Genomic DNA, 288,358 nt, shown 5'->3' with positions numbered 1-288,358 from the left:
ACGGCAGTCAATATCGAGTGCTGAAGTCAAAACCCCCACACCTCATTACCTCAAGTGTGAATGCTCATTCTAGTGGGTTTATTAGTTAGAATCAGGAAAAAAAAATGAGGAGGTTTGCATTTTTATTGTTCATTATTAGGGGTTGGCTGTACCTGGAGTTTCAACGGCTCTCACCCATTCCAGACAGTGAGTGGGGGCAGGAGGGGAGATCTCTGAGTGGCTATTGTCTAATTCATAATTATATTTTTATTATGACTAAGCTTCAGGCTTCCTGTACAAAGCAATTTCCAGCAAAGAGTGCTACGAGGGAAAAGTGTTTACATACACAATTATAAGAATATACTAACAGCGTTTGGTGTTTAATAAGCCATAATCACTCACCTAATCTAATCTTGTTGCCATGGAAAACGAATGCCACTTGAGGCCGAAGAGGCGGCGGGAGAAAGGAAAGAGGTGAGGCCGAAGTAAAAACCCAAACGGGCTAAAACGTGGCAGACACACCCTGCATCCACCCCCTATGACACGGACAAACCTGCCCCTTGTTTTCCTGGGTGTAGCCCGAGCAGCAGTGACCGTGCGAACGTGTTTTGCCTTCACATGTTGGATGTTGGGCCGGAGACAGCTGCTGGTGCAGCCAGCATCGCGGCACTCCTCTGAAGGCAGAAAATTGAGTGGGAATTGGCCTAATTGTACGGAATGATTGATGCCAGAGGAAACTTCATTAAAAACACGCGGTGCACTTCCTGTTTGGCGCGCGCTCTGCTCTCGGGAACGATGCTCATCTCCCGGAAGGCCGCTGGGCTTTTTTTAACCGGTTCAAGGGGGCATCGTACGTAACAGCACTGAGAACCGCGAGGAAGTGCTTCATTCATGTTGATACAAGATGGCCGAACCGCCTCTGGATGGTTGCGTTATGTGGTCTGGAGATTGGCAGGGCTTTGAGTGTGGACGTTGACAAATACCTCTCGCTGCTGATCCGTAGTTGTGTGCAAGTGAGCATGGAGGGAGATGTGTGTCGTTTGATGGTAACACACGCACTGAGTCTGAAATACATGGAAATAAATTCTCCACATACTCCATTGGTATGGATAGTGTTCCTAAGATGAATTGAAGAATGTGTCTGAAACATCAGCCTTTACCATTAGAATCTCCTGAACTGTGTTCATGTTGTGTAAGATAGGCAATGTGCAAGGCTGTTTACATGTAAGAGATTTTATCTGTGGTCTTCTCTATGGGCAAAAGTTTGTGTAATTATGATGCATTTTCACTCATCAGATTACTCATTGGTGGTCCATTTAACCTGTTACTGCAGTGGGTTAAGTCACAGTGTTTTTCTCTACTCTGGGGTGACTATACAGAAAGGCTCAGCGGGTCAGTAGTCTAACCCTAACCCAACATCTTTTCAACCTGTAACCAAAACATAAAGCACGTATCTTACACCCATCTGTTTTTAGTTACAATTAAACATTTGTTAAACATTTATAATAAAACCCACCGACGGGACCACTAGGGAGCACTGCTGTTCCTTATTCTGTCTAAAAACGGGTCCTTTTAAGATGTCAGAGAAATCTTCTGGCAACCTGTTGACAAGAAGTTTGTCGATCATTGGAGGGGACCCCAGGGCACCCCATGTAGTCACCCCAGGTAATCACCTCCAGCCATCATAGACCTCCAGCACAAGCGGTGTCTGCTAAGGACGTGTGGCATCACCAGGGACCCTTCACATCCATGCCACAAACTGTTCCATCAGGCAGGCGGTACAGGTCACTCTGTTCTCGCCCCCAGCAGGCTCAGGAAATACTTTCTTTCCATCTGCTGTAACCCTGCTGAACTCTGACCCATCATTAACCATACCCACCGTTTGTACTACTGGACTCTGGCACTGTCTGATAAGGAAGTTTTCAGTTGTCTACACATATGTGTCATTGCTGCTATTCCTGTATTTCATTTGCACATGCCGACTTGCACCTTAAACGTGGCTTCATTGCACATTTAGAACTGCCACTGTACTTGCATTTACAGTTGTTACATACTTGTCTTCCTCGGGAACCTCATTGCTGCTATCCCTGTATTTCAGCTGCACATGCTACTCTACTCCCTCTACATGCCTCAATGGCAAATTCAGAATGCCATTGAGACCGCATGACTGTTTAACCCACTTGTACATACACTATACTTAATACTTGTACATTTTCTGCCCTCCTCTATTTGCTTCCACTGCACATTTAGAATTGCCATATGTAATGCATTTGCATTAACTGCACATCTAGATATTTGTCTTGTACATACATATACCTAATACTTGCAAATTTTCTGCCCTCTTCTACTTACACTTCTGGTTAGACGCAAACTGCATTTAGTTGTACTGTACTTGTTCAATGACAACAAAGTTGAATCTAATCTAATCTAGTACCGAGTAGGACTGATTTTGCCTCCAGAGCAGCTTGAATTTGTTCCAGCATGGTTTCAACAAGGTCCTGGAGACATTCCTTAGGGATTCTGGTCCCTGTTGACTCATTAGCATCACACAGTCTCTGCAGGTTCTTTCAGTCACTCTTCAAGTCACTGTCATGTTTGTGGAACCAGCTTGAGATGATGCATGCTTTGTGACATGGCACATTCTTCTACTGGAAGTATCCCTTTGAAAACATGTAGACTTTGGCCATAGAGTGATGCATATCGTCAGCAACAATGCTTAGGTACCCTGTGGCATTTTAATGAAGCTAAATTGGTTTTAAGGGGCCTCTTGAGTGCCAGGTTTCCATTCTCCAAACCATTAAACCGCAAGTTCCAGCATGTAAAATTGACAATATGGATCCATGGATTCATGTGGTTTACACCATATTCTGACCATACCATCTGCAAGGCACAGCAGAAATCGAGACCAGGTAACTTTTTTCCCACCTGGAATCGTCACTTTCCCAGCGTAGCCTTACCTCCCTGTTCTTAGCTGATGTTAACCCGGCCCTATCTTCCTGCTGCTGTAGCCGACCACTTCAAGGTATGATGCATTGTGAATTCAACATTGCCCTTCTGTATACCACTGTTGTAAAGAGTGATTATTGTAGTATTTGTGGCCTTTCTGTCCACTTGAATGAGTTTAGCTATTCTCCTCTGATCTCTCTCATTAACATGGTGGTCATGCCCACAGAACTGCCAATCACTGGATGTTTTTCTGTTTCTCAAAACCCTTATCTATAACACTGAGAGACTTTAGTTTGTGAAAATCTCAGGAGGTCAGATGTTTCTGAGATGCTGGAACCACCACATCTGGCACCAACAATCATATCATGGTAAAGTGGCTTAGATCACTTTTCTTGTCAATTCTGATGTTTGGTCAAACAACAACTACTCTTCTTAACCATGTCTGCATGCTTTATATATTAACTTGCAGCTTCATGATTCACTGTTTGGCTATATATCTATATATTTATGTTAATGACCAGTACCTAATACAGAGTGGATGGAGTTGATGTTCTCACTATGGAGATGGTACAACTGTTTTTCTCATTTGCCTACTTTTGACACCCAGGTGACGACATGCATCACTGCTTGCCTTTCTGACATCTCTGCTTGAATGTAGACCCATCACCTCAAGCTCAACTTACATAAGACAGATCTGCTTTTCCACATGGGGAAGGAAAATTAAATCACGGTTGATAACTCCACAGTGACCCCCTTGCAGAGTGCAGAGAACATTGACATTACCCTAGACAAAACTCAGTCCTTCTCCGTGAACATCAAGGAGAAGCCTCGCTCCTGAATGTTCATGCTGTACAACATCCTGAATGCTACCTTACCGAACAAAGAAAGTGGCACAGGTACTAATCCAGGCACTTGTCATCTCAAATTACATCTATTACAAGACCATGGTGCTTGCCTATGGAGCAGTTTATTATTAGTATTTTCTTCCTTCCAGTTCAGACTTTTGCCAATAAGTAATTCACAGAGTAGTATGTATTCACTACTACTGATCTGCACGATTGTCCCACCTAGCTCTTTTTAGATGCATGCACTGCAAGTTGTTTGGATAAAAAAGCATCTGACTACAATATAAATGAACAACACTAGAACGTTGTCTATTTCACCCAAGAACCATTGCTTTGTGTTCATATAATTTCTGTCAAATGCATATTGTATCTATAACCAGTTACAGTATAACAACTATTTTGGTGACCAATACAGTATTTTCGATTTGCTGAAAGAAGGCCATATTTAACATAAAATACTAACATTTCTATTTCAATATCCTGACCCTCACACACTCTACAGCAACTAGTGTTTTAGCTCCTCCATAAACCCCTCAGTTCTCCTAAACTGACAATTTGAATACCCAGGCAAGAGACTCTAAACTTAATGGTAATCTAAAGAAAGCGTCATATTTACCTTTTGCTCACTGCATTTGGACAACTAGTTTTTTTTCTAGGGAAGAAATGAAGGGAGAAGAAGCATGATAATCATCCACTCTTCCACTGTCCTTCTCCACACCGATGTATATCAAAATACACCCTAACATCTGCATGGAGCTGGCTGGATGCAATACACTCTGGACATTTTCATAATTACTATTTCCAGGAGTCATCGAGGTCTTATATAAGGAAATGTAAGTGACAGGCGTTGAAAATTGCTTTTAAATCTTGTGGTATAGCCAAGGCCCTTTCAGAAATAATTGTGTCAAACTGCTTTTCACCTTTCGCCAATCAATATGCACACTTATTCATAAACTGACGACCATCCATCAAAAGGCACTGCTGCCTTTTAATATACATGCTTGCATTTTAATGGGCTACTTTAGCAACAATGCTGCACATAACAATATGACCATGTAATATTCACACAAAATATGATGATACAGACTCTTTGGTAAGCATGCTTGGACATGCAACACGAACGCACACGCACACACACACGCATGCGCACATGCACACACACACACACACACACACACACACACACACCCACACAGGGAACTCATAGTCACACAGTTTGTTGTTAAGTGGTGGTCTAAGTCAGTGTAATTACAGTCACTTTGTTACATGGTTCGTAAATGATTTAAAACTAGATTTCATGCATGCTTTCATACTAATTCGCTCTCTGTTTTTCATTTTGGTTGGTGAAACTCTGAAAATAATCGAGATTTACTCCATTCTCCAATTAAGCTTCTAAACAGGACTTAGAAAAGGGAATCTATTCATTTTCTTTTGATTAAAATTATCGCCACATGTGTGGACCTTTGGGGTTTCTATATTAAATAATGCATCATTTCATAATTATATAGAATATATAGATTTTTAAATAGGATACTGTGCAAACTGGTGACTTTAATTACATCGGTGTGTAAGATATCCCCAGGGTGTGGTACAACAATGTTAAATATCTCACAATAGATGTAAAATATGTTCAAACAGATAATGAAACACAAATAAGGCCTCATTTTGTCATGGCTTCTATTTGTTGAAATGTCCCCCTATGCATTTTCTGAAAATTGTCTAATTATTTTTGAAAGCATGATCAGGGGAGAACATATTTAAGCGCTAAATATGATGCAATGTTTTCCCTCCACCTATTTAGGAATGTGCATTATCATGCTATTATGATAACAATATATGACTGAGGAGTCCTGATCACATACCCTAGAAACGTAGGCAAGGATGACTGAATGAAACACTCACATTCGTTAAGAGCCTCCTCACAAAATCACACACCTGCACGCATGCATGTTAGCTAATAAACAGGCTGAAAAGGTCACTGGAAACCTAACATCCAGGCAAAGATGGGCTAAGAGCAAAGATTACTCACTGGTGTTAAAGAGCACTTGGCTGAAAAGCATTTACAACAAGAGCAATATAATCAAGGAATTAAAGATGCTCTAAACACAAGACTTTGCCAAGCAAACAATGCCTGTAGTCTTTTGAAAATTACAGCGGCTAATTTGAAATGAAACACAAACAGTGGTGTGTTTGTTTCAGACCCCCATTATAATTCTCAGCATAGATCCCTCCTTCGCTATATAAGAAAGTATGTAAATGCTAGCTGCGACAGTCAAATACATCAATGAAAGTTGACAGCTGAATTATAACTAGAGCTGGATGCATCAGTCTTTTGTTTTTACTCAAAGAATGGAGCATTTTTAAAACTCACAATGGCTTTAATCAAATTCTCAAGGTTGTTCAGTTTAGCATTGTATTAGTTTAATAGTTTCTGGTTCGCCGTTGACGTTAATGACACATTCCTGTGTAAATATAATGTGCCTCTCAGAAGCCATCAAAACATTTTAAGGTCCAATGAATACGGTTGCATTTCTCCTTTCTCTTCATACAATCTCTTTTTATTTAGCAATCTGCAGCACGCTTACAGAAATAATAAAAAATGGTGGCTTGATTAATGGATAGTTTAAGGTAGTGATGCAAAGCGTTCATACAAATAACTTGGCTGAAAGAAGAGGAAGGCTGGGGGGAGGAGAAAGGTTGCCCCCCCACCTCCTCCCCAAGCTCCTCATTGACTTGGAATGACTCCCCAGCCCCCCCCCCCCCCACCCGTCTGTATCCCATGTATGGTTTAAGGGGCCTTTGGCAAAGATTCATCACCCACTATAGAGAGATAATAAAACGGCACATTTTCTCAGCTTTCAAAGACTGATGAAACCATTTAGAGTAATATACCAGAATACATTAAAGTCTCTATCATTTTTTGGGGGCCTTCATAACATGTCGCTATCTAAAAAGAAAAAGAAAATGCATGTGAGGAGATCTCAGTTCATATCTTGAGAGTTGACGATAGGCCTCCTTTTGTAAATATTAATTGCTCATTGAACTTTTTTGGGGGGATTTCTTTTTTATGGTTATCACAAGTCCATGTGATCATTTGCTGATTCCCCATACTCTTGTACACCCCTTCCCTTAATGGTACATTTCCCCCCCACCCCCCCCGGAGTGTAGAGCCAACATTGATTCCCAGGCAACAGTACCTGCCCCCACTCGATATCAGCCATCGCTGAACATCACCTAACCTCGATTTCAACTGGTCGTCCAGTAGCGAACGTCCACATGTAAGGCCTCTGCTAGAACACTGTCATTCTCCAGACGAAGTTGTCAACGTCTGAGCTGAATGGTAGTGACAACCTCAAAACCCGACGGCCCCTCGACCTCTGATCTTTAACATGTCCCCAGATATGCGTGGCATGGACTGGCCATATGGAGTATGGACGCGTTCCAGACCGATGCCGCATGGAACGTCCCATGTCTCTGACATGCCCGTCTGGCATGCTTCTGGTGGCGTTACTTACTGAGCAACAGGGACACTTTTCTCCTACAGTGAGGGAGAGAGAGGCCAATCAAGAGAGGGAAAGGGAGAAAGAGGGAGAAAAAAATCTTTAAGGAAATACAATTAGGCATTTCTTTATGCATCTTTCATAAAATGCATCTTTCAAATAAAGACAAGTATTCGATTGATACAGCCTCTAAACATCACCTATGCACAATATCAATTATGATTTACAATGGAGAATGTGTGTTTCATTCCCCTCTTTGTGCTGTTCTTGCATTACGTGTGGTCTGAAAATGAAAACCTCTAAATGAATCAATAGTCACATGTCGTCTAAAGCTATTGTTTTGGCTCTGCCTCTTTTAATGTGCCAATGTTATTTCTCTGCAGAATGTGCTCCATCTCAAGCTGAATCTACAGTAAATGAGAGGTACGTATCAAACAAGTACAAGACAATGTTTTATTCATGTGGATCGTATAATTGGTTTATCTGTGTGTTGTTTCCTCAAATTAGGATAGCGTAGGAAAGTGGGAGTGGCGTAGGGGTAATGACCTTAAACTACAACATCACAGAATCTCTTTTCATTTATCATACTCTATTTATCTAAGACTGCAGGCCTACTGTTTTCACCTTTTTTTTTTTTAGCGTTTCTACAACGTAGGTCTGGATCTAGTACATAGACACATTCAAAAGGCTTTTCAAATAAATGCCTGGGTAACAGGAAATGCCAGGCCAGTCGGTTTTGACAAACATCAGGAATGAACAAAGTCAGCTGCATCAGATTCCCTTCGCTCTCAGACACATGTTCCTGTTCACATGGTCTTCCCTGTGCTCTGGGGCGTTACATTTACTAGGTGGGGAAAAACAAAATCTGATTTGCAGGGGTACAAATAATAAAAAAAAAAAAGTGGAATACGACAAATTCAACCCATCGCCCCACCTCTCTTTTTAATTTACAATGCAAAGTATAAAAATAAACAGTGAGAACTCAATTTACCGTGGTTTTCAGGCGGAACTCCTAATCCCCTCCCCTCCTTGCGTTCCGCTCGGGGACCTGGATTTTCCGCTGGGAGGCTGTGGCCCCCTTCTTGGGAGAGATAGGTGGGCTGAGTGGAGGGCCATTTCACACAGCACACAGCACCCCAGGCCCCAAGCAGTCCTGTTCAGATAGAGGCTAGGCAACCTACTAATCACACAAAACAAGCAGGGAAAAACTCTGGTGCAAGTTGCTTAGGAGAAAACAAGCAACTTAAAGACACAAACAAAAGCCAGTTGGTTAGACACGGATCTCCATGCAAAAAAAAAAGAACTTAAAGAACAAAGGGGGGACATGAATAGGTGAGAAATATACTGACACGGTTGCTCCTGTACCCCAAAGCCATACTGAGGCTTTAACCGTTTAATCGCTGTTGCTCTCCTCAAGGGTGTCAGCTGCTCTTTTTTTTGTGCGTGGGCGTGGGGACGCATGTTGACACAAAATCACTGCAACCGTGTCTTTGCTGTCTACTTCAGTGGGCCTGCCATTGTCCACTTTCAAGAGCTCAACGGTATAACAGCGCGAGACGACTGACAGCTGTTTACACCTCGGTGCTCAGCCGTGTTTGTGTTCTCCAAGTCAACCGTGGGAAAAGTGACGTCCCGAATCACGGCCGGCTTTGAGTGAGCATGCCAGACCTGTCGGGATTCTGGATCCCCCACTGGCTCCAGAGAAACAGCCCTACGTCCCTCCCCCGGAGTCTGCCCATCCACCCAGTGGGACGTTATCTACCTGCCGAACAGCCCAGCGCACCGTGGGGGAGGGGGGGTCTGATGAGGAGCCCACACCCTCATTACCCCCCCCTCCCCGCCCCCCCCCGAAACTAGTCTGACAGCCTTTTGGAGGGAAAGAGATGACAGGGAGAGAGATCGTTAGATAAACACGGGGAGAGAGAAGAACGAGACACGGGGCTGATGGAGTGAGCTGGATAAAGAGTGGATTTAAAAATAGAATGCCCGGCCTGACGACCGAGGCTGCTTGTTTTAAACCCGGCCCGGAAAAGCGGCGAGCGGCTTTGTGAAGCCGTACTACTCCGATACACCTGGGTCACTGTTTGCTTGATGTCGCGAACGCACAGCAAAGCGCCTGCGATACCCTCGTTTAACAAACGGCAATTCGTGAGAAAAAAAAAAATGTACGCCGCGCGTCTCCAGCCTGATTATCTTCCTCAAAGTAGGGGGGATTTTCAAATTGACATTTAAAGAACAAACACAACGCTCAATTGGGTGGCATATTTGTTCATTGTTCTGTTTAAGATAAAACTTCTGTTTATGTGGAAGTTAAGTCTTCCCGGGTTGCTATTGTGTGTGTGTGTGTGCCGGAGTGTGTGCCTGCGCTCTCTGTCTGTGTGTGTCTACAGAGCCCCCATTCAGATAGACCTCATTCCAACTTTTCTGGTGGCCCATGGCCACAAGCAGAACTCTAATAGTGCATGGGAGTCCTACATGCAGCAGTGAGGCGCCCCCTTATCTGACGAGCCAGCCCGGTAAGCTCGGATTAACATCTATATCTGGGAAAGTGGACTTCTGCGTAGGACAATGGAGAGAGGAGGGCCCGGGCAGGATGGGAGATATGGGGACGGACAGGGATAGAGGGATGTCAGAAGGCTATGCTTACCAACGCTAAACAGAGAGATCGCTTTCATTCTGGCTCGGCCCTGTTTGTTTGCCTTTTCTCTTCCCTTTCTCTGAGACGTTTTGTCTTTCGGGCGGTGCTGACAAAGTGCGCGACGGCAGTATGTCGCCTACTTGGAAACGGACGTTTTGGTGGTCTGTCATGTGGACGACACTTCAAACCGCCGAAACATCACACTCGTGGAGAGGGCTAAGTGGCCCTGTTTTTGAAGTCTTTCTTTGAAATAAGCGAGGCAATCCCCTTGGCCCACGGATCATATTCTATTTACGTTCCCCTTGCCAATGACAGAGGCAACGCTGGCCAAATTCACAAAAGAAGATCCACATTGGAAAATCCGGCTAATCCCTGATTGAAAGTTCATGTGCTGGCTTCGATGTATAAGCTCTGGCAGATTTTCCCAGGAAAGAGAAATAAAATAAATAAAAAACAATAAAAAAGAAAATGGATATTTTTTTATGAAATGGAATTCACTATTCAACATAGTCGATGTCCGTGTTAAATTTTTAAAGAGAAGCCTTTCAAACATGAGGCGGAAGTCATGTCTCTTACCCCACCAGATGACTTGTCAACATCTTCCACCCGTTAGGGAAGGGGAACATTGTAGTCCATCTCCAAGGGGCCCTCTGGAGGTCATTGACTATGATCGCTTCATCTTCTGACTGCCTCTCCGCTCTTTATCTCTTTGTCTCTATCTCTGTTCCTGTCTTTCCTTCTGTCTGTCTCTGTCTCTCTCTCCTCCCCTCTCTTCCAGGGGTGGTGTCCATGGCTAGAATGTCTGCACAGATGGCTTGCCAGCTTGCCTTTAGGGGAAGACTCCACCGCTTAAACTTCTCCTTTTTTCTTTTCTCCGGCAGAACTTTGGCCCGCCACTTTTGATGCCGCCTGGCGTGGCTTTATCTTGGGCCTACATGTGAGGGATGCCGGGATTCTCCGAGGAGCTGTGGTGGGAATCCGAAATGGTGGGATGCGTGGCTCTCTTTGCTGCCACATCGGTTAGGCATCAGTGTAACTCACCAATACAGTAGCCTGGCCCTCTCGGAACCGAACAGCGGGTCACCAGCGTATGGACTTGACAGATGTAACTATGACTTCCCTCATGTTTTCTGAAGAGCTGACTTGCTAGAATGGGAAGGAGGTCCTCAATTGTAAAGGTTTGTATTGATGGACACAGGGACTCTGTAAGCTGCTTTAGATAAGTTAACATTGCGGTCTAATGCGACTTCTGATGGTCAGAAACGACAGCCTGTGACGCGCAAATGTGCTTGAAAACACGAAAAAAGCAGACATAATTGCGTTTCATTTTCTCCTCTGCTTGCGATAGCTCAATGAGCGGCGGCCGATGTCATCGACAGAGATATAGCGCTCTCAGTGTCTTCTGTGGCGCTCTGTGGGTGGCCCAGTGATAATGCTATATTACCACTTACTCCACATACAGTGTCATGTCCCTCGATTGAGCCAACCCCAGCAGAGCTTTTTAATGGCTCATTGTACTTAAAGCCATTCACCCGACAAGTGCCCCTGTTAACCACGGCCTTCCTGTGTAAAAGATCAGTCAAGCAACTTGACCTGTGTCAAGTGAACACCACTAGCGCTGCTTTTAGCTTCCCTTCAGACCAGAGTTCCCGCTAACATCTGGATTGAAAGGTAGCCTCAGGGAAACAAAGACGTCCTCTACGGCGGTTATCTGTGCCTCCTGAGCTATAGAGATAAGCACATCCGCCTGCATGTCTACTGTAGTTTCAAATAATCCGTCACTATGTATTCTTGATTTAAAATGTCTACACTTTGTTTTCCCCGGTGCTGGAGATGTGCACTAGAAAGTGTGTAATTCAATCTAGAATCGCTTTAATCTGTGTGGTAAGAAGTCTGAAGAAGACATGGTTCTGTGTGCTTGGTTCTTCTAAAAGAACTGCTGGGTCAATATATTTAGCTTTGGATAATAGTGGTTTTGATGGATTTTATTGTAGAGTTGTTGTGCTGGTTGTCTTGTGGAGGACAGCTATATGGGAATTACGTTCACCTTCACCTCTGACACCCACAAGCAATTACTCGTAAAATTCTAATTATATGGGGAGATTATAACAATTTTAAATATGATTGCAATATTTAATACACTTTAAAAGTTGTATGTGCCGGCACAGGACATATTTTTATAACATCATAATTAAGCTTAGAACGGATTTATCGTGAACGTGTTTCAAGCATAACCTAATTCTAATTTTCATAAAACAGCTGTGAACAGTCTATGAATTAAGGGCACATGATGGGGATTTTACGAGGGATTTTTTTTTCTGGGTTTCTCAGATATCGGCGAGTGAAAACATAGCCAACCCTGAGGGAGTCGGACACCCTGTTCTCATGTTGGTGGTTAAGAGTTGTAAATTATTTCTGACTTTGTAAATCGGAGTTGTACACTTTTTCCATAACCGAAATCAATTGAGAACACGTAGATATCGGAAGCAAATTGGACGCCTGCGATAAGGCAAGATGTTCTTTCTCTCTCCTTTAATGAAGAGCAGCGAGGCGTGAGGTGTCCCGAGGTAAACAGTAAAGGCCATCTCTCAATCTCTATCTCTCACTCACTTTCTCCTCCCTCTCCTTTGAACTCTCTCTTCCTGTTCATCTCCCTCCCTCGCTCCCTCTTTCTTTCCCATCCTCTCTCCTCTTCATTCTCCATGGCCCGAGAAACCTAAAAAGGCGATCTGATTTCCCCGTGTGTGAAGCCTAACATGGGACGTTTTCCGCGAGGGCACGTGGAGAACGAGGGAGTGTTTGCCCATACACTTAACATGGAACAATATGAGCCTGCAGTCGGTGCCTCCGTCTCTCTGGCTGCCCTCGGAGGTATTCTGCAGGTGCTGTAGAAAAAGGACCCTTCTGCAGCAGTGTGTCTTGGACGGATCCTGACAAAGCCTCCTCTTTTGGTGCCAGATGGACCCAAGCATTCCCCATACTCTTGCGCAGCTAAGACCTAGGCTTTTCTCCCCCTTTTTTTGACAAAAGAAAAGCGCTTTGGCTGAAAGAAAACCACAGCTGAATTTTATGGTGTCGCTTCTTTTGCCAAGCTGATTTGACAAATCAAAGGACGAAGTGCATGGACATGCTGTTTTTCGGCTGCACAGACGATATGCTTTTGAGGCAAGTTTGAATTGGCAGATATGTAGCTACCATGCTAATATTTCTTTACTCAGTGGGAGATCTTGATGAAATCCAGAACTGGACAGAAAATGTTAAAACACAGCTCAGGGTGTTGTTAGAGCAGATCTTCTCCGGGGTAATTCTTATAGGGCTCGAATGGGCTGACGGCTGTGTCAGCTCAAACCTGATCCTGCTACGTTCCCACTTATCACAAAATGTGCGCTTACACAAACCCTCTCAGATACGTAAAAACACACAGTGAAAACCAACCATTTGTATACCGCCAAACCAAAGTGTTTATTGCTTTTCTTTCTACTTCTGGATGGACAGTGTTAGATGAAGTCAGATATAAATCAGCTGATATCCCAATGTCTACCACGCCATTGACTGGTCGCTGTCTGGACAGCAATTATATCCCAATTCCCAGTCTGAGTATCATAGCTGATGTATGCTTAGAGGGGTCCCTGTTTTGAAAAACAACCTCTAAAACATGTCAGCACATGGCAGTCCTGAAGCCATCTGGCCTATAAACTAAGTGTCATAGCTTCTGTTTGCACAGGGGCACATTTTAAGGTAGGTCCTAATCCGCAGACAGAACGGTGAAAGTCAAACCTGACAGGTTCAACCTCTTATTTATAACTTGCACTTTACATGTAACAAACAACGGTCCCTACATCCCTCATGTGTACTAAACTCCCACTCTCCAACCCACTCCTCTTTTAACTCTGTATTTGATCGGTTCTAGTAGAAATATTGTGTCTTTTAGAGAGCAAAAAATGAATATTGATGCGTATAAATGTTTCAGCTAAACAGCTTCCACATCGGTCACCCAAGTGTCACATCCATCATCGCAAATCCACTTTAGTGAGTTCTGCGGTGACATGTTATCAGACAGGCACGGCCACTCAGACCCGAAGTCCCAGACTCATATCAGCGGGGATATTGGAGTCACCACCAAGCAGTGAGGCCAGACCACCGCTGTGGTGATCTCCCGGTTTTAGTATCTTTGGCTACATTCTTTTCAGTTAAAGAAAGAAAACTTAAAGTATTATTCTGAATACATAATTTGAGCTGTGTAACTCAAGCATAAAAGGCAGCTTATATCACAGTACCCATACAAACCTTCTCATTAATATTACAACGATCGTTCTTTGACTTCTCATTCCATTTCTCCATTTTTGTGAGGAGAAATGTTGCAAGGGTTAGGAATTATAAGGTGTGCAAATCACATTTTAGGGTTCAGTGTACAAAGGAACAGCTAAACTGCATTAACCTTTGTCCCGCTATGACTACTTCTACGTTCAATGTTCTAAGCTCTAAATTCCCTATAAGACTTCCTTCTGTTTCTATCCAACTGAAGTGCATATGGTCGGAAGGCTTTTCTCTTTTTATTCTTTTAAAATGTCTTTTTTGTCGTATTCTGTATGAAGAAAAAAATTAGTATTGTTTGTACCAGGGATAAAATGTTTCTTCAAAAATCCTTTCTGACTGGGAATTAATAATAACCAATCAGCTAGTCAGGGGAAGTAAGAAACTGACTACTCAGTACTTGTTAAAAAAGGCAACCAGTGACATAATTGAAGATTTTGTGATGGAGATAAAAAATTGAGGGGATAACTTTCCCATGCTTTGGGGTTGATTGTGATTTCTGGTGGAATGGGGGGCTGGTCAAACAGTAGGTATCAATGAAGAATATTCAATTATTCAATATACACTTGCAGTTAATCCCAAAAGTATTCATACCCATGTCGAATTATTTGCCATAGTGATTTCTTATTTGACCAGTAGGTTTATTCTGGCTGGAAGTGACATAAACAAGTGACAAAACACAGTAAGGCATTGTGCTGGAGATACAAATGAATAATGTGGGAATGAAAACTTAGGAAGCAAGGCTAATCAAAGCATAGGATATTTGGTTACGAGGTCCACAGAAGCCTTTTTAGGAGGATAGGTACAATCACACATATTTCTGTGTAACTATTTGGGAAAGCCTCACTGTAAGCAGTAGATTAAAAAGCCTCTCTTACCTTCTGTAACAGGTTAACTCTTCTGTCTGCAACATTGGTCCAAATATCACCATCACCTACTTGGGCAATAATAACAATTACAACAATATAATTTCAATTACAGGAGGCAATAATGCCTATTGTTTGGGATCCCTGGTTTGACTTTGGTCAGTTAGTATCCTGGGAAAGACAATCCTGTCATGTTTTGCTTACGGGTACCTGCTCGTGTTACAAGTTGACCAACGCATCCACCATGTTGGTTGTCTTGCTTTCAAGTCACATGGCAACGTGTTATTTTTTAACAGTCACAAATAAATGAAGCCCTTTTCACTTAATTTACGATTTTAACAAGCTCTACCTTGGAGAGTTTGCCAGAGCATTTAGCTAGCATCCATGGCTAACACAGTACCCATAACACACACTTTTTTTTTGGGCTTGCAAAATTGTGCAGACTATTTTATGTCATGTGGAGAGCAAAAATAGAGGTAGAAAAATTAGGCAGCAGACTCATCATCTGCAGAGGCACCATGGAGAGTGTCCTGACTGGCTATATCATGGCCTGGTATGGCAGCTGCACTGCCCTTTACCATGAGCCTCTACAGAGGGTGGTCAAGACGGCGCAGCGCATCACCAGGACTGACATGCCATCTGGTCCCACTACACTCAGTCCCTTACACCCAGTATCACTGCTCTTGATATTCCGGTTGGTGCTATTAGTTACGTGGTCAATCTACTGCATTTTTTGCACACGTAACACCACATTAATTACCATGGTAATATTGCTCTTGTGTACAATTGTTGGTAATTTTATGTACATAGTCATTATATTGCATCTATTGCACATCTGACATTTCATCATTCATTATTCATTATTTCATAATGTACTATTGCAGTAGAGAAAATAACATTACCAGTTGAATGTTGAAACCTTCTTAACTCTGCTGGCAGCTATTGTAAGACTGACACAATTATCACTTATCTATTTTATTACTTGTTTACATTTCTTCTTTAATATTATATTTATGATTAACGTGTAATGTTAAGACAACTTCAACTTGGACTTCTTCACAAATGCACTGTTGCACAATGACAAGTTTATTGGAGAACAAGACAAAAAAAGCACAAATTCTTCCAATAGTGACCACAATTGTGAGATATTAATTACATTACATTGATCACACAGAATGTAATAATCACAAATAAATGCCTTATTTTTTACTGAAAGCAGGACAGCCTGCTAGACATTTTATTTCATACAAACAATATAGTAAGCTTTACATTTTATTCATCCATGCTTAGTAGTCAAGTTTACGCCATGTGAAAATACATTTACATGAAATCGTGTTTTCATTTAGAGGTCATCAGATGTTCAGAATCCTTTGGTAGTCCACATTCAACACAGGCAACAGGGATGGTATTTTTAAATACTAAAATGGCTATTTTATTGCTATTTGTGGAGCCACAGTAGGTCTAGCAAGATTGTCTCTTCTGAAAAAGAGAAAATCCACACAATTCTGAGAGATGTGTGACAGACTAACATTCTCATTAAGCTGATATCAGATGCAAGTCCCCTGCCATACTGGGGACTTGCATACATTATTCAAGTTAAAGTTTATGTAAATAAATATTAACAACAGCGTTAATGACAATTAAATGCTTTGTTTCCAAAAACTACAATAGTACAAATGACACGTGAGGAACACGTACATTGCGTAGCGGCTATTCTATAAAAATCTGCCCAATTTTGCTAGTTGTTTGACCAGTATAGTTTAATTGTACTCAGCCCACTGATTGCAATACAATTTTTGGTGTCCAAAGGTTTTAATTACCTATTTGAACGTAATAATGTTATATATACAGTGTAATACAAGTATTTGATACACTGCCGATTTCGCAGGTTTTCCTACTTACAAAGCATGTAGAGGTCTGTAATTTTTATCAGAGGTACTCTTCAACTGTGAGAGACGCAATCTAAAACAAAAATCCAGAAAATCACATTGTATGATTTTTAAGTAATTAATTTGCATTTTATTGCATGACTACCAACCAGTAAGAATTCCGGCTCTCACAACCTGTTAGTTTTTCTTTAAGAAGCCCTCCTGTTCTCCACTCATTACCTGTATTAACTGAACCTGTTTGAACTCGTTACCTGTATAAAAGACACCTGTCCACACACTCAATCAAACAGACTCCAACCTCTCCACAATGGCCAAGACCAGAGAGCTGCATAAGGACATCAGGGATAAAATTGTAGACCTGCACAAGGCTGGGATGGGCTACAGGACAATAGGCAAGCAGCTTGGTGAGAAGGCAACAACTGTTGGCGCAATTATTAGAAAATGGAAGAAGTTCAAGATGACGGTCAATCTCCCTCAGTCTGGGGCTCCATGCAAGATCTCACCTCGTGGGGCATCAATGATCATGAGGAAGGAGAGGGATCAGCCCAGAACTACACAGCAGGACCTGGTCAATGACCTGAAGAGAGCTGGGACCACAGTCTCAAAGAAAACTATTAATAACACACTACGCCATCATGGATTAAAATCCTGCAGCGCACGCAAGGTCCCATACTTGTTCTCCCCACTGTGTATATATATATATATATATATATTTTTTTTTTTTTTTTAAGTGTATAATATTTACACAATAAAAATATAAACTGTGACTGTCATGGCTATTCTAGTAGTTTAATATGGGATTCCAGATAGTATCAAGTGTCCGCTGAGCACTTTTACCAAATCTTCATCTGGGCGCACTAAGGGGGCATCAATCCAATAACCAACACTGAAAAAACAACCTTGAGTTGAGTTACACAATGTTCTTGAAAGTGTTAGGTGGAAATGACTTGAATAGAGTAGATGTTATTCCTATTCTGCTTGTTGGAGAGGCATGTTTATATTACATAACAAATTTGTACCTGAACGTTAGTTAAAAACCCTACTAAAGGCGGCGTAGATTCCTCCAAAATCCCACTAATATAGGAAGTAACAAAACTGAAATTGCCAGGGGAAGGATGGAATAAATTAAAACAGGAAAATCTGCAAAAACCTTTTTTAACCCATTACTAAAACAAATCTCACTGCCCTCCCCCGTGCATCCAGAAAGAATCCAAAACCCTCCCGAGATTATAAGAAAGTTACTATGCCCTCCCCATTTTTGACTAACCCCCCAGACATTATCAATCCATAATCAGCGATTCTTTGGTTAGAGGTTCATTAGGCATGGAAAAGACTAAGGTGTTATGTGAGTTGTTTAAACAAATAAACAGAGGTGACAAACAAAGTGAGTGAAAAGCTTTTTTAAACAGAGGCTCAGTGGCACTAAAGTGCTGCAATACTTTCTCGTAACTTTTGGTAGAGATAGATTAAGAGAATCCTGCAGGGGTCAGGGGTCAACACAGGTCAAATGACTGGTGTGGGTGTTTGGTCTGAGTGTTTATTTATTGAAACTAATGCGTTTAGAAGTATGATGCGTTACATGTTGCTGTTCAGACCTCTGCTTCTTTGCTCTTCACATTGGGGAGGTAGCCACAGTTAACAAATGTAAAAGCATTAGTTTTATTCATACGTGTGTGTGTGTGTGTGTGTATATATGTGCGTGCGTGTGTATGTGTGCAAAAATTAATCAAAGCGGGGGCGATGATGAACAGTTTCTGTAGAATTCTGTCAAAGGTTAAGAGCTAGTTATTTTTAAGAATGACATGAATCTCGGAGAGACAGTGATTGCCTAAATGACCACTGTAATTACCAATTACTTCTTGAAGCAGAGAATATATTCACGGCATGTAGCCCGCTAAATACAGACAGGCATTAGCCCATTTACGTACTAATGCACATAATTTAGATCCTGAAAAGGGCAGATGGAACACAATGGAAAATATAATAGATACCGTCTAATATCGTTCCAAAAAGAATATTGGATTCATTTGAGATGAATATGACTTTGTGTCAGATTGTTTTTCCATAAAACATTCCAAGTATTTTTCATCTCCGTTGGTTACCTTATAGCCGCCATACCACTTTCATCATTAGCATTGCTGAAGTGAGATGCAGACAGACAGTGCTGATTGCTGTTGTGTGTGTTACTGGTCAACCTCCACACACACACACACAATAACAATAAATATGGCACAGACCTTCCACAAGTGCTGTTGAAGTCTGAAGCCCTGGTTATGTGTCCTAGACTGTTGCGTACAGCTGAGAAGTTCAAATTCTATGCGGGAAAAACAGACTTCAAATCAGAGGGAATATATTGTAGTATCAAGAGTCGTTTTGTTTTCTCTTCATCAACCAACCACGCTCCAAACCGTTGAAGACAGAACGAGGGAAGTCGAGACAAAAGCAGTGAGCATAAAAGGGAGGGAAAAACTTGATGACAAGCCTGACTGGCAAAATGATATTTACTAAATTAGACATAAACTGCTAAGCTCTGCATCTTCACCAAGGAACTTGTAAAATCTCATAAATAAGTTAGTCAAAATGACAAAGACGGGGAGCACAAACAAAAGTGGTGTAAAATTGAGAGAGTCTGGGATGTTTTTCAGGGGTTGGGATAATGAGTTGTCTTTTTGTTACATTCTTCCCCTCCTCTCAACCCAATCTCTCTTTCTGTCCCTTTCTCTCTCCTTCTCTATCAAAGACACTGCTCTCTCTCTCTTCCTCCCCCTCTATCTTGTTCTCTCTCTCCGTGTCACCTCCAGTGTCAGTCTTGTGAGACACTCCCTGGCAGGATAATAGGGACACATATTTGCTCTTGATGTAATCTCATCTTTCCACCATCTGATAAATACTTTGAGTGGAAGCTGATTATTGTAGTTGGCCCTGAGTTTCAAAGGAAATGCGGTGGACAGGGAGGGAGTGCGTTTCGAATCCAAACTTTGAACGAGTGACATCATCTCCCCCCTTTGCAAAGTCATGTCCGCTTCTGCCGTGTCCCATTTGAAAGGGATTAGCCTATTCTGCTCCGAGTTCTCTTGAACCAACGTTGGCACTGCACATAAAGCAGATCCATAGGGGTGAGAGATTCACATTGTAATGGCAGTAATAGCATGGGGGGTGCCGGGGCCAAAAAAGGCTTCCTCGCAGTAGTTGAAAAGGCACGCTATATCCTGCGCCCCTTCATCCATCGCCCAATTACAGCATGCTTTAGGATTGAAATGAAACTGGATCTTTTTTTGAAGTAGAGGAAACAAAGTGACTGTATTTTTTTGGGTGACGTTGACTGTTTATTTCACGAGATGGCCCTGTCATCTCCTGCCAAAGCCGTTTAGCAGCGCCATTGTGGCTCCTCCACTGTGACATCTTTTTGCTTAAAACAATACCTGGCGTTTTACATCAGTAGCACTTTTTCAGCTGTCTTGGCGTCTTCACTTTTAAATCTCTTTTTTCGTATACTGTGCTTTTTTTGTGTGATGTTGGCACTTAATGTGGCTGCGGGTTGAAGTGACTTATTTCAGAACCTCCCAGCAAAACGGGACACCTCATGACGTTCTGGGGATGTCTCAATTCTTTATTTTGGCGTTTCTCTCTCTGATCCTGATTGAGGACAGGTTAAAAGTAAATATAGTCGTTACACTACTGTGGTCAAGGGTCTTTGCAGGAAGACAAACATGCAAAACAATAAATGACAATAGTAAATGAAGAGAGACACATTCTCGTGAAGAAGTAAAACTGGAAAGGCATGTCATTTGAATGACACATTGATGGCCACAACGAGTGTGTTGAATGCCAAGAGTCCAGAAGATGGAACCAGTCTGGTTTGGAGCAGGCCAAACGCTTAGCAGGGAGTCCACAAACTGCTCAGCACTGACATTTGTGTCTCCAGGAGGTAAGTAAACAGGAATAGGCAGACATTCTTATCCCCCCACAACACCTCCCCACGCACCCAATCTCCATTGATCATATTTAATTGTTTTTCCATTGGTGATGTTGAAGATAAAATAAATGTTCCCTTTACTTTCTAACTGGCATTGTGAGAACAGACAGCCTCCTCTTTGACACAAGCAGCAGCAGTAGAAAATTGCTGATGTACTGTATTGTTCTTAGTCTGATGGGTTTAGAGTTCATTTAACGGGACAAGGTTCTTGTTAAATCACAGGGACTGATTGCTTTCATGTTCTACTGCACTGACTTTTCTATTCCAACCTAAATATATAAATAAATAACCTGAGAATGAGGAGGGTAAGAGAGGGTGAACTCTGATTGATTCCAATGTGAAATCAACAGAGTAACAGCACATGTGAATCGTGTTAACATGAAACATATGATTCAAATCAAACAAATGGATCTTCACATTTTGCAATCTGGATTTCTCCCTAGACTGTATGCCTCTAGGGCAGAGGATGAAGGAGAAAGAGAAGGAAAGACAGCAAGGGATATTTCTTACACCATAGGGTTGATAGCCTAAGGTACCATTTACAAAGCTAATGGATAGAAACAGTATGTTGTAATTCCATTGTTTTGACTTATATAGCAATTCAAGTCACATTTTGAGATCCATGAAGGGGGATCACTTTGGTCAACATAAAAATAACACCATGGAGTGACTTCGATGAGTTCCTCAACAAAGCTATATATAATTTCATCTGGAATTATGCTGCATGCCATGAAAGCAATATTGGCTTAGCAAGAATTCGTTGTTCTACGCTCTTGCTCACCATGTGTCATTTACTTTAATGCCTTATAAATACTGTTGATATACTCAATTGCTGTTATATAGTCACATTTTATAATTTTGATGGTAGAATTGCAGTGCTTTTATATACAGTAGGAAAATATGAAAAGGTTCACTCAGGTTCAGAGTTGGATGACGACTCTTGCTCATTTCACTCAGGGCACTTTGAGTTGATAGCATACTGTGCCTACGAGAGGCATGCAGTGCTAGAAATAATTGTTCTTTTCATAGTTAGAAAGGACATATCAATTAAGAATAAATAGTTTCCTTAGTTATTATACCACTGCACAGCAGTTGGTCAGCCATTAAATGGGTTCCCCTCCTTTTTTAAACTTTTGCGCAAAGAATGAGGGTATTTACGCTTGTAATATTTTAATATCAAACTACTTCAGCCTATGTGCTTATTCATGCATTGTTGTGTAACATATGTATGTGGAAGAGTGGGGTCTTTGAAAATAACACAAAGGAATCTATTCATCTTCAAGTTCAAACAATTCTTTGTGGATTATATGCTTTTCCACTTCTACAAATCTATACCGTTTGTGTGAAAGGTGAATTTTTTGCTTTGTCTTCTTCAATGTGCAAATGTACATACCACAGCTAGAGAAATAAAGGATTTGAGCTGGATAAGAGGCTAAATCCTTCACAATACTCTTTTAATAGAGCTGTTAGGAAACATACTGTATGTGTATAAAGTTTTTATGAAGAGATCACTTGTCTCACTTCGCTCCACTCTAGAGCACAAACCCACTGCACAATAATTGGAACCTCATCCTAGTTCAGAGGATTCCATTAAAATACCTTAAAGGAAGCCATTTTAGTTTGGGGATTAGTGTTGTGTAGCCTAACTGGCCTACTGGACAAACATTATATACTAAAGTCAGTTGTTTGTAATTCAAAAATAAAATGTATTTAAGGTGTTGCTTAACAGTGCTTATTAATGGCCTTGTTGCGAACAGAATGGTTGATTTGGAGTGGATTTCTTAACGCAGGCTTTCTACTTTTCACATTGTCATACAGTAATGCCTTGTGAATGTGATGTTTATCATTTGTATTGTCAAGTATTGAGATGGCAGCATCATGTATTTGTATGCCTGTCAACAGCAGTCATGGCAGACTTTGTCAAGATCAAAAGATATATGAATAGTGCAAGCCCAGATATAGGAAACCCTGACAAATGTTAATACCAAAGACAAATCAGAAATGTCTTTCCAACAAGTGTTGTGTATTACTTTTCAGTCCTGAACTACACCTATGTTCAAATCGGTGATATGGCTTGAATAATGCTGTCCTTTAATGACATCCCAACCAAATGTACTTACATTTAAATAAACAAAAGAATTTTGTAAAGGTGGGACCCTTTACAACCAAGAAAGACTGAAATCTTCAGGGAATGGATGCTACAGAGTTGTCGGTTCCTTCTGACTTGATGGCGTCAAGGAATTATTGCAAAGTAGACTTTGGTAACATAATGAAAAGGTCTGGAGATGCCGTGGTGAATGGTATGCTGCCTGCAACATCATCCAGCTTGACCGGTTTGGTGGTGGGTCAATGATGGTCTGGGGAGCCATATCCTTGGAGGGTTGCACAGACCTCCACATGCTAGCCAACTGTACCCGGACAGCTGTCAGGTACCGGGATGAAATCCTCAGACCCATCGTCAGACCTTACACTGGTGCAGTGGGCCCTGGGTTGATCCTGGCGCGGGACAATGCCCAGCCTCATGTGGTCAGGCAGTTCTTGAATGACAAAGACACTGACGCCATTGACTGGCCCTCATGTTCCCCGGACCTGAATCCACTTGAGAACCTCTGGGACGTTATGTATTGGTGCATCCGTGTCCAACAAGTTGCGCCACAGACTGGCCAGGAGCTCACTGATGCCCTGATCCAGGTCTGGGAGGAGATTCCCCAGGACACCATCCGCCGTCTCATCAGGAGCAACAGGCAGGCGGGTGGGGGCCATACACTCTACTCAGTCATATTATGAGTTCCCGTGATCAAATTAATGCAAGTTGGAACACCCTGTGATTTCAAAGGTTTACTTAGATTTTCGGTGTGAGTTTGAATCCAGCCCTCATTTGGTTGGTGATTTTGGTTTTCTTTGACTGTTGTTAGGTCATTTTTTTCTAAACCAATTGCACAATGTGCAGTAAAGATTTAGATTTTTATAACAATTCCTTCAGGTGTGATTTAAGTGAGCAGTGTATTTCATTTTCTGTCATCATTTATTTATTTGCAATAATTGATTGCTTGAGGTGACCCCAATATTGTACAATAATGTTGATATTCTTTCACCATTTGGCATTGCCCCCACTACACAGCCAATCAGGAGCCGCCATTGGCTCTATTAGTATCAGGTCCGGGGACTCAAGTAAATTGTACTTGTATTTGTTGGCACATATGTTACCAGGCTTTGGCTGGGCCACTCAAAGACATTTACAGACTTGTCCCGAAGCCACTCCAGTGTTGTTTTGACTGTGTGCTTCTTGGTATTTTGCTATATTAATTCCCTCAACATTGATCTGTCTCCTAATCCCTGCAACTGAGATACATCCCCATAGCATGATGCTTTCACCATCATGCTTCACCATAGGGATGGTATTAGCCAAGTGGTGTAGTACCTTGTTTTAATGAGTTGCACTTGGTATTCAGGCCTATAAAGTTACATTTACATCTCAGCAGTCCAGAGAATCTTTTTCCTAATGCATTTAGGGTCTTTTAAGTGCTATTTGGTAAACTCCAGCCAGCCCGGTCATATGTCTTTTACTCAGTAGTGGCTTTCATCTACGTTACCTTAAAAGCCTGATTGATGGAGTGCTTCAGAGATTGTTGTCCTTTTGGAAGGTTCTCCCATCTCTGCAGAGAAAATCTGAAGCTCTGTTAGAGTGGCTATAAGGTTTTTGGTCACGTCCTTTACCATTACTCTTCTTGCCCGGTTACTAAGTTTGGCCAGGTTGCCAGCTCTAGGAAGTCTTGGTGGTTCCAAACCTCTTCCATTTTACAATGATGGAGGCCTGCAGAAACGTTCAATGCTTTAGACATTTTTCATACCCTTCCCCAACTCTATGCCTCAACAGAACTCCTGATGGTCTATGGAGAGTTCTTTGGACTTCATGGCTTGGTTTTTGTTCTGATATGCACTGTTAAGTGCGAGACCTTACATAAAAAGGGCAGTCACATTTTCAGACTTAATAGTCTTTTGTAAATCCTGTCCTATCAATTGAATTTTCACAGGTGGACTACAATCAAGTCCTAGAGACATCTCAAATATGGTCAAAAGACAAATATTGAAATTTTTGTATTTATTTATTAAACTGTTATGAGCACGACCTGACCAAATACATTCAAATGCAAGAAAAGACAGAACATAACTATTGTAGAAATTATAAGATGAATCTAAGAAATAATAAATAATAAAATATGTATAAATACAAATAAACATAACATTTTATAGATACAGTGGGACCCATGTAACTTTAAGAATAGTGGAATCACCAGGTGCAGTGTCTGATATCTTTTATTTTATTTTTGAAGGTGTAAAGTGAGACGAGCATTCCAAGCTTCATTGTCTTTTGCAACCGATTCTAGTCTTTGGCAACAGCAAACTGAAATGAGCATCAACCAAAGGAAGGAACAAGTAACCAGAGAAATATATCTTCTGGAGTGCAGGTTACTATTAGATTAGGAGATGTTAAGTAGTGAGCTAAGGTAGAGTGGGCATTTATCTAAAAGTGACTTATATAGATAAGCTGGTACCAGTGAGTCTTGTGTTGAGTGTGAAGGGGGGGCCAGTTACCAGTGTAAAAAGGTCGTAGTGATGAGTGTTGATTGGGACAGAGATTACAAAGCAGATGGCAGAGCGGTAAATCACATCTGACTTATGTAGGGGCTTTTTACCACCTAATGATTACATCGACATAGTCCAGGATTTTCAGGATGACCATTTTAACAAGAGTGTACTCAAAAGCATGTTTGAACAATGCCTTATTACAGAACAAGAAACCAATTACTTGGATTTAACTTTATATTGCATGTGAGCAATGTGGGTACTCAATAAAACTGATTTATTTTCATTATTATTTTCATTTTATTATTTTCATAAATTTGCACAAAATAATTGATGGCAAAACATTTCTATGTGAGAATACAGCACTTTAACTCCATTTAGAATATATGCTGAATAGGAAGCCTCTCATTTGAAGTTTTAGTTCTGTCATTTGAATGCCAGATATCCAGCTTCATATAACCTGCCATGAGGAGACTAATGTAAACTTAGTCTAGTGCAGTTTTGAAGACACAACAACAAGCTGATTCATGTTGAATATTTTTTTTATACCTTTAATGGAAAGCAAATAAAAAGATCTCTTTAAACATTTAGGAACATTGTCCATTTGTTAAATCCCTTGCTGCGATGCACATACTGTGGTGTTTCACCAGCCACTCAAAGGACTTTGTAATGCCAGAAGTGAGTAGTCACTTTGGTATGTTTGTGTACTGGAACAATGGTGGACATCTTTGAACAGGTGAGACAACCAACTGGGAAATAGATGTTAAATATGTCTGTACATATATCCCCTATTATGGTTCCTGAATGATTGGTGTCCTGGTGATGTCAAAATGCAGACACCCACATCCAAATGTATGTTGAATTGGCTCATGTATCAAAAAAAAGCACTGATTGAGGCTGTTACGTTATTACTGGAATTAATGGAGACATGTTGAGCTGGGCTGTAGGTGACCTTTGACCTCTGTGTGTTTCTCCGTGAAGACGTGAAGATGTGGGAAGGGAAGAAGGAACTCTAATTGGCAAAATAATCGACTCATCTGCGCTGGTAAAAACATGTATTACTAGGGGTCTGGAGATAGTTAGGTGAACTGAGGTGTAAAAAAATGAGTGGGAAGGGAGAAGAAAAAGGAAAGACATTCTGAGTGATGGGGTTCATCCATCTGATACTAGGACTGAAAGCAGTGTAACTTTCAGCATATACATTTCTTCCCCAAACTTTCAGCACACATCTTACATGACGGGGAGTACTCACACACTGTGTATTTAGTTTCTTACCACCCCAGTCTTTTTCAATTCCAAAACATACTGTAGTTAATGAGCAAGTTGCAAGAAAGGCAGAACCCTTTACAGTAGTTATAATTTTCCATTAGAGATTGATGTTGGAATTTTATTTTGCATACCAAATGAAGAACACTGTAATAATGTGATTTTGAAACATATTTTACAAATGTTTCAACTGAATGTGAGACACATGCACTACCGTTCAAAAGTTTGGGGTCACTTAGAAATGTCCTTGTTTTCCTTGAAAATATACATGAGATTGAATAGGATATATTTGTACAATAAATAGGAAATATAGACATTGACCTAATGATTTTTAATTGAAATAATAATGATGTCCTTCAAACTTTCATCCAAGTATACTCCATTTGCAGAAATGATAGCCTTGCAGACCTTTGGAAGCTGTCAATTTGTTGTGGTAATCTGACGAGATTTCACCCAACGCTTCCTGAAGCACCACCCACAAGTTGGATTGGCTTGATGGGCACTTCTTAAGTACCATGCAGTCAGGCTGCTCCCACAACAGCTCAATAGTGTTGAGATCTGGTGACAGTGCTGGCCACTCCATTATGGACAGAATATCAGCTGACTGCTTCTTCCCTATATAGTTATTGCATAGTTAGAGCTGTGCTTTGGGTCATTGTCCTGTTGTAAGAGGATATTGGCTTCAATCAAGTGCTTGCACAGGTTATGGCATGGTGTTGCAAAATGTGATAGCCTTGCTTCTTCAAAATCCCTTTTACCCTGTACATATCTCTCGCTTCACTGTTTTGTGAAGAGAATGGTACACAGTGTTGTAAGAGATCTTCCGTTTCTTGGCAATTTCTCACATGGAATAGCCTTAATTTCTCTGAAACTAGCATTTCAGAGGAAAGTTTTTTGTTTCTGGCCATTTTGAGCCTGTAATCGAACCCAGAATTGCTGATGCTTCAGATACTCAACTAATCTAAATAAGTTTTATTGCATATTTAATTAACACAACAGTTTTCAGCTGTGCTAACAATTGCAGAAAGGTTTTCTAACAATCTATTACCCTTTATAGACTTGGATTAGCAAACACAACATGCCATTGGAACACAAGACTGATGGTTGCTGATAATTTTGTATGCCTATGTAGATATCCTATTGAAAACCTGCTATTTCTAATTACAATATTAATTTACATCATTTACAGTGTCTACACAAAATATTTGATCAATTGTACATTATTTTAATTGACAACAGCTTTTTGTTCGAAAACCAAAAAATATCTGTGACCCCAAAACTTTGAACAGTAGTGTAAAAACATTTAAAATCACATATTGGGTCTTGATGAAGGAAACATATTAAACATCTTTACTGTACATTGTGTAATTCATTGAGAACAAAATTACGTAACAACGGTCAATGGAAACAAAATCACCAACCGATTGAGGGCTGCATTCAAACTCACACTGAAAATCTAAGTAAACAGTTGAAATCACAGGCTGTGCCAACTTGCCTGAAATTCATCACGGCAACTCAGTGTGACTCAGTAGTGTGTATGGCCCCCATGTGCCTTAATGCACTCCCGACAACATCTGGACATGCTCCTGATGAGACGGTGGATGGTGTCCTGGGGGATCTCCTCCCTTACCTGGGCATCAGTGAGCTCCTGGACAGTTTGTGGCGCTACTTGATGGAGTCGAATGCGCCAATGCATAATGTCCCAGATGTTCTCAATTGGATACAGTTCTGGAGAATGTGAGGGCCAGTCAGTGGCATCAATGCCTTCATCATCCAGGAAATGCCTGCACACTCCATATGAGCCTGGGCATTGTCCTGCACCAGGAGGAACGCAGGGCCCACTGCACCAGCATAAAATCAGGTGATGGTCTGAGGATTTCATCACGGTACCTAACACCAGTCAGTGTCCTGTTGGCTAGCATGAGAAGGTCTGTGTGACCCTCCAAGGATATGCCTCCCCAGACCATCACTGAACCACCACCAAACCAGTCATGCTGAATAATGTTGCAGGCAGCATAACATTCACCACGGCATCTCCAGACTCTTTCACATCTGTCAAATGTGCTCAGTGTGAACCTGCTCATTTGTGACGAGAACGGGGCGCCAATGGCAGACCTGCCAACACTGGTGTTCTCTGGCGAATGCCAATCAAGCTGCACGGTGCCGGGCTGTGAGCATAGGTCCCTCTAGAGGACGTCCGGCCCCCATGCCACCCTCATGGAGTCTTTTTCTGACCGTTTGGTCAGAAACATGCACACCAGTAGCCCGTAGGAGGTCATTTTGTTGGGCTTTGGCAGTGCTCCTCCTGTTCCTCCTCACACAAAGGAGCAGATAGTGGTCCTGCTGCTGGGTTGATGCCCTTCTATGGCCCTGTCCTGCTCTCCTCGTGTAACAGCCCGTCTCCTGGTATCTCCTTCATGCTCTTGAGACTGTACTAGGAGACACAGCAAACCTTCTTGCAATGGCACATATGGATGTAGGGAGGAACTGGACAACCTGTGTAACCTGAATGGGCTGCAGGTACCACCACATGCTACCAGTAGTGACAAGGACAACGAAACGCAAAACTAGTGAAGAATCAATCAGGAAGGATATGCATAGAGTAATTGTTTTTGACCACCCCTTGCAAAACCATTCCCTTTTGTGGGGGTTGTCAGTCACTTTCATTTGCACCAAAATAGGTGAAATTGATTCACAATCACTTATGCCCCCTAACTTGACAGAATTATATCCCTGAAGTTTAACTGACTTGATGTTATACTGTGAGGATTACATGTTTCCTGAATTTTTGGATCAGTGTAAAATAGAACACCAATAAAAACACTATCATGTAACTATAGTGCCTTGCAAAAGTATTCAGACACCTGACCAATGCTGTACAAATGTTACATGGAACATGTAAGTCATTCTGTTTGATAATTTTATTTGTAAAACTTTCAATTATCTTGCACAGTGCTTCTAAAATCAATTGTTCATCTCTTTAGTACTGGTAGGAAAAATGCGCACTGTATGAGGCTGCCACTTTTGCATGTGGTCAGATAAAATGACATGGTCCAGCTATAAACCTAAAAGGCAGAAATACTTGGAAGATGTGTAAGTTTGATCTTTTGTTTGGAATGAATTGCAACTTGCACATATGAATAAAATGTTTTGTTGCTCTTGAATAGAGCCTTGTGTCAAGAGTGACTACTTGCCAGTCAGGAGAATTATAACTTTTACATCCAGCCAAAGGGCACAGCAGCCACTTTGGCTGATATTAATTCATTTCTTGTGAAGGCATTAAGGCCAGACGCCGCCAAAACATTCCATCCCTGGTCCACTACTCACATGGCAGTAGTCTGTAGATCATTTGGTGGAGCATGGCAAAAGCAACTGGAGATTTCCTCAGTGGCTTTGTCTGTGCTATCACAGACACCGTAATGGTACAATTTCAAAAGATGTATCCTCAGTATTATTTTACCTTTATGGTTTCAATTCCTTGTGACCATTTTGGTGTGGACAATTTAGATTTTTATGGGACTGCGAAGAGTCACTATTGCTAGAATACACACTGTCTCTTTCATTTGGACAGAATGCACATGTCAACATGTACAGTACATTCTAGTGAACATATAGTATATTCCCAAAACCAAACATTAACTTTTCTTCTTCTACTCAATCATCAAGTGACACATTTTTTATCCTGCACATCAGGATTTACCAGAGTGTCATTACTCACCATACAATCATGCTGGAGGGAGGTGCAACAATTGCAGACTTAATCTTTAACTGTTAGAAACAATGTCTCACATTTTCAAACTTAATAGTAAAAAAAAATGTGTTGTTTCTGTCGGTGCCGCCAAATCTTTGGACTATCGAACAGGATTGGCAAAGAGGATCTCTCTCTAGCCGTTGGGAAGCATGTGATCTGGTATGCATTGGACCACTGCTATGATGGGTAGGATGCCAGCCAACATCCCTCTGTAGATCCAACATGCTGCTACTACATCGATACATGTAATAAAGGGGTTGGGGTTTACATCACACGCAGTGGATTTTTAATCTCAGGCGCTCACCAGCCAAGCAACATCTGTTTTAAAACGTGGGATAATATCTCCTGTTTCGACTCAAAAAGACAACCCCCATTCGGGAAAACATTCATACGCATACATTGTGCAGTATTTTCAAATTCATAAGAATTAAAATATTCTGAATAAAATATAGCAAACAGAGGAGAAGCCAGAACCATGAAAACACATCCGATTTATTCCCCCCGTCTTGTTTACTGGTTCACGGAACACTGGATGCAAACAGAATGCAAATGCATTTGATTGAATCAGGTGATGCAGAGGTAATTGTATTTGGAGAAATGTCCAAGATTTTTTTTTATCATTATCAGTAGGGGGTTTTCTTTATGAAATCCATCTTAAACAAAAGCTATCATCGCTCCAAAGGCTTGTGATCTTCCTTTGTCACTTGCGGATGTGGCTGCGTCTTTAATTTCCTTTCAATTAAAAGTAAATATGCAGTTTTATTTTTCCTCACTGTGAAATCTAAACAAGAGGAGTCAACATGAGCAGACAGGTGAGGAATATTCATTTTTTTTTGTTTTTTTTGGGTCTGATTCAACAGGCGCTGCTTGCTTCTCTCAATGTTTGTTCACCCAGTCACATCCAAGAGTGCAGAATCTGGATACTTTATGTAGCTTGTTAGTCACTAGGTTAAAAAACAAACTGACAAAAAAGACATCACTATCATATGTCGTTTAATTGGTTTGCTGAGTTTTAACCTGTTGAAAATTCAAGATTCCTCAGAAATTGTTCTACATATGTTAAAAAGGTATGAATAAAGCTAGTCAACCCCGGTAAAACATGTTGGCATTTTCAGAACTAAATATGTTTCATAGGTTCACTATGAAGGCTTGTCCTATGCAAAGCCAAATGTATTATAATATTCAGAGAGGACAGTACCCAGCTACCCCACATCAATTTGAAGTCTGGCCTTATGTTCTTTCTGGTCATGTTTGAAAGAAAATTATTAAAAATAATAAATAAAAAAACTCATCACGTTTGTCTTTTTTCATTTAAAATCTAAGGTCAGCAGTAAGAAAAAACAACAACACTTGCATAGTGGAAACCCACACAAACCCCGCAAGGAAGGAGGGGCCACAACCTCTCATCTTTGTCTATTTCATTTATTACATAAATAATTCTGACAGTAAAGTGTTTGTGGCCAGAACTCTGAAACTGCGGGGGCCCAGACATACTGCAACCACGCTATTCAATTTTCTAATTTCACATCAGGAAGGACACCAGTTCAGCTTAAGTAATACTGAGTCAAGGGCCTGATTTAATTTCCATGATGTCATTACGTGGTCACATTTCAATGTGTAATATTATATACATTTAAGCTTTCCCTGCCCAAGCTCTACTCTTTAAGCTCCTCTGTTTCTCCGTGCGCTTCACATGATGGATGGCCTTATCCTTTCCAAATGTTTTATTGCTTTTGTCATTAGCAGTGGTGGCAGAGACAGTACTGTCATGTACTGTGTGAATCTGGGGCAACAAAATGAAGTTGGAATGAATCTGCTGCCGAACGAGGCCTGGGTATTGGAGATTAGAAGCGTTGGAATGTAAAATGTATGAACAGTTACAGTGCACCAGCTCCTAGAAATATATGCATCTTGGAGAATCTGAATACATGCATCTTACCAAGACTGTTCCGAGTGGCCTGTGACCTTTGGCATGTCACTGCTTTCAAAACATCACCTCCTCCGAAGCAGAGTTTATGTAATGTGTGAACATATCACTTGACACACCAAAAGGGAAAATCAAAACATTTCCAACTCAAACTTACTCCACACTCATTTGTGGGACTAGATGAAGGTGGGGAGAAGGACAGAACGAGTGAAGATCGAATGAGAGACGGAGAAGAAGAGAGAGGAAGGATAGGAGTATTTGGTCGTGGGAAACCCTTAGCAAGCACAACGCTCCATAATTGCTAGGAACCGGCTGCATTTGTGTAGGGACTGTCTTTGGATTGTCTGCCACCTTTCCTTCTGATTCTCTTTCAGTTGAAGTGGCTGTGTAGCCCAAGGTGAGCTAGTGTGCAAGTGAAGCGTCTCGCTCTTTGGTGTTTTCTGTTTTGTTTTTTTGACCCTGCGCTGTCAGAAGAATTTTAAATAACAGATTTCAGCATCCTGGTTGTTTTCAGCAAGGCCTCATGTAAAATGGATAGGGGTGGCACATTTATTGAAGTTTGATTTAAAGTCTAGGGCAAAAAAAGTGATTGTCATAAATTATTTTACTCATATCCAACCCTGCAATGTATGTTGGATTGTTAAATAATGTATTACCTGGCGCATAATTAGGACAACACCATTCTTTTTACTGCTTCAAGGAAACTATGGGTGTTACTTTATTCTTTTTTAATGGATGCAGAGGACACCTGATTGATCTCAAGAAAACATTACCCCTCTGTAAACAGCCAGTGTTTTAAATTCATGTTTCACTCTAAATGATATAGGTTATCATTTGAATGCTCATTATCATTTAGACACAAAATAAGCGAGGGTAATGTGTCCTAGAACACAAGCCACCAGCGTAATGTTTTTCCCAATAATGTACATGTATATTTGTTTTCAGAGAGTGATTATTACCATCCAGAATGCACGCTGTTTGATTGTAATGCAATGTGACAAAATGCAAAGTGCTGTAAAGAAAGGCCGAAAATGTATGTTTTTTTTCTCTCCTGAAGATAACACCTTTAGAGGAATTGCCCAGAAGCATTAATAACCAGACAGGATGTATGGGTAATCTTCAGCTTTGAGCCATTACGCTACATTTATCTGTGACCCACACACTTTATAGTATTACACTTAAAGTCCATGAAAGTGTGTTTAGACAAAGATGAAGGCATTACCTGCACAGAAACCCCAAGTGCTATTAGAGGCTTAGCCCTCGCGATGTGAACTGGATATTAAATATCCTTTATCTTAAATTTCTCTCAGCCTCGGGTAAGCTGATATCTCACTCCGCCTTGCCTTATATTGCTATTGCTGTAATAAATACATTGCTATCAATGGGGTGAGTTTGTCCCAGTCTGAAAAGATTACGGGAGCCATGCTTCCTTTTATAAAATATGAGGGCTGTATCTAGATGTATAAAGAGTAGTGATAAGTAAATAGGGTGTGAGTGACGCTCGTCTTAGTGACACAGTGAAGCGTCGAACCGGAAGAATGAGGGGGCAGTGCAGACCGTCTGGTTGTTCCCGGGGAGCGCCCTCACCTGTACATGATCCTCCCTCACTTGCCTTCAGTCTCGCTACTTTCATTACTTTTCAAGGCCAATGCCGTGGGCTTGCTAGGGAGCTTGTTTTAGCCTTAGCATCCTCCCCTGAGCATGGATGGAGGTTGATGAGATTAACCTATGGAGGCCCCCCCATTACGCTCGCTAAATTACAGACATCGAAGGAAAAGAAAGTGGAAGTCATATAAGGGCTGCAATCTATTTAAAATCCTCTCCTTTGGGTGAAGAACAGGAAATTTGCTCAAGCCCTCCCCTTCTGTCCTTTCATAGCTCATTGTCCCCCCTAGAGTTTTCCCATTACCTTAAGGTTTCGCCCTGCTGAAACCCCCCAGGAGAGGGGGGGGGGGTCATGGATGCCACAAACACATTATTCTTCATTTTCAGTAATAGTAGGCTCATATATCCTCGCAGGGCTGGCATTGTTTGGGATGCTGATAATAGACTACAGTACTGTATGGGGTATCCTGTGACTGCAGACATCAATAGTGCATTATAAATATAGTGAAATGTCTCAATCCCTACTCGGTCAGCTGATCCAACATGTGTTCATGTGTATGTCAGTTGGCTGAGCATACAACACCAAGGTTGTGGTTGGATGCCCATTTGTAAACAGAATTTAAACAGAAATTACTGAAAAATAAATTACTCATGTATAGGACAGAGACAGATTTGCCGCTTGTTCCATATCTCCACGCATAATTGTGTGTTGGCCTTTTTTTCTATAGCTCCATAACAGAGATGGAGACCTGTCACTTGTGTTGTGTAGGCTACTCGTTCTATAGCTCCTCCCATAATTATCAATAGGCCAACCATGTAGTAGCTCCTCCCATAATAATGTGGACAAAGACCCACACAATACAAGCATTCGCTTCAGCCTAACTAACAAACGGTCGAACATGCATAATCAAGCGGTATGGTAGTTGTGACGGAATATGGAAAACCAGCTCATAACTTCCTGGTTATGAATAGCCCTCCACAAAAGGTCACGGCGATGACAACAGTGTGATGGATGTCACCAACGTCCAATTAAATTCTTCTAAAAAAGGAGCCTCAGTGCTGTTCTGAGTTGCTTATTAAATATAAACCAGCTAAATCAAAAGTGGCCTCTATGCTTATTGTACACTGGACAAGCAAGAGTGTATCTTTGAATTATTCATGGTGTTGATGAGAGAGGTCAATAACAGAACCAGTCCTCGTTATGAATGTTTGTTGCCCAGCGCAAAGGTCACTCCACAACTTCTCGGACGCCTCTAACTTTTTTTTCTGTCGGAATAAATAGTGAAGAGCAAACTATAATGCTCCTGTGTTTTGTGGTACGCAAATATTTGCTATTCAGTTGCTAGAGGTTTTGATGCACAGCTTCCTCTTTCCTTTTTCTACCACCTCTTTCTCAGCTTCTCTCCCCCACACACACGCACGCAAGCATGCTTCTGTGAGGAAATTGGAACTGACAATCAACACCTGAGTATGAGGAAATCCATCTTTGTTTGAATATATGTCTGGCCATTGAAATAAAACATTTACATAGTAGCAGTATACACAAGCTGGTCAGGCCAAAGGGGAGGTCATTCTGTTGACCAAATGATTCAGAGACAAATGATTCAGAGACCGAAGCAATGGAAAATAATTTTCATCCCTGTCTCAAATATTTTACATTTAAAGCAAATACCAACAAGCATATAAAGTGTATAGCCGTATTAATAAAAACAAATACAATGATGAAAATAACCCCTCCTGCTACCACTCCCTATCCCCAGGAGACCCAGGCAGCCTGCCCTGCCCATCATCCTTCACTCCTCACCCTCACCATTGCCCCTGCCAAGCACCCAAGCACCACCTTTCCTGTCCTGTCAGGGTTTTTACTCTCTGATGCATTATTTAGAGGGAAACCCTCTTTTTTTACCCTTTATATATAAATATATATTTTTTGCTGAAATACAACTATAACAGATGAAATGCAGTTGGGCTTTGGCCAGTCAGCCCAGAGCATAATCATTAGCTGGTCAAGGTCTATCTGAGCCCTCAGGTCAGTTTAGAGAATCCCAAAGATTCCAGACCAGTAGCCGTGCAGTTCAGGAAATATGGCAAAGCTGTGGAGGAGACTGCCCTCCACAGTGTGACATCTGTCACATTTGGGGGAGGTGTCAAGGAAGATCCCAATATAACTTAGTCTATGAATAGTGTCTATATACACTCTTAGAAAAGGGTGCTTTTCTCCAAAAAGTAGCCATTCTCCGAGTCTGCCATATGTAGTTCAGTGTCCAGTTCTGCCTCTCAAATAGTTTTACATAAACTTTTTTTTGCTATTGTTTTGCTATTTAGATCCTTAAGTAGCTGTATTGTTCTGAAGAAATATTAAATGGTAAAGGGTATAGGTTTAATGGTCATGTATCGTTAAAGACATTTATTTCACATTATTCTGTATCCAGACAAGGTACCAAATATATCAAAGTATTGAGTGTTTGTGATACTTTGAGGGTCAGTCATGTGGACATTGTCATGTGGACATTGTCATGTGGACATTGTCATGTGCAATGTCTATGTACTGCTTTTCTGATTGGGAAAGAGGTTTGATGGTAATGTGAAAATGATCAGTGACGAAGCACAACCCTGTCTCGTCCCAAAGATGTTAAATAAAGGCAACAGTGATTGTTTGGTGAACATTTTAGCACAAAGTGTTCTTATATAGAAGTTCCATTTTAGGAATATAATGCCAATATAAAATGCCTGTAGGACCACAAACAATTAAGGCCATTCGAAGTTGTTAACAGCCTCTCTGCATCAAGAGATATTACAAGATCTAAGAGCAGCTTGAGTTAAGTACATGTTTTTGTTAAGGATGAAGTCGGTCTTATGAGGATGGCAAAGATTGCTCACTGCTTGTATTATTTAGGAGTGAAATCAATGTCTTTGACCCCACCTCCTCTGTACTTTTTCCTCCACTAAGTATACATGTAATAATGGCCTCATATAAGACCTGGGATCTTGCTACTATTTTGTGTTTTAATTATATCTTTAATTTCTCAGAGAGAGATTTCCTCATTCAGGAAATCAGAATTCATTTGGTTCAAGGCAGGGAGATTACACTCCTCCAAAATGTTTAGCATGTTTAAAGGATTAGCATCTGCTTTAGATGTATACAGGGACTCTGATGTAATCTAACATTAATGTCAGTGGGCGATAAAATAAGACTTGATTTTGCGGATCATGTGATCACTCAAAATATATATATATATATATTTTTATAAAGATGATGTATCAATGTATGTATACATGGATTTAAGATGTATGCATCAACATACATAAAAAATTACGAAGGTACTCATTTTCATGAAATGTCCAGTGAAGCTGGTTCGGGGACAGCACAGTAGTCAGGATCCAGACTAATGCTGAATCTCAAATTGCATACTACAAGTACGTACTTTGTGGATGAATGCCAGTATTGGGACCGATTGGGACATGCTACCTCTTCATAAAATTTGGTCTCAACATTAGATCATTTTGTCACACATTAACATCACGCCAAGTTTGAATATTTCACTAGACACCACTAAGCATTGTGTTAAAGTGACTAACGTTTCTTTATTCCACAACAAATAACATGTATGAACTGTATGGCTTTTGCCACTGACCATTTTTAATGGCTTATACTTGGAATAGTCAGAAATGAGGACTGAAGACGAACTTTACACTGCCAAAGCTTTAATTTCAACGTTCATTTTTCCTTTATTCGTCAATGACATTGATACAATAACTGTCAATGTAGGTGACAATGACTTTTTTGTCAAGTGAAAAGACTAGAGAATTTTTAACTGCGCAATTATCGGTGTGCTAAATTAGAGTTGGAGAGAGAACCTACAGGACAGCAGACCTCCAGGAACAGGTTTGGGCAGCCCTGAACTAGCTGGTCTGTGGTGAAATGCCTGCTGCATATTTTAGATTGGACTAATATAGTGAAGTATCCTGGCATATTTGCAATAACCACTGCTTCTTCAGATCAACCTCAAGCGGGAAGCTAAGCATACTAATAACCCAATTTAATTTAGTAGTATTGTTTCTTAAACAATAAGTTCTTAAATATATTTTCAGAGTCTCAATCATGTTTATTTAGCTAGCTAAACTTGCGCCTTCAGACCAATGTATACAACTAACGCGTGCCGGAAACAAGTAAGCAGTATTATTATTATTATTATTATTAAAGGGAAGTACGTCCCTCAGGCAAAGTCTACGGAAATGCAGACTTACGAAAAGAGTCTGTGAGAGAGCCCTCACGCACTTGATGATTTGACGGTGGGAGCATGGCCCTCACAGCCCTCACAGACTTAGTGAGAACGCGCTTCAAAGTCTGTGAGTGTGGGCATTGGGATTTGGCATACGTCTCGTTTTTGAAGATCAATTCTAGCGTCAATAGGATCGATACAAGTTTCAGTTTCTCTTCTAAGTTGTACCCATTGTGTGTAAACAACATTCCGCTGTCTTAAGTGCTTCTCCAGCTCCACCGCCGCTGCTTATTGCGACGCACTCAAATAATGAACATATGAATCGCGCAGGCCGCAGCACGCACCCTGACTACCCACGCCAACCGCCAATCCAACCCATAGGCCTACATTTATTGCATGCATGAATGCCATGGCTGAACGAAAGGGGAGCATGGTGTAAAATATAGACTACATTCAGACATCCAAAGCATATTCAGCTCATTGAAACATATCTAAATTACTTATTTTGATGGAATTTAAAACAATATACCTCAAACCAGAAATATGGAAATAGGTAGTCCATCATAGGCTACAGACGTAATTATTTTGTTATAGGTGATTCCCCAAGAGCTCTGTATATTACAAGAAGCTCTCCCCTACAGTGGCGAGAACAAGTATTTGATACACTGCCGATTTTGCAGGTTTTTCTACTTACAAAGCATGTAGAGGTCTGTCATTTTTATCATAGGTACAAAAATCCAGAAAATCACATAGTATGATTTTTAAATAATTAGTTTGCATTTTATTGCATGACATAAGTATTTGATCACCTACCAACCAGTAAGAATTCCGTCTCTCACAGACCTGTTAGTTTTTCTTTAAGAAGCCTTCTGTTCTGTTCTCCACTCATTACCTGTATTAACAGCACCTGTTTGAACTCGTTACCTGTATAAAAGACACCTGTCCACACACTCAATCAAACAGACTCCAACCTCTCCACAATGGCCAAGACCTGAGAGCTGTGTAAGGACATCAGGGATAAAATTGTAGACCTGCACAAGGCTGAGAAGGGATATAGGACAATAGGCACGCAGCTTGGTGAGAAGACAACAACTGTTGGCGCAATTATAAAAAAATGGAAGATATTCAAGATGACGGTCAATCTCCCTCGGTCTGGGGCTCCATGTAAGATCTCACCTGGTGGGGCATCAATGATCATGAGGAAGGTGAGGGATCAGCCCAGAACTACACGGCAGGACCTGGTCAATGACCTGAAGAGAGCTGGGACCACAGTCTCAAAGAAAACCATTAGTAACACACTACACCGTCATGGATTAAAATCCTGCAGCGCACGCAAGGTCCCCCTGCTCAAGCCAGTGCATGTCCAGGCCTGTCTGAAGTTTGCCAATGACCATCTGGATGATCCAGAGGAGGAATGGGAGAAGGTCATGTGGTCTGATGAGATAAAAATTGAGCTTTTTGGTCCACTCGCCGTGTTTGGAGGAAGAAGAAGAATGAGTACATCTCCAAGAACACCATCCCAACCGTGAAGCATGGAGGTGGAAACATAATTCTTTGGGGATGCTTTTCTGCAAAGGGGACAGGACGACTGCACCGTATTGAGGGGAGGATGGATGGGGCCATGTAAAGCGAGATCTTGGCCAACAACCTCCTTCCCTCAGTAAGAGCATTGAAGATGGGTCGTGGCTGGGTCTTCCAGCATGACAACGACCCGAAACACACAGCCAGGGCAACTAAGGAGTGGCTCCGTAAAAAGCATCTCAAGGTCCTGGAGTGGCCTAGCCAGACCTGAAACCAATAGAAAATCTTTGGAGTGAGCTGAAAGTCCGTATTGCCCAGAGACAGCCCCGAAACCTGAAGGATGTGGAGAATGTCTGTATGGAGGAGTGGGCCAAAATCCCTGCTGCAGTGTGTACAAACCTGGTCAAGAACTACAGGAAACGTATGATCTCTGTAATTGCAAACAAAGCTTTCTGTACCATATTAAGTTCTGCTTTTCTGATGTATAAAATACTTTTGTCATGCAATAAAATGCAAATTAATTATTTAAATCATACAATGTGATTTTACTTATGATAAAAATTACAGACTTGTAAGTGGGAAAACCTTCCAAATCGGCAGTGTATCAAATACTTGTTCTCCCCACTGTATATGAAAGTACATAAGCCACTTTTAATCATAAGTATCGGTATTGGTATCGATGTTTGTGATTCTGGCCCTGTATTACTTGGTATCGGATCAAACCCAAGATTTGTGGTATCGCACACCCATAGTTGATGCTACATCTGCATTTCAGTTGCATATGCACGTTGCACATTCAATTTGCCTCTTTGCACATTTAGTTGTTACACACACGTCTACCTCAGGGACCTCATTGCTGCTATCTCTGAATCCCGATTGCACATGCTAGCTTACTCCCTCATTTTGCCTGATTGCACATCAAGAATGCCATTTAGAATTGCCATTTGTACCCACACTACTATTATCCCAATTTTAACATACACTATACTTAACACTTGTACATTTTCTGCCCTCCTCTATTTGCCTTAATTGCACATTTACTATTGCCACTTGCACTGCCCTTGCCTTCATTGCACATCTATCCATTCCACTTGTAATATGCATATACTTAATACTTGTAAATACTTGTACATTTTCTGCCCTCTTCTAATGGCACATCTGGTTAGATGCAATCTGCATTTCGTTTTACTGTACTTGTTCAAGTGACAATAAAGTTGAATCTAATCTTATATCATTTTGAATGAATGGGAGCTGGGCAAGTGGCATTGGTAGGTGTATCATGCCCTTTAGCAGGGAGTGCTGGTGCTGCTATCTTTGTGTCTTTAGCTGCCACTTGCTACTAGAGAAGAAGAACGTTATTATGTAAAGCTATGTAAGTTAGAGTGTTATTTATTTGAGAAAAAATTAGTAAGGGATTACTTTGTAATGGGTTACCCCCAACACTGCTTGAATTAATTGAAATGTAATTGATCCATTTCACAACACCAAAAATGCGAGGATCCAAAACATGAAATTAACAAAGACATTTTGTCATTGAGTTTTGTTATTTTCGGGCCACAAGGTGTTAGTTAGAAGTAGCCAAGTACAGTATTGATTACGGAAATTGATTAGCTAGCTCTAACATTAGCAAATGTAACATAGCTAACGTTGACATGGCCACGTTTGACCACAAAAAGTAAGACTGTAAGACTGGCTAGCAACTAAAAAGTGCACTATTCAACTTTAATGCTACTTTTACGCCACCTATCGGCAATGAGTTGAATATCGGTTCTACAACCCCATTATGATCTGACATTGTTATTATTAACCATGAGCATACTGACCGGTCTGAAGAAGTGTCACCACCAACCGTCGATGCTGGAATAATGAACATAGACTTTAGTTTTAAATGGGGTTAAAGATGATCTGCCCTTTCCATAACTACAGAACACAGAATAAACAACTAAACCAATTGAAAGTCATCTAATGTGCACTTCAACAAGTTTGCACAAGGTTAAAGCTAGCAAAAAGGCAATATTATTGCTTCTTCTGAGCAATATTCGCTTATGCATAAGTTTTGGTCAAACTACCCACAATGCATTTTAGTTTTTCTTAACATTTCTGAACACCAGGTGGTAACACTATTTTCAAGCAAGAAATGGAATCAAGGAGTGTCTGCTTGAACACAACTTAGTTAGCTAATATTATCTTTTTGTCTCAAAGACTTCCTAAAAGGTATCTGTGCTCATACAAATAAAATAAACAAGAACATTGAATGATTTTCTACGTAGTATAATTGTTTCTCCATCATCATCAATCTAGTAACTTACACAGTCAAGTAAAGCTATCTAGCCAACAAGTTAAATTAGGTGATGTAAAAATATTTAAAAAGAAGTAGCTAAACAACGTCAGTATGCTAATGTTAACGTGGTCAGTTTTGCTAGCTAAAACTAACATTAATACATTGTAGACACTGCACAATGAAGACAATGTATCTAATTGTCTAGCTTTATGGTTAATAATGTTATTAATGTGATTACTGTAAGTGTGCAAAATTAACAATATGGACGTATGCGATCATAATACAGTAATTTATGCTAGCCAGCATAAATAAGCCAAAAAGCAAGGGTGGTTATTGTATGGCCAGGGCTGCCAGATTTAATTGACTGTAAACCGCACAATCTTCTGCGGACTCCACAAAAAACACACCTGAACGCTATTTTTTCTACACAACCCTATCTTTAAATCGACCCGCTCATTTTTGTCCACACACTTTCATTAAAAATACCCCTGTCTGGCAACACTGTGTAAAGGCCCAAATTGGAGCTCCCATGCACTCTGTCTTTCTCTCCCTGTTCATAGGTGCGTCAACAGCTCTTATTGCACAGCTGTCACAGAATAAATCCCACAACCTGGTGAAGGCCAAATTGAAAATTGCAGTGAATGAAACTTGAAGAGTTGTCAACACTTTTGGAGAAGGGTCATGAATTTGGATTCAGCGTGTGTGCCATGCAGAGATGTGCACTCAACCATGTCAACAGGGACTCCTTAGCTACCGACCAGTCACCTCTGTGTCAGAGCAGTATTCAGTACATTACACCAGGCTTGTGAAGATGATGATGATGATAACGACATGCTGTGTCAAGTCAACTGATATTTTTGGTCAACACACTTTTGCACTGAATTCAACATACCAGCACTTCCATCTTTAAAACACCTAATTCTATTTTTGCAATTGGAGGTTCATTCAAGTGCCCAGATGCTCCGGTGAGTGATTAGTCACAACTTCTCAAGCACTTGAGTTGTAGCCTATTGAAGCAAATGCGTTTAAACATCATGCTACTGTAAAGATGGCCATTTGTACATGTTTTGAAATGTTTTACAAGGTATAGAGATGTAAGTATCCTTATTAATCATATATCAATACATTAGCAAGTGTTCAAGGGGAATAACAACGACTATCTAGGGTTTGTTTAAGTTCATAAATCGCTGAAAGTAGTTGTTAGACTGTCTCATTATGCATGCAACTCTCTCGCTCAGTTAGAGCTGGGTTGAGTTAATTGAGCAAGACCACGACCGTCTTTTGAGGGGATGTTAGTAAAAAGATAAACTTGAAAACCTGTTACTGACATTTATCACAAAGTGTGTATGGCGTGTAGCGCAATTAATTGGTGTTCCCCAGTTTTGTGCATTTGTTTTTCACATAGATTATCGGTATTATACAGTTTCTTTTGGTGCCCATGTAGCTCATTTGGTAGAGCATTGCATTTGCCATGCCAAAGGTTGTGGGTTCGATACACATGGAGGGCCAGGTTGGAAATGTATGCACTCACTACTATAAATTGCTCTGAATAAGGGCATCAGCTAGGATATAAAAATGTAGTTGGGGAAATTAATATAACCCTCTGATGCTGTAGCTAGCTTGACCCTACTCTTCCTGAGTTAGAATGTTACATGCATTGAGAGACAGTCTAACAATTACTTTAAGCAATTTCTGAACTTAGACAAATTGAAGTCAATAAATGATTTCATATCTTAGTGTCTTCCTGATTAAATATTTATTTAATATTAATCTGAGTCATTAGGAGTCTTTAATAGTCATCTATGACTTCCTGTTTGGGGTATAAATATAAGATGACATGCATGCCAAACTCCAATAGTCATCAATCAACATGGTATAGTATGTGGTGCACTATTTTTACATAGATCTGGGTAAGAGCTGCTAAATGACCAAAATGTGATAGAAATGAATGTCAGAGAACACACAAATGAAATAAGTCAAAAGGTTGTTGGCCTTTGTAAATTAGGCAAAAGCTCTAAAACTTTCCTACATGCCTGAAAATACCCAACTGTTCTATTAGGGCAATAACTAAGTATTATCCAACTAGATTTGTGATTAACCTGCCTGGGTGTTTTCCCCCACACACAGTATGAAGGACAGATTGAGGGATAATAAAAGAATGCAAGTATCACAGTTGGAGAATTTCAAACATTGGTTGAATCTTGGGGTCACCACCAAATTTAAATAACTTCAATTAGACGGCCCCTCCATGCCAACAATCAATTTAGACAAGTTGCCAAAAAATTATCATAAAAAAATAAACGTCAGCAACTGTAGTCTGATACACATTATTGGAACTTTGATTAAAACCAGGTTTGATGGTGAAATGAGAGAAGGGACTTTCTTCTGGAAAGATGTCCAAATAGATTGCTGGCTTGGCAGTATCTCACTGTACTTAATTTATCCTGAAAGGTAAATTAGATTTTTATTCTATGAACATGCTTACAAACAATTACATTTTTCTTTTTTTGTTTATCTTTACCAAGGGGTCCAATAAATCTCAAGGGCACCGTACAAAGTCCATAGCCTAGCTCTGTGATTTGTAATATGATAAAAACAGTAGACTGAATACAAGATTTAATTGACATAACAAAAACAAATTGTAAGACATTAGTCCACAAAATAGACAAGCTGTAACACAGAGCAGTAATAGATATTACACTGAATAGGTTTTGAGGGCAATTCTATAATATCCCTTTTATCAATCACCTCAACATCCACCTCACTGTCCTTCACATTCCTCTGAATATCCCTTGCCTCTGGTTCAGACTCACTCTGCTAAAGTCCAAGACAGTAAGACAAACACATTGGACATTCCCTCAACTATCTATAGTTATTATTTTTCCTGTCATACAGAACATGTGCTATGTACAGTAATATTACTTTTATTTATTCTGTTAATGGTGTCTTATGCCTCCAGCAACTTAAGGTTTTGCAAAGAAATCTCTAGTAAATCCTAACTGGTAACGTTAGGGCAGGCTATCATTTACTGGCTGTAAAATACACATTGGTAATGGATGAAAATTATGAGAAAGAAATGGCTCAGCTAAAATGATCTATTATCCTGCTGCTAGGAATTTACCACCAGACTGGCTACTGTACGTAAGACGAGCCTAGAGCTAAGGTAACATTATACCTGCTTGTTACACTATGCTGTGCTGTGTAATGTTAGGCTAAAACATTTTTTATTTACATCATTGTATGCAAAACTGAAAGTTAAGGTGCAAGTGCAAATTACCTAGTGAAATTATTTCTGATAAAGTCAAGTAGCTAGCTAGCCAGCCAGCTGATATTTACTATCCATATTCCATTAATCAAGGTCTGCTGTGTTGAGTCAAATTCACTTTTGTTGGAAGGCTACTAAAGGTAAAGGTATGAAATAGATTTATAGTAAGATGTTTTTTCATAAAACACTACTGGAACTGATTTACGTTCTGGGCTTGCCGGGCTTTGAAAAGCAAGCAGGTGGAAAGCAAGAACCAACACATTTAAACAAAAATGGAGCAATGGTAAAATCATGTTACTACAAATAATAGGTGTAAGGAGTACATTATAGCATTGATCTGAAACCAGACAATGAAAAGAATACTCCCTTCTCATGGGGTTAAAAATCCTTCTTGCATGAAATAGATTGGTGTTTTTGATTGAAGTATTCAAGAATTAGCTTGAATTAGAATTGGGGACATGCCAGGTGGAAGATTTATTAAAGTAATTATCTAGCACACGAAGTCCCATCTTATGAGATATAAGAGATTTCTGAAATTAAGTCTAGTACTTTATTTGTTGAAAAAAGTGGTATTATCAATGTTTTGGTCCATAAATCCCTTCAGATAGGAATTCTGAAATTGTTAGTATTTTTAGTGAACATAATACTATAATGTTTGAATTGTTGTATATACATTTTTGTAGTACTTCTGGGTTTGAATGAAAAACATTATTAAAGTTTTATTTAAACCTTTGTAATTAGTTGTGCTTTTTGACGGCAAACATGATGAATATCTAACGATATTGTCTGGGTGTTGTGCCGTAAAAGTACATTTTGCTAATCAATACACCCTTTCAGCTAGCCCACCGCCATTTTTTATTTGAAATGTATGGAGGTTAAAACATGGCCAGCAGTTGATAATAGGGATGTCGTAGTTTTTTGCTATGTCACTAACAAACAACCTGAAATTATTAATATTTCCCCTGAAATTTCAAATACGATCATTAATGACATTTTTATGTAACATTCATAAACATTGATGACTTGATCAAATGATTATTCGGTACAAGATGATGTTTCATATGATATGCCGATAATAGGGGGTTCTACGAGATCATTTAATCTATATTAAATTCCTCGGTTTCAACAGAACAGTTTCATGTTTGAGTTTGAAATTAATGTATTTCACCATATTCTGTTCAGAGGAAGGTATATATATTACTTAATTCCGAGATGAATAGGCAATTGACTAAATCTATTTTCAAATGATTCAGAGAAATCCTGTTTAGAAACAGAATTATGTATGAAGATGTTCATTTACTATAACCCAATAGTTCACAGAGGTATTTTGGCTACATAGTACAACCAAAGACACAAAAACGGCTGGTGTTGTATTGATGAGGACAGAGTGGATTCATTTCTTTATTTGGATAGAATTGAAGTCATTAAATCAGTGTCGAACACAAACTGTGACAGGAATAATTTAATCAGCCTTGACCAAAAATAACCTTATTATTGATAGATTTTACACCCCTTGTTGCTAAAATAATACATGATTAAATTATGTTTTGGGGAGTATGCCCAGATCCCCCAAAACGAGGCTTAGCCCCAATCCATGAATTTCTAGTGACGTTTCTGATAACTATGCATTACATATACTTGACACAGTATACCATGGGGCTTTGAGGTTTGGTAAAAACTCTAAATCTCTCACCCATCACTGTACCCTAAATGCAAGAGTGGGCTGGCCATCACTAGCTCTACGCAGATTAACCCATTGGTACATCGAGTGACTATGATTGATTTTAAGACCAAAATCAAATCTATGAGTGATACTGAAATCTGGTACTGAATAGTTTTGTATCTTAATCTTAACTAGGAAAGGTGGTAATTTACATTTCATGTTGTGATTTTATGTACTGTAACTTCTGTGTTGCTATTTTTGGCCAAGTCCCTCTTGGAAAATAGATTTTTTATCTCAGTGTGGCTAACCTAGTTAAATAAAGGTTAAATAAAAAGTAATACATATGGGCTTGAATAAAGTATTTGCTATTATAGCTCAATGTTAACTATGCTTTTTGGAACCAAGTATGAGGGACAGCCTGGTGACACACACAACCAACACTGTTAAGAGTTGATTTTTAAGTTTCCTTATCCAGAATGGTTAACAATGTACAGGTGCTGGTCATAAAATTAGAATATCATCAAAAAGTTGATTTATTTCAGTAATTCCATTCAAAAAGTTTAACTTGTATAATGTATACATTCATTCCACACAGACTGATATATTTCAAGTGTTTATTTATTTTAATTTTGATAATTATAACTGACAACTAATGACAACCCCAAAATCAGTATCTCAGAATTTGAATATTGTGAAAAGGTTCAATATTGAAGACACCTGGTGCCACACTCTAATCAGCTAATTAACCCAAAACACCTGCAAAGGCCTTTAAATGGTCTCTCAGTCTAGTTCTGTAGGCAACACAATCATGGGGAAGACTGCTGACTTGACAGCTGTCCAAAAGACGACCTTGACACCTTGCACAAGGAGGGCAAGACACAAAAGGTCATAGCTAAAGAGGCTGGTTATTCACAGAGCTCTGTGTCCAAGCACATTAATAGAGAGGTGAAGGGAAGGAAAAGATGTGGTAGAAAAAAGTGTACAAGCAATAGGGAAAACCGCACCCTGGAGAGGATTGTGAAACAAAACCCATTCAAAAATGTGGGGGAGATTCACAAAGAGTGGACTGCAGATGAAATCAGTGCTTCAAGAACCACCACGCACAGACATATGCAAGACATGGGTTTCAGCTGTCGCATTCCTTTTGTCAAGCCACTCTTGAACAAGACACAGCGTCAGAAGCGTCTCGCCTGGGCTAAAGACAAAAAGGACTGGACTGCTGCTGAGTTATGTTCTCTGATGAAAGTACATTTTGCATTTCCTTTGAAAATCAAGGTCCCAGAGTCTGGAGGAAGAGAAGAGAGGCACAGAATCCACGTTGCTTGAAGTCCAGTGTAAAGTTTCCACAGTCAGTGATGGTTTTGGGTGCAATGTCATCTGCTGGTGTTGGTCCACTGTGTTTTCTGAGGTCCAAGGTCAACGCAGCCGTCTACAAGGACGTTTTAGAGCACTTCATGCTTCCTGCTGCTGACCAACTTTATGGAGATGCAGATTTCATTTTCCAACAGGACTTGGCACCTGCACACAGTGCCAAAGCTACCAGTACCTGGTTTAAGGACCATGGTATGCCTGTTCTTAACTGGCCAGCAAACTTGCCTGACCTTAACCCTACACAAAAACTATGGGGTATTGTGAAAAAGATGCGATACGCCAGACGCAACAATGCAGAAGAGCTGAAGGCCACTATCAGAGCAACCTGGGCTCTCATAACACCTGAGCAGTGCCACAGACTGATCGACTCCATGCCACGCCGCATTGCTGTAGTAATTCAGGCAAAAGGAGCCCCAACAAAGTATTGAGTGCTGTACATGCTCGTACTTTTCATGTTCATACTTTTCATTTGGCCAACATTTCTATAAATCTTTTTTTTGTATTGGTCTTAAGTGAATTTGGGATTTTCATTAGTTGTCAGATATAATCATCACAATTAAAATAAATAATAATTTGAAATATATCAGTCTGTGTGTAATGAATTAATATAATATACAAGTTTCACTTTGTGAAAGGAATAACTTTTATTAATGAAATAAATTTACTTTTTGATGATATTCAAATTTTATTACCAGCACCTGTAGGTGACCGTGCATCATCTCAGTCAAATGTTGTGATTGGCAACTTCAGTGAGCAGCCTGTGCCAGGATCTCAAAGTCACAGTGAGAATAGTGTGTAAAAAAGTGCCACCAGAGTATTACTCTTCGATTTATTATACACTTGGAATCATCACATCGCCCATTGCCAGGAATAAACACATCGACTTGGTTTCTCCCCATTCCTTTCGGGTACCTTTCATTATACAAAAAAAGGTCTGCCTATAATTTTTGGCATGGTCAAATTGACGGCATTCAAGTTTGTTATAAACTGGATATGAGGTTGAATAGGTTTCTCCTACTAAAACAAACAGTGACCATCTCTATCAGTAGACATTGGTAATCAACAAAACTTTTTGACTACTCAAACTCATTAATGTAATCTGATTACATTGAATTACTATTAGATTACTTTGATATTAAGAGGCATATGAAGACAGAAGCCTAGAGCCAACTGAACACCTTTTGCAGGATCAATCAGTGTTAGTTTACATAGCTGGCCAAAAACAGAATATTTCCTTATGGTTTAGGTACAGTGCCCAAGGGTTTGTAAACCATTGCTTTCGACTTCAGCATGATTGGGCTACATCTCTACATTACACACTTAAGGTCTATCAGATATTCAGTCATACCAATTAATCCAATAGGCTAACCCATGATCTTACATAATCTGAGTTTTTATCTGAAAATATCCCAATAACTGGATGTGTTAGCCTATTCTGTTATTTGTTTTATTGCTTCAAAACATCGATGAAAAATAAAATAAAATTTCTCGAAAAGGGTATTAACATTATTGTTTATAAAAAATCAAGATATCCGTAGCTTATCGCGCGAAGGCTAGACTAAATCTGCAGTAGTCTGATGTTTTGCTCCACAATCACCAACATTGTCAGGCATGCGAATGCACACCTACATTTTACCCGCGCAAAAGTAATTTGCGATTATTAGGACAAACAGCAATGGATTAACTAAATCACATTTTATGAGTTGGCTGATATGCAGCCCTTGGTACTTCAAAATATCACAGAAGTTTATTTCTTTTTCTATTTTATGCACGAGTTCTTTTGCACCTTGTGACACCGTGAAAACTAATAAAGAAAGGATTACAAAATTATGAGTTTGGGACAAAGCGATTTGTTCTAATATACATTCATCAAACAAAACGTAAATGTATTCAGTCATTTACAAACGAAGACGCGCATCACATTACCACATACCATATTAGCATACAGAACGAAGTTGACTACATCTATACATACGCTGAACGACATTCTGTACAAACAAAACATACCTCGCTCCGCGTACCACGACTGCGAAGGTAAAATGCGCGTGAGGACTTAAGTGAAAATCTTTATAGCCAACGTCGACGAGAAAATGTGTGGTTCAGTTGGTAAATGCGTGGAAGATACAAGCTTCTAGAAAACCTGAGCTGAGCTAATTAAACTCTGAACTCTTGGAACGTGTAGTTGCTAATGAATGTGTGGCAATTACTACACCTATCCAAAAGTAAATTGTGTGTGTGTGTGTGTGTGTGTGTGTGTACATGTGTATGAGTATAGCTAAGTATTATTTATTATTATTTAAAGCTAAGGTTAGACTATGCCAATTTAATCTTCCCCCCTTTGCGCGCATGATGATCACACACACAACAAAAGAGGCACGCAATTGTTATTTGGTTCCAATAAGGATGTTTTTAAAACATTAAATAAAAAAATTGTAAATGCAGCGCAAAGGTTGCAGCATAATTATTTCGCGCACCTATTCTTTTTCAAATGAAGTAATCCAAGAAGTAATCATATTTTTTTTTAACTTGATTCATTACGGATTACTTGACTACTACTAGTAATCCGTTACTCCCCAACTCTATCAGCATTGGCGGTTTGGTTTTGAAATAGGATTCTTGTCCTTATCAGAATTGCCTTACTTTTCATTAGAGTATACTTGACTCATCCATCTACATTTCAGTGGGTATTGAAAGACCCACCCCCTTTCAAAATGTTCACCTTTTGTCAGCCTGAAATTAAAACACACCTTTATTTACACACAGGAACCCACAATATCCAAAATCTGGCAAAGCTCAAACAAGACTTTATGTTGGCTGTGTGTTTTGCTTTGAATTGCACCATTAAGAAATGGAATCCTCTATGACCAACTGCTTTAATTTTGAACTAAATCACTACAGTTGATCACGGATGGAAGCCAGTTAGCTTGATTTTGGATCTGGAAGGTGGTTGGTTATACCTCAGCAAGTTTCAATTTCCAATTCTAAGGGGGTGTATTCACTTATACAAATAAGTGTTTTACTATTTTAATTTAAATATATTTAAAAAAAAAACACTTATGTGTTTTCATTTCAGGCTGTACAGCAACAGAACATTTACATTTTGAAAGGGGGTGGTGCCTTTCAATACCCACTGTAAGTCTAGTATGAGTGTTATTCTATACAGCCATTTCAGGTGAATACTAGTTCACAAACATACTAATATGAACATAAACAGTCCTATGTACAGAAATTGTAAAGAAAACTACACTCATATGGAAGGAGAAACCAGCAGTTGATTAAGTGGGGCAGACACTAAAAAGAGTGTAATTTGCAAGATCTGGAATGCTCCCAAATGGCAGAGAAAAAGCATTCGGAAATATGCAATACACCAGCCCCTGTACCACTCATAGATCAGCTCAGAACCGGCAAAGGAAGTAGGTCAAAGAATCCAGAATTTTACAGTTCTGACCTAGACATGAAACATCTGGAGTGAAATCTTCATAAAAAGTATGATCATGGTATTTTACGGGTCCCCTCAGCCAAGCAGCCAAGTTTGTTGCACGGGTGGGGGTGAAACCAAATGTCAGTGTGAGGTGTCTGAGCTGGACCAGTCATCTGAGCAAGGTTGTGAAAGGGCACTGTACAATTCAGGGAGAGCATGTAACACGTCCTTCCCAACACCTTAACCTAGAAGAGAAGGCACACGTGTACAGTAGACTAGGTACTGTCCTCTTTCAAATCCAGTCTAGCAAGTGCGATGTTGAATTCCTTTAAAATTCACTCATATGGATCTGAGTGCCATAGAAATGACTGTTGATGACTGGGAAGAGGCCTCATTTGAAGCCTCTTATATTTTTGGTGTTGTTTTCTAGACATTTCCACATAGAAATTCATATCATGGTTTTAGAAAGAGAAAATTCAATAGGAAGCGTCAAGCATTTTTTTTAACAGCTTCAATTAAGTTGTTATGGCAAAAAGTATAGGACCCACCATCGAGCGTGATGTTCAGATCACCATAATAACTGAAATCCTTGAAAATGCTGTTGTTAAGGGGTAAAGGTATACAACTTTGAAAGTTACTGAGGAGACAGGTAGAAAAATGGGTGTAGGAGAATCTTAGCTTGGTGATAATTTATTTCTCTAATCGGACCCCATATTGTTTGTAAATATGTTATCACAAGAGACCATAAATGCCAAATTCTGCCATAGTATCTAAAATACAGTAGGATCCCCTCACCTTGGCTACAACAATGAAAACAAAGGAACCATCTTCACACCTGTTTTTTCAGAGAAGGTGGGGCTACTTTGACCCCCCCACCTTCTATGTCTGCTCCTGAGAACAAGCGAATGGTTCTCAGGAGAACAAGAACATTGGTGTGTGATTAGGATGTCCAACTGAGCTGAGACGCCAGACAACACTCCTTCACAGACTTTCCAACACACATCATTCATTACACTACAATGCCATTGTCTATGTAATCTCTGTCATTTATGTTTTTTCGGTGTAATTCCCATTCTTACTCAGGTTATCTCTCCCCTTCACTTTACCGCGACAACATTTCCTTGCCGAGGTGTTGTCGACACTTGTTTTTACACTTTTGCTCATCCCTATACATCAGAAATCGAGAGAAAGACAGAATCTTGTACCTTAAGTCTACCTTTAGTTGAACTTATGTTTCTCTTTTTTGCCTTGTATATCCACTCTGAAATTATAGATGAAGATAATAATAATAATGTCATTTTGTACTGGAATCTCAGTCATTACCTGCTGTAAAGTGCTTCTAATTGATACCTCCAGAGAGATAATGATTACAATGCCCTCCAGGAAGATATTATTGCAATATTAACCTTTGTATATACTTTTATGCAGAAGACTCTGGCACATTAAGTGATCTGTAAATCTTACTTCTCGGGTAATACCATTACAATAGAATGAATTTTCGGAGGTGTGCCCTTTTCCTGATTAAGTGTGTCCAGGGTTTTTGGTCGTCTGCAGGAAATTGATGACATGGAAGTGCAATTTCCGAGGTCTTTTCTCTTATTTCGAAAAGGTTGACAGTGGTCGTCTGTGTTTTGCTCTTTATTTGACCGCCTCGCAGAATAGCATTGTAGCTATGCGGCTGTCTGCTGGACTCCACTGGACTCCCCAATATGACACAATCATTTTCCAAAATAGCTGCTATTTCTGGACCAGGCCAATGCGCCAGTGATAATTGGGCCGCACCACAGTCGACACCAGCCTGCAGAAACATTCTCCTAACACTTTAGGGAAGCTGCAGGAGGGTTGCGGGTCAGAATCCCTTGCAAAGAGAAACTCTGCAGCTACCATCAGATTGAACTGAGATGGGATACTGTACTGTAAACAGCACTTTGATATGTTCTGCTTTGCCTCTGGAAGAACATACTTTGTGTGTCTATATGTTTTACAGCCCTGAAGCAAAGGAACATTCCATGCAAGGATAGAAAAAGGAAAATATGACCTTGTGCAGACATTTCTGTCACAATTTATTGACATGCTTGTCACAATGAGGAGAAAGGAATAAATCTGGCTTTGAATTAAGGTCTGGGTTAGGGTTTAGGGCAATACTTTTTTTTAGATAATAATTATATGGGTCCCCACAAGGACAGTTAAAATTAAACTGTGTTGGGATGTGTACATGTGTGTTGGTGTGTGTGTTGCCGTACAGGTGTGAATGCATATAGATTTTTACTACCCTGTTGGAAACCAGAAATATGAGCAAGGATAGTAAAACAAGAGCAAATTGACCTCATAGAGACATGAGGTAAAAATACATTTTTGGTTTAGGGCAAGTGACAACTGGGGTAAGTGGTAAGGTTTATGTTCAGAGTAGAGGTAAACTTTTCTAGGATTAAGGGTAGGAGTTATGGATAGGTTTAGGGAAAATTTAATTTTGAATGGGAGTAACGTTTGGGGCCCCCACAAGGATAGTAATAGTAAAATATGTGTGTGTGTGTGTGTGTATAATCCAGGTTTATGTTTACATGTGGGGCCCAAGTGAACCCAAAAAGATAGTAAAACCTAACAAATCAGTCCACCAAAGTTGGACTATTAGGAGAAATGTGATTTCAGGCTTAGGAGTTAAGTTAAGGATAAAACATACAATTGGGCATAACGTTAGAATTGGGTTACTTGGAAGTTTAGGCATAACATTTGAAATTTAGGGTTTGGTGTTGGGGCTAGGTTAAGTTTATGCATAACTTGTAGGCTATTTCAGTTAGGGTTAGGTTAAGGTTAGTTTTTGGATTAGGGGATAGAAACCATGGATTTTGGGGTTTACGGTCTCCAACATGACCGTAAAACCCACGCGTCTGTGTGTGGGCTTGTGTGTGCTCCAGGGGCAGTAATTCAAACCCATGACACAGAGCACAGATTCAAACAGGCATATCAGGAACAAGTGACAAAACACATGAAATAGGGATGTCCTTAGAGACGGTGACCTTTTGACACTACAGCTAGCACGGACTCTGTTCCCATTACCCCCTAGTTCACCCCCCTGTAATAACACACCCATGCCTCTGGTGTGCGCTGTAGTGAGTGTGGTTTTGATAGGAAGGTTGCCAATCATGTAGTAAGCATATACTCAAAACCAATGAATCTGGCCATTGCTGATCACTTTGCCAAAATATGTTATTTTTTCATCATACAGCAATGTTAAGCTATAGATCTTTACTACCGGGTCTTGTTGAAGATATGAAGAAGGGTTCTCACGTGAAGCCTTTTTTCCAGGGGTGGATCGACGGCCTACAGATTCTTCTGTGGATTACTTGTTAGGTTCCTTGTACTTGTAACACAAGGACTCTGTCCTTCTGCGGTTTATTACAAATCACCAACATAAACGTCATGCGATTAGAGAGATATCTCCCTGATGATAAAAGGCTGTTCTATGGTCACATTTCCTTCACAACACAACACATTCCTTTCAAACTGTTCTCTTGGACATTAACCTACTAAATCTCTCCTTTTTTCCCGGTAACTTAAAACCATTGGTGGGTTTACACAGAGGTAAGTGTGACGGAGGACTTTTGTGATGGGCTAAAACCCTGCACGGTATTCAGTGTTATACTCTATCTGTATCTGATGAAAAGAATCGACACCACAAGAGGTGACGTGGAGAGGGCCCGTTCTCAGGCTAGAAACGGGAGGATGTAGGACGCCTGTTCTTCTGCTTTCTTTATGATCTCCTTCAATGAAACACTTTGTACCACACCAACTGTATCTGTTGTATTCATGCCCATATGCTTGAGGTCTTGACTATTGGATTACCAGTGCACATCTGTGTTCTCCGTGATAGTGGCCTCATCAGGCAGTAGCTCTGATCGAAGTGTTAAGAGGAGAGGAACTGCAGAAGAGGCATCACGTGTGTCCGGTGGAGGTCAGCAATGGTCTGCAGGTTCTAATTATGTGCTAATAGCCACTGAGGAGGTCATTTGGACCCATTAAGGAGCGCCTGTAGGTAGTTAACGGCCCACAGCATAACCCAGGCTCCTTAATGTCCCCGCGGAGGCCGTTAGCCCTCCGTCACCAACGGCAGCTGCATCATTATTGCGATTAGAAACCAATTGATAGGTAATAGTAGAATACGACGGCTCGCTATCCCTGAAATGTGGACTTTGGTTGAGAGGTGAAGAGAGAAGGAAGCCTTAGCGGTAGCGTGCAGTGGGACTCTGGAAGTCTGAGTTTCAGGGAGTTAACTAGACACAGAGGTACAGTCAGGTTAAATCTGTGCGATTACGGAGAAGTTTGCAATGGTGTCGCCTATAAGATTATCGACTGAATAACAGATAGGCAGGCACAGAATACTTTGACTTGGGTTGAGGCTTGGGTCATGGGTATGCTTGTTGTTTGTCACTCGGAGGGAAAGCCTGTAAACACTGACCTAATTGTCAACCCATGTCTCTGATTTGATAAGTAACTCATCATAGGAAAGGCTTTTCCTTTCGCTTTTGTTCTGTCCTGTTGGCAATATTATCATTGCCGTTCTTGTCCGTGCCTTAGTCTTAAGGCAAAGTACACTACTATATTTTATTTAGACATAAGAGACTGATGGAACTTATCAAACAAGGGATATTTTAAGCATATCATAATCATTATTAAATCCCTTATGCTGAACATTGTTGCTAATCAATTTGAGTCAGATGTTTTCATTTAGATTTTTTTTTTCTTCCTCCCGTAGAGACATTGATTCAGATGATTTAAATTAGCATCCGTCCAGTTAGCAGTCATAGGCAATATAAACTGCACTCAGTAACTCATCTAAATAGGCCAAGTTGGATTGGTACACACTTCATCCTGATAAATATAGGAATACACTATTCACTAAAGTCGCTCAATGTGAGGGAGATGAATACTCAGACCTTATTTCTAAATATTTGACTCTGTAGTATTTGTGTCAAGCCTCATTAATGATCAAAACCGCCAAACGTAGAATGCTTCCCAGTGTGAAGGAAAAAAAAGAAAAACAGTAGTGTGTTTTTTGAAATGCAAAAGCTTTACATACAAGATGGATGTAACCAGTAATGATGTGATTGCATTAAATAAATATGGCGATTGAAATGTTTGTTATAACAGTGCGCATCATTTAGTGGACGTCTTACTTGAAAGTGTAATTGATACCATTTTAAGTGACATTTTTAAGTTTGCAGTCACGCAGGGCTCAGGCCATCGAATTGTTTAAAATTGCACTCACTCCCTTTTCATTTAACTAGGATACTTTGAAAACATTTGTTCATCAAAGACCTGGAACAGATATTACTTTGAGAAACTCAGTTTTGATGAAGTCAGCATTTTCTCTACATATGAGCCAGAGTTTCAGTTCTGGTGTGTTTCCATTTAAATCTGAAATGGGCCAGACTTCTTCAACTGGTTCCAAAATACACACACACACACACACACCACCCTGAAACCAAAAAAGACGTATTTACGAGGTCCCCATAAGGTCAGGAAGGTGGTTCCCCTGTTTGTTGGGGGACATGATCGTACAATGTGATGCACTGCAATGTGATGACATTAATATGTTGCATCAGTGTTCTCCAATTCGTCTGTTAGTAGTACCAATTTGCGAGTGAACGGAGGATTTGAAATGACTGCGAGCAGGGCTGTGTCCCAGAGTGCACACAGAGAGGGCACACTGAATCATCTTCATTTATTTGAGAAGTGAACAGTGATGAGTCTGTTTTCAAGCATGCTTTCTTGGATGCTTCCCAAGTGCATAGTGCACAAGCAGAGACATCTTCAGCTGCTAGTCAAACACATCAGTGAAACGGGCCAGTGTGTGGGGGTGGAGGTAGGGGGGGGGTGTTAGACGACACACTGTTCAGTTCTTTCTTTCCTGACCCTTGATCCCCCCCTCCCCAAACTATAGGTCTGCACAACTCTGCTGACTTCTGCTTTACCTGTTTTCCCTGTTCAATCGGTCTATTCCTATTCCAATACATGGAAGACACGATTTATGTTATTGAGAGGCATGCATGATTTATTAAATGCTGGTTCGACTTTGGTCAATATACAAGGGCAGGAAAGAACATGAGTCTTAAAAAATGAGACATCACTTACTTGTCATGTTTTTCATGAATATTTATACATTTGTTTTTGGAATAAGTAGAAGGTAGTATTATGGCAGATTCCAAGGATTGGTAGAAATAATGTTCAAAACTCGAATTGGTTAAGATGTGTATTACAGCAAAAAGTTAATCAGTTTTGTTGGCCTTTTCTTTTAGAGCACCTGTTGCTCAGGCAAAATGCTATATAAGATTACCTTTCTGCTTGTTTCTGACTTTCTGACTTTATAGTCTAAATTAGAAGATTATTCCAAAAATTATTAAATTGATCATCATTTAATTTTTTATAAACAGTTGATTCACTATCTTATTTGCATACAGGCTCAAGTTTATATCAAAGATCACTGTATTGATCTAAATATAAAAAGACTCAGATTTAAGATTAAACAGACAAACTAATGTATAAAACAAGAAAAACAAGAAAAATAGAACTAGAAAAAATATAGGCCTGTTGGAACGCATTTTTAGATAATATTTTCTTAGGTTTGCCTCTATCAATTTAATATTATATGTACACTAATTTGTTATTTCCTGCAGCATGGGCAAAATAATTTAACTTTATATATGGGATATATCCGTGTTATATTGTTTGCAATTTGCATGTTTAAGTCCATATGGCAACTTGCTTTTGACCTGCTTTCCCATCCCCGTCGCATTGTCAAGCCTGTCACCGATAAAGAATCACTTGACTTGGTATAACAAGTTCAAAAGAAACTGAGAACGCGCTGTTGATCCATGAAGAATTGAGAAAAGGAACACCCCTACTGCTCCCGCTATCATTCCCATAGAGATAGCGATATTATTGATGGCATGGTTATGCTAATTTCTTTAGAGACAAACTTTTATTTTGGAATTTGTTCAAAAAAGAATTTCATACACATCAAACTGGAAAATGCAGGCTGAATTCCTAACCGTTTAAGGGGCAGCATGAGAATCTGATTTTCATAGTGAATAATGAATGTGGACTATCTTTTAAAAAGTATGTTTTGTCTGGAAGGAGAAGAAAGCGCAACCGGGTCCTTTCCTACTGGATTATCTATTGATGTTCAACTGGAGAAAATAATAATAATATAAGAGTAGGCCTATATACAGGGGATAAAAGATAATTAAAATTTGAATAGCAATGTAGATTAACACACAGTCACTGAAATATTATAGTTAGAAATAACCAGGCATTATGGTAATTAAAAACGATCTATAGGTTATCCTATTTTACTGAAGTCACAAGAAGATGTTTAGAATCTAAAACAGTTATAATTAATCCAAATATGGCTAGTCACGGTGGAATCAAGTTGTAACATACCAAAGTCCATATCAATTTCGTACACAGATGGAGTGGCATGTGCTCATAACACATTAGTTCACTGTCACTGTCATCCTACCACTGTGAGCATTGGCTCGTGAGCATCCTGGAGTCACACACCTCCCTGTCACAAGTGGAAAGGGAAGACCAGCGCACAGCTGCTCTCTCTACCCGCAGACATACGACCAGTGGGTCCGGTGTCGACTTCTGTCTGGTTATATGCAGGATTTGATATCATCTCGATCAATGTCATGGTGTGTCCCATGGTTCGAGGACATTTTGAATAATCAATCCGTCTGCGTTTGGACGAAACCATCCTCGCATCACGTCCTCTTCGTCGACCTCTCGCGCTTGTCATCGTCCCAGAGTCACATGTGCTTACATTATAGAAAACAAGCTGTCCGGATAAGAATTTCTTGATACTTTTTATTATTATCAAATCGTTCACATAATTACACCATAATCATTATATAATCCCATAACAAAGAGTCTATTGAAACTGTGCCTTTTGTCAACGCCGGGACACTGAATCTATAATTGCATTATTCAGCTCCTACCACCCCCATATAGAACCATAACATATCAAACCATCCTGGTGGGAACATGTAGGAGCGTGAACAGTCGGACAGTGCATCTACGTCCTACCGCAAAAGTTAGGCAAAAAGTTTAGTCTTCGTCGAAAAAAATTATGTTCCCATGTTACTTGGAACCGTTAAGTGAGCGCGATTAATATTTGACTTTTCTTATTCTGTTTGAGTAGTACGCCGTGCCCTTGTTCACCTGCTCAGTGGTTTTAAATATCATATTTATCCCACTAATAAATGTGCTTAATTCGTATGGCTTCAAAATGCTCTCCCATGCAAGGTGTTAGAATAAACCCGGTTCGTCAGAGCGCCTGAAAAAAAAAGAAAAAAAAAACTCTCTCAGGACCAGTTTGCGTTTGTATGCATTCGATTGGCAACATAACTGGCTTATTTACATTAAATACGCCACAAGGTTACAGTGCAGATGAACGTCATTTTATCACTGATTACTTCTCTTAAGCACTAGCGGTGACTGATGCTCAGGACGCTCACACTACACAGATTTACACTGGAGTTTTTTGAGAAGAAAACACTTGAAATAGTTCACAGAAAAGGTAAGTAAATGTACTTTAACAACAATATATGTTTTCTATTGTTATCTGTTTACTGCATGCTCCTATACTGCATGCATCAAAGCCAATTATACGCGGTGTCAGAGAAACAAGACTGACAATGTGAATGGATTCTGAGGAGAATAGACAGATTTTAATAAGAGTGTTTACGGGGAGCTCAAGGTCAGAAACAAGCTGCGAGGGTGGGAATCCTTTTTTACCGCAACACCGGGGAAATGTCCGATTAGAGATTATTTCTTAAACGGTGATATTTTTTCTTCGGTTACGTACTTAGCTCCCTCAATGCCGAATACCGCAAGACCTATCGTTGTTGTGAATTACGCGGCGGACGACAATGGAGTGCTTTTTTAACGGTACAATGCATTTCACCTACCAGATAGGGGGAGTCCAAGCTGAAAGATGGAAATGTGTTGTGATGCTGGGTGATCAGTATCAATGAACACGTTTGGCCTCGAAAAAACTGACCGAATGAATAAAACGCTATTTTTTTTTACCCAGGATGCGTGTGGAACAGTTAGAGAGAGATTTCTGTAGTGGACAATCGTAACAGGTCCGAAGCGCACTTTTCCCCCTTCAGCGAAAGAAAATGATCCGGTCAATCATATGGACATGCCTCATTATTCAATGAACACAATCTCTCACTACGCGTCGTTTACAGACCGGAGTTTCTTCGTGTTATTCCAAATTTAAAGGTAAGAAGTGTAAAGCTTACGCATGGGTTTATGGGCTTTGGAATGATAACTCGTAAGCGTTTCTCTTTCGAAAGTCAGTTTTAACAATTGTTGTTTCTATTGTAGCGTCTCAGCGGGGCCTGTTTTTCTTCGTGATTATAAAATACAGTATAATTAAATATCCATAGCGGTGGCGTTCGCATGCGGTGTTGTCAGGGGAGAAACAGCTAGGCTACATACGAAGAAAATATTGAGCAGCGACTCAGATCTGTCATCTTAAAAAAAAAAAAGATTTATTTCATAATAGTCACATATAAAAGTTGTATATTCCTTACATTCAAGATAGACTGTTGAGTTTGCGTAAACGTATTGGACACATGCCATACATAACACAGACGGATATTTGCGACTAGAGGAAAGTATGAACTGTTCTCCTTAGTATCTGCTCCGAAAACTTTCTCATCACATCCCTAGGGGTTCTGCTTAGAATTTCAGCTAACCTGAGTGCAGATTGTTGGATAAATAGGATCAAAGTTACGGTACATGCCATGTGTCAAAACTTGTGAGATGGAAGAGCCGGTGAGACCTGCCATTTTGTGGTGTGATCGACCTCTTATGAATACCAGCCCTGCATTATGCTTTGAGCAACGTTATGATGGCATTCAACAACTGAGGGGTAAATGTCATACCACGCTTTAAAACCCGTTTCATGTAGAAACAGCACATATCAATGGAGGAATTGAAATATGAAAGAGTAATTCAAACGTAGTTTCTTGAGGAAATGTATGATATCCAAATGCGTAAAAGTTATTGCGATACGGATAGAAAAGGCACCCATGACTAATAATGAAAATGACGTAGCCTAGGATATAACTTAATCGGGAACGAGGTCTTGTCTGCTGAGTAGCGTTTAACAGATCTTGTATATTTTCTTTAGATACATATTTACATTGTATATTAACATTTTGCTAAAATACAAAATATGTATTTAAACTGGATATACTGTTTATTTGTGTTTTATTGTATCATTAATGCGCTTTGAATTGTACGTCTGTAAGATAATATTTTCCCGACATTATGATGACCCCCAAATCTTAATTGTGGCTTAGTGCGGCCGTTAGCCTTTACATTTTCGTCTATATATTTTGTGGAATCTAACCTAGGCTACGGCTGCACTGTCGTGCTTTAAACTAGTCTGCAGGTGTCCCTTACTCAACCGAGCAGCCTATCACCTTCCATAGAAGGGAGAGATCCTCCCATGTAAATACAGATGACCTCGGCTTGAGCTTGACCTAACTCGCAGGCAGCAACTTTAAAACAGCAGGGTACAATGGTTGATAAGAGACATGGCCTCATAAGCCTTACACAATGTCTGTCACATTGTTTTAGCGATTTTGTATCTTCCGCAAAGTTGAGGAGAGATAAATGTTTATTCCTTAGATTCATTGTCAGAGGAAAGGAACAAATACCAGGACGAACACATGCACTGTCCGAGCTAGCCACTGTCATTGTTTAAGGATATCTGCTAGGCGGATATTATGTCTATAGCCTAATAATGACTTGGCTTAATCCTTTTTTTTTTCATTTTCTTATTTGAAATGTAATAGCGATGGACAACTGTATTGCTCTGAATCCCAGATCGGGCGTTGAAGGCTAGTCTCGAAATACGATTAGTTAGAAGGACAATGACCTGAGAGAACTGCTATGAGAAGAGAACGAGTGCATTTACTAACTCGTAGGCCAGTGTAGTTGGAGCTCCCGTGTGTGTGTGTTGTACTGGAGGAGACTGGTAGCCTACTCTAGGCCTTCTAATAGGTGTTTGTCTTCTACAAAATGTTGGAAAAATATTGATTATTATTGTTGTTGTTATTATTATTATTATTATTGTTATTATTCATTATTCAAGAACACAATTTATTTAATGACAAGTTATCATGCTTTGGTTTTATTGATTTCAGTATTATTTGTCAGGTTTAGACTGTAATGTGCATTTGGTGTTATTTTACTAATCCCTGTTTTATATCCACATTTTATCAAAATTGTAATCACATTTGTAAATCAAAAATGTAACACACAGGGGGATGTTTTTGATCTGGTTCGTCAGCCAGTTTAGAGGTCCAATATTGCAACGCATCGTCTTTTACCTGTGTCTGTACTCCATGGGCCATGACAGGCTACGGGGATGAACATCTTTAGGGGAAGGGCGAGAGACAAGAGAGAGAGTGGAGGAGGGCAGAATAGCTTGGCATGGGCATCACATCTGTGCTCTTCTCCTGGACCTGTCAGTCCGCAGCCAGTCAACTGGAGCCAGAGAGCAGGAGAGCAGTCGGAGACGTGATCAAACAGCCGTCCCACTCTTAAACGATTCTCAGCTCCTTTAATTGGTGAGAATTCTCTTCCAGATGGATGGCTGAGGCCGGGGCCTCTTGCAGGACAGTAGAGCAGCCGAGGCCTTGGCGATTAGGTATTAATTGATATATGGAGTACCCCACCAATCTCTATCGCTCCAAAGGCTAAGGCCCTTTCCTCTGTAGATGTGCAACCCCCCATTATTTTTGGCTTCAAAGGCTAAGGCCTTTACCTCTGTAGATGTGTACCCCCCCAAAGGCTAAGGCCTTTACCTCTGTAGATGTGTACCCCCCCAAAGGCTAAGGCCTTTACCTCTGTAGATGTGTACCCCCCCAAAGGCTAAGGCCTTTACCTCTGTAGATGTGTACCCCCCCAAAGGCTAAGGCCTTTACCTCTGTAGATGTGTACCCCCCCAAAGGCTAAGGCCTTTACCTCTGTAGATGTGTACCCCCCCAAAGGCTAAGGCCTTTACCTCTGTAGATGTGTACCCCCCCCAAACACACACACACACACATTCCAGTCTAGTTGGCTGGCAGGGGTGTCTGTTTCAGAGAGAGCCTGACCTATAAGTTATGGAGGGATGGTTGTCCAGGCCTATGCTGTGTTAGGCAGATACACACTAACACACTGAGCGCTACTGAGACCCGTCTAATGTTTATTAGTCTAGGCCTCTGTTTCCGTCTTCAGGGTGTGGCTCCTAACTCTTTCTCACGCCTGCAAAGGATCGAACGGTCGTATCTTTCATTGCATTTTGTAAAATAAGCAACATAACTGAAGAGGTCTGGCTACAAGACAGTGGTAAGGACGCCAAAGTCCAAAGTTTCCTTTTTTTTCCTTTTTTTTTTTTTTTTTTTTGCAGTGGGTAAATCACAGACGTCAACGCGATCTAAGAATAAAGACTGGCCGACAGATGAGGCGGTGACTGATGAGATTGACTCAATTGCCTCATGCCGGGGTGACACCAGAAGGAGCGTCTGTCTGTCTGTCTGGGTAGCAGGGAGGAGGGGAGAGAGGGATGGGTATTGCCGGTGCTCAAAAAGAAGCTTCTGACGTAAAGGAAAATTAGGCTAGTGAGAGGAGGAGCATGAACCTGACCAACATCAACTGAACGGAAAAAAGAATGGAATTTGAAGAAATATTCACAGATATTTTACCCCTCCCAACCTCCCTCGCTCTCTCACTCTCCTCCCAGGGGTTTTGGGATGGAGCTGTATGGATCGTGGTCCTGGGGGCCCTAGATTGATGTTTACGCTCAATAATAGAATGTGTTAAGTTGGACTAGTTTCACCCAGCCTTGGGAAGATGAGCAGTCTGTTCTTTGGCCTTGCCCCTTTTGTCTAAGTTATCTATCTAATCGCGCGAAGCCACAGCAGTCGTACGCTTTTAAGTTTGTTAGCGTTGCGGATTTCCAAATGCACTGTGCATTGTGTCAAGACTGTTTCCTTTTGATCTGCAGAGGAGCACGAAATTACAGCCGTGTCATTTTTGTAGACAACAGCTTAACGCAAACAGGCAACCAGCCATCAATCACAGCTTCTGAAGCATGGCGTTGTGTTATTTAGCATTCTCCCCCTGCATGCCTAAAAGAGTAGTAAATATCTGCAATGCTGTCAGGGTTGAATCCAGAACCGGGTGGGGGGCGGGTAATGGAGGATGTCGGTAGAATGTGGGGAGCGGGACGGGGGGACGGGGGGACGGGGGCTGGTTGCTTTCGAAGGAGATCCGTATTATGGAGATGTCGATAGCCCTGTGTGGCCTACGGTGACGTCTGTATCCTGTCTCCGTGCGCTGTAGGTCACGACCCGCAGCTCGCTAGTTAGCGCGTGTTGCTGGGTCCGTTCGGAGGTTATCCAGGTAAGGTGGCTCGTTGCGGAGGTTCAGGAGGACCCCGCAAACTTTAATTATGATCAAGAGGTTTTCTCCGAAGGACGGAGGCGTAGCAGTTATTTTGCCTGGTAAATCTGCCCCTGATGCCATATACTGTGTAGAAGCATTACTGTACACCATTACACTGCATATTCAACTGCCTCTTCAGGACCCCATTTGCATAATTGGATCTTTAATGAAACTTGCCTTGTGGAACAAAAAAAAAATTGTGAAGAAAAATAGGGAGGGAAAACTGAGTGAACCCCTGTGAATGTTTCCCGGTCGAAAGTTCTCCTTAGCTTTTTAAAAACAAGGATCTTTAAACAAGTGACCTGCTCCCGGCTCACATCAGCATTGGGGCTACAAATAGGATGAGAAGTGCGTCTGAAAGCTGTGCATTCCCAGCCAGGTCTCACGGGCTATTACTACAATAGCTGGATTTCTTTAGCCTGGGGGATTTTAGGTTTTCTGTCTACACTCATTTCCAGTACTGGTTACACATGGAAGATGGGTCTTTTGTAGAGAGGAGCTGCAGCGCTCGGCTGTCGGAATTCCTCCTGTCGCAAATATTTTGACAATTCCTAATCAGGAGCAGTCTGATATTAGGAGCGCTGAGTGCCTTTGCTTTTTCTGGGGTTTTGGGAGTTTCAAAGCCGGGTCTTGTTCCTCTCCCCTTCAGTGTGTGTGGGAATCACCCTTTCCCCTGTTTGTGTGTTCTTTTTCGTGTGTCCGTTCAGGATACATACACACACACTATAGGAAAATTATAGTGAGATCCTTTTGAACGTGTTCATGTTGTGTGATTTTCTTTTTTATTGAATTTATGCAGGTGTTTGTGTGTGTGTGTGTATGCCTTAAAGTGTATTTTACTGTGTTCTCCAACTAGTTTGCTGGTAAGTGGGTATTATGTTTAATTGGTTAATTTAACTCCGGAGTCATTTCATCCTGAACTTCAACAGGGTGAAGGTTAAAAACCGTCCGGTACCACTTTCAAATAGACATGAGTCATTTGTAATGACACATTATTAATCCCGCATTTGAAGGACCTATCGCTTTAAAGTGAATTTAAAAAAAGAGCGAGATGGTTTTTGAACAGTCGAGGGGCAGAGGACCTATTTGGCAGCACTAAAAGCACAAGTGCTTTGTATCTAGGATGGGAAGAGTTGATAATCAGCCTCCAGTGTTAACAGGGACCGCTGCATCATTTTGCCAGAGGGTCCAAAACACCACCTCTATCCCAGAACCATGAGATCATGTGTCCTGGCGGTTTACAGGTGGCCATTAAAACCATTCAGGAGAAAGAAAGGTGGAGTGGAGGGAAAAAACGGACACAGCTGAAGCAGCTCTTTCCCTCCCCTTCGATGTCCGCTTCTGTCTCTCCCTCCTATGCCTGTGTTTGTGGGGAGTTTCAGTGCTGTGACTTCTACTCCCAGGTGGACATGCATTGTATTATTACCCCCCCCCCCCTGCACACCCGCCCCCTCTATCCCAGACCCCCCCTCCCATCTGTAATTCCTTGAGGAGATGCCTGGGCCGGAGTCGCTGTATTGTTCCCCTGCCCCCCCGTGGACCCGAGCGCTCCCGCTGTTGATTCTCTCGGTAATGATGTCACAGCGATAGTGGAGGGGAGCAAATGTCTCCTGATTCCACCATTTAACGGCTGGCTGAATTGGCTGATAATGATAGCATTGGCGTCTCCAGGCTGGGAGACGGATCAGGCCCTGTGAATTAGCGGCTCCTAACCAGAGACAGACAGAGAGAGTGCAAGAGAGAGACAACGGAGGGGGATAGATACATGATAGATAGACAGATAGATAGATAGATAGATAGATAGATAGCTTGTTAGATGGAGCTAGAGAGAAGGGAACAGAGACAGGAGGAAAGAGAAAAGAGGAGAATAGTGAGGGAGGGAGGGAGGGTAAGAGTGGGGGCAACGGAGAGAGGGAAACAGAGAGAGAGTGGATGAGAGAGAGTGGATGAGAGAGAGTGACAGTGAAGGGGGATGATGTACTTAGCCGTATCTCTGGACGGCTTTTGAACAAGCAGCTGGAGATCTTCATGGCAGATACATTTGGTAAATTTGGCTTGATAAAAGTCAGCAAAATGTCCGCCTGTCTGCACACCTCTATTATGCTGGGGAACATTTGTAATAATGGGCAGTTGGAGTCAAACAGGGAGGTATAATGTCAGCTCACACCGTGCAGAAGTCCCAGGCCAACGTACATTTTTACGCGTAGGCCCCTTTGTATTTTTTTTATCGTCCGTTTAAAAAAATAATTGTTTTGGAATATGCCTGCAATTTATCCATCTCACTCCACAGATATGTATTAGAGAAGAGCAACTGGGAATGTGTTTCCAGGCCTTTATTTTTTCTCTACTATTTACTAGCACAGATTTACTCTAGGCTGTATATAGGATCGTCTGCCTTATTAGAACATTCAAAACTGTGGGAGCATTTAAGCTCACATTTTAAAAACACACATTTCCCCACTGAGATGCATTAATACAGTATTTACTTGTTTTTCCGTTTATGCACAAGTAAATAAGTAGACCCGGAGGCAAATTAGCATTCACAGCTTTCAACACATGCCCTTTTTGTAAAGTTTGGCACTTGCTGACCACATCTTCTGTGTAACAGTGTCACAAGAGGTACCTGGATGGGCTGTTTGTTTTTTTCATGACTATTTTTAGCTCAAATATTAAATCTATATACGTTTATTCATGTTTTTATGACACGCTCTGCTTGTCCCAGAGCGTGGAGCTATTCTCCCCCAACATTTCAACGGTCCGAATGTCACTGAAGAAAGGCTCTTTTAGAAGGCTTCTCAGCTTTTCCCGGCTCTCACATTCCAACAGCGAGGCCATGGACATGTATGTGACCGCTAGACTGTCCGGACACGCACATGCGCGCGCAAACACAATCAGCAGTCCCCACCTGGTGTTTTAAAAACAGGAGCTGTGTGGGAAGAGCTGTCAGTTCTTGTGTGAACTGCTTTCAAAACGGCAGCTCAAGGTGTGAGCTAAACAGTATTTACTTTAGGGAGTTTGTTTTTTATTTATCTGCATTATTACCGAGGTGAATTTAAAAGGGCTGTTGGAGAGAATTCCCCTGGCACATAGCTTCTTTTACACCCTTTTATGTCTTAAGATGTGCTCATACCCTTTCCACGGCAGAAAACCCTTAACAGATCTCCCGCAATTTCTGATGATTTTCATAAATGGGCTTTTTTTCCCCCTCTCTCCCTGTCTCTCTTTTCTTCTTTTTTTTTCTTTCTTCTTGATCATGAGGCATTGTTGTCTCCTCTAACTTCTCTGTTCTTGTGTCTTTGCTACGTCGTCCACACCAATCGCTGTAATGGGGGGAAAGCTAAGTGGAAGTGGTGGGCCGGAGCCTGCTTCTGCCTCGTCCTGTTTTAGTAAATAGTACTGTCACTGTGGATCAGACGGGAGGCAGCGCTGTTCGTGCTCCGCTCACATCCCCATCCTCCGCTAGAGAGGATGGAACGACTACTCCAGAAGAGAAACAGAGTTGTTTTTCGAGCAAAATATTCCGTCTGTGGTGGTGGTATGCTATGTTAGGATTAGAGTTCACGCGTGAGGCCAGTACTTTGTTTGCTGCGTGCTCCCAAAACGAGTTGTTGAGTGAACCTGGCTTGTGAAGTCGATCAGATTGACCTTTCTTTCCGCGTTAACGCTCCAATAGCCTCGAACGAGCCCCCTATCGGATCCTGTCACCCATTAGGCCCTCTAGCCGTTTTAGGCCGCTGCGTTTGCATTGTATTCACGACCGTCCACAAACCAATGTTCCTGTGCCCTGTTGTGAGGACCGCCCACTAGTTGCCCTGTTGTGAGGACCGCCCACTAGTTGCCCTGTTATGAGGACCGCCCACTAGTTGCCCTGTTGTGAGGACCGCCCACTAGATGCCCTGTTGTGAGGACCGCCCACTAGTTGCCCTGTTGTGAGGACCGCCCACTAGTTGCCCTGTTGTGAGGACCGCCCACTAGTTGCCCTGTTGTGAGGACCGCCCACTAGTTGCCCTGTTGTGAGGACCGCCCACTAGTTGCCCTGTTGTGAGGACCGCCCACTAGTTGCCCTGTTGTGAGGACCGCCCACTAGATGCCCTGTTGTGAGAACCGCACACTAGTTGCCCTGTTGTGAGGAGCGCCCACTAGTTGCCCTGTTGTGAGGAGCGCCCACTAGTTGCCCTGTTGTGAGGACCGCCCACTAGTTGCCCTGTTGTGAGGACCGCCCACTAGTTGCTTCTGTACTCTGTGTGGTCTTCCCTTCCGTAGCCACGTCTTGTCTTCGAGGTGAAACTAAAAATGACCACACAGGAGATGTACGATGGGCGAACTTGCCTTGGGTTTATAGTTAAGGCAACCCACGTGAGAGAGAGTGTGGGGGAGTGGGGGGGGGGGGTGGGGGTGGGGGGAGGGGTTTGGGGGGCACCATTAGTGCAATGAATTATGTCCTCTGTTTAAATTTGCATTATGATTGTCCCGTGACCAGTCAGTGTTAGCTCAACCAGCCGCACGTCCCAGGACGTAGGGAAGATTCATGTGTTTCTCCCCTACTCCGCAGTCCTGGGAGGTCTGTGTTGAAACTGTACCTCCAGCGTTCCCACCCCTTCAGCAGCCATCAGGACGTGCCGGGCTGATCCCGTTGCAGCACCATCGGATTTGAAACGTTTTCCGGAGATTTGGGTGGAGTTTATTTCTCTCTCTGTCTCTTTCTGTCTCTCTCGCTTTCTTCTGATTGCCGTAGCCTCGGGGCTCTCCGGCGTACGCTGGATCCCTGGGATTATATTAATGGCCTCCTGCTCTGAAGCGGAGGCAAAGGACGTCCAAGGGCCCCGCACTGTGCAGTGGTGGTTTGGGAGATGGATATCTGACCAGTGGGTCGTAGGTTGAAAGGCTCAGGTGAAGGTAGCTGCTTTTGGTCCCCTCGGGCGGGGCGACTAACGGGGAACGGCATAAGCGATCGGATGCCAAGACTAGCTGGAGCACGGCAACATGGGAAACACGCGTATGAAATCTGGAATGGACCGTTAACAGAGCAATTACCGTACTCTAGCCGGGCAGTATCAGACGTTGGCTATCGTTTTCAGAGCTGGCTGATTGGAAGCTCTTAGGTAATGTGGATCAGTGTTAGTCATTTTGCTTTGATGACAGCAACATAGTGGGATTTCATAGTGGGACTGTGTGTGTTCCAATTTTTATCTTTAACAGACTGCACAACGCCCAAAAGCTTTGGTCCTACCAGTTTGTGTGTGTGTGAGCATGACACAACAAAGCTTGCGCATGTATGCGTGCTTCTCAGCGACCGTACAGCGCCTGAGGGACTTTGATACGGGTCCTGTAGCTGTAGCGTCCATACCGAACCCAACCCGACGGGCCTTGATTTGAGTCCGGCGGGGGTGGCTCTCCTGCTGGGGAGCCCATTTGATCCAGGCATGTCCGTCGCTGGTGTTGTAGCCGGAAAGGGGTCAGGCCCGTCCCCGCTCGCCTTTTCATCCAATTTCCCCCGGCTACAGGCGGCCGCTCTCTGCGCTTTTGTTGTCGGAGGTAATCTGTGAAGTGATCTTAATTATGGAGGTTCCCCCCCCCCCCCCCCCCCCCCCCCCCAATCCCCCTCCCCCTACTCACACGCTTTTAATCAAACGGTGTAGTTAGTTGGTAATGAGAACGAGGAGGTAACGGTGTGTCTGCTTGGTGGGGGGGCGGGGTTCGGAATCCATTACACATAAACACCCCTTAGCATTGATGGGATGATCCAGGGGGATTAGACTTGAAATCCTGATGGACGCTGAAAAGGTGAGAGCACGCGGGGTGGGGGGTGAGGGTGGGGTTGAATAATGAGCACGGCCGGCAGATGTCAGATAGCGGCGGACCCCCCCTAACACCCGGGCCAGACGAGGTCAAACTGGGAGTCACGTCCAGGTCACCGGGGGTGAGAGAACAGCAGCCGTAGCGAGAGAGCAGCCGTCTTTACCCCAGCTGACTGAGACATAGGTGTCCGGGTCTCTGGTTGAAAAAGTAAATTTGACCCCTTTGAAATGTTGCAATCCGTCTACATTGGAAGTCCTCTCACCATTTAACCAGTGAGACAGTGTTTACGTATGTTTACAGCCGTGATGTCACCCTTAAGAGTTGTTCACCACTGGTGACTGAAGAACTGATCTGTATTGTCAAGGCCAGCTTTTAGTTGTCCCTTCTTTTTTTTTTTTTTTTTAAGTGAAACCCTTGTTTGACCAGGACAAGAGGGATTTGGCGAGGTCGGTTTTCCAGAGTTAGGGCCAGCTCATTTAGACAAGGTCAGCCACAGTGACTGGGGTTAAACGGTGTGGCTGCAAAGGTCAAACGTGATTAGCTTCCATGTGACCCACTGTGTGTGTGTGTGTGTGTGTGTGTGAATATGCGTTTGTGTGTTAAACAGCAGTAGTGAGGGCAAAAGGGAGTGCGTGTCTGCGCGTGTGTGTTTTAGGAGCATATTTACGTGTGAATGTAGGGACAGTTTGCAGCTAGCATAATTTATCTGTAAAGCTCTTGTTATAACTGTCTCTTAGTAAAGTGTTCCAGTCCCAAATCTTCCACAGCCAACTCACATCATGGCCTTATATTATTAAATGTTGCCTCCATGCTTAAGGAAGAACGACAGATGGCCTTTTTCATAAATCATGCTTATAAGATGATTACAGAAACTACCACCCAGCTTCAGTTACTCTAGCTTACATTCTTCCGGGCCTGTTTATCGTGATGTCCTTGTGGGGGGTTAAAACCATCCCCACCCCCCTCTTATGGTAATTATTATTTCAAAAATGCTGACGACAACATCAGTAGACCAACGTGTATCCCCCCCCCCCAAAAAAAAAGAAATAAATGTAAAGTAGGTGGTTAACTGATCAAGAAGAAACGACACACAGTAATGATATAGCCGGGTGCTTTCTTTGCCGCTTTCTTGACATGTAAGCCCCCTTCTGTTGCTTTTACTTGTGTGCTTGGCTGAAAGTTGCTCATAACAGGATGTTAAATATATAGCTGTGAGTGGGGGGCGGGGGGATGGAGGGGGGGGGATTATGTCTGTGGGGTTGCACTATTCCTTGATATATGCGCCATGTCAGGCAGGCATTGTCTCCTGGGTAAAGAATGATAGTTCAAATACCTACCATCTCTCCCCTGGTGCTCCAAATGCTTGGCTTTGAAGTTTTTATAATCCATCTGTCATCTTCGAGCAGGGAGGGCACATGTTCTGTACTGCTCAATTACCGAATTTTCTTTTGCCAGCTACAATGAGACAGGAAGCAAATACTATGGGCGACCCGAAACGAGAGGGGAGAAGGAGAGGGATGGCTCAAAATGTTGCATTCCCGGCATTCTCACGCTCTCGATTGTGTCCCTCTTATAACCAGAGAACAAAGTGTGTTTGTTATGAGTGGATTGCCTGAAACACTTCCCACTGTTACAATTATGAAGCATTTGATTACATTCTTATTGTTTTAAGTACAGCAATTTTTAAAAATGTTTTTGGGTGTTAAACTGCCCATTTATCCCAATTAAGACCAATAACTTTACAGTTTACTAATCATATTTCACTTGAATTTTGATGAATCCGATGCAAGAAACAAGGGTAATAGATGTTGGCTTGGATAGTGAGGAGAAATGTGCATTTTGATTATGCATAATTCATTTCTTGTCTTTAAGATGCTCACAGAAAAGCATTGGTCGTCAGTTTGATGTACATTCTAATGAAGTTTGTTGCAGTGCATTGCGCTGAAATCATCTTTAATTGGACAAAACTGTGTTGCAGCGATTTAAAGCTACAATGAGAAGCCTAGAACTTCAGATACACTCTCTTCAACAGAAAAATAACAACAGCAGCCGTTGCAAATTAGACATCTGAAACATTCCCCGATTTACATAGCAAGAAAAAGGCTTTTCATTATTTTACCTTTAATATGGAGGCTTTTAATTATTTTACCTTTATTACACAACAGTGTTAGATCTTCCTGTCTTATTTCTTATCTGCATTGAAAGAGAGAAATAAGTCTCAAACAAGATGAAAGATTGTTACGAGAAGAAAAATGACTATTTGGCATTCTTTTGTTGCCTTTGAAACTTCAATATCTTAATTGTTTCACCACGTTATACGTCTTCATTTATGAAGGAATAACATGTTGGGCCTTTCTTCCTGAATAAAAGCAGCACCCATCTGCTTTCGGAGCCACTGCTGGCCGCCTGCTCATCGCAAAAATAATACTCGTCCTAATGACTTCCACATATTTTGAAATCTCCCTTTTGAAATTGGTCTTGGCAGATTATTTGCAGGTACTTGAGTTGCATCTGTTTGCAATTTTGCGAATGTGGAAGACTTTAATGCAGTGCTCCGTGGGAGCCGAGCTGAGGGATAACGCTGGCTGTCATCACAAAGCCCGGCCCCGGCCCTGTCTGTGTGGATCTCGCCCAAGGTGGAGCAAGCGTAGGACAGCAGAAGGGGTCAAGGTGGAGAGCTATGACGGCCAGGGTCGTCGCGGTCTGTTGTTCCTACCCGGTCCATCCACTTGCGATGTCTTACAGTGCGTCCTTCGCTCTGCTTGCTTTTTTAGAAAAGAAGGGATTCGAAAAATCGAATCACGTTTCTTCTTTATTCCATGTGGCGACCAGCTGACTGACCCCCCCCCCCCCCCCGCCGGCCCTCTTTAAACAGTAATAACGTACCCTATAGTCCTCACAGGGTTATCAGGACACATCCTAGCCCGCCCAAATGTAATTGTTGTAGGTGGTTCCAATTACAATAATTAGAGATATCATCAGGGTTGTTTATTCAGTCCAAAGATAAATGAAAATGCCGAGCTTTTAACTGCTTACTTTCTTTCTTTCTTTGTTTTTATTTTTTATTATTTTTTTTTGGGGGGGGTGGGCATTTTGTTTTATTAGGACTGTGGGGAGGGGATGCCAGAGGAGGAATTATGTTGAAAGTGTATGCCTTGCAACTTTCTCCCTGTTGGAAATGTTTATTTGAACAGTAAGCTCATGATTTGAATATTTGTAATCCATGCTTAAATTTACAGGCCAGATGAACTTTTTGGCACAGAATGGCAACCATAAGTAGGATTTTCAGAAAAGCTTTACAGAATTTTAAGCCATTTGCATGGCTTATATAATTTAGAGGGGGAAATGTGTTCTATCTTATTACTTTATACCTTTAAAAATTGTATTATTCACCCTTAAAGTATAGGCGTACTTCCAAAAATACTGTGCATTTAAAGCACACAGTGAGGACATTGGGAAGAATACGTGAGGACAGAGATGAAATGCGGTTGCCCGGGCTCTGGAGTGGTCTCTCTCCCTGTTCAATTCAAATGAGTTTACTCCATATTGACTTGTAACGCTGAAAGGCCACCCATCTTGTAGGCTGAGCGCTCACTGAGCTGAGCAAAAAGGAACGCTTTCTTAAATGATGCTAATCAGTCCGGAGGGCCCTGGCCTCCGTCCCTCATCAGTTTTCTGTAATTCAGATGTGGCTGAGAACCTGAAATTAAACATGTCAGGGTCTGCGCGCGCGCACGTGTGTGTGTGTGTATGTGTGCGTATGTGAGGCAGAAGGAGGGTTTAAACAGAACCAAATTAGCGGATGGGAGAAATAGCTAAAGCCTTGGCTTTCTCGAGGGTAACGCGACAGTGAATGTCAAGGCCGCGTCGCTTCTCCCCTCCAGGCTCTTTTGCCTGAGAATTTCGCCGCTCCTGAGACGGCGGCGTTTTACGACGATGCCGACAGAGGCGGTCCTCCTTTGACCCGAATGGAGCCTGTGGGCGGAGCTGGGAGAGGGGGGGGGCGGTGCGCGCGCCTGTGCGTGCGTGCGTAGACGCCAGTTGGACGAACAGCTGAATCGCGGCACAAACCCTGCCCCTCCTAGGCCTTGGCAGTTAACGGTGTGAAAAGCCCGCTCTTCGAGGGCATTATATAGATTAATGTGCTGCGCCTGGGGCTTCCAGCGACACCTCACCAGGGAGGCCGTGCAGACGATCCACGGGCTGACGGGGGTTAACGGGAGACCGGGGATTGTCGGGGCCGTGTGCGGCGGGCGGGGAGCCCCCGTCCTGGGGAAGGCAAACAGAGGCTTCTGGCCTGGATATCGGGGGGATTGCGAGGGGCCCGTGTGACCTACGATGGGCATCATCTGGCCCGGGCATCTCATTATAAGACCCTGCTCTCCTCAGCCAAAGCAGTTCTACTGTCTGGTCCCCTGTTTCTGCCAACTGAGACACTTCCTTTAAAACACACACACACACAAACACGCACACACAGTATCGCTGTAAGTATAAAACAAATACCAACAGAAAAGAACAACAGCGTGCTAATCTATGTAAGTCGGAATCAAATCTTGCCTACGCAAACAGCACATTAAGAGCCACAACGCTCCCATTGTCGTCTCTCTCTCCGTTGAACGTTAATATTTCAGAATCTCTGATTTCATAACTTGACTTTCTATAGCACAACCGGGGAGATTTATTATCAGGATTTTAGCACATTCCATTCAAGATTAGGCCCAGCTGGTTATGTATGTGTTTGTGTTCGAATGCTCTGGGTGGTACCACATACTCTGTTATATATGTACCTTGGACACAATGAGATGGCTGGGGTCTCTATCTGCCTATCAGTCTGGCCATGCACGCTGAGTGTGTTTGCGTGTTTGTGTGTGTGTGTGTAGTTGTGCGTGGATTGTTCTAGCAGGAGCGCTGCTTAAATAACCTACTTTTGTCTGACAACAGCATCAGTTGTAGAGGTGCACATATGCAGAAAGCTATTTGGAAAAGCGTCCTCGTGGCTGTCAGCTTTTATTATGCGCGAAGGTGTCATGTTTGTAACGAAGCTGAGTGCAGATGGCAGAGTGGAAGAAATGGATCACTAATTTTAACAATGATTAATGAACAGAGATGGAAAATGAATTACATTGGACTGTTGGAGGCGAGGAATATTTTTGGTGAAAATGTTAACTTCGTCTGCCAGGCTGGTGTGTTACTGGGTGGGGGTGGGGGAGGGGGAGGGGGAGGGGGGTGCGTACGGGTGTGTGTGTGTGTGTGTGTGTGTGTGTGTGATGTTTCACCCCTTTGTAAAATCAACACTTCACTGCTTTTTGCCTATTACTTTAGTGTGTCCCTGTTTAAACATGTCGTGTGTCTTACACATCGTACTACCCCTGTGTATCGCTCTGCCTCTCAAAGAACACGCGCTTTAATAGTGTAAACAGCAAAGGTTATGCTATCTAAACATTTTAAAGAATTTCCTGGAATCCTGTGGAATACGGCTAATGTGTTGCCGACCATCTTTATGTTTCAGAGAACCACTAACATGAAGGATGTTTAATCCCTTCCCAAATATACCGTTATGAACCACAGGTTTTGGTTATTTGGCGGACTCACCATAAGGAGTAAATTTTTCTAGTGGCCGCCTGCCCCCGTGGACACTGATCCCACAACCCCTGGCTGTACCACGCCAATCTGAAACCCTGGTCTGAGCTGTTGGGTGCATGGCGTACAGCTGGCCTGACTCTTTCTGTGAATGAGGAGGTGAGCTACAGAATCAGCCAGTCCCGACTCAGCCCTCTCAAATAAACATCTGAAAGACAGAGTGGCAAAGTCTCATCTGTGAGAAAGAGCTTCACGAGAGCATCTCATCGTAGTTTCCTCACTCTCTCTCTCTCTCTCTCTCTCTCTCTCTGTCTCTACTTCTCTCCGTCTACTGTTTTCTTTTTTTTCCATCCTCTTTTCTTTTCGCTCTCAGTCTTGCATCTTTCTCGACGTTCGCAGGGTGGGCTGCTTCTGCAGTCCAGGCGTAATAGGTGTATGCGAACTATTTTCTATTTAATTAAGCTCCTGATGGGAAATACTTAAAGGACAAAAAAAAATACAACAACTTCTGGAAACAATGTGAGTGTGCGCAGAGGAGCTCTCAGGTTACCCAGCATATGCTAAGCACTCAGCTAACATACACAATGCCTTTGGTGTACAAGGTAGGGAAAATGCTCCTGGGAGCCAATTTAGAATGTGACTTAAGGCAAGCATGCCTTTGTGTGTGTGTGTGTGTGTGTGTGTGTCTGTGTGTGGGGGTGGCTGGATGAGTGTGTGCGTTTCTGTATATATGTGTGTGTGTGCGCGTGTGCTTGAGTGCATGTGTGTGTCTTTTCCCGGTACTCTTCCTGGTACTCTATTGAAATAGTAGTGCTGATTAGAATTCCCTCAGCAGACTCCTAGGGTGGCCTTCTTTAAGACCCACATCTGTAGCCCTGTCCCGGCTCCTGTCCCAGCCTCACACACGATGTGAGGCCTCGACCCCGAACCGACCCACTCTGCTACTTTAAAGGGAGGGCAGGATGATAAGTTCACATAGCTCTGCTTATTTATCTTCTGCCTTTAAAGCAGTATCCGATAACACGATGTGCTCTGAAGGTTTGTTGCGAACAGACTCAGGTTCTCCTTCGAGTGTTGTTTTCTTCATGCCAAGCCGGAGACAATCCCCATTTTTATAGGATCCACACTTCATAACGCTTTAGTGGCATTGCGTCTTTACAATGGACGGAGCTCAGGAAAATGACCTAACGTTTGGAAAGTGTTGACGCCGACGGCGTTTTTGGTTCTTGTGTTGTTTTCCACGTAGCCATTGTAGAGACTTGTCAAACTTCAATGAGGACTGGCGCTGAATTTCCTGGTTTGTCTGTTTTGTTTACAGGCCCCGCCCCCCCTGCAATCCTGCCCGCGTTCTTCCTGAGCTACGTCGTCAAGGCGGCAGTCCTGCAGGTATGGCTCGTTGGCACCCCCGTTGATCACAAAGTGGAGGATATTAAACATGTCTGTCACGCTCCCCTTTTCACCGGCATGGTACTGGGGGAGGGAATTTAACAAGTGGATGTGAACTTTTCAGCTCAACGCTGTCACCTTCCTAATCAGGAAGTGAAATCTTTAGCGAGGCGCTCTCATTTAACTTTCCTGGCCCCTCAAAGTAAAAAAAAAAAGAAGAAAAAAAAAGATGAAAAAAAAAGAACAATCGCTCTGGAAGTAATGCGATTTCTAAATAAACGCCCGCCTGTCAAAAGCCGAGACGCATTTACTTCCCCAATGTAGCTCAAGGAGACAATTAGCAAACAGAGGTGACACTGTAAACAGGTGCACCCATTATTCCCGGGGCTGATGGCGATATATCCTCATCTCCGAGACTGATGGTAGATCATGTGACAGGGAGGATGAAGGATCTGTCTGCATCAGGGCTCGGCTGATCGGGTCTGCCAGCGGTTTGCAATGTCCTCCTCTCACCACTGTCACCATCGTCTTGGTCATCATCATCATCATCTTGTGTGTTCGTTATACTCAGGCTGTGTTGGTTAGATGGCTTTGGCCCTTTCTATGTTTTCCATGTCTTTTTTCATTCCTCCCTCTCTCTCACTGTATTTTCTTTCTTTCCCTAAATCCCCTTCTTGTTATTAGTTACACATTCTTTTTGTCATAGTTCTGTGTTTTTTTTTTATTCATACCAGACCGTCGTCCTGTGAGAGAGGTCAAGCCGGTTTGTAAAAATGGATTGCTTGTAAAGTGCTAATCAATGAAAACCTTTTCTTTTGAAGCTGGAAAATTCTAGCTATAACATTTATTGAAAAGAGATTCTACCGTTGGAGCTTGAAATATGTGACAGCTGTCTTATATAGCCTGCGGCACTCCCATGTCAAATGATCAAACACGCTTCACACATTATACAATACACCAAAAGATTCTACACATTTCATCATTTCAAAATATAGATGTTGTCTCTCATTTAGAAAAGAAAAAAAAAGACGTACACCGATCCAAAAAAGTATGTCAGTCTCAAATGACATGATATGCTGTCTTTCCGGAATGTGTGTATCAGTGTGACCTCGATGGTTATCGTCGCCAGTGTTTGGACTGCGAGTACACGCTGAGACGTATTAATCAAATATAGAATGGTGAGTCAATCTTTTGGCTTGTGCAACATCAGAGGTATGTGAGACAGTTCTCCGTCATATTGGATCCATCACGAACACATGCCCTCCTTGACACATTCTCACAGTAATTCTCACACCAGGCACATATGCGCGCACATAATGAAACGGTGAACCTTCGGGCTTTCACCAAACCATATCTGGTCCGTTGCAATAGCACGGACTAACTCCGCAGAAAGATTCCTTGAATACATGTCATAGTTCTCATGTCAGCCACTGTCTGTGCCAACGCCAACGCCATTCCATAAACTGTATGTGAAAGAGGAATGCAGATTCCGTTAGAATCATTTGGGTGTACCTCAAAAGACAGGACAGAGGATAGCTTATGGGCTAGCTGATGTCTAAGGGGACTTTTTTCACCGTGGCCTTTGGATGGATTCAGTTAGCTGAGCCTTTCACTGTTGGGAGAATCTATCCTGCTGTTCGAAATACGAATTGATTGGCATCCAAGAGACACATTTTGTCTCTGACAGTTTTGACAGAATTAGTTGAAGGAGCGACAGTCTTGGTGAAGTTATAATGATAATAATTATTTAGCATTTTTCATTGCAGGATAATTATTGAAGAGGTTCATGTAGTCGTCGGTGTAATCAGTAAAAAGCGATTACAGAAAATCCACAGGGAAACAGATGGCAATTTGTTGTTATTTTCATTATTATATTAAACTAGTACACTTAATACCAGGATGAGGACAATCAAAAGAAAGAATTTATAAAAATGTGGTCTCTTCAACCTAAAGCAAAATCAAATAAAAAAAAGAAATGATACAAAGAAAGAATCACATCCTTAATTAGGACTCGTTGGTGTCCTTTGCCCAAGCCACCCAATCAGCCCACACCACACTGTACCAGAAAAAAATCCCACAAAAAGCCCTTCAACTCAAAGAGCGGTACTTAAACAGAATATCCTGACCCCCTGACTTCGTCTATTAGCATAGAGTGTGTTGCATTTGTCGTTCAGCACGCAATCGGCACGAATAAGGTCATCGTTTGTTCATTTTGCTCCTTTGCGATGCGCCTACCCAGCGTCCACCCGGACTTTAAACAGTGCCCGGGCCTCCGATATGTGCTATTTTTTTTTTCTTTTATTGTACACGACCAGCGAGGAAGAAACAGGCTCTTGCTTTCCAGGGTCGGAGAGATCGGAACACGGAGGCTGCTGCCCTACATTCCTGACTAATTGTATAATTGGAAAAGCTCTCCAAATGAGCAACCCCCCCCCCACCCCCCACCCCTCCTTCCTGGGCTGATCTTCCCAGCGCTCCCCCACAACCCCCCACCCCCATCAAAGCAAATCACAAAAGAGCATTTTGGGAATAATAAGAATTTGAAAAAGCGTCCATTAGTTATCTCGTGTACCACTGCTGCTGTTGGTTCCTGGTCTGCTGTGGTTGGTCCCTGTCCTTATCTGGTGCCAGTTCGCTGAGGGTGGACGCTTTTCTCTGACCGTAACGGCCGTGGAGGCCCTTGGAACTAACCTATCCACCCCAACGTTTTTGGAAAGCCCCGCCTTGAAAGGGAAAAGTCTCTCCGCTTTCAACTTTTGAAAATGTAGCCCCGCTGTAATCTAACCTGTGTTCTACCTATGAGCTGTCTTTGCTTTCACTTTTTACTGTTACGCTTGCGCTCATGGTCGAATCGGATTTTCTGATTTATGACCCCTCTTAAGCGCCGTTCATTTCCATGGATACCGAGGGGCGGTGGGATGATTTCTGAGGATGACGGCTCTAACAGGATTCCAAAGTGCAGTTAAAACGAATCTGTTAATTAACCCTATTGATCGGTAAAAAAATAGAGGCAAATGAGATTTGCATACACCGAGCGTGATCAATGCATTAACTGATTTTTCTTTCTTTTTTTTTTTTTTTAAATCTGATTTCCTCACTTTTCAAGGGAGCGAGGGAGAGTTCAGACTAATGTGGATCGATCCTGTGTCTTACAGACAGGAATACAAAGCATTGTATTAGTCACTGAAGGGTGAAACATATCAGGGAGACATATGTTTGAAGTTTGATATGTCCGCTGTTTTACTACTCTGGCCCCATTGTTTTGCTTACCCCATGAAACAACCGTGCATCATTTTCTGAGATTTCCTTTGAGTCTTAAAAATAAAGAAATGCATAATCGCATTTGTAACTGAATGTAACACACGTGGAGCAAGGTGATATTTCTTCAGGGCAAACAAAATCTGTTCCTCTCTTTACATATCGAGTTGAAGGCGACGGCATGAACGCAACCGCTGCCGACGAAAACAACAACATGGAGAAAAAAAAGTGTTTAAAAAGCAATATGCTGTGCTTTTATCCCCCCTCGAGTGCAGCTTTAATATAGCGTATTGATTTATAAGGCTTTAAATGCGATCCTCCGCACGCCGAGTCAAGGGCGACGAGAGATGGCTGGAGACGGGCTACATAGCAGTCATTGGGCGCACCAGAAAGCCTCTTTCTGAATAGTTTTGGAACACAAAAGGGTAATTGTTTTAGCCCAGATGTTGCTTTCGCACAACAAGCAGGATACAATGTTCCGACTGAGCTGATGAGCCCAATCAGTGAAATGATTAAAAATTGATTTTGTCCCTGTAATTACAGTATGTAAACTACTTAGCCAGGATTGCAAAGGAAGTGATTTTCTAATTACGTATATACTCTGGTGTCTAATGATTGGTTTTTTGAAGTAATGAAGAGAGGGTCCTAACGACTCCTCTGTGTTCTGTTGTTCAACACAAAAAAAAAGAGAGACCATCGTTAAGACAAGGCACCAGGCAGACAAAGAGCTCAAATTGAATTTTGGACGCTAACATGCACGGATTCTGTTTGGTAACATGCGATCCGGACCGTAATGGTGCCCGTTTCTTCTGCAGGCTCCCCAGTCCAACAATCTGGACCCTCCAATTAAGACCTCCAGGGGTTACGACATCACAGTCGAAAAACCCCCCCCGCCCCCCCCCCCTCCCCCAACACACGCATGTACAGGTGCACGCACAAACGAGAAATACGTCTCAATCTAAACACGGCAACAAGCACGGCGGTCCTTTATCGTGTCATTTAGCAAGTCAATATGGCGAGACGCAAATGTGTTGTCGGTAAGACTATCCTCTCCCCTTCAGTTCATCAGACACGATGATATCCTAGCACTGGGGCTATAATCACGGAGTGTCTCTGGATGTGAGTCTGACAGTAGTGTTGTCATTGGCCACGTTGCTATCCAGAACACTTCTTTATCTTTTATTCAGTTCCAACTATTCAAGCGTAAGGATCAGAAAAGGTTCAGGCCGTCCTTCCTCTCTGGCTGTCTTTAGAAGTTCTGAACAGTTCCAGGTCACGTGTGAACGAATGAACTTCTGATACAGATCTGGCCTAGTACAGAGTCTGTGATATGGGCAAATCTAAAAATGGTTTCATGGGTTTACCAGGGGAAATAGAGAGATTAACCTGCTGGGACAGAATGGATTATAAAGAAAACACAAGTCATAGCAGTCCAAAATGTTCATTATATCAGTCCTGCTCTACAATGTAGTACTTTGGAATCAGATTGGCATTTAGCAGGACCAATAACCGGTGTTGTTATTGTTGGTGCTGTTCATGTGGTTTAAGATTTTCAGAAGTTTTTCGCTGACACAAATCCAGATTCATTACGGCAATCCAAAACTTAAGACATAACAAAGAAAACTAGAAGGTAGGAACAAAAGAAGCTTTGAAAGGCTGCCAGTATCTAACTGTACTTTCAGACGTGGTTGATTGTAAGAGAAGCCGATAGCACAGCCAGCATAACCCTTTAATAATTCATTTAGTTAGGCTATGTTCTATCATTTTGTACCTTTTGACATGCGATATTGAAATTTAATATTGCATCAATACAAATGATGTATTGCCAGTCGGCTCAAGGATGTGGATTGCGTTGAGATTGTCTTTTAGTCCCTACTCAGTTCAAAGCCACATTGTACTAGAGCAGAAAGGCATACGAAAAAATCTGTCTTTCCAGAGCTTTGATATGTATGTATAAAAATGACATCTTAAAACGCTCTGGGAGAACTTCTTTCCTCTAACCCAAGTCGTGTCTGAGACGGGAAGAAAGGGAAAAGAAGGAAACATGACAGTGGAGTTTAGGGGAGACATCTTAACGTTGCAGGGATCTTTGACATACTCTTTAGTTCCATGAAAATCCCCTGGCAAAACTCAGAAGCTCACTGCCATGTGAGGGAGCTTTGGGTGCTGTGTCTGTAATAGGCTGAAGGCCAGCCTATTTATCCATTATTGTATATTCATAGATTGGCTCGTTTGTTGTTCAGCCTCTCTTTACTATTTACTAACTAACCGCTGAATCCCTGAGATGTTGCATGCCCACGTTTCTGAAGTCGTATGCTCTCCTGATGTTTTCTTATAATGCGATAGACAGGATGTACTTGATTGTATTGAACTGGGATCCTGCTCTGTTTTTATCTGTGGTGCTAATGACTTCCTGTTTGTGCTATATTCATGACGCTTCTCCTGGAGACAAGTCTGTTGGTGTGACATCAACACTGTCTCTCTCTCGCTGTCTCTCTCACTGTCTCTCCCTTTCTCTCTGTCTCTCTCTCTCTCTCTCCATCTATTATTTGCATTTCCAGTGATCTACGGATGACAATTAGAAGATCGAAAGAAAACACTTTAGGTGAGGAACCATGCATACTGTCTTTCTGTCATACCACATGGAGGTGAGATTGGGAAATTGGACCCAACAGACAGTCTTATATTCCCCATTTATCTTGCCAACAACACCTAGCTATTTCCATTGATGTATTTTCCGGGACTACGCCAGTTGAAATGGCTTCCGTTTGGATCGTGGTGCAGCCTGTCAGGTTGGTTCCCTGGGCCCGCGACGGTGGGAGATGGATCTCGTGTGAAGGGGGCTGCTTTGAGGCTCCACCGAGCCTCTCCCTGCACCTTATGTCCAGGTTTATTAGTCCACCTGCACGTTCCTGCCGTTCTCCGGAGGGTGCGCCTGCTGCAGGGTTGCAACACCTTGGCGCGTGGGGTCGTCCGTGACAGATGACCTCTGTCTGTCATTCACCGCAGCAAGTGCCTTACTCTGATGGGCAGACAGACAGACAGACATGCAGACAGACAGGCAGGCAGGCAGGCAGACAGAGCCCAGGTGGACTTAATCCGGTTCACCCAGGGCTTGGTGAGAGGGAGATCTTCCATGTCCCTGTTGTCTCGGTGGGGGGCGGACCGTGCTGCTATGTGTGCATTTGTGTGAGGGATGTCTGTGTGCTCGCTGTCTACCGGGGAACGGACTGTTGACACACTTCATTTTTCAAAACGTAGGGCCGCCGAAATAAAATGAAGATTGATGCGGAGAAACGGGCAGAAGGCATCCCATATAAATACATATATTATCATTTACACACGTGTGGCACATCTCACGAGTGTTATGCATACACATGATCAACGGCCCACACATGCTCATGGGGGCGGGGGGGGGGGTGGTGGGGGGTGTTGGGGGCTCAGCCGTTATTAAAGCTATACGCCGTAATTGCATTTGATCTCAAATAAGCACAAATTCAGTCCATCTCGCGCGTAAAGATGGCAGATGTGATGGACGACCACATTAGCGCTGGGGACAACATTAGATTTGCTCAAAATTATTGATCTTTTGTTTGCGAGCCAAGTTGGCAATAAATAACCGCCTAAGAGAGATGTGACTCATTATCGCCGTGCCGACTGACAGACCTCGGTCAAAACAACTCTCCTTCCCGGCCACTCTTTTCTCAGTGGCAGGGAGGCTTATAACTCGCTTTTAATTCTCCTGCTATTATGGCTCCTTTAAGTTAAGCCCCCCCCCCCCCCCCAACCCCTTGTCACTATCTGATTCCCTTAACGTTTTAATCCCGCTACGATAACCTGCATTATTCCACGTTGAACACAGCACGCATTCAGTGGCTCTCTGTTTTATACCTACCTTCTTACTGAAAAAATCCTTTTATCACACAATGGGTAATTTATATCCATTACCAACGTTTTCAATCCTTTTCAGTATTGCTGTCAGTGCCTTTGGCACAGTCATGATTAATGTGATCTAATAATAGTCTGCCATTATATTTCCTTTAGTAAAACGTGTACCAACATCCCATTCAGTGCCACAAAATTCGTAGCCTCTTAAAATATTTGTCCCTTTTTTTTCCTCCGTCGAGAGGCAACATTGCCGTTTTCTCTCAGGAGATATTAGAGGTTTTTAGTGAGCAGCATTTCCTGTCTTCGGCACCGTGTCTTAGGTTTGGCGACGGGGTGGCAGGGCGACGGTGTGTGAGGTAATTCGGACACGTTCGAGCCCTCCCGTGCTGCAGGTAACACGACACCACCTCCCTGCCTCCAACTGGTGGTTTTTTTCGTTCGATCAGAGCACTGAGTTACATGTGAGATTCAGACACACAGCAGTGGTTGATCATTTTGGATGAACATTGTTTACAGGGCGCTTCCAGAGAGCCCCCACTTAATATTCATTCTCCCAACCGGAGGAGAGAGTGCGTTCAAAATATTCTAGTATGCATAAAATATTTCATATTTGCTTGTGTATTTACTAGAACAAAAATTTGAATTAAAGAATGGATTTCTTTAAAACGGAGACAGGTTCGTGCAGGGTTCATTCATGGGGAGAACAACGCCCTGGAAGGGATGAGGCTGGGGAGAGTCGAGCGGGCGTGGGGGTTGTGATGAAGGGGCAGCATGTTGACTCCTTGCGGAGCGGGCAGAGGATTTGGCGGTCCAGGAGTGGGCTCCAGTCCCACCGAGCCTGTCACTCGTAGGGCACGTTTTGGACTTGGGTGCCAACACCCCCCCCCCCCCCCCCCCAAAGAGTGTTAACCCTTACTGGGCTCTCAGACTCGTATCCAGAATGAACAGGTGGTCTCACAAAACACGGGCATCCATCTCCTCATAACTTATCCTTGTGTGTGTGTGGAGGGGGAGAGAGAGAGAGAGAGCCTGAGAGTCATTCTAACAGAGGGAGAGGACGTGAAAGCGGACAGAGAGACACTGAGAGAGAGAAGGAGAGCATAGTGTGAGCTTGTGTGTGTTCTGGTCTCAGTTTTGTTTATTACCAGTGTGGTTGGTTGTACGGACCGGCTTGTGGAGGGTCCCACCTCTGTGTGAAATTGACATCAGATGGCCGTGATGACTGGAACAATATTACATCCAGGTCCCATTTAGCAAGGGGGCAGCTGAGGATGGGGGGGCACCTGACCCTGGAGTCAAACCGCACTCCGACCCCCACAACCTCAGTGCCGAGCACAGCTGTCAACACTTTACATCAAAACCCAACCCCCCCCCCCCCCCTTAAAAGCCATGGTCCAGAATCCTTCCTACTCCATTAAGGGTAACTTGTATTGAGTCGTAGTTTATTTCTTTTTTTTCCATCATGTCTCGAGTATTTGGTTCCAAGCAGAGAAAATCAAACCATTTGGAAACCAAACAATGTGGGCCAGAATTGAGTACATCTCAACATGGACTGGTTTGTATATACTTCTGACCGTAAAACGCATCCATCCTTTTGTAGTTATGATAGCTGCGGTAATTCAGACCTGTCAAGATCAAAAACTCTGCTGACTTTTAACGCTGTTGTTCTTTTTTTGGTGGGAGGTCTTTGTTAAGTAAAGCACAAATAAATAAGGAGAGTGTAACTGATAAACAGACTTGAAGAAAACAGCCTTTCTGAGTCAGTGTCGTGTTTACCGATGTCTGATTAAATGCCTGGAGAAAAGGCTTGTACAGTTGGTTGTGAATAAATAACTGTCTGAATGTTATGTACCGACTTTGATGGGCACTCCAAGTGATGAATGCTTTTTGCATGAAGTATGTGAAAGAAAGCGAGTGTTCCCATCAGCACTTTATACGGACCAAGCATGGAAGGTGTCAATGGAAAAAAGACCTTTTTTTAATGTCCTCCCAACTGGATCGGTCAGTCGGAGAATCAAAGGCGGGCTTATATTAGGGTTAATACGGTAGACTCACCTTTTCCTCCTCTAGCTCCTCCCCCGTCTGCTGTCCTGCTTAATAGGGGGAAACCCTTCACGGGTGGGGGAGGAGGGCGTGAGAGCGGAGGAGACGGAAGACATTTGGTGGTGGGGTTTGGCGGTGAGCTCAGCAGTTTCCTCACCGGGCCCAGAGGAGACCAGAGCAGAGCGATGCAGAGCGTCACCGTCTGCTGGACTGAGTCAGGGGTTTACAGATAAGGGTTAGGGAGAGGTAGGGACAGGACAAGGGAGGGGGAAGTGGTGGAAAGAGAGAGTGAGCCATGGAGGGACACAGCGAGCGCAGGGAGGGAGGGGGGGGGGGGTTGCTGCTCATGTGGAGGACATCCCATCATTTAAGCACCCTTCTGTTATTCCCGTGATGCAATCTGTGTGATGTGATGATGATGATCATCGCACCGATGACGAAGACGATAACGATGGGGCGACAGTTGTCGTGGCCGCCTTTCCGCTTGCGTCGTCTACCTATCCAGACGGGAGGCCATATCAATTCTAATTCCCCTTTAATCCCATAAATGTTCGGTTATGGCAGAGGTGGGTCAGTCTCTTAAAGTCCAAGCTGGCTAACACTCCCTCTCTGATTAAGCACCGGAGGATCTAACCAGAGTATCTGTCTGTGTGGGAACAGCTCTGAGCTGATGGCAGGCGGCAGCCAGGACCAAAGTTGCCCAGCCAGGAGAGACGTTCCCGGGGTTTTTGGCAGAGCAGAAGTAGACACTCTGGAGGTGGTTGGGTCTCCTGGCACATCAGTCTAAGGTTAGCTCACCTAGCAGCTATGTGGAATCCCGCCACAGAATATGTTGAGGGGGTGTGGGGTGAAGATGTAGCGCCGGTCTGTTGATGGTGAGGAAAACATGGTGCCCAGAATGCTGATTTATAATGACTTTTTTATTAAAGTTCGGGTGGTTTGTGATGGACACCTAAATATAGTGGTGTGATGGAGTTAGCCCCGCCCCTTCCATCACCCCGTCCTCGTTCTAAATTTGGACGATGACGCTAAATGGATGTGCTATTATTCAGACACGTGTGGGCAGATGCCTGTGTGTGTGTGTGTGTGTGTGTGTGTGTGTGTGCACGCGCGCGCGACTGCTGTGGATGTAGCTGCGCGGTTATAAAGTGAAGCATTATGGCAAAAAAAAAGTAGTTAAATAATTCAGCGGTCACATTATTTTGTAATGCCATTCTTTAGAACAGACTCAGTCACTCTAATAAATGCATTTCAAGAAAGTTCTGCGGGATTTTGTGGGGCGCCAGTGAGTGATGGCGGCCGCCACCCGAATTCCAGCTCCTGGCTCCCCCTCGACGCTGCCATGTGACCCGCGTCATATTCCTCAGGACCAACACTGGCAGACTGAAACAAAAAGGCCACATATTTTATTAATGTGTCAAAAGTGCAGTGGAGGGATGGAGTGAGGGAGGTGGTTGATCGAGGGGGGGATGGGGGGCGTGGGGGTGGTGGGGGGCGTGGGGGTTGGCACTCCATCCGTCGGTATCACCCACCTGCGCGGATCAATTCCTCCAGACGGAGGGCCACCGAAAACGACGGGCTTATTGATTTATCAAAGAAATACAGCGTGCGTGTTGCGCTTAAACGTCCACATAAACCTGAGCTGTCAGGAGCGGAGAGGCAGAGCGCTGACATTTAGCCACACAAACGGAGCGGATGGATTTACCGCGCTGCGCGCCTGCCTCAGCCAGATCATATTCCTTTATTGTGAGTGCCTGGGAGAGGCTCACTTATGGAGAGGATTTTTCACATTAGACCACAGTGGCATAAAGACGTTGCCCCCTCCCCCTCTCCTTTTATGGGAATACATACCTGGCATTAAGACAAGGAGTGGGAGAGCGAAAGAAAAGGAGCGGAGCAGAGTCTGGGTCATAAAAAGGATAGTTTAACAATTGATCGAGAGCAGTGGTGGAAATGGCAGCTGTAAATCAACTTAATCTCCGGGCAGCTAAAGAGTGTTTTCTAATGAGGTTAATGTCACATAATGACCAAATTCCCCCATTTAAAAGATGCCCTCCAGGTGTTTGAAAAAGATAGACGTCGCCAGGCGTCGTCGACAATTCAGGACCCAGACGACACGGAGGGGAAACTTTTCCCACCCAAGGAATGGGTGCTGTGGAAAAAGCGACAAAAAGAAGAAAAGGAACGTGTGCAACGCTGAACTGAATAACGGTTAGGAAATCGCCTGTCTGGGCCGACCGGATGTCCTCTCCGAAGTGATGCTGTGGCTTCAGAGGAGACTGAATAGTCAAAATGAGCCAGTCTCCCCTCAAGGTTTTCAGAGTGCTCACTGAATCTCGTATGTCATGGAAGCTGATACTGGGAAATCCCCAAACCAGCAACAATGGTTAAAGGACGAGATCACCGCTAGATCCACTCAAGTCAGTTAACATTAAATGTCAAAAACGCGTCCAACCGCGGTAACGTTCGGCCCGGATGTGCTTCTCTGCAACCTACGGGACGAACCGGCGTAGTATGTGAGCAGCCCGAAACTGCGGCAAAGTTCAGATCCGCGGGCCGACCGCGTGTCACTGAGGCCCTCAAGCTATTATCTTGATCTAATTAGGTTTAACATAAGACTGTGTCATGGCCCTGTCCAAGGCAGCAATGTCCCCAATTCTACAAATTCAGAGCGTCCCCATTTGAAAATGCCACTCGCTCACGCTGAGCCCTCCACACGGGCGGCGGCTACTAATGCAATTTCATACTTCTACATACTTACAGAAATCCCGACGTTCACACGATTACGCCAATTTACACGCGTCGGGGGCGCGAACGCTTGTGCGTGTTCACACCCGCGCTCGGGGGGTGGAAGGCAACCTGATATTGGGCTAGGGAGAGGCCTCTCCCAGGTCGAAGTTTCTCTGCTGGCCACCGCAGGCGTCCGGCCCCGCCCTCCGACACCCCTGGTGTTCCTCTTCTCCTGTGCCGTAATGAATTCAGCCTCGGATGAAATGATTTTTATTCGGGGTTGGGGTGGGGGCTGGGGTGGGGGCTGGGGTGGTTGGAGTAACATTGCTTAGACACGCAGCCAGTGGCCTATAAAGAAGGCCTTTAAGGAGGGCCATTAATCCACCTGTCCAGAAATACTATATTTATATGTGTATCTTAAATCTAGGCTGAGGTGGTCAAATGCAATTTTGAATTGCCAACACTGACACGCAATTCATTTTCAGCATGATTAGCGACAGTGGTGCGACTGGTCGCCTCAGTGGGTGGCTAGGGAGGCCTTCTGCGCACGCCGTGTGCTCATTACAAACTGACTGCTCTGGCTGTGTAAAGAAAGTGCACGTACATGCACACAAAGCATGCCATGTACGGACGCACTTTCTGCGGAGACTGTTCTCCAGGCCGTGGTTGTGTAATCTACGCGTTAGAATACTCTCTGTATAGCTTGGATGCACTTCAGGATGCGCCTTGGATGCGCCGTTTCTTTTGTTCAATGTCATGTCAACGCGAGCCCAAATAGGTCCCTGCTGTAAGTGCTCCACCGTGTTGTACATTTGTCTGGATGTGTACTACACTATCTGTGATGTGTAACGAACTACCATGAACTTACTTGTAATGATATCTAAATTGTGTGTTACCAATCCAATTCAATCAAATCTATGAGATGTATTTTATAAAGGCCGTTTTACATCAGTGGTTGTCGCAAGGTGCTAATATAGATACCCTGGAAACCTCACCCACTGAAACCCCATAGAGAGAGAAACAACAAGAATTTGAAGCATTGCATCTCATGTGAATTTGGCGTTCGTAACATCCCAGAGTGCACCTAAAGAAATAACCAAAGAAATAGGTCACAGTACAAATGACCTGAGAACGAGGTTGCTTTTGGTTCTGTTTGTTGTACCCCGTTCCCTCCAACAGCAATGGGAATGGAAATACAATTAAGAATGAGGACTCTCTTTCTCACTTTCTTACTCCCCTCATCTGGTTAAATACAGCTGAATGGACCCAATAAGAGGGTACTAGCATTTCCTCCATTTTGATCTGTTCATGTTCCTGAAGGGCCACTTTCACCCGGCGAGGGTGTTTCGTTCCTCTTGGATTGATATGTGAAATACGCCTGCCTCCGCAGCTCTGAAGGCAGTGCCAGTGTGGAGCTGAAAGGTGCTCATTGTCAGGTCAGGGACACTTTGTCAGGAAACAATCCGGTTCCCAAGGCCTGACGAATGTGTCAAAAAAGATACAGCCCCCATTGTGTACTTTAAGAACTTTAATTTTGCGTGAGGTCATTTTAATCCTGATTAATTTTTATAGTCACTGTGGCGTTCAATGGCTAGCCGGTCTAATGCCCCAAAAAAAGGAGAACCCACCCACGGACCCAACTAACAATCTGAAACGTAAAGAATTTAAAGGAGAGGGCAGGGGAGAGGTCTTTGTTGAAGGGCACATTGGGGTGTATTTAAGTTCTACAAAGGCCGTCTCCTGAATGGAGGCTGATTTCTGTGACCAGATTTAAAATGTGGGGGCCTAAAAATAGCAGCGTTGTGATGAAACAGAGCTTGTAAAAAGACAAAACGTCTCATGGGACAGGCAACCTGATGCGAGTTAGACACCCGGGACATTCAGACATCTCTACACTGAAAAAGAACAGCAACCAGAGGCAGCTAGGGAGCATCAGGAAAGGAATTAACAGTGATGAGTGAACATGTTAAATCACACATTTGGATTCTTTAACCTTGTTTTATCTGTGTGTTTTTTCCCCCAAACCACACAGTGGGGGTTCTGTGTGGATAGAAACATCTTTATTTCGGATGTAGTTCTCAATGACAACCAAGGTTTACTCCCAGAATCAACCTAAGCCCTGTTTCGGCGACAACTGTTCTTCTTTTTGTCTGGTCGGATATTTTTTTGTTGTTTTGTTTTCTGGGTGCCTTTCGACCTCTTTTTTTGGCTTCAAATTGGTGGCACATTTATGCAAATGCAGTAGACACCTAGAACCGGAGGAATATGTGACAGCTGTGAAGGAAAATTCAATTAAGACACCCCTGAGGTGTGGTAATTGATCTGCACTCTTTTTCTCTCTCTTTCTTCTCTCCCCCTCTTTCTCTGCCTTTTGCCGTTGTTGTTTTATGAAAACAAAATCCTGTTTCAAGATTGAGGACTGCTACTGTCAGGGTGACTCATCAGCAGTTATTTATATATACTGCAAGTTTCTCTACAGGGGGGAATTCTACACTACTTACTGAATGGATAGCTGTCTTCAATCCCCTGGTTCGGCGTTCAGCGTTCACGGCTGCTCTTTAAAGTGTTCCCGATCTCGGTTTGATTTTCCTAACTTCGTAGGGAATGGGAAGGGGCTAGGAGTTGGTCTGTTTGAAGGGAAGGAGAAATAATGCCAGTTCAGGCTGATCAAGCGAACAGTTGTCCCGGATGCTTTGGGGGGAATTCGAGGAACGGCGAAGGAGACAACCCAACTGGTTGCAATGTGATGCTGTCAGTCGTGCCGTAGCCTTGTCTTCCCCTCGTCCTGACTGGTGGAAACTTTTTCTCTTGCTGACTTTCTCAGTGCTCGCGCTCCCCCCTCCTCGACCCCCCCCCCATACCCCCCCCCCACCCTTCTCCTCCTCCTGCTCCTAGGTGGAGGGTTCCAAGTGCGCGATGGTGCATTAATACGGACACCTGCTTTGTGCTGGCGGCCCGGCGGATTGCCTGTTTCGCCCGCGCCCCCCTCTTTCATCATCCTTCTGCGGTTTGTCTGGAATGGGCCTACCTGATCTGAGAGAACGCTTGGCTGGGGTTTTGCTCTCACATTCATCTTCAGGCGAGCCAGGCAGGCAGGCAGGCAAGCGGACAGACAGACAGGCAGAAGTTTGTGGATGTAGCACCGTATGTATGTGTGTTTGTGTGTGTGTGTGAAGAGAACGGTTGCTTGGAGGTCTGTCTGAATCCATACGTTATGTGATTTACTCTATATGACGCATGCGATGGACTTCCTATGTAACACGCTGGCTTTAGCTCCCCACGCCTCCCCTCGCCTCCCCTCGTCTCCCCTTGCCTCCCCACGCCTCCCCTCGCCTCCCCGCAGCCACTCGGGCTTAGGCAGTACATGGAAGAAGGAAACAGTGTTAGAAGCCAACCCACGTCCTTGAAAAACATGAAGCCCCCCCACACTTGTTCATAAAATCAGGCAGAACTCACCCCTTTAAAAAAAAAAAAAAACTAATGTTGAATACTTAAGAGGGCACAATATGTTCTGTTGCATTATACTTTGTTAGCAGGGAAAGAGGCAAAAGGGCAGTGAAAAGGAATACTTGCTATTTAATTACTGTCAGCTGAATGAGCTCTGTTCAGTTCGCCCCCTCCCTGATGTAAAAATTCTTATTCACTTAGTATGTAGGTCACATTACAGTGGTGTCTGGTTATTGGACATGGGCTTAGATAACTGTTTGTTGAGTATTAAATGCTTTTGCTGCCTCAGCACCCCTTCTAACTGGTATTTTTCACACAGCTGTGCTACTGAAAGGAGGCAACACTGCAGCAAAAATCATGTCACCCCCCCAGCCCCCGCCGAAATGCGAAGCTGGGTGTGTGTGTGTGCTGTAAAAAAAGATTTAGTGACATTTCTTTTTACATATATGTGTGTGTGTGTGTGTGTGTGTGTATATATATATATATATATGTGTGTGTGTGTGTGTGTGTGTGTGTGTGTGTGTGTGTGCGTATATATATATATATGTGTGTGTGTGTGTGTGTGTGTGTGTGTGTATATATATATATATATATGTGTGTATATATGTATATATATATATATGTGTGTGTGTGTGTGTGTGTGTGTGTGTGTGTGTTTGTGTGTATACTTTTAGGTTAAGAAAGAGAATTTTGTACAAACTGTAGCTACAACCACAAAGCCAGTCATTGGAATGGCGAAGAATAAAACAGAGATGTGCTTTTCTTGCTGAAAGAAACCCAGTGACCTGAGGCCGGGCAGATGAATCTGTGCTTTCTTTACTCTTATCCATGTTTGCTTTCCCTGACCTCGCGCTCCGCTAATGCCAAGCTGCTTTCGCACAGTGCTGCCTTAATGGTGCTGATAGGCCCAGAATGTTGCCGCGGAGTTTTTCTGTCGAAGGTTGGGTCTAGTCTGTTGTTTCTGGCCAAACGGGAGCTCTTGGTTATTTCTCTCCAGCCCCCCCCACCCCCCCACCCCTTGTTGCTTATAACGAGCCCAGATGGCGATTGATTTTTCAAGTGCTGACATCCCTGCCCGAGAACGCGCTCCCTTCCCTCTTTACGCCGAGAGACTCAGCCGCACTAACATCATGATGCGATCATCAGCTTTGTGCCGCCAACGTCAACCATTGATTGACAAAGCGAGCACAAACACACACGCCGTGGGGAAAAAGGGAACGAAGAAAACGACACATGCGTATTCTTCAGACCCCAATTTCTCTTTAAAGGAGATGATGGGGTCCGTGAAGACGGCAAGGTTCATGGAAGAATGCTTGGGAGACCGAATTTTGTCCGAGGGTGTCAGAGGGTCATGAGGAAAGCCCTGGACAGGGAGAGCAGTGGAGGAGAAGGCCTAAAGTGACAGCGGTGCTCATTCGCTTTGCTGTAGCTCCATGCAGTCAACGCCGAAGCTAAATGATGTCATTGGCTAACTAGCCATTCTCAGGCCATTGCCTCTGTTTGCGTGACTAAATACATACAATTAAGGGCCCGGCACTTCTCAATCTCTATGAACTCATTGTTATCCCGGGTTCAAGTGCACTGATAATGGGGGCCGGAGGAAAACAGGCGTATCATCGAGGCGCTGCACACAGAGGGCTGGTGGGTAAAATAAATGTCTCATTATTAGTCCGCATTCTCTTTCGCCCAAGAGCACAGCTTGCTCTTTTTCTCTCCCTCTCTCGTTCTCTCTGTTCTTTTCACTCTCTCTTTTGTTTCGTGAGGACCCCTTTGTGGAATCGGTGTTGTCTTTTTACGATGCATGATTTCTGCGTAGCTACGGTATGACGCAGGGCTGTAGGCTTTTTGGTGCAGCTGTAGACTTGTGAAAAAGTCCTCTCTCTGCTCCAGCTAATTCCCCCTTTAACGGCACCATTAGGCCTCGGGGGCCGCTGTAAAAATCGCTGGACGGTGGACAACAAGACAAAAACGAAGAGAAAATCCCTTGTTTAGGTACAATTTATTATGCAACTCGGAACGGTGGCTTGTCCGATCTTTGCGGTTATCAGTCCTTCCCGTAAAAAGAAACATGGACCTTTTATCACGAATGGTTGCGTAAATTGTATTACCGTCTTGGCCAAGGTTTTCTAACCATGTCAGGGACCTTAAGAGTTCCATCACGTTCTACTCGTTGAGGTCACGTTCGATGATAGTCTTGCCCCTCAGTCAGATAAAACATTTTCCATCCTCCTGGACCTTCGCTGTCCTCCTGTCATTGATGCCTTGAGATCATATGACACTTTCTCAGTTGCGTGCGCCTCCTGCCTTCCTGTCTTCCTGCCTGGTTTTCTCGCTTTCCGTCTGCCTGCCTGTCTGTCCGCCAGGCCCCTCCCACTGCCCAGTGATTGATGGCCTGACCAGAGGCTGAGTAGACAGCTTCGCTCACGCCCGCTCCCTGTGCCTTTTCCCAGGGGTGGGTTCACCTCCGAGATTGGGGGGCGGGGCGGCGGGCGGAACGCGCGTTCCCCTCCAGCCGGCGGCGGCTGCGGCGCAGGTAAATGGATCTTATTTTGCGGCGCGTCAACACGTGTAAAGGGGCCCACGGCTCATTACCCAAGCCTGATCCCACTGCAGATACGCTGATGGATGGAGGGCAGGGACCCTACCTCAAACACTCCTCTGTCTCCTCTCTCTTCCTCTCTCCCTCCCCTCCCTCTCCTCTCTCCCTTTATACATCTCCCTCTCCTGTTGGTGGGTGGAGGGGAATTTGTGACAGTGCCCCAAGGCCCGTCCGTAGCTCTGAGGAGTCGTTGCAAAGGGTCCTCGTTTCACCGTAGCATTAGCCCTTCCCTGGTAACCCTCCCTCTCCCCTCGCCACTTGTTGCCACCAGCGATGCTCCCCAGTGCTTGCTTTAAGACGGATCCAATCCACTGCATTCCTCGCATTCACGCTTTGCAGGATCTGCTAGTCAAATGGTTAATTGGTTACAGATTGCTCTTTAACCCGTGTGGGGGGGGGGGGGTTACACATCATTCCAAGCCTGTTAAAGCCTTATGGGAAATGGAGTGCGGTTTACAATGCAACCGACGGGGGAAAGGTCAACGGATTCTTCACACCACATTTCCATAGTTCTGTCACTCACGCCCTGACAGTCACATGACTCTGCGGTTTAGCTCCGCCCTCAGCACGAGTACACCGTTAACCATAGTGGTTCTCACCACAAAACACACGCACACACACACAGACACACAAATAGAAAAGGGGGGGAAAAAAACATTGAAGGGGCTGCTCTGAAGCAATCTGTTACTTCAAGGCATCTGGTGATGGGCTGTTTTTTTTCTGTCCATTCTCCTCTGAGTGTCATCGTAAACATGCTCCTTTGGATCTGAAACAGACAACATGGCACTTTTCAAACCTTTGATATGGTTCTGATTCGTCACCTCTACCTCTGATCCATCTTAGACTGGTCCACCAGTCACTCCTATACATCTAAGACCCTGGCCAGCACTTGGGTCTTTAAAGACAGGATAAAAAGACAGAGTGGGCACAGTCCATATTGCCCCCCGTACTTCATACCGCTGCCGTGATGCTTGGTTTTAATTGTATCTCTCTCCCCATCTCTTCCTGTCTGTTTGTCTCTGCCTCTCTCTGCCTAACTTTCCCACCTCTCACTCACGCATTGTTCAGAGCATCTATATCTCGCTGGGGTCGTGTAGAGCAGGTAGATGTATCTGAGGACAGAGAATTAAAACAAACCCATTTAAAGTTAGAAGCTAACGTGGTTAGCGCCGGTGTTTTTCTGATGCGCTAGCTGTGGTCTGATAGAATAAGATTAAGCAGTCTGTTGACAGTAGAAGCACATATTCGCCGCAGAGGAGGGGTGTCATAATCAATAACACGATAACCATTCAAAAACCTGACCGAGGGGAAAAGTTTCCAAAGACTCCAAAGAAAACCCCTTAAGTCACGATGTCAAGGGCTTTAAAAAAAAACAGTGTGACACTGTAAAACGCTTCCTTTCCAAGCGCCATAAGATGAAAATCACATGTCCCTCCGTGAATGGCTTCATTTACCCGTCCCGTTCTCGTGAATGATAGTACCGGTCGCCCTTTTCTCACACCGATCGTCAGTGACATCCGATTATCTATTCGTCAGCATCCCCAGTTTGCCTAGTGCGTGTAGGCGGTATTGTTTGCGCTCGTCTTTCCCCCTGGGGTCGGAGAAGTGACGTAAGAGGTCAAACAACTTGGTGGAGTTACTCTCTTGTTGTCCTCCTTAGTCTCCCCTTCTAATTATGATTTGGTGAATATGCTTTTCTGCACGACTCATTTTCTTCCAAAACAATGGCGACGTTTGTTTGTCCCTCGAATTAGGTGTACAGTCCTATCCGAGCGTAGCGAAAAACCCACTGCGAGCGTGAATGTCTTTGTGCGCGTCGACTGCGCTCCTGCTAACCAGATTATGCTAAACGTGAAACATGACTCAACACTGATTGTCAGTTAAAATCATAGCTCGGACCCAAAGTTCTACTTATGTCAGGAGATCCTTTCGAGATTTGAATTGAAATATGCGAATTAGGGGCCTGTTCGGTTTGAGGTCCCAGTGTTAAAGGGCTTAAGATTCCACCTCGTGGATGACTAAGCTACGTGGTAGCGTAGTTAATACTCAGACGCCATTTTGTAACTCGCCTCTACTGTTCGTCAAATCTACCGTTCGTAGTTTTTTGCAATTGATTCTGAATGAGATGGACGTGTCCCTCCAGGGTGCCGGGCATCCAAGGGCAGCGTGTGAGGTTGTGTACACGGCACAGAGTGGGATGGGATGGCGTGCTCACAGTTAACACCATGGGTTATTTTTTTAGGTCCCTCTTTTACTGCATTTGGACAGGAAGGGAATGTGATTGGCTTTGTTCAGTCTTCCTGGCAGACGACATGCACTGACATCTGTTCCCTCCTAACCATTCAAACCAATCTCGATCAGAAGTCACACACAGACACACACACACACACACACACACGCACACAGACAGACAGACAGACAAACACACAGACATGCGGACGTTCACACAAGGAAGGAAAACGCTCTCGCTCCTGTCTACGGAACGTGCCGTGGAGGCCTGTGCCGTGGAGGCCTGTGCCGTGGATGCCACTGGTTACGTGGGTTTAGTGATGAGGAATGTCAACGGGCACAGTGGCGTGTGAAAAAGTGGCACGCGTTATTTAGCGGCGTTCGTGAGCTCGACGGATTGGAGGGACCATTATGAGAGTAAAAAGCAAAACTGGCATGGGTGGTTGAGAGAAGCCGACTGATTTGCTTGTGCATTCAGGGCGGATTGTGGCAGCGTTGCAAATCTTATTGCGTTGCTAATTTATATTATTGGCGGCGTAGACGCTGGCACGGGAGCCGCTTGTATCTTTCACATGTGGAATGCGAGGTAGCGGGAGTGGTACGAGGCGAGGCAGGCGAATCTCTGTCAGTTGTCCCTCTTAAGTTGATAACCGTCCGCGTGTCTGGGTGTTACAAAAGAAACCGCGCAGCTTCCGCAGGAGGAAAAAAAAAGAAAAGAGAAAAGAAACGCAGAAAAGTCCGTCGATGGGAAGCTGTTTCAAATTACTCTCAGTCGGGGCCTGAGAAATGAATGTGACGCTTCCAGATTTCATATTTTTGTTGCAATTACCCAAACTGGAAATTAATTCTTTGCAGGCTCCGTGTGATTGTGTTGCACGCCTGTGAGCAGGTGTTCGCCATATTTGAAGATGACAGTGAGGGTAAGACCCACGCCTTGGCTAATAAAGGGGCTCTGTGATGGAGCGCATGTGACACCCTCTCTCTAGGGCCACAGCCCAAATCGATCAGTGTGTGTGTGTGTGTGTGTGTGTCCTGGAGGGGAAGCGTAACGGGGATACACCGGGCAGTGCACTCCTCTGTCTCTGAGATGCGTGACAGTAATGCCGTGCGGCAGACACCACTTTTTCAGAGGGAGCTTAACAGGAGCCAGAAGGATGATGTAGTCTGTCAACGCTACACAGATCCAAATCTGGAACTCGGCACAACATCTCCGATATTCTGATGGCTTATGTCATGTGATGACCGAAGTTCGTGCTAGGGATTGGGACGCGGTGGCTCGGTAATCCTCCGAGTCAAGTGCTGGTGCCGCTCTCTTAAAGGGAAGACAGAGGGGAGAGGATGGTCTATGGAGCAGGACAGCTGGGGGCGTGGGGGGGCGGGGTGTCAGTTCCCCATTGCTGTCTTGCAATTTTTTATTGTTACATTATGTTTAAAGTTATTAGCATCTTTTTTTTCTAACGGGCCAGTAAGTGAGCCTTTCACTGTTAGCCTAAACCTGCTGTTAACAAGCATGTGATGAACACCATTAGATTTGATTTTAAACAGCCGTATTCAAAAGTTCACAAAACAAAAAAACTCCAAACCCCCTCTTTCCTTCACATGCATGGTGTGTTTCTGCTAGTGTGGGGAGGGTACTTGGAGATCTTAAAGGAGCCCAGTTTGACTGTGTACTACCGAGCAGTACTCGGGTTAAAACAACCAATCATGTCACAACCCATTTGATGTGATAATCAGCCAGGCTAAAAAAATGATTAGAATACATCAGCACACCTCTTTTCAGCAACGCAGCTGCTTGGAAACACACGTCTTACAAGATAACGTCAGAATGACTGGGTCTTGGTGTGTTTATGTGTGTGTGTGTTTGTGTTTGTTTGTGTTCATCCATTGTCTCTCTGAGGCATCTGTTATGCCTTGAAATGTTGCACATTATTTTATAACTCAAGCTCCACTGAAGATAAATATACAGGTTTAGACCAGATTCCTCTCTTTTTTTTTTCTTTCATTATCTTCAGAATAATGCTCAGCGTCCTTGAATGTTATTTACCTTGACACATCTATCTCACAGTTTTTTTAGGGAATACTTTTTTTTCTGTTAATTTTTTAAATGTTAATGAAAGGGACGTTAATGTGATTTCTTAATCTGTGTATTGCCTAGTGATGCATAAGACTGGGCCTTTTTTAAAGGCCAGGGGAGCTGCGTTATGTTAGAGATGGAATGCGGACTAGCTGGGAGAAATGCACCTTGTGTTGTTGGACATTCTAGCTGCCCTGTTCCTCCAAGAAGGCTTTCCACAACCATTACCAAGGCTTCAGTGTCTGTCACCTTTTCACCCTTTCAACGCAAAACATAGATCTCCTTTTGGCTAGGCCGAGACCCATCTCTGTAAGTCTGCTCTACCCATTATAATATTACAGTGGTCTTCTTACTCAAAAGGAGCCGAGAGAGAAAGAGAGAGAGAGCGAAAAAGAGATTATCATTTGTAAGATAAATCCATTCCAACCTTGCCCCAGTTTAAATTACACTGTGTTTTTCTTTTTTGATTTCCATTTTGCGCATAATGCTCTCTCTCTCAGTGTGTTTTAAGTTATATTAGCGTGTGAGCCCTTCTCAAAGAGGTGTTTGTTTCGCTTTTTTCCCCCTCCCAGCGCTTGAGTGAGATTCTCCTGATGCATTAGCCTCCTGTAATTGACAAGTGGTGTTTAGATGATCTGGAGATGGAGGGGACATTCACAAGCCAGAATACAGGGATGGATATTTTTAGTCTTTTCGGACAGAAGGTCGACCATCTAAGGCCATAATCATCAATGCTGGATGGGTGTAACAACAAATGGCTGGGCAGCTAATAACACAAAAGGGATATCACCATGTTATCGTAGGGACGCAGTGGAGCTTTGCCAGGGACTGCAGCTAGGAGGGCCAATCGAAATTGGCGTTTTGTGATTTGCCATTTGTAACTGGCCGGCGACGCTCATTGGTCGAAGGCCAGTACAACTTTTTTGAAGGCAATCTATAGTGGGGCTCAGGCCGACGCGTAGCTAACGACATATCGCCTCAAACTCCTTGGAACAGAACGGAGATCATGTTGCTGTAGCTAGAGCAATAAGAGTGTTTACGGGTTCAGTGGAGGGGTGTTTGGATGAATCAGAACTTGTAGTACGTCGATTGTACTGATGCAAAAAACGGCTGTTAGTGGCTTATAGTAACCTACCATAGAAACCCTAGTGTCTGTTTGTTAGAGGAAACTCTTTGTATGCCTCAGTGACTTGTCATGTCAACACAAGACACCATCTGATTGGACTAGTGAGCTGACCAGGCTAATGGCTGATACCGTGGTTGGCCGAGAGAGCGAGAAAGGGGAGTGAGTTAGAGACCGAGAGAGTGACAGACAGAGAGAGATAGATACAGCTATATAGAGATAGAACTATAGGGAGGGAGGGAGGGAGGCAGGCAGGGAGGGAGGGAGATAACAGACTGGTCCTCGAGGGGAGCTGCCTGCACAATGTGAGCTCAACAAAAGATACTATTTGATAAAGCCCCCCCCAGCCCCCCTCCCCAAAGCCTCCATTAATAATGAAAACCTAATGACGAGGTAACCTAATGATGTAATGAATATCACAGCAAGGTCAGACAGACCAGGCAGGCTTGGTTGGGCTTTAGAAAAGCCATCGGTGGAGATGTCCTTTATGAGTCGGTCTGTCTGATGTTGTGTTCTGTCTGCCTGGTCGTACAGTGTCACTTTGTTCACACCGAGTGTTCTGTGTGTGTGCGCGTGCATGTGTGAGAGCGCTTGCATGTATCACATGTGGCCCAGCGGAGGGACTAGATCTGGTGTTGAGCTGGTGATTAAAAATTGAGAGGGTTTGAATGACACCGATGAGAGTCTGCCGGAGCCAGGTGCGATCAATAGTGCTTTGGTGCATAGGCCGTGCCTTCTTGGCACACTCTGTGGTACAGTGTGAGAGCCATAAACCATGCCAGGGCGGGTCTTCAATGGTCAACGGGGGCCCACTGGCCCTAAAAACAGTCAGTCAATCAATGTTTCCCACCACAGTCCAATAAACAGGGGACATCAGCAATGATCTGCAGTACAAAGCCGCCTCGACCAGGAAACCAGAAGAAACCTCCCCCGGTCAAGATGACGTCAGCCCCCGTCTGTGTCCTGTACTTAGAGCTGAACGTACATCAGGCCCGCCAGGGACATGACCCGGCCGAGTGGTTCCAGTTTCACCCGCCCCGGGATTTGCTTAAATTGACGTGGCCCGGCGGGTTGTTCGATCTGTGTCCTGTTGTCTGAGGTTGCAGCGTGTCTGGCCTGACCCCCTCCCCCCACTGTGAGGGTTGGACACATACAGTCGCGACTGTGGTGGGGGGCTGAGCGGACCAACGGCTCCGCGGACGAAGCCCGGCAGGGGGCCGTAGCGGAAGCTCGAAGTCAAACCAACTGCGTGAATGGTACCCCAGGAGACAGAAAGGCAGTCAACCAAAGTAATACATCACATGGGCTTTGTCCTAATCCAGGCAGGGCCCGTGCAGGTTAGCTGTTTGCGGACACACGGAGCGCTATGCTACAATTCCACTGTGGCGCGGCGCAGTTTGTAGCGCGAGTGCAAATACGTTGCCGGGCGTTTTCCTGATGTGGACGGGGAGGTCTGAGGTCTGCCTCTCTGGTGGGTTTATAGAGGGCTGGTGTGTCGGTGCCTTCAGAGCCACAAAGGCCGGTTCTCCAAAGGAGCCTGAGGTCAGCGTGCCCCCCCCCCAGCGTGCCCCCCCCCAGCGTGCCCCCTCCCCAGCGTGCCCCCTCCCCAGCGTGCCCCCTCCCCAGCGTGCCCCCCCCCATCCACCCTTATGGATAAGTCAAGCTATTACACAGATGGAGTCGCTACAGAGAACATGTTTTCTTTTTTATCCAGCTTTAAACTACTTCAGTGTAGCTGGTCAACCTTTGACACACTGCACACGCTATTTGTATAGTAGACGGAGTACCAAGAAGCAGCTCACATTAGCTTTCTAACCCTGTCGTTAAAGAAGTAGTTCCCAGTTTTACAACATAATGTTAGATCAGTGGGCTAAGGTCCAGGAGAGGTTGTAATACATGGTTCTGTCTCATAAGCCTCTTCCGTCTCCAGCTTCAACTTAAGCCTCTGTTAGCTGAAAAGAGGTTTGGTATGAAAAAAGCGAACGTCTCCTTTAAAACTGTTTTTATTTCCTATTTTCAAAAGACCTCAGGCCCAGGATTCATACGGAGTGCCCTCAGCCTAGAGCTGCGCAGCCCTGACAGTCATAGTAGATATTAACCCTGTGGTTATCCTCTTCTAGCTGTTCTGGCTGTGGGTAACAGCTCATACAGAGCTTTCAGAAAGGTCTGGAGGAGGAAACACCATGCCTAAAGCCAAAGATATTTTACCAACATGCAGTGGTTTTATTGTATTTCTACTTTTCTTTGAAGGGACAAACCAACGTTTCTCATATCATCACATTCTCATGAGGTTAGGATGCACAGAAATGCTGGACGCGATAGTCCAAACCGATTTGCCGTTCTTTGATTCAAACCAAAGGTTTACAGGAATCTTCTTAAGGATTGAAGAGCGAGGAGTGTCAAAGATGCGATAAGGGCTGTCCGTTGAATTGGTCCAAATCTCTGACTTGGTAGCTGTTTTGCATGTTGTGCATGGCCGTGTCACTGTTGTCACCCGAAACACCGGGATGTGACACACTTAAATTGTGCGCGGTGGTGTACGGAGCATCACTCATCAGAAGCCACCATGAAAATACATCTGCTCCTCCATCTGATCTTGTCTGGTGTTGCTTCTCCTCAGACATAACTCATTTTTACCTTCAGACACCCCCCCCCCCCTTCCTCACCAAACACACCCACCAAACACACACACACACAGTGACCCATACAGCCTTGCAGTGTTGGCTTCCAGACAACCTTGTTGAGTGTTTTTATTTGTGCGAGTTTGCGCGTGTGTGTGCACGTGAACTGGGGGATGGTGGAAATAGTGTTTTATGAGGACTATTAGATATTAGCAGACTGATAGTTTAATTACAGGAATCCTCTGGGTCGGACTTTTTCTTTCCTTCTCCTAATCACTTCTGATGAAGTGTAAACATTCAATTTTGCAAAAATGCAAACATGCACATGTCCTCTTAAAAAGCCCCAAGCAGTGAATTTAAACAGTCGTGCTCGTTTGGACGTAAATAGTTTAATCTGAGTCCATAAATCATATGGAGAATGTACGTTTGGCCTGGGCAAGGTCTTCAAGTTCACACACGGATTCTGTAAACACGCTTTAGCTGGTCGTTTCCAGTGATTCATCTACGAGACTGCCGTAATCAAAAACAATAACTGCTCAAAGTGTAAACTCTTCAGAAGAGTCCTGGAGAAGTAAGAAATAATAATCTGTGTGTGGGCCCCACCAAACGCTGAGAACGCAAACATTTCACAATAAAGTTGTTTAAATAAAGGCTTTGGCATCGATGGCCGAGAGATAGAACGTGCTGCGTTAATTACGCACGACCATAAAAAATAAACCGCCAGTATAAAGTATTACTCCGTTCGTCTGAGTTTAACTTATGAAATGGCAGCGAGGTGTGTATCTCAGACGTGAGAGGGGAGGTATTGTTTGGAGAGAAAAGAACAGGCTCTGAAGGAGAGAAAAAAAATCAACAAAAAACCCCCCGAAAAGACTGTACAATCAACAAAGAGTGCAGTGTTTACTGTGAATTTCAAGACTTTCAAATACTTCCCCTGCACTTGGCTGGCACTGCTGAGAGAAAATAGCCCGGTTAAGCATCTCGTTTATTATTCTTAAACTCGGGTGAAAAGTAATATGCTTTAAAGTCACTGTGAATGTATCGGGCATCGCCGGAGTTTGGTCTTACGCGCGGTGTATGTGAGTAAAGTTACATTAGGCGATGCGGGGAAAGAGATTATTTTTCCTGAGGCCCGGACTTAAGTTTCTACAGCTGGGTGGCCCTCTTCTCTATAGCCCTGTTAACATAAGAATGGAGGGGGGGCTGGAGGCTGAACCGAGTTAGCTGCTTTAAATTATTCCTCGCCTCCGCGCTGCATAGCAGGGGCTGTTGTTATCCACTTATAACATCAGACATTCACTCTCTTTTACTCCCTCTCCTTCATTTCCTACCTCTCTCGCTGTCCCACCTACCCTTCCTTTGCAACGCTGTGTCGTAGAATAGTTTGGGCATCGGATTGCGGCCCGTGGACCGGTCTTTATTACTGTAGTGCCTGACTTAGCGTTGGCACACCACGGCCCCTGATTCTCTCCGGCCTACGATAGGGCAGCGTCACAGACCTTTGGGGCGTTCGCCACATGAGCGGACAGGCCAAGAGCGGGCCAACGTGACGCTGAACAACTAGCTAAGCACACCTGAACATGACGCTGTGGTACCGTCTCGCTGCTTAATCGCGTTTCATCCTCCAGCCTTAAAAGCCCGGATCTGGGTAATGTTAATTCACCTTAACGCGACTAAAGTCAAAGGATTGGAAGGAGGGGGTTGTTGGGGGGCTACGCCGCTAAGCCCTGGGGAGGAATGCAGTTCTGAACACATGTTTGTATACATTTTGCGTACGTCTTGGAGTACAGGACGGCGGATGAATGGTGCTTGAAGACATCTGGATGCGATGAAATGCCATTCATCTAAACAACATTGAGCCGCGTCTATCTGCCTAGCACACCACCCAACATGTTTCTATAACATACTTTTTGGCAGCGTTACCTAAAGTGCTATATTGACAAATATTTCATTGCAACAGCATAGTGATTTAAGGCCCAGGGTTTTTCCTCTCTCTTTATTTCCCCCTAGATAAACATGTCGGTCATTAGAAGCAGCTATGTACTTCACAGAAATGACTGAAAAGGCTGACTTAAAGGTTAGTCACTTCAAAAAACAAAAATAAAATCATTGGATATTTATCTGGCTGTGTGAGGATACTAGATTGTATACGCAGACTATTTACATCATTCCCTATTTGCCAAATCTTTTTTTATTTTTTTTCACCAATTTTTCCATAGAGTTGGTGATCTGCAAATAAGCGGACAGGTTGATCAGATACCTTGTCGTTAGTGACAGTAGCGATGGAGGGGGAGATAAAGGGGGAGATAAAGGGGGAGATGGGGGGAAGGGCGGAAGGAGAGATGAAAGGAGAGATGGTGTGTGTGTGTGTGTTTGTCTGTGTTTGTGTGTGTGTGTGTGTTCGTGATTGGCACACCTATAGATTTATCAGCTCCTTAATTCTATTTAAACAAATAGTCTTGGAGCCTTGGAAGGCAGTGTAGGGACATGACTGGGATAATAAGCGTCATGGAATCTAATCAGATTTCTAAGAGGAATTGATTGTTGTGTGGCAGGAGGAGCAGGAGTGGGGTTGACAATAAGCTGAAATTTAAGTGTTAATTTTTATGCTAATCCGCTGGCATCTCTGTGTGATGCAATTTGGTTCCCCGCTCCGCAGACATGAAATTGTCCCTCTCACAGAGAAAACGTCAGCTTGCCAGACCCTGAAAGCTTGTAATTTATTAGGTATGTTTCTATTAGTATGTGTCACAGTTGTTAGAGAGCCAACTGCACACGTCTGGACGCGCGTACACACGGTCCCACACAAACTTACACAAACTCACACACACACACACGTACACACAACGGTTCCTCGTGCTTGTTCCGCCCAGCCGTCCGCCTTAAAATCGTCTCAGTTCACTGGCTCCGGCGTTGGGGCATTAATGCATTATCATATATCGGGTGGTCCTTGCCCTCTGGACAAAAGGGCTATTTAATACAATTTAATGACATTCCCAAACTGGAGAAAGAGCCTGAGACTGGAAGGCAGAGCCTAGATTAAAATAGCATCTGTGTTTCTCATGGCTCACCCATGCAAACGTTTCAGCTTAAGATGCGTGACTTCTCTCCTTCTCTGGCGGGGAATGGGGGGGTGGTGAAGTGAGAGGCTAACGCGACCAGGGAGAATCGGAGGGAAACCGAGGGAAGCCTAAATATGAATTTTCCCTCAAAGACAACGCGCCGTAATCCGGGGCCTCAGCACCGCGTGTGAGTTGTGGCTCTCTCTTCCAAGGTGACGCGTTTCCAGAGACGCGCAGTGATGTCATCCACATGAGACAACAGAGAGACAGCGGAATCTGGGCTTCGGCGTTTGGGGTTTCGCCGAGTTCCGGCAGGGGCCTGTCTGAACGCTGCTCTCCTTTGCAAGCTTATTCTCTGTGTTTCTGGCTTTCAGGCTGTACTGTATACTCTCCAAACTCCCTATTCTCACTGATGTTCTCTGTGCCCGTCCCCAACTCCAGCAACATTGTACACTGGGCGTAGTAACAGAGTGAAAGGTTTGGATGCAATTCACATATAGGTCAATTAAATGCAACAACATCTGCTCTCTCCTATAACCATTTGCATATAGTATTCATATGTTAATGGCGCCCCTTGTTTTTTTTTTTCTGTTTTTCTTTTTTTTTTCGCACTTCCTCCCCTCCTCCACATCTCTTTGTAACCCGAAAAATAAAAGAGAGATACACAATTTTTTGACTCATACTTCCCGAAAGCGGATACAGACGTCCTATTTTTACAACCCCTCCCGTCAGACGATTAAAGGAGAGTTTCTTCAGCAGACAAGTGCTGGGGTTGTTCTGTTGCTATGCCTCTGATTTCAACAAGAAGAACCCTGTTACTTCACTGGGAAGGCCTGCCTTTCCAAAGCCGCTTAATGCTTTATAAATCAATGATGACACAGATGGACCAGCGATAATCTATTTAGAATGCCTCACAGCAAATATTGTTGTACAGATGATTAGAGATTGAGCTATTTTAACTCACCCCCTTAACAAATCTTCTGCTCCTTTTAATGCGTTAATTTACATGGGGACTACACACATTTGGTTCGTTTAAATAAATCTCAAACAGAAAACGGGGTCTAATGTGTAAACGGTTGAAGCCTGTCGACTCCTCGTGGCGTTATGGTTGGGGATAGGAGAACAAAGAGCATACTGAGAAGTGGTGGTCTCTTGCCAAAACCTTAATGACGACGCATGTTTCTTTAACCAAGAAAAGGAGGGGTCTCCTTAATGGAATTGTGTCTGGGGGTGTAAATGGCAAAGCTAGAGGTCTGAGTCTCTGCTATGGTCGATGGCTCCCGACTTAGCGCGAGGAGGTGGAGGAGGAGAAGGAGGAGGAGAAAATGAAGTGGAGGTTGTCAGATGTGGCAGCTGCTTGGAATCCTGATAAATATAAGCTCTTATTGATCGGATGAAAATGAAAGATCCCAGAGTGCCGTGCAGTATTTAGCTTCTTGTCTGCCGCGCGTCAGTCGTGGCCTTGCTTTTGGAAGGATAGATTTTCAGCCCGGCTTGCCAGGCAAAGGCTTTGATTTCATCTTTAACCTTTTTCGGCTGCATTTCCTTGACCTCTGCGCGTTGCCGCCGTTCGGTGAATTTGTTCCATTTCACTTGACATTGTGTATAGGTCTCTCACCGCCTAACAACCCCCCCCCCCCTCTCTCCCTCTCTGACAGGACAGAGACACATCTCTCCAGGTCGGCGGTCATTGCTGTTTGCTGTAGCGACTCAGTGGCAGTGACTGCCCGGGTCTCCTCGAACCAGCCAAGCAGACTTCAGACCAGCATGCAGTTAGGGCGTTAAGGTAACGCTCCCTTCTACCTGCTGTCGCACACTGATCACTGATCAGCCCGGGCGTCCCACAGGCGCCGCTCTATCACGGTCGCGTCGCTCGCTGCGTGTTGCCATGGGCTACCGCTAATGCTTGTGACTTGTTACAATCTGGGTTGTGATAATCTGCCATAATCAGTGGCCACATGCCGCCTGAAACACACACATGCGTGTCTTTCAGTTTCCGTGCGTTTGCAGTCCGCGTCCCGCCGGTGCCACCTTTCTGATTCCGGTACACTTCCACGTCAATGTCAGGAGTGCTCCCCATATTTATATTTTATGTGCCTGAGCTAGCCGGCGATATGAGATGAAAAATACGGGAGGAATGTTAATGTAATTGAACACTACCCGTACATCACAGGAAAAGTTTCGAGCTGAAAATGAAGGCGGCGGATCGTCGAAATAAGGATTCCTTCCTTGTCTTTTGAACAACGCTCCCTCACTCTTTTAGATGGATGATAAATTCCCTGTGAGAGTGCCTGCAACAGCTGTTGGCAGACAGAGCTAGATATGAGAATAGCAGCATAGGACGAGCGAGCATTAAAAATTAATACGCTATTTAGCCTAGGTGTATTTTAGGTATTTGACATTTTCATGTCCGGGACAGACTCAATTTATTCATAGTGCAGAAAATAAAAAAAGAATAGAAATGGGTGGTGAGAGAGCTGTAAGCGAAGGCCATTCTGTTTTTATGGTCATTCTACTTCCGTACAGTCGTGATCCATGTGAAGGCTTAAAGCACACTGTGTCTATGATGGAGAAACTGGCTCATTATGGCCAGAGTAATAATTAGCCCACTGCACAAAGGAAATGATTTCACTGTTAAGCCCCTGAATGTCTTTCTCTTTTTTGTGGGTAGTCCTGTTTTTTATTGTCTGTTGCGACGACTGGGAAAGCTACACTCAAACAAGAAGCGGCAGCCTAGCTTGCTGGTATAGAAAAGCTGGTACGGTAGTTAGCTAGGCCCAGACAGTGAAAGTGGAAATCCCAGACCTCGTAGTGATTAATTACTAATGCTCCTTTAGAACATCTCCATATCCCTCACAATCTAATCGCGCTGAAATCTAAGACCAAGTCCTGCAAAAAGGGATCTGACTATAACAGCCACCTCGCTCCACGTCCCTCCCTCGTCAGTCCTCTCCTTCCTCCCCTCCTTCCTGTCCTTCCTCCTCTCCCTCACAGACTCCCTCTTTTCCTCCTTCCTCTCTCTCTCTCTCTCTCTCTCTGCCTTTGTCACTGTCTTTCCGTCCATTTCTTTAACATCTGCACTGTATCCTTTTATTCCTCCTCCCTGTATGTTTATTTAGTATTTTTATCCCTTCTTTAACCCACTCTCCCTTTTTTCGCGCTTCCGTTTGTCATATATACACTGTCTTTACCCTGGGGAATATTTAGCAGTAACATGTTTAACAGTACTCTATTCTTAACTCCAAACACAAACCTGGAAGGCACAAAGCGGAGCAGGGTGAGTGTACTGTACAAACGATCACAATGATAAACAGAAAGCTTTTATTTAGCATTTAAACCTATTACCGGATTGCTAAATCTCAAGCCCGGGATAATTTTCAGAGATATCTGTTTGACTACAAAGAAGATGGGAATCAAAGCCGTTCGCCGTTTAAAGGATAGGAAGGGCACTTTAAAAGCCTCAACAACCTCCTTCATTTTTAGATTTCATTGATTTTACATTGCTGGAGTTCAGTGCCACTGGTACTCAAAGACAAGAACCTGTTTCACCTGCCTTTGTATTGATATGAAGGCAAAAACATAAACCGTACGTAAAGGCTGAATCCTCAACCCTTCAGTCTCTCAGACCCCCCCCCACCCCCCCCAAACATGTCCAGTGTTTGGTGAATAATAAGTGACACATATACCCAGGATGGGTGATCATTTTCTGACCAGTGGTGTGTTTTAGTGAAAGGAACGTTGGGTTCTTGGCGGAGAGCGACGGTGCAGCTACGTGCCCTGGGAGTTGCCATCTCCGCCTCTGTAAGGGAAGGTTTCTCCCTGCGGTGTGAGGGTTGAAGTGTCACAGCCCAATGTGCCTTTGAGGCTGTATCCTAGCAGATTAGCGTCTCTCCTTATCATTCACATCAAGCCCCGCTCCCTTTGAAAACATATTGTACATATCTGCCACACAAACCCCCACCCCAACCCCCCGCGCCCCTGCGCCCCTTTCGTTGTCCGTGACAACAATCTTTAGGCATGATTTCGGGTCTCAGAGGATCGCTAAGAGCCCTTGACAGATAGCAGGTCTGGTGCTGGAGTCAAAAGCGGGCACGTCCGTTCTCCTCCCCGACCGACACGAGGGAGAGAGAGAGAGGGACTGTCAGATGACAGAGGGGCCGGGCCCGGGGGCCCCTGGAGCCCAGAACTCACTCCCGCCATCATCCTCCTATGATAGCTGGGGTAATTGATATATGGGCGCAGCCGTCTCTTCCCCTTCGCGCGTTAAGGTCGACTTATCTACATTTCAACCCTGATTTCTCCACTTCCATTATATTTCCTAGATATTGACTGACTGGCGAGGGGTGGTGTGTGTAAAAAAAAAAGAAAAAGGAAAAAAAGAGAGAAAGAAAAGTGCTTTTATTCCCGGCGTCTAACCCTGACTGTTATCAAAGTAACTTCCAGCTTATTAGCGACAAAGGGCCCCATCCCCTCATTCCTCCTTTGTGCGGTCGTGTACGCCGGCGCTTCCTGAATTAAACTGCTGGCTTCCTGTTCTTTTATATGCATGGCCACATCTGGGGAGCTTGCTCACAGCCCGGCTGCTTAATAACAATCACCTTCCCTTTCACTCGCCTCTGATTGTTTCTAATTCACTCTGACAGATAGTGGCTGACAAGCCGCCCACGTCTCCCTCCCTCCGTGACCCCGGCTCACTCACCGCACTTATAAGGCCTGTCATTTTTAATATTTGATTTCGGTTTTAAGTTATGTGTTTTACCCAGATGATGAAATCAGTGTTTAACCGAACACAAAATGGATCTCCCTCTCTTTTTTTTTTTGTACCCAGTCTCTACGGCGCTCTGCCTCTTCCTTTCTCGGCCTCTCTTCCTTTCTCGGCCTCTCTTCCTTTCTCGGCCCTCCTCCTTTCTCGGCCCTCCTCCTTTCTCGGCCTCTCTTCCTTTCTCGGGCCTCTCTTCCTTTCCGTCTCCACTTCTCTGTTTATGGAGATGAGGGGATAGGAGGTTATTAGGGGTGAAATAGGCACACGTGCAGGAGACGGGTACAGGCGAGACAGGTACAGAAGAGCAGGGTACAGGCGAGACAGGTACAGGAGAGACAGGTACCCGGCTTCCGTGGACACACGTTCTACAGTTCATTGCATGTTCACGTTTTTGGTCAGCATTCATCAGTTCTCTTTGTATGTAGTCCAGGGACAGGATGTTATGCGGCCATTGACACATTTCCGATTTTCAGGACAAATGTCCTCCGGGCTGCGAGCTACTTGGTTACCACATTCTTCGCTTTTCATTGATTGCCAATAAAGGTGTATAGACATGGGTAAAATGTATATCAGGTAGACTAATCGCTAAATGAAACCATAGATTCATCGACAGGTAGATGGATGACATTTTGCAAGGCAATCCATGCAGTCCCTCAATATAAAAAAACAAAAACACAATTTAAAGTTAAATGAAAATAAGCTATTACTTTGTTTCTCAGTTCAATAGTTGGCTACTTCCAGTCTTCAGTGCATATATATATATATATATATATATATATATATATATATACACATATATATATATACACACACATACACACACACACATACACATACAGTGGGGAGAACAAGTATTTGATACACTGCCGATTTTGAATGTTTTCCCACTTACAAAGCATGTAGAAGTCTGTAATTTTTATCATAGGTACTCTTCAACTGTGAGTGACGGAATCTAAAACAAAAATCCAGAAAATCACATTGTATGATTTTTAAGTAATTAATTTGCATTTTTTTGCATTACATAAGTATTTGATACATAAGAAAAGCAGAACATAATATTTGGTATATGGTACAGCAACCTTTGTTTGCAATTACAGAGATCATACGTTTCCTGTAGTTCTTGACCAGGTTTGCACACACTGCAGCAGGGATTTTGTCCCACTCCTCCATACAGACCTGCTCCAGATCCTTCAGGTTTCGGGGCTGTTGCTGGGCAATATGGACTTTCAGCTCCCTCCAAAAATGTTCTATTGGGTTCAGGTCTGGAGACTGGCTAGGCCATTCCAGGACCTTGAGATGCTTCTTACGGAGCCACTCCTTAGTTGCTCTGGCTGTGTGTTTCGGGCCGTTGTCATGCTGGAAGACCCAGCCCAGGCCCATCTTCAATGCTCTTACTGAGGGAAGGAGGTTGTTGGCCAAGATCTCGCGATACATGGTCCCATCCATCCTCCCCTCAATAGGGTGCAGTCGTCCTGTCCCCTTTGCAGAAAAGTAATCCATGATGGCGTAGTGTGTTACTAATGGTTTTCTTTAAGACTGTGGTCCCAGCTCTATTCAGGTCATTGACCAGGTCCTGCCGTGTAGTTCTGGGCTGATCCCTCACCTTCCTCATGATCATTGATGCCCCACTTCTTCCATTTTCTAATAATTGCCCCAACAGTTGTTGCCTTCTCACTAAGCTGCTTGCCTATTGTCCTGTAGCCCATCTCAGCCTTGTGCAGGTCTACAATTTTATCCCTGATGTCCTTACACAACTTTCTGGTCTTGGCCATTGTAGAGAGGTTGGAGTCTGTTTGATTGAGTGTGTGGACAGGTGTCTTTTATACAGGTAACGAGTTCAAACAGGTGCAGTTAATACAGGTTATGAATGGAGAACAGGAGGGCTTCTTAAAGAAAAACTAACAGGTCTGTGAGAGCCGGAATTCTTACTGGTTGGTAGGTGATCAAATACTTATGTCATACAATAAAATGCAAATTAATTATTTAAAAATTATACAATGTGATTTTCTGTATTTTTTTTATTCCATCTCTCACAGTTGAAGTGTACCTATGATAAATATTACAGACCTTTGTAAGTAGATAAATATTACAAGCTTTGTAAGTAGGAAAACTTGCAAAATCAGCAGTGTTTCAAATACTTGTTCTCCCCACTGTACATATATATATACCCGGCAGGGTATATATATATAAAACCACAAACTGTGTAGATGTTGGTTATATACACATGGGGTATTTGAATGAACGGAGAAGAAGATTTGGAAGTAGTTTCTAGAGAAAGAAAAAATCAGAAGAGGAGGATGAAGAAAAAAGAAGAAAGTAAATATGAAAAGAGAACGATAAACAGGAAGATGAAGAGGATGTTGAAGAAGCGAAGAAGTTGAAAAGATGATCAGTCGTCGCTGTCTCAAACACGCGTCCTACAAACCCATTGACTGTTTGTACCTCCCAAAGACGTTCTCCCTAACTCATCATCAACTCAGAAACCCTGTATGCCCATATCACCCCGACGTACCCAGACGCTGTCTCAAAAACACACCCACTTCATACCGCCAAGGCGTTGTATCATTCCGGGACATGAAGGTGCCTTGGGCATGCCCGGTTCCATTTTTTTTTTTCACCCAATGACAAAAACAGAACTAATTGGAGTACCACTGCATGTTTTCACTAAAGGCACAAATTAATTACATTTGAGCTGGGAATGAGTATTTTGGGAACGTCCTATGTTCATTCAACAAATGGAGCGAACGAAAAGCAATATTTGTTTTGCTTTGATTAGCAAACCGGCAGGGTAATTTGTTAAGAAGGGGACAGAAAATCTCTGTTTAAACCCCCCCGACCCTCTCCTAAACAGACTATGCCCCCGCACCCCTACCGACAAAGTCCCTACAATGTGCAATCAACCTTCACACCCCCCCCCCCCCTTTCCTAAGCAGTCTATGCCCTATCTTAAATGTTAATGAACTTTTGCCCCCAGCATCATGACTTGAGATCACTCTCTCTCCAATTTCCAGGCCCTAATCTCTGTCCTTTTGTGGCATTGTTGATAAATACTTTATTAATAACTTTTTAAATAATGTAAAGAGTATTGTTTTCTCCAAGGTTGTATTAAACATGAATGAATGTATTTGTCTTCACCAAAGCATGATTAATGCAGATTAGCCTGTATATTCCTCACCTCAGCCTGAGCCCCCAACTCCCCCCAAAAATGACCCATCAACATTAAATATTTATGGCATAATATTAATGGTTTTGTAAAGAAAATAACAAGTTATTAATCCTCTGATTAACAACTGATTAACCTTTTTTATTAAACACGTGATCCGTGCATCGTCGAGTTAGGATGTGTCGTCTGAGTGTGCTGCAGAATAATTATTTTTGTGTCTTTTCTAATTGCAAAAATCGCATGGCTGAACTACTATTTATTTTTTGTAATGTTTTTTTTTTTATTAAACACGCACAGACTCACATTTGCTCACACAATGTGAGAAATGCAGTCGGAGTACAGAAATACAAAACATTTGGAAAATTCTATCGCAAGCAGCGATATATATAGCAGCCGATCTTTAAAACAATGGGGTTTAATTCACATATCCGTTTATTCCACTGCTATTGGCATGCTGTGGGAAAGTAGAGAAAAACACTTTGCTGAAGGACAAATGCTTCCTTTCTCTTTTTTTGTTTTTGCTCATCTCTGTGCTATTGTGTGTATTTTTAGTCCCTGTCTCAGTCCCCTAAAACACAATTATGTTATGTTTTGAGACATGCCAAGAGTGACTTCCCCATGTAGCCAAGACAAATATGGATCTTTGGTCCCTTGATTTACGGTGCTAGATGCTTGTACGAGTTGCTCTTTTTTCTGTGGACATTAACTGTAAAAATGTGTTAGGTTTGTTAAGGATTGGCTTGACAAGTTTGAAGAAATTAAAAGGAAACTAACAACATAGCAGTCTAGAGAGCATAACTACTTGTAGGATGTTACAGCTGGTTTCTAAGATGTTATCTCTAACCTCATGAAGTAGTTAGGTAAAAAAAAAAAGTTTAATGAATTTTCCAATTTCACTAATGACAAAAGTTCTTCTATAGTGTTTTTTGAGAAGGCTTTGGCCTTGTGCTGGGGCCTAGGGCGCTACTCATGGTAATTCCACTGTCCCGGGTCCTGGGCTATCTCACCACCTTCTTTTAAATTAATTCATATCTTTGTTTAAGCAGGGTTTTTTTCCATACACCCTGCCTTTCATTCGGGCCATTTTCTTTAGCGGGCAGAATCCATCAAAGCCCAGTGTGTTGTGAAGCACAGCAACAATGGAGTCCTTTGTGGAGGGATGTCTGAGGGGATAAGTGTGTAGGGGACACTTGTTGTTTTTTAGGGCTCGTTCTTATGATGGATCGCTGCTGGTTCAGCAGGGTGTCTTTGTTCATTTTCTTTTTTCCCCGTGTACCAATGGACAATTTCACCTTTGGCGACTTTCCCTTAACCCCCAGCACACTTTGGACTTGCCCTCTGTCTCTCGAAGTCTCTCTTTTTAAGTCTCTCTCACTTTGTCTCTCTTCTCCACCACAGAAACTATCCGCCCTGGGTCTCCACACAGTCATTCACTCAAGCCTCCGAAAACAATTATCTTTGAACTTGCTTTTAGTGCTGTTTGTCCTAATTACAGATCATTTTCTCTGTCAGATTTCTTCTCTTCTTGAAGTTTTGCCCTGAATGTTGATCCTATTGAGGTTCAACCTTATTTTACTCGCTGGAACACCCCTAAGACCTGGATCCATCACATCTTCCCCTGGGCGTCTTTCCTCTTTCTCTCTCTTCAAATTCGTTTTTTTTTTTTTTAACATCATTTTTTTTTTTTTTTATATTAACCAAATGAATTAGTGGGATCCCGAAATACAGAGGACATTTGGCTTGTCCCAATTTCTTTTGTTATGTTACGCATTTTGGTAATGGTGTTATTTTGATTTGCTGAGGTACATCTCTGTGAGTGGACTACCAGCCCCGCTTGGGAGAGACTGTGTATTTATAGGTCGGAGCTACAGAGGTGGACCTCATTGTAATTAAAGACGAGGAAAGGTGGTTAATTCCTTCCTGAGCATCATTTCAACCAATCACAATCTTCTGTTAGCTATTTATAAGAGGGTCTCAACTGAAAACACACACACACAATCACACTGTACATACACTTAAGCCTCTTAAGGATCCTTGTCACTGTGCAATGCCACATACACTGCAGTAGCAGAGACAGGTTTAGACATGGTGGAGGGCTTTTTTAATTATAACTGGATTGTGTTGCAGATATGATCGTAGCGGGATGGGCCGGGTCAATGACGGTGTATGGGATTAGTTTCACAGTGTGGCTCTAGCCACAATGAGCATGAGAAAGCACCAAACAAGGAGTGGGGAAGTCATCTACCACAGATTGATGAGGGATCCCGCCATGTAGTGAAGGACTGAGGCATCCGATCCTGAAACTGTCCTGAATTTCACCTAGAATCTGTTCCGGATGTATCATGTCATCCTACATCATAACAGAACGTGTCTGCTCCACTGGGCTGTACATATTACACGTTGAGGCAGTTTCTGTCCCGTCTAATCAAACAGGAAGTCTGGATATGCGCGGCCTCGAACTGTACGCTGCAATTCAATTGTGTCTACTTTGCATCATTTGATACAGCGTATTGATCCTAAAAACACAATTTTTGGCCCGCAATTATGGTTAACTTCATTTGGGTCCCTCTTGTCTTCTCTTACTGTAAACTCTCCGGGCCCGTTCTATTGTGTGCCGTTTTACCCCTCAACAAAAAGGCAGAGGAGAAGCTCTTAAAGTTCCTTCAGTGAGTGAGCGGTGGCAGTTTCTCAGAGTGCCTCCTCGACACGTCAGACACTGGAGACTGGAGAGGTGTTCATTTATTCAGGGCATGCCGTGAGAGGAAGGCGCTCTCTTCCCGTCCCTCTCCAGTGGCCTGCCCGGCCTCTCGGCCCGCGGTGGCCTGAACTTCAACGCCGATTGATGGCCCCGCGTAGACCTGCTGGTCCTCAAAACTCCCATAATGCTCCGGGAGCGCATCTTAACACGCAGGCGTGTGCACACACCCTAATTTAATTCACGTACCCCTGAGCTCTGGGGTCCTCTGCCAAAGGATAGGCGATGGCCTGTTTTGCTGGCGGCCGAGCTACAAAGTCTCCGCGAATGCCTCTCATCGTTGTTACATTTGTCACCCAAACAAATGCAGACGTAAAGCAGGCAGTCACAGAGATCCGTCACAGGGACTTTTGCGGCAGTTTGAAACAGAGAGAGTCATTTCTACCGGCTTTGCCACTGCCGCCTCCGTGCTCCTCGTCATAAAGGACATGGAAGACAGCCTAGTGAAGGCTGCTTTGTTTCAGCACTCATCTGCTCCCTTTAATGAGCCATAACTGTGTGTTTTGTACTAGTTGTGTTTGTTCGTTTGCTGGCGGAGTTTCGGAGAGAGGCCCTGTCTTCCTCGGCTCCTCTAGGAAGTCGTCAGACCGCCCTGAGAGTGACTGGGGCTGTGCGTTTCGGAACACGTCAAGTTTTGACGCTCCGTCGCTCGTAACCGTTTGCCAAATCAAAGCATCGGAGCCGCCGTCAAACTCCCCTCCTCTTTCTCGTCTCGTCTCTCCGCACGCCTGAAGCGCCACAGCTCTCTCCACAGCAGGGGAAAGGCAGGGCTTCGGGTAGGAGTGGGACGGGGGGAGTGTAGCAGACTGTGACACGTACCTGTCAGCAGGTACTCAAAATAATTGGTAAATTACTACCGCGGGATAGGAGAGGCGCTCTTTTGTCTCTGTTTGATGAATATTTGAAGTCGCCAGGCAGTCGTAGAACAACGCCGCGCGTTTGGCTCAGAGAGTTTGGCTATCACACGGATGGGGAGCAGTTAACGCACTGAGAACCGAATAGATCCTACTGCTTTATGTTTTGTTGCCTGAGACTGTAGCCAGGGACTATAGAGAGATACTGTAGATAGATACTGTAGACAGACAATGTGGACAGAGACTGTAGACAGAGACTGTAGATAGAGACTGTAGACAGACACTGTAGATAGATACTGTAGACAGATACCGTAGACAGACAATGTAGACAGACACTGTAGACAGACACTGTAGACAGACACTGTAGATAGATACTGTAGACAGAGACTGTAGACAGAGACTGTAGACAGACACTGTAGACAGATACTGTAGACAGACAATGTAGACATACACTGTAGACAGACACTGTAGACAGACACTGTAGACAGACACTGTAGATAGATACTGTAGACAGAGACTGTAGACAGAGACTGTAGACAGACACTGTAGACAGACACTGTAGATAGATACTGTAGATAGATACTGTAGACAGAGACTGTAGACAGAGACTGTAGACAGATACTGTAGACAGAGTGATCTGTGAGCACAATGGGTTGACTATCCTGTAATCTAAACAAGTCTGAACTAACACGCAGCACAGATAGACAGATACTGAAGACAGAGACAGTAGACAGAGACAGAGACCGTAGACGGGTACTGTAAACTGACACTGTAGACAGGTCCTGTAGACAGATACTATAGACTTTAGACAGATACAGTAGACAGAGAGAGTAGACAAAGACAGTAAACAGTAAAGTTAAGGTAGACAGATACAGTAGACAGAGACTGTAGAGAGATGCAGTAGACAGAGACTGTAGAGAGATGCAGTAGACAGAGACTGTAGACAGATACTATAGACAGAGACAGTGGACAGATACTGTAGTCAGATACTGTAGACAGAGAGTGAACTGTGTGCACAATGGCTTGACTATCCTGTAAACTAAACGAGTCTGAACTAACAAGCAGCACAGATGTATACATTCAGACAGGGGTCTACAAAGTGAGCTGTGCTCTTGGTTCCACACTCCAGCTGACACTGACACGTTCCCCTTCATGCACTTGCAAACTGAACCCGTTCTCGAATGGATGCCACGGAAAGTTCACTTAGGTAATTCCTCCGTGAACCAAATGTGTTTTAACTTTGGGGAAGCTTCATCGCCTGCCAGTTACACTCAGCGCGAGCCATAGGGCTCTGTTTGTGTGCTAATGACACGTATTCATCTTCATCTCGGTCTTTCGCTGGCCTCAAACTCACTTTACACCACAGTCTATCGTACCCCTCAGGGGTCACTCTGTGCATAAAAAAAGGACATATAATGCTTTGACATTTCAGCTCGCTCATATCAGGCACACCCGTAAAACATTTCGCTTTGACCTGTATGAAGAAGGCGAAAAAAAGCGGCGAGAGAATCCATTAGGCCTTTTAAAGGGCTATGTGACGACACGGAAGAAACAGTATCTGAACCGTCCAGAAGTCTGGGTCCTGTCTTGCCTCCGGTCCTGGCCTCACCTCAACAATAGTATCTGAGTGGTGGGTGGAGATGGAAATATCACTGGGGGACAGCCACGTAAATAAATGACAGGTTTTGCTGTAACTGAGTTAAGGGTGCCAATTCCTAGGATTTTTGTAGATGTGCAGTTTTGTCCAGAAATTCTGACTGGACCTTGGTTTGTGTTTTTTATCTCAAGTGATTTTGGTGGCTGGACCTCTCCAGTGTGCCAGAGGTCTAATAAAGAATATGGTCCACGTCTCAGACCCTTAGCCCATCAAGTGAAGCCCTTTCAGGGCAGACTGGTCCAAGGAGGGCCGATCACTTTGCAGTAAGAAATCTCCCTTGGGTCCAAACTCGAACAAACATTTAGTCCGTGTTGGGCAATCTGACCTGCGTGGAAGTAGCCACCGTTCTGTAGTATTTTCATATCCCCCGCACGATCCAACGGTTCTCATTGGATCGGTTTCTTCGGAGAAGGATCAGGTCGTTTTGTTTGCGGACACTTTTGTAGTGCTGCCTACTGGAGGTTGATTAAATAGATGTGGAATGTAATAGGTGACTAAATACTGTTTGGTATGCTCCACACCAGATATTCTGAACAACACACCTCCATTGCATTGTCTCTTGTCTGTGGGGACTTTTTCCTGCTCCCATATTAACAGATGTGTTTTATATTATTGTTATTTACTAGCAACATCTTTGGATAAATGTTCAGGAAATGTCCCCCCGTTTTGATGTATTCCTCTCAGCTGAGGATTTGTGCTGAGACGCTAAAAACCTAGATCTCGCACAGACTGACGGAGGATCTATTATTCATGAAGGCTAATGCATTGTTTCTGTTGCTTTATATCTTTTTACCCCCTTTTCCACTAACTGGGATATTTTCAGGCAAAGGGTGGCAGTTATATCTGTATTGAAATGAGAAGTTTGAAAGACAAACCACTATCTCCTTATGTGTGTAAACTGATTTAAATCACACTTTGAGCTTACAGAACGGAGCTTTAAATGTTAAATGGGGGTGGAAGTCTGCCTGAACTAATTTGTAGGGCTTTGCACCATGTTGACATTTAAATGTGATAAGAATAGAAAACTGCATGCCGACCTATTTTGAAGATGCTTTCGGAATACATTCACATCCTCGCTGGTCTATAATTAATAAAAATAGACAGGCTTTCTTGCTCCAGATTTGATTATAATACAACCTTATAAACACTACAGGGACTGAAAAAAACAAAAAAAAAACATCAATAAAAAATGATGATGGGCAGGAATTAAGAGGAAAGTGGATTGCACACACCTGGTTTTGCAGGAGATTGCGTTGGCTGGCTCCTGTGCTATCACATTACTGTGATTCAGCCCCTGTGTTTGAGAGAATCGAGGAGAGGGACCCGCAAAAATCAGCATGCAAATAACGGCACATTGTTAACTTAATCAGATGCAGGAGAGAAAATATGGAGAGGAGGGGAGGGTGGGATGGAGAGCAGGAGGGAGGGAGGTACGGAGGAGGTGGAGCAGATAAAAGAGTCTGGGCCCCGAGATGGCGGAGGGCCTCTTCACCGAGAGGGAACGATGTTGGCAGGGTAGTCCTACTGGACCCTGTACAGGGCAGGGGGGAGGCGGCGGGTGATGGTGGGGGTGGGCACCGGTTTCCGGGGGCAACAAGACCGCGGAGCCCTTTCAAGAGCCATGGACAGGCAGTTACCGGAGAACACAGCTGGAAGACATGGCTGAATTGATACCCTGTGATAAGGGAAAGCTTGGGGGGGAGGGGTGGGGACGGGGCAGGGCTGGGCCGGTGAGCTTCTAGTGGTTCTGCTGATGATTGTATGCACTAGGCTGACTGTCATCCTCACTTACAGGTAAAAATATACCCTGGCCTCTTTATGAAACATTCAACAAATTCCTTTACCCAAAAAACCACGGATACCCATTTAAATGGTTGCTGACGTCGGATTTGTCAGTCGGAGGATTCCGTTTCGGGTGTGTTTTAAAAGAACGGCGCGCACTTGGATTTCATAGTTGCTTTTTCGTTGCCAACATCAGGATAGAACAGCGAGGTTACGACCCATGATTAATTGCTCCAGCGGAGATGCCTCTTGAAGAGAATATTTACAATCAGCAGCCATGGTAACATAAACAACATATTAGCGCCACGGTGGTGCTGGTTTGTGACGATGAGGGTTCATGAAAAAACAGAAAGTGGAGAATGTGAGGGACATCGTCTGTGGCCAGACACCCTACACAGGCACAATCAAAAAAGCGGCCTTGTCTTGCTTTTTCAAAACGAGCCCTTCTCCTTGAGAGGGAAACGTTGCATGCACTTCACACAGAGGTCATCTTTCATTAAACATCCGTGCCTTCCGTGGGTGAACACACCCACCCGGGCAGAAACGCCCACGTGTAAACACACCACACGCGCTTGCTCTCTCTCTGAACAGAATTGTAGCCACAAGTTGTGTGAGAGGACGAATCAGTGATCATGTTCAAGGTCAGAGAGGGTGGTGAAAGGAGCGTGGAGAGAGAGGGAATCCAGGTATTGAGCCAAGCAGGCCCTTTAACACCCGCATCTCTCATTTACCTCAGTGGAAGGTAACTTGAAACAGGCGGTGCGAGCGTGCGCCGTCCTCTGCCTGACGTGTGACTGTTTTAAGGTGTCCTCTGAATTTGCTTTGCGGTAAAAAAAAAAAAAAAAGATGATCTTCTGCAACCCCACCAGAAAGACAGCTGCTGTTTTGGGTACGGGGCGTTTCACAGAGCAGAACAGGATGATGCGACGTTTTTGTAGTGGAGTTCAGAGAGACGCCTGTTTTTAAGTGCTCCTTTGAGGTTTCAGCAACTTCGCCTTACTCCTCTAATCAGAGTCTTGTCTCAGTGAAGCGTTGGCATGTAGGCAAACACTTCTGGCTGGCCCGCAAAATGGTTACAATCACTCCTGTCTTCCCCTCTCTCCTTCTGCCTCTCCCTCCCTCCCTCCCTCCCTTCCGCCCTCCCTCCCTCCCTCTCCTGTTTCTCTGATCCAAAGAGAAGTTGCCCCACTCCTACAGATAATGTGAGATAAATAAACATGTTGCCTGACGTCCCAAAGGCCTCCCCCACCCTCCTTTCCTAGAGCACACCCTCCTAACACACTTCCTCTGCTACAATTAGTCCATAATAAATACACTTTACTCTTAATGCAGATAATGTGCCCAGCTCTCTCAATCGCCCTCTCTCTTCCTCTTCTTCGTAAGTGCCACATTAGGGCCGTTATATCCGACTTTGGGTCACACGAGAGGGAGAGAGAATTATGATTTATTCTCCGAGCCGCTCACAGCTGCAAACAATAGTGGTGAAAAGAAAATAAAGATATTGTAACGCATGCGAAGAATCGAGAGCATTTCCAGTCAAGTCACTTCCTGATGGCTTTGATAAGATTAGTTGCTTTCTTAAACAGGATGTGTGCTGCTTTTAAAAAACAGCTCCATGGACATACCAAGTACAGTTGCATAACAGCGTGCCTTGACAGCATGCCTCAGAGAATTGAAAGCTCCTTCACGTGAAGTCTCTCCAGATTAGCTCCAGAGACTTTATCAAAGTGATGGAGTAAAGGAGATTGAACATTGTCGTATTAAAATGACGTTCAGTGTTTCAATATTTAAAAAGCCCATTTGCCTCGACAGAACTGCTTTTTCATTCAAAAGCATATGGCTCCTCTACCTGTTTATAGTCTTCTCTTATCTTTCTCGCCGAGGAAAAGGGAGAGATAGAGTTTCAGAAGACATTGAAGAATCATTCAATTAACGGCGGCATGATGTAAAATAATGACTCAACTTGCTTTCCATAATGAGTGTCTCTAATTAACCATACATTTGTTTTGTGAAAACTCCAAACTCCAGTTGTGAGGGTAAGCATGTTGAAGTTGCACCTAACCTCCCTCCAATTCTCCTCTTCCTTTACATATCAGGCATTACTTGGCTTGGATGCACAGTTGACTTTCCGATGTATGCACACAGGCGCTGGTGAATAGTCAGGGGTGTAGAGGATCTTTTTTAATTAGCTACTCTGCAATTAAAGGTTTCACAAACGAAATTGAACCTTGTCTCCGTCGCCTACCAGTTGGATTTCCGCACCTGTCACAACAACAGCCCCTGTTCCGCCATTATGCTAAACTTCCTAAGAACAGAACCAGCATGTAGAGGAGAAAACAGCAATTATTTCTGATATTCACTTATTTCAGGTGATAATGACATTTAGAGGTAAAAAGGAAAAGAAATAAGAAAGAAAGAGAAAGCGTGTGTTCTAATTGAACGTGAGAGGAGAGAAGGCCCGAGGCTGGTTGACTTAGTCGACCGGCAGTATGGCTTTATTTTGCCAACACTGAAGCCATTCTAATGTCTCTGAGATTGTGGTGATGGCTGAGTCTCTAAAAGCTGCCAGCGTACCCTTCTCCATTCCCACTGTACTCTGAAAACCATTGCTGGTTTGACTGTTACCGTATTAGCCACCCCCCCCCCACCCACTATCTCTCTCTGCCTTTAAGGAACTGTGTCGGGCGGCGAGGCCCTAGTAGCAATGTGTCATTGTATTCATTTTCCAGTACATAGTATTCATAGGCAGGCAGGCAGGACGGGGGAGTGATGTAAGCTGGGACCGACCCTACACGGACAGCCACACTGCGGCCATTGTTCCCTGGCCTTTCTCTGCCGCCGAGTAACCATGCGTGATCACTGATTTGACCGGGTCCGTCGTAGCCTGGCGTAAGGACTGGCTCCTGTTTTCTGAACGGTGGTTTGTGTCATCGGGGGGTGGGGTGAGGGGGGGTTTACAAATAACGGACAACTGTTCAGACGTTGTAGATTGTACTCCGTTACGTAAAAGCGTTCCCTTTTCATCGACGTCTCGTCTTCCCTTCCCCACGCGATACCGTACGCTTCGAAAATGTTAAAGACAATGAATGCCCCCGCTCGTTGTGACGAGTGGAATCTAGTGGCAGGGGTCTTTTGACACGGCTGCGCTCGCTATTGTGAGATGTACACATGAGAAAGAAACACACACACATACACACACACACACACCTGCTGGCCATCAGAATAATACCAGGAATGGTTAGCATAAAGGAAAGCTTTGAGCTTTTGCCCCAGCTCCGGAGGATGATGCGTCTGACCAGGACAGTGAACTGTGGGAATTTGCTCGTACCCCATTGATCTTCCTCCTTGGCATCCCAAAAGCCCGTCAGACACAAGGATAAAAAGAGAGACGTTTTTCTTTCTCTCTTTTCTTTCTGTCTTTTTTTTTTCCACTACGGGGGCCTCATAGTGATCTGCTGGAGATGAGCTGAAAGCTGAACTACCTGTTGACAAGTCCTTCATAACAGACCTGAATGACACATTGTGTGGGACAGAGAGCCGATAGGAAAGTCCCAGTCGGGACCATTCATATTTCTCACTCTTACAGTGTTCAGGGGCCCCGTCTATAGTTGATGTTTTGGTACATTTGTTTTGTTCATACTTTGTTATGAAGGTAAATTATTGCTTGTTTTGCTCCTACTGAGCAGCGTGGTTGTTGTGAGAGGCTCTAGGTTTGAAGTTGGAAGAAACAGACTATGTTTATTTCATTGGTTTCAGTCATTATGCTGGGAAACTTTCTGTGTTCGCCTCATTACAATATGAAATAATCCAGTTCAGTCAATGAGCATGGCGAGTAAGGAAAACAACAGGTTCTATTGGATTAATTAGAATTGTTCTGAAGACCACCTGCTATGGACCGAACCTGCGATAGGCTTAACATGCATGAGGAAAAAAATCATATTAGCTTTAATTTACTGTTGTGCTTAAAATTATCCAATATTTTTTTTGACTGTGCTTCTGTGCACGATATCTGCTTTCCTTCGATATTTTTTAAATGTTGAGTATTTATGTGTAACATATGGTGAACACTCACATTTTCCATCAGTTTCCCCCTCTATATTCATTAATGATTTGGTGAAAATATGATGGAGTTTTGCTATGAGAATAATGATTGATTTATTAAAAGCAATGACCTTCATTATAATGTAATGAGGCATTGTAATTAGTCAATGGATTCTTGTCAATACATGCCAAAATAACAAAGTAAAGCCGTACTAATGGCTTTTCGATTCGTCCTTTCTCCTCATCTTAAATGTCAAAAAACTTTTCTTTGGCCTGCATTTATTTGACCCAGTTGATTCATTTACCATCAATATCACTGCAGGAAATACTTCCTGTCTTTTAAGAAAATATAAATCCTACCAATAACTTGTTCAGGCATGCTTTATTTAAATGCGTTCTGCTTTAGACTGTGCTCATCTATGCGTTATTCAATGGACAGTATACATTTTCTATCGTCAACCTGCGTAAGAGATTTATATTTACTTCAGCTTTAAGTACAGTCTCTAGGATAAGAGCACACATACCCTCATGCATTTCTGATGCTTGATGCATAGATATTGAAACGCACGGAGCATAAATATAGTCTGATGGAAATGCACTTCCATTGTGTTTAAGACACCAACTGTAATCAGGCTGTGCGTTGCAGAGCGATTTGCAAAGAAAAAAAAGATGCAAAAATCAGGTTGTGTGCCACTTAGTTCAAAACGGAGAATATTAACCACAAACTGAAATGAAGAGCACCTTTCGGAGAGGAGTGCAAAAGGAAGTCCTGGTGGCTTCACTGGCGTCATTTGAGTCTTATCGTTAATGAAAGAGCATTGTCAGAGACACCAGACAAGAGCTAGACAGGTTCCAGTTTAGAGCAGGATCTGACACTGCTGATGTGTGTCTGCGAGTGTGTGTGTGTGTGTGTGTGTCTGCGTGTGTGATTGTGCGCGTGGTTCTCTGTGAGTGTCGACTTGTCGGACAACGTAGATGTCAAGGTCAAGCGTATGGTTTCACAGGTGACGTCCGTGGGAGCTACTCGTGTTCTCTGCAGTGACGGTAAGAAGTTGCAACTTTTGGCCCTGTGATCTTTAAAGCTCAGCCGTGTAACATTAACCACTCGGAAGACATCGGTTAAAGAAAAAGAAGAAAATCCATTTGATTTGTAAAAGAAATGAGACTGTCATGATCTCATTGTGTTCTAAGAGTACTTCCACCTTTGTGGGCTGTCACAGAGGGAACTCTGATATTGAATAATTGTCAAAAGCTATGAATGTGTGTGTGTGCGCATGTGCGTGCGTGCGCATGTGTTCTTATGTGTGTTTATGTGTGTCTGTGCTTGCATGTGTTGATAGGGTGGGGGTGTCACATAAGAAATGTCCTTTTTAATCAGGAAAAAAATATAAAATGAATTGGGTGCAAGGGAAGCATATTAATGCAGTTCATTTGCATACGCTCGTCAGCAAGGATACGTTATAAAAACAAACTGGATTCGTCAGTTCATTTCACATGAAGCCATTGTCTATCTGCCTTTGTTATATGTTAAAGATAAAGCCAGAAATCAAATTGAAGAAAAGGGCAAGCTGCTATCTCTATAAATGAGCAACAGCTCATCAGTCTTGTTTAAATCACAGATTTATATGGCAAAAGGCAATGTGCATGCAAGGCACTTTCAAAAAGGGTCTCATCTGATATTGGCAGAGTTTGCAAGGGATTGTGGTCGGCACATTTAAGAGTCACTTAATTTAGTCTAACAAAGGACACTCCTTTCTAAGAGATCAGGACGAGACAGTTATAGAGAAACTGGTTTTCCTCTACCTTTGCATTCTCCCTGCACTGTCTTTAAAAAATATATTCACAATTACATTTTCTCCATGCTATTTTCAATTGGGTTTGTGGCGTTTGTGTTTGCGTGACATAAACCTGACACAGTCAAGCCTGACCGCATCAGTGTAAGTAGGCTCTACATACATACAAAGCCTTGCAATTACATACATACTAAGGCCATTATTACTGCTCAAAGATTCATTTGATTGCCTTCTGCTTTAAACCTGATCAATGGCTGCCGTCAAATTCTGTGGAAGTCATAGTATTCAGAAGCTGCCCACATACCACATTTCACAGATAAGAGTCGAGAACTACTGACCGTGTTAGACAAATGGATGCCTTAAAAACAGACAGGCCCTAATAAAGTCTGCCAGGGTACGACGGCAGTGTGCCTCACTCCCACATCCTCTGTGTCATTTGTATGTTACCGTTTGATTAGAAGTTATGGCCAATAACTTATGCTATTCATTTATGCTGTTGTGTCTAGCCTTGTCAGTTAGGGAGAGTCGACATTAGCATGAGTTAGAGTGAGAGAGAGAGAGAGAGAAAGAGAGAAAGAAAGAAATAGATTGTGAGAGAGGAGCGATGGAGAGAGAGAGAGGAAGATCTTAAAGGCACGGATCAAGTTGTCCTTGAGTGTGTGTATGTGTGCATGCACTGTGTGTCTGTCTGGGTGTGTATGTGTACAAGTGAGTTTTTGTCAGTGTGTTTTCAGGTTTGGGGTTGTCTGTAACGCCACAGGAGTCTGGACGTTAGCTGGTCTCACTCCCCTAAAAGTGAACTGACCTAATGCTAGTACTTAGTTGCCTATCCCTGAAAGGGTTTTTTATGATTATAATCATGGGTTATAGCATGCTGCCACTGTTACTAGGCAGCATACTAATCAGCTTAATGAGATATTATGCAATACTTTGTTGACCGATGCAGAACTCACTTTTTATTGTTTCTGAAGCTTGACCCTGCCTGTTGCGAGGGAAGAGCCAGCCATTATCCTTCTTAAGATATGGGTATAGTGTCACAAACGGCTGCCGAGCAGGGAGACAAAAACAGACTCTGCTTTTGTGTTCCTTTCAGTTTGGTGGTGTGTGCTCTGGGCGTCTGTAACCGCTCTTAATGGCTGCGAGGCCTTGGAATCATTGGGAACCCGTTCAATAATGCCAACTGTTGTTTTCCCCTCCTTGCGAGCCATGAGAGGAGGCAAAAAAATAAGGCAAGAGCAAAGTGATTCACATCAAATGTAATGTGGCTCTTTAATGGAGAATTACACCAAGACATGTGTCGCAGTAGGGAGATAAGAGCGTGTGTTTACTGAAGTAACCCCTTGGTTTTAAGTGCTATTGTTAATATCATAATTGTAGCATTGCGGCAGCTTCATGACAATGGCATTGCTCCGTTTCATTAAGGCGTGTAATTGGAGGAATTCTGATAGGATAGGCCCAAGTAGCTTAATTATGTGGCGCCCGTCGTGCTTACTGTGTAATTATTGCATCCAAAATGATGTTTCAGTTTGAAAACTTTCAGGAGGGACAGTCTTTTAGCCACAAGTGTACTGGAAATGGAAATATCCGTCTCACATTGTCACCCCCTGTCTAGATCAGGGGTGGTTCTGTTCCAGTAAATAATTGTAGTGGAATACCTTTCGTTTCCAATGCATGGTTGTTCCGCATCTCTTAAAACGTATGTACTAACTCTGAGCTGCTCTGGATTAGAGCATCTGCTAAATGACTACAGTGTAAAATGTAATAGCTTTTTAGTTTAATTGACCATTGTGATATCCTTCTCTCTTACAGGATGGAGGACTCGAGTTTGTGCCTTGGTGTGTCTTCAGCAGTCTCGGACTCTGACAGAGACCGTCTGAGCAACGCAGTACTAAATGGCCGATATCCCATCAGTCAGAAGCTCCACCAGCTGACAGCCCAGCTGGGTCACGCCTTCCCCGACCTACAGAGCCGACAGCAGATCCCTGAGGAGAAAGCTGCCACACCATTGGATGAGAAGACCCACGCTGCCCTGGCCAGTCAACCGATCAGCAGTCAGATGGCGCTGCTCGCCAACCAGATCAACCGGGACATTGATGCAGGTGCCCTGGCCAACTTAAACGGACGCGTGGACCTCCAGCAATTCCTCAACGGGCAGAACCTGGGCATCATGTCTCAGATGAACGACATCGAGGACGATGCCCGGAAGAACAGGAAGTATCCGTGCCCGTTGTGCGGCAAGCGTTTCCGCTTCAACAGCATACTCTCGCTGCACATGCGCACTCACACGGGTGAGAAGCCCTTCAAGTGCCCCTACTGCGACCATCGAGCGGCACAGAAGGGCAACCTCAAAATCCACCTGCGCACCCACAAGCTGGGTAACCTCGGCAAGGGGCGCGGCCGCGTCCGCGAGGAGAACCGTCTTCTGCACGAGCTGGAGGAGAGGGCTATCCTGAGGGACAAGCAGATTAGGAGCAGTGGTAGCCTCCTCCAGCCGGCCCAACCCATGCTCCACCAGCACCTGGGCCCGCAGACTCAGCAGCAGCAACAGCAGCCCGGCTCTGCCTGTGGCCTCCTCACCCCCACCAGCCTGGGCACTCCGGACTCCCTCTCCCAGCCGTCGTCTTCCCCGAAGCCGGCCGTCGCCCAGGACGACCAGGCCCTGAACCCGCCCGCCGGCTTCCGCTGCACCTTCTGCAAGGGCAAGTTCAAGAAACGCGAGGAGCTGGACCGTCACATCCGCATCCTGCACAAGCCCTACAAGTGCACCTTGTGTGAGTTTGCCGCCTCGCAGGAGGAAGACCTGATCAGCCACGTGGAGAAAGCCCACATCACGGCAGAGTCGGCCGCGGGTCAGGGGGCGGCCGGGGGTGCGGAGAAGACTGCCAGCGAGTTCCGGTGCGAGGTGTGCGGCCAGGTCTTCAGCCAAGCCTGGTTCCTCAAGGGTCACATGCGCAAGCACAAGGACTCGTTTGAACACATCTGCCAGATCTGCGGTCGTCGCTTCAAGGAGCCCTGGTTCCTCAAGAACCACATGAAAGTCCATCTTAACAAGCTGGCCATCAAGAGCAAGCCCCCAGTAGAGGACATCAATGCGGTCAATAACATGAACAGCGTTGCCCAGGAGGCCCACGCTAACCTCTACTCGCGCTACATCTCTTGCCTGCAGGGCGGCTTCTTATCCCCGGACAAGCAGGGTCTGAGCGAGCAACATCAGATGCTTGCAAAAGCCGGAATCGCCATGAAGGAGAAGGAGATGCTTGGGAAGCTCCTGGGCCCCATGGCAGGGATGGGTCATGGACTTGGTGAGGGGGAGAAGCGCTCTCTTCTGGGCTGCCTCAACCTGGTACCGCCACTCAAGTCCAGCTGCATGGAACGTCTCCAGGCTGCCGCCAAGGTGGCTGAGATGGACCCGCTGAACAGCTACCAAGCCTGGCAGATTATGGCACGGGGCATGGCCATGGACCGCGCCTTCATGCCCAAGGAGCAGCACCACGAGCAGCAGCAGCACGAGGAGATGGTCAACGCTGCCGGTGTGGCCTTCGCAAAAGAGAAGAACGACTACCACACGATGGGCACCAACGACGGCGCCAAGCAGAGGCAGCACAGCGAGGCTCTGCACGGCTCCAAGGCTGGCAGCGGAGCCATGATGCCCCTGAAAGACGACGGGGTGGGTTTCGACGGCCACCGGGACTTCATGCCCCATCACGGTGGCCACGGCCTGGGGCTCGGCCTCGACTACAACCACCTGAGTAGCCTGAAGGAGAAGCCCACGGAGTGTCCCGACTGTGGCCGGGTCTTCAGGACCTACCACCAGATGGTGGTCCACTCCAGGGTGCACAACAAGGAGCGGAGGCCCATGGATGAAGCCATCCAGCAGCAGCAGCAACAGCACAACACCGCGGGCCTGGATGAGCGGCGTGGCTCGGCCAGCGACCCGGAGTCCCAGTCTATCAGCAGGTCCACCACCCCTGGGTCCTCCAATGTGACAGAGGAAAGCGGAGCTGGGGGAGCCCACTCCCAGACGGGCAGTGTCCAAGACGACAGCCCACACCCGTCTTCCCCATCCTCTGGTAAGACTAAGTCATTCGTAAATCCGGAGTAATGGTCCATCACTTAGTAATAGTCTCTCCCTTAGTAATGGTCTCTCCCATTGTCTCGCCAAACATTGTGTCTGAAGACGATAGGTCCTTAAGAAAACCTATATTTTGTTGATGGCTGGGAAAAGGTCTCTGACAGACGCCATTTGCTTTGACATCCCTTTTACTTAACACTGGACCTTAATGAGTCCTCTTGGACTCACCATGAGAAGGTGTGTGTGTGTGTGTGTGCCTCTGTTTGTGTGTGTTTGTGTGCACGCGCGTGTCGGGGGGTCTGATCAAAACTGCCCGTTCAAAAGCAGAAAAAAGCAAATCCGAGCTGCGCATTCCATGCATAACTCGGATACTTAACGCCTCTGTTCAAATACCCATCAAACAACTCCCAGAGCCTGCTTATAGAGAATGCTTTCTGCACGCTGTTTTCACTGGAAGCCTATCTAAACACACACGCGCGCACATGAACGCATGCAGACACACTAACACACAATCACACAAAACGAAAATATGAAGATGCTCAACTCCCATGACAGGGCTGTGACTTGTGTCGTCTGCCTTGGCACTTTACAACACAAACAGAGTTGTGTAGACAGTGGTGCATTCAGACTGGTTTGTGTCTCTGTGGAACCGACTGTGAGCATGGGCCTGACATATTAGGAGTGATTAAAACATCTCCTTAAACATGGGAGGGAAAGAGATCCTGCCATAGCCAAATAAGCAAAGATAAAGTGTACGTTTAGTGGGATTAAGAGAGGCTGTTCGTAATGATTAGAGAAGTTTTAAAGGTAACTTTCTCATTCCTCCGGGTAGATCACCACAGCTAAGCAGTGCGCCTGTTAATTAGGTCATGACTATGTGATAATCAGTTGGTTTAAGCTAAACAAGACACTAATTAAAGATATACATATAAAGCAGGTCAAAAAAAATTGAACTTCATTTGCAGAGTGAAATGTGCTTTTAAGTCATTTGAAAAAAAAGTGGCTTATGCTTAAGGCTCTAAGTAACTTAATTCCAACAGTACAGAAGAAATTGTTTATTTATTCATAGAAGCGTTGAGTCCTTATCATTCTCATGTAGTGTGATGGGTTTCAACATGGAACGGGCTATGTTTATTTTAATCTTAGAAATAATAACAGACAACCCCCCCACCCCAATTAGGAATTAATGAAAATGAGGGTGAGATAAAAACGCATTTTCTTTATAGAGACTATTAAACATAACACATTTCAACAGGGTAGGGCTGGGGTATGTTGCGGAAGTAATTATCTTCTGAATTTTAATGCAGGAAGTTTGATTTCTTTTTTTTTCTGGTTCTCAAGTACTTTGAATCAGAGAAATGTAGCTCATGGCATGCGTGTATCTTTGGAAGTATTTACATATGGTGTGCTTGTGAAGAACTTCCCCATCATCATCATCATCATCCTGGAAAAAAAAATCTTAAAAATACTTTTCTTCCAAATCTCACCAGCTCAAATCAAATGTATAATAACACACGCGGGTTGTTCATATACACCTGTTTTTGATTCAATTATGCACACAGACTGTCTTTCTGTGTTGCTTCCTTCAAGTCTCTCCCAGTAGGCATGCCTCCCCTATCTGTGTTGTCCGGCCATGTCTCCTCCTCTACCCCCCCCCGCCCCACCCCCCTCCCCGTGCTGTGATGGAGTGCGATCTCCGGCTCAAATCCCTGTGTTTGTCCCTAGTACAGGGGGGTGAGGGCACTGTGCCAGCTCCCCCCCTGCTGGCTCTAACGGGCCTTAAAGTTGACCTTGAGTCCCCCTCCAGGTGGGGCTGGCATTGTTGCAGGTACAGAGCCTTCGCCCCGTTCCCTCCCTGCCTTTCCATTACAGACACCGTTCACAGGCTTTCTGTTGTGTGATTCAGGATGCTGTGCTTACACCACAGAGACACCACAACAGGGTCACAGGTGAAGGGAGCACTAAAGAGTACATTTTTAAACTACGCTTTTATTCTTCTAGTTTTATGATTGCGGTATGTATGCTTTGTTGGCAGCACAAAGTCCCAAAACTGTGTCTTCCTTGAAACCATTGAACATGAATCACATTCGGAGCTTTGGGGCACCTAATTTAGAAACTGAGATGTGTGAGAAAATGTGTCTGCAGCTAATGTGGAAAAAGGTGTCAATTGTGTGTGTGTGTGTGTGTCAGTGTTTGTTTCTGCCTATGTGTGTATATGTGTTGCATAAATGTGTCAGTATTTTTAAGTGAACAGGATGTGGTTGGTTGTACCTCTTAATATTTCTCTGAGAAAAAAAAAGATACTTTTATTGTGAGGCTTTGAGTGTGTGTGTGTTTGTGTGCATGTTGGTGCGTATGTCGGTGTATTTGTGTTTTGAAAACATCGACAACCATTACCACACCGCCTACCTCGCAACCACCTTCCCACTGCAATTTTGAGTTAAACTTGAATTACAGTAATCAACAATAACATCTCAACTGTGAAAGAAGGTCGAGACTATCTCTTTTTTCTTTGACACTGGGTACACTTGTTTAAAGACATTCTGGGGGAAAAGAGATCTGAGTCTGAAATGTCCTTTAGAGACCTTCCTTCTCACGTCCACAGTAATAAAAACACAAACACATTTAGTAAAAAACTTGTAAAAGTTTTGTCTATTTTATTTTATTTTTTGTCTTTTTTTTTTACTGTACCTTTTCTTTGTTTTATTGACATATTTGTTTGTCTGAGGAAGCAATCTATTACATCAGATTCAGACATCTCTGGTCTTAACTGGGCTTGCTAACGAAGAGGATTCTTACTTGATAGTGTGTCTGTCTGAATTCATTACGGAGAGCCTCAGAGTGACAGGCCTTGCAGAGGGCACATCTTAAACAGGGGCTTACCCTGAATTCCGGAACAGAACCCATTGAAACCTGATGTAATAGTATGTAAAGCAGAGATGCCAGCGTGGTGTAAGATGGGGGGGTATCTCATGTTCACATCCATTGTAGATTCTAGAGTTAGAGAAATAAAAAAGTAAAGAAGAAAGAGAGATGGAGAGATTAGGAAGGACTAAAGACTAGTTGAAATTTGTTTCTGGGTCTGTTAAAGACTTCAGGATTCCATTGGATGTCAATGTGTATGGAAAAGAGAGCGATGGATGTTGAGAGATAAAGAAACAGATTGAGAGGGGGGAGAGGGGGAGAGGGGGAGAGAGAGAGAGGGAGAAGGAAACGGATTGGGAGGGAGGAGAGGGGGAGAGAGAGAGGGAGAAAGAAACGGATTGAGAGGGAGGAGAGGGGGAGAGAGAGAGGGAGAAAGAAACGGATTGAGAGGGAGGAGAGGGAGAGAGAGAGAGGGAGAAAGAAACTGATTGAGAGGGAGGAGAGGGAGAGAGAGAGAGGGAGAAAGAAACGGAGAGAGAAAGATAGAGAGAGGGTAAGACAGTGAAGCATGTAGGAAGAAAGAGCTGGAACATTGGGAAGGATGGCAACCAGCAAAGGACTTTCTGCTGAGAAACTTCCATAATGGATGATAATGCCTCTATTCAGAACCTGGTGTCATCAGACTGTTGAGGGAAAGATTCTCCCCAAGGCCCTGAGTGAGAGCAGGATCTCCCCATCCTCCACTGGCACCCTTTCGCTCCCGGCTAGAAACCTACTGCTTTCTTTTTTTTGTTTTACGGGGGAGAATCCCCCATGTCTAAATATTTTTAAGAGAAACAGCGTTGTAACATGGCGAGGATTAGTCTTCTATCCTCGCGTCTTTACAGCCTTCAAACATGGAGGCAAAAAGCTTGCTCCGTACAAATTGAAATTGGATTTGCAGACGGATGCCTAAGGTTATAAAGCATGGATATTCATCTAATTACGTAATTGCTATGGCGGTAATTACACATGCAGACTTACTGTTACATTGTAATTGCTGTGTAATTAAAGCAGAAATAACTGTGACCTTTCATGCCCAAATTGACAGAAATGTTCGGTCAGTGTGGAAAAGGTATCTATTTCAAACCTGAATACTCTCTGTCAGTGTTCGTCTCCTCAGGAACCGCTTCCCCTGTAAGACCTCCACCTGGACTGATGCACCTGCTGTGACATTCAGTCATTTCTCGTAATCTCTCCAACCTGTGAAGCAAAGACAACGGCCTTGGCTCAGATATGTGGCCAGAAATAGATGTAGAAGTGGAAGGATACACAACAAAGAGCATGAGTTTGATGTGCAGTATATGGCATTGAAAGTGGAATTTAGATGCCCAGCAGTTCGAAGGCCAGGTAGAGCTAGCCTGTGATTCCCCACCCTAGTGTCAGATGGAATCCAGCCATGGGTTGGGTTGGTTCCTTCAAAGACTGGAGCTAGTATGGCGAAGTAAACAGGTATCCGAGGATCACAGAGAGTGATTACAGTACGCTCTTTCTCACAAAGATACCGTTCCTCTCTCCCCGTTGAGCCAAACCTTTGAAATGAGGGCGGCTTTTTGTGTATTTCTTTTTTCCCCCTTCATTCTTTTCTTTTAATTAGGGGGATGGGGGGGGGGTTGGATGAATTATGTCAATGCCTTCTCTTTCTCTCTCTTTCCATCTCTCTTCACTCTCTTCACGTTCTCTTTGAAATTGACATCCGTTTTTCTCTCTTTCTCTTGCATTCTTTTTTTTTTGGTTATATAAAAACTTGCCTTCATCGAACATGTGGTTTATCCAGTCTTTTGAAGACTAGTGCCTTAATCTGGCATGTCATATCAAAAAAATGGTGTGTGTCATAAGTCAAAAAGATGTCTTTGTGTGGCAGGCAAATTCATTACAGAGTACTGTGTTTCAGTACACCAGGTCAGAGCTCTGGTGTCTAAAAGTTCTATTCAATGCTCTAATTGTCAGGGCGCTCTACTGATTGACATGTCTTGGATAAATGTAGACTTATTTTTTTGCACACGATTGAACAATATAAAAGGACAATTTATTTCTCTTCTATGCTCATTCGATTTCTCTTCCTTTTATATGCTCTGCCCCCCCCCCCCCGCCCCCCTTCTCTCTTAGACTCAATTTGTAAATATTACCCATGGTGGGAATTAGCGAAGCCTTTTTAGATATTTAAAAATTCCAGTTGTATTCCAAAGAGTATTTGAAAGAGCAGAAGCGAGTGTCGTTTTCTCTTGCTCACCATATTCCTGGGTGGTTATCAACGGGCAGTCCTTATGAAACATTTATCAGGCTGTTTTATGTCTTAATGATCGCGTTAAGATTCCCCACTTGGTTATAGAGCTGGAGCAAAAACATGGACTGTTGTGAGAGAGAAAGAGAGACATGAGTCTAGAGTGAGTGAGAAATAGAGAGAGATATAGAGACAGGGAGTAAACCCCCTGATTTATACCAACCATTCTTTAATTCCAAATTTTTGCCAAAACATTGTTTATACCTTTCTCCTGAACAAGCCTCCTTGGAACCAACACCCGTTTTTCCCCGTTGCTCTCCCCATTTCTGTTTTATGTTATTATAATTAATACATAATATTTATCTTTCCATAACAGAAGGCTGCCTTACTGTGGTTAGGTAGACTGTTTGAATATTAATATTCTACATGCTATCTCTTGTGGTGTCTGAGAGTGTCATTGGTGAAGTAGTGAAAGTGAAGGTGACTCGCCCTCTGTTGTTTTAGAGAGCCGGTTACCACAGCAGTTTGTTCCCAAGTTTTGCCAACTAACACAGGAGAATTGGTTAAGTAGTACGACCATATCGACACGCGCGACACAACTCTGTGACGTGTCTCGTTGTGTTTACCTGGCCCAGGTCCAACGCTCTGACAGAAAGATGCCCTTTATCCCCTCAAAAAAGTTACAACTTGAAATGCGTCTTGGATTACCCGAAAGCCCCCACGCCGGGGTTGTTTTGGGGTGTCCAGCATGGGGGAGTTGAATGGGAGGAACACACAGTTCCCTGTTTTGTGGGTGACAGCTGTCCGATTCTGTCAATGCCGAATTCCTCCGAAATGAGTCTGGACTCTCAGGCGGAGAATGCAAATGGCCGGCAGTTGTGGGGGCGGGGGGGGGTTGGGGGGTGAGAGAGCTTTGTTTGAACAAGTTAACTTAGACATGATTGGGGTTCCTCCCGTGTGAAAGACCAAGTGAATACGTTGACCTTTGTCTCATTAAAAATGGAGGACCGGCCACATGATACCATGACTGAGGAATCTCTCCCTCTCTCTCCATCTCTCTCTCTCTGTATCTCTCTCCATCTCTCTCTCTCTCTGTATCTCTCTCCATCTCTCTCTCTCTCTCTCTCTCTGTCTCTCTCTCCATCTCTCTGTCTCTCTCTCTGTCTCTCTCATTTGCGCGCATCATATATACGTTCTCTTTTATTTGTGGATATCATCACTTCCCCGCGGCAGAGGTCAGTCATCACAGAGAGATGAGTATTTCTCCTTTCCCACTCTCTGGACCCGACCGACAGGTCACATAAAACCACCCTTTGTATCAACACTGGGGTGTGACATGAGCCTGCTAAAGACGTGAAAAGTTTGCCTCTTTTTTTGGTATATCTCCTAATCAGAAGAGCGTAATAGGAATGGGGGAGAAAAACTCCTCGGATTAAGATCTTCGTTTTTTTCCCTGTGCATTCCAATTGTTCTTAAAATATTTGGCAATGTCAATTAGTAAGTGAGCAGAGCTAGCTGATGAACACAATTTTCCACTAGACTGAGCACCCTATTGTTGTGGAGCGAACAGCAGATTTCTGAGGTCATTATCATTCCCTGCTAGCCTGGCCCAGCTGCTCCTACCAGCTCCAGCCAAACTCTACACCATGGCTGAGGGTAGCACACAGCTACATGGACCCACTGGGGAGGCGGGGGCTGGCAGGGTGGAGGGACGGAGGGAGGAAACTAGATAAGGGAGGGGCGAAAGGAAGGACAGAACGAGAGGCAGAGAGAGTGGGACGACCGGTCAGGGGGGAAAGACGGGCTTGAGGGGGCGAGGAAACAAGGAAAGGATTCTAGGGTGTTGGCGTTATGTGAGAGGAGTGAAACTCGTGGAAAGAAATCGGGACTCGAACTAAGATGCTAGGGGAGACAGTAACTGAGACCGGTCTAAACTCTCCCGACACTGACATCCTGCTCTGCTTCGTCAGTCCTCAGTGTAAAAACCTAACGAGCTCTCGGTGTCTCTCTGTGCTCGCAGTTTATTCCACGGTTTTGGCGTGTGGGGGATGTGTTTGAGTTGGATGCGGAGGACAGGCAGAGGTAAGGAGGTTCTGTAGAGCGGTATCCACCCTACAGAACCTCCTGGACCTCCATGCTCTCATGCCCTAACTCTGCTCTCATTCATCTGCCTGTCTTGGTTCTGGAGCTCAGGAGGGCTTAGAGACCCACACGGCCTACCCCAGCAAGTTCCGCTTAGACCCTCTTTATCACCATCATGCCCCCGCAATATTTCCCTTCTCCCACTCTCCCCACCTCCCCCCACCAACTCCCCATCTGTCTCTCGCTCTCTCTTTTCCTCTCGATTCCCCCTTTTCATTCCTTCTTCCTTTCAGCCTGTTCACATGTCACGTAGAGGACCTGGTTTCTCTGTCCGTCTGTGGATCCGGGTTCACGAGAGGTTTGAGCTTTGAGCAGGGAGCCGTGCTATGTGTTCATTTGTCACCCAGGCCTCTGAAGAACCAGTCTGTAAGAGTTCCTAAGGGGGAGGTTGCTGGTAGAGGAGCCTGGGCACAGCAGCCGTGCCACTCAGACCTCCACTCTTCCGTCTCCCACGGCCGGCGCTTATCACAGACGGGTCGCCGCTTCCTTTGAAAGCGTGGCGAGGTCTGAGAGGCCTGTTGTTGTAGTGTCAGAGATAATGTTGACCGGGGACATGTCACTGGAGTGCCTCCACTCATGGATGGTGTCGCTGGACAAGTAGGACTACCTCAGACAAAGTGTCACATGAGTAACTGGCGGCGGTGAGCGTCGTCTTTGCGGCTAGCCGGTCAAGACATTTTTGTAGTTGATAGCGGGGATACTGCTTCCTTATAGCACTTGCCGATTTGGGATTTATCGAGGCAGAATGTGTCCTCTGCATTGGATGGAGCCCAGCGAAGTGCTTGGTGCACCCTTTCAGTAACATACGCTGTCCTCCTTTGTCCTGAGAATCGGAACGACACTGTCACATATGATAAATCATCCCATGCTGTTTTACATTGGTTAGAATTGGAGAAAACAGGCTTTTTCATTCATTTTACACAAAGAATCCTGATACCTGCATCCCAACATCCAAAGGAGTCCTTAAAAAAAAAAAAGAAAATGATGAAAGCTCCTTTGGAAAAAAAAAATGGAAGGAAGGAAGAGAAAAAGGCTCTCTTACTTTCATACTTGCCAGATGTACGTTTTAATGTGCTCCCAGAAGCATTTTCACCCCTTCCCTCACCCCCTGGCACCGTCTCCCTCTCACACCTTTCCATACGCCCCCCCCCCCCCCGCCCGCCCCCCCTCGCCTACCTGTAGAAAGTTTGCATTAGTTGCGCGAGCGGCATCAAAGCGTTCCTCTCAGCTTGCAGCTGCCAAGCTCCCTGTCCCCAGTTAGCAGGCATCCAGCTGTCAGGCTCACAGAAGAGGAAGAGAGGGAGGAAATCTCTCACCAGCCATATGGTACCGAGTTCTGCCGGAGCCTTGTCGCTCCGTGGGCAAATGGCAAACTCATATATCTCATCAACACTCCTAATATCCAGGGCTGAGAAGAAGAAGAAAAATTAACCAACAAATACTAGCTAGGAGGTGACGTGCGTTGCCCTGTCGAGTTCTGCCTGCTCCTATGTGAGTCGTAGTATCGATGGGAGTATTTCCTAGTGTTCTTTTTGTTGTCGTTGTTGTGTGTTGATTAGCTGTGTTTCGATTCAGATCAGTAACATGTTTCAGTTTATGGAACCCCCTTCCGGAAGGCCCAGGCAGGGAGATTTGAGTGAGCCTAACCCCATAGAGAATGGGCTTTCTCATTTTTCTGTTAGCAGGATGCTACGCCTCCTCCTTTAATCCTTAAAGGCCTGTGCATCCAGGATCCCCTGCTGCAGTGTAAGTAACGCCTTATGGTACGGAAAGCCCCAGCGAATCACAGGGAATGTTGCTGGTATTAGCGCTACATTACCGCATAAATCTCAAAAACACTGTCACCCTCCACGGTGGCGGATCCCTTCCGTTCTTTAGCAAACAGACTCGCGTTGCCCTGAGTGTAAGTTACACAATCTAATTGGGGGAGAGAGCGAAAGAGAGAGAGAGAGAGGGAGAGAGAGAGAGGGAGAGAGAGGGAGAGGGAGAGGGAGAGAGAGAGCAGTGGAGTGAATGTGTTTGTGTACTATTTGAGAAATAGAGTGATCAAAAAATAGGGGAAAAGAGTGAATCCACAAATGTTTTCTCAAGCCAACCTGAAGCAGTGGCCATTAAAAGCAAGGCTAGGGGAGATTGATATGACGGCTACAGTGTTTTGGAGGGACGGTAACGTTAATGGCCCCACTGGGTTTTTAATGAGTGTTGTGCCCCAAACAAAATGAGCTAATTAGTGTTATCATCCATATATCAGACACTACACACACACACACTCTCTCTCATACACACACACACACACACACACTCTCACAACAAAACAAAAATTGGATGCAGTAAGAGTAGTTTCTTTGAGAGATCCTGGTGTACCCAAGATAAAACCAAGAATACTCGTGATGTATGTTCGATCAACTGTCTTTGCAGTGAAAACACTGCACAGTATCAGTTTTTAACTGTGATATTTTGACTTCTGTCATCCACAATGTCTCCATTCTTTGGATTTCATGGCGGAAAATACAGCAGTTGATTCATTTCGAGCGAACAGGGATGGACTAGAGATTTATCTCACTTGAGTAGTTCTATCCCTTTCTCGTAGTGTTTTTTTTTCTTTTCTTCAGAAGCCCATAAAGCCGTGCTCTGTTTGTGAGTGGAGCGATTATGTACACAGGTTTAAAAGCGGGTTCACAATGCCAAAAGCAACGCTGGGAAACAAAAGGCTCTGCCGATATCCCGGCATTTGGACTGGAGCCCTGTTACCTGCATGTAAACCTGTTTGTCACACCACTGCCTCATGTTGACCACGCCGGCTGACCCGCACTTTATTTCCCTGGCACTAAGCCTATTACAAAATCAATAGACAATTGTGCTCTTTTTTTTTTCTCCTTTAAATCTTTTTTCTCCTCTGTGTATCCTCTGCGATGGAGGGAATCGGGCACGGCGCCCTGAGCCGCGACTCGAAAGTTTTTTTTTTTTTTTTAAAGCACCGTAACCCCTTGCTTTCTCCGTCGCCGCCCGCCAGAGGAGATTCAATTGGGTTTTTGAGCAACAGGCCCTCGTTTTGGAGTCACTCTCCGACTGTGTTCTATGAAATGCCGTGTGACCCGAGGATGACCCGAGGATGACCCGAGGATGACCCGAGGATGACCCGAGGATCCATCGTTGTCACTTAAAACAGTCATGGGAGAGGGACGACAGACGCTATCAGAGGAGTAGCTCTGTAAACAGGCCTACTTGAAAGAGGACACTGTTCAGAATCAGAATCACCTCCATGAGTACATTCCCTCATGCCCCAGACGTCTAACCAGGCGCCTCTGGTATCAGCATCCCTCGGTTGTTGAAGAGCCAATACTGGATTTGAAACATTTAAGATCACTGGACAAAATCACCTAAACCTGCTACTTTTCTTAGGTGACATGATATACATCCAGTGTTATGAGGCCTGCGTTTCAGGTGTTCTGTGGAAAGCTACGTGACGATGAAGGCATTTTAATTGTCACTCCGAGAATGTAATAAACCTCTCGATAAAAATCAACAAACACTGACTTTGACAGTTGATTTTTAAATTAAGCATAAAAAAAGCTGCATTTTACAGATTTTAATTCCCACTGTCATTTTAAAACGAATGTGTCAAACGCAGCAGTAGGGATGACAATGTAAACCTCTTTTATTCCAGCAGCTTAGAAGGAGTTGGAAATTAAAACGGACATAAAAAAGTTTGAATCCCCCCCACCCCCCCCCATTCAATCTCCATTACATTTCTCCTCTCTTTTTTTATTCCTGGAGTTTTGTCAGAGTGTTCGTAATTACGAGTAATCATAAACAACTTAGGCGCTGCTAATGAGACGCTGTTGCGTGTTGCGTTCGCGCTGGGCCCATTCTCCGCAGCCGTGCCGGTGCGGCCAGAAGAAACAGCCCCTTGTTCGGTGTTAGGTGTTGCCAATTTGATCTGGTGCCTTTACCGTACATTCATTTCCCCCTTCGCCATACTGTACATTTGATACACTAACAGATTTCTCCAAGCTGTTAAATCCTCTGCTGTGTCTTCTCACTGGTCTCCAGATTGGCTGCCTCCACTTACTGAAGCCCTGATAGGTTTCCTAATTGGGAGGGCTCTGACCAGCAGGTCATTGCCCAAATTGTCCCCTGGCCTGGTTTACCAGCTCTGGGGACTAGGGAGTGGCTCGAACGAGACCCTGAGTAGGCCGCTGGCTCCAGCCCTGAGAGAGGCAGCATGCTGTAGGCATGTGTTTCGTCTCTCCCGTCCAAAGCAGACGGAGGATTGTATCGTTGTCATTAATGTGTCACGCAACCGCGCTCGGTGTCTGCGTCAGAGTCTGCCTTAGCGACAATTACCGTGGAAACCAGCTTTTGATCTGCCTGGTTCGAAAGGTCTGTATGGTGATTGGCGCCGGTTTATTTTCCCTCTCCCCCGTTCCGTCTCTGACTGCTCTGCCCTCGCTCCGTTCCCTGTTTCGGGCATGCTCAGTCCGGGTCCCCAGGCGGATGAGGGGGTACAGGGCTCCAATGGCGCTAGGGACCGATTGGTCCTTAGCCCCGGTTTGTCTGTTTAGATAGTTGCTGCTGGGTGAGCAGTGACAACCTCTTCAGCCCCTATCCTCAGGCCTTATTTACAGGGCCTCTGTCACTGTGTGGTGTACATCTGCCCCGGAGGAGAAAGCCCTTCTCCTGTTCTCCGTCTCTCTCCATTTCTCACTCCGGTTCCCTCATTTCCGCTGGGAGAAACATTGACCTCATTTGCGAGGACAATAACCCCCTTGACTTTGGGATTAAGACATGTAACCGTTGTGGATTAATTAGGTTTGGAGCGGAATTCTTTGGGTCGCTATGGAATGTGCACAAAAATAAAAAGGGAAGAATGAGTGTGTGTGTGTGTGTGTACGCGCACTTTTTTTTTTTTTTACTCTCTGTTCAGGTGGACATTCGTTTGATAATCTGATTGCCAATGTGTTAGAGTGTGTAGCCCATACAATACATCTCAACGTTGGCTTGTCACACATCACAAGCAGGAAGTAGCAGCTCTGATGATGCCACAGGAATCATATTGTCTCAGTTGTCTTGGTAACAATTTCGACGTGTTTGTTTTCTAAGATCTCACACGATTGCATTTGAGATGGTTAACACCTATTGTTTTTTTTCCCTTAAGAGCATATTGAGTTTAACTTTCAAGTGAAAAGAGCTGTTAGCCATGTTTGTTTACAAAATGCGAAAGGTGTTTAATTCGCGGAACAAAACTGAAGTGCAAAATATTGCATATTTTATCTTTGTGTATATTGAAAAACAACGACCGGTATTATTACAGTCACACCTTTGTAAGATGGTGGCTCCCGGGAGAATATACATTGTCTCAGCTCCGACTCATTCCTATATCTCATGTTAGGCTTAACAGACAGCCCAATTAAATGCCAAGTCGGTGACACTGCCTACAGACAGATCCATCAGTATTAGTAACCTTTGAAAAGTATGTTACTTCAGGCTAATTTACAGGAACAGATCATAATGTTGTCAAAACTCCCCCCCAAAAAAGTATCCTTTATTTCCTTCATCTGTGCTCACGGAATGTCTTTTTAACCTGAGGTTTTCGACAAGGTTAAAGTCTGGAAACATTATCTTCGTAAAACCTGGAATTTGGCATAAAAATATCAACAAAAGCATTTTGCAGAAATGTACCTCATACTGACAGTAAAATATTGTGGTGGATCTTTTAGCCCTGGGGGTACATGCCTGACCACAAGTGCTACTTTGGAAGAATCATGAGACCATAAACATACTGGTAAAATGAATATAAGGGGCATTTAAGGGGGTTCTTCAAGGGTACTACAGGCACTGGCAAACTTATTTGGAAGTTCACTAACCGAAAAAAGGTTGCAAACGAGTGCTCTGAAAACCTCCCAAAACTATCTTCAATTACGTCGAACATTTTAGACAAACGCTCTGCGTCATTACCCTGGCAAGGGAAGCATGAGTTCAGATTCTCATCCCTCATCTTTAATATTTACTATTAAACAACATCTTTTTCCCTGAGCAATAACTGCATATACATAAACAGACTAGCGCGCATAATAGATTAGTGGCTGCAATAATATAATTTTTTTAGTTACGGTATATCGTTTTTGCTCAACATTTCGAGTGTTTCTGATCATTATGGACCTGACTGTAAGTGGAGACACTTGAACACTCCAGGTAAAGTTCATGTTAATGGCCCGATCTGCTCCTTAGTCAAGCTTCTAATCTAGTTTCATTCTATTGTTTTCGCTATCTGACCTGTTGCACCTGCTCACTGGAGACACAGGATCCGGGTCCTTGTTCTGAGCTCGACATTTTCCTCCGACGCTCAGCGGAATGTGTTTAGCCCTGAACGTCGGCCCTCCGCCCTGTCTCGAGTGAGTTTGTTCTCTGCGGAGACAAGACCCAGGTTTAGCTGGGTTTTTTTTAGGTAGCTGAAAGTCCTCCCCTGTGTTCCCCCCGCCCCGCTTAAGACACCGGGCTAAGTCGTGGCTGAGCCTCCCGAGGCCCCTTGTGGGAACGGATCGGCCAAATGCCACCTCTCCTGGCGTGGCTCGCAGGTGAGGTGTAAACGCGCCGGCGCTGCACCGCTGTGGCCAGAATCAGGTATTTCCTATTAGACACAGAGATGAGGATTCAGAGGAGGATGTGAAATCCTTTTTGGTCCCACACTCTCTGGCTCTTTGAGCCCCGGCCTCACATTTCATACCTTTCTGCTGTCTTCAACAACATAGGATCAGCCTTTTGTCCTCTTTCTTTCATCTCTTGGATGGAAAAAAAGGAACATCTGAAAGTTTTTTTTGGGGGAAAAAAACAACAACTTCGGAGGACATTTCTGGATTACATTCATGAGACACAAGCTGCTCACAGCTTGAACATGGCACCCATTCAATGAGATCTATTTCCATGAAGATTATTTTACACCATAAGAGTCATTACCCAGTTATGTTGGAAATTCAAGTTGAGCCACCGTAGAGTTAACACATTAAGCATTTCAAAGCTTTGTATCTTAAGGAATTGATAAGACAATGCTTGCTTCCTTACTGAATGCTGTGCAGTTCTCCCTCCGGCTTTAAGTCTAACACCCGATGACTTTCAGAAATCCGACGCTTTGGACAGGTGACACACCGCAGCAAGCCACACTTTCAAGATGTGTGTTAGCGCCGTGTCGCCATTCTCCATCTGTAATCTATAAAAATAAGAGTGTGTCTATAAAAGTAAGAGCCGATCGTTGGTTTTCCGACCCGTTTCCCCTCTTAGGTTAGGGTGAATAGCTCACATTGTAGCTCTTTCAGGGACGTGAGCGGGCGATCAACCAACTTATAATGTCAATAGTAAAGTGCCAGCCGTGAGTCTCAGACAAAAGCACACTGGAGTCAGAGAGCATGCTGTACGTCTTCCTTCCCCTAACTGCCCCGACTCCTTTCCACTTGCGTTTTAAGACCCTCTGTCATTGTGGAGATGTTTCCCCTTTAACTGCTGACAGCGCGCGCTTGCTGGGTTTCTGGAGGGGCTTTGCCTCAACAGACGGGCCCCTGCTGCATTGTGGGTCCTGCTCCAGACACCTTGATGCTTTTTGGGGAGTATCTCCGTCTTTCGGTAAACAACCTCATGAGAGCACATCATATTTTTATGTGGTTTTGCTGCATGGTGTTTGCTGATGAATCTGTCTCGATCAGTGTGTTTTTAGGACTGTGGCCCGCTGCTTGACAGAATTTGCACTGTGGATTGTATAAGGCTGTACTCAGTGTCTAATCTCTATGTAGATAATTATATCCTCTATTTATCACAGCCTGTTTATCTGACTTTAATGACAGACTGCCGGATGACCATTGACCAAATCTACAAAATGAATTAAAAACAAAAGAATCACCTTCAGTTAAAAGGTCATTTCCATGTTTTAAATTTCTCATCATTTAAATGTACATTCTGCGTATGTACGGTACGGTATATATATGGTAAGGTATTTATTTTCAATTTTTCCCCCCAGAAAGTTAGTTTTTCAACAGTTAGTTTTTCATTTGAATTGTTCACATTATAGGCCACATTAAAAGTTGGAAAAAGTTTTGACATGATTTATCTTTGTCTCATTCTTTTACATCATGAAAACCAAGGGGTGTGTAGACCTTTTGTATCCACTGTATATATAGATAGATAGGTAGATAGATATACACAAATAACATATTCTTAAAAAAATATGCAGCACCTTAATAATGACACAAAATACCATGGCCTTTTCTCATGAATTACGATTGACTTTTTTTCATCTGGCATTCAAATGACATATAGATCCACGTTACACCAACAAAATGCAGGCAGCATTGTGAGCTAGCTGGGAGAGACATGTTTTGGGAACTGTACAATTTGATTGTAAAATATGTGGCTTAGGCCCAAGGCCAGATGAACATAAACTGCGATGTACTTCGCTAGCCATTACTTGTGACAGAGTTGACCTATTCCTGTGGGAACTAGCCGTGTCCTCACGGCCATCAGCCATCACGTAGCTGTCCCAGAATCAATCCGCCAACGCCTCATCCCCTCCCCTCCCCTCCACCCCGAAATTAAAGCCACATAACTGCGATCGATGGATCCCTGCTAATCGCGTTAGATGTATTGTTTTAAAATACCAGCACCCAGCTGGTGAATTCTGGTGCTCTTCTGTCTCTGTTTTAGGGATCAGACCTCTTCAACTCCCTTGCTCAAGCCCTCTCTCTCTCCCAATCCATTTGTTTTCAGAGCTCGGGGAATTGGCCCGAATTCTAGGTATCACATATCTGACCATATTTCAAGCTGAAATTAAGCATGTAAAAACCTTTTTTCCCTTTAAAGGTCAGACATTAGTGCTGGTAAAAATTGATCTGTGGATTTATGAATTTAGCCTTGTGTTGGAGCTCCTTTGTAATGGAAGATTCAGCGGGGGAAGCTTAACATTGCATTGTTTTGCTTTGACAACGCAACCACGAGAGCCACTGCAGCTGTTCCCCCCGCTCACAATGGCAGATTAATTAACACAATCATGTGCTGCTGGCTCCAGCTCAACACGCAGGTCTGCTCTGGGATAGATAGGTAAATCCTATACACGCGTTTCCAGACAGTGCATATTCTTATGATGGGTTTCATAACTAGATATATTTGGTTTGTGACTGGTCAGTTCCAAACACCCCCCCCCCCAAAAAAAAAAAAAAAAAAAAAGCAAGGGGCCTAGCTAATTGAACTGAAGTATTATAACTGGAAAGTGTTTCCTATTTCGGGAAAAGCACTACCTCGTTGCTTCTCAGAGCTGCCATGACCATTAGGCTGCTGTTCTAATTAACATTCCATAGGCCCGCCCGTCTCTCTTTCTTAGTTAGTTCCTTGACATTTTAAACTGTCTATTATTCCGCTCGGCTTTCAGGTGCAATACTGTGTAAATGGCAAGTCAGAAATTATGTATCTTTTTCCAACAGTTATCCATCACAGGCCGGAGAGGGTCGGTCCTAGTGCTTAAATCATTAGAGAACGCCGTGATCTTTCACGATTGATCATATCACTTACACCCACTGTCATTCTGTTACCGTACTTCATCTTTTTCCCTCTTCATCGCTCGCCTCTCTCCCCTGTTCGGTTTTACCCTGACCGCAGTTTGTCGATATTTTAACCTTGCCTCCTCCTCGGTGTTGATATAATGATCACTTAACAGTCAAGAGTAAGGCTAGGAGGATATTAGGGCGGTGGCGGCCACAACAACAACACTGAAGCAATTACGTTTCCTTGAGCCCGGGCATTCTCACGTTAATGAAATCCCTTATCGTTGTACAGTGTGGAGGATGGGCAAGCAGGACAGGTGCAAGATATGTATATAGTTCATTTATCTTATTCCGTAGAAAAGAAAAGGAGTACGTTGAGGTGAAGGCAACACCTGAGGGGAGAGTTTCTACTTCGCATCTCGCCCGGGGGGGGGTGGGGGTTGGTTGGTTCTGAATGTGTTTGATTTCATCCCGGATTGTGTGTGTGGCTATGTGATGATGACAGTGAGAGAGAGGGAAGAGTGAAACGGAGAGAGGGAGAGTCAGAGAGAGTTGGAGCGAGGGACTGGAAGAGTGAGAGAGAGGAGGGGAGGGGAGAGAGTGGTAAGGAGGGTGTATCACAAATTTGTGTCTGTTTAAAGGGTAAGACGACACTCCTGTGGCGAACATTTGAAGTATTTACCTCATCACAAGATGTCTGCCCTTTTCCCCTGTGCAGCTCACAGGCAGATTAGAGCGCTAGCACGGGGGCAGCAGAGCTAGCAGTGGAGACCCTCTAATGATGCTAATGCCGAGTGAGATCCTGGCTCCCTTTAAAGGAAGCTATCTGATTGGAAACAGATCTGGGACGCTGGGAGGTTGGCCCTGGCTCGTTTGATTTAATGACCCATTTCCTCAGCTCGTGCCACAAGCAGTTAACGACAGTCAAGGTGCCCAGAGGTTCAACGTTATGGGAGTTCACCACCATGTTGGCCCAGACTGAGAGAGAGAGAGAACTGTATATAACATATACTGTAGTAGCCAGGCAACCGACCAATGAGAGCTTGTGTTTGCATGTCTGTAGGTCTGGAAGCAATGGGTTCAAGTCCAAGGTCCAGGGAGTGGTTGTGGTTTCATACATCCAGCTGCATGTTGCGCCTCACGGGTGTTAACCGTTCTCTAAGCACCCGGGGCTCCATGTTTCAGTCCGTCCATTAGCTAGCTTCCTACTGTATGCCGTGCCTCGTTTTTTATTGGTCGTCAGGGCAATCGGAGTCTACTGTTATTTCGTGTCTAATTTGCGAGTTGACAAAGCCACTTTTAAGTGATAGCGTTCCCCGTGTAGAAGACAAGCCACCAGAGAGAGGGAGCCTTTATCTACACGCTCGACCTTCTGCTCAACAGCTCTTGGGGCCTTAGGAGCGGCCTAAAGGAGCCAGTCAACTTTGAAAACAAAACTTGAGCACGCTTAGACATATCAAGCTAATGATCAATTATTCGCATTCACAATCTTCGGCCTTGATGCCGCCGTGTGGATGTAGACGGCGAGCAATTATGTCAACCTCTTTGGGTTTGCCTATCCTTGTACGTCGAGGTTTATAAATATATAACAGATAGTTCTTAGTGTGAGGAGTTATTGCCCTCTTTCCACCGATAGAGATGCAGATTAATTTGTAATTAGTCTTGAGATGTTGAGCCTCTGTAGATAAAGGATTCAAACTTCCATTCCCCATTCCGTAAATGCTGATCACTTAAAAAGAACAAATGCTCTGAGCTTGATAAAAATAGCTTAAGCTTGAATGATTTGTTTGGCGACAAATACAGACACATATGTTTGAATGCCCTAGCAACACTAAGCGGGAGTAATGTGTTTTAGAATAAATTGTTATTGTTTGTGTTCAGGAACTGTTCAGTGTGTTAGATCTGCTGAAAGGGAATGATGGCGTCACTTCGTCGGTATGAAGGCGGAGACCGCGAGAGAAAGTTTAACAACGCGGTTTCACGAGGCACACCGTTTCTTTTTGACTTAGGTTCACATTAATTTGTTCCAAATGTCAGATATCTGTCTGTAAAAAAAAAAAAAACACAGAGTGGATTAAAGACACATATTTTACTTTTTTGAAAGAAAATGTCAGAATAGTTTTTAGTCGAATAAGACGCGGGGGGTGGTGGGGGTGGAGGGGTGCAGGCTATTAATAGTTGAGTCATCAGTGCTGCTGCAATGTTCCGAAATGGCAAATTGTTAGATCCCCAATGGTGATTATTACTGTCTGTCAATGACCTTCATAACAAATTAACATTCCGCCAGTGGAACAGAGCGTGCTCTTTAATAGGGGGACATGCGAGGCGTGGCACAGCCTGTGTAAACTGGTCGGACTGGGCGTGGCGGGACAACTTGGGAGAAGGCAGCTCGGGATTTGAGACAGACTGCCCAGCGCAAACGGGAGGCTTTAATTCAACGATTTGATTGGCGTTGATCTTCCTTCTCTAATATTTACAGACGAAGGAAGGCACATTTCAATTTGGTTCTCGCCTTCGTAATAGAAGGCAATTATTAGTATGATCCTTATTAGTGGTGGTGTTTTGGCTGAAAGAGTCTAACCCTGAGGGACCTTTGGAGAGTAAAGAGGGGAACTGTGGGGAGGGCCACTGTTTTAATACCACTTTGCCCAAATCGGGCCATTCTCTAATTTATTCTGATAGTGTGGCTCAGTCACGAGACACCATAGTGTTTAGAGCAGCGGTATAAATCTTTTTATTACATTTTCCGAGACACTGGACAAGTTCATGCGGTACAAGAGGAAAACGGGAAACGTCCTTGGTCTGTGGATTTACGACCACCCTGCCTGTGGAGAGAGAGAGAGACAGGGAGAGAGACAGGGAGAGAGACAGGGAGAGAGACAGGGAGAGAGGGGGATCGAGGGAGACAGATGAGAGAGACACACAGGGATTGAGGTAGAGCAAGAGAGAGAGAGGTGAGAAAGAGAGAAAAGAGACAGGGTGAGAGGAAGGTTGGGAGAGACAGAGAGAGAGACAGAGAGAGAGAGACAGAGAGAGAGACAGAGAGAGATACAGAGAGAGAGAGACAGAGAGAGAGAGACAGAGAGAGAGAGACAGAGTGAGAGAGACAGAGAGAGAGACAGAGAGACAGAGAGAGAGAGACAGAGAGACAGAGAGAGAGAGACAGAGAGAGAGAGACAGAGAGACAGAGAGACAGAGAGAGAGAGACAGAGAGACAGAGAGAGAGAGACAGAGAGAGAGAGACAGAGAGACAGAGAGAGAGAGACAGAGAGACAGAGAGACAGAGAGAGAGACTGAGAGAGAGAGACAGAGAGAGAGAGACAGAGAAAGAGTTTAGTTTCACATTAGTACAGAGTCCAGGGATTGGCTTGAAGTGATGCAGAGAACAGTGAAAATGCTCCTCTGCTCTGTGGCCTGGTTAAGTGTGTTCATCTCCTTTATGATAATATACGTCTGTAAGTGCACATTTGTGTAATTGAGATATTGATCAGTGTACATTCTCCATGATGGCACTATTTTAATATACGTAGGCTGTTAATGAGGCTTTGGATTAATTTTCAATTGATGCGGACTAGCGGTTAATGGTAGTCATTCTATGGGTATACCTGACGGTAGAGAGCCTGGAATAAAGCTGTGGAGCTCCAGTATATGATTGCCCATTGTGATTGTTGTTGATTTGGTGTGGTGGAAAATGAATAGGAAATCAATGACAGCAGACGATGAGGCTTTTCTTCTTCTTCTTTAAAGGTACAGTGCACTCATGTGGCGTTGAGGCGGTGAACTGTGAGGACAGTAACGGTATCTTCACAGAGCTGGGGGTTGTGTTACCGGAAAACACAAGTGATTTTGGTTTACTGTGACTGCAGGGTAGCATTCGCAGCCCCCCCCCCCAGTTGTAAGTACTAGGTTCTCCTATAGACTCAGTGCTTTGCCGTTGTCCCTTGGCCTCCCCCTCTCTCACCTTAGCTCCTTGCCCCTTCCGCCCCTCCTCCCTCCCTCCCTTCTGCTCACCCTCCTCCAGTCTGGTTCCATAGAAAGCGCCGTATTCCTGTGAAGACAGGACCTACTCAGCCTTCACTAATGATAACTACTCACTTCCTGCCAAACAGTCTGCATGATGAATATTTACCCTGATTAAGACCCCTCCCCCAACCGTCCTCCTGGCCTTTGTGTCCTAAACGACACCCACCTCAAGTCCCCTCAGCCCGGGCGAAATGTCCCTGCACCCCCGCTGCCCCCCCCTCCCCCCCGCTCCCCACGTGCGGACGGAGGGTACGGGGACGTCCACGGCCTCCGTCTCCAGCCCTCCCTGTCCCTCCACCCAGAGCTGTGATCATCCTGCAGAATGATAAAGTTAGTGAGACCTCAGTGCTTCCTTAGCTGTGTCTGGCTTTTTTTTTTCTCCTTTCTTTCCTTCTTTCTTTCTTCAATGCTCTTTGAAGCCTGAAACAGACTTGAGAAGAGAAAACAAAGATGGGCCCGTGCCAGGGAGAAACTTATGGCACCAGCCCTCTTCCCCTCGCTCGGCACAGGCATAGCCTTTGCATAAGGGAGAGGAGCACCTTCTGTCACTGGTGGAGGGGGGGGAGAGGGGGGAGGGAGGGGCAGAGGGGACGTCCACCTCAACGGCATCCTAAACAGCAGCTTAGCTATCATTTTTGCCCATTCATAATGACATCCCAATGTGAACTGATCTTGATTTAAGCGGGGACAGTGTACAGCGACCGCCTGATGTAGTCTGTTGAATCTCATGTGTTGGCCAGTCTTTTAGTCTGTTAATGAGATGAATGATTCCTTTTGGATGTCCACATTATCTTATGTGGCCGGGTGCGATAACGCTGTAAAGGTATGGCATTTGGCGTCAGGGGGTTCTGACTCCAGCTCCGTCCAGAAGAATAATTCATATAAGTCAGGAATGAAACAGAAAATAGATTAAACCTAATTTGCCCGACCTCTTCATCAATCCGGAACCGGTAGCAAATAAGGGAATAAATGTGTGCTTAAATACAATTTAGAAATGTCTCCTCTGCCTTCAGCAGGCGGAAAATGCACCATCTTTCCTCCCCTTTTTTTTTATAACACCCATTTTAGTGAGACCGGTGCTAATAAATATAAATGTTTGTGATTAGCATCTCTGCAGCACAGGTGCATGTTTGTTGCAAGGGGAGGCATGTTCATTAATTTTCGGCGATGAAAAGTGCAGTGCGCCATAAACACCGAGTCCAGAACCCAGCTCCCTGATAAATGAACGCACAGATTGTTAATGTACCATTGTATGGCTCAGCTTCGTGGCGCTTAAAAAAAAAAAAAAACAGACTCCTGCCAAATCAGAGTTAGCTGGAGGTGTGGCATCCCTTCAGAGGTCCAGATTACAGAGGACAGAGCTTTAGGACGGCCTATCTTTTTCCCCTCACCCATAGGGTCCGCGATTATATAGACAACGCCCCCCCCCCCCCCCCCGACCCCCTCCCCACTGCACTACCATGTGTTCTGTAATTAGATGTTTTCTTTCTTTCTGAGTGGTACTTACTGTCGACGTGGGCACTGTGTCCTGGGACCGGGGAGGTGCTGGTCTGTCCGGAGCGGCCAAAACACCGGCGTTCGGTGATGAAGTGTCTGTTTTGCCTTGTGTTCCCTACTCCGGAGTTAAGCCGTTAAAATCATTTTTCGTACTGTAGATTTAATCTGCAGTGTTTTCACAAACTGTCATTATCGTAATCACGATATTATATCTGGTGTAATCTCTTTCGTCAATCTGTGTGGACTTGGGCTGGTTCATGTGTGGCATATGTGTACACACGCTGTAAGAAACCTATTCATTAATTCACTAATCGCGTCGCTAGTATGTGTCAAATCAACAACGAAAACGAAATGTAACAATTTATTGCTCTTGATAAACCGTTGATATAGAAATGAAGGTTTCTAAGGCTTGGAGCATGAAAACAAGTGCTGCAGACAAAATCAGCCCAGAATTGTTGTTTTTCAGTAGCTGTGAAAATGTTTTATTTGGGGACTGCCGAACACCTGCCTTAAAATGTCGTTTCAACATCTCCCGAATGCCATTTTGCTTAATTGACTTGGAAATGGCCCAAATGTATTGCTGAATGCAGTCTAATTAATATTAATAATAAATGCCATTATTAACATCAAAGAACATCTGGTGCCCCTGTTTACCCACATGCCTTATACGTAACACATTTTGTGGCTGTTTCATCTCACAAACATCATGGGGTAAACACTTTTCCCAATTTCTTATTCATTTCATTTGATTTCATTTTGTTACACAGGGTCACCGACAGAACCCTCTCGCCCGAGTGCTGCTGGGTTCATCGTGTGTGCATGTGGTCTTTCAGATACAGTAGACGCTTGAGTGTTTTTCCTGGTCTGAACCTGGTTGCTATGATACAACCTTTGAGGGTTCTGGGTCCCTGATGTACTCCCATTCAAAAAAAAAACAAAAAAAGTGCTTCTACTAGCATCTGCACATTGGGCAGCATTAGGAGTTTTGTGCCCATAAATCACACACTAAATAACTTTAATCTAAAATTTCATTAAGTAGTCCTTGTCAGGTAGTAAAGGCAGGGATAATGCAGTGGTGTTTAATGATAATTGGTGTTTGGTTAATAAATTCTGTGAGTTCAGATTACTTTCTAGCAGTGGCTAGAATGCTAGCCTCAGCAGTGTAACTAAACCTCAAATTGATTAACTCGCATGAACCAGCCGTTCACAAAGATGGCACCCGTCCAAATGAAAAAAGAGAGCAGAGCATCAGCCGGATGGTGTTGTGTTGCTCCCGCGTAAGGAAATCAAGTCCCCCCGGGCACATTTTTAAAAGCCTAATGCCTTTCAAATGATGTCATCACATTTTACTTTCTCTCTTCCTACCCCCCCTTTTTATTTCCCTCTATTTCTCACCTTTTTTTTCCTCTTTTTTTTCGGGCATGTCAGTAGTTCTGTTGAGGGAGAGGGCACTGGCTTCGACAGATCACGTGACACATTTTCAATAATGGAGAGAGAGGGGAGACATCTTGGGATTTTATGACTTGTTTATTTTTTTATTATTTTTTTTTCCCCGTTCCAGAAAGTGATATCACAGTAATCAAAACCACAGAACAATTTAGCCTGGAAGTGTGATTGAAAGAGCGCCATTAAGGACGAGGCCCTTTCCCATCAGTTGTTCCTTTGTTGTTATCGTTGTTGTTTTCCATTAATGGGAGCAGGGTGTGGTCCGTCTCCGAGGACACACCAACACACACGTGTGAGGGTTACTTGTGCCGGTAGACTCCTGTTGCCTTTCCCCCTGGTGGTCGCAGAGTGTCCTGTTGTGTCACCAACAGATCCTCTCGTGGTGTCAGACCTGTATTGCAGGAGACAGCAGCCGGAATCATGATCCTCAGCCATTTCCCAGGTGGTCAAGTACAACTGTGCTCCAATCTGATCCCAGCCCTTTGTTCTGTTATGTCGCATTACATTTTGGATGAGCCCAATAAAAGCTGAGCCTGTCTCTGATCGGAAAGCCTGAATTATGTATGCGAGTGTTTGATATTATTCCACTTCAACCCTGAAGAAGGCACCTTGATGCTGTTTTTTTATTTATTTCCCCTACTTGATAAATTGGAGCTTATAGTTACAGTGTGCAAAACACTGTATTATTTTTTACAGCCTACAGTTGACTTTTTTATAGCCTAGAGTGTTAGCCCTAACCTCTGCTAACTTTGGTTTGCATTGTGTGCTAGCTCACGTCTTTCACAGGATGAATAAGCAAATCAGTGTCCGGGTGTTGTCTCGTTGTGTGTACAGTAACTGGCCATTTACTGCATCGCTGTTACAGTACAGTAACCCAAAATTGATCATGTGGGCTAGATTAGCTAATGAAAATAACAAGCTGCCAAATTGCAGTTTGCACTGTGTAGTTACCAAAGTAGCATTGTATAACGGAAGTGTCGTTAACTTGTGCCATTGTATTTATTAGCTAGCGATACTCGATTGTTAAATCAGCAGTAAACGTAGGGGTGACATTGATCACTCAGGAAACAGGAACAGTCAAATTATCTGACCATGTCCATGCAAGGTTTTTTCATCCCCAGTGGGTAATATTTACTCTGACTGCGCTAAAATTATTAGCCAAGTGTAACGCTAGCTGTGCACGAACATTCTGCATGCTGTTGTCTTGTGGTCTCGGTGAGATGGCACTAAGAGCTGTGGTATCGGGTTTTAACAAGGTAGTTTATGAAGCCAATGGCTTGGCTGTGACAATCATTTTAATGTTGTGTCTCCCAGAGATTTTCCTTTGCATAAAAAGGAGCAAAGCATCGGCAAATCAATAGATAGAGACCGGTTATAGGTGGCGAGTTATCGAGAATCTCTCTGTCCCAGACACGCTCCTCTGAAATATGACGTCTAATATATGAGGTGACCTTCAAATGTCATAAATGTGTTGTGCTATAAACTGTCAATATTTGTGGTTATACGGCACAGGATGACTTTTACAGTAATTGGAACAGCCGTATTAAAAGCTTGGGATCAGTCGGCTGATTAAAGACAACCACACATTGGACACCCATCGCCTGGGACTCTCTCTCTCTTTCTATTTCTCTCATCCATACACTACATTAACATATATTTGGAGGTTTCGCTGCGCGGGAGGTGTGTGTGTGTGTTTTTGTCCACAATTTGCGGGTATATCACAATTGAAACATTCATTATTGAAGGACGGCTAGAGAGAAAACGTTGTCTCCTTGCTACAGGACCCACTGTTAACCCTGACCCATAGAGGGCCAGGGGATGAGGCTGGCCATAAGCTGTGTTTTTAGGGGTTTAATTCTACTCCATCTGGGTTGGACAGGTGGACCCGTGTTTGCTACACGAGAGCAGGAAACTTTGCCAAGGGAGTGGGTGGGGGGTGGTGGGGGGCGTGGGTAGGGGTTGCCTGAGTGGCGTGAACGCGTTTGCGGAGAATGTAGTTACAGTACAATATGTCTGTAATGGAATGCCGTTGCCGGGCGTATTGATTAAAAACAATCTTGTGCCTGGACGTTTGTTTAGGAGAGAGGGCAGGTTTGAAAAGGTCACATGCAGATTAGAACAGCGTGTACAGTATTAAGGGGCTTTGTGTGTCCCCGTTAAACGTATGTGGACTGTTCATTTACCGTATGCCCATTGTCTGGTGGGGGGGGTCACCCAGATAAATAAGGCGACTGTACATCGGCAGTGTGGGTGCGGAGTCACGTGACCCGCGCCGGCGGCTCCGTGACTCGCTGACTTCAGGCTTTCTTTCGCTTTAAAACCACGTTTGACTGCTCACAGGGAGGATGGAATGGGGTGGGAAAGATTAGGCCACTGGAAGAAATGCTTTTGATTGTGTGCCTAAGTGGGTTGACCCATTCAGATGCTCTCCCTCCCTCCCTCCCCACTCACATACCATATCATGTGCTGACCGGGGGGGGGGGGGGTAACATTTGTAACCTTATTTGTGCTTTGGTCGCGGGTCAGGCGCTTACTGACTTAAGCATAAGCAGTAAATGTGGGCCAGAGAACATTCCACTGCTTTCTGCTACTTCCTGCTTACCCATAATGCATTGCGGTGTAGGGTTACTGAAGTTCTTTGAAGTTCATCACCCTTCGTCAAGCGAGTAGAGAGCTTTGTTTCCTAAAGTATCAGAGTTTTACACGGCCATGTAATGAGGTCAGGACCTACATATAGAAGTGCGAGGAGTCATCTTCACTTTATAGTCACCTGTTAAACATCACTGTAAAATCATTACCCCATTGCTACACAGACTACCTGCACTGTCCCACAAATGTTGTATTGCCGCGTATTGGCACACACTGTCTCCTACACAACCCATACACATAAATACAGAGGCCACACACACACACAAAGTACATTTTGACATTTTACGCTCATCACACGCTGCTGCTACTCTTTATTGTCTATCCTGTTGTCTAGTCAACCCTGCCTTATGTAATCCTTGTATATGGACAGGTTATGGACATTCATTAATGCTGTTTTTTGTATTGCCTTGTGTACATATTATATTCCTTCTGTTACTATGTTTTTTTTTCTCTTCATCTTCTTGTTTTCTTTTTATTGTTGATTCCCGTCTCATTCATTTACTTTTTAACCCTTCATCGTTAGTCAACACCTGCTGTTTACCGAGCAGGCGACAGATACGAATTGATTTGATTCCATTAGACTGTGTGATGGTGCAGTCATCAACTCTTTTCACATCTACTGCAGTACATCTCCGGATTCAGGGAGGTGATTAGTTGGAGCGGAGTCTGGCGGTGTCCACACGTCTTGCGCGGTATTAGTGTCGGTTCAGGCGGGCTGGGGTCACTGTTATCGCCCTCTCATATCTCTGACAGAAGCGTCGTTACCTGTCAGAATCGGGGTGCTACGGAGACGCCTTAGCCCGCTGCTGACATTGCCGTTTCTTTTCTTGTATTGTTCATTTCAACACAATCCGCCATATGCCACCGAAATATGATGATAGCGGGGATAAAACATTTCGACAGGAGTGGGAGAGTGTGGAGGGGGTCTGCCTGGTGTTTCTAAAGAAGCCTGAAAGCTTATGAACTGTCAGCGTTCTGTCAGCTTGAAATGGGTGGGAAAACCAGCGACAAAACGTGAACCCATTGATGTGTTTGACTTTGTGTGGTGTTAGCAGATTTGGATGGAAAAAAGAGGACAAAGAAAGAAAAGTGTTTTCTGACACGGTGATGGTTTTGAAGTGACACTCACCACTCCTCTCCTGTGTCTGTCTCTCTGTGTGTCTCATTGCTCCAGATGTCGGGGATGACCTGGTGAAAACGGCGGGGAGTGTTCAGCAGGCCCCGTCCCAGCACCGGGACAGAAGCCTGGGTTCGGCCATCAAGGACTGCCCCTACTGTGGGAAGACATTCCGAACCTCGCACCACCTCAAAGTTCACCTGCGGATACACACAGGTCAGTTGGGTGGGTTCCCATGAGATGCCGCACTGTCCTCTCTCCCCTGTCCGCTCTGAGTCGACGCCACCAGACCATCTTCGACACCGCCAGTGAAAACTATTATTCAAAGCACGCCGCCGTTTACGGGAAACGCGCTGTACTGTAGATTTCCTGCCTTATCCGCTCTGGGATTCAAACCAGCAACCTTTTGGTTACTGCTCAGATGCTCTCACCGCTTGGCCAACTGTCCTTCAGTCTTCCCCTTTAGCTACTCTCCTAATGTCAACCAGATCTAAACATTGTTGCAACATGCACTAACGACCATGTTACCGGGTGTTGGAAGTGGCCTCGGTAAGAGTAATGATGTTAGCCCACTGACCAGGGGCCAGAACAAGGTGTCATACTCCACTACCCGGGACTGCGAGGCAGAAATGCCCCAGTTAATATCCAAGCTATTGTCATATGTAGGCCGATCTGAGATCCCCTTATACCAAAGGGCATCTGCTCAAATCGTTGTCCTTATGGGCTAAAAGTCACACGCCGGCGAAGGGTTTACGCCGCGCCTTAATATGAAGACCGTACGTGCCTACCTCGTAAGCCAGAGCACTGCTTAGCATGCAGACAGGAATACCCTGCAGGACCACATGTGAAAACCCACGACACAATGTAACACGGCGGCCCATACAGGACACACAGGATCACGAGAAACCAGTGTTTAGCAGTTCTTTTGGAGCTGTGCTCTAATTACTTGGCGGATCTCGCGCGTGTTTACGCCGGTGACTGTCTACCGTGCTATATCTCTGGGATCGGCTGAAGATAAGCCCCGTGTTGTAAATCATGGAGTGGTTGCGGTTTTTGAGGACTTCACATTCCCCCCCCGCCCCCCCGCCTCTGTGAACTGTGCATGCTCCGGGACAGAGAGCCCCGTGCCTTGACCTCAGTATCTGAAAACACCATTTTACACTCCGAAAAAAATGTAATCCTCAAGAACCAATAAAGGCACGGCTCAAGCTTTCACAACTTAAAATGGAAATCTCTTGCAGCTGAGGAAATCAATGCTAGCTTCCCCCCCCCTTTTTATTTTTTCGCCTTGCACTTAAAAGGGAGAGTAGAGACCACCCAAACCGCACCCCCCCCCCCTCCTTTAATAAGGAGCGCATACCTCTGGTCTGGAGGGGAATTAAGGAGCCAGCGTGGCTCACAGCTCGGCGTAGTGCAGGAGCACTTGTGCTCAGCCATAATTAGGATCCCTGTGTAAAACGGCGCATCCAGGTCAACGAGAGCAGAGTCCTGATTCTGCATACCTCTCTGAAAAACCTCCCCTTCAGGGGGGAGGAGGTGGGGGTGTCTGTTACCTAACTGAGTTATGCCTGTTTGAGTGGTACAGTAAGGGTCCCCAGAAGGGCCATATTTTAGCAGAGAGGAAGCAGAGGCCTCATCCCGGGGCCTCCGTTAACTCGCTCGGATTGACAGGCCAGGCCCCGGCGTGAGTGCAGGTTAGCGTGGCCCTCTAGTGCGCCGGGCCTCCCCCGATGCGTCAGCGAGTCAGCTGCCCTTTAAATCACTCGCAGGTTGTCGGATCGACCCGGCGTCGAGGGCGGCGCCAATTACATCAAAGCGGCCACTTTGAAATCCGCCGAAGAACTCCATCCGGGCAACGGGTGCGTTGGGAAACCGAGGACGACGCGACGCGCCCCCCTCATCCTAATTCCGTCTGAATGGCACAATGGCATTGCTTACTGAGAGGTGCCTCGCGTCACGCGACACAATGCTAGATTAATGACTCGCTAACATTTTGTTGAAAGGAATGAAGTGAATTTAAATTTCTCTAAAAGTTAAAGAGCTAATGTTACAGTATTAATTTCCTCTTGAACAGTGAGTGGGAAAATATCCATTAGTGAAATTAACCACAGTTTTCTAGGTAGCTAACATTGTGCAGCGTACAGTGTGGGGCCACACTTAATGAACACTGCAGTGGGTGATATTTCATTATACAAATTAATGCTCACATTTTAATGGGAAAGTCACATAATGAATCTAGGCTTCAGTGACAGCAATTAGAGACACAGATTGTCCCCTTCTGGACAAGGCAGTATTTAGCAGTAAGCAGCTGTGTGTAAAAAATAAAAAAGGTCCTTGCTCTTGACAATGGCTACGCATAACTTTAGGGAAAATAACCAGTGGAGTTTCTGCTCACCTTTAAATGGGGATGGAGAGAGAGAGAGAGTGAGAGAGAGAGAGAGAGAGAGAGACAGGCCTTGGCCATGTCACTTAACCTTAACCTAACCTTGCAATCAGAATGAATCAATAGGGACCTGTGATCCTGCTCTCCATTTCTCTCCCTCCCTCTGTTTCTCTCTCTCTCTCCCTGTTCACTCCCTTTGTTGAACAGGTTTAACAGTAACACATCCTACTCTCCTCCAAGCCAGTTCCCCTTTGCATGTGTCACATACAGTGCTCTGGTTTTAGTGACACACCGTTGTTTGTTGCTAACCAGAAGTCTTGCTTTTCGAAACAGTGTTCGACATTAACTGAAAGGTTAAACGTTTAACCAGTCCCAGGCCAGATACAGCTGGAATGACAGCACTGTTTCCAGCTCGGTCTTACTCAACTCCGAGTGGTATGAAAGCCTTTCACCATTATATAAAGCCATATGGAAATTCATCTTAAAGTATGTCATATCTATTAACTGTTTTAATTGCTCTTCTGTGGTGTCTCTGCGTGTTTATTCTGAGTGGTTTCTATGGAGCTGTGACAAATCATACAAATCCAGATGAAATTGGTTGGAGCAGAAGAACTGTTTGAACAAGTAGAGCCATACACACTGAGAGAGAACATTCCTACATATAAGTTAAAATAGTTTTAATGAAAATACACAACATATACCGTCGCAGCCAGTCATTCATGCGGTTTTTCCTTGTCTTATTTGTTTGTATTTTTCTCCTCATTATTTCCGTTAATATACATAGATGTCTTTTTTTTTTCTTTTACGTGTTTCACACAAAAGAAGGATAAGTGTGCCTTCCCAAACAATGAGAAATGATCATTTCCATGGAAATCTGTGGTGCTTTGCAGAGGTTGTGCTGTTTGCGCTGATGTCAATTAAAAGTGGATTAACTGGTACATAATGACCTTTAGCAGTAAATTGTGTGTAATGTTGCAAGGCAGGATACAGTATATATCCCAGATGTCACACATGCCCCCGACGTATGATGGAGCAGATGTCTCAGCCAGTCCAAATGGCCCACAAAGAACACACTCTTCCAGGCGTGCACACGCACATGCTTGTGCACACCCACACGCTTGTGCTCAAAGACACACACGCACACACATTTACGGTATACATTTCCGAGCCATGTATACAGGACAGTGATTGTAAGCTTTGTTTAGAGAGGCACTGTATCCTATGTTCTGTTCATTCGAATGCCTGAAGCTGAAGATATAGCATGCTTGGATTTATACATTTATCAAATATTTGGATGGCCGTGTCAACGTCCATTCTCAACGTTAATAGCCTTCGAAGAAGAAAAAAAAAATGGAAAGAAAAAACAGATTGTTCTAATTGTACTCTAATTTCGGGCCTAGAATATCATTTTGTCCAGTTAAAGGAATTGAGACTGATCATTTGCATCAGGGACGTTTCCTTATTAAATCAGCCCAAGCCACTGTTATCCTGCTTAGAGGATAAGCACTTATTGGGTTAAAAGCTCATCTCGCATGGTTTATTTTAAATATACGCTTCAAATTCGCTCTTGTGTAAAAAAAAAAAAAAAAAAAGCCCAGAAAGAATAGAACTCTCACCCTCTCTCATCCATTTTCTCTGTCTTCTATTCTCTCCATCTCCTTTTCTCATTCTCGCTCTACCTCCCTTCCCCTCTCTAATTTTCTATCTCTTTGGTATCAATATTGTATTGAGTTTGTGTTTGTGGTTCTTTATTTGGGACTGTGCAGTGTGTCTGCAGATCCTACAGTCTTTTTCTGGAATGGTGCCCTCCAAATAATGATGAATTACTTGAGCAGTATGCCATTTGCTAATTATATCCATGATTTACTACAGAGCGAGACTTAAATCATTCAAGGCAGTCTTGCGTAACAATGCAACAAAAAAAATCGGTTAAAAATGGTTTCCATGTGTATAATCTAAACATGTTATAACTACAGTATATATACACACACAATACTTGACAAACATCCTTTTATTCAAGACTTTTTCCAACCGATCCACCCCACCCCCCATTCGCTTCCCACACACTTAGCTGTGACGTATCCAAGAGAAATGATGCCAGGAACTTTACTATGTCTAAAAACCCAGCTTTGCATTTTTTCATATTGTTTATTGATTCCGAATCTGGCTTTGGTTTAAAATATATTATAATTGTTAGCAGGATGCATTTAATGTCGAGATACTGGAAGTAATTTATCTGTCCAATGGAGATCCCCTTTTCTGGCAAAAATAAAATCTTGATTGCGTTTTTAACCATTCAAGAATATTTATGAATATTTACAGTAAATGCATAGTATATTTATGTATAGAGGTTGTACCAGCACTGACAAGTGAAGTCATTATATGAAACATACCCCTATAATAGTCTCATATTATACAGACACGTGTTTCACATATGTACGTTCTCTTTTGTGTTAAAGTTCATTTTAGTTTCCCATGATAGGACTGTATCTTCCTTGGTTTGGCCCAAATGGCCACAGATCCCTTCGACTGGGAAACAGTGGGGATCTGCTCTGTGGACGGCGGTTTATACTTCCCGTGATAAACTGCAAATAGAGAACGTCATAGAAATCACTGTCTCATCTCTAAGGCAGAGGCCTGACAGCGAATAAGGCCAAGAGAAAGACGCCACCAACCACCCCCAAGTCTATGCAAACAGAGATAATATCTAGACAGTTTTGTTGTCAGTTGAAAAATATTATCTCTTGTAGTGGACTGAAAGCACCATATGGTGAAATGGTTTTTATTGTGTCGACATGAGTGATGGCTCACTTGGCGCTGCTGGATCGGGCCGGATCGACCCGTATTTAGATGCCAATCCCCTGAACGAAGCTCGGGAGCTGTTTGCTGAATACAGAATTCTGTTGAATGTTGGTTAACACTGAGATCACTGTTGTTTCCTTTCTCCATCCTTCCTGACCTCTCTCCCTTTCTCTCCCTCCATTTCTCTCTTTCCCTTTCTCTCTCTCCCTGTTTCTTTCCTACAGGAGAGAAACCCTACAGATGCCCTCACTGCGACTATGCGGGCACCCAGTCGGCCTCGCTGAAGTACCACCTGGAGCGCCACCACCGGGAGAGGCAGAACGGCGGGGGTCCGTCTGGACATGCCCCCCCCTCCGAGCACAAGGAGGAACATGGCAAGGGCGCTGTGTTCGCCCGTCCCGATGTCCTCCGCAGCTTCTTTAAGGGCATGCCCTCTAGCCTGGACTTCAGGGGGGGGCCTTTGCATCCCCACCAGTGGGCGCCTCCGGGCGTCATGTCCCCCAGGGAGCGCGAACGTGAGAGGGACAGAGAGCGGGAGCGCCACGGCCTGGGGTCCGACAACCCCTCCGAAAGCATGAAGAGCCCTGAGGGACCCCCGGCTGCAGACGGGCCGGCTAGCTTCAGTGACCTAGGCCGGGCATACCAGAGCATGGTGGGAAACGGGGTCAACTTCCAGGGCTCCCTGCAGGCATTCATGGACAGCTTTGTCCTCAGCTCCCTCAAGAAGGAGAAGGAGATGCGAGAGAGCCACCTGCAGACACAACATTACTTCGAAAGCGGCGAGCCCAAAGCCAAGAGGGCCGACGCTGGCGAGGAAAAGGCAGAGGCGAAGCCCCCGGCAGGCAAACCTGGGTCTCAATACGAGCCCCTGGACCTGTCCGTCAACGTGAAGCCTGAGACAGGCTCCCTGCCTGGCTCTTCGGTCACCATCCAGGACAATGTGGCATGGCACGGCTGCCTCTTCTGCTCCTTCAGCACGGCCTCAGTGGAGCTGATGGCGCTCCACCTGCAAGCCAATCACCTCGGCAAGGCCAGGCAACACAAGGAGGGCAAGGGAGAGCCCTCCCACTCCCTCAAGGTCAACCCAGGCCTGGCCCATCTCCACGACAGAGACGTTGACAGAGAGGGCGAGAAGAGCCAATCGGCCTGGCCCAATCACCTGGAGTCCCATGCCACCATGGGAGCCTTCCAGAGTGACTTCTACAAGCAGTATGGAGTCATGTACGATGGCTCCCCAAGGAACCCCGGCCTCCAGGGGTTCGGCGCAACATGCCCTGACCCAGCCCTGGAGCACCAGAGCCGAGCCAGAGAAGCAGCTGGCGATGAGCTCTCCGACAAGGCCTCGTGTGGCGAGCCGGAGGAACAGGGTCAATCCGATGATGAGGAAGGCCAAGCCGCTGAGCGAGGCCACGGTGCCGAGCCTGACCAGCCTGAGAGACAGCCGGCCCACTCTGACGAGGAGGAGGAAGAGGATGAGGAGGACGAGGATGAGATGGAGCGAGAGGACGAGGAGGGCGCCACCGATCGAATTTCGAAGCAGATGCAGGCTGAGGGCCCGGCTAGAGAGGCTCAGCGAGCGGGGGCCTCAGCGGGCCCCGGGGCCCCTCCCCAGCCACTTCCCCCGCCCCTGGAGAAGCAGTGGCAGCAGGGTTTGGGTCTCCTTTCATGTGGCGGCGGTCCCCCAGGGCTGCTGAAGCCGGAACAGGCCCATCTCGAGCACCAGATGAACATGCTGTCCGTCCTAAGGGCCTACAGCTCGGAGAACCTCGCAGCGTTCAACGGCCTTGGAAGCGGCTCCAGCAGTGGCATCAAGAGAGCGGAGGCACACGGTGAGAGAGCCTTACACCCCCCTGCCGCATGGCGCCGCCTTTGATCTCACGCACACACGCAACCTGTCAGACACACGTACATGTCGTTGTGTCCGCTGGCTCCACATAGCACTGTCGTGCGGCACGTGGTTCCCACGACTAATTTTTCCAGCGCCGTTTCAGAGACGGCCCAGTGGTTTAGCAACGAAAGCGTCACGCGCGCAGCTGCAGGGCAAAACCAACTGGATTGGCAGAAAACGGTCGTCGTCATGCAAGCTGTATTTTGTCTCTGAGTGTTCATCGAAAATATGAACTAGACACGCGTTATGAGCAGTATGTATTTTCAGTCGTACATATTTCTTAACAGTGGTCTTTTGGCTAGCTAGCAGATTTTAGTTTGATTAGCAAAGATGTGGTATGAGACAATTGTGATTTTACACATTGTATTGCCGGCTGTTTGAAATCGGTACACCACACGGCCTTCTGCCCCGTCAATGCGCCATGCATCATTTGTGTGACGTTTACAGCCAACCTGTCTACACAGAAACACACACACACACATATATTCACAAACACACACACACACATAACTTTGTCCTGACATCACAATGGAACTCACACAAAATTGATTTGCTCTAAAGTGATTTCAACCTTATTTCAAGCAAGTTTGGAAGCTATTGGAGTAGCGAGCAGCAACATATTAATCTTTATTACAAGTTTATATTAGAGAGACAGTAGTGTCTTCCCTCCCTCCATCCTGTGGAAGGGAATACTCCTGTCTGCCTGAGAGCAGGACCTCAGCTCCCATGTCATCTCAAGCGCACAGCGGTTAACTATCTTAGCTCTCATAAAGCCCTCTCCCAAAAGCCCATTACTTTATAAGACCCAAAGATCTATGACCCTGTGAAAAATGAACTGTCAGCTTTCATGATTCTGTTAAGGTTACAGGCACTCCTTGAGAATCCATTTTTTCCTTCTTTTTTTCAGTGCCCTTTTTACAGTTTTGGTGACAAAAATCTTAGGGGGAAAGCATCTTTAAGTTGAACTCATGGCACAGCAAAGCGTACTAGGATAAGTTAAAAACATCACACTTTAGTCGAGAACTCAACCAGCCATATCTGGGGGATTCCATCTCTGAATGTCTTTTATTCGCCTCTCACTTTAAATCACAACATAAATATTCTATATTGCATTTCTTGTATATACTGTAATATTCATTAAATGTCACACGCTTGCGGTATAGGAGGCGAGTTATCTAGCAACCTGAATTAATTTAGTTTTGACATACCACTGCTCATAGTCTGCAAACATTGAATGGTGTGACAGATATTTTATTTTGTTAGATAAACAATCTCTTTCCAAATTGATTTAGGATTAACAGAAAGAATAAGTATTTCATTACGTTTTGACATGCTCCAAAATACTCTACATGCTACAAAATACTATATTTACATGAGAAGTACTTTTACGGTATGTTTTTAACTTATTGTTTATGAAAGGACACCCATATTAGAAAGAAGTTAATAATTTTGTTATGTTCATCTTATAATAATTTAGGTGCCAGGAACACACCCCAGTAGATTGTCAATGTGTGACCCGTCATACAGAAATGACAGAAGTCTTCATGATTAGTTGACCTTTGCTGTCATGGAAACGGGGCCTGTCGTTGTGGAACCTGCTGCATATTTTATAACCTCAGAGGGTCATTCGCAGCGAGAAAAATGAGCGGCATTTTTACTTTGTAAACGCTTTTGTGTTGGAATGTCCTCCTTCAATCAAAAGGCATTTTCAAAGCTGCCCTTGTGACGTAGTCCATTTCCAATAGAACTGAGAATGCCTGACCTTTTTAGATAAGGCTTTGTCTATGGAACAAAGGGCTTTCTTATGTGGTGTGTTATTTTCCCCTAGCCCGAGTCAGCCTGTCTTTGTAATAGGGCCTGACTGTTGATTATGGGCACCGCACATCAGCCCTGAAACTGTTCTAACGTCCTCCGTTCCTGTTCAAGTTTTGTAGACGACAACGCGGAGATAACCCCTAAAAACACGAGCTATTAAACGGACGCGAGTAGCACCCATCGGGGTCAGTTCAGGGCATGTGTACGTGTGTTGTTGAGACAGCGTTTAACTGTCACATTCCCGGCAGGGAGCTTGAGTGTATAAGTAGCATGCCGGATCGAGAACCCCCTCAGACCCTCGCTGACCTCTGACCCTGTCACCTCCTAAATATTCGCCGGGCTTCATCCTCACCTCTCAGGGCACCCTGCACATCCCTTTCTCTGGGGTCATGCCACATCAGCACAGGGCACGGGCTGGGACTCCACGGCTGTGTAACCTCACCTACCCCCAGACTGACAGTAGGCCCGATATCTGCGTTCCGACTGATCCACGGGACAGGCGGTTCCCATTCAAAGTGCTCTCATCCCGTTTCTCGGCTAGCTTAGCACAGCTGGATGGAAGTGTGCCAAGCCTGACCCCGCCCCCTCTGCCCCAGCCCCAGTCCCCGACCCCCCCCACGATGCTCGGTCTCCTGGCAACATCTGCTCAGAGACCTCACAAGTGCGCAGACTTGACAGAGATACAGTAAACAGGCGTTCAGAAAACCTCCAGGAAACATTCTCCAACCCCGGCGCGTTTCCCCCATAATCAAGTGCAGATGACAGTGTTGGATGTTGGATGTGAATGTCACGCTAGATACATTTTACAATAGCGTGAATATGGATGTACGCCAATCCCACCTACCTCCGCCATATCAAATAGCAGAAAGTCTTCCTGAATAATGCCCGCTAGCCCCTCCTTTCATCCACTCCCAAACTCCTCATGGATGAGGGGTCACCCATTGGGAATTGCAAGGAACATACTCTCTACAGTCGTTCGCGGTGGGGTGGCGAGCCGTCCTGAAAATTCTATTCAGAACTGGCGAAATGTGATTATCTGAAGTGGGTTTGCATTAGGTTTGTATGCAAATAGAGCATAAATCATTAATATCGAAATTCTCCCCTGAATTTGGGCTGTTGAGGCACATGGGTCGGGCACGACGGAAAGAGCTGAGCGTCGTAAGTGGCTTTCTCTTCATTAGCATGCCCAAAGCTAGGGGAGGGTCTTTAATACGCACACATTCACAAACACACACAAACAGCATCTTTTTTTTATGTATTAGCGGCGAATCAGAGGTGGTCATTCCATTCTTTCCGATATCTCATTTAAAGGGATCCAGTTTCTCTGGTACAGCATGTAGTGATTAGATTGATGTTGGCCCTCTGCGTCGCTAATGTGGACCTGTTTTGCACGATCAATACCCATGTGTTATACAGATCTCCTGTATATACAGCAGAGCTACACGTTATAAGGATATACTTCTGTTTGGCCATATTATACACAACATTGCTCAAAGCGTGTGTATGTCCAACACCCGCATTGCCTCTTATTGGTTGAGATTGGCAGTCTGAAGAGGAAGCGCTGATGAAAGGCGTGGGTTAGGACTGGGCCCGGGTGGGCACGCTTAGGTGTTGCTGGAAAAATAGCATAACTCAGCATGAAGCACCCTCTTGCTAGAGAAGGCGAGAGATAGGGAGATTGATAGCTGCGCTCACATCACTTTTAGATCTGGCGCTCTCCTCGCAAGGACACTCACTTCCTGCCCCATAGTCGTGTGTCGCTAGCATCGCTGTGTTTTTTGTTGATCATTGCTAGGTAAATGCTTAACTTGATTTGCTGCTTTAAACCCGTTAGGAAATGCACAATATTGCTGGTATGGCTGCATGGAGTGCTTGAACAAGTGTGAACCAACAACACAATGGCACGGCACTGGGAAATCAAACTCTTCTACCAGCTCTAGGGGTCATTTGAGTTTTCTTCTTACGGCACCTGACCAGTGTTTGCCTCGCGCCAAGTCCGGAGTTCATTGACTTTACAGTGTAGCTGTCAGATAGGGTTAAAGGTCAGTACAGGTTTAATCGATTGTTCTTCGGCAGCCTTAGTACGTTGCTTCCCGGTGCAAGGTCACCTGTCGCTAGCTGATTATTTGGATGTTTATCACCTAGAGGTCTGCTAAGACGGCGTCCAATCAGAACAGTCATGCTTAGTGCCCTCACCCAACCTCTGCCTTTTAACCCAGACATTCCAGGGTCAAGTAGAGAAGAGACTCCTGGGTTGGTCTGGGATGGTGTGTCAGTGTTAGAAGCACCTGACCTGGAGAAGCACAGCCGACACACACAGAGTTGATGATCCAAATCGAGTAGACAGTTGCTACCGAAAACAGATTGGCAAGTGTGTTATTTTCGAGAGGGGGGGGGGGGGGGGGGCAACTCTATGGGTGCATGGACAGAGGGGTGGGGTTATGTCCCTGTTTTTTTGATAGTTCATAAGGGCATAACACCCCCTGGTGGAATTGGAGAGGGAGAGAAATAAGGAGATGGAGTGAAAAGAATATGCAAGGAGCACAGAAAGTTTTTTTTTGAGAGAGTGAAGGAGACAAATTATTGTCTATTTTAAATACTTCTGGAAAGACGACGTGTGAATCCTACACGCGGCCCTTTGGGTTTCTCAATTTACAAAGCCCATCAAATGCAGGCGCAGTATGTTCGTGATACGCGTGTATCACATGCCAAGCCCGCACCGCGGGAAGTTCAGGAGGAGTAGGAGGAGGAGGAGTATGAGGAGGAGGAGTAGGGAAAGAGAGAGAGAGGAAAAGAAGGAGAGCAAAAAGGAGAAGAAAAAACAAACACAGATTGTCAGGATCACAAACTATGTAGAAGAAGAAAAAAAACTTCAATTTATTCTCTGATATTTTTAGCCCGGAGTACATCCTCCTTTGACAGCGTTGGTCGGCTAGTCTGTTCTCGTGGGTGGTTTTGGTTGCTTGTGTGTGTGTGTGTATGTGTGTGGGGGGCGGTTGGTTGTCTACTTAGTTGTAGCACTGTTCGTGTCACTGGTGGCCAATTACCTCTGTCAAGAGGGAGAGATTTGAAGGCGGACCTCCCTGTGTGGGACTTGAACTCGCAATCGTAGAGGTCAGGAACAAGGCCGTGGTACTACTTCTGGGCCTGTCAGCCTCCCACTTCACTACTGAGACTGTGAGCGCAGCCTGTTTCAAGCTCAGACCATATTACTAACTGGATCAGATGTGTGTGTCCCTCTGAACACGTTCTTTAAAGCTATTATGATAATTAAAAACATATGGTTCCTTTGCTAGACTGGGAAAGCTCCAAACTGTGCATGATCATAGCTGACATGAGAGCTCCTTTACTGTCTTGGTGGAGAAGAAAGAAGGGCTTTGCCGTTCAAACGCTTCTTCTTATACGGTGTCTCTGTCTGTCCTCTCTCTATTTCTTTCTCTCTGTCCCTCTCTCCCTCGCTCCGTATCTTGGAGACAAACACACATGCACACACGTAAGCGCACATTAGGAGTGAAATAAACTCTCTCAAACACAAAAGCTAAAATGTCTGTGTGTGTGTGTTACATTGTGCTACCCTTGTGGGGACACCATAAGCCATCGACATTAACCTCTTAGCTGAAATTCTGCCTTATCTTCATGGGAACTGGCGAAATGTTCCTCAAATGTCAACGTTACTTTGTTTTACTATCTTTGCTGGGATTTTTTGTCCTCGCTAGGACAGTAAAACAGACAGAAACAAACAAACACACGCAAAGACATACACACACACACAAAGACTGTGTTCTTTATGGCATTTTCAATTTTTGGCTCAGTAATTACCAACGCAACCTAATTCATAGACTCGCTGACTGTAATAGGAAAACAAATTGACACCGAGAGATACTGTACAGAGCTGCACACTCCCTGCTTTATTTTTCTACATCGCTGTTTGTGAAGACATCCGCCCACTTCAAAAGCTACATTACGATGCAACCTGGTAATTGCCATTAATACCTGCCCCATCAGTCGGGTAATTAACATTAATTTGGTCTTCGTTAGTCTGTTAGCACACCGACGCGTCCCCCAAGTCGAGGGCTGGGTTAGCTGGATACACCAAGACGCCGGCGTGTGTTGCCACCACCGCGACAGACCACCTCCCACTGGTGACATGTGCTCGGAGCGGTCAGCCTGGTCTCAGCGTCAGTGACGTGCACTTACATGTCAACGGCCACCCGTCTGACGTTGATCCCAGCAAGCAAAGAACGCCGCCAGGACGTCCCCGGCACTTCGAGATATTACAGTGTTGTTACTCGGGTGTACCGTTCGTTTTTTACTGGGATGGCGGCCGGACGGAAAAAAGCAGCCGGTTGTTTCAACGTGGCCCCTTTGCAGAACCCGGGTGAACCTGGACCCTCCGTGGACCTTTCCCACTGACCGTGCAATCCCCTTTTTTTGTTTTGTTAAGAACACGGTTGTGGGGGGGGGGGGGGCATTCTTCGTGATTAAGCTGTCTGAAGGAGGCAGTCTGTTTCTATGTGTTTGCGAGGCGACAGACAGTGTTGGTGATACTCTTTTTGTGTGTTAGATGACGGGTTGACGGGTGACGCAGAGGTGCTATTTCACATGTGCAATATTACCATTTTAACTTGTACAGAGGTGAATTATCACCCTGTCACTCACCAGTGCAAATACTAGTTTCAAAGAGCAATTAATTGTAATAGCTGTTGTCAACCTTTCTGGGTGATACCTGTTGCTTTCCCCTAGCAGCTGTGAGATTTCTAAAAATATTTTCCCCCCTCTTATTTCCCAGATATCAAGTCTTCTGCGTTGAAAGGCTTTGAAAGACTTCATATTCTCTCTGTCTTTCTCACTGTAATACCTTATTGGCCTCATAATTTCCTGAAAGCACAGTGAATGAAGTATCAGGTTACCTCGGAAGAGAAAGGGGAACGAATATCGGATGCTAACAACTACATGACAATTATTCTATTCATTATTTTAGAAGCGAGAGGAGAAAAAAATCCACGCCGGGATCTTGGGAGTTGCAGAAAGTAGCTATTCACATTCAGACAGTAACGACAGATTTCTGTGTCTCTCTCTTTCTGTGTGTGTGTATATGTGTGTGTGTTTGTGTTTGTGCGTGTGCATGCACATTAAATTCAATATAACAAAACATAAAACAATGGGTTATAAATTGGCCTTCCAACCCAATATACTGTATTTGATATGATTTCGCTTTCCATCTCGTTATTTTTTCGGGTGTTTGTTTTCCCCTCACTCCTGTAGACTTTGTTCAATTTGAGATATTCCTCTTAGCGTCTGGCTCCTCTTCCCAAGGCACCCTCAGATGTAAGGAGTGAGCCTCGGAGGGGTTGTACTGATAAAGTAACTCTTCCTGCGAGAGAACAGGTACACCGCGTAACACAAACATAATAACTCTACTTAGACCGACAGCCGGCACATAATGAGAGAATGCGCGGAAAACTTCAATGACAGCCGAGAGGAAAGGGAGATGATGGGAAGAACAGGTGCAATGACAAAAAAAGAAACTATGTCAACTTTTATTTCCTTTATTATTCGACATCAATGGTAGCACGGAGTGACGCTAATAAAAACAGCGGAAATAACACAAGTACACACATATAAGCAACAGGGGTGGGTTTTGAAAAGTATACTGTAGCAATTAGGGACAAATAACTTTGCATTATTCCCAGTCCCGTTGTCTTGTGAAGGATGAACCGGACCACTAAAGCATGTTTGATTTAAACATCAAACAGAGAAAGAAGACAAAGTAAGGTGCGGGGGAAAAAAACCCTGCTTAAGTAAATCATGGCCAGCCCGTTGAAACATTAAGTGTTTGAAAATGCGCTTTCTCGTTTTCCTCCTCGGAACTGGAAATAAACAACGCAGGCTTTTCTCACATCATTTCAGGCATCTCCCGCAGACTGGAGAGTTAAAACGGTGCATTGTATGATTGGAGGAATATGGGGGAGGACTTCTTTTTTTTCTCTAATTACTGTAATTTAATCAGGATTACAAAGGTTACCTGGATGAGTCTGAGAGGCGATGCGAGGGCTTCTGCTTTAGTGAAGATACACAGGCGTGTTAAATGCGTGTACGTCCGTGTTTTTTTCCCTCACGCCTGCCTTTTCTGACTATGATTTCATCTCCGAAACAATGACATTCTTCTCAGAATGAGTAAACAGAGCGTTCTATTGTCCCCCCCACCCCCCTTCTGGCTCGTACTCATTTATATTCTCTCTCTCCCTGAGCCTTGTTAAATAGGAGCCAAAGAGAATCCATTTTAATCTGATTAATAACTTACTTGATCACATATAGCCTAATTTTCATTCACTGCTGCCCTTGTCCACAGAGTCATAAAGAAAATGACCTTTGAGTCGCCACGGCTACCATAAAGCACAATCAGTGCCATTGTCCTGTCCAAAAAAACCGAAGATGTTTTACATCATTACAAAAATGTAATGTTCCCATCTTTTCAAATGCGATGCTTTCCACAAAAGGCCACCCTCCAATTGAGGGGTCATTATGCCTGGACTCCAGTTTCCTGGGTCTAGGAGATGGGAACAACTTTTCTCATGCATTCACAGTAATATGAATCGTCCTTTTAAAACAGATATGGTTACATATTAGTTTTGAAAGGTACAGTAACTGCTCAGCTTAAGCTGTCTCCAACACTGGGGCTTTTGTTTCCTGACAAACCCAATAACAAGCCCTCGATTCCCTCTCTCTCTTTCTCTCCTTCTCTTTATTTCTCTCCCTTTTTTCCTCTTTCTCCCTTTCGTTCTCCATCTCTCTCCATCTCTCTCCATCTCTCTCCATCTCTCTCCATTTCTCTCCGTCTCTCTCCGTCTCCCTTCTCCCTCATGCAAACAGACACAGAGACACACATATATGCGTTTGAATATATCAGAAAGTTCACAGGGTTCAATTTGTTGATTAAGGTTTTTTTTGTAGAAGAAGCTAGGACTCAGGATTTTGTTAACGCAATCCCTGTTTTTTGCTTGATGTTTTTAGGGACTCAATAAAAAGTTGTTTTGACATAATCTGGATAAATCTGCATTTGATTCGCTGATATGATTAGCTATCCCAAAGGAAACCCTGTGAGATTTAATTATACCCAGAAAAGAGAAACAAAAATACACACAGCCTCTCTCTCTTTTTCTCTTTTTCCTCAATCTCTTTCACACAGATACACACACACACACACACCACACACACACACACACACACACACACACATACACACACACACAAACACACACACAGGAAATAATACAATATTTATGAAGTGGGCTGAGGTCTAGATACACCCATATGTTTCATCACTGAAGAAGGTTCTTTTTCTGTACAAATCCTTTAGTAAATGAATATCTTTATTTATTTCACTAATAATAAAAATAACAATTATTTTTAACATACATTTTTGGAAAATATTAATTTTAATTCTAATAAAATTAATGAATAAATAATAGTAACATTAATGAAGAAAAAATAATAGTAATAATAAAAAAACAATTGTATTGTCCATTGTGAAGACCAAAAGCTAAAAATAAACTATTTTTCATGCCTTTAATTATCAGAAACTTGAAGTCATCTCATCTGAAATGTGTCCTTACATCTCAGAAGGAATTCTTGGTTCATGATTCATGGGACAGAAATTCTTGTAAAATCACTCCCAGCATGCACCAGTTTCCAGAAATTGGAAGAAGTTGATGGTTTTATAGTTTTCATTGGACTCTGCAAGAAAGAGAAGGAGGAGGGATTAAGCTGCGGATTAACACCATACTTTAAGATAAATCTTTTTTAATGTGAAACCTCATCTCGGCTCATTCTGGGAAGACACTCTTTATTATCCACTTCCTATCAACCTTTTTGTCCTATTTTCCTAAATAACTTTAAGTACACGCTTTTGACGAGCTTTGCACCACTAGTTTTTGCCAGCTATACAAACACATTCTTTAAGCTTTTTAACGCAGAACAATGGCAAAGCGCGTAGCAGCGCACGTTAACGCTTTTGTACATGGGAAAAAAAGGAGCAGGGAAGAGATAAGTAGAGCTTGGCTGCACGGCCCCCCAATCCCCCCGCCCCCCGAAAAAGCTAACCAAATCTCCCTCTCCATCGTCAAACCCAGGCTGTGCCGTTCTGCCACAGACACCAACAGACAAACATCATATTCAGACTTCAGACTCTAATTGACTGAACAAGGATTGGTCACACTTATAAGTAGCGTTCGGTAATGGATTTCTGTGTTTGTGCGCTTTTAACTGGCAGTGCAAATGGAAGGCAAAATGTGTCTTTATTACCCAAACACTACGGCGCTCCTCTTTTTTCCGTAAAGATGATATCAGCGCCTCTCTGTTTGTTGCAAGGTCAACGGAGGCTGACAGATGACAAACGATCTCAAGATGGCCGTATCATCTGTCCTGTAATTGTAAAAAAAAAAGAAAAAAGAAAAAAAAGAGAAGGATGAATGCCACATTCTCTTATTTTTTTTTAAACTTGAATCTGCTGTGTAAAACGAAGACTGCCTAAAAAAAGCACCTGATTTTTTTTAAGGCGCACACGTTATCATGTCTCCGCCATGGCCTGGGAGAAAAACTGAAAGAATCTTTCAAATCGGCTCTTATCATGTTTCTGTATCACAAGGACTTGGCAAAAGAGAGGGTTTCAGGATTATAGACAAGCTGGTCATCAGATGGGAGTCGGGTTTTATTTCTGTGTCTCTCCCCTTCCCCCACCCCCACATTGGCTTCCCATCCAAGATATGTCTCATTTTTCCTACTGGACAGCTACAACAGAATGCCCGAGAACCCGGCGTCCTTGAGGACAGAACAACATTTAAATTTTAACATTTTGATAGATTTCCTTTTTTTTTTTTCTTCCTCGTTCTTGTTATTGTTTTCTTTTTGTCTTTCCTGCCTCATTATTTGCAATACGGATGAGAAATAAGAGGGTGGGGAGGGGTAACGTAGCTAAACTTCAACGATGACGGCCACTTTGACAAAACACTAAGTGCGTTTTTAATTACCTGACTTTCTAATGTTGTTGTCATCTCCGAGACAATACCCCTTCCTCTGATGTTTCTATTATGTTCTCATTTGGATTCCTACACTCTGCAGGTAGTCCATACCACAACCGCCCCCCCCCCCCTCCCGAGCACATTCACCCACTCAACAGCGCCTCCCCTCTCCCATACCTTGTTTTTGAGGATGTTTAATTGCATTAAGAGATGTATGGGGGAAAACTAGACAAGGTGTCACCGCTTTTTAAAAGACAATTAGGTAACACCTCGTCAGGGCTTCTCGTCGGCCGTTGTTGACAGGCCCGTGAACAATCGCGCCAACGCCGGCCGGCATCTGCAGGCGCCGGGCTCGTCAACGGGAGTGACAGCCATTTCATGGAGAGAACCCTGCCGATCCCAGCCACGTCCCAAGCCCGTCAGCCTGTAATTTAAGCAAATCAATAAGCTGCAAAGTGTGGCTCGCAGGACGTACGTAGACAAGTAGTAGGGGATTTCACCGTCACTAATGAATCTGTTTCGTGATCACCCCCCCCCCTCTTCTTCATCTGACAAAATGATAAGCCTGCTCGTTAATTTGAAGAAGAAAAAAAACAAACAAATTCAGGAACTTTATCGAAAGTTAAAGAACAGGGAGCAACGGTCCCCTTCACTGGTGCCTCTTTGTTTCTCTTTTGAATGTGGCGTCGCCCGTACTTGAAGTTTCAGGAGTCCATTCTGTGGTATGGACCGTTAGTTTGAAGACATCGTCGTCGGTTCATCAGATGGTTTCATGTCGTGTTCTGATGATGTAATGATCATGATGACGATGACACTGTTCATACCCAGTTTCCCAGCTGCCCATCTTCCCGATTAAAACGTGTATCTGTCACATGATTCAAGTTACCTGGTCTTGGATGGAAAGAGAAAAAAATCTAATCTGGATAAAGAAATATGGGTAACTGAGGTGGTTTGGTTAGCGCTACACAATCTTGTCTAAAGAGACATGGTAAATTATTCTCTGATTTCCTTAAAATATTTCCTCATTAATTTTATCATTCCCGAACTGTCAAGAGTTAGATTCACTGATACAATTAAATAAATTGAGCAGGGACTATTGGCTTTGGTTAAATGCAAAGGCAGCAGTATTGAATACTACACCTTAGAGCTGACGAAGGAGGATGTAGCATGTGGGGCAGAAGTTATGATCATATACAAATATCAATATGAGAGCGAGTCAATGTTTAGGAAGATGTATGGCTATTGATGTTTAAATAACAGTAGCGTCATGCAAAAAAAGAAAAGAAAAAGCTAATTATATATTTTTTTTCCCCACTGCCTCTGTGAAAAAAACAACAACAACACTTAATCGAACAGAGTCGAGGCAGAACAATCGAGCTCAGGGTGAGATAAAAAAATGAACCTCTCGGTATGCCTTGTGAACAAAACCATAAATAAATATATAATCAGTAAGTATTATGCGGTTTCACTGTGAAAAACATTATCTGTCTGCCATTGCCTGCTCAAGAAAAAGAACATTTGACAGTGCAACTCCCCAATGGGTTTTCTTTTTTTTTAAGTTATGACTTCAAAAGTGTTTATTCTCCGTGTTTTTTAATTTGTCTGGGCATATGCAGTGTATTTGCATTTCAAATACCTGTATTTCAAGCAGGTGGTTTAAATGCCAAGAAGCGAATTGATGACAATCACCTCTACCATGAGCATCAGGGGAACTCTTTTTGTGGCTGACATTAAAACTAAACGAACAGCAGCTAAACAAACACATACAAATATAACTCCGTCCTCCGCCCCAGCTCATTCTGTCTGTCTCTCCATCCTCTCCTCTTCCGCTTTTATTTTAATATTCATTTACATTTGAATATCACTGCTTATAGAGCTGGATACACAGCTGGGTGTTTAAACAGACTGCGGGCTCAATGATTTAAAAAAGGGAGAAAAAAAGTAGAAAATAAACACAGAGGGTTTGGGCATGGATGAATATATGCAGTGCCAAACCCCCACCCCACACACACACACACACACACCACCACCCTCTACCCTTGCCCCTCTCTTTTTTCATCACTTCCATATTCATTTCTGTAATTTACAGTAAATCCAATAGCTGTCAATCATGAATTAAAACTCAGCATTTACAACAGGAGGAAACAGCTGCTTCAACATTTACAGCAAGACCACTCTAAAATATTAAAGACATGTCGCCACCACTGCAAGGCCCTGCAACGGCGGCCATCTGCTTTCTATTACCGAAAAGCGGCCTACTTCCCTGCTTTTAGGTCCACACAGGAAAGCAGGGTTGACGGTGAACAAAACACGTCCTGATTCCTTTCTGCTCGCGCCCAATCCAAACTGTCGAAAGCGACAAATCGAGAAGATTCCATTGCATCGACGAAAATTTGTGATACTAGCCATCGGCAAGCTAACGAAGGTTATTTGAAGTGACCTAGACAATATGCCGAACGGATACCAACAAGACACGAGTCTCTTTAAGGACATTTGTTCTTTCCTGACTTTCAGATTTTATTTCCTTCCTTCCCTTGTTTTCTTTTGCGGTCACATGGGAGTGTGGAGATACAGAGGGTCTAGAGGGAACTAAGGGCCAGTGTCCCTGTAATGAGGAGACAGAAGAGTGTGCAAGGCTTCTGACAGAGATGCTGAAATATTCCGTTACAGCCGAGTGGAGGAGAATTATGGTCAGTGTCAAATGTAAACAATTACTTTCTAGTGAGTCACTTTTTGGAGCGGAGGAAGATCATTTCTCCCGTCCTAATAGGTAATTTCCTTTGTCTTTTGAGTGATATTTCACATGTTGCCATAGTCAGGGTGGTCCTTTAAAAAAAGGAAGAAAAAAAAAATCCAGAGGGGGAAAAAAACTAATCTGTATTCTTTTTAAAGAAACGGTTTGTTCAAATAAAAGCGTTGCCAAATTAGAACGATGTAGCGATGGATTTTGGCTCCCTGTTAGTTTTATTTTTTTCTCCTTTCCTAGTCAATCTTTGCTGCATAGCTGTTGTCCACTTCAGTTTGTGGAAGTGGACAAGTCCTTTATTTTCCCGTTGACGGCGTCGGTCGGATCTGCTGAAAGATGTTCCGCCATCGGGGGGTTGTGATGTCATTGGCAGTGTGTGATTCATTAGGATATCAGTGTACCGCGAGTGACAGAAAGACTCTGATTAACAAGCTCTGTTTTTCTCCCTTCTTTTTTTTTTTTTTAAATGAGAACTCCCGCTGCTCGGAACGACATCTCTCTCTCTCTCTCCTCCATGTCTCTCCCTCGCTCTCTTCCCTCCTCATCCTGTCGAAGATGGCAGGAGTCACAGGTGTGTGGCAATAATTACACATACACTCAGAAAATAATGTCATTTTCCCCATTTAATAAGTTCCCTGTAAAATGCGATGGGAGCCTATGAGGAGAAAAGGCTTAAATCTTATCTGATATCCCCCCTAACTTAATCATATGGCTCTTAAGAGCAGGACACGGGCAGCTGTGGCTTGGTAATATGCATGCAATATGTGTGTAAAACGATACGCTTTAATTTTGAGCCCACTTTAAGCAGCAACAAAATCTGTTTATACGGCAGACATTTTAAAAGGGGAAAAAAAGGCAGTTAACTCCTTCCTTCCTTGCCGCGACAAAGGACATTCGTGTTTCTCTCTCACTTCTACTGTACGGCTGTCACCGTTCCACCTACATCACTGTGAACTACTGTACATCTGAATTAAACAGCAAAGGTTTTTGGAAGAGAAAAAAAAGCTCTCTGACAGTCCGGCTCGTTGTGGTGTTATGGCACTGTTATACAGACAATTAGGGTTTTATTGTGATTGAAATAGGTTTGTGAGACAGGGTACAGCTGGATGGGTTTGAGCGCTGACATCTTGGAACAGCGCCATCTAGTGTGTCGGCAGGGATGGAGAATGAGAGAGAGCGAGAGAGGGGGACCAACTGAAGGCAGCGGGGGCTTCGGGGAGGGGGAGGAGGGGCGGCGGGGTGGGGGGGGCTAAACTTCAAAAAGACTCCGACTCAAGCTGCCGCTGGCCCTGACCACTCCACAGATGCTTTTGTTCATCGTGCTCGTCCCCCCTGCCACCCCGCTCCCCCCTCCGCTGTGTCTTTGGTGATACACTGGGAGCGAGGATATCAAAGTAGCGCTGTCTGCTAGGACTTCAAACCGGGCCCATCCGTCAACCCCAATCATATCTGCGCCCGAAACGGAAGGCTCCGACTCGAGTGGAATATTTGATCTGTCCTCTTCAGGAGGATCAACAGTCAAAACGCCAGTGAGAGTTAAAGTGTGTGTGTGTGGGGGGGGGGGGGGGGGTTTGATGGGGCTGGGGGGTGGTTCGGGGACGATGGGGGGTTGCCCAGCCGCGAAAACACTCTGCGTGACTTCAGAAAGGCCGATCTGTGGACATAAAAGTCAGACATGTTCCCCTCAGTACTGGAGATATGTATTTAACATCTGACACGTGTAGCTTGTACAGTACGGAGCCCAACAAAACATTTCCTCTCGGTTGAGAAAGTTTTCAGGCATGTTGTTTTTTTGTTTTTTTTTACTTCTCCGCTTTAAAGACAAAGAAGAATCTGTGTAGCTCGAGCTCCCCCTCTTACTTTCCATGGACGTCTTTAATCTCGATATCTCTACCGATGGTTCATTTGTATTTGGTGCTTGAAATAAAAAGTTGAAAGGGTTTCCATGATAACTCAAAATGTGTATCGTATCGACTATCTAGCAAAGGTTTTAACATGTACATGCCTTGTTAGTATCTGCAACAAGCTACTCTTTCATCACACAGTTTGGGACCGGGACTTGTAGACATCTACCCATCTATATATGGTATATATAATCTACTGTATCTATCTGTCTGTCTATCTATCTATCTACAATCAATCTTGTTATCTGTCTGTCTTTATTTCAGTGCGTCTGTCATGCAGTTATTTATAGACACCGATATGTGTTTCCATGAGGGCGTGGTGTAGTTAGCTCTTAAATCCCCAGTCTGTGAGATCAGACTACATAATTACCTATCGCATTAAGCCTTTTATGTCCAGGAGACTTAGGCCCTGCTCTGTCTCGCATGGGGCACCGCTGAAGCAGCTGGTGGCATTAGCTCTACAGACTCTGCCCAGAGGCGGCACAGCGTGGCAGGGACTGACAGACACCGGTGCCGGGAACCCGCCACATCCCATATAGGAGGCGTGGACGGGGGGGACGGGCGGGTCGAAGCGAAGCTTCATGTCGTTCGCTTGGATTCTGTCCCCCGAAAGCACGTCAATCTACCGAGACACGCTGCAACTTCCTGACACGCCCTCACCGCCGGTCAGGCTGTTGTCATCGCCCGCTTCCTGACAGACGCCAAATCGGGCCACATCCGTCTTATCGCAACCAGCCCGGCCTCCGGGCACACCCACCCTCGTCCTCGCATGGACGCGCCACGGGTTAAGTACAGGCCACGGGGGGTGGGGGGTGGGGGGGTGACTCACCGGCCTAATATTCCTTAAGCTCTGGTGAACTGCGAGCTAGCGCTTCACCTACCCAGGCTAATCTAGCCGTCCGGTCTGCTGGACTTTCCATGTGTTCCAGGAGGGGTCAGATTACGAGCACGAGGTTCAACAGTGGCCAGCGCTCACCGAGCAGCATCATACACGTCCCCCTTTCCTCATCCCCGTAATGTGATTGTATTGGAGCAACCAGTCCCAATCGTTGTGCCAATCAGAGGCAAGGCCACGCTTCTCATCAACACGGCTTCGTCCCCACGTTGGCCTTTAGGTACCAGTTAAGTCGTCGCTCAGCTCTTCTAATGCCAGCCCGATCAAATGATTTGTAATAAATACCAGGGGCCTGAACTGATATGACATATAGTTTATATTCATGGATAGTACTTTATATACAAGAATGCATCGTCACGTAGTGTATTTGAGGAAGACCCATGCTACCGTGGTGTCAGCATCGAAACGGCTGCCTCCGATCCAAACTGTCATTTCATACAAAAGAAGGAATCTCACACGTGACCATGTTGAGGCCCCCTTTTCTCACCTCAGCTTGTCAATTACGGAGACGAGACTGAGTGGTTGGGCCGCCGACGCCAGGGGGTGCAGGGCTGGAAGGGGACCGTGTCGGTCGTAAATTCTTCCACATCTGTCCCGCCAAAGTGAGGAACACAATGAATCTGTTCTCCCGACACGCTTGGAACAACCTCAGAGGACTACCGTTAAAAGGGAGGATGAATACCGTCTGTGCGTCGAACGTTTCGCGGATAGATGTTAACTCTCGTGTGTGTGTGTGTGTGTGTGTGTGGGGGGGGGGGGGGGGGGGGGGGTCACCGTAGTCGCATTCAACGCGAACAAACAAACAAATTAATTTGTTTCAGTAGCACACAGATTTGGGGAGGGGGGTCGGCAGGGGTGGAGGGCTCGTTTCAGTAACAGATGTCCACACAGTGGCTGGTAGGACAGCCCTTCACCAGCTCTACTTGGTAAATGACAGTGACGGGCAGAAGGCAGTCTCTTCAATAATTCAATATATTTTAATCTTTTTTTTTTTTCTCTCTCTCTCTCTCTGTCTGTTTTTGCACTGGCGGCAAAATCCAATTCTGTGACAAGGTTACGATTACACAAATCTGCATTAAATATGCCATCTTTGGGAGGGAAAATACTGACACAGATTGTAGATTTTGTTTATCTGTTCATTTGGTTATTATGTGTTTGTACTTTGATCATTTATCTGGGTTGAGTAATTAACATGGTGATCTACTGGTGCCATGCTGACTCACAGTACCATATACCCCACTGATGGGTTTTCCGGCCTGTTCATACCCCCCGAAAATGATATCCTTTCCCCATTTTTTTTTTCCAGAGAACTGTAATCGGACGGCTAAAAAGACAAAGACAGAAAGAGAGAGTAGACACAAGTCTTTGCATTTCCCCACGAGGCGGTTGAGTGAGCCTCAACTGACCAGAAATGATTTGCCTCTGTCTGTTAGACACCTAATGGAGTCATTTAACTAGTCAAATTAGGAGCTGCAGAGATGCCGCATGCTTCATTACTGAGTTCCAATGGGCACCATTTTACATTTACGTCAGGAATGATTTCAGGGCAAATTAATGTTTTTATTGTCTTGCGAAAATCCACACGCATGCAACCCAGGCTCACCACATCTAAAAGATCAGCACCACCTAGAGGTCAGAGGCAGGCACTGTGAGGGATCTTCTGCCATAGAGATGGAAAGAGGTCTCTCCTGTTGGCCGGTGCCTTTATAGCCTCTACCCCAGCAGGGGCGCTTAGGCCGTCTTCATGTTAAAAGAGTCAGTTTCAGTGTAATTAACTGACTGATTCCTCTCGATGACATGGTTGTGATCACGTGAGCGATTGTGTCATCAGGAGGGATCAGCCAATGAAATCCCACCCAGTTGACTACATTAAAATTGCTGATGGCTTTAATCGTGAAAGACTTTTCTCTCCCGAATATGACCTATTTCCATTTCTGTGACCCCTACCCAGGCCAGGGGTTAGGTGAAGGGGGTACAGTACAGTCTTTATATTTCGTCCCAGTTGGGCCAACCTCCATTCAAACTCCAAATCAGAAGCATGTGATGGAGGAAGCAGAATGTGTCCAAGAACACAGGAGATTAAACGGCGGGCCTTGCAAGCGACAGGGGCTCTGGGTGGTGTCCAGCGCCGGGCTTTGACACGTCTGGCTACAGAGAAAAAGCTCCACTCAGAACCCATCCAAAACCCAGTCCAACAGCGTTTCAGGTTTCCACACTATTTGGATTGGAACGGTGATGAAGGCTACCGCAATATCCCTCATTTCCATCTGGATCATTATTGAAATCACCTCTGGATTCAATTAGCTCCTTGCATGTATTTAGTCAATGTTTTTTGTATTTCCTTTCTCATGTTAGGATATGTGTTTCGGGCATGTTTGTCGGCCTTTGGGTCAGATTTTGGCCATGTGTTTTACCAGTCGCCCCGTTAAGACAAATTATATGTGGAAGTAGATTAGCGCACATTAGGCACATATGAATTGGCCTCTGATTTAAATGCTGTGTTGAGTTCCCGTCATAGAGATATCCCTCGAATCCTGGGTTTTTAATCAAAACACTGATGGGGGTTTGGCTTGTATATGTGTTAGTGTCAATTGTGACAGTGTTGCATTTAAACGATTGACAGGCTAGACGGTTGTGTGCATGTTTGTTTGTTTGTATGTCTTTTTACATCATGACCAGCCTCCCCACCCCCGCCCCACCCCTTTCAAACCCCGCCATGTGCTCGACATTCTGTCCATATCGTTGCACCCGGATGCTGGACTGTTTGACCTCTACGTGGCTGGCACAATTTGGGCTGGGGAGGCAGTGTTTGTTTTACGGGGCCATGTTTCTGTCACCACTGCTTAAAGGCGTTTACCCATCCACCCCAGCTCACTCTCTGGCTAGCCCACATACTAACCAGACAGCGGTTGGTATGCACATTTTTTTTTAAGCATGTTGTTTCTATAGATACTAGAATCTGATATTATATTAGGTGTTATTTTTACAACCTCAGAGTTACTCCTTCTCTACACCGGTCCATATTCTGTCATTTTGTACAGTTGCCCTCTCCTCTCCTCGCATCCTTTGTTCAGAAAGAAAGGAGAAGAGACACATTCTCAATCTTCCGTCGGGCTTTTTATTCAGACTGTTTCAGAATGTATCGATCCCGAGCGTGGCTGGTTATCTTTGCGTGGTGGGCAGTTACAGATGAATACAAAAAGCCTTTCATTCGGACAAGAGATCATTGTGCGCACGCCGTCCTCCCACGCCTGGAGAGACGCGGAAGGGGAGGGGGCGAATGGCAGCCATTGATGGGGCTTACCGTCATCCGAGGGGCATCGTGTTAGTGTGAAAGAGAATATCTGAGCGTGGCTGCTTGAAACAAGTTAAATAGTAGCTCTTACTGAACCTCTGTCTCACCAGGTTTGGTGTTTTCTGCTTCGGTTTAGCTGGATGGGTCTGAACATCCTTTAGCCGGTATGTTCCTGGTGCGTTCCGGTCACCCAGTAGGATCACAGGCCCACAACATCGGTCTGACCTCAGGGGTTAAGAGTACACTAGACGAGGTGGGGAGACAGAGAGTGAAAGAGAGACAGTGAGAGAGAGAGAGAGAGAACCAGAGAGAGACCAGATAGGGAGAGAGAGAACCAGAGAGAGACCAGGGAGGGGGAGATGTGGACGTAGAGGAAGAGAGCGACTGGAAGGGGGTTTAATAACGCCCTTCACTCTGACAGCTGTGTGGAGTGACATCTTGAGGGTTCCTGTCCCATCCACTTCAGGCCACTTATCGTCTGGCCTGTAAGGCCCCCATGTTTCCCACAGTCCCCTGTACCAGAGGATCATAATTACTCTTAAGAAGGTAATAGTGTAAAATGAATGCTGTCCTCTCTCCCCGAGGGGAACAAAGAAGCCTTATTATATATCCTCGTCAGTTCTCCCGTGTGTCACAGCGCTGTACAATCACTGTTTTCAGCAGGGTAACCAGCATGTGGTAAACGGAGGGAGAGAAAGAGTGAGGGAAAGCAAAGGAGGAAAAGTGGTTGTCTCAGGCATCAAGCGGCAGTCCCTAAGTGTAACTTCTGCTCTCAATTTGTAAAAAAAAATAAAAAAAGAAACTGTCTTCTCTGTTCTCAGTTCTTTGGCGTTTGTTTAATTTATTTGAGGTGCACAGACAGAGACACACACACACACACACACACAAGCATGCGAGAGCGCACAAACTCACCGCTAAGTCGAGAGACGTCTTCTTATTGGGAAATCTTTCAATAAATCAATGTGACTTTAAACACATTTCCCCCGCGACATCACTGACCTGATAAGAACTGAACTAATCTCTTTTGAGGCTGTCGGAGTGCTTTGAACAAAATCTAGTTCGCATCTATCAGCAAGGTTATTTGTCAATGACTTATAATCCCAGGTAAATTTCCTGGGTTTTATATTAGAAACGAGTAATGGTTCTCATGTCTGATGTTTCTCAGCCTTGGGAAAAGAGAACGTAGGCTTAATGGGAACAAAAGGAATGTTATGGATTTCACTGCCAACACAATGGGAGGAGTAAGTGATCAAAATAGCATTGTTTCTGCAATACCTTTAGTCTTAGGAGGAAAAGAGAAACGGATCGGACCAGTCGTGGTAGGACCGAAATAATGAGAATGGTGAATATCTTTCACAATACTGAAACGAGGGCCCTAAAAAAGACCTCGGAAACGACTGTACGTCGTAGGGCTGAAGAGAAGTGTGCTTTTGAGTTCTCAAATGTTTTTTGTTAAAACGTGTTTGGAGAGTCGGAAAACGTCCCTTTCGCCTGAACCCTTCTCATCGTATACTTGGCCTCAGTTGTCCACATGTACAGTTGGCCCCCGCCAGTGGAACAGAGAGAATGGGAGCGTGGTGCGACCAAGCGTCCCCCTTCAGGGCATACGTGCCTTGTGCGACAACCTCCAAGGGCACGGTCAATCATCGCCAAGACTTTACCTACTGGGTCATTTATGAAGAGCACACGAAGTAATGATTCTGGAAAACTCCTGGTCTGAGCAGTGAAATATTATGTTCCTCCACCTGCTTATTAGAACCAGCGCTCCAGCATCATAAACACTGTTTGGAGATAAATAATTGATAGTACACATTATCACTCTGGAGCGAAAGAGAATGTCTCCTCTCGCCGACGTGAGTTCGTGTAGTGGGCTGTTCCACTGTGGAGAGGACCCCCCCCCCCCGCCCCCCGTTCCCCCCCCCCCCCGCCCCCCCGTTCCCTCTCCCCGACCCTCCAACCACCTCTGAGGAGAAAAGAAAGCAGAGAACTTTATCAGGAAGCGTCCCCTTGTGCAGCGTTCCTCAGTGATCACATCTTTACACGGTGAAAGCCTTTCTTTGATTTGCCTCTCGCTCTACAAATCTGTATCCCTTTTCGCACAAAAGCTCATGGAAAACTTTTGCCATATCTGTCATCTCGAAATGGAGTCTTGGTCTCAGATGAATAGTTTTGATCTTTCTCCACTGTTTATGGCCGTGTCAAGTGAAAAGACTTGCCGTAAGTGCTTACACCAGCACATAAATAGTTTGACGTCTTGTTCTCCAACAACGTCTTACAAGTAAATAAAAAACTAAACAACGGCATAGCCTGCAATTAAATTGATGATCTGAATATGCGATGTTTGTAAAAGAGTGATTTCTCTTTGACCTTTTTCATTTATAGATTTTAAGTGACTGTGTGTGTGTGTGTGTGTGTGATGGGGTGCACAGAAGGACTGGGCCTCCAACAGTGGTGTAAGTGAGTTAAACAACACACACATACACACACCTACTGTACTGTGCACATACTCTCACACACACACAAACACATACTGTATGTCCACACACCTACTGTACTGTTCACACACTCACACACACACACACACGTGCATGTGCAGAGCCTCACAGAAGAGGCTTGGTCCAGCGCTTCACGCACAGTTCGAGAGCTCGGTAAAACAATTCCACATCCATTCTTGGACACCGAGGTCATGTGTTCTAGAGGGCTGATAGGATGGATCTTAGCGGTAGATTCTGCTCTAATCGTAAAGACCATGGTAAGAGCGCGCACGGGGCTAAGAGGGTCTGGCGGTTTCACCATGCACACACAGGAAGTCGGTCGAAACAGTCCAGAAGTGTTCCCCATGAAAAACTGGAGGGAGTCTTTGACTTCCAAGTACACTGTAAATCCATTTGAAGCTAATGACTGCTTCACCGTGATTCATCTGTCATTGTTCTCACAAGTGGAGGTATTAACAGGTTGTCTGTTCACCCTCCCGGCTGAAGAAAAGCTTCCGTCTTTTTAACCGCGGCTGGACCTGTGAGCCTCCTGGAGGTTATAGATGACCAGTGCAGAGGAAGACAGGGAGGGAGAGAGTGGGGTGTGTGTGTGTGTGTGTGTGTGTGTGTGTGTGTGTGTGTGTGTGTGTGTGTGTGTGTGTGTGTGTGTGTGTTTGAGGGGGAGTTCCTGGAAGGTTTCGTATATCATAATTATCCCTTTAAGCAACGGCTCGGTTCCCTCGGGAATTATTCTTAAATGGAAGATTTGCAACGAGAATTGGTCAGAAATTCTTCCAGTAAGCAGGAAATCCTGTTTTCATTTACATAATCATATTCACACTTTTCTTTGGTCCCTTCTCAAGATGGATGCTAATTCATAGCCCAGCTTGTGCGGGTTTAACGCTGTCGCGGTTGTTGTTTTTATACACCCTAATACGCGTCCTCTCACTGCCAGAACTTCTTTTAAATCTATTCTGACCCCTTGAACTTGCTCTAAACATCTTCTTTAGGCGTGGAGTTGGCCCTTTCTGGCTGTCCCTCTCGAGTCCATATGTGAAAAACAGAAACATAAATACAAGTTGATTCATGAATAGTGCTGTCTTAATTGAGATACAGTCAGGGTAAGTAACAGATGTTATACCAGGAACTGTTGAATCATCAGAGATTAGAGGAAGCCTGCAAAATCATATGAAAAAAAAGAAACGCCAGGTGCTTGTGATTTTCCATTGCGGCTCACAGTGGCGATGTCTGTGGGCAGAAGGAGGGAGATGAGGAGGACGAAATGAGGCGGACATTCATCCGGAAAGATCAACAGGGAGGTGGCTGGATCATTGTGGCCTTCCCAGACTTTGCGGGTGTCACCGTTTTCATCTCGGGCCCTAAACAACAGCGACGGTCTTTTGTCTTACGACTCTTATTCATTGTCCTCATTAGAATAGCTAGCATATGATTATTCACTGTGATAAGTTATCGGAAGGTAGCTGTTTTCTGTGTCGGTGCTTTGCCACTTAACGCCGCTGGCGCTTTTCGCGATCTCAAAGTGGATCCGAAGTTCACGACACACGCTGGCAAAGTGAAGTGTTCCCTTGTCTGCTTCTCTGAACGATCTGTCACCGAGTGTCTCCCCTGGTCTCCCTATCTCTTCTTGTTTAAATCCCTGATCTGCAAGTGCCTTCTATCGTTCCTGCCTTATGATGCTCTGTGCAGGTTATTGTGATGGCTGGGGTGGCTCTTCTCTCTGTCTGTCTACTATAATAGCAGTGGAGGAGTGGAGAGGCTGTGAGGAGGTGCGGTGACAGGCCCCAAAGTGGCGGGATTAAAGGCCCTTTTCCGTTTTCCCCCTTCTCTGTCTCTGTCTGTCTTTATCTTACACCACGTCTTTCGCTAACCTCCCTCGCTCTCTCCGAAGTGACTGACAGTGTCGCTCTCGTCACTCAGAGGGGACCTCCTCGTCCTGGCTGACGGAGACGCTCCGGCGTTCTTCCCCGTTCCCAGCGCAGCGCGACGCCGCGCGAAATTAGTAACCAGATATGGCAGCAGCGCGATGCTAGCGCGAATAATACCACACACTCGAGGGAACCCAGAGCTGTGAGATTAGCCGAGACAATTAATAGAAGACTTTGCCTGCGAGAGGGCCTCTGAATATCTTCATGTTGTTTCAGCCCCTACGTCTCCGACAACGAAACCCTTCCCTGTGAGCCGCCGTTGAAGGGAGCGCCCGCGCGTGTGTGTGTGTGTATGTGTGTGTGTGTGTGTGTGGGGGGTTCAAACAGTCCTTCTGACAGGTGTGGTGATGTTGTGTTCTTCCTAACAGCCCTGAAGTCATGTACAGTAGCACACTCGCCTGTTGAAAAGCCCTAAGAAAAACATCCAGCGACTTCACCGCTCCCGGGCCTTGTAATCCGTGCGGAGGTGAAGGAAGGAAGTGTGTGCGGCCTATGTAAGCAAAGCCTGGCCCTCCCCGCGTTGAATAAAAAAAAACAAAAAAAAGCATGATTCATAGTCCAATGAGGCCTGATGAGCACAGATGACCTCACCTCTTCCTGTTGCCAAATAAAAGGTTCCCTTTATAATGGAGAGCGAGAGAGGGAAAGTGGGGGGAACTCAGAGCCCTGTAGATCCCTACATCATAGCGCCAACCAGAATGTGCCCTCAACAAAGAAAACAAAAAACTTTTAGCGGCAGCCTTCAGTTGACCTTGTTAGCGCCAGGGCACATGGGTAATCTGTGCTTAATTATTTTTTTTCCCGCCCCCCCCCCTACATGAGACTACAGCTTGTGCTCAAACTGCAGTGTGTCACAGGGGTTTAAGACGAGGCCATGTTTTTTTGCACATTCCAACGCCATTATGTTACATTGTTGCTGAATAAAGGCTGGTATTATGTTCGCGCAGTAAAAGGGCAGAAGTGGACAGAGTTTTTTATCTGCTGAACGAATCAATCAGGATTATGTCAGCTGAAAAGAATCACAGACAGCAGTCGCCAGTGTGTGTGTGTGTGTGTGTGTGTGCGTGCACACGCGTGTGTGTTTGTGTGCATGTGTGTGTGGTCCGTGTGTGTTTGTGTGCGTGTAGTCCGTGTGTGTGTGTTTGCGTGCGTATTTAAGTGCACATGTGTGTGTGTATGTACGTGCGTTTAGGTGTAAATGTGAAATTTGACGTGTCTAAAGGGGAAGCGTTTCGCGGTCGTCTCGGTGACAGGGACGCCATTTCTCTTCTATTTATTTGTTTCTCCGTGGGAGGACCGGGAGGGCGCTAATTATCATTTCAGCAGAAATGATTAGGAGATCAAATGGAGATCGAATGCCATTTCCTTCCATTAATGCGGGGGGTTTAGTGCGTCTGTCATGGCGTGGCTGTCCGGGGGCCTGTGGGAAAAACACCGGGGAGAGAATGGAGGAGAAGCTTACGAGGCGACCAGGGCGGGGCTTGGCAACGGAGTCCAGGTCTATTCATTAGCAGGGCCTAAAGAGAACCACACTGATGCTCATGGAGAGAGAGAGAGAGAGAGAGAGAGAGATGAGACCGAAAGAGAGAAAGAAATTGAGTGTGTGTGGGGGAGATAGAGAGGGAGTATGTGTGAGGGGAGAGAGTGAGACAGGGAGAGAGAGAGACAGGCAGTGAGTGTGTGTGTGTGTGTGTGTGGGGGGGGGGGGGGGGGGTGTAGAACAGAATGCAGAGATGAGCCTGTAGCAGTGACTCTGACACTAACTGTGTGCGGAAGGGAAAATGTAGTCCTACGCATGGAACGCTTTTCCCTGCTCTGAGTCCCACATCCTGAAGGTCCTGCCCAAAGGGGCCAGATTGAGACACTGCACCTTAGATTTGTCACTCAGGCTGGTGATACCCAACTAGTCACGTGATCAACCCCACCGCCATCACACCAAAAGGGGCTTGTGTCCCGTTTGTTTCTGAACATTAGCTCAAATTAAGACTGTATGGTCGGAATCTAGAGTCATTCCCCAATCCGACAAGGTGACAAATCTGTGCCATTGAGCAAGGCACTTAACTGTAATTGATGCCGCAAGACGCTCCGGATAAGAGTGTCTGCTAAATGACTGTAATGTATGTAAATGTGAATAATGCCCTCTGTGTTCTTTGACCTGTGAGTTCAAATCTTCCCATTAGCAGTTGGCCTCAAAGGGTAATTTTGTTAATCTGAAATACCAGAATCCTTACATTCTTCCTCTGTCTGAAAGGCCATTTTCTCTGTATTGTATTTATGTATTGAAAAAAGGTAATAGATCAAGCACATTCCATTATTCTCTTATAAGATCATTAGCAAATATAATTAGATATGAAAGAAAGTAATTTGGAAAAGAGGGGAAAAGCGCTATCAGGCAAAGAAGACAGATTGTTGCATCACAGTGTTTGGGCTTAAATTGCTCTACGGAGGTATTATCTATTCAACAATCTTAGCCTCCAAAACCGTCACTGAGGGAGAGCACTCACTCCAGCCTACGGTCTCTCAGACAAGACCTGGCTTTTTCCTGTGTGCACGCCTCTGACACGCTGCTAGGGAGGAGTTTCACAAAGCTACGGGTGTAGAACAACGGAGCAATCCCTACGCCGTGCAGTGGCATTCTTTAAAAGCACAATTTCACACGGAATAGAAGCACCTTCCCTTGTGCATATCGTTTCTTATTCCCCTTTTGTATGTTTGTCTTACTTGAAAACGGGAACACAAATCTCCCCGGTTGATGTAGTGTATAACGGGCGGGAAGGTGTTGGTTCTGCCACATGTAGGAGTTTGTCACCACGCGCCCTTAACACACTAGTGCACTTTCTAACGCTGATCTGAGTAGACACAGCCATGAAAACTAAATCCTGCTGCGTCTCACCGCAAATGTGCTTCCCCCCCCCTCTTCTCCTTTAGTGGTGCTTTGAGGGCTGGGGTGGATGTGGATTCCTCTAGTCTTTGTGAATCACAGCAAATGGTATTCATAAACATCCTGTATTCATTAAAACCTTCTAAAAATATGATTTGGGTGTACTTCCTCGCGCTGAGGCGGTTGTGTGCGCTGCTCATATTTACATATTTATAAATACTGGCTGTACAATGAGGCCTACCTTTGCCAAAAACAACACTTTTGCACTGTCGCCGGGTGCCTGCGAGGGAACAAAGGCCTCCGAGGCACCGTCAACGGCAGCGTTCTGTGAAAGTGCTTTTTCTGCTTGCCTGTCTGTCAGCCAGCGGTGTGCATCGTTTAAGGACATCTGTCAAGTCCATGGAAGTCACTAAGGTTAACGCTGAACTTCAGGTTGACTCCCAACCTATACTTGTAGACATGCGTTATCTGAGGCCATTATTCCTGCTTCAGGTTTGGCCTCGCAAAACGTTGGCCGCTCAGTCGTCACATGTAAAACAACGAATGCAGAGAAATCGGAAAAAAAAAAATTGTTAAAAAAAATGTATATTATAAGTAAAATACAAAGCTTGATTTGTACTGTTTTACATATTTACTCACTAGCTTATTGTTCCGTTTGGATAGCTGTGAGGCTTTGACACTAAAAGAGGTTCATGAATGTCAGGTGTTTTGAGCCCCTTTGACTAATACCAGTGTTTCCCCGGGCTCGTTACCACACATGCATTTGGCCTTGTGGTGGGCCCATTGTTCTGTCCGCCCATTCATTTATCCATTCTGTTAAGCATGACACATGTATTAACACTAGATGAATCCTGGAGCTATGAGTCCTCTCGGCATATGTCTGGTTTCTGAGGCCCCTCTCCAGTAAATGATCAATGTGGCTGTCATCTTACAGTCAACCAGTAGAGGGCATCCTTGCCCTTCCTGCGTTTGTTTCTTAGAGGGGACTACAGTGATTTTTTGCAGTTCACTGTACAACGGGTGAACAAAGTCATGTCAGGGATGTGCAGTTGTTCAGATTTCAACATTTCCTGTCACCTCTGAATGAACCTTAACACTTCTCCATAGAATGCTTCTCTAATATTAGGATGCCTTACGTTACTATGAAAACATAATAATCCACAGCATTGACCAGATAGTATTTATTTAAATAGTATCATCCCAGTATGATACACAATGGTTGTTTTTAAGATGACACGCACAAGTGGAATGTCAACAAGGTCCTTGGGTCGGCAAGCTGCATCTGTTACGTACCCAAATGGGAAATTAAAAACTGAGAAGAAGTTACGAGGAATATATAAAGTTGGCCTGCAAATCTAAACCGATCACAGTGGCAGTTGTTCGGGGAGAAGAAACGGCATGCTTAAATAATAACATTCCAGGTGGCTAAGTTAATGAACAGTGAAAATCAAATATGGGGCCTAATCTGTAACTCGTTACCGGAAGTTTCTTTAAAGGCAAATCATGAGAAGGCGCCCTTGGGAAACCAGATACGTTTTCATGCAAATACAAATATTTTCTTTGTTTATGAGTTGGACTGAGGCAAAATCTTTAGCGATTAGAAAACAAATATCGCCACCCTGTCATTGACATTTTGAATGCGATTGGCTACATTGAAGCTGCTGTTGATAATTATTTAGTCTGATTTAACTGTGAGTGGATGATTAATGATAGGCTTTCGCGTAAAGCAATGACATGAACTCAGGATAGCAGAAACCAACATGCTGTTCCATCATAGTGTCAAGTAGACAGTCTACATGTCATCAAGAGGCTTAGTTTGCCATCTAGTGGTCAACATGGGCTCTGCCAGTATTTCCTTAGAATGCATCGTTTACCAGTTGTACTGTGCAGATGGTGGAGCAATATTGGACAGAGCTGTGCTGTTGCATGCAGCATTTTTTGTTTTATTCACTCCCAGAGATTATCGTTTGAATTGGTTTCTTCTGGCTGGTGCGAAATTAGGATTTCCAATCACGAGGGTTCCGGTTGTTAGGGCAGCATTCACATCTTCAGATCTCTCAGCGTTAACATCAGATGAGGCCAAGAGCTACTTTAATTCTCTTTAGAATGTTCATCTGTCTTTTTTCTAAACAGTTTGACATAGGAGTTTGAAGTGAACTGCTTAAGAAACATACATCTTGATTTGAGAGTGACGGTGCAGTTGTGTGCTTAATGTGTAGAGAGACTACATGTCAGCGTTATTGCTCTTTGGGAAATTTAAACAATGATGTTTTATCTTGTTATTAGATTTTTTGTTGCGGCACACCGACTCTTCATTTCATTTTCATTTCGATATCGTTCTTGCGAGAGCATACTCAAATAAACACGTTTTAATTTCATTTTGTCAGTTTCATAACGGCACTTTAAAAGAACATGACATGGAAATGCATTTGGTCGATTTTATTGCCAAATAATTTTCTCAGAAGTTGTTGAGGGAATGAAACTGTGAAAGGAAACAGGGATTGTATTATTTAGCTCTCACATTGCTGAAGAACTTAATTAAAGATAAGCATTTTCTACCGTCTGCGATTCAAACTTGAATTATTATTGCTTACTTCAACTCACGATCACCAGGTTATCAATCTAGCGAACAAAACTTGCTTGGAAAAAAAAGTACGGAAATCATTTTACTGCTAGTATCTCATTGCCATTTTTAGACTGCAATCTCATTAACATTTTGTAGTTAAACACCTCACAACCTCACCCCTCGAGTCTTGTGTACACGTTGGACAGAGCTATTGCCTACATTGGAACCGAGTTTGGAAATGAGATATTTAGGCATCTCTACGTTAGCCTAATAGCTCGTCAGTAAATGTGTAATGCTAATGCTAAATGTTGGTTCCAGATTAGACTGTCCGTTTCTGTTGTTCCCCTGTGTGAATTCTGTGACAGTTGGAGGAAGACATTTTGTGTGTAGAACTGATGTACTGTGTTTAGTGTCAGAATGGTTGTGTTGTTGGGGTCCGGGGGTCAGTCGTGTTAATCTGATGTACTGTGTTTAGTGTTGTTGGGGTCCAGGGGTCAGTCGTGTTAATCTTGGTTTGTTCTCTTGACTGTAGTTCATCTGTGGGTAGGAGAGGACGAAGGCCATGGAACACTGGGCCCCGCGCTGACCCTCGACCCTAACCTCGCGCAGCCTAACCTAGCTGATACTGAGACGCACGACGCAGCCTCTCTTAACAGAGACTAACGCCTGCCCCGAGCGCCTCCCGCCCGACCGACCAACCGGAGCCAGGCAGGAACAATGACGATGATGAAGGAAACACGCTATATCGAAGACTCTATTTAAAACATGCTACCATCAAACAAGTCATTCAAAGTGAACTATGAAGGTGTGTTTGTTTCTTGTCTGAGCGTTTTACCTGAGGATGGAGAGGAGACTGAAAGACACAGACCTGCTGATACGCCACTGGAAGACAGACAGACAGCGACATGAACCATTCTGTTTCCTGTCCGCTCCCTCTCCCCTCGTGGATGACTCCAGCCGCTCTGTCTTCTTCCTGTCTCTGATTGGATGATTTAAATTAAACTACCTGCTAAATGACAGTCCCTAACACGCCCCTACTGCTACACATTCCTTGATTCCAAGATGGCATCCATCCTTGTTGACAAAAAAGAGGCACAAATCATTTTCCGACTGAACTGTCGTGCTGGCTCGTGCTTCACTTGTACAACATACTCTCTCTCCTATCAGGCCGGTAGAGAAAGGTATTCACTGACCCCCCCCCTCCCGCATCACAATAATGGTATTGTCTAAAGACTGTACCATTCACAACCCTCTTTGGACTGTACCATTCACACTCCTGTCTGGATTGTAACATTTTGCACCCCACTCTGGACTGTACCATTAACACCCCACTTTGGACTTTACCATGTACACTCAACTCTGGACTGTACCATTCATACTCCAGTCTGGAACGTACAAGTCACAACCCTCTTTGGACTGTACCATTCACACTTCCGTCTGGACTGTACCATTGCCTCCTTTTGACCCGACCGAACCTCTTTGGAGACTCAGCACACTTTTTGCCAAGTCAATTTTACTAGCTTTTTTCCATCCTGTTTTAGGGCCCAATTCGCTGTTTGGCTAAAACAAGCTAACAAGGAGAAGAAAGAGAAAAGCACCAAACAAAAACTGAATGATGACATACTTTGACAATCTTTTCCTGTGCTAGCTAACTGAGAGAGGGACCAGTATTTCTCAGATTACATTGTGGGTGTCAGTAGACGCTAAAACGAAGGACCGAAAGCCTGACCATAGAAGCCTAAAGTGGGATGGACGGATGACTGAGGTTCCTTGCCCCACCCCCTCCCCAAACTGGACTAAGTCCTGGCTCAAGCTTGGGTTTCTCACATCTTCGCTCTACACCACGGAGCCTGTAGATGCTCAGATCTAAATGTATAAAGAGAGAAATAGCAACAACAGTGGGAAAAAAAAATATAACATTGTTTGTGAAAGAGCAAAAAGCATTGAAGTGACAGTAATGACTAGTTTACACAACCTTGTGCATTAGATAGACATAGAGCTTGAAGAGAAGAAAAAACAGCCGGGGGTCCCCCTCCCCTTCATCTCTCCTATTGACTTCAAGGACTATAGTGCTGCAGATGTTTGTAAGATACTGCCACCAATCAATGTTTCAAAGTGTTACTGACTACTGAAATGGTTTGATGTATTTACTTTAAAAAAAGATGAAAAAAAACTGGAAAAAACACATATTGTCTAGCATTAGATACAGTCATGCGTTGTTGCATCTATAAAGCTAGCTGTTTTAGATGGTAGGCCTTAGGGTTGATATTTTTTTTCAAGTACTGTACTTTCTGCCTTCTACATTTTAAAGAAAAAAAGAAAAAGATTGACAATCTACTCATGTGCTGCAAACATATGCCCATATATACATAATACATTAAGCATAGAAGGATTTCATTTTTTTTTTCTCTCAAAAGTATTTTGCACTGTGATAGTATTATAAATCAAATCTATACAGTACAAAACTAGCTAACTAACTAAAATGAAGGTGTGTGTCTGTGCGTCCCTTGACATTGTGAAATGTTTCTATGTCCTCTTGTGAACCCTGAGAATTATACTGCGGTATGTACAGTGCAAATATATACATTTTCAGTTTGATGGACTACAGTACATGACTTTGACAAAATGTTACCAGAATTTGTTTTTTGGTGCCAACCCAAGGCACGTCAGTCACTAGTGTGGTCCTGTCTAAAGCGGCAATGATCAATGCCTAAATTCCACAAGAGGTTGAAATTCCTCTCCACAGAAAGCATTGTCTGTTTTTAAATGAGCTTTTCTAGCCTTTAGTCAATGAATTCTCCCAATTCCAAAATACAGTGACAAAAAAAGTATGGGAAATGGAAACTAAAAGTGATGTTGTAGGGAATTTAACAGGGTGCTGAGAAGTAGACTGTGGGACTAGGTCTGAGTTAACCAATCAGAGGGCCTGGTCGGTCCCGTAGCGACGGCCTCTGTCCCGTCTCTGTCGTGTGGTTGTTAACCTGAGAGGGGATACTATTTCCTGTCTGGCTCGTTGTGAACCAGTATGATCATTCCATGTACGAACCTGTCTTGTGAGCTGAAAACTTTTCGTTTGCTGTATTCTCATGGCAGATGCTTCGTTTTGTAACTACTGAACTGTACTTATAATAAAAATAAAATGTATTCGAACTATAACGGGTTTTTGCGGAGCGATGAGTGGTTTCATTTCTCACAGGACGGCAGTCCCTTAATGACACAAAGCACAGAATGGGTGAACTCTATTTAGAGAACGTGTCACCTTCCCCCAAACCACCGTAGTCTGGCTGCTCCTCGCCATCACGGACTGCTCTTGTCATGTGTATGATGCTACAGTCCAAACACATTGTTATATTGTCTACTTGAAATTGTCACCAACACCACCTAGTCACCTCGCTGCATTCAAATGTGGCCCGTCCTTTGCTTGCTCTGGTAATTCTGTACTTTGCAACACCTACAGGTTGATGTAGACCAACTTATAAACTACTAACTTCAGTGTACTTAGACGCAAGCACATGGAAAATGTTTAAACGTGTAGAATCATAGAGAACCATAACGGACCACATATCACCTGACACAAACACGTGCACACAGATACACACACACAAGCACTCCAATAAAAAGATCAGCATTCGTCTGAGAGCATTTCTCTTGACTCTTGTTGCTAAAGAGCTTGTTGTATTCTGCCAAACGATGAGCGATATAAATCATTCATCTTCCTGACTTCGGTGTTAAGTGCTGTACAAGGGAGTAGCCAGAGGGGGTGGACACAGAGCGGCCTGACTGTGTGTCGTAGCCCGGTTCATGACAGCCCAGATAACAAGTTATGGTGTTGCTAACACGAGCACTGTGCCCTTGGGCTAATGCATCGCTAATTCCAGATCCTCTGCAAGCCAGACATTTCCTGGTGTTGTTTCAGGGTGGCCAAATAATTGCTCTTCTCCGTGTCTCGATTTTCTTTCCCTATCAGTCTATCCATCACGCAAAGTCCTTTTGGACGTATTGTGTGTCATTGGTTTTTAGTGTGTATGTGACGATGATGATGTAAGACAGATAGTGCCGTGATGTCATTTTCACTGGTCCATTACAAAGCTTGAAGGTTGCTACCCCTTTCAACCCACGGGTCCATACTGCACTCATCGAAAAGAATCTCGCCATTTCCCGCAGCGCTGTCAGGCTGTGGAATAACTGTATCAACACATACGAAGGGATAAAAACTTCTTTACCACATCAAAATGACACTTCACTCCAATCCAAGCTGTTCCACTCGTTCAATTCCCAACGTCTGGGATCGTTTTCAAGGTGACGTATTTCATGTTTTTATTGGTCTTCTGTGGCGGCGCTGGCTTGAAACCTGATCCAGGTTTGGTTTATGCGATCCATATTTCAGTTAACCTAACGTCAGGAACCAGTCAAGACCCAGCGGCTGCTAAGCCTGCTGGGAAGAGGCCCAGGTCAACGCCTGGCTAATTTTTAAATGGATCAGCTACACTGCACCAGATGTAGGCCCACTTGTAATGCAGGAGATCTGGTCCTAATAAAACTCACATCCGCACAAAGTAACCATTGGGCATTTTTATTTCCTCTCTCTCTATCTCCCTCTTGCTCCCTATCTGGAAGTGATATGCATTAAATAATATTTAAAGGAAGGTAGAGTTGGATGGTTACAAATCAGACAAATAAGAGTCCCAAATGGACAGCAGGTGTGTGTGTGCACGTGCGCATGTGTTCACCAACTGTGTGTACATATATGTATATATATATGTGTATATATATATATAATTAATGTGACTGATTGCACGTGTCACTGATCGGAGAACACATCAGGTCATTTTTCATTGGATTCCGCTCCTATGTCTTCTCATTGCTTGATGATCTGTGATGCATCATCAGTTTGCTTCACGGCCCTGTTCAGAGCTTGATGAACATTATTCTCTCTCTTCATTTAGCTCTCTCTCTCTCTCTCTCTCTCTCTCTCTCTCGCTCACATCTAATTTCCTCACTTGCTTTCTCTCTCTCTGTTGCTTACACCTCATTTTCTCTGTCTCCCTTCCCTCTCTCCCTCCCCGCCTGTATCCATTTCCTCGTTTCCTTTCACGCCATATTGTGCCGCAATGTGTGCGGCGCCGATTGATGTGCTTAAGATGACGGTGCTGCTTGGTTCAAGTGCGCCAGCAGTTGTAACCGGGCAGATGGTGACCTCCGGTTGAACCTGTCCTTGCGCTCATTTGTTCAGCTGTGGTTAATTTTACAGGCCTGCAGACGACGTCTCTGAATGCACCGCTCCCCCGCGGCCACCAGATGGAGCGAAAGACCAGCTTTTACCACATCAGGCGGCGTTCTCTGACTTTATTCTTAGGTTGCACTTGAAGACACATTCAGACAATTTCAGACAACAACAACATCAGAGAATAAAAGTACTTTTTTTTATTAGAGTGAGTACGCTTTTATTTAAAATGAAATCAGAATCAAGTAATTGTAAAGTAGGTCTTGGATGAATCTGATGGTTAACGTTGAGCAAATGTCATTTATATCAGTCAAGCTAGGTCTGGGAGGGGTGCAGTTTTCACTGACCTGGAGATCATTACATTGAGTTCATTCGTTGCAAGACATTTTGACATTCTAAGCTGGAATTCCATTCCATGAGTTGGCCTCATCTGCCATGTTCGGAAGCTGTATTCCGTTCTGTTACTATTCATCGATCTCAGCGCACCACCCTGACATCCTGACATGCACAGGTCAGCTGCCTCATAAAGCCACATCTTCAGCTCAGGCGGGTTAAAAAATCCCTCCCTATCAACAACATGTTGTTTGCAATGTACTCTATGTACTGTAGGCTCTGGAGAAAGACCTCCCATCACACCCACATACACAGACACACAGGGCGACACACACACACACACCCCTGGCCTCCTGTTTCCTGGTAAATGTGTCTCAGTGCCAGTGTCAGGCTCGGGCTTATGAATCGATGATCATGTGGTGTAAGGGAGATAGATGGCTTTTAGCTCCGCCGTGTCTCCTCTAATTGTAAAATATTAGTTACATTAGACTCTGGCCTTGTGATTAATGGAACTTATTTGGAGGTGGCCCCTCTCCGGGCCCTCCCCCTTCCAAAGTCCTCCACTGACTTTTGAGAATTGAGTGATTTCACTTAAAGCAGACAAATAGGCCTCTCTCTCCCTCTCAGAGTGGAAGAGAGGGGCAGAGCTTAAGGAGGAGTGGAGGAGGGAAGGGAAAGAGAAGGGAGGAGGAATAGGAGGACAGAAGGAGATAAGGACAGGCAAAGCATGGACAGGGAGAGAACACCGTGGAAGAGCCCTCTTTTAATAGTGTTTAAAAAGTTATGCCAGGAAAGAAACTATTCCTTAAGCAGGGAATGAAGCTTGGCCAGACCTAAATCACATTGCAATGCTGGAATTACAACACAATATTATAGACAGGGAAGTGACGTCCTGAAGGTGCTTATTAATCATATTGGACCGTTTTTTAAATTGTGCTTTCCAATAACCCTCAGCCTGTTCCTCCTGCCTGGAAACCCAGCGACTGTTATTGATACCCTCAGACCACTTAGCCACACTGGAAACATGTTTGTGATGGCCAGAGACCATGTTGGCCTTGTAATGTCTGCCATAGGAGAGAGATAGATCATGTTATGGCAATACGAGCAGCTTGTAGGGGACTTAATGCCTAAACTGGTTCCCTGGCCACCCACGTCCGGTGTCCCCGAGCCCATGGGAAGTCTCATGTTTTTATTCTCCCTCTCTTCTCCTGATTTTTTTTTTAATTGGTTCAGAGGCCTTGAGCAACACCTGGCTCGTATCGGGGCGGGATGACACTGTCGTTGTTTGAGCAACGAATCCGCGTCTTGATCAGCTCCCACGGTTAGCCAGCCTGCACCCACACACACACACACAGAACACTCAGTTCCATGTAACGACTTGCCTCATGGTTCTATTTTTCTGGCAAGGGCTTGTTCTTATTGTATTTTGCTACCATTATTTCCATAACGTCTGAACGGAAGTTTCCGGAAGGCTTATCTCCAATTCCGCTTGTTCAGTATGTTTCTTTTCACTCGCTACCTCTCGTTCGGTATTTCTGTATAGAAGCCATCCAACAGAGACTTTATCATGCACATTCACCCAGTCAGACATCCACTATCCATCCGCAGTGATAGGTCAGTGACAGGTCAGCATTCCACAATGCCGTCTTCAGCTCTAAAGGGACACTGTAAGAATAACACCGGGGTAGAGACCGACGCTCGTGAGCTCTGTGTCCTCTGGCCGCCTTCTCTGCTCTTGGACGCGCGCGTGCACGCACACACACACTGATACATGAGCATCCACGCTGACTTGGTGAAGCTGACATACCAGGCTCGTTGCATGATAAATATGCTCCCGCGTGTCCGCGGGCCCGAGCAGTCCTCAGCCAATCCTAGAGCAGGTTTTTGTCAGCTCAACAGTGACGACGCTGGCCACCTTCAGGTGCGGACACCAGGCTCTGACCACGCAGGAGTCAGCCCCGACAACCACTGCTGTTTCGTGGTCCCGTTTGAATGGAATCTTCAGACGCTAAGAAAACAACCACTTCCGTGGAGTAGACAAAGGAGTGAGGGAGAGAGGGGCACACTATTTTGAGGCATTTTTTAACCGGTCCTTCCGGTACAGCAATTAATAATCTAGTTCAGTGTTTAACATGGGACTGACTCCCTTGGTGATGACTTTTTAGCTTTCTTTGATGCATTAACGCCCCCACCCCTTTGCCTCTCCTTGAGTGTATTCCTCAGTGTTATTGTGCTGTTGGTTTTGCTAGTTAACCAGAGAAATAGACCAGATCGTTATTCCCCAAACTTCAGCCCTATTTTACATCAACACCCAGACTTCTGAAACCTCTTAATACCGGGTAAATAAAAAATAAAGTGAATCCCTTCAGGGCTTTGGATATAAACACAGATCTTTTTGGTAAATCAATAAACATGTACCTTGAGTCAAACTAAATATTGAAGATCCTTAATGTTTGAGTTTATATATATATATATGTATATATTATATATATTATTTGTATTTTTTTTTAAAATTCTCTGTCCAATAGATTTTCTGTCTGATATTCACAGATCTATATAACCGATGAATGGAAGATAAGGCTTCAGATTCAACTAGGATGAGGTTTGTAAAAGGAGGGTGTATTACCAGATTTCTATGTTGACCAGTAACTTCCCATTGGTTGGTAGTTTTCATGGATTTTATGAACACTATAATGGGACATCTAGTGGCCCCTTTGGGTACTTGACTCCGCCATAACCGTGAAACCTTAAAAAAAAAACGACCAAAATTACAAAGGATTACGGCTACTTTAGTAAATTACCATTAGCTTCGCAAGCCTGGTTAGGAATACCTCAGAGAGGGTTAAAGGTCATGACAACAGGCTGTGTGGGTGTAGTTGGGGATACCACAGAGAGGGTTAAAGGTCATGATACAGGGGGTTTAATTAGGATGCCCTAGTGTGGGTTAAAGGTCATAATTTGGTATGGGTGCAGTCCCACTGTAGGACACTGTGTAAGGTTTGGCTGTTTGGGAGTGTCTGTTTGCTGAGTAATCTCTGAGTCTTTACAACATCCAGGTTATTATTGGCCAACAGATGGTGCATCCCATTTTAACACTCACACCTTCTGTGGCTCTCTTTCTCTCCCTCCCTAGACACCCCCCCCTCCCTCCCCCTTCGGAGGAGTAGAGCATAGTGATACTGTTTAATAAACACCACTTACCCTGAAACCCCTACACAAACACACATGCTCACCTCACTCGCTAGGACTCCGATATGGACCGAAATAGCCCTTCTCGGTTTGTCAATTCTTATTATCACATTAGTTTGCGTAATCATGTGTCATCGTTTCATTAAACACCTTCATTTAAAACCTCTTACAACATCACTAGGCATGTGTCGTTCACGCACACTGTTTCGTTTAAATCTCACCTAAACCTTTTGCTCCGCCCCTCATAACTATTTAACATTTATTTATTCCCCGGCGAATAAATAATCGAAAACACAAGAAAATGGAGGCAACAAAAAAAAGCGCGCAGCTCTGTACCCTTTCACTCATCGTTGTAATAATTTCGGAGCTCCAGGGACACAGGACGAAGCCTGAGTCTGTGGCCAGTGCCCCCTGTCCACCAGTGTGTGCTAGATTGCGTTAGAGACTGGCTGCTAGTTCGCCTGATGTGTGTCACGCCTGTGAACTCCTTAATAACACACTGGGCGGAAATGAGACAGACTAGTGTTCCTATGTCTCCCCCCACAGCCTTTCCCCTTCATTCTCAGGGTAGAATTACTGTTTGTGAGCATCTGAAAGTCATTAGAGGGCCTGCAGTTTGTCAGGTGCCAACATGCACACTCGCTCGCACGCACACACACACACGCACGCCCGCCATTATAGACGCACACGTCATAGTTCCACGTGCGCACACACTGTAGCGCAAAACCTATAACCTGCACATAGTCTAACTCATGAGCGCGCAGACGCACACCTAGATACAGAGAAAGTGCTGAAGCCCAGCAGCTTGTTTCTGCTGTGTTGGGCTGGGGGACTCGTCATGTGCCGATGAGCTGTTATGATAATGTATGGCCAAATCACAAGCATTCCGCAAATTAATCATTTTCCTTTCTCTCACCTCCCTGAAACACACACCCACAGACACGCGTGCACGTTGAGGCGCACAAACGCACTCACACACAGACACACTGTTGTCATGCTTTAGGGAGAGAGGCTTCTTGCCTGCAGACGTAGGTGAGGAGTGCTCTCTCACAGATGGTAGCACTGGCATCAGATGGAATTTATATAAGAGTGGTTTTGATTCCATGCCAAGGCTCTGTCGTGGGTGAGTGTGTTTCTGCGTGTTAGGCAAGCTTCGTGTACACGCGAGCATTTTGCGTTCGCGAATGTGTAGGTTAATGAACAGATTTGGCTGTTGAAACCCTTTTGTTTTTGCCTTTGTAAATGTGTGTGTACAGGTTCCTAGAGGCTTGTGTACAGGTTTGTAAAAGTGTCATTGGTGTGGAGACAGCCACTAGAGGGAGGCAGGACTAGAGATGTTATACTCTTGTACAGATGGAGAGAGTGTGGGGGGTGGGCTATGCGGGTTTAGCTAGGAAGACTGGCCAGAGAGGTTAGCTAGGTTAGGTAGTAGGTTTACCAATTCCAGTGCAGAAGAATACGGAACACTCCATGGGGGCAGGGCCATTACCAGGAATGTTGGGCCCCCTGAAAAGATATATGCCTGGGCTCCCTCAATTATGGATGACATTGATATTATTATGGTCAGTGGGCCCCCCCTCTACAAGCCATGGGCCCTGTGAATCATATATACCTTTCCTGCATCACCTATGGCCCTGTAGGGGGGTGACAAGAAGGCGGGGGTGGGGTCTCAGTAGTTGTAAGTAGTTCTCAGTACTTGTCAGTATCATTAAGGGAAGAAACTACATGATTGAACTTAAATGGTTGCATCAGTATATTATGGCCCTGCCTATAGAACATTACATTAGCCGATATTTTAAGGATTCATAATTTATTGGTTTAATGACACCATTGTCTAGTAAAGACTGCTTGTGTTTTCTGTCATTATTATTATTGTTACGTATAAATGTCAGTTCCAGCCTAATCTCATACACTTGAAGTCACAAACACAAGCATTGCAATCAGCATTGCTGGTAATGGTTGTAAGTCCTGCTTGATGATTGAACTGCTACAGAGCCTGCTAGCTAGCCATTTACCACCTATCAAACCTCCATTGTTCACTTAAATATGATCAAATAATTACACTGCAAAACTACACATTTACCGAATCAGCCTCACAAATACACAAACCCCAAAATTTAAGGTGTTGGTATTATGAAGCAATTTGAATGTATTTCTGACAGAAAATGCCCAGAATATAATACATATAGTTTAAACTCACTTTGATCACTGAGATGGTTAAATATGTATTTTACGGTAGGGGTGCCAACCCTATTAGGTAGGTTAGGGTTAACAAAAGTAGCTAGCTAGGGAGATATGCTTGAGAGGTTAGCAAGGAAGGTAAACTGTAAAGGTTAACTAGGGAGGTTGGCTAAAGAGGATAGCTAGGGAGATTTGCTAGGGAGGTTAGCTTGAGAGGTTATGTATGGAGGTTAACGAAAGAGGTTATCTAGAGAAATATTAGGTGGTTAGCTTGAGAGGTTAGCAAGCGAGGTTAACTGAGGATATATGCTTGGGAGGTTGCTAGGAAAGTTAATTACGGAGGTTAACTAAAGAGGTTTTCTAGTGCGGTTAGCTGGGGAGGTTAGCTAGGGAGGTTAGCTGGGGAGGTTAGCTGGGGAGGTTAGCTAGGGAGATTAGCTAGGGAGGTTAGCTAGGGAGGTTTGGAGGGGAGGACCTAGAGTTAGGTATGGGGTTATTTTGAGGAACAGATGCAGTAGAGCCCAAGCTCTCCCCTCCTTTCCCTCCTCCCCCATTGTTCCCTCTGATCTCTATGCTCAAGGCCTTTGGGGGTTAATTAGGACACTGAGATAATGCCACACTAATGAAAACAAGACCAGTATTTTCTCGTTCTCTTCAGATAAAGCTTCAGGTTGGGTTTTGAACAGTCTCTGGACACACAAGAGAGAAAGAGAGAAAGAGAGGGGGTCGAGGGAGAGAAAGCGGGAGAAAGAGAAAGGAAGAGAGAGAGAAAGATGGAAAGGGAGTGAAATACGAGGTAGGATAGAATGGAGAAAGGGGGAGACAGAGAGAGCGGGAACAGGAATGAGAGGGAGAGGTTTCTGAGATCAAATTCTCTTTCCTGTTTCTTGTCACTCTGCACCTCCCCACACAATGGCTTAGTGGAGTGTGACATGGAAAACCTCTCCTGTACAGTCAGGACCAGTCTACCTGCAGTCCCATTGTGTGGGGGACTGCACTAGCACACACAATCAAACACACACACACATACACTCACACGGTTACACCCACACACACATGCACCTAAAACAACAGACACACCGACGCAAAGCCAAACGCTTGTTTGCAGATGTCAACATACTTGCGGGCAGATGTATGATCTGTGCGGGTATTTAAGTGGGTGAGGTGACCAGGTGTAGGTAAGAACTGGGGGGATGTGATATCACGCAGGGAGGTGCTGGGTGAGCGTAGAGGCACCGTCAGGACCTTTAATCCGTGCTACGTGGCTGCGTCCACACAGCTGGGTCCGGGCATCTGTCATTCCTCAGCCCAATGCTAAACACACACACACACCCTATCAATCCCGGAATGCAGAGGCCAGACCGACGGCCTTCCCTTCAACAATGCTATGCAGAACTTCTGGGGGGAGGGAGCTCTGCCTTTTTTTTTGTTTTAAGGGGGAAAAATGTACTTTACGATTCAACCGAGGATCACATTCCTTCAGGGTTGTGAAAAAGTTTAAATACTCTGGTCAATTCCGCATTAATTGTAGATTGTACTTTTTTTTCTCTTTTTTCCCCCCTGGCGTAGTCCTTTCTTAGCCTGACCTGTGTTTAGTTTAAAGCCGTTGGAAACCGGGGGAAAGGCGAAAGGGAAGAATTGAGTTGACTTGTATGGGGCAACACTCGGTCTCCCTAGGTGTAAAATGGGATGAGATATTCCGTCTCTCGGACTTAACATAATGTAAGAGAGTGTGAAATTAAACTGCACAGGAATAAAAGCGGGGCCTTCATTGTGTGCCGCTGGCTCGCTTATCGAAAAATTCAGACAACTGGAACATCTAAAGCTCCAAAACTTGTAGCAATCCCCTTTGTGCAGGTCCTGAGCAGACATTGTAATATTTGAAAGCCGCTGAGACTCCAAAGCCAGCGTAAAAACAGCAAACACAAAGTGCATCTAAATCCGGTCTCTTCATACCACCACAATGTATGTTTGAGTGTGTGTTTGCGTCTGTGTATGTGCGGGTTTATGCATGCACATATGTGAGGGAGCTCATACACAGTGGACGCCAAGGAGTATCTCATATGGTTTGTACACCTCTAATTCCCATCCCTCTATACTTCTTTACATTCCTTGCACCTACACAGCTTCTATTTTAAACCCCTCCATTCATTTGATTTAGTGCATCTTAAATTGAATTGGAGGGGGTGGGGGCTGAGAGTAAATGTACAGTTATTAATAACCCAAAGAATGGAGTGTCTGGGTTTGCTCTCAGTGGATGGGCGAGATAAGTGAAGTCGGTTGTGATGGCCACGTAATCTACATCGCTCAAACAAATGGCGTTCTCTATTAAGAGTCATTGTGTTTGCTGCATTGATGATCAGATTCAATCTGAAGAGCACTCACAAATGTTGGTTTGCTGTTAAAAAACTACAATGTTCAAAGGAAACCTCTTCTACCCCTTTGAATAGGTTTCGCTAGGACTCTTGTTCTATATGACAATGTGATTGGTGGACTCAATGGTGAGGGTGGAACGTCTCTTTAAAACGGGCAGAATGTTTTCCCAGGGTTACCCTAAACCCCAACCCTTCACCCCTACCCTCCTTATAACCATAACTTACCCATAAGTCTTAACCGTTTCGCATTTCAACTTCATGAGTGACTTCAGAGTGACATCAGAGGTGGGATGTAAGCTCTTCCCTCATCACCGAGTCAACCAATCTAATCATTTCTGTTTTGGGACACTGAATTCAGTGTCCATGTCTTTGCATTTCAGTGGGAGGATGACAGAACATAATGGTTCATCATGGTTACTCTGGCTTTATTCCAATATGATGGTGATTCTCTCAATCTTTGTGAATTCAATTCATGTCACCCATTCACAGTTTTCACAACAAGGAAAGATCACACTCCATGACCGAGGAGAAATAATTGATGTTGATATGAATAATATCTTGCTGACACGTCCTGTTTTGATGACACCTGTCATGGTGTTTTTATACAACGCATGGCTTCACTCACATGGATTCTGTGGGTGGAAACGTGGTTAAATAACAGAGTTGATATTGCATTCTGATAAAGGCGTTGGGAGTAAAAAATGAGTCGGCTCACTCTGTTGTTGTCCACCTGCAGGTCAGGGGGGTCGGAAGCCGTTCCAGTGCCGGTACTGCCCCTACAGTGCCTCCCAGAAGGGCAACCTGAAGACCCACGTTCTGTGTGTCCACCGGATGCCGTTCGACAACAGCCAGTACCCGGACCGCCGCTTCAAACGCTCCCGCGTCGACTCGGACGCCTCCGTCAACTCGGAGGACGGGACCGTGAGCTGCCCTACCGGAGCCCAGGCGGGCGTGGCCGACCCCCTCTCCCTGGAGACCCTGCGTGTTCACGATTGACGGTACAGGAGGGCCATTCACCAGCCGTGGAGGTTGGCAGCCTTCGAACTCCTGTTCAAGTACCGTTCTCCCCAGAGCCACATAACACCACTCACTTCAGTTCCCCGTAAGAGGAGGGTCTCAGTGACTTGTTCTATCGCCCGGGACGTTGACACGGAGCCCATGTGTTATTGGCTATTAACAATTACATTTAACTACAGAAACCATCGGTAGGGCATTCTCTCAGATGACTACTGAAGATATGCGGCTATTGATTAATATAGAACTAAGTACAGACATATTATAAGCGGTGACAAAGCGGAGACGACCCTATTCAACAAAAGGAGGAGGGAAAAAAAAACGCGGAAAATCCTTAAAGGGACTTATGTCCCCAAAATAATGCTTTTATCCGAAAAATGATCTGCGTAAACGATTTAGCGACTGTTGGGGAAGATGGAGGAGGCCTGTTGAACGCACCCTCAGAATATGACACCGACGGCTGCCATTTGCAGAGTGCGAATGATGAGCAGCCAGTGGAGGTTGGGGCAGGCGGGCGGCGGCGGCGGTGGTGGGGGGCCTTGGTGCCAGCCTGACTGGGGCTGTCATCGCAGAGGAAATCAATTCACCCCTCCCTCCTTTCCTCATTCTTCTATACACTACCCAGCAGTCCGGCCTCCTCAACCCGTCCATCCTCTGTCCCTACTGCACCACGGGAGTAACCTAAGCCTGGCCGCTATACGAGGGGGTCAAACTCAGTTCTCATCAGCTGGCCAGCACCACCCTCCACCCCCCTCCCGCTTTCTCTTTAAAACAACTCAAATCCAACATGGCCTCTGGAAGAAGACTAAAAAAATCAATGATGTATTTAAAGGAGCTATTAGAGTCACAGAGATGTGTTGTCATTTATTTGGATATCACCTTACTAGGACCAGAGGTGGAGTTAATTGAATGTGCTTTATTTCATTTTTCTTTTATGTTACCTAGGTATCAGTAAAGTCCATTCCTAAGAAAGTGGGTGGTTGTTCTTTGAAATTGAAAGTAAATGAAGAGAGAAAATGAAGATGTATTTGATGTTGAGGCCTCAGTGACTTTGTGTAACTTTAGTGAGAGGTTGAATGTTTCGTTTCTATGAAGAGTGTGACTCGGAAATCAGATGATGGAACACCACAAGAACTGGAATGTTGCTAAGACACAATGCAGGACTATTTTCTTATAAGCTCTTTAAAAGCAGCTTTGGAAGGAGAAATGATGACGACAGATAATCACCCAGTTCCCTGTGTCTAATCTAAACATTTATGTTTCAAAATAGAAAAACAACAACCTTTTCTACAAATAGATTTTCCAATTCAGTTTTGTGTTTTGGACAAAGCATTTTGTGAGTATGAATATATCTTTTTTTATTTTTTTGGTGTGTTTATTTACTCTGTTATTTTACTGAAACGATTAACAAAGCATACAGTTTTGATCCTATGAAATCAAGCTACTTAAATGGCAAAAAAAAAAGGGTATCAACTTTCATCATACTTCCTTTCACTGAAGGCTATTGGATAGTGAAGGGTAAACAGAAGATGGTGCTTTATATTGTGTTGGTATGGGAGGATGGGGGGAGTTTTAATGTTTTCTGATAAAGAGAAATGATCCAGACTTTGGTAAAGTCAATATCTTCCCGCACAGCCAGGGCAAGCTAAACACTTAAACCCCAGGGCCTTAACACCACTGCCTAGAGGAGTTAACAGCCTGCCCAAATACACTGTTCCTATCTGTGAGTGGAGACAGAGAAAGAAGGAAAGAAAGATAGAAATAAAAATGAAGTACGAACAACAGGCATGAAGAAAGAAGTGGTGATATGTATGTTCGGAATGCGGTCGTCGTATATGTGGGGTCATTTCGATTAGGGGTTTTCTGCCGTTCAGTGATGTTCTTGCAGAAGTAGTATGTTTTTGGGTTGTTAATGAATTCGCTTTTCTAGCATAGTTCGCACTGCCTTACTTCAGATCAAGTCGATTAATGCGTCTGTCTGTGTAAGCTCTACCTTGGAGCCTCAACATTGAGATAAAACGACTACATGACTGTAGTGAGCTTTAGAAGTTTAAACTACTGTTTTGTTGGTGACGGTGCCAGTCGCTCGCTTCTCTGTGTGTCTGTACGTGCGTGTGCCTACCTAACTATAAGAGAGAAAAAAAAAAGAAAAGTGAAAGAAATATACATTCCATTTCTAGCACTTTCCAGCTTTTACGGTATACTGTATATGTACGTCCATTATCTTCAAGCTATTCGATACGGCAATAATTCTGTTTGTGTAACCGGACGTCATCTGTTTCCATTCTCCATGAGGTGCTTGTCCATCGCTTCCTTTTCTACTTTTACCTGCCAGTATTTCGAAATAGTCTTGTATTCCCTGAGTATATTTTGTTTTTATGATCCAGTTAAGAAACCGATTCAAATGTGCAATTAGAAGCTGAACATCACTGCGCTAAGAAAGAAGAAAAGTCATTTCAATGTATTTCTCTCTGTACTACATCATGATACTGTCTACATTCCTGAATTAAGAATATTTATATATCAGAGGTTAAGAATGTAGAGGATTTTGTTGCTACTACAATTCGCTTTTAGCAGGTAGACAAGTTTCTATTTTAAGTTTATTATTGGTCTTTATTTATTATTCTACATCTGTTTTACATAAGAGGAAAACAATTGTGATACAGTAAATTAAAAGTTGTTTTCCTGCAATGACTGTTTTCTTTCTGCAGTTCTGATGTCTTTGAAGCAGTAGCTACATTTTAACCAGTGTTTATCCAGTGTTTTACGCAATAAAACCTCTACCTCTGGGAATACTGCTTATTTTTCTCCTCCAACATACAATATCTAACACTTATGGTATTACTCTTGTGAGAGTAGTACTATAGACAGACTCAGAATGTGTTGTCAATGTTCAGCACCTATGTACTCAGCCACAGAGCATTGTCATAGAGTTCAACCTAGGTGTCATAATATTTTCAGTGATATTTTTTAAGTTTTTGAAGCAATTAAAATGTGGCTCCAAATAAGAACATCATCCATTTACAATATTGAGGACCACCGATATCTCACAAGAAAAGCCATCACTTCCACCTCAGGCAAAAGTTAATTAATTTATTTATTTCTTACAGAATGTATGTTATAAAGAAAATATCAGACTGACGCTTTATATGTTAAGCATCAGTCCGCAGAGAAAGACAAAGAAAATGAGGAGACACTGGAGATATAGGAGAGGTTTGGAAAACCCAGTGAATTTGAAATGTTGTCCCCAGCGCAAGCGCTTTTTACTGTTAATGGAGAAATACAGTGCGTGGCATGTTTAATGGGTTTTATTTTTATTATACAGCGCTGAATAATTAACTCGGAAGCAGAGTGTCACATAGATTTATCTTTTAATTAAAATAGCGTGGTTCACGCATATTTGAATGGTGGTCCAAATAAACGCAATATCCACATTTATGTTTTGTTTATCTTCCTGTTAATTATCAGGAGATTGTTCACTGTATAACCCTTCAAATTTTTTTCTCTTACAAAGTTAGGAGGTTTGTATCACAAGTAATAAACCCTTGCAGGCAGATTTTATAAATGTATGGGTAATTACGAGAACTGGAGAAAAGACGTTCATGGTTTGATCCCGGCTCATTTTTATAAACAGTGATAAATGTGCAACGCCAGCTGACGCACGGAGATGATGAAAATAAACAGGACTTTTTTTTTATTGTTGGAAATTAGAATAATTGCCAATATCTCCATTCCATCACAGGGCTGAGCACTGGAAAGCAGACATCAAGACTACTGCTGGACTTCACAGTGTATGTACACATTTGCGGCTTACAACATCTACAACTCACGCACGGGTGGTCACAGTTCCATCTGTAACATTTCTGTCATTCATGGTCAGAATAGCCCTCTCTTCTTTGTTAATCTTTTCACATGAATTGGTAGATGTGTCACAAGGGTGTCCTGCCGCGGTGCCACTCATAACGGTACATTGTACATTTGTAATATGCTTAACATCCGTCTGCTAGCTACAGTAAGTGCCTCAGTGTGAGAACAGACTAGTGCTCATCCCCCAGTGGGAAGCTCTGTGTTCATCCTGCCAAGTCAGGCTTCACCCTCCGGATAAGACCATCAAAAGGGGTGAGCGGCTGAGCAAATGGAATCTCCACCAGTGTGAGTGGTGATTTAATTTTGTGTGAGCGTGATTGTGTCCGCGCGCGTGACCGTTCTTCCTCTTCCATCTAACGGAGGGAGCTCAGCGTCTGGATCCACCATGTTGGATTCGTCTGGGTCGATGACTGTCTGCCCAGATTCTGTAATCTGGCTGATAGCTCCATTAATGTCAGTTGAAGAGAGGGTTGGGCCTGTCAGTCAGTCTCCTATGTTTCTCCATAGGGTGACGGTCCCTGGGCTAGGAAATCCTGTCTGATCCTCATGGCTGAAGATGTTTCTCAACCACTGGATTATAAACCTATCGCCTTCAGGATCCCGAAGTGTTAAATAGGTCCACTGAAGAAAGGTCAAATCCAACCAGTAGGAAGTGGTATTTTGTTACAGCAACATCATGTGATTCATTCATATTCACCTACAAAGTCTTGGCCCAGACGCTGTTGCTGAGGCATTTCTTGTTCCGTGTCCTGTGAAATACATTTAGGTATTCAAATGCGCCCTTAGCAATGTTGATGCATTGTATTTGTTTTATTGAATTTGTCTGAATTAAGCCTTTAGAGATCATATGATGTCAGAACTGGTAAGTCACTTGAATTTGTGAAGATTGTGCGCAACACATTTGAATGGGAATTCTTGATTTTGCCTTCATGTACAGTGTGCAGTGTCCAATTTAACAAATGCGGAACCATTTCCTTTAACTTCCAACACATTGTATCCATAAACAGGCCCTTAGTCACCGTTCATAATAAAATGCTCAGTCCCAAACTCCTATGTCTTTTGCAAAATCATAAAAAAGGACTGTTAATCCCTAAGCAAATCCTTTATAAGGGACATTTAATATATGTCACCGTGTCTTGTTGTTCCTTGCAGGCCAGGGTATAGTATGAATACCCTACAGTAGTTAATATAGGATGGCTTCTGTCACTTTTGTGTTTTATGATGTGGTAGGGTGGGACCTCCAGTGTGACGTATGATTGGGCGGAACGTCCGTTATGAATAAAAATATGTCAGGGTGTGGTTTTGATTATGTATCACAATGTGTGTGCATTGGGTGTGAAAAAGTATGTTATTTTATGATTGCTTTGTTGTGTTAAAACATGTTTAATGTTTTACAATGTGGGTCCAGATTCCAGCTTGTTAAATTCCCAGCATTTGATGCTATAATAAGTGTTTAACTGGCATTTGATGCATCACTGCGTTTCATGTTTTACAATGCTTGTGTAACATATGGTGTGCTTGTGTAACATGAAGTTGCGCATTGTCTAATATATAACATGGTTTCGATCAAGTATTTCACATGTGTGGTATTTATTTAATCTTTGTTTTTGTAACTTATAAAGCAGGGGGCCTGACTTTTGGAGAGACTCAGCCCGTATTTTTTTATTTTGACAGGAAATAGGACTTAAGATGAGATCTGCTCATTTATTATAGTTGTTTAACTTTGTATAAAACATTTTGTTTTCTAACAAACCGTAGCTGAATTTGGGGAAACCCTTAATTTAAAGCTTGTAAAACTACATAGAGGTTGATGATACCTGCATCATGTGGTAGATGCCGGTTATGTAGAATGATGTACACAGCCACCTGGAGGTAATACTTGGGCTGGGTTGTGTACATCATGACTGGTGTAAATATGTCACAAAAAATGGAAGGCTTTGCTGCGTACATGTGTATGACCAATCCTGTTGTGTGAACATTATAAGCAAACATAACAGTTTTACATGCATTGTCTGGGGTAACATTACAAATCCCCAGAAGCCTAACTTTAAAACTACATGAACAATGCTGATTTGTGGACAGCTTAAAACCCCTATTAAAAAAAAAATGTAAGAATATGTTCTGAAAATGTCTAACAAATATTTACGTGAGTTTGTTTTGCATCATAGCAGAAATGTAATGTAACTAACGAGAACAGCGTTTCTCCCGGAGAGACTAGAAGTATTGGCCTAAATCACTTATCTTTGGTGGTCAAACGTGAAGATCTAACACCTTTAGTTTTGCTCAAGTTGCTGCTCTTTCCTAAACAGTATATCTAGTGTAGGTCAAACATGATCAATAGTGATGTGTAACCTAAGAGAACGCTAATAGGAATACATTTTGATTTCGTTAATAAATCTGGGGATGGCCAGAGAAGACAGCTGTGGTTTTCTGTAAGTACTCATCCATGAATGCAGATATTGGAATTCTTTCTAGGCTTTCTGTATTTTCTCATCCAGAATTGCTTCCACAATTTTTATCCATAGTCACAATTACTTTTAATATTTCCTGTCCATAAAAGGTCCCAACGATCACATCACCATCATCATTTTTGTATTCGGTGTACAGAAAGAACTTGCAATGAATTCTATAATTGTAAAATATTCATCTGTGTACTCTTTTTCATAGCCCTTGGTAAACGCCCCTCATCATTAAGAGCATAACAGTATCTCCAACTTGAAACTTGTTTTTGGTTCCTTAGCTTTGTTGTACCATATACGTTTTTGAAAACCCGATTCCAAAAAAGTTGGGACATTGTACAATTGTGAATACAAACAGAATGCAGTGATGTGGAAGTTTCAAATTTCAATATTTTATTCAGAATACAACATAGATGACATATCAAATGTTTAAACTGAGAAAATATATCACTTTAAGGGAAAAATAAGTTGATTTTAAATTTCATGGCATCAACATCTCAAAAAAGTTGGGACAAGGCCATGTTTACCACTGTGTGGCATCCCCTCTTTTTTTTATAACAGACTGCAAACGTCTGGGGACTGAGGAGACAAGTTGCTCAAGTTTATGAATAGGAATGTTGTCCCATTCTTGTCTAATACAGGCTTCTAGTTGCTCAACTGTCTTAGGTCTTCTTTATCGCACCTTCCTCTTTATGATGCGCCAAATGTTTTCTATGTGTGAAAGATCTGGACTTCAGGCTGGCCATTTTAGTACCCGGATCCTTCTTCTATGCAGCCATGACATTGTAATTGATGTAGTATGTGGTCTGGCATTGTCATGTTGGAAAATGCAAGGTCTTCCCTGAAAGAGACACGTCTGGATGGGAGCATATGTTGTTCTAGAACTTGGATATAACTGTCAGCATTGATGGTGCCTTTCCAGATGTGTAGGCTGCCCATGCCACACGCACTCATGCAACCCCATACCATCAGAGATGAGAGGCTCTTTTTATACCCAATCATGTTGCCAATTGACATATAAGTTGCAAATTGGTCCTCCAGCTGTTCCTTATCTGTACATTTAACTTTTCCGGCCTCTTATTGCTACCCAACTTTTTTGGAATGTGTAACTCTCATGAAATCCAAAATGAGCCAATATTTTGCATGACATTACAAAATGTCTCACTTTCAACATTCGATATGTTATCTATATTCTATTGTGTATTAAATATAAATATATATGAGATTTGTAAATTATTCCATTCCTTTTTTACTCACAATTTGTACAGTGTCCCAACTTTTTTGGAATCGTGTTTGTAGTCTAACATCTTCAAAAACATCAATAAGCTTTATTTTAAACTCCCTGTGCATATATTTTTTTACTACGATTATACAGGAGTAATATATTTTACAGAGTAATCCTGAACCTTGAACCATTTGAAGGAGGGAAGATTCCAATAAAAGATGGTAGAATGACAATGTGTCAGTACCCAAAGCGCAAAGGCACAGATTGGTTTACATCCCTTTCTTCTCTCTGTAAGAGGAGCTTAATGTGTCTACTTTGTGTAAGTAGCTGGCATTGTCAGGTAAAGTTAAACCTGTGGGCGTTGTAGACGGAAGACAGAAGGATGAAGACAGAGATTACTTTTCGGACAAGCATGGATGAATGGGTTTGAAAATGTAATGGATTCATCAAGATGCCAGGGAAACTTTATTATATAACCGCAACAAAACCCCCAAAAAACACCCCCAACATTTGATTTCGATGCAACTGTGCCTTGCAAAAGCTCTTACTTTCTCCTGTTGTTTCTCCCAATTTTTCCCAGTCTTCAACGTAGAGTGGACTGAAAAGAGTTCATGTTTGGAGATAAAATAAGATGTGTTTTGCCTCCAGATATCCATTAAAGTACAGCATGCTGTTTTCTGTCACAGATTAGACGCCAGATGTTTCCCCCCTTCTCCACTCATTGCAGATGTAATGGGCTAGAATGCTGCAGTTTGTGACTTTGCTGGCATCCACTCTCCTCTGTATACTGCACAAGGGAAAACAGTTTGAGATCTATAATTATACACTGTTAATACTCATGGTTTATTTCCTTCCAACAGAACCAAGTTAATAAAATGACAACCATCAAAAGCTTGCTGTTCTCTTTCGAAGAGAAAGCTACAAGTTATTTTTTTTTTGTCGAAAACCATCCAGGTTAGAAAAAAAAACATAACAGAACTAAAGTGCAATTGGGTTAGAATTGCTATTGCATGTACTATTCTCCCTCAATCCATCCTCTTTCTGTGTTACCCAAAACATCTTTATTATGCTTATTGCTGGTAGCTTAGAACTCTAAAGGCCTGTACACACACACCAAAAACCCTAAAGTACACCTCATCCTTCTAGTCCAGTTCCATCACACACAGGTGATAGCAGCTAGCGACAATAACCATTATCAATGTGTGAAAAGTGAATTGCTATAACACCCTGAGCCTAAAAGTATATTCAATCACAACAGAAATAATTAAAATGAATATATTAAAATATATTTTATTGTTAAACATGGCTCTGTACACTGCTAGAGTCAAGTATTAATCATAGAACTGTGTAAAACATATGGTGCTAGATTTATCAAAACACTGTAAACCTGTAAGTAGAAAGTCACAAACAAAATATGTGTTTTGCAAACATGTACTGCATTTGTGAAATAAAAATATGATCACAAGTAATGATAGCGGCAGAAACAGTCTGATAAACACTGGATGTCAACTTATACAGCATTTGAAAGTTGCCTTCCACCATGAAGAAGCTGACTGTACTCATTAGGCCTACTCTATGATCAGACCACACTTTTATTATGTATAGTGTATCTTACAAGTAGTATGTAAAGATGTGCAATGAGGGCAAATACAGTGCAAACGGTAATTCTAAATGAGCAATGAAGGCAAAATTGTTCTGCAAAAGTTTGCATACCCTTGGAGAATTGGTAATATATGTACCATTTGTAAAGAAAACATGAGTGAGCAGGCAAAACACGTCTTTTATTTCTTATGGGATTCACATTGAACTGTAGGTCATAACAGAATGGCACAATCATAAAACAAAACATGTCAACAAAGAAAAAAATGAACTGACCCGTGTTCAAAAGTCTGTGTACCCTTAGTTCTTAATATTGTGTATTGTCCCCTTTAGAATCAGTGACAGTGTGCAGTCTTTTGTAATAGTTGTCTATGAGGCCCCAAATTCTTGCAGGTGGTATAGCTGCCCATTCATCTTGGCAAAATGCCTCCAGGTTATGCAAAGTCTTTGGTCGTCTTGCATGAACCGCACGTTTCAGATCTCCCCAGAGTGGCTTGATGATATTAAGGTCAGGAGACTGTGATGGCCACTCCAGAACCTTGACCTTTTTCTCCTGTAACCACTGGAGGGTCAACTTGGCCTTGTGCTTAGGGGCATTGTCATGCTGGAAAGAACAAGAATGTCCCATAGCAAGCTTTCGTGCAGAAGAATGCAGATTGTCTGCCAGTATTTTCTGCTAACATGCTGCATTCATCTTGCCATACATTTTCACAAAATTCCCTGTGCCTTTAGAGCTCACACACCCCCAAAACATCAGTGAGCCACCACCATGCTTCACAGTGGGGATGGTATTCTGTTCACTATAGGCCTTGTTAACATAGTGCTTATGGTTGTGACCATAAAGCTCTATTTTGGTCTTGTCACTCCAAATTTCAGTGTGCCAGCAGCTATGAGGCTTGATGCTAAGCGTCAAGTCTGGTGGAAACCAGGAACCTCTCATCACCTGGTCAATATTGGCAGCATAATGCTATGGGAATGATCCCTGATGAAAACCTGCTCTGGTGTTCCGGACCTCAGAAGTCTCACCTTCCACCAGGACAATGACCCTAAGCACATAGCTAAGTCAACACAGGAGTGACTTTAGGTTAAGTCTGCAAATGTCTTCGAGTGGCCAGGTCAGAGGCCGGACTTGAATCCAAACAAACATCTCTAGAGAGACCTGAAAATGGGAGAAACACCCTAAATACAGCCAAGCTTGTATCATTGTGCCCAAGTGAACTCGAAGCCTTTAATTGGTGTCAAAGTTACTTCTACAAAGTACTGAGTAAAGGGGTTTGAATGACACCTGTTTTTTGCTTTGTCATTATTGGGCATTGTGTGTAGATTGATGACAGTAAAAACAATGCCCAATAATGGGTTAGAAACCATTAACAATTCTGTTAAACTGAGTAAAGTTTCTTATTGAACTGTATGACTTCTACCACTGGCTGTTTTAAAAGCTTATTAGCCAGTAATATGTCGCAAGACACCATTAAGCATTTTGTTAAACTGAGTAACGTTTCTAATTGTTTACCTTCATCACAAATAGCATCTATGAACTGTAGGCCTTTTGCCACTGGCCGTTTTAACAGCTTATTAGCCATTCGTTAATGACATTGATTCAATAACTACTGTATCAATATAGGTGACAATAACAGACTGTTTCGTCAAGAGAAAAGACGAGAGAATCGCGTGGTCAGCAAAGTTTTTGTCTATCCTGAACAAATCCTAAGATATAATTTGAAAATCCACCAGAAATAGTAGCAATATAGTAAACAGTTTCATTTGAGGCTTCCTATAACGTAGTTACTGAAGGTTATAGCCAGCAAAGTTTTGTCTATGCTGAACAAATCCTCTGTTGCCACTGGCCGTTTTAACCGCTAAATAGCCATTCTTGATTGACATTGATACAGTATCAATCAATATAGGTGATGATAACTGAATTTTACATCCAGTGAAAAGACAAGAGAAGTGTTTGTCTTTCCTGAACAAATCCTAATATCCAACATAACTGTTTCATTTTAGGCTTCCTATTACGTAGCTACTGAAGGTTGTAGCCAACAAAGCTTTTGTCTGTCCTGAACAAATCCTAAGCCTAAGGCATAATGTGTTATGTCTGTGACGGGAGTCAAATGCAGGACCTGTTGTTCCGTGGGCTGCGTCTCTAACCACTACATTATTTAACAAGGGGCAGTCGCTCATTCACTCACTCACTCACTCACAGGCATTCACACTTTTATGCAGGCTCCGCTTACGCGGTTTGGGAAAATTTTAAGGATCTGAATATTTCCAGAATTAGCCCCTGAACACTTCAGCAACCCTTCCCACTCTGCCCGCTTGTCTCTGAGCACCTTATGGGGCCTATTTAATGTGTGTTTGAAGCATTACAGGTTGCACAAAAGAAATATAAAGATAACTTCTGCATCGATTAATGCACCTAGACCTGTTAGTATGGCTAAGATTCATCAAAGGTTACATGCATTTCTGAATTTAAAGGCAATGTTTCCCCACATTGGCTGAGATCATATTCACGGTGTACACTTTATGTCAGCTCAATCCACAGTTGCTTTTAAAAAGCCACACTGTTCATAACCCCTGATCTGAGGGGATTCAGATATTCAGACATATGTAACTTTAACACGTCCAGAGGGAAAGTCAATTTCACCTGTTTGGAATTACTGTGACAAAAACGGAGGACCTCTGTAGCTTGTTCAAAAACGGGTTTGGTTATCGTCATGGCTTGGTGTTTCAATGCAATAAAGGAAAAGTATCTGTTTCTCATGCACCACCCTTTCTAGCTTCAGACAGATAAATCTCATCATCGCCTGTTGTTGTGATGCAGTTTCACATTTGATCTTGGAGGATGTGGTCATGAACAATCAAAATCATAATTATGGATACAGTGCAGCAAGGAAGTTTTAAAAATGGGTCTGGGGTGACCGGCGCTCATCTATTTATTTTTATTGAGGTCTCTCTGTGCAAGCAACAAAATTGATTTATAGCCCTGTGCTTTTAAGGGTGCAGGACCCAGACATTCAGAAATGAGGTGGAACGCTGCTAAGAATTTCAAATGCGCTTTTAATACATCCTCCTCTTATTGACGTTTAGGTGGGAATCCGTCTTTTTTATTTCTGTCATTTTAGTTGCATCTTTGAGTGTATGTGTGTATGTGTGTGTGTGTGTGTGTGTGTGTGTGTGTTTTGAAGCAGAAGAAAGTGTGTGTGTGTGTTTATGTGTGATGGCGGTGTAACATTTATTTCTCCCATCGTCTGTCGAGAAGCTAGTGAGAGAGACCGGTAATGGTAATCATTTTTTTTTTTTTTTGGCGAATTGCGCCGAGGGTCTGATGTCGTTCCTGGAGAGGCCTGTTAGATTGATCTGAGCCCTGCAGAAGATATGCTATAGATCGCATTTGCCCCCTCCCCTCTCTACATCCCTCGGTATGATTAATGATACAAATATGTGAATAAAAATATCAAAACAACTCGTCAAATAGAGATAGCGTAAGATACAAACAGCTTAAGGATGAAACGACATGAATAATGAGTTTGTTCCTATTTATATAAGTATTTTCCCCACTATGTTGTCTTTGCATATCGGAGTTGAAATGTTATTTAAACCTTTTAAAAATACATTTTAAAATTAGATGCATATTTATTTGTGCAGTGGCATAAGGAGCTGGAATTTACCCTTGATGTGGAAACATTTCACTGTGTCTTTATTACTATTTGATTATTAAAGTATTAACATCCCCCTAATTTCTGTTTAACACTTAATATTACAAAAATAACTTAAACCCCAAACTAGTCCCAGCCCTAGTCTGAGTCAAGTCCTAACTTTAGTCCAAGCCCTGATCCAAGCCCTGGCCCTAGTCCTAACCCTAGAAAAACAGAGTGAAACTGCAAGATTTTAGGTTTGTTTGTGAGGATGTGTTTGTCTTTGAAGTCACTTCTGTTTCGATCTTTTGTGTCTGTGTGTGTCATTCTTTGGTTGAAAGTGTTTCTTTTTGTGAGTGTGCGTAGATTGTAGTAGTGTGTTAAAGTGCATTGTGTGTTTGCGTGCGTATCTACTTTCTCCTAATGGAGGGCACTGTCGATGGTGTGCAGAGACCCAGACGAGGAGGTAGTGAATTTGTGGCGGCCATATCAGCGCCCTGTGACAGTGCAGGCCACTAATTGACATTTTCATTAACAGTGAATTTATGTTCCTATTTCCGTCTGTGGTAACGACCATTCCTTGGGAGAGCAGTAGAGTCTGCTAATGGACATGAAATAAGGGGGGAAACTTGTTTAATTTGGGCAAAAAAGAAGGGTCTACTCTGCTCTCTCTCTGTCTCTCTTTTCGACACCACTTTACCTCACAGTCGTTCAAGGGGGCGGGGCTGAGGGTGGGGCCCAGGAAGGAGAAGTCACGATGTCACACAGTCAAGTAACTTCAGCCCATATTAAGTAGTAGAAACACATAATGATAATAATAAGCCAGATGCTACAATGTGCTTGTATTGGCTTAAATACAGTAAAGGCCTTTTAATAGCCTGGAGTAATTATGCAACGCAATAGGTTCATTTTAAGCTAAAACATTACCAAAGTCAGTAATTGGAATGTTAATATATCTACACAGTGAATGCACAACTATACATGCATGCAATATATTTACTGGAGGTAAAACATTGTCAGGCATCTTGGACAGAGTTGAGTCTCACTAGAGGGGATGGGAATTCTGTCCCATTTGCATACAAAGCTCGGAAGATCCCCTATCATATGATTAGGGGGAGTAATTAAAACAGATGTAACTCTTAACACTTTCTTAAGTACCGATAATTAATATGTAATTATGCACTCATTTAGAAATAAGTCAGCACATCTAATAGAGGCAGACATGAAATGTAAGCTTATGTTCCCAATTACTGTCATTACAAAAAGTCTGCTTCCCATTTAAGGTATCAAAACAACAATTCTCAGTGACTATGAAAGATTACCCAACTCAATTGTATCCTTCCCTTTTCGGGTCATTCCACCAACTTGGCGTCTTTTGTGAACTGTCCCCCAAAAAAGTTTGATTTCAAAAGGTGTCAACCTTCTGTCATTAAGAACACAAAACATTTTCCCATCTCTAGGGGTTTTAAGTAATGACTACAAGACATGTCTGTGTCTTTTTTTATAGCCTATCAACAGTTTTGATAGTATACTCAATCATTATACAAATAATAATTTAATTATCAGAGCATGTTCAAAGCATGAGTTTTTCAGTGGAACAATTAATTAAGCTACATTACTTCCTAACATGTAAAATGAATGTTATTATGGATCATTCTAGATTTTTTTTTATTATTTTTTTTATAATAAGGGAAAAACAAATCATGAAGCCCACCCAGCGTGTCATGCTCCTGCACAAGTAAACTATTGGTTACAAAATGTATTGTATATACCTACAGTACTGCATACAAGGATCCAGTACTATTGCAAGGATCTATTGCAAGGATCTATTTTCTGATTATTCATTTCTAATTATTTTATATCCCCAGTATGGGATTAATGATTTGATCTTAAATCAGCCATAAATCCCCTTGTGGCAGGGGAAATTGAATTTTGATGTGCAACAGGAAGATTAGCTTTGCATTTTATAAATGTATTGTGAAACAACTTTTACCATGTCAATCTCTGGGTAAAAGGTTACCATTATGGTCAGCCTGCCCACAAACATAAGAACATTTCCAAAAAGTGTGGAACATTAATAACCCGCTGTTACACATTGATAGGAGTATTTCATGTTCAATGTTTCTTTCAAAAAATCGATTTATTTGGAAAGGAATAGTTTCACCATATTAAACCAAGAGTTTTTTTTTTCCTTTCACACAAGGGTGACCTGAAAATTAACATCAAATTAAAATGTATCACAAATCACAATAAAATAATATAAAAATACATTTTGTCAAAACAACATAATAACTAGTGCTTTGAAATGAAGGTAAAAATCGTTTTGGATTAAGGGGGTCAAGATGTTCCAAAGGGAGTGTGAGGCAAAGACATTTGAAAACGCTGAAATGTTACACTTTGTCTTGCAATGTAGAACTTTTGATAGCTACCTAACATTACAGGATGTGAGTCGGGAAAGACGCTAATATAAATGTGAGTATACAAATGATACCTCCAACTGGTTAGCTAGCTTTGTATACATCATGCACATGGGATAGAACAATAACTGGTATCTTCATACAAATATATATTTAAATATATTCAGTGCATTCAGAAAGTATTCAGATCTCACTTTTATCACATTGTGTATAAGTATACCTTATTCTAAAATGGATGAAATTGACTTTTTTACTCTTCAATCTATGATTTATTTCATATGTGATGCTTGGCATTCAGGCCAAAAAGTTAAATCTTGGTTTCATCAAACCAGCACTACCTTCCACAGATTTGTTTCATCAAACCAGAGTGTTTCGGATTTTCTCAGTCCTTCAGGTGCCTTTGGGCCAACTCCAAGCAGGTTTCCAAGTTCCTGGGGAGTGGTCTTCCATCCGGCCACTTTACCATTAAAGCCTGACTGGCGAAGGGCTGCAGAGATGGTAATCTTCTGGAAGGTTCTCCCATCTCTACACAGGAACTCAGGAACTCAGAATGACCAGATGTTTCTTGATCACCTCCCTGACCAAGGCCCTTCTCTCCTGATTTCTCAGTTTGGCTGGGCGGACAGTTCTCGGAAGAGTGTTTGTAGTTATAAGAATTATGTTGGTCACTGTGTTCTTGGGGACCGTGAATGCTGGAGAAATTTCTGTGACATGACACAATCCTGTCTCGGAGATCCACCAACAATTCCTTTGACCACAAGATGTCATTTTTACTCTGACATGCACTGTCAACAGGGTTGCCAGATTTCATTGACAGTACAGTACAAATGCTATTTTTATTATACAATATCTGTAAATCAATCTGCTTAAGCACATTTTGGCCCCCACACCCAATTGAAAATTGTCAAATTGGGCAGGAAACCACCCCATCTGGCAACACTCACTGTCAACTATGGGTCCTTATAGACAGGTGTATGTCTATCGCAATCATGTCCAATCAATCAATTAAATGTGTTCAATAAACGTGTTCATTATGATACATAAGGTGTAGGTTAGTAAAAGTGTTTGTTTATATGGTCAAGAGTCATGAATTGTGCTTCATTTTACACGCTTCGCAGTATTTCAAATAAAAACATTTAAAAGATGACGTCAAAGCTGCAGGAGCAACAGGGGACGTGTTGGATGTTGGAAGCCGGTCAATTGGTCCTCCCCAATAATAAGAACAATTTGTGAAAAATATCAAATGTCTCCCCCACAATCAAACTCCCACCAACACCCCTGGATGGCATACTCTACAGTCCCATAGAGTACCACAAGGCCTGGTTCAATGGCAGGTGCTCCAGGGTCTTATGCCCTATTCATAATAGACTGGGGACAACGTTCTTGTAATCATGTGAAAGACTGGAGAACTGTTTCTTAATAAATGCCTATGCTGACAATGTCACTGTCTTTCCATGCCACTACTGTGTAATTTTGCTAACATTAGCCCACGGCAGCTCAGTCAGTATTACCATTACCATTTAAACATAGTCACAGGAAAATGGTTTGATTCAGGGGTGCTGATGATGGCTGATGACGGATGAGTGCTTTTGAATAGATATTTAAGGCCATCGGCCGTAGTGCCATGCAGCTGCATTTATGCTCGTCGCGCTGAATAACGGACGGAAAATGTGCGTTAAACGATAGCTGACCAAAGCTAAAAGGGAATTTTGGAATCACATCTGGGGGAGCTGATGTTGGGTTGGGGGCAGGGGGGGACCACCCCTATTTCTGTGCTTGCACATTAACAAACTGTCCACTGCTAACACTATGTTAGCTAACTTACCTCAATGGCTGACTTTTTTCGATCCTTTTGGATGTCTGATTTGAGATTATGGACTTGAAGCTACTGTAGTGCGGGAGAGCTAAAGTTATGCACTAGTTGTTCTGCTTTTTATTACTCTTCTTGCGCGACAAATGCATTTTTGGAGTGAGGAATATGCATTCCCTGGACCAAAATCACGATTTAGCTCAAAGACACCCAGAGATTATCGCCACACTAAACAGGGAACTTGAACACTGCTGGAACGGTGTGACCAGGACTCAACCCTATGGCTGAACATTTTCAGCTGTACTATGAGACAGTTTTTCAAAGGTTTATTAATAAAATAAAATATAAAAAATAATAATCTGTGCTTTCAGGTTATACTGCACAGTGGATGCTAAACCTATGTTCAATTCTAGAAAAAAGACCACACTCTTTCCAAAGGAGTGCCCAAAAACAAAAAACACACAAAAGTTAGACACTGCAGCTTTTAATACATAACACTTTTCTTCATCACATTTCCACATCAAAGGGTTGCAGAAGGACTCTTTTGCATAACTGTTTTGTCTCCCATATTTTCAAGAAACAGACTCATCGGCACAGAGAGAGGCCCGAATGGCAGGCCAGCACTTTTAGGCGACGCAGAGTTCTCAAGGCCCATCGTCTTCCGCAAAGTCTAGTCAAAAGGCTCCATGACAACCGTTTTGGTTTCCTTCATGTTAATGTCAGCGTGATGCAGGGCCCAGGTATTTCCACAAAGTCCACTAAACAACCCCTGCCGAGCCTCTTCTCATATCTCCCAGTTTGTTGTTTCTCTCTGACGCCCTCTCATCCCGCATTCAACCGAGCAAATGTTCCCTTTGATACGGCGCGGAGCACGATCGCGGGGAACGACACGCGTGGGGGTCCTCTCCTCTCTTTTATCCTCAGAGTGTGGAACAGAGGGATTGGGGTACACTTGACTCCCTTCTCCGGAGGATCTTAGAGGCGCCGGGCACTTCTGCCCCCGCCCGCGTTACTGAGCCCGACGTGCAGCAGCGGGTATCCTCCCAATTCCCCGGTCTTAGAAAATCCCCCAGAAGAGATCACCTACGGCAGCTGCACTAAGCCTTGAACTGTGGTCGCGGCGACACGCAGCTGATCGGCAGACAGACTGACAATTCCATTCAGCCACCACCTACCAGCTTTCAATCATTGGGGAGGGGTTGTGGGGTGGGGGGGTGTCATTAGGCTATTGACAGAGCTGTCCGAGATGAGATGATACACAATGCTAACGTAGTCCCTACTCCTGATCACTTCATCTTTAGCCGGCACTTCCCACCGTTGTATTTTCAGTACTCCCTCCGTGCTCGCTGCGTTCCGATAAAAGCATTACAGCGCCACCCCGCTGTATGTTAACAAGGTGCTGTCGCTTACCTTGTCATTTCGGTTTCCGTCCGCGGATATTCGGGTTTCTTCAGTTTTTTTCCCGCGCCGCGCTGCAAGGTAGGAGTGACACCCCCCACCCATTTACCACCTCCCCCATGGGGAGGCACAGGCTCCCACCTCCTTCACCGACATTTTTAATACTCCTTCAATAATGCAACGCTTCGAAACAGAACACCTGTTGCTAAGATGTGCTGATCCAAATACCAAGGGGATTAATTAAAAGTCAATTACATTAATTTGGTGTCTGAAGGGTGATTGGGGCGAGATAAAGAATGTGAATATATCTGTGAAAGCAGATAGGCCAGGCTCTTGATTTCCGATGCAGTTTTATCAGGGGTCCATTAGAAGCCTGCTACTCGCCTGCTCTGTTTAGATGCCATTCTATGCAAATTTAATGAGCATTTTAGTTTCATCTTTTAATGTGCATATCTCTGTCTTATGCATAATTGAAAAAAATGCTAATAACAAAAATGTTTATTTCCATCTTATGTGTGACTTGTGGTTGGAGCACAAAGGGAATGAACCGCGTTAGGCACTGTAACCTTCCAAAGCACAAAGCTGAGAGGGCGGAAGGCAGTTTGTTTGCCCTAGTAAATAGGGTCTTCTTGCACAGAGAATAGCGTTGGCTAAATAACGGAGCAGAGGAGGGGGCGTGGCATAGGTAGAGTAGTGGGCGGGGCATATGTAGAAGGGTGCGGGGCATAGGTCTGTGGTGGAGTTTTAACCACCCAGACACTTTTGTGGTCTGGCTGGCAGGCAGTTTTTAAGGTGTTCTTTGACCCCCTCTGAAACAGCCACAATGGGACGTTTGACCTGCGCATATGTGAGAAGAGGCAACACATTTGGCTAGTTGGTCCCACCCCGCCTTTCTGGGATCGGGGGCTCGGCCAGCTCTGCCCTCCACGGATTGGTGATTGGCTCTGCCGCCGAGGCCTTTCTCTTGTTTCTGTCTTCACTGTGCCTGTCCCCTTCTCTATCCCCTCTCTCTGACGATTCTCTCCCTTTTCCTCTCTCAGTTCTGCCTTTTCTCTCAGTTTTCTCACCTCTCTTTATCCTCTATGTTCGTGTACACAGACCTGATTCGACTACCCAAAGAGAACCTCCATCCTCCTTATGATAAGGAGCCCCCCCCCCCCCCAATTCTTTGTACATTGGTAAATAAACACAGCCTCCCATACACACTAGCCATGAGACTGTAGCTACGGACAGCACCAAGACATTTCCGCTCACGGCCTTCATGTGTTTCTTTTGGTTTTGGTTCCTACTGAATCTCCTCTGTACTCTGGGTACAGAGCACTCTACTCAGTTCAGACACCTTGGTTGAAAAGCTGTGATCCCTCCCCTTTGCGCAAAGTCACGAACAGGCACTCCATGAAAACAGGACATTTCAGACATCGAGATGCTCCGCGGCTTGTTTACAATGCTGGCTCTTTACCCTCCCCCAAACCCTGTTCCCGTTTTGCATTAGCCGCTTACAAATACACATACACACGTATACACGACAGCCCTTACTGTGTTCCATTGGATATTGATGCATCATTCCATTTACAGAAGGAGGTATGCTGTGGCGCCCTGTTTCCGTGGAAGCTGCTCCGTAGCCACGGTGACCAGGTTAATGGGCCAGGGCGGGCCGAGCCGATGACATGGGAGGGAAGGGGAAACACTTCCTCCAGGACGCACATCATTTTTATTATCGCCGCCCATCAGAGGTCCTTGAGAAACATGTACTTCCAGCCCAGGCAATCATTCATCTGGAGCCTCACACAAGAGAGAGGGATGGAGAGAGAGGGAGGGCGGCAGAGAGGGAGTGAGGGGAGGAGGGGAGAAAGAGGGAGAGGAAAGGCAGGAGAAAAAGGAAGGAGAGTGCCACCAGAGTGTATCTCTGAATATAAACAGATAGCATTCACCAGAAAGAAGGCGATTGAAAAAGACAGGAAGAGAGCAGGGTGAAGACATAAGAAGAGAGGGAACGAGAGGGGTAAAGAAAAAGAAATGGAGAGAAAGCGTGTTAAAGACAGAGGAAGAAAAGGTGATAGAGGGGCAGACAGAGGTAAAAAGGGAGAGGCAGAGAGAGGGGGGTAGAGAGGAAGGGGGAGAGGGAGCTCTGTTTAGTGATTGACAGTCAGACATAAAAGAAGAACTGATTAGTGAACCCGTTCTGCCCTATAAAAACCCAATAAAATGCAGATCCCAGTTTTCCTCGAGCGGGGCTTAATCCACTGTGCTCCTTTAGGAATGGGAGATGCATCTTTCATTATCAGAGGGGTAGATACTACAAAGCAGGATCACGGCCTTAGCCGGCAACACTTGCCAACACATTATGAAATGACTTAACATTTTCAGAAAGATAAGCTTGAAATTGAGCACCGTCTAATTGACTGAACAACCACATCGAGAAGTTTAGCCTGAGCGCTAAACTGCAACATCAGCAGTCGGAGTACTTCCGGTTGTTTATTCATGTTAGCCGGCTAACTCACGGATCACGCTTTGCGAAACACACCCCGGGCCTGGCGGTGATCGACACGCTGAGGCTCGTGGCGAGGGCATGTTTGTGTGCTTTACAGCAGGCCGACGCGTCGTGTCCGAGGTCAAGAGGACGGTTAATCCGATCGGGATAGCGAGGTCCTCCGTGTCACAGCTGAGAGACAGCTCACTGTCGTGAGGGCCTCACGGCCCTGACAAAGTCCCCTCCTCTATCTCTCCATCTCCCACTGATTGTCTCATCATTCCGTCGGAGCGCCGCTCACACCTGACGGGCAGACAGGCTTCAGACTCCCGCGGGCCGGATAATCAACGTCCTGTCAGAACTGTCAATACCCGGCACAGACCGCCCACACCCCCACCCAGCACACACACACACACACAGGATAGACACCGGTTACGTCGCGCACACACGCCAATGCACACACGTTGTCGCCATGCCCACTGGACGCGCGCGCAGGCACACACACCTGGCATAAATCACCAGAGGCCTGTCAAGCCATGCTCTTCGTTAAGCGGAATTAGTCTTTGAGCGGTTTCTGCCGAAGAACACCACAGGTTTATTAATTGCGCCTAATCATGATAAATGCAACGCCCGTCATCTCATTGCCACCCGTCACAGCGCCAAGGTTCAGCCAGGACGAGGCGTGGCGAGGACGGAGTCATCCAATCCATCTGCCAGCGTGACCGGAACACTGTGACAGTGCTCATTGTCCAGCCTTAATCAAATCGGCCGGGTTGTTTATTTCACGTGCCCTCATGAAATGTTAAGATGTTCAGTGTATTAGAGGTTGGTGTTTTCACTAATCTGGTAGATCTCCCTACAATTATCACGTTTTTGAGAAGTCCCTGCTGGAAAACTGGAATCAGAAACCCCAGAGTCCTCCAACTGCGATTTCTGTAAAACCTTGTGTAGCCAGAATTAGCAAGATGCATTTACACATAAACACGCAACACAAACTGACGATTGCAGATGGCTGCCTCTCATTTATACGTCGACTCAACACTACCTTATTCACAGCGTTTATGACAACGTAACGTGCAATAATGAAGACTGAAAAGTGAACTGGTTCCATTGTGTCCCATCACCTTATCCGTTTGTTAATGAGATCGTACAATGTTTACCTCATTCATTTATCTCAATTTCCCTCTGTGCATAATTAGATCATCGCCATTGACTATTGAATACAAAGCACATTCACTGTAGAACGACATTGGGCTCCCGGGCCAGACGTCATCACACACGGAGGTGTTGAGCAGAACTCTCCTTTGTTCCAAGGTCACGGCCACGACTGCTGTTCATAGTTGTGGCTGTTGTCACTGGAAACAGAGGGGGACCCTGGTAAAGTCAGGTCATTTTAAAGCAGGTCTCATTCACATTACTTGACTTGCACCACGCACGGCGCACTTCCTCTTTCTCTTTCATCTTTTCTGGATTTCGCTTAATAATTTGTCGATGCCCCCTCTCTTATCAGCGTCTCTCCTACTTTCCTTCCCTTCAAGGATAGTGTGATTGCATACCATAGCATCCCAAGTATGTGTGTGCTTGTGTGTGTGTGTATTTGTGCGTGGGGGGGATGCTGGTCTTACACTGCCACTGACCCTGAATCAGGTAAGGAAACAATGTGACAAGTGTTGTAATGAGAATAAATGAAACAATAGAGCTTCATCGTCCTCTCTGGGCTGAGGCTCCTCCTTTCCCGGTTCTGGGCTGAGGCTCCTCCCTTCCCGGCTCTGGGCTGAGGCTCCTCCCTTCCCGGCTCTGGGCTGAGGCTCCTCCCTTCCCGGCTCGTGAAGAATTACACCTAATTAGAGGGCTCGTAAGACCAGAGAGGGGAATGTTGCAGGCTCTAAGTGGTGCAGTATATTGTTTTAATAATGTATTTCTGAAAACGGGGAAAAAATTTAAGTAATCATGCAGGTTTCCATGGAACCCGCAGAGCTTGTGACACGTGACAGGTGATTCTCCATAACTCCTTATGATAATAAGGTTTTTCGTCACGGAAACCAGCCTCTCTCTCCCCCCTTCATTCTCCCCCTCTCTCTCTAGCTGTCTTTCTCCCTCTCTTCCTCTGTCTCTCCTTCTTTCTCTTGCTCTCATTATCTTTGCTCATTCTCACTCTCTCCATCTCTGTCATTGAGCCTTAAATAAGCATAAGCAGCCATCTCATCAATCAGCTAATTCGGGTCCCAATGCACATGAATTGTCGTGTATTTATGTTTTTACCTGTAACATATTAGTCATTTTCCTAACGCTCTAATCCAGGGCAACTTACATGCACTGTATTATTGATTATTTTTCTTATTTAAAATTGTCACATAGGGGGAGAGGGAGTGAATAACCAATCTGGATGTTGGGGATGGTTAGGTGGTCATGATGGAGGGCCGGAATGGAAAATGTAGCCAGGACCCTTAGTCCTAAAACCACTGCCAATACTTCCACCCCAAAAGACAGCACGCCCCTCAGGGCAAAGTGTCCTTCCCTGCCCTGGGACAGGATATTCAGACAACCAGAGAGAAGAGTGCCCCCTGCTGGCCCTCCAACAGCACTTCAAAAAGCATCTGGCCTCCCATCCAGAGACCAACCAGGACCCACTCTGCTTAGCTTCAGGATGCCGATGCTGTTGGCTATATGAGCAGGTGACAGCTTTTTGTCACACACGAGTGACATCCCCCTTCCTGTCCGTCCGGCCACCTGTCTGTCAAGGCACGGTCGGTCGCTCTCTGATTGACAGCGCCAAGAGAGGTTTTCTGCTCGACGGACCCTACCCTGTTCAGCTCTGATAGGTGGAAAGGCTCCCAACCACCCTGGCGATTTGGAGCCAATGCATGGAAAGACTTTTAATGGGTGCTCATTACGTGCCTGCACACGTGGAATTAAGATGCAACAAGTGTTGTGGTTAGCTGTAGTTAATAAACTGGTTGCGATCGGCTTTCAAACATTAAAATGAGAGAGATTAAGATATGTTGTTCGCTGGTGGGGACTTGACATCACAGCTGAGCCCAGTGAAATCAGCAGTCGCCAACATAAAAGGACACTCAAGACAGTGTAAACCAAGACAGAATGTTGTTGTTTGCTAATGCAATGTGTAAACAGACTCATTTGTGGACACCATTTTGTCCGTCCAACACCCTCTCCCTCTCTCTCTCTCTCTCTTTCTCTCTCTCTGTGTGTCTGACCGTCCGTCCGGGTAATTAAAGCTTGAGCACGCGTCAGACTCCACTTCAGACTAGGAGTGTGCTGTGTTAATTAACCTCGCCTGTCCCCCCGTGCAAACGGGCCCCACATCCACCATTATGCTTCTAATATGCCAAATTAGAAACTGATTTTGAACTGCCCGTGCCCTGAAGAACGCTATTGATCCCTCGCTCCTTCTCTCCTCTCTCTCTCTTTCTCTCCTCTCTCTCTCTCTCTTTCTCTCCCTCTCTCCCTCTCTCTCTCTCCCTCTCCTCGACCGCTTTCATGCTTCCCCACCGGCCAGCAGCTCCGGCATCGCTAAAGTGCTATTGCCTAAATTAGTTATCCGATTGGTCCCTTTGATTAATGACGGGGCCCCCTGCTTCATTACACATGACAACACGATCAGAATAATCAGACGGAGTCGCCGCCGAAACCGCGGTAGTGACCCCCAGACTCTCGACAATCCGTCTCTCACTCCTCCCTTCAGTCCTCCCCCAAGTTCATTTATAAAATTATTTAACCTATAGGGGCCATAATTTATAGAGTTTGACACTTTTTTCGATCGAGAGCTGTTGTCGAATGTCACAAATGGATAAGAAAACAAGGTAAACTAGATGTGCGAATCAATGGGCAGGACTCTGGGGAATATAAGCAGCATAATCAAGATGCAGGTTTTGACCTTGCATGTCTTATTATTTGTCAGCATACGCCGGGGAGAAGAAAAAGTAGGTGTTTCTCTGAACTGGACGCGCCCACACGTGCGGGAACATGCAGGAGTATATGCGAACACTCGCCTGCACGCGCACACACCAACACAGACGCTCGAATACTCTCACTACTGCAGCATAATATTGTCCAATATACATTATTGACAGGTGGCTCTCAATTTGTTTGGCAGCATCGCACAACATCTCCTTCTGTTTACCACTTTGCGTTGCTCCCCCACCCTTTTATTCGCACTTTAATTATCTTTCCACACAAAGAAACGGTTCTACTTTGTTGTGGACAAAAGCTACGTATGAACAACGTCATATTGCTAAGCTGTGTCTATGTGTTAGCAATAGTGATGGATTGTATTATACAAAACTACTAATTGTGGTTTCACTGTTACCAGGATGTTGTCAGTTGAATAATGAGATAAAGGTAATTCAATATGTGAGGATTATTGATCCGATTGGTAATTTATGCAAATTAAATGTTATGAACTGATCATTGTTTTGTGCTTTGTTTTAAATTGTTATCCACATGAACCTTTTAATTTCTTGAACGTAATGTGAAAGTAGCTGTCCCCAGTTGAATTCACACAAAACAAACAAAGCAGCTCCAGCATTTAACTCTCTTTAGTAAAGGGTTAAAGCCTGTGTAGCATTTATTGAAAACCAATGGAAAGTATAGTTTAACTGACGTATTACTACTCATTGAATGTAAAGTGAGTCAGCATTTTCTAAAGGAATACATACTATTTTTTTACCTTGTTACCTCAGAGAGCCAGAAAACTCAGAGAGCCGTTATCCTACACTGTAAACTCAGGAATGTATGTCAGTGTACAACTTCAAATTAAGTTAAATTGTTTGCCCTTAAAATTACAATGTTCAATTTAATTAAAACCTACAAGCAATTACTTTATTCATTTTCTGTCACAAATCAGCTTGCATGATTGCTGTCTAATGCACCTGCTGAGCTTTTTAGGTTAGAATTAAATGACTCAGTCAGTGACTTTTAACACATAGCTTAGTTATCACAAAAATGTAAGTTATAGTTAACCAGGTGACTGCAGCTAAGTTACTCACCCCTTAATGTGTTGTTCCTTTGAGTTAAACCCCTCATGCTACCTTTAAATGTAGGGAAATGCTTTCCAAATGTGTGATATCAATACCAGCAATGGAGGGTTTTCTAACAAATATTCCTCAGAGGAAATATCAGAGTACTTTTCCCCCAATGATGTTTACTAAAATATTGGGCTATATCCAAGTAGGTGAGAAATGGCCAACTTGGGCAAAAGTGTCAACGCAACTTTCCACTGGTGACGCTGCTCATTCCCTCACTGATGGCAATCATTTGTTTTTATTTTTCATTTTATTTTCATTGGCCCATCCTTTACAAAAGTAATGTTATTGTTATTTTTTTGTTTTATTTAGGTTTTTAATTTACTGTACTATTCCAATAAATAGGGAAGATTGGTTTGTAAGATGACTGTTTATGTTACATGTGCGAATGTGTGTAAAGTTCGAAAAAGATGAGTCATATTTTTTTTTTATTAGGTGTTATTTTATGCTGTTCAAATCCTGATTGAAGGTGGTTTAATAATTCTGCTGAATAGATTGTGATGTTGAATCCTCTCTGCTAGTAGTACTTCCTAACAACTGTTTTTGTGTAGCGGGGTTATCTTAGATCAAGGTTTCACAAAAGAGGAAGAAAAAACACTACAAAAAGGAGATTAACATACAGTCAAAAGAGCACATGTACACCACACACCACACACACAGACACACACAGACACACACCACACACAAAGACACACACAGACACACACAGACACACACAGACACACACAGACACACACAGACACACACAGACATAGCTCTACACACTCTGTCCCAGATTGGAAGGAATCAAACAGGGCCCTGAAGGCCTGGATGGCGGAGACACGGTGTCTGCAACCTAAAGACTGGTTAATAAAGTAGAAAATGTTTAACCGATGTGAGCGGACACAGCAGCCAGGTGCAGGGAGTCTTGGCATCTACGTCTTCCCTCGTTATTCCAATGGCTCCTCTCAAACATTAAACATTATTTATAAACCTCTCAGCTTGAGAAATCATCTCAGGATGAGAAAATAAAAAGTTGAGGACAAAAAGTTGCAGAGGACAACAAAGTCGTGATCTGGATTGTTTCTAAAAGCGGTTGAAATGCAAGAAGGACCACCTCAGATGTCTTCCAACACTTCCTGTTGGTGAGGTACTAAAAATAAATCGGAAAAACAGAGCTCTGCCAAAAAAATAAAACTTCTGTGGGGGTCTTTTTCACTTGCCAAATGTATCATGCAGTTCACAATATCAGCATGTTCTGAACTTCTGTATGTGATCTCCATAATATGTGAATCCATTTAGTGTGCAGGGTTGTTCCAATCCTATCGCGTGGATGTCAGTGAAGGGGGTGTTGAGTAGGAGGGGGGCGGGGCTAGTCGGCCATGCAGTACAGTGTCTGCGCCTCCAGGGTCTTGGGCACACATAGCAGCAGGAAATGAGCACTGCCAGCAAAACAAAACCGAGACAAATCTGCGAGCAGTATCACAATATCCTGATTATCTATTCAATCATTTGTTAGCTATTTCCTGGGAAAAATAGAAATGTCACCACTCAACCCTAAATCATTTGTTGGGCTAATATACGCCAGCTCTCTTCTGCCCCTCGTCGGTTTGAGATGGGTTCAGATCCATGTGGGGGTTGCCATAAATTGTCACGGTCAAGAGAACTCCGATTTACGGCTCTGTCCTAACACGTACAATTAATAGGGAGAAGTCGAGCAGGTCTGGAAAAAATGACCAGATTTTCCTTTTCCTTTTCCTCCCTCTTCCTCGTTCGTTTCTCGGTTAGCGAACGTCCTCCCTGGGTTCCTAATAGAGAGCAACAGTCGAGTTCCGTCCGTCTGGTCCCTTCATCTGTATAATTATCTCTATCTCAATATCCTATCTTTTCCAGCCTCCCCTTTATGTCGCCCCCTCCCCTCACCCCATGGCCTCTCTCCGGGACTCAGATATTGTAGACTGTGAGCTGATTCTCTTGACTGGGCCAGCGGCTTGTTTGAGGGGCTTGTTTTGGGTGAAGTGCTAACACCTGTCTGCTTGCCTCCCGGCGGTAGACGCCTGTGCCCTCGCTGTCAGCCCTGTCTGCTTTGACTAATGATGTGATTGATGGACAAAAGAGTGCGCACGAGGACGCGCACGTGCAATCTCTTCCCGCAAAGCATACAGTCACTCACTCAAGCCAACAACGCATATGCGCGCGCGCACACCCGCACCCGAACACACACAGCTCCTAGTATCTCCAGCCGGGTGTCGTAGCACAGTAGCACAGTATAGTGTAGTGTCAGCAAGCCACCATGGAGTGACGGCTGAAGCTGAAGGTGTATTTCCCCTGCATGGCTCATTACCCAGTAATGGCAAAGGGAGGGGAAGCAAAAAAGAAAAAAGAAAAGAAAGAATAGAAGAAGAAACTGATTTTTCTCATGACACCAGACAGCAGGCAGGTTTATGGACTAACGGCCCATCACAACAAACCCATCATGGAGGGGCGCACACATTGGAGCGCCCACCTCGCCACCCCCTCCCCCACCCGCGCTCTGCCACGCCAAGAGGAAGCTGCTCGGCTGGGAGTGAGACAGCCGAGAGGGAAGCGAGAGGCGAGGGGAGATTATGATTCCGAGTGGAACACAGGCGGAACCGTTGTCTCTCTGATTAGGCAGATTGGCTCGTTTGTTTTGGTCATGTGGTGCTCTGGGAGAGAGGAAAACGATCACTGTAATAAAATGCGAACAGAACTTTGCAACAGATGCGGCTGAATATCAGCCTCGCAGAGACGATTTGAATTCCTCCGGTGATGTGCACAATCGATCTCCTCTATTATCCCCGTGTAGATTCTTCCAAACCACACATCATATCGAATGAGGCTCCGCTCAACTGTTCTGGTGACTACATTAGAGGCTGGCACAACTCCTCTCTATGAAATACAGGGTATTTTGAGCAACATTCAACCTCTGAAACGGAAGTCAAACTCCAAATTCTCCAAATTCAAGTTCACTGATTAAATTCTGATTATTATTATTTATTATAGTCGTCCAATGCGCTCATAGTGCATAGTCCAATGGAATTGCATTTCTAACACCCAACCATACATATTGGAGAGTTGCAAAGTGCTAACGGATTTGGGGCCCAGCAGCATCTTAAGCAAGGCTGTGCTATGCTAGTGTGCATTCCATTTTACAGTAGCCTTGGCAAATTTTGAACATGTGTGTAAAAGGGGTGGAACGCCACTGTAAATCACTGATGGTGGCCAAACAATTTGACCCAATCAAATGCCTTGCTTGGGCAAAGCTCCCAAAGGTGTTCACAAATCATTGCAAAAATAGCTAGCTATTTTCATCAACTTTGCCATGAGTATATGACAAAGTTGTGAGTCATAATGGACAAACAATAAGTCACATTTAACTCACAATCGACTCCAGTGAGTTGCTTGCAGAACAATGGCAAATGGATCAGGCCTCAGCCATTTCGCTGAGCCAGTACAACGATAGACTAAAATGTTTTCTTTTACTGCCATTTTCTTGTCCTCCATTTCACTTGGAACTGTGTATGCTTTGGCGATTCCTGTTGAGTTCAGAACATGAACCAGAACACTGACCCCAATTTTTTTTTATCAGAATAGAAACAATCGTTGTCATCGATTTCTACACTACCAGTTTAAATAAATCTCAGACTGTCTGCCACTCTAGGGAAACTTTTATATTCCAAAACTGGTCGGAATGACCCGATGGCTCCCGTCTCTAAAGGCAGACGCACCCTGCAGCGATTGTAGACCTAGTCTTTTCCTACAATCGCTAATGCACCCCACACTTTGTTTTGTTGACCACCCACGGCTAGCTTAACACCTATGTGTGCGCTAGTCTTTAGTTCTAGAATTATATCTAGATAATGAATGAAAACACTGAAGAAAATGTGAATTCAGTATCGGGGGTAGGGGACTCATTTCACCAAATTGAGTCAATGAAACCATTACAGCTCCTCTGTTTAACCTCTGTACTGAATAAAACAGATATTTTGGTGCGTCTACCTAGAGGCTACGGTCAGTTTAGTTTCCAGACCTCCGTGGATGCGTGACAACAATTTAAGACATTTGGATGACAGGCAGGTAACCAGTCTTTGGAGAGGGATTTGAACAGGGACACGGCAATATCCAGACATAGGCAGTTCCTCTCATGGAGTGAGGTTAGTGCATTCTTGGAAAGCTGCAGTTATCAAGCGGATATGTCCAGGGCTGTGCTTGGCATTTTGGTAAGCCACAATATTTAATGATGTTATGTGACAGAGACATCCCATTATTTATTTTATTTGCATTATTAAGTATATTAACAATACACTAAATAAGTATTTCAAGTCAATTATTCTAGTACTGTAGTCCTTATTTGAAGCTCAAAAAGCCATAGTAACAGTTTACAAATCAAGGAGCCAAAAGCCTTTCTACGGTATAATTCAGATCCCAATGTTAACCAAGAAGAGCCATTTGTAAAAGAGCTGTTCGTTTTTGAATGACCAATCCTTATATTTCCTTACAACCAGAAACTATAAAACCGTAGCTGGGCCCTCAACTCATTAAGCTCCAGATCCCTGACCTTTCTGATAGCGTTGAGGTCAATGTCTACATGCAGTGTTAATGAAACATAGACCACAACATGATCACAGGTCGTGTCACTGACTCCAGGTTAGATACTGGGAGTGTTATTGTAAAGAGTCAGCATGTCATCATCACGTCCCCATGAAATGGATCTGTGTAGTTTTGGTGGAGACTTTCTGTTGTTGTTCGCGGAACAAGCCAGTATAAGGCTTTTATATATTAGCTGTCATTGTGCTTGGAGAAGGCAATGTTTCATATGAGTGATTTGTGAATGCAGTTGGGATGGCGTGAATGAGAAGCGTACGATTTGGTTTCAACATCGAACGCATTGTTTCGACGACACCGGGTGGCACAAAACATGCCGAGTTCACTTATGAAACAAAGGCAGTGGAAGTTCTTTGTTAGCTATCATTTTTACGAGAAAATGTATATTTGTTTTGCCCTTTGTTGTGGTTACAAGATTCCATTAATTGTGATAATTTGCCATGATTTCAGACATAATCATAAGCTGCATTTTCAATATGGGCTTTTACACTTTCGACTGTATACAGTATGAATACCACGATACAGTTAGGTTTGGAAATATTTGGACGCAGACACAATTTCCATAATTTTGGTTCTGTACGCCACCACAATGGATTTGAAATGAAACGACCGAGATGCAATTCAAGTGCAGACTTTCAGGGGTTTATCTGGAACGCATGGACATCACCAAACGTTGGATTTCCTCCTTTGTGATGCTTTGCCAGGCCTGTCTTCTGTTGTTGTTAGTTTGTGGGTCTTTCTGCCTTAGGTTCTGTCTTCAGCAAGTGAAATGCATGCTTGATCGGGTTGAGATCAAGTGATTGACTCGGCCATTGCAGAATATTCCACTTCTTTGCCTTAAAAATCTTCTGGGTTGCTTACGCAGTATGTTTTGGGTCATTGTCCACCTGTACAGTGAAGTGCCGTCCAATCATTTTTGTTGAATTTGGCTGAATCTGAGCAGACCATATATCCCTATACACTTCAGAATTCACCCAGCTGCTTCTGTTTTCTGTCACATCCTCAATAAACACTAGTGACCCAGTGCCATTGGAAGCCATGCATGGCCATGCCATCACATTTCCTCCCTCATGTTTTACAGATGATGTGGTATGCCCCGGATCATGAGTCGTTCCAAGCCTTCTCTATCCTTTTTTATACCCACCATTCTGGTGCAGGTTGATCTTAGTTTCATCTGTCCATAGAATGCTGTTCCAGAACTGGCCTGGCTTTTTTAGATGTTTTTTGGCTATGTCTAATCTGGCTTTTCTATTCTTGAGGCTAATGAATGGTTTGCACCTTGTGGTGAACCCTCTGTATTTGCTCTTGGGAAGTCTTCTCTTCATGGCTGACTTGGATAATGATATGCCTACCTCCTGAAGAGTGTTTACTTTACTTGGATGGATGATGTGAAGTATTTATTTATATTATTTTATATTATTTATACCATGGAAAGGATCCTACGATCATCCACCACTGTTGTCTTCCATGGATGTCCAGGCCTTTTTGTGTTGCAGAGCTCATCAGTGTTTAATTCTTTTTCTCTGAATGTACCAAACTGTTGATTTGGCCATTTTATTTGTAGCCTGCGTATGGCCTGTTTCACTTGCATTGAGAGCTCCTTTGACCTCATGTTGTATGTTCACTGCAACAGCTTCCAAATGCGAATGCCACACTTGGAATCAACTCCAGACCTTTTACCTGCTTAATCGATGAAGAAATAACAAAAGGAATAGCCCACACCTGTCCATGAAACAGCTTTTGAGTCAATTGTCCAATTACTTTTGGTCCCTTGAAAAAGAGGGGGCTACATATTAAAGAGTTGTAATTCCTAAATCCTTTCTCCAATTTGGATATGAATACCCTCAAATTAAAGCTGAGTGCACTTTAAGCCCTTGTTCATTATTTAACTGTAACTTGAATATATCTTGGTATACAGCCAAAATAAAAAAACTTGTGTCAGTGTCCAATTAGTTCCGGACCTAACTGTATATAGATATTTACTGTGTGTATATGCATATATATATATATATATATACACGTATACTGGATGTTTTCTGATGTATGTGAAAATACCATGTATGTGAAATGCTGAATAATTTTGTCCTCAGAAGAGGATGATCCAATAATAATAAAGTACTAAGTGAATAAAGAAATTAAAATAATGCCGAGCCAGACTTTATTAGACTGTCCATTAAATAATGTTGAGTCAACATCATTTACATATGGCTCAGCAGCTTAATGCTTAGCATCACGGCTCTCAGATTATAAAAATCTTGGTTAGTGACCCAGTAGAGATATCTGACCATTCGCTTTCTTGTATAGCTTAGACCCCTCCTTCTCCGTCAATACAAACCCACACACATTCTGTTTGATGAAGGTTTGAATTCTAATCAACCTGCCTACACATTGTTGGAAGTACAATAGAGCAATGCAGCTAGAAGGTCAGCACTTTGTACTGCAAAAACCTTGACATAACATATAGGTGGATTAGGCATTGTGGTGCTCATGGGAATTTCCTTTCCATTTGGCTCACTTGGAACATTGTTTGAGTCTTCATACTACATGTTTGGTGTTTGTGAGGAAGAGCATGACAGTGATGAGTGTGATGATGACATCACTGTAGATAGGGCCTTCCTGTCCCCCCAAACCTTGACAAAAGTATCATTCCCCTTCCTCACCACTTCCTGAATGCTATTCCCTATTCAAATTAAAAGTTGAAAGACAAAAACATTTACTCTCTCGCTCTGGATCAGTCACCATCTTTTTTACACACAGGGATTTCATTAGTGGGGGTGTTCGGTCCGAGTACACAGCATTGCATCATCCAGCGTTAATGTTTCCTCCTGAAATCCAAATTCTAGAGTTCATTCAAGACTCGAGTGGGAGAGGATGCGCCACAGCCCTCTTCAGACTCAGTAAGACGGATGTCCCAGATATGGCTGGATATGTTCACATTCACTATCACGACTTAAAGCAGGAGCAGGCCAGATTGATGTAGCGGCCCTGGTTTTCCCGGGAATCAAAGAAGCATGCGTCTGAAGTGAGGGATGATGGAGGAGGCCGTCGGAGGAGAGGATGGGGATGTCTTAAACTGCGCCCACCATGAGGACCAACAGCATTATCATTAAGGGATCCTGTACGCAGAAAAAATCACCAGGCAACGTTTTGATTAAGGAGGTGTCTCTCAAGAGTCTTTGGCGCCGGGCAAAATAAAGGACATGTTTTTCATTTTAGCAGAAGATTTATGCTTTGAAAAATGTGGAAGTGGAAGTTGAATAATGGGATATTGGCATGCTTTGGTTTCTTAATAGCTGTAATTGCTCTTTTTTACCAAAGGCCTGTTGCCATTTCCTTCCAGTGCGATGAGGAATATGTATGCTGCGTGTTAATACGTGATTTAATACAGAAATGTTACTCCCAAAAAACTGCAGTGTACTGGCAAGAGTCGTCGTTTATTCTGAGACGCAGAAAGTTGTGAGGTACAGTGGAAGACATCCTTCATATCTGCAATTGTGATGCACCAGCTACGCACTCACTCTTGGAGTAGACGAGATAGAGGACTTTTGGATGTTTATTCGATAATACTAAAAATAACATGGATGTGTTTTGTGTAGATGTGCTTGTGTATGTTCTTTTATGATTGTGTTTGTCTTGCATGTGCTTCTCACTGTGTTCTATCTCATGGGTCTCAGCATAAGCTGGTAGGAGCATGTTTTTGGTATGTGTGTGTGCCTGTGTGTGTGTGTGTGTCAGAGGTACTGCAGAGATTACCGGTCCCAGCCTCTCTGCTCCAGCCAGCCCCCAAGCGGCTCGTCCCAGAGGAGCTAGCCGCTGAACCCGCTCCAGAGTGGCTGCCTCGTCCACTGATCCGGCTCTGACAGACGGCTCCCCTTAGCCCGGCCGTCCCCTGGTGCCTGGCCAGAGAGAGCGGCAGCACTGGTCAGGCCCTCCGCAGACTGTCTGTGTGAGTCCCACCTCGGGCCCTGCCAGCTCCCATCCAGCGCTGAACTCCTGTCAGCCCTATCCACCCCTTACGATCCCAGCACCAGGAGCAGGACTGGAGGGAAAACCCGCCGCTGACGTGACGCAACTGTGGGCGTGGACCTGGCAAAACTCCCTCGGCGTCAACGCGCGACAGCGAGACAAAGTGATGACGGCTATATCTGAGACCATGATAACCGGGCCTGGAACTCTGGAGAGCGGCCCGCAGCAACCTCTACGTAGAGTCCAGGCTGTCCGGGTCAAGGTTAAACTATTCGAGGGCGACCCGCTGCTCGGTCTGGGCTCCCAAGGTCGGGCGTGATGGCCGTGTTGTGCCAAGGTGCTTCTTCCGAGTTAAATAAAGACGTCAATGTTGTTTCAATGTCAAGCAAAAATCATCAGAAACCAAAACGAAACAGGACGCTGTTCTTTTTCCAAATATATTCACATGGTGATGTATCTGAGGAGGGAAGAGCAGCGAAAGAAGTAGAGCGAGGATAGCAAGGAGCTGGGAAGACAGATGGATGGGTGCTTTGCGTTTGAATATCATCCTCATCAGTACTCAACTTCAAACGCCTCCACCGGGGGAATGGGTTCTCATTGGTAAGATAATGCAGTTCCATAGAGAGAAGGACGTCAGGGATTCGATGCTGCGCTTCAGTGTAGGCCCTGGCCAAGCATCCAGTGATAAACATCTCCATTTACAATGCATTGAATAACTAAAATAATTATCTGAGACTTCAAACGATGTCCATGGCAGGCTATTTTTTGCCCATAAGCTTAATTATTTTGAAAATCGTATTTATATTCTGCCTCAGAATGATGGACTGCGAATGCTGTGTTTTAATATGCAAACCCCTTGTCAACAAACTCCGATTGAGAGGCTACCAATTATTGCGAAGGCAGTAGAGAGATGCTTATCTAGTGGAGGACTTAGTTCATCGTCGCGAGCGAGGAAGTGCTTTATTGATTGACCATCAGGTAGCTAATAACACGGGTTATCTACATGTAGCATGAGACAGCGTCTCTCCTCAATTCAGCGCTAGTATCAAGATTTACGCTGTCCTACAGCCCTAACATAGGCAAGAGAGGAAGGTTATATAGCAAAGAGAGCTAATGAAGGTCATTCTATCGTAAAAGTATCTTCCTCATTAGAATGGGAGGATTCTGGCACTAACCTATTTCACAATTTCACGTAGGCATTCCCTCGCTGTATTGATCATTGGGCAGTGGTCTTAAACACATATTTGATGCTGATGGAGATATACTACTGTATCGTGTCTAAGGCACTTTTACGTTAAGAGTCATTGCATGATCATTGCACAGTGTGAAGACGCCAAACAAACAACATGTGTACGTAATTCATGCTCTTTCACAGTGGAACAAATGTCAAGATTCATCATGACAACAAAAAAACTACAGATTATTAATATTCTGTTTGTGCCTTCATTCCAATAATGCTTACAAACTTTAGGTTACAGCTTAATTTACCACATGCCACTCAGAGACTCATATGTGTGTCCACGGCTGTGCATTCATTGGGCATACATGTCACTTGAGAAGGTGTGATCTGGTGTCCAAACATTCCCTGCTGTGATGGGAGAGTCCATGTTTGTCATGAAGCCCAAGTCTCCTGAGGAATTACCACAACCTCAAACCTCCTCAAACCGCAATCGCGTGCACACACACACACACATGCACAAATGCACCCACGCCTGCACACATGCACCCTGGAGTGTAACACACTTAACACTCACACACAATTTATTTTACCTAACATGCCTAGACCTAAAACCAGGGTGGAGGATCATGTTACACGCGTCCTTATTGAAAAGTCTAATGGAGAGGATATTAGCAGTCCATTTCCTAGTTGGTCATTGTTTTTCAGGCAAAATAGTGTGGCTGAGGGCTGAAAGAAAGGATTACCAAACTGAAGTTCAAGGTTTCCTGGAATCCTCAGGGGAGGCAATGTGCTGAAGGCCTGAGATTACATTTCAGTCCAACCGTACCGTCAAACCTCTCCAGACAGAACAGGAAATTGTGTCGCTGTCACAGAAACGCATGAGAGAAATGTAAAATGCCCTCCCTGTAAAGGACGCCTCATATGCACCCTGGGGTCTCCCCCCAGGGACCCTCTGCTGGTGTCCATCTTGTGTCAAATACCACTTTTTAATACAGAATTTGTATTGAGGGTTTGCCCCCCCCCCCACCCAAAATCCAATGAATCTTCTTTGGTTACTAAGCAATGCTGCTCAACTTGACATAGCATAGCGGTGCATACCAAAACAGAAGGAACTGGGAGGAATAACAAGTATGAGAGCAGATGTGGAATCCTACAGTAAGTAAATACACACGTAATTATTGTGTTTAAAGAGTAGCTACAGGACTCCAAAATTGAAAGGCATCGTATGTCACATTTCAAACTTTCAAACTGTCAGTGACATTTCCGGAAAAAAAACTATGGAGATAAAACCAAAAAAAGTAACACTGAGTATTCCCTTAGTCTTGAAACCCCATATATAAAATAAACATCTAACAAATTAGACATACGAATAGCCAGACATAAGTCACTACCATGTTGAAATGTTACCCGTCAGTTACTGCCACAAATCCCTCTAATTTGTTTGACAATGCCTTTTGGTAGCACAGATGAAATCCGTTCCCCTTTCTGTATCACCTGACTGAACCAAAGTTAGAAATGAAATGGTTTCTTTTCTTCATCACCGAGGACGACTTTTATAGCTTATAGTTATCATGGACGATAGATGTTTCTATTTAAAGGTGTGATTCGTCAGTGTTAACACTGTCCAGATTGCAGCCCATCACTGAAATGAATGCAGTTAGGAACAGACAGCCTTGTCGGTGTATGATTCAAGGAGGGTCTGTAAGAGAGCCGAGGGGAGGGGGCACAAGGGTGACGGAAACGTCCGGCAAAACACCCCCAGGTGTGGCCATACAGACTTGAGTTTTGACTGAGGTACTTCCAGGCTAGCCCCGGGAACGATTTATCAATGCAAAGTTAATAACATCCATTTGAATCTAACTAAAAATCAATATTTCATTACCAAATTGTTAGCGGGAATGAAGAAGGATCGCGGAAGTCGGCACGGGCGCGTTGGAAAGGAGGCGTCAGGAGGTTCGATGGGAAGACGGGATGATTCATGTTACCATCAGGCCAAGAGGGGGAGTAAGAGGGGGCGAAGCAGGGCCAAGGAGGACGGACGCTGGAAAAACTTGGAGAAGGCTCGCTCCCGGGTGACCTTGGTAGGGAGGGAAAAATATATATATAAGAAAATGAAAGCAACTGTCAAGTCCCCACAGGCCAGGATCAGCCCATAAATCACACGGGAGACCACGGGGAGGGAGGGGAACCAGAAGCAGAGGGTGTTAACCCTTAAACTGGGCTTTCTTCACATCCACACAGACCGGTCACATATTCTTAGACCTGCCAAACCAAAACTCAAATGAGGATATTAACCCTTGAGCATTTACATATATCCATGCATACTGCTTATTTCCGAACATTCACCCTTATTGTAAGGTGTTAGTGAAGGTATTGATAAAATATAAATGAAATGAAGTGTTCTAAAAAGAGTCTGATAGGATTTTTGCATGGCAGGCGGCTCAATGACCAGAGAAGATAAAGCCCTGTTTGCCTAATAGGTTTTTGCCCTTTATCCAGCAAGATCACTTCTAAGTGGCAATGATATTATTTGGCAGGAGCCTTAATGGAAGTTGCAAGTAATATCAGCCTTGAAGGTTATGGTCACAAAATGTGTAGAAAAAGATCTAACAATATCCTCTTTTTCTCTTCAGAGCACATTAATGGCATTCGATCTGATGCGGAGGTGTAGTGGTGGTAAAAAACAAATAGGTGGATGAACTGTGTTTTGTCACGTTTACTTCACACTATACCACTACTGTAACTCTATTAAAGGAGCTGCAGATTAAATAATTTAAGAAGTATACATTTGAATGGAATACAACACGTGGAATTTATTTTATTAAATGCATGTTTTACTCTTAAAAGGATGGAGCGGTTTTAGGAACGCTGAACAAACAGTGTTTTGTATTTGCATAACACAACTCATTTTCTTATTAGTCAATCACAGTTTGCCATTCCTCTTGCTGATTTTGCACCGCACTCAACCAGTGAGAGCGATATCGCCGGGCAGCCGCGAATGGTCTCTTTTGTACGATTAGTTTCCATACATCACTGGTTTTCGGTTGTACCTTAGTGTATATATTGTCCAACCCGTCAATACTTTGGCTCAACGTTGTAAATATTTCCCATCTTTCCCAACATTTACAGACTATTTTTGTACATGCTATTTCTAGCCAGCCAGGCTAAGTACTAGCCAGTTACGCTAGTTCATTTCTGCTGTCAGACACATGATTTGTTTAAGATAATATCATAAGAATTTATTACTATTATCGGTTAATATGCATTTAAATTCTTTATTTAGCCACATTCTATACAAATTTGCCCAAATGTAACAAATAGCCTATGTGGCCTATGCCTCGTGGAACGGTACATATTCCACATAACAGTCTCATGCAAATGCCAACAAACTGGTTACATAACAGTCACGCTATCCTATGCTAACCAGTACTTGGACATTTTTCCTGTAAGTGTATTCATATACATTTTTGCTATGTAGTGAACAGACAAGGTATAGAGGCATTTCAACTGATGACTAATAACGCTAAAGGTGTACTGCACTTGCACAGTCCTTAAACAAACAATATGACCAATAGATAAATGCTTAATGCTAAGATTGTTGCATTAATGTGTATTGTAACAATGTTATATGATCCAAAGAAAATGTAATGTGTTGTGCGGAACCATCAGTAATCACAACACAGTTCCCGGCATAGACAATGCTCCCCCACATCATCCATGCATTACACTGCAATCTTATATTCACGACCAAACTCATTCAACAAATGTTTTAGATCAAAAGCTAGGGCTGTCAGAAAACTTTACGACTGAGCCGTATTGTCAAGATGTCGTCAGATGGTTGAAAGACAGTTCTACCTTATGGGGTCTAGGTTTTTAAACTTCCCGCCATTCAGCACACGCCCATGGTATATATTTAGCCAAATAAGACAGGCTTATAGTTCAGCACCCCACACACACCCGTACATGCATTTATGGTCTTGTTTCACACATCAGAAAGCAACGTACACCCTCTGTGTCTGGGTCTGATATTATTACAGAAATTACAACAAGACAAGCTTGCCTTAATCGAACCCATGCCATGTTTCCATTCAATTTAAATGTTATACTCTTATTGTATAGAAAAACCATTACAGCTCTGGAAAATATTAAGAGACTACTGCACCTTTTTCTTTCCTTTCAAAAAAGTCAAAAAGGAAGGTTTTGAGTGAGGAACAGAAGGGTTAAAATTAACATCCATCCATCCATCCATCTTCTACCGCTTATCCGGGGCCGGGTCGCGGGGGCAGCAGTCTAAGCAGGGATGCCCAGACTTCCCTCTCCCCAGACACTTCCTCTAGCTCTTCCGGGGGGACACCGAGGCGTTCCCAGGCCAGCCGGGAGACATAGTCCCTCCAGCGTGTCCTAGGTCTTCCCCGGGGTCTCCTCCCGGTGGGATGGGACCGGAACACCTTCCCAGGAAGGCGTTCCGGAGGCATCCGAAAAAGATGCCCAAGCCACCTCAGCTGACCCCTCTCGATGTGGAGGAGCAAAACGGCTCTACTCTGAGCTCCTCCCGGGTGACCGAGCTTCTCACCCTATCTCTAAGGGATCGCCCAGCCACCCTGCGGAGAAAACTCATTTCGGCCGCCTGTATCCGGGATCTTGTCCTTTCGGTCATGACCCAAAGCTCATGACCATAGGTGAGAGTAGGAACGTAGATTGACTGGTAAATCGAGAGCTTCGCCTTGCGGCTCAGCTCTTTCTTCACCACGACAGACCGATACATCGACTGCATTACTGCAGAAGCTGCACCGATCCGTCTGTCAATCTCCCGTTCCATCCTTCCCTCACTCGTGAACAAGACCCCTAGATACTTAAACTCCTCCACTTGAGGCAGGCACTCTCCACCAACCTGAAGTGGGCAAGCCACCCTTTTCCGACTGAGGACCATGGCCTCGGATTTGGAGGTACTGATTTTCATCCCCACCGCTTCACACTCGGCTGCAAACCGTCCCAGTGCATGCTGAAGGTCCTGGTTAGAAGGGGCCAACACGACAACATCATCTGCAAAGAGCAGAGACGAAATCGTGTGGTCCCCAAACCTGACACCCTCCGGCCCCTGGCTGCGCCTAGAAATTCTGTCCATAAAAATTACAAACAGAACCGGTGACAAAGGGCAGCCCTGCCGGAGTCCAACATGCACTGGGAACAAGTCTGACTTACTGCCGGCAATGCGGACCAAGCTCCTGCTTCGGTTGTATAGGGACCTGACAGCCCTTAGCAAAGGACCCAGGACCCCATATTCCCCAAGCACCCTCCACAAGATGCTGCGAGGGACACAGTCGAATGCCTTCTCCAAATCCACAAAACACATGTGGATTGGTTGGGCAAACTCCCATGAACCCTCCAACACCCTGTAGAGGGTATAGAGCTGGTCCAGTGTTCCACGGCCCGGACGAAAACCACACTGTTCCTCCTGAATCCGAGGTTCTACTATCGGCCGTATTCTCCTCTCCAGAACCCTGGCATAGACTTTCCCGGGGAGGCTGAGAAGTGTGATCCCCCTATAGTTGGAACACACCCTCCGGTCCCCCTTCTTAAAAAGAGGGACCACCACCCCGGTCTGCCATCCCAGAGGCACTGTCCCCGACCGCCACGCGATGTTGCACAGGCGTGTCAACCAAGACAGCCCCACAACATCCAGAGACTTGAGGTACTCAGGGCGGATCTCATCCACCCCCGGTGCCTTGCCACCGAGGAGTTTCTTGACCACCTCTGTGACTTCAGCCCGGGTGATGGACGAGTCCACCACTGAGCCCTCATCCTCTGCTTCCTCAATGGAAGACATGTCAGCGGGATTGAGGAGATCCTCGAAGTACTCCTTCCACCGCCCGACGACATCCTCAGTTGAGGTCAACAGCTGCCCACCTCTACTGTAAACAGCGTTGGTAGGGCACTGTTTCCCTCTCCTGAGGCGCCGGATGGTTTGCCAGAATCTCTTCGAGGCCAGCCGATAGTCCTTCTCCATGGCCTCACCGAACTCCTCCCAGGCCCGAGTTTTTGCCTCCACAACCACCCGGGCTGCAGCCCGCTTGGCCTGTCGGTACCCGTCAGCTGCCTCAGGAGTCCTACAAGCCAACCAGGCCTGATAGGACTCCTTCTTCAGCTTGACGGCATCCCTTACTTCCGGTGTCCACCACCGGGTTCGGGGATTGCCGCCTCGACAGGCACCGGAGACCTTACGGCCACAGCTCCGAGCGGCCGCTTCGACAATGGCGGTGGAGAACATGGTCCACTCGGACTCAATATCTCCAACCTCCCTCGGGATCCAGTCGAAGCTCTGCCGGAGGTGGGAGTTAAAGATCTCTCTGACAGGAGACTCGGCCAGACGTTCCCAGCAGACCCTTACAGTACATTTGGGCCTGCCGAGTCTGTCCAGCTTCCTCCCCCGCCATCGGATCCAACTCACCACCAGATGGTGATCAGTTGACAGCTCCGCCCCTCTCTTCACCCGAGTGTCCAAGACATACGGCCGCAGGTCAGATGAGACGACAACAAAGTCGATCATCGACCTGCGGCCTAGGGTGTCCTGGTGCCACGTGCACTGATGGACACCCTTATGCTTGAACATGGTGTTCGTTATGGACAAACTGTGACTAGCACAGAAGTCCAATAACTGAACACCACTCGGGTTCAGATCAGGGGGGCCGTTCCTCCCAATCACGCCCCTCCAGGTGTCACTGTCGTTGCCCACGTGGGCGTTGAAGTCCCCCAGTAGAACAATAGAGTCCCCAGTCGGAGCACTTTCCAGCACCCCTCCCAGAGACTCCAAGAAGGTCGGGTACTCTGCACTGCGGTTCGGCCCGTAGGCACAAACAACAGTGAGAGACCTATCCCCGACCCGTAGGCGCAGGGAAACGACCCTCTCGTTCACCGGGGTAAACTCCAACACATGGCGGCAGAGCTGGGGAGCTATAAGCAAACCCACACCAGCCCGCCGCCTCTCACCATGGGCAACTCCAGAGTGGTGAAGAGTCCATCCTCTCTCAAGGAGTGTGGTTCCAGAGCCCAAGCCGTGCGTAGAGGTGATCCCGACTACCTCTAATCGGAACCTCTCAACCTCACGCACTAACTCAGGCTCCTTCCCCGCCAGCGAGGTGACATTCCACGTCCCTAGAGCCAGTTTCTGTGTCCAGAGATCGGGTTGTCTAGGCCCCTGCCTTCGACTGCCGCCCGATCCTCTTTGCACCGGCCCCTTATGGTCCCTCCTGTGGGTGGTGAGCCCACGGGAGGGCGGCCCCACGTCACCCGTTCGGGCTGAGCCCGGCCGGGCCCCATGGGGGAAGGCCCGGCCACCAGGCGCTCGCATTCGAGCCCCAACCCCGGGCCTGGCTCCGGGGTGGGGCCCCGGCTGCGCCATACCGGGCGACGTTAATTAAAATTAACAGACCACTGCAAATCGAACACTTCTGTTCCTCACTCAAAACTTTCCTTTTCCACTGTTTTGGAAAGGAAAGGAAAATTTGCAGTTGTCTCTTAATTTTTTGCGGAGCTGTATATAGCATATTTACCAAAATAAATATGCTATATATTTATTTTTAATCTGATTTCATACACAAACACACCTTTCATCAGCTGGGCCTTTTTCACACTTAAATCAGAAAGCATCCTGTTCCCCCCAGTTAACCAAAGTGTCTGTGGTCCGCTATTAAATAACACTGATGAAAACAAGCCTGCTTAAAACAAACCCTTGCCGTGTTTGGATTCAATCTCAAAGTTAAACTCTTATTGTATAAAAAAAGTAAATGTTTTTTGTTTTTTAATGATTTAAATTATTTTATTTTTTTTGCCCAACCCCAGGTCTTATCAACGTTCCTATGAAACAGGCTCACCAGGGGCTTTACAGCTTTTGAGTCCACAAACGACAACCACGTGAAATGTTTATCAGGTGGTCCGTTAGTCTGTGGTTAATGCCAAGCCATGTGTGGGAATAGTTATTAGAGTATATTCCACTGTAAGGCTTTGGTGTGTTTGAAAACAAATATTTTATGTGAAGTGAAACAGTTATCCCGTCCCATTGTTTATATCTTATAAATATAAAGATTGATGGTAAATACGTGATACAAATCATGTCATAAATTACACAATGCACAATGCCTTAAGTTACACAGGCTTACCATGTCATATTTCGTGTATATACCCAACATATTTCATTCATATTTCATCCAAAAAACTGGGCACACAGTGCAGATAAATTGTGCCAGATTCCACTCAGATTCAACAGGTGTTTTTCTGTAATAAAAATATACTTATGTAAAAGTGAAATTACAGATTTAAAATAATATATATAAAAAACAGTATTGTACAATCAATCAATATTTTTTTATATATATATATATGTCCCTTTATAAATCAGCAGTTGTCACAAAGTGCTTTTACACAACATCCAGCTGGAAACCCCAAGGAGCAAGCAACACCAGTATTGATGCACATTGGCTATGAAAAACTCCCTAAAAGGGTCAGAAACTTAAAAAGAAACCTAGTGAGGAACCAGGCTCAGAGGGGTGACCAGTCCTCTTCTGACTGTGCCAGGTGAACATTCTAAGAGTACAAGTTGTAATAATGAATAAATGCATGTGGGCTGTGTCCAGAGTCTATAAAACCTAATCCAAGTCCAGATGGACGAGAACAGGGACAATCCGGGGGGAGGAATGGTCAGCAGAGTGACTGCTGGAATTGGGAATTATCGTATTGATCAGCAACAGAACCAGGAGGACTTTAGACCGGGGCAGCTATGAGCCTTTCAAGCCTGGTACTCCTGAGCTTTTGTCCAAAACCTCAAGTCCTCCTAAGTCATCACGTCTTTAAATGGAGCAGGAAAAAGGAAACATTTTGAGAGCGCATTCCTTAGATTAATAAATCTTGGGGCAGCGTAAACCTTGATATGTTGATACTGAATGGAATCATGTTTAACATATTAATAATATATGACCTTAATTCCTATGATAGACAGTAGACAGGCCATATTATTATTAAGTACATATGTTATAACAGGCCATACTAAAATGCTAAGTCAGTCTTTGGGTTCTATACATGGCATTTCTTATGCTAATTCATGCAATTAAGTTTTTATTTTTTTATGTTATTTTCTAATTGTATTGCTCCCAACTATCTGTATGGTCATTACTGTTCTTTTTATAAGTCTTAGAACCACTTCAACTGTATACACTCTGAATTTACTATGAGCCTTGAAAGGATTTTGCTGACTGGCCTACCAAACCTTATGGAAAATATATAAAACATATTTGCAACTTAAACCACGTGAAAGGTGGTTGCTCCTGTGTGTAAGCCAGATGCCCTGTTGGAATCCTTTATGTAAAATCTTCTCAGAACAAATGACGTGGTTAGCTTGTAGAGTTGTTGCTGCGGGAAGTAGGGGTGCCCCCCGTTGATCCTCATTGATATATCTCCAGTAACCAAAAACCACTTGTTCCAGAGTGAGACATTGTTGATCGCAAACTAATACTTGTTGAAGCCTGATCCTATATATGGGCAATCTGTACTGACTTAAAACTATTTTTTACATTTAAAATGTTACATGGCTAACTAGCCAGTTATGACAGACACCTAGATAGATTTCCATTGGGCTATTAAATGAAATTCAGAATGTTCCTACAATAACTTTAAAGTGTGACATACTCAGGAAAGAGGATGTTTTGTGTTGAATTGTATTTTACTTGCAAACATGCGCAAGATTAGCAAGATGCTAAAGCTACCTACAAGCAGATGTATGTAACGTTAACTGTGCTGGTTACTATACTGTAGACCATGGACCTACAGTAGCTGTAAGTGTGTTCTTGAATGTGTAGAGATTATTTAAGTTCAAGCTCGACATAAGGGGTTCTAAAACAAACCTCTCCATTAACTTTTCCAGAGCTAGCACAACTGTTTCATTTGTGAAGAAATGATCACTCTTGTTTAGGTGAATTAGATGCAATTTTCAAGCTAAATCATAAAAACAATCCTGGTACCACTGCTGGAAAACGTGATACTAATAATTTGTAGTATGTGAATGTCTATCAAGCATCTAATTTGAGTATATATGGGCATGAGAAAGGAACATGTAAGATTTTCAAAAATGTTTAAAAAAATCAACAGAATCCATCAAAATGAACCGTACTGAGGCTTACTGGCTAAATGTAGAGCAATTTGGTTAACATGTTCTTTAAACCCAATGCCAACCATCTCAAGATGAATAATTCTCACAATATCTTTGGCCTGAGGTTGGTAACAGATTGTTTTGAGCCATCCGTTTTTTATTTGCTGCCTCTCCATCCTCTCTGTCAGCTGGAGGAGGAAGTCAGATCTGGGTTTAGTGAATGCTCCAGATTGTAAGAGCATCAGGTGACAATGAAGGCATAACAATGAAAATTGACTGCTGTCGCATTTAGTTATCATTCTTCTCTTCACATAACCAGTGCAACGACAGGGAATTTGAAGCACCTAGCTAGAATCACTCCAAAGGGGTTATAGTTTAAGTACTTTTAATTTAAGTAATTACTTAACTTTGCCTCCAACCCCACTGCATTCACCTGTGTTGTGTACTTATAGGTGAGTGTAAAAATGGAAATGGTTGCCCATAAAAAAAAATACTTTGACTTCCTTCACCCCATTTAGGATTTCTCATTTCAAACAATGCAAAAATGGCAAGTGTGCATTAAATAATTCATTGGATGCTAACATTAAACAACTGTTAACACACTCAAATAATTTGTTATGCTTGCTTGACATGTTTGTATCTTTAATAATTAATGCATTTGTCTTAATTACCAAAAACAGGATTTTTGCCTTGTTATTCCCTTTTCCAAAAAAAAGTAATAAAAAAATAAACGGAAAAAGCAATTATCCTATAAATATTAATTAGATACCCTTATTAAGAATCCCGACAAAGGGGCATGGAAAGTCTTAACTGTCTTTCCCTCGGAATTGAGTTATAAATCTATTTTTTCCTCTCTGCCTGGACAGGTATGTATGTGGCAAGACATCTTCATCGTAGTTTTTGAATAAGACATAGTCACTATATAATATCATCCTAAACATGATCACATTTAGAGAAACGTTTGTACTGTCAATGGGTTCCGATGATTAATGTAATAATTATGATAATGTTATTAAGCAGAATTATAAATGCAATCACATTAATCATGGATGGTCCCCTTTATGCCTTTGAGAATGTATTCACTCTTAACTTGGACTCACAAAAGAAACAAAGAAAGAACTTAACAATTAGCCATATAAGGAAAATGTATGTGGCTTCTTGTGAGTCTGGCCATACACTGATAGGTGGCCATCTTGATAGGTGTTTTGAAGGCTACTACTTTTTTGAAGAGGGAGATTCATAACTTGATGTTAAATGTTAAACAAGTATTCACTTTTTCTCAACAAACTACTGTACATAACCTACAACAACTTATGTGTGCAGTCTCAGGCATTCATTTTTAGATACATATAAAAAGGTCTTTTGACATTTTGAGAAAGTCAGTGTACAATATTTTTCGCTTTAAAGGACAGTCTTTTTCGTGGATGGGATGAGCAAGTGTCACGTTCGAGTTTTCATGGGTCGTATCCTTTGATGGCTAACTTGAGATGACACGGGAACGCTCACCCACCCACCAACGTCCAAAACCCAGTTGTCAATGAGTGGGAACTGGGTGACTTTGGGAGGACTTTGACGATCAGAGAGGAAGTTTATCTTCCATTTTTTCCAGCTGGATGATTAAAAGGCACATGAGTGACACTGCTCGACAACCTAAATCAGCCCTCTGCATTAATATTTCACACTGATGGCAGCTGTGTATCAAAACAACGTAGAATTTAGAACTGGAGGAAAAGAGCAGGGAGGACTGGAAAGAGGTTCATAGCAATCTAGATGTGTTTTCCCATTGAACACATTGACAGTTTGGGCTAGATCTGCCCACAAAATAAATACATCAGCACACATTTTATTTCTTTAATTTATGGCACAATACATGAGACATTAGTCCGTCACAACTAACTAAAATAAAAAAAGATCAGGAGAAACAATTATTCAGGTTTCAAATGAGTCAATCTTAAGGTCAGGAATTAACTTCATCGGTCTTATCAGCACATTGTGTTGGATAATGGCCATGAAACACGCGGGCTATCAGTGACACTCTCAATTGGAAATGTCCATATTAGGCAATATGCAAATGCTGTTGATGGGGTGTAAATTCGGAAAGGTGACAGCCAAACATCACAAGCCGATGATTAAAATGTGAATGTAAAACCAGGATGTTGGCCGGGCAGAGATTGCAGCGAGGGCCTATAGTGAGAGATAACCATCGACTGAATCACGCACAGTCGATGAGCAAACAAGCACATCCCTCCTGTTTTAGGACCATTCAATGGCAACCTCACCGAGTGATGTCGATAGCTGTCAGTCTTTAACATTAGTATCTGCTCACAACAGCAAATTCTAAATTCAACAAGCAGTAAATGCATTGACCTTTCCATTTCTGACTGTCCTCCTGTGTCGTACTCATATCATTATCAAGACCTCACAGTCCGGAGTGAGTTTACGCTGAAAAGGTTACGTGCAGTTTGCGGATCGTGGAGGGCCAAATAAATAAATAAACAAAAAAACAGGAATATATAAATAAATAATGAATGGCATTTACAGAGGGAATGTGTGTTGGGTTGGAAAATGTCACAAAAGCAGATTTATAGTCTGTTTTCGGAGTATATTATTTGAGCTTGACAGTCTTAATCATTCACGCTTCCTCCATCTCCCTTTTCCTGCCCGTCATGGATTATTGAAATCTGAAAAAAAGAAGGGAGAGAAGGGCCCCCCGAGCAGTATCAAAATGTCAGGTTTGTACTTACAGCCCTGTGCTGCTAGACAGGGTCAAGGGCTTCAATTATTTGTATACATACACCCAGGCACTACATGAAAGGTTATGTCATCCCCTGGCTATTTACACCCACTTTTGAATGGGACTGATACTGAGCTCAATAGCCAGTGTCACTGATATGGAACTGATATAGCATTTGGAGGCAGAGTGGGAAAGATGAGGTGGTCGGAAAAGACTGCCTGGCTTTCGGACTAAGTCCGGATGAATGAAACTACAATCACAGGACCAATCGTGTACCTCGGAGTGCTATTGGTCTTGTGAGCTGATCTGTTCTATCTCAGAATTCTATAGATAATTAAGAATCACTCTTTACACAAAGCCGGACCTAGGCTCAAATGGGAAACCTGAGACAAGCAATAAATCATTGGTGGATAATCATGATGATCTATTGGCTTTAATGCTGACCTGAGTTCAGAATGATTGCATAGGAAGGGATGACATTAATGGCAGGCATACACTCTGATCTAGCTGTGGAAGTTTGACCTGTACTTTCACCTCGACCCACAAATAGTTTGTGTAAAAAAAACATAGAGAGTGATACGAAATTTTTCAAATGTCATTAATTGACACCTTTTTTCTCAGAGCTGACACAAGAGAGACAGAAAGGTCACAGCTCTGGGGTGAGATATAATGTGTATGACCGCCCCCAACGCACACACACACTCGCACACATTGTGAATTATGGCTGTCGTTAACGGGAGGGAATGGATGGTGGAGCCGACTGAAAGCCTTTATCGATCCACTTCCTGCACAGGAAAATACAGGCCTAAATATGGTGGCCTCCAACAGGGTCTCCCAGGCTTTCATGCAGGGGGGTGAAGCACTAAATTCCTCAACTGAGGTCCTGCTTTACTCTTTGCTAAATTATTTCCCCAATGAAATAGTGTACACAGCTAAAGCCCAAATGGAGGCAGTCTTTACAGGACAGGTTTAGGTTTTCTGTCAATATCCTTCAACAGATAAATGCAAACAGAAAAAAGATCAGGCATCATTTAGGTTGGCACAGATTCTTGTGATGTGAACATGAAATATTCATAGTAACATTGCAGCCAGGAATAAAAACTCTATAGTATCACCTTGCATGCTCTTCAGTCTCTGACAGGACCAGGGAAGAGGCGGTTAATTTTTTGACTGAATATTATGCTACATAACCACTTGGCATTTAAGTTGAAAAATGGCTTTCTGCTTGGCCCGTCAGCAGGGCTGTTTTCATCATCAGTGAGCATGGAGTAAGCAGCCAGAGGGGGGAAACGGCACTATTTTCTCTATTTCCACATTAGGTGTTGCCTGTCTCGCATTCAGGTGGCGCAGTGCAACGTCTCCTCTATATGCAGGGGGTGAAGTGCACCCCCCCAGCTTGTACCCATGAGAAGAATCCTGTCCGGAGGGGAGGAAGGGGATTCTGGGATCTTTATCTGGAAGTGAGAGATAGAGATGTAAAAATAATCAGCTGTCCAGAACACCCATGAACTGTGGTATTTCCAGGAATCAAGGAAATTATGACAAATATTATCGCTAACATAACATATTAGTATTATTGCTATCAGCTAAGTGAGGTGGGTTGATCACAACCACAACACCTGGATGTCTTTAAAAGCCTCGGAAACAAAAAATGAGACCAAATGCTGGGATAGCACTGAAAACAGAAACTTCCTTTATCTTGTTTAAAATCATGGCACAATGATTAAGGGAATGGTTGGACTGTCAACTCTCTAAGACCTGTGCTGCTCCAACATGGCTGCAGATTGTATCCTGTACAATGCGCCCATCACTAAGGAGTTCATGATGTGGAGAAATAAGTCATTACAGGCGCAGATTAGACATAGAGAGCGGAGGTTGCCAGTGGAGTCACTCATTTTTTTTAAACGCATGCCAAATGGAGGGAAACCAATCTAAACAACAGTGTATGTTAAACCCCTTAATCGCATTTGAGCAATAGAAAGAAAATGTTTGACAGGGGGAAATGTGGTATCACTTCCTGTACAGTAACCTATAGCTTTCATGTAGTTTCCAAACTAATTAAGGGGAACCTTTTCGAAGGGGTTAAGTTGTGTTCAGTCTAGCTGGACAGAAGTCGTTTTAACACAAGTGGTACTAAATATGTGGCTACCTTTTTTCTCAGTGGACTAGCTTTAGGTTTCATTACCCTCGAAAATCAGTGACAATATTATTTTGCTCGTTCCTTTGCGCTGGAGTCATATCTCTATCATTTGCGGGTGTTACTTGCTAACTGGGGCAAGTGCGCTTAACTTGTCGGTGAGGTGCTTTGACCATCGACTGAGCACGTTGACTTGGATTGCGGTGTTCCCATAAACGTGACGGATTCCCTATCTAGTTCGCGACACACAGCACGGATAAAGAGATCATACGGAATGCACTGAACCCTGTCCTTATGGATTATCTTCAATAAGAAAACTAGCGACGGCGGTGCTCTCAGGGCATCAGGTTCACACCGCTACAGAAAGGTAATATGGCTGATCAGGACCATCGGTCTCCAGCAAATAACTCACTACAAGATTAGAAGGGTAATTCCTGGTCCAGAACAGAGGCTGCAAGTGCTAATCAATGGAAGTGCCTTCATGACGAGGGGAGATTTTGGCTGGTTGACCACTAATGTGTGTGTGTGTGTGTGGGGGGGGGGGGGGGGGGTGTTAAAGAGGAGGGGCAGACGGGGTGCCTGGTTTCAGCGCTTGACAGTTTGAACTCTTTTCAAACGTAATGTGTGATTAATGAGGGGTTTTTATGGTGCAAAGGAGCGGGGGCCGTGAGTCATGGGGCTGAGACTATTGACATCTCCATTATTTACTGACTGATCGGAGCAGCCTTAGGGCCCCTGATTAGAAAACAATAAATGCTGTTATTGGTGATCTGGGCCTAACCAGGACACTGCAAATGCATGTCCGAGCTTTTCTAATTACGGTGGTCACTGCACACTGGACAGTGATAAACCAAAAGCAATGCTCAATTCCCGGTAGGGAAGGGGTGTTTCTGTGGACTATTCATGTGTTGCGGGGAGGGAGGAGGTGCACGTTTCAAGAGATACCACACGGAGAAGAACACATAAGTACGGTTTGGATGTGGAGCTACAAACTGAACATCCAACAAACTTGATAAGATCCTTTGGCCTCTCATCAGTGATTCACCTGACTCTGCACAGTTCGATTCGTTCGGCAAAGGGGAATGTGCCTCGCGGACGTTCCGTCTTGAAAAGGAAACACAGGAGAACATATCATATTGGTAACGCACAACCATTCATGGAGGCTTTAGCCTGTGTTCTCAAGCCAACAAATGCTACGTCAGGACATTCAGCATGGGGAGTCATCTTAAAGGCTTCTCATGAAGAATAAACGGTGGCTAATTCTTACATTCACTCTCTGACATTTGAAGATACAGAAAGAGCCCTGGTAGTTTAATGAGAATCAACCCTCGTATATTAAAGTCTAATTTTAAACATTATGATGCCTGCCTTCCCCCTGATTAAAATTAAAAGCTCTTCAGCACACGAGGCAATTTCTTCCACATCACCCTAAATGAGTTAAAGTATTTACAAACTTATTTTTCTAATTAATATCTGTTTTTTTAAATGACAGTCAAAAACAATGAATCGTCTCCCAGACAATCACAGGCTTCCTTTTTATTCTTCGTTTTATAGCAGAATCATAATCACATTCACGCACATCTCATGGATTTTTGCTATCCTTTTTGTAATATGGTTTTATTTAATCTAAGGGTACAATTAAAATCCACTTATTCCTCCAATTGGATGGTTTTGGTCTTCCCTATATATTTAAATTATGTAATTCAAAATGTTCTTGTGTTTGTCTGTGTCTGTGCATGTGTGTGTGTATGTGTGTGTGTGTGTGTGTGTGCGCGTGTGCGCGTGTGTGCACATATGCATTTGCGTGTCCATGCATTAGGGTGTTTTTGTGCGTCCATGTGTGCCAATGGATAACCCTGTTATGACAGCTTTATAATAATAAAAATAACATGATAGCTTTAGACTTAGCATAGTGCTTTTATAGACACCCAAATTGCTTTAGATAGTAAATTCACCTCATCCGCCACCAATGTGTACCATCAGTCTGGGTGATGGACGGCAACCTGGTGAGTAGTGGTGTGAATGAGGGGAGTGACTGGGTTGATATGATGGAAATGTACCTATGACACCAGGTCAACACCACAGCCCTCACTGGACTATTAATGACCACGGAGTAAGAACACTTGTTTGACGTTCCATCCAAAAGACAGCCCTATTTGCAAGACCATGTCCCCATTCACTACCCTGGGGCTTGGTCTTGCATATAGAGTGCCCCCTACTGACCCTCCCAAAACACTTCCAGCAGCATCTGATCTCCATTCAGAGGCAGACCAGCAGTGACCGGCAGACCGCTTTGCTGTTGTTCAGGACAACCTCTTAAAGACAGTCTGGGACTTTGGCAATTAACCACCATTGTTGTGCTGGAAGTGTAATATGCTGTTTATACGTTCATAATCTATAAGTAGAATCACTTAAATACCTGAGGTAGCCAAAACTCCAAGTTTGACTCCAAGCAGGTGGTTTTGATGACATGGGTCACAAATCTGCATATACATCACATAGCAGACCATTTTCGGGGGACCCTTTTTGGCCAGAAATCCCAGACTGTGTCTTTAAGGGGAACTGAAGAGTGACTTCTCTTGGTGGATTTATGTGAGGCCTGTGCCTTCAAAATAAAATGTCTCCAGCTGATCTGAATTTACACATGACTTAATGTGAAGCGACAGCAACGTCCTTGACGTCCACACCTGTTACTGAACTGACATGTGCCAGGTAGCACGCCATCATCAACACTGGAAGACCAAAACACATCTTACCAGCTACACTGTCACTGGGTGAACGTTTTATGCAGGATTCAAGTTAAATCTTTTATGTTCATCAGAAAAATGTATGACAATCCATAATCAAACACAATCCAAATCAAATGTCATTTGTTGTTAAAGTCCGGTTTAGCTCATTTGGTATTGGATGGGGCTCACAATGTCAGTTTTTTGGGTTCAAGTCCCAGGGTGAAAAAAATAATAAAAATTTCCGCTAAATAACTTACATTTAAAAGTAATTGGTCCATCGTTTTTGAAAGAACTTAAATATATTCTTTATTGTGAAAAAACAAAACACTAACTTTGTATCAAAAAAAGATAATGGATATGTTGGCTTTACATGATGATGTCAGAATCAATGGATAATCAATTGGTCGGCTTTACATGATAATCTTAGAAACAATAGATAATTGATCATCCACTTTACATGATAATGTTGGAAGCAAGATATAAGGGATCTTATGACTTAAAATTGTAATGTTAGAAAATAGTGACCACCAGTCCATTGCAAAGTTCCTACATTAACTTGAGTAACTGAAGTGGGACAGAGGAGTGCGAGTACCCTGCTTCTCTATTTAAAGTGCATCTAAATGTCAGTCCCTCAGTCGCTCCAAACTTATGACAAGGTGAGAACAGCCAGGGCTGCCACTTGTTTGTGACTCCTAAAATAAAATAGCATCTTGTCATAATATTAATGACACTGTTGAGTGTTATTCACTTTCATCTTCGAAGTGATTCCTCTTTAGATAGTGTAAGTATATATAAATTCACATATATTTCTTTTTTTTGTGTGGGCTGGAGGAAAACAATGTGGTAATTGCTTTCTAAAAGATTGTTAAATAAAGGAATACATAAACCACTGGTGAGATTTGAAGGAAACAAGCTATTTTAAAGGCGATTTTAGAGGATGTATGGATGTTAGACAAATGGCCGCCCTCCTTTTCATAAACCAGCGTTTCTCATTTTGGAGATTTATTCTGTATTCTTCAGGCTTGTTTGAGTAGCCAGGAGAGATAAGGGGAGAGGGAGGTTTACACATAGAAACATATTGAAAGGATAACCTATTACAGTGAGCCAGGAGCAAACTACAGATTAGGTAATGGACTCTCCCTCACCGGTCCGTAGGTGAAACCAGATCATCATGATGCGTCGTCAACAACACAAGCCCTGTATTTCAATGACTCTTCTCTCCAAGATGTCCAATTTCAATTCCCAGAAATGTTGTGATCGCGATCTCAAATTTCCACGTGTCACGTCACTCTATATTACCATGTCAAGTGTTCTTGCATTCGAATGCAGTCGAACAACGGCCGCCAACAATGACCACCGGCGGCGCACGAAAGCCTGCGTTGTCGCGAAACCCACAAAGGTCCAAAATCAAGCATGCAATATCCGTACTTGTGAAGTCAGGACCGATAGATGAGTTGAATGAGAGAAAAAGAGAGGGAAAGAGGGGGTGAAGTGGGACGGGAGTGGGGGGCTTCCTGACACTTCCTTGGCAGAAGGCGTTGTGGCGAGTGGGACAGTACCGGCGCTGATTCTGCAGGCGGGCAGGGGGGGCTAGGCTGTGACACCCGGTAGCGCACCCCAACACTATAAAAAGGCCGCGTATGCTCCTCGCAGGCTGTGTGAGTGCTGCGTGAGGGGAGAAGTCGGAGCGTCTGAGGCCCTGCCATCGCAGCGCTCCATATGGGGAGGCGGGACCAAGCCGCTGACGGACCGGCCCATTCAAATCACCCATCTGCACACTTTGCAGGTGTTTCCAATGATTATATTATTAGCTCTATCCGCTCATCTTTGATTTTTATGGGGTTTTTAGTATCTGCAACCTCAATCTGGGTGGGATAAAATGGATTAAATAAAATAAAATATATATATTTATATATACATATACATATATATATATATATATATATATATATATATATATATATATATATATATATATATATATATTTATATACATGCCTGCTCCACCATCTGTCTTAAAAAAAAGACAAAGAGATATTTCTTGGAGGAAATTTAGCTTTTACGAGTGCTTAGCTATCATGCACTGTGCATGGGTTTGCATATCTGCGTCCTGGTGTGAGGCAGGCACTGAGCATACATGTTAGAACAGATTCATTTACATATGCTTGATATAATCGGAAAATAATTAGTAGCATCTTCTGTAGGCACTCATAAACAGGTTGTGTTTAGTGTTACAGACCCAAGCCGAGTCAAGCTCTACAAGCGTGACAGTAGTATTATATATTATTACATTTTTCTACTTGGGGGTGGGGGGTGTCTACAATTGCCTCGTGTGTATGACTCGTCTGACCGTTGGTGTGTCAGCTCACTGCTGTGCAACCAGAGAACAATAATGGCACACTTTAATGATTGGTCATAAATCTGCGTTCCCTCCCTGCCGCAGAGATGGAGGAGGATGACAGCCGCTCAGTCTCCGGCACAGGAAACGTCTCTCTGATGACCAGTTTGCGTGCGTGCGTGCCGCGTGTCTGTTGGTGCGCGCTCCCGTACGGCAAAACGATAACGCGACACTCATGCCGTAAAACAGTGCGTGTGAAAACGTCAGCAACGGACAAAGGTGTGCGTCAGAACGCCACTGGAACCCCATAATGCACCGATTTTTCAAGGGCAGCGTAGCGTGGCGTTTCGTTAGCTAACTGCACTGTTTTTCCTCTGTAAATCGTACATTTGCATTTAAGTGACAAAGGTGGAACGTGGTTATGAGAATGGGAATATTCTTCTCAGGTCCCCTGCACTCACAACCCCAGCCTGCTAATGTGACGTCACTCTTAACAGTGTTTCCATGGCCATCCTAGTGCTTGGCATGCTCACACGTCATACCCAGAGCTGGAAGCCCATTCTAGCTTCTTTCAAGTGTCTCTCAGTTTAACTCTGGGACCCTTTGGCAACAAGAACCGATGTATGTATCATATCACGCAGGGAATCTCAAGGGACCGAGTTCTCAGTCTCTCCACGCGGGAGAAAAGGGGTGTCTTATTTGTAAACATACAAAGTGCATGTCGCTTTATTGCTGTGCGAGCCCCCCCCCCCCCCCCCCCCCCCCATTTTTTTCACAAGAAGAGCGTTTCTCTCCATTCAGCCAGCCGGTGATTTTGTATTCCTCTTTGTTAGACTTGCTTCTCAGTACGGCTGCAGCGGATGTTGGTAATGGCCATTTAGAGTAATCAATCGGCCTCTTTGAAGTTGGGGAGATGAAAGAGGAGTTTGACAGCTAATGTGTGTCTGTCCCGTGACGTGAACAGCATGGCAATGCCAGTGCTTTGAAGGCAAAAGGACGGGCACATCAGGTTGAATTTATCCCTCTCCAAAGACATACCTCTGGTGAGCACTGCCGCAATGGCAAATGGCAGCTCTCTTTCTCACACACACACACACACACCTCACTCTCTTTCTTTCGCTCTCTCTTTCTCTCTCTCTCTGTTTTATAGATCTGTCACATCCATGTACCTCCTATGCAGTTTGTGCCAGCTCCTATTCCACGCTTTCCGACAGAAATGTGTTCAAGAAAACATTTCACGCTTGCTTATGCTAAAGGGAAGTGTCAGATGAAGGTAACTGACAACCTAGGATCTGTCACCACCTCAGAGTAGTATTGATGAGAAAAAGCTCTCTCTTTTTTGTGACATTTTGCCTGAGTAACAGTTTTGGTTAAAAGGAAATTATAGTTATCTTTCATATTTGAAGATTGTACAGGTTTCCGTGAGTGAAATGAAAAAGAAATGTCAATTACAATTAGCATATTATTAGCATCATCATCTGTATTCTATTATCATATTCATTGTTTTAGCGAGGTCTATAATCCAACTTTCACCATGAGGCTCAGGGACAGCGCTAGGGTTGTGCATGATAAAAAAGGGGGGAAAAGAAAGAAAAACATTTACAGAAAGGATCATTACCTATCCACACACGCTTTGAACACATTCTAGGGTGGTCCATGACCCCTGCATAGGCATTTTGGGAAGTCTATTCCCTTCCTGAAGGGAAACATGAGGGCTACAGTATGTACAGGAAGTGATCTTTAGGTATACAGCACCTTTCCCCTCACCAGGGGCCATGTTAAGCTTTTACGTTTCTACGCAGTGGTGTGTCATGCTCAGTGAATGTACCCGTTAAGACACTGCTCCCTGCAGAGGAATTGTTTCAGCCCGACAAAGAATCAAAGGCTTACTGCTCTTGCTTCATTCTTTATTTTCTTTAAAAAATTTAAGACAGTTCCCGAGCTGTAGTTAGGACACACGGGTGGGTTAATGGTGTCTCGTAGCTGCAGCCTAACACATGCTTACATAACTTAAAACACATGCAGTCCTGTCATTTATGGGGGCCTAAGCTATACACCCTAGGGGGGCTCCGCAACCCATAATTTAATGTGGCTGCTTTTACACAAATGTCAAATATCCATTTCATCATCACAGTTTCTGATTTTTTTGTTGTTGCTCGGCAATATTATGAATGACGTAATCTATTCAATAAAAATAACCTGGGTTTCGGCCATGAAAGGAAGGAAAAATTTAGAATCATAACAATTATTATCGGCATAAACTCTATGTTTGGCCTATTTTCATCTCTGGCAGTTTGGACCAATGCCACAGTCCTCCACTTTATTAGACACAATCTAGGACTAGTGGCAAACAGTTGATAAATAATGTTGTATGATTAAAACCCTTTGCTACAAAATTTTGTCATATGGCATCATGTAATTTCTCAGCAACACTGAGCTGTGTGTGTGTTCTCATTCATGCATTCATATACCTTCTCTAAAAGCAGTTGAACACATTTTAACATTTCTCTAAAGTTGTCTCTACACTATAGTATTTATCATGTTTCAATACATACATGATGTTCTAATGTAACCTCTGTGTCACATTATCACATTTATCTTCGGGACATATATACGTGACACCTAATCAAGAGGTTTCTCATGTTTTGGTTGCTACAGAAGCTTTAAGCGTTTCTAAATATTAGACAACTAAAGACATGACCCAGTCGTTCGTTCGATTAGTTCTTTATTTATCGATGCGCCTGCATAGTGATCTAATTAATGACTGGACAGCGTACATGAATATAGAACTAAGTAAACAAATGAGTGGGTTGCATCAGTAGCAAACAAAACAAGAAAAATCATGAATTGACTTGAAAAACATGAAAATCTGAAAATCTGAATGAAAACAAGAAAATGCATTCTGATATTGTTGTCTAAGGTGTTCTATAAATTGTGTGGTTTGACTCCTGAATGCTGATATCTGTGGTATATGAAACCATACATCACGGGTATGACATCACATTACTTGGTACTGCTCTCATTGTATTGGTAAGCAGTTATATACCACCCCATTTCCAAGGAATTTGGGATGCTCTGTAAAATGTAAAATAGAAAACCCTGAATGTAATGATTTGCAAATCATTCAAACCCTATATTCAATAGAAAATAGTACAAAGACAACATATCAAATGTTGAAACTGAGACCATTTATTGTTTCTTGAAAAATATATGCCCAATTTGAATATGATGGGGACAGACGCAACCAAAGACTGAAAAAGTACTGCTAAAACATAAACCTGGTGGAATATCACACAACTAACAAAGAAATCCAGAAAATTGCATGTCAAAAATGTTATAAATTGATTTGCATTTTAAAGAGTGAAATAAGTATTCCACCCCTCTGCAAAACATGACTTAGTACTTGGAGGCAAAACCCTTGTTGGCAATCACAGAGGTCAGACGTTACTTGTAGTTGGCCACCAGGTTTGCACACATCTCAGGAGGGATTTTGTCCCACTCCTCTTTGTAGATCTTCTCTAAGTCATTAAGGTTTCGAGGCTGACGTTTGGCAACTCAAACCTTAAGCTCCCTCCACAGATTTGATATGGGATTAAGGTCTGGAGACTGGCTAGGCCACTCCAGGACCTTAATGTGCTTCTTCTTGAGCCACACCTTTGTTGCCTTGGCATTATCATGCTGGAATTATCATGCTGGAATATCCATCCACGACCCATTTTCAATGCCCTGGCTGAGGGAAGGAGGTTCTCAACCAAGAATTGACGGTACATGGCCCCGTCCATCGTCCCTTTGGTGCGGTGATGTTGTCCTGTCCCCTTCGAAGAAAAACACCCCCAAAGCATAATGTTTCCACCTCCATGTTTGATGGTGGGGATGGTGTTCTTAGGGTAATACGCAGCATTCCTCCTACTCCAAACAAGGTGAGTTGAGTTGATGCCAAAGTGCTCAAAGAACACTTTCACACAGTTCTCCTCTGAATCATTCAGATTTTCATTGGCAAACTTCAGACAGGCTTGTTCATGTACTTTCTTGAGCAGGGGGACCTTGTGGGCGCTGCAGCATTTCAGTCCTTCACGGCATAGTGTGTTACCAATTGTTTTCTTGGTGGCTATGGTCCCATCTGCCTTCAAATCATTGACAAGATCCTCCCGTGTAGTTCTGGGCTGATTCCTTACTGTTTTCATGATCATTGCAACTCCACGAGGTGAGATCTTGCATGGAGCCCCAGACTGAGGGAGATTGACAGTTCTTTTGTGATATTTATTTGACATGCATTTTTCTGGATTATTTTGTTGATGTTCTGTCTCTCACTGTTCAAATAAACCTACCATTAAAATTATAGATTGATAATTTCTTTCTCAGTGGGCAAACGTACAAAATCAGCAGGGGATCAAATTTTTTTTCCCTCACTGTAGGTCAATTGGCAACAGATCAGTAACATGACTGGGTGTTAAAAGATGGGTCTGTCAGAAGTGAGGATGGGTGGGGGGTTCACCACTCTGTGAAAGACTGCGCAGACAAATAGGGCAACAACTTAAGAATAACGTTTCTCAACGTAAAACTGCAAAGAGTTTTGGAATCTCTTCCTCAATGGTACATAATATAATTGAAAGATTCAGAGAACCTGGAGAAATCTGTATGCAAGGGACAAGGCCGAAAACCAGTATTGGATGGCCATGATCTTCAGGCCCTCAGATGGCACTGCATTAAAAACAGACACGATTCTGTAGTGGAAATCACAGCATGGGCTCTGGAACACTTCCAAAAACCATTGTCTGTGAACCGTAAAACTCTACCATGCAATGACAAATCAGATATAAACAAGATCCAGAACCACCGCTGCCTTCTCTGGAGCCAAGCTCATTTATGATGGATTGAGGTGAAGTGGAAAACTGCACTGTTGTCTGACAAATGTAAAATTTGACATTATTTTTGAGACTAGAGAGGAGAGGGACCATCTGGCTTCTTATCAGCGCACAGTTTAAAAGCCAGCATTCATGATGGTATTGGGGTGCATTAGTGGACGTGGCATGGGTGACTGCACATCTGTGAAGGCACCATTGATGCTGAACAATATATACAGGTTTTGGAGCAACATATGCTGCCATCCAGATGTCCTTTTCAGGGAAGGCCTTGCTTATTTCAGAAAGACAATGCCAAACCACATTTTGCACATATTACAACAGCATGGCTCCATAGTAAAAGAGTCCGGGTGCTAAACTGGCCTGTCTGCAGTCCAGACCTGTCACCCATTGAAAACATTTAGCGCATTATGAAACAAAAAATTAGACCCAAACTGTTGAGCAGCTGAAATGTCAAGCTAGAATGGGAAAACATTTCACTCTCAAAACCACAGCAATTGGTCTCCTCAGTTCCCAAAGACATGCATAGTATTGTTAAAAGAAGAGGTGATGGAACACAGCGGTAAACATGCCCCTGTCCCAAAGTTTTTGAAACATGTAGCTGGCATCAAATAAAAAATGGGCATGCATTTTTCCAAAAGCAATAACATTCCTCAGTTTCAACATTTGATATGTTGTCTTTGTACTATTTTCAATTAAATAAAGGGTAAATGATTTGCACATCATTGCATTCTGTTTTTTTATTAGCATTTTACGCAGTGTCTCCCAACCTTTTTGGAAACATGATTGGAAGAGCAATAAGGCATTTCAGAGGATTGTGATATATGGGCAATATACTGTACCACAGCTAAGCATTTTGTCCAGGCATCTCACGATACGCCATGCCAAAAAACAGCTTTTAGCTATGGTATACTAGCCATATACCACAGCTCCTTGTGGGGCTGCATACATGCAGAGCTATAGACTACATTTTCTATGCCATGTGAAATTGCGAGCTCAATGAGCTCAGTCAAAATGATTTAAAGAACAATTGGAATGATTTAATGGGTTGTGTCGATAGTGACAGAACAAAACAGAGTTAACAACTGGATCGTGTCTTTGACATAGACCGGCCAAATTCAGTGGGAAGCAATAATATTGTGAGTTTCTAGGTAACCTGCGCAGTGGCGTTTTTATTTGTAATAATTGGTGGGGCACAAACCATTTCAAAATATAGGATACATACCAGTAAAGCTACAAAACTCCCTCTTGCTACTGATATGTTTATTTAACACATCAACAAACAGCGTGGCTCCACAAAACACTTTTAATGACAGAGCGGCTTGCTTCTACCAGGTGTTGTAGTACACATACTGGAGAGAGAGAGATCTCCTTGTGTATTTGCTCTCCTCTCTCACACACATGTAAAATTACCACTGTCACATTTACAAACCTAAATTAGGAATGCAAACAAGCTCAGAACCAATGTGCCTACAGAGCCATATGCGAACAGCAATACGCTCAACACCACTGAAGGCCACAACGAAGCAGAAAGACAACTTTTTAGGGATCCATTCTATGACAACAACTTTAATAGATAAACATGGACACACTGCCACTTGTCACCATCTATATCAATCGATCCAGCACAAAAATATGACCAATGCACAGACCAGCACCACAAAGGCAGGATGATAAAATATGCTTTCACTCACCAAGGCTGAGGGCTCACTTGAAGAGAAAGGTGGCATGTCGGTTCTTCCTCTGGGCAAACCTTTCGATGACTTTGGGAATGAAGTCATGTAGCTGCTGAATCAGCTGGCTATCGATGGACAACATGGCCAATGTGTTGAGTCACAGCTGTCCCATGGTATTGTAAGTGAAGGTTTTTACCCTCTTCAAAGTGGAAAAGTTCCTCTCGGACTCGGATGTCGTAATAGGTGTTGTTATGATAATTTTCAGCAGAGTGACGGTCTCAGCAAAAGCCTCCTCTAGGTTGTTCTCATGGATGGATCTTAACAGAGACGGGCCGTCTTACCAGTGTGAAGCTCAGTGTGGCTGTACAGAGTGGTCAGCTCAGACTTCAACTTTTCATCATTTCCTAGAGGCCATAGTTTCACCACACAGTCAAGCTCAGGTGTAGGAAATGACAGGACAAATTGTGTGAAGAGCGAGCTTTCAACCGGTTTGGCAGCGATCAGGTGGTCACTTTGTGAAACCTCTGCTCCACCTGGGAGATGACTGTGTCGCATGCTTTCTTCATCACCGGCGCAAACCTCTGCTCCACCTAGGCGATGACTGTGTCGCATGCCTTCTTCATCACCGGCGCTGTGTTGGTTACTCGTCGGCCTGGCTCGTCTGTTCCATCGTGAACGGTGGCAGCCCATTCATCAGTTTGCTTCCGCATATTCTGGACATTCTCCTTGAAAAAGTTGAGCGCACTGCTAATCTCAGATGAATCGATGCTCAATTTTTGCAGAGTGTTGTATAAAACATCAACTTCTGGCATAAGGAAGAAAAATAATTCCAGCAGCTGCAGAAAGGCTCGGTCCCAGAGTTTTTTTGACAGGCTGTATACCTCACTTATAGTGGCCTCATCCCATCCTGGTTGTGTGTGTATGTCCTCCATACACAGGAGCAGTTCAGCGCGGTTTTCCCAAACTGCATTTACAGTTCTAGTTTTATAGTTCCATCGTACAGTGGGTGGCCTTGGAATGTGTCTCTGTGGTGCCTCAGCAAGTGCAGCAACATGTTTTGGAACACCAGAGAAAAAGGTGGCAAAAGCAGTTAAATCTGCAAAAAACACCTTCAGGTCGTTCATCCTTGCTGAACAAAGTTGCTGCAAGGTCAGCTTCAGCTGGTGAACATAGCAGTGAACAAACTGGGCATGTGGGTATGTCTCTTTCATTAGCGTCTGTACCACTTGGACGTTTCAAATCATTACAGCCGCGCCATCATAAGTCTGAGCGATTAGCTTTTTTCCCAGCTTCAGTGGTTCCAGCGCACTCTTAATGCTATTAGAGATGCCAAGTCCAGTTTTATCTTTGACTTCCACAAACTCCGAAAACCTCTCTGTCACTGTATCATCACAACAAAACCACCATTTGTGATTTACAGGAGACATCAGTTGTCTCATCTACCTGTATGGCAACAAATTATGCCTTGTCCACTTGCTTGGCTATCTCCTCCCTGTACACTTCATACATACAGTCTAACAGTTTGTTTTGTACAATGCTAGATGTCCCTTTGAAGATGGGCTGAGCGTCATAGTGCCTCTGAAGTCTCGAATCGCCCTCACACATAGTCTCAAAAATGCATCTAAATATTCCAGAATTCAGGGAGTCCATCGACTCGTCGTGCCCCTGCAGTGCGGTTTCACATTTTCCACACAGTTTAATACATGTTATGTGCCGATTGAGAACGTAGCTGTTTTCCTCCACCTGTTTGTTATGCTGCTCAATGGAGCGCCTGTATGCACTGTCAACTTGGGCTGTGACATTTACCCTTCCAAGTAAGCCCAATTTCACAGCATTGTCCAGATGACTCCACTGCTCTCATGTTTTGCAATTCTCACAGAAAGATGTTTCACATCTTTGTAACCCGTCCACGACCAAATACCATCTCCACCAAATAGCAGACATGGAACACAGAAGAGTTCCTTCTTTTGTATGCAAACCGTTAGCCACTTTTTCTTCAAAAACCACTCCATGTTAAACCTGTGGTTACTTTTACCAGCAGTTTGAGTGATATCCCGTGGCTGATGGGCACCAAGTCGCTTTACTTCAAGTTTCTCCTGCGAATTAAGGGTTTCAAACCAGTGCTCGAGTAAGAAATCCACTTTATTCATTTTCTCAAGTTATCTGGCATTTGTGAAGCTAACAAGCTAGCTAAGACAATCTACCCTCCTCACTCTTCTTGCCGACTAATGTTGGCACCATACAGACAGACAGCCAATCAGGTCTGAAATACAAAATTACGCTGTAGTGGGGCTAACAGCTGTCAGCCCCACTTTGCATCAAATTCATGTGTTCTACATTAATCCCACTAACATTCGTAATAATATAAATATTTTCACACATACAGTGTACATTGCATTGTGAGAGAGGGGCTAGCCCCACATTCACACTTAGCCTATGGCCTACTACTGCGAACTCGAATCGGCAAAACGTAGTCTGAAGCACCAAATAAAATCCTGACACAAATGATATGCAATTTAGGAAGATGCTATATTCATAGATAATAAATTATAGGAAATAATCTTCGAGAAACATAATTTTGTTGCAGTTCTTTCTGTTTACACCAGGTAGGGCTGTGCCCCACCTGCCCCTAATTACCAGTTGCCCCTGAACCCGCAGTATTACCAGGATAAATGCCTCCTTTCTGTACATTACCTTGGAAAAATGAAGGGGAGTAACTCGGCAAGGCCTCGTCCAGTTGCGTCATCCATAATTTCCAATGTTAAATATAGTGTACTGTATGTACATACACTATCGTTGAAACATTTGGGGTCACATAGAAATGAACTTGTTTTCCATGAAAAATAATTCATGACTTTTAATTCAAATGATAACTGTCCTAATAATAACTTTGCTTTTGTCAAAGAATCCTTCATTTGCAGCAATTACAGCCTTGCAGATGTTTGGCATTCTACTTGTCTGAAGAGATTCACCCCAGGCTTCCTGAAACACCCCCACAAGTTGGATTGATTTGATGGGCATTTCATATGTACCATATGGTCAAGCTGCTCCCATGACAGCTCAGTAAGGTTAAGATCCGATGACTGTACTGGTCACTTCATTGTAGACAGAATTTTTTGCATAATTTGGAGCTGTGCTTTGGGTCAATGTCCTGTTGTAGTATAAAATAGGCTCAAATCAAGCGCTGTCCACAGAGTATGGCGTGGCATTGCAAAATGGAGTGATAGCCTTGCTTCTTCAAGATCCCTTTTGCCCTGTACAAAAAAGCACCCCCAGATCATCACATTGCCTCTACCATGCTTGATAGATGTTGTTTCTCATTTGGTCTGTGTCTCATGAATGTTCTTATTTGTGATCCAAACACCTCAAACTTCGTCTGTCACACTTGTCTGTCCTTTTGTTCATCTAAAATAAAAATTATATTTTCCAGTCTGAGATATGACATTATTTTAATGTTTTTTTCAGCTCTGCCTAGAAGGCCAGCATCTCGGATTCGCCTTTTCACTTCTGGTGTTGAGACTGGTGTTTTGTAGGTACTATTTAATGAAGCTGCCAGTTGAGTATGTGTAAAGCCTCCATTTCTCAAACTAGACATTCTAATGTATTTATCCTTTTGCTCAGTTGTGCAATGGGGCCTCCCACTCCTCTTTCTATGAAGGGAGTAGTACACAACGTTATACAAGATCTTCAGTTTCTTGAAACTTCTTGCATGGAATAGCCTTCATTTCTCGGAACATGAATAGACTGAAGACTTTCAGAAGAAAGTTCCTTGTTTCTGGCCATTTTGAGCCTGTAATCGAATCCACAATTGCAGATGATCCAGACACTCAACCAGTCTAAGAAGGACTTTTTTAATCAGCACAACCAGGTTTTCTAATGATCACATAGCCTTTTAAAATGATAAACTTGGATTAGCAAACACAATGTGCCATTGGAACACAGGACTGATGGTTGCTGATAATGGACCTCGGTACATATGTAGATGTTCCATAAAGAATCTGCTGTTTCCAGCTACAATAGTCATTTACAACATTAACAATGTCTACACTGTATACAATTTGATTAGATATTATCCTTTTCTTTTGAAAACAAAGCCATTTCTAAGTGACCCTAAACATAGGTAGTGTAGATTCGTATGCTTGTCAGGTAACTAGGTAGCTCACTAAATAATTGCAGGCAAGGGGTTGGAGGGTTCTGGTTTGATAGTTTTTTAGGTTATATCCATTGGCTGGTTAGCCATTCACCTATAGGGCCATAACATGATGATGAACATCCTTACTGTGCCCCTATCATTGCACTGCCAACTACAGTTGGTAGAGCCATCGGTAAATAGCTGGCAAAACTAGTCAGGTAGCAAGATTGCTACAGGAAGACACTGGGTTTATTATGAAGCTGACTGCAGAAAGTTGGACAATAATACATTCTCTTTCACATACACTTTAAAGGGGCAATCAGTAGTTAAAAAATAACAAAGCTGACCCAAAGCGACTGATTTGGGGAATAGCTTAATGATAGGGCTGGAGGTATGTAACTACTCTCAAATAGGTTGACAGAGCTATTGATACAGGGAGTAACTAGCCATCGGGGTTGGGTAGGTTACTTTTCCACATCAATAGTGTAACTTTTCGATTACTTAAACTCAGTAACGTAATCTGATTACTTTGATTACTCTGATTACTTTCATATTAAGAGGCACTGGAAAAAGAATAGGAATAGCCTATAACCAATTGAACACCTTTTGCGGGATCAGTCAATGTTAGAGTTTACATAGCTGGCCAAAAACCGAATTAGCATTTTACCTTATGGGTTGTGTACAGTGCCTTTGGAAAGGGTTTCTAAACCATTGCTTTCTACTTCAATATGATTGGGCTACATCTCCACATTACACGCTAAAGGTCTGTCAGATATTCAGTCATTCCAATTAATCCATTACTCTCGATCTTCCAGAATCTAACTTTTCAACATAACCCAAAAACATTTTCACTTAGGGGTGTACTCACTTTTTGTTGTGTTATTTTGAGGGGACAGCAAATGTACCCTGTTATACAAGCTGTACACTCATTACATTACATTATAGCAAAGTGTCATTTCTTCATTGTTGTCACATGAAAATATATAATAAAATATTAGCAAAAATATGAGGGGTGTACTGTATGTTTACAACATTTATGCTCATAAGACAAGTTTCATCCTCTCTCTTGCTATCTACTATGTTCTGTGTTTTTTGTATTATATGTATAATTTAGAGCTTCCAACATTTTATTTAAATTAATCAGTATTTTGGACAGAAACTGACAAAATCTGTCAATGGGAATGTCAACACAAACTAGGCAGTGATGACCACAATAAATCCGTAAAAATTTGACTAGCTAATGTATTTTGCTAGCAAGCATTTATTTAGACAGGTAGTCACATTATTACTGACTCGTTACAATACATTGTTTTGTGCTTGGTTAGACCTGGTTAATTTAAAGGCCATCTAACATACACTAATTAACGTAACTTTGTGGGTCATTTGGCCAATGCTGCTCGTTTAGCCTGTTTATGGTGCAGGCTGCAACATATCAAGGTTTCTTATACTTTACACTTTCCAGTTTTTTGGACAAGTGAAGACCTCTAGTATCTGGAGGCTTGTTGTGAAAATGTTGGAAATAGAGGAAGGAAGCCTACAGTACAATAAGTCGGACTGCAGAAAATGCCCTCAATACACACTAATATTTGTTCTTTTACAAAGTTATATTTGAGTTCAAAGTCAACAACCGTAACAAATCAACAATCCCAAAACAGATTATTGATACACTAGTAAAATTGGAGACAGAGTCATAGATTTTCTTCTAAAGTGTCAGAAAACCCTCTCAGCATGAGTACATTTTGTATGACAGGTAAAGCTACTATGACAATGCACACCATCCACTGTTTGGGCTCTTGTTAATCCGTGAAAATTGGTGATACTCTTATCATGAAAGCTGTTTTATTAATAAGAAAACACAAAAGCTGGAGTTCACGCTGTTTGAAAAGAGTAGGAAAATCACCCTCAGAAGGTCTTTGAATAGCAACAAGATGGAGTGTAGTTGAGAGGGGCACTGTTGTCCTCCCTCTGCCTTTCATAATCACTGACTCTTTAAGACTCTGGTTTGATCCTGTTTCGTTTTTCCCTACAATAAGCCCCTCTGAAAAATTTCTCTGCACCAGTTACATCACAAAGGCTTACTTATCTTGGCATTACCTATTAAAGGTTTAAACCCTCGCATTTTTGATGAACAGGTTTTATCTCCTCCGTCTTATCACAGTCTTCAAGGTCCATCTCCCATGGCGCAGTAATTTGTTTAATTAAAGTGTCATTTTGTTAAAGGAAAATGCAGTCCATCCTTTGTGAGTGATGCAAAGAAGTTTACAATATTGTTTGTGCTTTTTTTTACCCTTTAGCCAGGCTTAGATTAAGTCAGTTGGAGTATTCTCCGCTGGTTTTGATAGCTGAGGCGACATTTTACAGATCCTTCCGAGAGGCAGCAAACACAGAAGACAGAGAAGCAATACACAATAACGGCTGGTTTGAGAGTCTCTTTCAGCCCATCTCTAAACGAAGCCCTGAGAGGATTGGTTTTAGGCCTTGAGCTTTCGTCAGCACTCTGGGCGATTTGTGCATGATTTCATTAGGAGCAAAATAAAGATGAAAACAGAGTTGAAACACATACATAACTCCCACAGACACAAAGTACACACTGTAGGCCTAGCAATCCTTAAGGGCTCCAACAAGCTCTGCCTGCATTCTTGTGCTGTTGTTTCTTTTAGATATTAATTTAGCCCTGACCAGATGCAGCCGCTTTCTTTTTATCTGCGTGCAAATGATCTCCTCCTGCTTGGAACAGTAAAATAAAATTAAACATGATTATGAAAGGCAAATTTAAATGTAAGTTTATCTCATCCACCCAAGGGTCATCTAAGGTTCAGAGGTCACAGGTCAGTGCCAAACACCAGACTGTACCCAACGCGGACACCCAACATCAGTAGATGAAGTGAATGAGTACACATGTCACCCTAACTTTCCCATTGCCTACATCCGAAACTATTTCTAGGACCTGAGGTCACTCGTGTTCCACTTTCCTCTCTCCCTTTGTAAGGGAACTAATGTAACACTCTCCACCTTTCCTCTCTCCCTTTGTAAGGGAACTAATGTAACACTCTCCACCTTTCCTCTCTCCCTTTGTAAGGGAACTAATGTAACACTCTCCACCTTTCCTCTCTCCCTTTGTAAGGGAACTAATGTAACACTCTCCACCTTTCCTCTCTCCCTTTGTAAGGGAACTAATGTAACACTCTCCACCTTTCCTCTCTCCCTTTGTAAGGGAACTAATGTAACACTCTCCACCTTTCCTCTCTCCCTTTGTAAGGGAACTAATGTAACACTCTCCACCTTTCCTCTCTCCCTTTGTAAGGGAACTAATGTAACACTCTCTACCTTTCCTCTCTCCCTTTGTAAGGGAACTAATGTAACACTCTCCACCTTTCCTCTCTCCCTTTGTAAGGGAACTAATGTAACACTCTCCACCTTTCCTCTCTCCCTTTGTAAGGGAACTAATGTAACACTCTCCACCTGTGCATCTTTTGGAATTGTGACACAGTGTGAGATGGGGAGATTTATGTAGCCAAGTGTGCAGATGCAGGAGGAGAATAGATACGCAAGATCAAATGGAGGTGCATGATAAGGCATGAAAAACGGCTCCCTGGGCTCATAAATTAATGGCAGAGAGGAAGGTTGTCATTATTCGAGCAGCCTTTAAGAGAAAGGTATGGAGCACAGATGGTAAGGGAGAGATAGCCTGGCGAAGTCTGAGTAATTGATGACTTAAAAATAAACCAGAGGGTTCATCTTGGGAGGGATGGAAGAAGAATCACCCGACACTGCAAACAAGTAGCATTGAGGTCAAGAGCATTGTTGAGCTTCTCTAAAAACGAGAGGGCGTCACAGCAACAAAGCTTTTGGTTTTTCAAAGTTTTGGACTCTTAGCGACGTCTTACCGCAGCAAACGGGACCGCTAACGACAGACGTAGACCAACGTTTCTTAATCGGGCCTGGTTCTGTTGAGGTCCTGGCACTTACCAACTGATCACATCAGTCACCTCATCACCTAACCTATTAGCAAAATCAATTAGTGCTACAAGAGCCCCAAAGGCAAACAAAAATACACTTGGAACACAGGTGAAGACAAGCGACAAACTTTCATCAAATGACCCGAAACCTTTCTACCAGTTCGCAACACACCTGAGCTGCCGATGAACTTAAGAAAAAGCAGGGACTTCCGAGAACGCACTCAATGTCATATTTCTTTCAGTCAGATTCAGGCCAGATCTGGATGAGAGCAGGGAAAGGGGAACCAGAGCGCTACTGTCAGCGTTTCAGGACTGGTCGCTAGTGTGTGTGTTTGTGTCTCCTCCCACTCCTCCCTCCTCTTCCTCCCTCCCTCCTCCCTCCTCCCCTCTCTGTTCCAGCAGCTGGTTGTCTGTCCATGTACAGGTGTTGTGCTGTTGGGACGCATTGTGGGGATTTGTCCCTCTAGTTCCCTTGATGGGGAATTTTCTAATGAAGCAGCACCTGGGCATTGCAGACAGTGTTTCAAAACACAATGTCGGGGATCTGAAAGTTCTGAATAATTTTATTGAGGTCTATACGTGACATCTACATGTGTGGAAGAGAGTAATAGAACTGTGTGTGTGTGTGTGTGTGTGTTAGAGGCCGAGATAGATTGAGAGAGAGAGAGAAGGGGACTGGTATATGCACCACTGAAATAATCAACTCGCCTGGCTTGCTGGTATGTTTCTTATTACTTGACAGCTATATACGCTCAGACCGGAATACTTGAGATTAATTTCCCTCATGTTGTAGGCGTCACCGTTTGAAGGGGTTTAAAGGGTAAAACACGGAGAAAAAAAACAACATCTCCTGCTGCTTAGTCTGAAATGGAAAGACTGTCTATCATTTCCTTTTGATTGGGTCTCTTTTGGACATGTTTTTAAACCCTTGACGTGTTATTAATAAAACAAACTCTAATAGAAATATCATTCTGCTTATTTTTCAATCAGGCACACCATCGAGGCAATCTGCAAAGCGTGACTTTAATTAAAGATTGATGGTTAGGCCATTCATCTGAGGCGCTGTTGATCCAGTAATTAAAATGACAAAAAAAGATTTATTTATAGAAATTTGGTTGAACTTGTTTCATTTCGTTGTCAGTACGTCTGATATTCTGTCTTTTAATGAAGGAAGTAACTACATGTATTTCTTTCCCTTTTCTACTCAATCAATATGGAACATCATGGTAATCAGTAACTCATATTCCATTTGTGCAATGCACAAAGCGAGCCTTTCACGTCTTTCAGGCAGAGCGAGGGGATGCTTTTCTCACAATAGTGTGCATTTCTCAATCAAACTTTTCAAAGAAAAGTTAAGTTTCAATGACCTTAGTTCAGCAGTAATCAAAAAGTGATGGAAATACAAACGAAATAGCTTTGCATTTTTATTTTGGTAAGTAATTATGTAGTCTCTTGGAATTTGACAAGGGCTCTAATGAGTTCTCTGAGGACCCCTGTTTTATTTGTTTGTTTGTTATTTTTAAGCTTGATTAAGTCCCCTTGTATTTAGATAGCACAATGAACCCAAGCGGGATGCAGCGTAAGCTTAACTCCGTATAGTTAATTCACGGCTAGACTACAAAGTTTACGGTGTTCTGCACGGACATAGAGTCACATGTGTTGTTATGGCTTTGCTTTGTATTAATCCAGAGGATGCTAAATATGTTTAATTATCAGCTAAGACAGAGATATCTGAGAACCATTGTCAAAGGAATTGTACCAGAGGATTTTCTATGATATCCTCAAAACTCTAATGTACCTATTTCTTTTGTATACCTGCAAATGGCTAGGCTAAATTGCATTTTAAATTGGCCTTTGGTCAAATTGTAATGTCCTTATAAACCTGTGCTTTCATCACTGTCAGATAACTGTCTGTAAGAAGTCATTTCAGAAGTGACATCATAATCTAAATTGTTCGTTCATATGGCCAACGTCTAACTAACAGTGTTCGCTCAACAATGCAGTCCCTGAAAAAAGTCTCCAAAGGCTTCTGTGGATGTCCCTGTGGGGTGACCTTTTAAATAACACATTTTGTCTTCCTCTTTCAACCCTTTAAGTTCCAGGTAGAACGAATGAAACCAAGAAGCAAAAAAAAAAAATGGTTCTCCCATAGGGATGGCCAAAGCAGTGACTTTATTTTCTTTTCTAAGAATGTACCCATTGTTAATTCTTTACTGTGTATGAAACCATGAATCAGTTCCAGAAAGATGGAGACAATTTGGATTAATGACACTAATGCTCCACCTCTGAATTCCCAAATGGCTGTGTAAACAGTCTTATGCCTCCCACAGCTACCACGTACAGTAATTCTGGGGCGACCATCACATTACCTTGCCCTTCACTAAAGTGTATTTCCATGAGAGAATGGTAGATATGGGCTTTGGCACAAGGTCCAAGCCAGCGAGGGAGAGTAAGGATGGAAAAAGATGTATTAAATGATTATCGTGACTGATGATATTACCTTTTTCTCCAAAAAAATGACTTCAATAGCATAATGGTCAAATGGCCTGTGAAGATGACAGAATTATTAAAAGAGAAAGGATTGAGTAATTTTAGCACATTTATCCGTGTGCGCATCACACCTTCACACGCGGTTAATATATACAGTAAATGTAACGAATCCCAATGATGTCTAGTTTTTTTTTTATCCTATTAAGACTCTGGCTCTCAGGAGTGGGAGTTAATTTCAAGACTGAGTTGGCAACAGAGAAGGGGAAAAAGCTGGATGGGATTTTTAATCTTTTTCTATAAAATGAGTTCAGTGTAACTGGCCGGGTTTGCACTGACCATGCACAGTAAATGGAATCTCAGACACGCCATCTTTCTCTGACGTGATAAATACCTAATATGTCTTATGATGAATGCTTTTATAAAGTGGACCTACGATAAGATTCAGGTATTCATATTTTCTATCATGTTAATGTGTGGAGATAAACCACTGAATCCAGTATACATTTTTCTATGTCACTGGGTGAATGGATGGAGCTGTTCACAAGGTGTAGACCCCAGGTAAGTGCCGATATAACGCCTAAATATGGCTGAAAACATAGGGGCTTGTTCGGCCTGTGTGGGAACTGGATAGCGTGAAGAAGCATGGCTGGTTCTTAGTGTTCTGTGCTATTTATCAGCCATTTCTCCTCATAATTGGGTGATAAAGATCGTCTGTATCGGACCAGAGTTGACTTTGTCATACTTTTTCATTGCTGAACGAGTAAGAAACACTGCGGGGGGTGTGGACTGAATCACTGAGACTTTAAATTCCCTATGGGAGAATTAGATATATAACACGATCTCATTTCTTTTATCAGAATGACGGAATTTTCCATCAAATCATTTTGTGGTAACACTAGAAGTAACTGCAAGGTCGTTTAGAGTGCTCGTATAATGTCATTTCAAAAAGTGTTGACCGACAACAGCCACGTGGATGAATCCAGCAACAGACCACGCGAACAGGGTTGCATGGATGAATGATGAGAAAGAAGTCTGGACAACTGCAGTCTGTGTTGTGCGATGAGAAATGTCTTGGGAGGAAGACGACGGGGTAAAAATGCGTCTGGCGACAGCCAGTCTCTGTCAGGCCCTATGTGATGTTCATCACAATTCATGAATTCATTGGGACACACCTGGTGGGGTCAATCTCCAGACCATGAGACCCACCCACTTATCTTATGATAATAAGTGCAGTTAGAGTTTAAGCAAACTGGTTTGTAAGGAAATAAAGGGTATTGTGATGAATTAAACTGACGTGTGGACTTCCTCTGTTTCCCATAAGGGGATTTTTCCAGTTTCAGTTTACTGTACAGGTTATGTGTCATCCTTTACTGGAATATTGTAGAAATTCCAGCTGGATAGAAAGACCAATCAACTTTCGTCCCTGATATTGTTTATACATACACAAGTAGGTGCATTTTCTCCTGTCTTTTGTTTTCATTGTCTGCGCAAGTTGAAGTAATGCCAATGTGAGTTTGTGACATTGCTTTTGTTTGCTTTGTCAAATAGGAAGAAGAATGCTTGTTTGACTTTAACCTGTCTCCTGGCACACAACAGTAGGTGTCATAGCCGTGAATCTTATACAATGGGTTTGGACTATTTTGGTTACATTGATAACTGTTGTTATGTAAACACTGTGATTAATTGAAAGTTCATTGCTTAAGTATAATGAATTGAATTACTTTGAAATATAGAGAAAACACATTCTTCCTACTATAGGTAATCTCTTTGATTAAATCTAAGACAATTTAGTCTAATTTGCCATTGTATATGTTCCTGTACATGCATAATTATGTTACAGTAAAAAAATTACCTTGCTGAGTTTAAGATTAAGCTCGATTTATTGAATTCTATGATAAACAGTACAAGGATCTGTTAAGACAGTACTTTAATACTGCATGACGGCCACTTAAGAGACATGTACTCGTAAAGTATGGGCCTACGACATGAGATATGCTACCCTGATCTCAAACGAAACAGAGCGACTGTTTTGAACTGTTTTGAGTGCACACAAGCAGAGGAGACTGACGGAGAGGGACTTGAGGAGCACTGTTTTTCCTTCTCACTGTTACGACTGCGCCTCCTCTTCCCATTTTTTTACGGTTCCCTAGCAGAGAAACTGGCAGCTGTGTGCCATAAACAACCAGAACTCGCATCCCGTCTCAATCCCATCTCACGCCAACCCCACTCCTGCTAGCACTAGCTGCCGGGTGCAGATGTGCGCTTCTGTCACCTGAGTCTCGTAACAGCTCCTCGTTCCCTTCTTCCATGTGGCTCCTCGGACCAGGCTGGCGTCTGCTGCTGAGAGGACGACTCTCCTGGTGAGGCTTCGTCCCTGGCCCTGTTCACCATCTTATCATCCAGAAGACTGTGGAAAGACCAATGCTACAGGCATCACGGGTCCAGTTAGTGCAACACAGGCTATCTGCAAGATCTTTTCATATAACCGGATACAAATTATAACTAAGAATTAAGTGTTTTCATAAACTTTGTTCTTGATAGGTGACTATTGTCAGGGATGAAGTATGTTTTTGCATGCCATCATAAAGTTCAGAGAAATCGTTTGTTCCATAGACACATTTTAAATAAATGTTATGCCAATATAGAAATGTTGAACTTGAACAATAAATACATATGTCTGAGATATATATATATATATAATATTGTGATTCTTGGCCAGTGTGTCAAAGTGTCTCATCCCACCTCAGGCTCCTGGCTGCTGACAGACTGGTAGAACAGGCCGGCTCCACCCGCTCACAGCTGTCTCTCATTTTCATCACCAGGGCATAAAAAGGCAGCAGCTCCGGGGAGGTGAGTTGTTTCTCATGCCACCTTTACGACGTCGCCCTGTGTTTTCTGTTGCTTTTAAAACTGAGGAGGCGAATCCCACTACCAGCCCGAGGACAAAGCCACTGCCCCCTACAACAGAACGTTTGATTTACCTTTCTGATCTGTTTTTGTTAAGCTTGCACTGTTTGCCCTCGAGCTACACCACTGACGCTAATCTCTGTGTCAGATAACCCAGATAACCTGTTACAAACTATATCTAGGTGTATATATATATATATATATATATATATATATACACACATATAGTGCCAGTTAAGTGTTAACACCCTTACCCAAGTAAGTATGGGTTAGTGTGTCCAAACTGGTACTGTATATACACATAGATACAGCATGAATGCGCCCCATCCGGCATCAGCATCGCACCAATGGGCTCAAAGAAGGCTGTCAAGTTCCAGGGGCAGCCAGCAGGCCTCCCTTACAAAGCAGTTGGTCCTTTGATTTAGATTTCTCCCTCACCTCCTCCTCCACCTCTCCTATTGATCTAATATAAGACTTACCAGGCATAGATACAGGAAGATGTTTTCATCCAAGTGTGTTGGTGATGGCTGAATGGGGTATTTACAGCTTACATGACGGACAACAAGTGCCCATCTGCCATAGTAATACCTATAAATATATGTATATATAGTAACACACATATACTTATTTATATATACATTATGTCACTGTATAACCCACATTTTTCAATTTCCACTTTCTAAGTTCATGGTTAATTTATTTTCAACTTGTTGCTTCTTTAAATGTATTTCTTAATATTATTATTAAATGTACGTGATAAGTGATTCATTTAAATACATCCCTAATTTGCAAGCCGTTTTAAAAGGAGGAGAGTACTGCTCATATTTTCAGTATTATTTCCTTCTTCAAAAATGTATTTTTAATATTTTTTTTAAAGAAGCGTTAATAGCATTTTTACTATTCAATCTTTCATTCCTCTTGGGACAATGGAGATTCATGGCTGATTTAAGATGAAATCATTAACTGTTTTAAATGTTTTCGTTCAAATTTGTTGCCTTATTTGGCAATTACGAAATTCATTCTTTTATAATTTAACCTTTTGAGGTAATAGATTTTTTATTTAAAAAAATTTAGTTGAACATTTACTCTTCATGAAAATATTTTAACATGACGTAAAACGTAGTTTCTTTCCACTTCTCAAAAGGCACCGGGTTGGTGGAACGACCCACATTTTTAAACGTTGCTTGGTCATACCAGAGATATTTCCAGTGTGAATATGTTGCCGCAGTTTTTGTAGTTTTTTAGAAACCTTGACATTTTCTAAATTATTCTTCAAAATCCTCATCAGTCAATATTATTACACAATGAATAATTTAATTCTGTTTTCCCTTAAAAATCAATGTCTGCTCCAACGTTTAAGCAATTTTTAGCTTTTATTTGTCCTCTAAAACTGTCTTTTGCTAAATGATACTGACCCTTTGAATCTTTTAACAACGCAATCAATAAAGCATGTTTATGCACAGCTTGCAGAACCATCAGTTTGGGACTTTTGAAAAAATATGCCCGCGGCTGCAGCTTGCTAAGTGCAGAGCGCTAGCACTAAATCTTGGGAGTTAAAGTTTTACTGGGGCGTTATGGGTAAAAATGCCTTGTCAGCCATCTGCCACATTCTCTCCCGACATCCATATTTCCACCAGTGCTAAACTCCTGAGAGAGAGCACAGCACCGCCACCATGGGGCACCCTCCACAATTACAGGAGACAGGGAACTGTGACAGAGACACAGACAAAGGGGGTGGGGTTTCTGTCATCCAACGTCCATGTCTCCTCGTTTCCCAAGTCGTTAATGAACAGCGGTTCTGACCCCTTCAGCATGCGAAGACTGGCAGGTTAATGTATTACAAACCAGGAAGAGAAAAGCCAAATATATAAATAAATAAAGTGACACTAGGAGCCCACTTCCACAGGCCTCAGTAAATGCAAATCATGGCTGATTAATCAAGCCATAATTCCACTGATCCAAAAAGGTTGGCCAGTCAAAAGTGTCTCTTTGCATTTGCGAAAGGCAGGCAGAACAAACTAAAACCCAGATACAAAGTAATACATCTCTGGCTGTATCTTGG

The 288,358-nt window shown here is 43.7% G+C and overlaps 1 protein-coding gene across 7 annotated transcripts; it reads left to right on the top strand.

Annotated features, from left to right (window-relative positions):
- The first annotated feature begins 59,719 nt into the window (after positions 1 to 59,719).
- On the top strand, positions 59,720 to 199,358 carry LOC105022733 (zinc finger protein 536). Of its 7 annotated transcripts, XM_034296995.1 has the most exons (8): positions 60,562 to 61,122; positions 78,044 to 78,111; positions 83,931 to 83,974; positions 108,844 to 108,971; positions 129,802 to 132,062; positions 159,648 to 159,806; positions 165,000 to 166,604; positions 196,738 to 199,358. In XM_034296995.1, the coding sequence occupies exons 5-8, from the start codon at positions 129,803 to 129,805 to the stop codon at positions 196,866 to 196,868; spliced, it is 4,155 nt and encodes a 1,384-aa protein (XP_034152886.1). In that variant the 5' UTR covers positions 60,562 to 61,122; positions 78,044 to 78,111; positions 83,931 to 83,974; positions 108,844 to 108,971; position 129,802; the 3' UTR covers positions 196,869 to 199,358. The 7 variants fall into 7 exon arrangements, with proteins under 7 accessions (XP_034152887.1, XP_034152886.1, XP_010889709.2 ...); XM_034296996.1 differs by lacking the exons at positions 60,562 to 61,122; positions 83,931 to 83,974 and adding an exon at positions 59,720 to 60,412; XM_010891407.3 differs by lacking the exon at positions 83,931 to 83,974.
- The last annotated feature ends 89,000 nt before the right edge of the window (positions 199,359 to 288,358 follow it).

Source organism: Esox lucius, chromosome 2 (assembly GCF_011004845.1).
Source record: "Esox lucius isolate fEsoLuc1 chromosome 2, fEsoLuc1.pri, whole genome shotgun sequence".
In the NCBI taxonomy this organism is placed as follows: domain Eukaryota; kingdom Metazoa; phylum Chordata; class Actinopteri; order Esociformes; family Esocidae; genus Esox; species Esox lucius.
The sequence above is the reverse complement of the archived record's forward strand: the minus strand, read 5'-3'. Positions and strand labels throughout refer to the sequence as shown.

What these genes read in the sequence shown, in the direction of transcription:
- LOC105022733 (XM_034296996.1), top strand. Translation starts at nt 129,803, where the DNA reads ATGGAGGACTCGAGTTTGTGCCTTGGTGTGTCTTCAGCAGTCTCGGAC. An exon ending in CCCGTCTTCCCCATCCTCTG is followed by an intron (nt 132,063 to 159,647) that starts GTAAGACTAAGT and finishes TCATTGCTCCAG; the next exon opens with ATGTCGGGGATGACCTGGTG. An exon ending in CAAGAGAGCGGAGGCACACG is followed by an intron (nt 166,605 to 196,737) that starts GTGAGAGAGCCT and finishes TCTTGACTGTAG; the next exon opens with TTCATCTGTGGGTAGGAGAG.